General features: G+C 39.3%; 2 protein-coding genes and 1 long non-coding RNA gene across 6 annotated transcripts; all 3 read right to left on the reverse strand.

The window, feature by feature from the left end:
• Positions 1-3,333: 3,333 nt before the first annotated feature.
• On the reverse strand, positions 3,334-8,927 carry LOC112978817 (uncharacterized). The gene is made up of 4 exons (XR_003258026.2): positions 8,218-8,927; positions 6,836-7,010; positions 5,764-5,951; positions 3,334-3,470 (listed from the first exon to the last, which is right to left on the reverse strand). It is a non-coding gene; the product is annotated as an uncharacterized LOC112978817 (long non-coding RNA).
• A 33-nt stretch (positions 8,928-8,960) lies between these two features.
• On the reverse strand, positions 8,961-159,131 carry LOC135324889 (tyrosine-protein kinase transmembrane receptor ROR2). 4 transcript variants are annotated; one of them, XM_064501936.1, is made up of 9 exons: positions 158,678-159,131; positions 54,051-54,128; positions 43,666-43,953; positions 42,623-42,653; positions 22,130-22,257; positions 17,827-18,141; positions 15,861-16,106; positions 14,044-14,246; positions 8,961-12,352 (listed from the first exon to the last, which is right to left on the reverse strand). In XM_064501936.1, the coding sequence occupies exons 1-9, from the start codon at positions 158,784-158,786 to the stop codon at positions 10,910-10,912; spliced, it is 2,841 nt and encodes a 946-aa protein (XP_064358006.1). In that variant the 5' UTR covers positions 158,787-159,131; the 3' UTR covers positions 8,961-10,909. The 4 variants fall into 4 exon arrangements, with proteins under 4 accessions (XP_064358006.1, XP_064358007.1, XP_064358009.1 ...); XM_064501937.1 differs by lacking the exon at positions 158,678-159,131 and adding an exon at positions 157,386-157,606; XM_064501939.1 differs by lacking the exon at positions 158,678-159,131 and adding an exon at positions 106,097-106,136.
• Positions 159,132-179,036: 19,905 nt separating this feature from the next.
• Positions 179,037-215,346, reverse strand: LOC135324890 (serine palmitoyltransferase 1). The gene is made up of 15 exons (XM_064501941.1): positions 215,157-215,346; positions 212,112-212,219; positions 205,858-205,952; positions 202,121-202,214; positions 201,582-201,654; positions 197,994-198,126; positions 196,140-196,269; positions 194,047-194,136; positions 193,216-193,323; positions 191,624-191,719; positions 191,272-191,368; positions 189,972-190,026; positions 184,208-184,325; positions 183,348-183,421; positions 179,037-182,870 (listed from the first exon to the last, which is right to left on the reverse strand). Exons 1-15 carry the CDS (start codon positions 215,220-215,222, stop codon positions 182,777-182,779), a joined length of 1,431 nt encoding a protein of 476 aa, XP_064358011.1. The 5' UTR covers positions 215,223-215,346; the 3' UTR covers positions 179,037-182,776.
• Positions 215,347-224,431: the final 9,085 nt, after the last annotated feature.

Genomic DNA, 224,431 nt, shown 5'->3' on the forward strand with positions numbered 1-224,431 from the left:
AGACCAATCTTGCAATAGCCACGATTCACTCAAAAGAACTGATAATATTCCATTTTTCCCTGAGTTCAGCAAAATCAGCACTGGCACAGCAGAGGTGATCAGCTCGGTTCATCACTGCTTCTCGCTTGTGCTTCCCGAGGGGCTGGGATCTCCTTGCAGGGCGAGAACCACGGCATGAGCAAAATGATGTGATATAAAAGCAAAATATTCTTGAGAATGACTCTGAATTGAGTGGGGTGAATTTCTGTCTCTAAACAACAGCAGTACAGCAAAACTGCACCAGAAACAGAGGTTCTAATACATCAAAGCAAAAGACCAAGTTCTTCATTTATAGTTTCTTCATTTATAGGAGGTTATAACACAAGATTAAGCATCACCCTACTTCCCAAAACACAAGAAATTCTTTACTAGTCATTTGCTGTGTTCCACTTTTGAAATACAGACGCTCACTGCTCAGTGACTTTCCTTGAACCGTTTTCAAGGTCTAGGGCTTCACACATTGTTTTGTTCTTAAATAAATTAATAATTATTTAAAAAATCCCTTTAAAAATATTGTTGAGAACTTCACTGCCCTCTCACATTTTTTAAACAAGTTTTGCTTAAAGTGCACCCTTTGCCAAAATAGCATTGTGTTGCATTGTGTTATAGGACGAGGTGGTTCTGTTTGTTTAGTACAACTTTGAAAACACAGAAATATCACCTGCTTTTGCAAATAGGTACTAATTCAACAGCCCACTCAGCCTCAGTGACAGCACAACGGTATGCACACACATGTTTGTACAACAGGAATCTAAAACAATAAAAATTTAAAGTATGCACAATTCACTTCAAGCCCAAGCTCAAAAATACTCTGGCTTCAGTGGATTTTCTAGGAAAAATTCTTGTACAATCAAATCTAGCAGTTCCTCAGAGCAACGCAAACTAGTGATTTTTTAGGAAAACCTCACACCATAATTACTTTGACACTGCACTGAGATGTTTAATAGCAACATGAAATCCTGGCATTGGAGAGAACTGGCATAATTCTAAACTTGCAATCCAATATTCAAAGGAAAATCACTCAAGGAGAAATACTGGATGCGAGTATATGCACAAGAACATATACTAATGACAGCTTCTTGAAAAACACCAAATGAAAGCAAAGCAAATAGATAAACATGAAATTTATGTTATTTCCAAATTGCTGCATTAAGTGCTAGAATAATACACCCGGTGCATTAAACCCACGTGAAGAATGCACATACTGATTTTGATAAAATGTAAGAAACTGATTTTTAATTTAAAACTTGTGCACAGTGTCTTCTGGGCCTCCAAAAAGCTTCAGATGGCCCGTTATCATGTGCCACCCCATTTCCCAGGGGCCAGCCATACGCAGCAGCGCTGAAACAGCACGAGCGGGTCGGCTGTGCCGTGCTTCTGTCCTAAAGGGAAATCCCAATAACCCGGCTGAAAGCCTATTTTCATTAACATTCACAGCTGCTCTTGCAGCTTCCCGACAAGCCCGAGACCAGTGTCTCCTTGCTGGAGGTGCTTTTTTGGAAGAGGGCCAGGTCGGCTGCTTTTTGGGAAATGCCGCCAAAGGGGAGAGCAATATGTCGCCCTTGGTTGCTTGCTCCCTTGCTCAGACGCAGCCCGGTAGACTCGAACTGGAAGCGGGCGCCTTTCAGAGCTGTTTGACATACCTGCGAGGTCCCATTGGTAATAAACTTCCCCAAAACCCTCAGATCAATCAACTCTTTTATCGGGCTCTGGAAAGGAACTGTCTTCTTGTTCAGTAAAACATTTTATGCTAGCCAGCTTAAAAATGCATGTTCAAAGCAAGTATATTAACTCCCACTTATTAAAAGCAGATTACTGCAAATATGTACTCTGGTTTCCATGCAAAGCCACAAAGGGAAGAAAAAGGGTTTTCATGCTAAGTTATTTTGGCAAATATTTTTCTCAAGGGCATAGATTAGCGAACAAGAACGATTACAAGAAAATACGTTATGTACCATGAATACTTTTTGGTATGCATAGAACAATTTAAGGTGTTATAATGTCACATTGCCACATTTAAAAAAAAAAGGGGGGGGGACTCTTTTAGCCATCGAGAAAAGAATACAGCATTCACTCTGCATAATAGAAGCTATTAAAGAAAAAAAAATTAACCATGTTTTAAAAACATAGTGATTATAAGTTGGGGAGTATTTATCTAAAAGAACAAGATGAATGTTTCTTATGGCCTTAATCCAAAATCCTTTGAAGCTGAAGAGTTTTTCCCCATGACTTCAGTGGGCTTTGGTTCAGGCCTCAAGACCATTTGTCATTATAAGAGGTACCTACTCATTTCAGCCCAATATCCCACAAAAAAGTGCTACATCTGCATATAGTATGTCTGTAGTCAGATACTCCGCCTAGATCTAGCCCCAGAGCCTCTCAGCTGCTTTATACAGCAGTCTCCTGGGCAGGAGAGGCCTTCTGCGATGCCCCCAGACCTCCTCTAGCCTAGCAGACGGCACCACTCGGCCGCTCGGCCTGCCTGCAGTACGTAGCTAGTCGTACCTCACGGGTTTCCCCACACAGCACCCATGTGAAGCACCACAATATTGCTATTCACAGCAGAAGAAACAAGAAGGGAAGCTAAAAAACCTGCGCAGAGTCCTGCAGGGCCCCACTGGCAGAGGTGGGCACTCAGTCCAGGTGTCCCGCTCCTCCACGGACGCTCCTGGGATGGGTGCTGAGCACAACCAGACACACCGTTTTGAGCCTGGTTAGGGCAGTTTAGAGGATTACCAGCTGCAGCTGATCAGCCCCAGCTTTCGGTGTGAGGCTACTGCCCCATAAGTGACCCTGAGACTCTAATTTGGGCCAATGCAAAGGCAGCTGGCTTAGCAAAAAACTGCCTTCGGTGGAGAGTTAGCTAAAGCGACTGCCAACGGTGAGGTGGTGGGGAGGCCCTCACCGCTCCCTGCGGGGCGTTTGCCTGGTGTCTAGCTGCCGGGAGGCAGCTCGAGCCTGGAGCGCCCGGCTGCGGCTGCGGCAGCTGCGGCACGGCTCGTGTTTTGTTTGCTTGGTGTAAGGCGGCGTAGCTCTTTCCACAAAAGCAGCCTTAACAGCCACTGAGATCATCCGCCCACGTGAAGCAGGAATACAGAATATATGCTCATTTCCCTCAAGCCACAAGCGTTCATCTGCTGTGGGCACCCGGGCGTCGTTCTTTAGATAGCTGGGGAGACATTTCACCCCTTGTGTTATACGACCTGCTGGAGCCCAGCCGTGCACCTCAGTACCCCGCAGCCTCACGCTGACAGCCTGCTTCCTCACAGCCCCACAGAGCATTTCTTTACCTGTTGCCCAGCGAGGAGCCACACGATGCTTGGTTGACTGCCCTCTTTCAGTCTGTGCAACTCCCAGTCACCAGATTTAAGGCATCCTGACAAGTCCGGCCAGGGTATGCTCATTGCTGAAGTCTGTCGAAGCAGTCTTTCCTGTCAGAAGAGAGTTTCCCATGCGTAACTGGAAACCTCTGTGCTGTAGAAATGCAGTTTTAATTCCCCTACCTAATTTTACCAACAGTAGTTACTGTGCTTCTCGTTTGTAGGGACAACTCAGGGCTTGACTGTGCAATGGAAAGCAATGATTTGCCTAAGTAAAAGATGCAGAGGACTGTTAGACTCCTCATGCCAGATATCTGCGTAACAGAATAAATAAAGAAATTACAAAAAAATCCACTAATTATAAACATAGGTATTGCAAAATGTTGATGAAAAGCCAATACCTATGTCGTACAAGGTATGAAAATGCAGGCTATAGCAAAGTTAGAAGTAAACTTGCACTGAAGACCAGGGATCCTGCTTCCATATACCCTCTTGTTTGGGAATGTTTGGATTTGCAAGTTAACAACATCTTTGCGCTTTTACTGTTGCATGCTGTTCAACCTGACAAGACTGATTTCATTTGCAAGCATATTTGTTTATCAATATAAAAACCGAGTCCTCTAGCCTGCCTTTAGACAACCATATTTCAAGTAGAGGAAATGCATAAGCGAGTGCTGTGGTTGTCCTCTGAGAAATACCTAACGGAGGGCAAGGACAACAAAGATATTAAAAGAACAAGGAACAGAGGACGCAAACATAAAAATCCTTCACTATAAACTCTTCAGTATAGACTCTTTCAGATAGAACTCTTCAAAAAAAACCCAAATTCTTTATTCCCTATTCTCACAGTGCTAACAGTATGTGATTTAAAATGCTTCCTCAGTAATTTATACAGAAATGATCACCTAACTGTGCTGGGAACAGAAAGATGCACTAAGGAGACACACATGTTCGGTGAGGAAACAAGGGAGTGGGGAAAAACTGAGACGCAGTAACCCCTCCTCAGTATGAAAGGCACGTGGCTATTAGCTCTTTTGCGAGGTGTTTTCCACTTTAGGTTGCATCTCAAATATATTTTTAATTTAAATCTGATACAAAAGTAATTAAATGGTAAACCACATCAGACTGTGAAAAACGTGTTCATAGGATTAACAACTGAGCAAGACAAAGACCTTTATCATAATTGTAAAACCTTGGACTATGTTTGGGGAAAAATCAGCCTCAGCTGAAAACGTGTTATATCCAAATCCAATTAATGCTATGCACCTGAAGTGCTTCTGTTTTTAAATGACTTAGAGACAGTCCCTATGTGGTCACTTACTTCTCTAGGTTGCTATCTATTTTCCTAGCCACCATCCCATCTCTTAATTATGATGGCTTTTGCGATTCTGAAAGGAATTCCTTTCAGAATTAGTTAATGATGATATGTATCAGATAGCTACTTTTAAAGCACACTAAACATTAGAGTTGGATTTCTTGGTAAGATTGTTAAAATTGATTGTTATGAATCTAAATGACAACAGCTCAAGTCTCCACCGGCTACTTACTAGTTTGAAAAGATATTTGAAAGACTGTAGAGGGTGGCTTCTACAGAAAATACGTTTTTAAATAACAAATCTAAAATACATGGCAACAGAAATGCTTTCATACTGTAAATCCCCAGGATGATTAATTATTGCTTGGTGCATAGAAACAAACTTTGGCTTAATTAAATGAACACGGTAATTTAATCTAGTTTCTTTCTAACTCCATGACATTTAGAGTTAACAAAAGCACCTCACGAACAGATGTGTTATTTCCAATTTTAGCCACAGGTCTTAAAAAGGACAGTTAAACCATCAGGTACACTGCATACGAGATAAAGTAAAGTTCCTCTTTCAGATCAATAGAAATGAGAAGTAACTACATCTGATTCTGAGTTCCTTCAGTATTGTATTATTTTAAATTCCGACTCTCCTGGAGATTTATAACCCTGTGAACCCCACACTATTTCCAGCTCCTGCCATAACCTCAGTTATATTACTTCCCTCTACTTGCGCAATCTTGCAGTATTCAGCTAAGATTTAGAACCATGTTTTCTTAGGTATTTCACTTGCAAGCAGTTATGCAGGGCCTCGATTAGGAAGAGCGCTGGGCTCTCAGCACAGGAGCCGGAGGGGCTGCAGGAGCGACGGCCCGGAGCTGCGACGGCTGCGGCTGCTGCCACCGCTCGCCCTGATGCACAGGGTCCCAGCAGCACCCGTGTTTGATGCCTCAGGTCCCCAGGAGCCCCAAGCGCCGCAGCCTCTCGGTTAGGGCCAGTTCAGGTGTGCCTGGGCGTGCGGTGGCCCGGCTGTCTCACGCTGCCACGTCGACAAACGCTCAGTTTTAGTGGGCCCTGACTTTATTTCATGGGTCAACTTACCCAGACCTGTCAGAAAAGACGTATCTTCTCCTTGAGGTGCCTAGGAAATGTTTTCCCGGTTCCTCAGAGACTGCTCCAAGCTGACTCCACCAGGATGCCATACGAGGATAACGCCTCGTGGGTGCTGCCAGAGGATTCCCTGCGCCAGGCTCCTTTTTGGAGGCTTTTCTGTGGCGTGCTCCCGAGTCCTGTAGCAGATTGAAACCAGTGGCAAAGAAAGCATTCGCTTGGTGCTAGGAGGAACTCCTTTGGGGCTCAGACCTGCAAAGTACAGCCCTGGAGCCTCCGCACACTGCAGAGCCGGTGAAGGGAAAAGCACCCCCAAAAGAACTGTATTTACCTGAATATGCATTGCCCCTTGCTGTTTTGTGCCTGTGTGACCACGTGTGTGTGCGTACATATGTCTGACCTCGAACATACAGTTTTTGCCTTATATTCCAGGATATTTTCTCCCCTAAAAACAGACATGCTGCCCAGAGGTTGCCTGATATTCAAGGTCACATAGAAGGCCAGGGGTTGCAGCCTTCTGCAGTGGGAGCCTGGTGTTGCTGGCCACTACCAGGGCAATCCCATGGGAAGGAGCTGCGGTGGGGGAGGGAACCAGCATGCCCCTTCTGGCTCCTTTTTGCTGGGGCCTGACTTCAACGCACAGCTCCAGCACTGCTCTAGTGGGTGGGCAGCAAAAATTACTGTTAGTAATAGCTTGGCCCAGCAGCTATGCAGACATGCCTCCAGCTCCTCCTACTGTCTGAGAGAAAAAAATTGAAATCTTGATTTCTGGCTTTCCGCTAATGTTTTGTAGACTTTTACAGCAAGAACATACATTGCTCCTTCCAGTAAGGATGTCTGACTCATTTACTCCCTTTCCTCGAATAGAGGACTTTGCTAGTGGATTTTTCTTCACATTTGGGTAACTGGAATGCTGTCTTGGAGAACAGTCTGTGGTAGAGCTGGCCTGCCTAGAAACTAAGAGTTACTCTTTATGCAAGATCAGACTATGACTTAAAGGAAAGTAAAGCATGAGGTTATTTGAAGAGGTAACCATGCTTTTAGCTGGATGTTTCATTCTTACATTTGTTTTGGCAAACACCTCGAGGTCTGTGTCTGACATCTTCTGAGAGTGCTCCAGCCCAGTCGGTGTCTTTGAGCTCTCTTCCAGTAAGCCTCAGACTTCTTCCCACTAATCCCACACTGCCAAAGGGAGATGATTTCTCCGAACATGGGATGAAGTAACATCTTATTAACTCCTTAGAAAATGGAGAAACATGATTCAAAATCATATCGCTAATAAAGTTTGAGGGGATGTCACCACAAAGTAATTTCCCTCTGAAAATTATTGTCATGTTCATAACTATGGCAGACACAGGACATACAGGATTCGTTTCTCCCCAGGAAGCATGTCCCTCTGGGTCAATCTTTAGGGAAATTATTAGATGAAACTGAAAATAATGGCATTTGGATGATGGTGAAGGAACGAAGTTGCCCATCAAAATTCGTAAAAATAGGGCATATCTGTATTTATCAGTTTGCATTTTGTAGGGAATCCCCTATTTCTCACGCACCTATTTATACTCTGCTGGTTTTGCTTTTTCTTCTCTGTAGTCCAAACAGTTAAGAGGTGAATGCATCCAGCAGTAACTCAGGTGCTGGATTTTACCAGGATTGGATTCAGAGTAGTGTTATTGCCAGGCTACACTACCATGGAGCAGGAGACACGCATATTTACAATCACTTAACTTCCTCACCCAAATTACGACACCCGGCCCCCCCCCCCCCCCCCCGATCTTCCCTGTCCTTTCACAGATTTTTCCCCCAGGTCCACTCCTCCACTGGCCCCCCATGCTTTTGCACACAGGGACCTACTTGTGACATCCAAGTGATGTCCCATGTCCCATCTCACCACCTTGTCCCGTCCACTTTGGACGTCAGAAGTGGGTCCAGCACAGAGCCTGATGAGATCAGACACCTGCACCACAGCAGAAAGCCAGGCTGGAGTGCCTGCAGCTAAATGAGCTGGGGGAGCATGCTCCAGGTCCTGATGGTCCCATACCTCCAGAGATGGGGAGGAGACAGGCCTCACCAGGCACCACCTCCTGCCTGGTCTGTGGGCTGCCACCGTGGGCTCTGTCCGCTTTTTCCAGAGTCAATTGCTCTCTTCTTAGAAAGATCACACTGCCTGAGGCAGAGCAGGGGCTTAGCAAGACGCAAGAGAAAGCTGTTGACATCTCCCAAAATACCCTCAAAATCACCTTGCCCTCTCCTGGCTATCCAACCATATATTTGTTGCCTGAACGGCTGTCCTGTCACCAGTGTAAGCCCCAACTTTGCTACCCAAGGCAGAGAAAAAAGAAAAAAAAAAAAAAAAAGACTTTGCACACCCTAGTGAGCAGCATTGTGCGGGGACCCAACACCAATCCCTCCCTCCCTGTGTCCCACCTTGTCCCATCCACTTACCTCCCCGTCAGCAGGTCCCAAAGCTTGAAGAGGAAAGGTCAGTCCCAACACAGGCTGGGTCCTTGTGGCAGACATCATCAGGGGAGCGTCCTAGGGGACTAGAGATCACTGAGTCACCACCAACCCACATGACTCAGGGCAACCGCTAACCAATACCAGCTGGCATTGGTTTGCTATTGGTTTGTGCTTACCTGAGTCACAGACAAGGCATTTGCAAGCTACTGATCCCTGGGTCAGGTCGCGGCAGCCCAGAGAAGTGCATCCCCACCAACAGATGGGAGAAAACCTCTCTGTGGTAGTTTGCAGATCACCAAGGCTGGCCCAGAGAATTGGATACTTCTCCTCCACTGCCCCTTAGAGAGTGCAGCTATCTCTTAGTGGGGACAAAAAAAAACCAAGGTAAAAGTCTGGGCTATTTTTTCTGACTGTTGTGATTTATAGGCTTGAATTTGCAAGGCTTGAAGAGGTTAATTAGGAGTTTCCCAAACTGCATTAAGCACCAGAAGTCTTAACATAGTCTGACTGTTGGAAGTGAAGTAAACTTTAGACTGAGCTGTGCAGAAGCTCCCACTGCCTGCCACTCGTTCACTTACGGTATCTCTTCTCTGAATTTGTGATGTAACTGGACCACCTAGTCTCCATTTTTCAGTAAGTTAGAAAAGGAAGCAAAGAGAAGTTGACAAATGGAATACATGAACATGAGAACATGAACGACCTAGAAGAAACAAAATAAAGACTTAAAGTAAATGAACTTCACATTTATTATTTATTCTTTATTTATTAATAGCACCCAAAGCTACATTATATTAACACAAGCAATAAAGCTTTCATGTTTTTTCCTACCAGTGCATTTCCAAATCCAAGTGAAGCGCTGGAAGCAAGTAATGCTGCCATGCCTTTGACACAGGCTGTAGGTCACAATGATGCATGACTTGTAAGTGAATCCCAATGTAATAAAAAATAAGTTGCAGTCTCGGTATGAAACCTGCAACCATAAGGAACGGTGGCCATTTCTATTTCCACAAAGTACCATGACAAAAACAACAGCTGTAGCAACTATAAAGGTAACATACTTAATCATACTTTTTGCATCACTTTATTGAATACTCCATGTGTTGGACTTACAACTTATAGCTATCATGTGTGTTGACTACAACAATGCTACAATGAGTGTGTATGGTTTGTATTACAGAAAGTGTCATGAAATGTATGGACCTGTCTGCAGGTTTTACAAAATGAACCAGCCATACAATAAAATTTCACCACGTGTGAATATTGTAAATGGTTAAATTATAAAGTCATTTGTTCAAAAATCCAAGTATTTCAATGAAAAAAAGTATATAAAATGTAATAAAACATAAATTACATTTAAGGGTCTGTACATGATTCATCTTGCAAATAGAAGCACAAAACCAGCATTCTGTACAATATTGCTTATTTTGGTCTTCTAAAATTCAAAGATCCACTTTCACTAAGAGGCAGGAAACAAGCATGGCTTCACATGCAGTCCAGCACTAATTGCAGTAAATCAAGTGAGTTTATAACCCTGCACAAAACCAAAACTTTTACCATATAGGAACATGTATCTGGAGCCCTTTTCTATACTTGACAACCAACATGCAATTAAAGTTGGATTGTTAAGTTAGTGCACACCTACCATATCTCTTCTTTTGGTTAACAGTGTATTAAGGCTGCTTGCTGCTACAAACACACAGCAGAAAAGGAGTACTTTCATCCACAAATGCAGTCAGCCACGCACATTTGGAAGCTTCTGTCACAGTCATTCATTGGGAATGATGAAAGACAGACATCCTCTCTCCTCTCATGTTATCCCACAGGATGTTGTGGATGCTGTAAGTTTATGTGGGTTCAGAATCATTTGAATAGACTCATGGAAGAAAATTCCATCAAAGGTTATTAAAGAAAAAAAAGATTCCACCTCTGGCTTGGGAAGTCCCTAAGCCGCAAATCGCTGGAGGTTGGGAAGATACTGTGGGGAAATACCACTATATGTTTGCCTCTGTCCTTGCACTCTTCCCTAGGCAGCCACTATCGGCAGCCTTTGGGGACAGGCTACCGGGCTGGACAGACCCACAGTCTGACTCAGCACAGTAGTTCTGGTGTCCAGTTTCCCTACTTTTCTGACTATTGTAATACAAACATGGATCAGTATTCTCAACTTCTTATTTTTTCAGACTCAGAAAGCAAACAACAATCTTGTGTCCATTATATCAAAAAGATAAATACTATATAATAAGCTGTCCATCACATCCAGGGCATTTCTTTATGCTCAGAGCAATTCTGTAACTGTCGTTTGATTCCTTTTCGTGTTATTGGTTTAAGCGTAATTCACTAACATTACACTCACATATCATTATATACATGATGTGCAATGCTACTCTGCAATATGTTGCACAGCAACAGTACATTATTGAAAAGCAGCTTCCCTCAAGAACTGTAGGACAGTAAAAAAAAGACTAAACCCAGCAATTCCATACCATCATATTTGCAAAATCTGATGGTGACAACGGTCAATAAACCTGGTACATCATTATTGCTGCACTTTATATGGGTGTAGGTTTTTTGGTTTCATTTCATTTAGTCAGATCAAAATCACTGATCTTAAGTCTAAGGATCTACAGTCTCCATGCACTGAAGTGATGTGAAACTCTTAGTAAAAAGGCCAAACTCCTTAGGCTTCTGATTGAATTTCTGCTTCGTCCATCTGAAGTGTGTCATTATCGCCCAATAACTCTGTTTCTGGCACTGAACCCTCCTCTTCCTCCTCCTCCTGAACAGGATTCTGGGCAATATCTTCCGTCCCGTTGTGCGTGTCGTCCGTGCCCTCCGAGAGCAGAGCTGCTCTGTCAGCCACTGAGGCATTGGAGGGTGCTGTCGTTACATAGCCCGTGCTGGTGGATCCGCTCCCGCTATGGTGGGAGCCTGGTTTCGGAATGATCTGGGGAGGCATCTGCTGAGGAGCCATTTGCATTGGAATCTGGACAGGGTAAAAATTTGGCAAGTAAGCACCATAGGCGGGCATTGGCTGATAACCATTGACTGGAATGTAGAGCTGAGGAGGTGGGACCATCGGCCTCATCTGCCCTTTCATTTGTATGAACTGCGGTTGAGGGAAAGCCTGAGTTTTCTGCTTTGGTCCAACATACCTAGCATTGCTGACGTTACTAACGGGGCTTGTGCTGAGAGAGCTTGTTTGTGTGGTGTTGCTCGCCCCGGAGGTTTGTGCTGAGCTGTTGTAATTAGAAAGGTTTCCCCATGTTCTTAGTCTGTTGTGTATATCTTTAAATCTTGGTCTTCTGTTGGGAAATTCATTCCAACACTCCAACATCAAAGTGTATATCCACGTGGGACATTCGTCAGGACATGGCAAAACCTGTCGATTCCTGATCATCTCAATGACATCCTGGTTAGAATAACCACAGTAAGGTTGTAGGCCATAGCTGAAAACTTCCCACAACACAACTCCATATGACCAGATATCTGAATCAATAGAAAACTTGCCATACATAATAGCCTCAGGGGACATCCATCGGATAGGAAGAAGGGAATTTCCCATCAGTTTATAGTAATCAGCAGCGTAAACTTCCCTGAAAAGGCCTAAATCAGATATTTTCACATTAAGTTTATCAAACACCAATATATTTCTAGTGGCTAAGTCTTTGTGGACAACGTGGTGGCTTGAAAGGTATTCCATTCCCGCAGCTATCTGAGTCACGATATGGAAGAAATCTGCTGGTTCCAGAGTGGATTTGACTGTCTTGTCATCATCTGTGCTGCCGACATCCGAATGAGGAGATCTCATCACCAAGAACTCATGGAGGTCACTGTGGGAACAATAGCTAAAAATCATGCTAATGGGTTGTTCCTTCGTCACTATTCCCAGCAAACAAACAATGTTTGGGTGCTGTAATCGCGATCTCATCATTGCCTCATGTTTGAATTCTTCACGAAGAGCCAGTTCTGCTTTGTCTTTAAGTGTCTTGATAGCAACAGCCTGTGTCTGTTCACCTGGTGCCGTACCAAAAAGATGCCCCTTGTAGACTTTGCCAAACCTCTCTTCTCCTAGCTCCTCCATAAACCGCACTGTAGATAGATTGATTTCTTTAAGTTTAGCCTGAAATGAAAGAAATAAAAAAAAAAAACAAAATGGTAAAAAACCACAGTGTTTTCTAAACAACAGAATCTTCTATTAAAGAAAAGCTTCCAGTGGTTAGATGCTGGAAGGAAGATAAATTGGTTCAAAATGACTTTCCAGCTTTTTGTATACTCACAACAGTATATTGATTTCACAGTTAACCTTGGAACAGGTTACACCATTATCAGACGTGTAAATTGAATTATGCTGCAAGATGATGAGTATAATTATTTTTACAAAGCAGCTACCATATGCCCTGCAAGCTAAAAGAATAATCAATCCAGAGCAAATCCGGCAAATAACAACCCCTGTTAGCAGCAACTGCCTTTGCCCTGCAGGTCTGCCCAGAGACGCGCTGCCCATTGGAGAGCCGTCAGAAAAGCCATAGGCACAGCCCCAGGACACAGCTGCCCCGGCGGGGAACTGAAACATCCCTCCCAGCAGAAGGAGGAACGAGCCCTCTCTCTTGCGGTTCCCTAGTGCCAGATATGCCCTTTCTCCCCCGTTGCGCTGCAGGCACGGCCCCTGCCGTGGGTAGCAATGCTAAATAGCACTGCTGAGAAACCCTGAACTGGCTCTGACCGAGGCAGAGAGGAAGAGGAGCTGAAGAGGGAAGGAGCTGCTCTCTGCTACGGGAAGGAAAAGGGGGCAAAGTCGGGCGTAAGAAATCCCCAGAGAGTCCTTGCTCCTGCGGCCTAGCAGGGGAAGCAAGGGAGTCTGTGCAGGTGGATTTGATGGGTCCAGCCTGAGCAGCCGTGGGACCAAGGAGCCCCCAGCTGAGCCACCACTTCGCAGAAAGGGCACCGCAGGAGGAACGAGCAGGGCAGGCTGGAAAGAGGCTCTAACAGCTGATTTCGGGGCACGTTGGGATTTTAGTAGCCAACAGGCTATGAACTGGACCAAACAGTCTCCAGCACAGCCCAGACTTGGCCATTAATCCTCCCCCTTAGAGCACAAAATCAATGCAATTTGTTACAATCGGTAATATCCGTTCATTCTGCCGTTTCCTGAACAGATGTTGCCAATTGTTCCAAATTGAGCATTGTTTTTGTGAACCAGTGTCTAGTAAATGCTACAATTAAAAATTCAGCAGTAGATTCAAACAGGATTTTAACATGGAGATCATTTAGTTAGCCCAGAAAAGTATTTTCAGGAGCTGATAGTACAGACAGAAGTTCAAAGCCATTTTTGTTTCTCTGTCCTTTGGGATATACACACTCAGAAACATGTTGCACTTAGACTGAACCCCAAGCTTGGTGGTAGCTGAGATAACCAGAAGACTAAGCAGACAGATTAGAAAAGAACCCCCATCATGCTTTCTGCTTGAAACAAGTAAACCAGCAGCAGCATTTCTAGTAGCAAAAATGAGCTGCAAACTGAAGACTGGATCAGAAACAACATTTCTAGTCACCAAGACAAGAAGCAAAATGGGGACTGGCAGGTGAGTGCAGATGCCATAAAAATATTTTGTACTGAAAGCTATTGCTGGAGGCCCCCATTTCCAGGCACAACTAGTGCCTGCAAGACCTGGTTTTCACTGAAGTAGTGGCTAGCACGTGATGAAAAGTAGGTCCCTGACAACACAACTCAGTTTCAACACCAAAGTGTGAGACGCTGAAAGTCACGACACTTTGGAGAACCGGCGCCTAAGCAAATTCTGCAAGAAATACCTGTTTGTGCTGATTGATGAGTGGCATTTCCATGTCCTGGCTAGGAGATGCCATCAGCTGGCGACGCTGTGGTGTAGCAGCAGATGCCTTTTGCTTGTTCCTGCACATACAGACCAAGAAGAAAAGGCAGGCAATAACCAAAGGGATAGCTATGCTGGGAACCAGGATGTAGAGAATTCCCATTTTGCTGTTGTCACGTGGGCCTGTAGGGCACAGAAATAGCCACTGGTTACAAATCAGCATTTTTAATGTGTTAAACAGTAAAGAAAAACAAAAAGCACTAGAGTCTGTTGGTTGACAACAAATTTTAAACAAAAAGTAACCCTCTATAAGATGAAAACGGAAGTCATGCTTTTTTCCCCACACAGTAGTTTTCCTTTAAACGTTTCTGAGAAATCTGGATGAACACAGCAGCAAGCAGTGTGAAGAGAAGAAAGGACTCCCAAGTTTAACACTGTCTGCTTTGACTGTACTAGCACATGGTTTATCTTCCATTATTTTTGAGGTTTCCTGCTGTAGAAAGTGCAGAATATAGACTTCAGAATCATTGCATTAATTTGTTCAGTGGATATAAGGTAAGTGAATAGTCTTCATGATTGTATATAAAGTCTCAATGTCATAAACTGCAGCACGACATGGCGATCTGGCCTTCTCACTCAGCTTCAGCCATTTCATCAGCACTTTGCCTTCTAATTTACCTCCACTGATACTACTTCTGCACAGAATAAAGGAAATCTCACCTCTCACTGGCAGGGACATTGTGTACTTAAGAGAATTAAATTGCTCTTGTTAACAGAAGTTACAGTACAACAAAGATGAAAAGGCCATCAATACATTTAATAGGACTGTTTGGGAACCTTTGCAAAATATGTTTTTCTTGGTGTTTAGAGACTACAGGACAGCATGATGATGTCCAGAAGGTTTATTGGAACTGCCTGGGTTGTCTTCTGCAATCCGTGGTTTTGCTATTTGTGACTCCTGCTTTCACCACAACCTCATCCCAGTGTAATCTTTACACCATGTTACATGCGATGTTGAAATTTATTTTATATGTCAAATGCTATTACTGTAAAAAAGTGAAGTAACTCAGAAATTTCATATCAGTTCTGGGTGCTCTTAGGTATCCAGGAAATCCGCAATGAAACCACTTGCATGGCTTCCACAATACCTTTGTAGCTGCAGGAAACATACTTTTCTTCCTAATAAGCACAGTATTAAGTTGCTTTGTGGTCTCTGAAGACTGTTACAACTGTAACAGCTCTAGAATGAATTCTGCACCAGTAGGGAAAGTAAACGGGACTGCATCAACATGCTGTGAGAGGCTGCTGCTTATTTTTGCTAACAGTAGTGCGGTACTGATCCAGAAGCAGATAGCCTACGGCATTTCTGATAAAAATCATCTCTTTCATGACACCTCTGCTTCTGTGCTTTGGGTTTCTTACAACCAAGCGCAGTGCTGTATCTCCCTCTACAGGATCTGAAAACCTTTGCTGCCTGCAAGATGCTGTACAGAGTAAAAGTGGTAAGCACATTAAGGCATGATCTTTAACAAGTTTGAAACCAAACCACAACAGTATCATGAATTATCATCTCTGCTTAAGCCTTCAACACGTAAAAAAAAGGTAGCACAGTATTTCAGTTACGAGCTCTGCTGTCAAGCCAATTTTGCCCAAGTGCAAGGCAAAACAAGGGTACCGCACCACAGCAAGTGAGAAAGCACAGCTTGCTAAGTGAAGCACACTTGTAACAACATGCAACATTCACAACCGCACAGGATTTAGGCCAGTCATAGGGGAAAAAAGAAAGAGAATACATACTACAAGAAGGTACGTCACACAGTTCCATGCGTACGTTTTTATTCTTTGTAAAACACCAGGGCCCGTCCATCTGGCCGCCGGGATTTCGGCAATAGGCGTGCCCACCGCCCAGCTCTGGAAACTGCGCGCTGGTCAGATCATGGCTGTGGGGATTCTGCGAGTCCCAGAGCTGACAAGTGTGGCCAGACTTGGTGACGCTGACTGTCCCTCTATAATCCGCTCCAGAGCCATTGTAGCACTGGTGATCTGCAGCGCAGGATTTGACAAAACGTTACACATCACAAAATATACAGGAGCCAGCAAAACCAAAACAGCTGAAGTGCATACATCATGTGTGCATAAAATGAAGCACATTAGGATTTAAGTACTTAAATGTATGTATTTCAAGATGTTTGACTTTTTCTTTAGAAAAGTTGTGCTTTTTGAAATTTCAGCTCTGTGGCTACCTCTCCTCTTTGACATACGGATATTTCTGAATTCTGCTCTTGAATGTCTCCATCCTACGGCTACACATAAAATCATGTGGTATCTCTGAATGCAAGTTGGTACTGAGCAGCATATACTTTGTACCTCTAGACACAGGACAAGATAAGTTTAACTAAATTAGAGATGTGAGGTTCACCTCAGCAGAAGTCTCCTGACACCAACATGGCCTATCACTTTTTATTTCTTCTAATCTTCCTATTTTCTCATACTGCTCACTTCCTAGAGAAATTAGCACTGCATTTTGTAATGCCTCTTGCTGATTTTTCCTTCCTTTCCCTTTTTGCAAAGAAAAAAAAAAAGAATTTGGGGGTTTCTTTTCTTTATATACACCATTCTTTTGTATCTGTTGAACTCTAGTTTTGTCTTTATTCTAGCTCAGTTTTGCTGCTATCCTCTCTTCACATCCTTTTGCAGGCCTGCCTGCTACACGCAGCACCTGAACTGAATCGTGCATTTCCCCGCACGTTTGCAACATGACACTTTCAGCTTTCGTGAGTCGCCCTCCTCAGCCCTTGGGAATCCAACCCGCTCAAACTTCCGCTTTCCATTTCCTAAAAAAAATTGAGGATACTTAACTGGAGCTGTTCCACTAGAGGGAGTAACCACTGGCTCTGAGCACTCTTTGCCAGATTTCAGACTGGTTGTTTTTATTCTCATTCCTTTGGGTTGCTACCTCTTCCTTGGCTGGTGCGGCTCTGTCATCACTTTTTCAGTTATTTCTGCTTTTCAGCTCCAATGGACTAATGCCCTACTGGCATACAACTAGTTTTCCATGCCTCCTGTTTAACTACGACCCCTGCTCCTAACGGTGGGTTCAGAAAACAGATACTCAGAATAAGCCAAACACACTTCGAGTCTTAAACATCTTTTTTGGTCATACAGCTTCCCCATGGAGCCGTGTAGTGGTGATCACTTCCTGGGAAACGGAGCAGGCAGAGAAAGTGCTGGCACTAAGAACTGACAACCTTTCTCTTCCTGGGTGCAAATATAAATCCACAGAAACAAGATGAATGTTTTCACCTGTTCTGTTTCACAGAACTCACACATAGCTGTGTGGGGTGGCTGATCCAGAAAGGTCAGGACTAAAGAAGGTGGGTAAATGAACCATGTTTTCACTGGTCAGGGACCTCAAGCCAGAGTTTGGGGAGAGGCGTGTGGGTAGGGAAGCCTGCAATGCACTGTTGCCCCAAGCAAATCTGTCCCAAAACTGGTGTGTGAACACAGAATTTTATTGGCTAAGGTCATTGATATAACACTTTTCAGTGCTAAACAACAACCTTTCAGCTTCCTCACCACCCTAACCTTACAACAATGCAAGGTTATAGTCAGTATTAACACCATAGAAAGTAACAATGCCCAGGACAGCAGTATTTTCTATGCAAAAAGAACCTCTGATAATATATTGTGTCTCAGTCTCAACCTAACCGGCACTGAAGGCCCAGACTCCACTTTCTTCCCATGATGAAGCATCAAGACTTACATCGGTTGAGTCTCTCCACAGGGATCCCAATCCTTATGCAGTTGGCAGCCTCCAGGGTATCAGGTCGTGGGAGATCCTCACACTTAGGCAACTGTAGCTGCATCAAAATGAGGGGGTTTGACCTGGCAATGTTATACTCCTGCCGGCAGAGATCGTTCTCCAGGACTTCACATTCATCCCTGCACAGCTCCCGTGGCTTAGGGGTCCGGGAGCGCTCATCACACAGGGGAAACACAAAGTGGCAGAAAGACGGTATGGCAAACTGTGAGCACTGATCGGACAGATGTGTGGAAGTGCCAATCATGGTAAATGCAGCTGGAAAGAAACAAAGATTGTGGTTAAGAACCAATTCACAGAATGTACGAGCAACAAATTAATTTTTACATTGTTTGCCTTTACAGCTCTGCCTTTTCTTGAGGATCTGAAAGCCTACTGAGTAGTAGGAAATTGAGGTCATTTCTGCTGCAGAGGACAGACAACAAATGCAGAAAGCAAACCCACCACTCTAGTGTCTCTCCAACATCTGCACATAGTTTGCGGGACCTCATTTCTTCGGAAGTCACCCAGGTGATTGGCACTGAGAATTTGTGTGGCACTTGACTAATTTTAACTTGAAAAAATTAAGATCCAAGTCGAGACGCACCTGCCAGGATGTTAACCTGTGCTTCCAAAGTTTCTAAGCAGGTAAAATCTCAATGACGATCACTTCCTTCTATAGATGTTTTGATCAGTAAACAAGATTTGTGTTTTTCAAGCCTTGAAAGGCAAAGGGAAATGTGCTTTTGGTATTTGGGGAGATATTGCTATTAATAGGTATGAGAAGCCTAACAGGCGGCAGTTTGGGAAAAATGAATGTCACTAATCTCAGCATACTGATCACACTAAGATGAATGTCATAATTAGTTAAGCACTTGATCCTCCCCTTAAGCTCTCAGTGCCTACACGCTAGCGTTTATCTGGGAGTTTTCTTGCACATTTGAAAGAACAGACAAATGTGCATGTGCATCATGTATCTGGGGATGAATCAAGCTTTGAATGTAGGAACATTCCCACACTGGAAAACATTAATTGTGAGTGAAGGTTGCTAGACTGCACATCCCACCAACGTACGCTGTAAGAAGGAAGGAAGGAAACGTGCAGTTCGAGTCATTCAGCAACCCATTTGCAAACTACAAATCAGTTCTTTCCCTCCTGCCCAGCTACCATCCACTTGCTGCTGCCTCCCGCCCTACCAGACTCCTACCAGAGTCCCCTCTCCTGAACGCCATCCATGCTGCAGCCCTAGCTCTAGCCTTGCCTGTGGTTTACAGCTCTGCTTATAATTAATGCAAGAATATTAATACAGGAATGTAACCTCGCATCAATCCCACTGTGAATACTGCACAAATAAGCATGATATCAGGCCTTGAATGACAGCTGTGAGGTGTGCTTGTTCCTAGGACTAATGGGGAAAAATAAATCTGAAGGAGCAAACTAGTCACTGTTGGTTATCTGAAACCATATTAATTTTTGTGAAGGTGTTGCAGAATTTGGATCAGAATATCTTTATTTTGACAGGAGAAGCAAAAGCAAGTAGGGCTGGGTGGTAACAGTGGAGCACTCAAATAAGACATGCAGAGGGCAGACACGTGGGGGGGCCAGTGATTACCAGGGTACCAGAGGGCAGTGGCAACACTATGAGCAAAATATCAGCAGCCCTAGCCTCTGGAGGAGCCTCTAATCAGCAGTGACACCTTGTCAGGGCAGGGCAGTCACCAAAATCTAAACACCTGGGTGCAGAAATACAAAGATCTTCTTCACCACCCAAGCCCTGCACATTCTTGCTAAGATTCTTGGTCTCCAAAGAATGCCAGAAATGGCCCAGAAAGCCAATTAACCACTCATGTTTTCTAAGCTCCTTTCTCAAAGCATGCCTGCTCCTATAAAGTTATGTTAAACCCTAGAATTTACTCTATTCCCAAGCCTCTTTCCAGGTTCACTTAGTTATAAGGGCCACAAGCCAGGGATCAGAGGGAAAGCACAGAGCTGCTGAAAATTTTTAAAAAGAGGGGAAAAGTTGAAGTTTTTAAGATCTGCCATCTTAGATAATTTTATCAGAGTGAGAAAGTGAATACACAAGCACAAATATGCAGACAAATAGCAGTTAGGAGTCTTGAACACTGGCATCATTTCAGTAGAGCATCTGAATGAAATATGTGGGAAATGGCACTTTCAAGAAGAGAAAAATTAAAAAGTCTATGGGGATTATTTTTTCAGTCAAACAGATATTAAACAGCACAGTAAAGACATTGCAAATCACACACATCCACAGGCCAAGGGTCGGGTCTGTGCACTCCTTATTGTTGCCCTTCCTGTCTCTTAAGTGACGTTTCAAGTTTTTCTCCAGGAATGGCCTTCTTCTGTAGTAGAAGGCTGAGATTCTCACCAAACCTCAGGAGGAGGACCAAACAGCACCACAGGCGGTAGAGATGAGGGGAATGTATATCGCACAGCAGCACAGCAGGGACATGAAAAAAACAGAATGAAAATTCCCCGCAGATAGTGTCTGGATCCTTTTTAAATAGCTTCTTGGCGTTGGACAGTAGATGTCACTGTTACCCATTCGCAGCCTCCACTTGAAATATTGTATGCCTCTGAGTACAAAGAGATCCCACCAAAAACTATACTTAAAAAGCATATAGCAAATATAAGCAGAATATAAGCAAAAGTTATATAGCTGGGTTTTCATCTAACAAAACACCTCAGTCTCAGAAGTATCCTGGCATTTGTGCAGAGAACACTCAGTCTTGCAATACTTAAGTTTTGCATTTAAGATTTGTAAGAAGCAAGTGCACTGTGAAATCCACAGTGATTACTTTGCACAAGGCTTTTGATACATCCCTTAGATGAATACACTTTAGAAATGCTATATAATTCTGTTATCATTACTGCCTCAATAGGCACTACAGTACTCTGTGTGGTGAGTTTTCCCAATAAAGAAGGGTTCAATCAGAAATTCTCCACAACACCCCTCCCCAAACTCCATAATCTAACCAATAACCAGTGGTATTAGGGAACATATAGTCTGATCGTGAATGCCCATACTGTATAGTCCAGAAAGAAATATAACTTGATGAATAAACATTTCCTGGAAGACATTGCTGGTTTTTTTTGTTTTTGTTTTTGTTTTTTTTGAAAAGGGCATTATGAACCTGATTCACAGAATTACAAGTTTAGTCATTGCTGAAAAACCATCTAAACAGGACAGAGATGATGTCATAGGGAACAAGATATCAAAATCTTAAAAGTATGAATTATTTAACAAGAGAATGGTGTAAGAGGTGTGAATTATAACAGAGTGCAGGAGATAGGAGGGGAGGGAAGGGAATGAATCTTAACAGCACAGGGAAATCTTTGACAAACACAGTATCTGATCACCATATCACCATATCGGGAGTAGGAAAAAAACCTGAATTTCTGGCTCAACATTGACTCTTTTAAGTAATGCCTTTAAGGGGATAGGGTTGACAAGCAAAGTCAAGCTTTTTTGGCAACTGGTTGTGTTTAAATAACAGATTCAATTAGCTAGCCATATCTGATCAGATGTGAATAAGCTCCTCCTGGACTGAGTTAATTGGCCATATATTGCTATAAACAGTTTGCTCTATTCCACAGATTCATTTGCTTCCTCTAGTTGTGTGCATCTGAATCACAGCTGCTAACATCAGTGATCACACTGACGAGCTCCAGCGAAAAAAACCTATGTTGACGTACAAGCCATTAAAAGTCATTAAGGCTTTGGACACATATTTGCAAGTATGCACAGAAATGATGATCAGAGAAAGAATCAGCAGGGGCAGAGCACAGGAAGGTCAGCTCTTGTTTTGTATAAATCAATGTGAAATCTAAACTCTGCTGGGACTATGCAGTAGGGAAGGGAAACCCAAAGGAACAACCACCAAATTTGTTTCAAGAGAACCAAAACACAGTCATGTTCATTACATCAGAACACACTTGATTTTTAAAAAAATCTTCTTTTTGAATCAATCATGCCAAAAGCTCCAATGCAAATTACAAGCTCTTAAAAAGTCAAGACTGACATTTCAATTAAGGTGGAAAATTCTTTTATACATGATAGCAATTTTTACCCTCCTTACTCCAAGTTTTTCTAACTGCAGAAGAGGAAAACTGGATCACTGACTCTAAACCTTTATATATCTCAGTCATTAACTGATAAAGCTGAAAAGGACGATAACACATTTGTACTTGAATTGGATACTTTCACAAATGCTTATTGTCCTACTACAAAGGTACATAATCTTACCGGTAATTCGGTTTTCAATTTCCCCTTGCATCTGGAGGGAGTCCACATAAATGGTCCTATTTCCAATGATTCGTGCACATGCGATTCCCCGGTATGGCTGACAGAACCCGTCTTCATGGTAATCTTCTCTGAAAAAGACAGATTGGGATTGTATAAGCAGATGTCTAGCTGTCCCCAATGAATTTTTAGGAAACATACTCTTCTAAAAGGAGAAAGAAAAAAAATTGTAAATCTGCAATGGTTTAGTTCCCCAAGTGCAGCTTACTCCTCCAATTCTCTCTTTATACTACCTTAGAAGTATTAACGAGGCAAACTGTAAATAGCTCATTAGTGAAAGAAGTAAATCAAAAACTAAGATTAATTTAAAAATCATATGCTAAGAGTAATGGGATTTGACAGATGAATCTATTAAAATCTATTAAAGCGCTGTTAGATCGAGACAGTAACATAGATCATGTTACTTGTCTTCACGTATTTTTGTCATCGAACTGCATACAGTACAATTAGGCAAACAGTTGGTTCTCTTCTCCCACCTCTTTCTCCCATTCTTCATTTCCTGTAGTGAACAGCACAAGAGAACTTGCCAAGATTTAATTAAAATATGGAATAATTTTGAACTACCAGTTAGATAAACATAATGAAAAGTAATCAAGGGTATAACTTCTTTTCCTCCTCTCCTTGTTCAGTTAATGTCAAATTCCCCTTCCAACATACATTTGAATGCATTGCTCAGTTCAGCTATTGGACCAACTTCTGCTCTCCTTATTGCAGCGTAAACATTTTGTGATAAAAGGACTAGCCTAAAGGCCCAGTGGTTCAACACATCCTCCCCAAAGCCCTGGTTAATAATATAGAGCTGGTCTCTAGATCATGAGTGCCGAAAAGGGCCCGCCTAGCGAGAGTGCTCTCAGGTGCAATATCCAGCACACCCTGTGCTTCCTCCAGCACATCGCAGCCTCTGCACTAGGATCTGCTACTGCACGATGGGTTGAAAAAAATATAAAATGTAATCTGGAAAACCATCACTCTGGAGCAATCCTAGCACACCCAAAAATTTAATCAGCTTTTTCTTAACTAAACAGTCAGTTCATAGGGCTGTGCTGCCCCTCTATATTTTTGAAGTGTTATATCAATACTCTCCTATGCTTTGTACCTTATTTATTATCTTCAGATATTCATAACTGCTTTGGTCACCCATTTAATCCACTCCTCTTACAAATATCTTCATGTTTCCTGCATTAGTCCTGCATATGAGTAGGACAAAATCATCATCGAAAACATGTAAAACCAGCCTGCTTAAACTTCAGCTGGGCCAGAAGAGCACAAAAACCTGCCAGCAGACAAGAGCTAGCCACGATGAACAGCTCACCCAAGACCTGCACAGCGCTGAGTGCAGCCCATTGCTTCTGGTGTCTTATTCTGTCTTAGGTCCCCCCTTCATTTTTCATTTGTTGCGTCTCCCTGATAAAGCTCATCTCTTCTGGGAAACATCGCCACTGATTAAAACTCTTTGGAAGTGGCAGGCTGGGCAGGACTGTCCTCTAACTGCACAGTCCGAAACTGGCACCATCCATTATCACACAAGCAGCAATTCTCCTTCTGTGCCAGGAAAAATGAGCACTCAGTGGAACGACCTGATCCATCACAGAGTTGCTACGTGGACCACACTGATTTATGATACACACGTGAAGTGCCTCACGCAGTTATTGTCCGGCTCTGGCCTTCATTTCCTATCACGGTGTGATTGTCCCATCTTTATAAAACAATATTTTGTCTACACACTCCAAAACGAGATCAACTTCCACAAAGATACATAATTTTTCTATTACGGATGATGAAGCAAAGGTGGGGCCTTTCGGGATCAGTTAATTGCCGCAGCGAAATTCTTTCACGCTCGTAACAAAACCTCTAATTTTGCAACAACTGCATCATGCCCGAAGGGATGAAAATATCAAAGTGTTTTGTCTGTGCCTGTTTTATGAGCCCTGATCACCTCAGTAGGAAGCCAGCAATTCCCATAAGGGGCTGAATGAATAGGAAACCCCTATTTGACCTCCTTCTCAAGAGTAGATTTATACCCCTATCCTGCCGAACAAAGTCCGCAATGTGTCGAAGTGTAACTGTACCTGGCACTTCAGCTCTCAGCACAGGGCTCCCTTGCCAGCACACACACATACAAAATAAAAAATAGCAGTCCAAACAGCGTAGTTTTGGTGACAAAAGCTGTGTGATCTCTTACTTAGCTCCGTTTATTTATTTCTGTCACAAACTTTCGAATACAGCTTGTATATTATATATACACATGTATGTTAATGCAGATTTCCCCTGCCACACGTTATAGGCAACTGCTGATTAAACTAAACTGGATATGACCATTACCATGGAGGCAAGCAAAAGTAAACAGTAACCCGATGTCACATACTCGGAGAGAAGCGGGGCTTTGCTCTGCACGTACCTCTGCCAGGTCAGACAAGTCCTTAGTGCACACAGCTTTGCCAGTCCTCGTGATCGAGGGGACAAAATGAGTCTTTTTAGCAAAATGGTTGATTTCAACAAAGCCGCAGAGACGGCGGCACATACAGTCTCCTTCCTGATGACTCTTCCCCTCTGCTATAAGCACACTTGGTGCAGGGCAACACATTTGCAGTGAAAAGCGAGGTAGGGGGAAGCTGACAAAATAAAACGGGAGGGGCGTCATTCTCTGTTCTGGTAGAAATCCTCGAGCTTATGGGCAGGGCTGATTTTTGCGCAAACCATATGCCAGTAACTCAGCTGCTGATCAGAGCAGGAGATAACAGTTGCTGAAAATGGGCAGAAATACTGTCTCCTCAGTTCCCTGCTGCTTGGGCTGTAAAGCCTGCTCAGATCAGGAACCCCAGTAAAAGCAGAAATCTGGCTCCACAGGAGGAATCCAGAAGAGTTCAGTTTGTCCAAATTGCAGGAGCCTTGCAAATTAATTGCCACAGATTTTACCTTTGTTCTTTATTGCTTTTTGCTGAATGTTTCAAGATGGCATTACTTTTTCCCACTAGTGATTTTCCTTCATTTATATATATATTTTTTTACAAGACAGTCAGGGACATCCTATGTCTTGAGCTTCTTCTTCCACCTTTGCTGGAGGACCATCTCGAAGGCAAGACACCTGCAACACGAATTTTCTCAGCACTGAATTGGCAATAAGGTATATTCTCCCACTGAGAAAACTCTCCTCCCAATTGCTAGCCAGATGTTTGAGCAGAGTTTAGATTTAAACACAAAATTGTGAAGAATCTGACTGAACAGTCCCTCAGTTCCTAAAACCTCAGCTTCCATTTCTTAGGATGAACACCATCAGGTTTCTGGATCCATCTTCTGCAAGACCAATAAAGTTATGAACTACCATATCTGCTATGAAACTAAAACAGGAGAACCTTTGATTTAGAGAAGCAAGAGGGCACAGTAATAAAACTGGAATACTGAGGCACTGATCCTTCTTTTATGTGCAACATGGGGTGCCTCCAAAATGCGCTAGGCTTGCACGGTCTGGAAACGTCATACTGGATCAGGGCCCCCGGGTAAAGCAGCCCCAGGATCTCAGCCCGAGGCAGGTGCATGGTGCCGTTAACTTACAGAAATCGGGCATGGCCAGGATTCGACCTGATCACCACACTTGGTTTTAGGAACCTCACATGGCATTTAGATATCTAAATTCCTCTTGGGAATTGAGCCTTTCCTCCCCATTACACAGGGAACACAGTGGCCCCTGCTCAGATGCCTCCCAGCCCCTGGGGGCAGGCTGCAAAACCCAGCAGCTTTGGGTTAGACAGCTTGAAAGAAATATTCAGAACTAATGATTTTCTTTAGGTATAAGCATTAAACACATAACATCAGCTGCACCTGAAGCAGCCTAACAGTACTATAGGGTAAATCTCTCATTTAAAGGCATATGAAAAAAATATACTGAACACAGCTTCCCCCCCCACCCTGCGCTAAGCGTTACTTTAATTTCACATGTGACACAAAGAACACTGAACAAAAGACTACAAAAGAAAATACCTAGAAAACAAAGAGGCTTTTCTTAATGGAAAAACTGAAATGGTGAAAGAATACATCTGGGCATAATATAATATATGATATCTATGTAACACAATCTATTGTATGCAACTGTCGCAGCTGAACAGTCTGGAGGGCATATGAAACAAAAAAGTGCCAGTAAATAGAAGGCAACTATGTAAAGTCTATTCTCTACTAAAATCATATTGTGAAACACATAAGAATAAGTCTAATGAGAGCTTTCAGTACACATTTGCTGTCCCTAAAAACACAGTGGAAGCAGACCTATTGGCTTTATGGGAAAACAGAAAATGTTTCTGCTTCAAACTTGTTAAGAAAGGAGATACAAGAACATGTGATGGCACAAAGTTCAACAGAGAAAGTGCACAGAAACACATGTAGGCTTAAAAATCTTTAGCTCTTAGTCATGAGGGCTCATGAAATTAATTTTGAAAAGTAGACTGGTGAGGTACCAAATATTTATTTGCTATTAAGATATCTTATTTCTGATCATATCCCACAAATTTTAGTTAAAAAGAGAAAACTGTCATAAAACCATTTTCCTGATTATAGAAGAGATTCAATACTATGCATCAGCTATAAAGAGGAACTTTTGTCAGTTTGAGTACTCAGAAACTGAATAACAACTAGTTAAGTAAAGCAAAATTTGAAATTTTTTTTCACATATGGTACACATTGAGAGCCTGTGTGACAACCTAATAAGTAACTCATGTTCTTCATTCATTTAATTTAGTGTTGGTCTTTAAACATGAGAGGTCAACACTATGACATAGATCCAGATTAAAACATAAGCAGTTCCCGAGTGTTCCTTGTAATAACGATGAATAACTTCCAAATGACCAACATTGAAAATTAAGTAACTAGAAATCAATCTTGGCACAGAAGTGCTAGAGTTGAGAGGACTAAATAACTTGCAATAAATAAAGCAGTGGTTAGGAAAAGCAATTAAGAGTGTGCTTTTTGCACCTATTCAAGAAAGCCCTGAAAGCTATACACGAGTCCCTCACTCCCTCACTGAGATGGGAGATTAGCGATTCAGGAAAAAAGAGTATGACAAGTCTTCTGGTGTTTATTAGTCTGCATGCAAAATGAAAATTTAATTGTTCAAAACAGGTTCTTTACATTCAGGCCAAACCAGAAATCTTACTTATTTTCTGAATATCAACTACTGTAGTCCACTTTCTGGTTCTGAACCCAAATAAAAAGGATCAAGTTAGACAATTAGCTCTAATACATTTCTAAGAACTAGTTTAAAAATGTCCTACCAATCCACCCTATAAGCAAATGAACAAAAGGGTCATTTAAAATTCTAATTTGAGGACAACTTATTTTAATATATTCAAATAATAAACTTCAAAGTTATTTAGCGGGATGTATCTTCACTGTACGCTTTACCAAAGTAAACATTATTAAACCAATTTATAGAATGTAACAGGATATCCCGCAGGTTAGTTTTTGAAAAGTTAGCAGAAAATATGTCATCTTATAGGATTTTCCCATAAGCAAACTTCCACTTGCTGTTAAAATCACCTATAAATTTCCCCACAACAAATATTAAACCTGAAGATTGGACCTTTTTTCATCTTGCCCAGATAGTAAATAGCTTAGAATTAAAAAATGTTAAACTCTAAGGGAGGAAGGATATTAAGACTCCCCTTATGTTCTCCACAAGTGGTGTGGCAAAGCAAGGAGAGGTGCACAAAAAACACAGTTAAACAGTGACAGGCTAAGGAAAGGATGAAAAAATTATCTCGTCCTGTTTGTTATGGGTGGATAAACAGGGAATTTGGAAACAGGTCACTTATCTCCTGGGAAACTCCTAGAGTTTCTGATAGTTCTGGCTGGAGAATTTTTATGGCAGAAGCTGTGTAAAAAGGAAGATTATAATCAAGAGTCATCAGACCAGAGGGGAAAGGACAGGCAGCATATTTCAGATTCCAAGTTTACTTAACCCAGTACGCGGCTACTTCATAAACAAGAAGCACATGGTTAAGTGAACTGCAATACATAGAATTAAAAGAGTAAAGGGCTTACATTTGGTCCAAGAGAGGCAAATCACACTAACATGTTGGAAATGTGCTACAGAGAGCACCAGTAGAAGTTCAGGAATTTGTCTTTAATATAAATATCTATTCCTGTTTTGTTTATACTGCATTTCAAACCAGGAACTGATATAAACTGGCATGACCGCCCTGGTAATTTGTTCCCCCTGCTCTTGACATATATCATATCCTAGTGCCAGGGAGCTAACTTGACACACAAGGGGATCACTTTTCCATGGCTAAAATGAGTTCATGTCACTTTATATTTGCTCCCTCCCACTGAAACAGGTCACAGGGAAGATCTAGAGAGGACAGGAACATACTATCCTTCTGCAGCGATCAGTCCTATCAAATTTGCCTCCCGTCAAAAATATAGTGAAAACTGTATTAATGTTACTGTACAAAAATTCTTATGAGGAAATTCTCTTACGGCCTACATAATCTGCAAGAAGAAAAATTTCATTCCCTTTTTTTCACTGGTACTTGGAAGTCTGGCTTGTATATTTACCTTTCAGGGAAAATTACAAATAAAATGACATGCTTTTCACACCATTTCTTGTTTTGTCATGGATTAAAACATGTCAGGAGAATCATCTTTTCAAGTACTCATTGCTGGCGCACAGCAAGAGGCTATAAAATCACTCCTTCTGTCTCATTGCACCAAGCAGATCAACAAGAGTTGACTTTTGAGGCAACAGGAGCGGGATATAAATAATTGATGGAGGGAAAGAATGGAATTTTTCCTAAGGAGCATTGCCCGAGCTATTGCTCCACTGAGAAAGGTTGTGCTAATGGCAGGCGTTCCCGAAGTTGCCCATAACCAATATACCAATACTTTTCTGCCACCTGCTCCCGCTCTCCGACCAAAGGTTCAGCCGTAAACGACCCACCTTTCCTGCACATAAAATCGTCTGTTTGCACATATTCACCAGTGTCCAAAGATCAAACCTGCCAGCACGTCAGAAAATAGCCGGTAAAATAGTTAAGGCCTCGGGGACTCCTCTAAAGCAGAAGACAGACATAGAAACTTTTCCAGCTCACTAAGGGAATGTGATAAATAGTATTAAAAAAGAAAAGGAGTCTAGTCTTAAAAAGTCAAAAACAAACAGGCGGGGGAATTTGTATAAGTAGTCATAGCTCAGTTGAAGTCAATGGACCTATGACAATTTACACTCACTAGGGATATGGCCCGTGACTTTTGCTGCCAGATGCTCACTGAGTGTAACAGCAGTCCCAAATAAGGTGGATTACCTTACCGCTAACACAGGACGTGGATAAACTTTAACAAACGGCATTCATTTTGCTGCTTTTTATTTGAAATAAAAAATAACACTTAAGAGAACCCCTAAAAAGCTGTGTTGAATTTCATTTGAATATTTATCTGTAAGTTCCTGAAAAAACATTGTTAACTGAAACTCCGTATTTGATGTCTAAAATTAGTAGAAAATAACAATTATTCTTTATTCTGCTGATTAAAGCAGCAGGCATGATGAATTTGTTAATTTTAATTGTAGTTTTTGAGACATCATTTTAATCCTGGTAATAGATAAAGCAATTTATTGACTTGTCATTAGTAAAAACACAACTGCAAATAGACTTAGTGTTTGAGACAAGCTAGAGAAAAGTAAGTTGCTCGCCAAATAGCGACGTGCAACCAACAACCTTATTTTCAGCCTGTTACCTCACTTCCATAACTGACTATAACTGCAGTGTTTTTGAACACAAAAGTCAAGATACCACGTTCAACCTTTTGAGTGGATAAAATCCACGACAAACGGTATTGCCTTCATTTCTTTCACAGCATCATCCTGCATCAGCCCTGTACCAGAGTTATTACTCTTATTACAGTTACCTGGGTAAAATAACTGAAGCAGTCCTACAGAAATACAAGTTACTAAGTGCTGTTCTACCCATTAGCCAGTATCGTGTTACTCAGTGAAGAGTAAAAAGTGTGGCTTTTGATATATCAGTTTAATTGAATCACTCATATACAACGAAGATATTGTTAGCAGACAGAAGATAAAGAATTTTGTCATTTGAAATGGAGATTACGCAACGTGAAGATGAAAGAAGCACAACTGAACTAGGGCAGGTACTTCCTAAATTTCTGCAAGGAACCGAGCCTAATCTCTGGAGCAATTACCAACTATTCCTCTTACAAATTCCTCTGCATTACTACATGCAGCTTCAAACAGACGATCTAATGTTACTTCCACCTACAAACTCTCTCTTCTGGCTTACTGAAATGGCATTTTTCTAATTTCTCCCTCTCTTGCATTGATGCGAACATGCTGGGACGAAATCTTGACATCCGGTGAGTAGGCTCAAGGAAGCTTGTGAGTCGGTTGTATTGACTATTAGCTATTTTTCACAGACACATCCTTGTCACAGTCGGGGTCACTGAATAACTAAATTTCAGCGAGGAAATTTCAGCATATGGAAGCCCAGGACTGGTCTGGCCACATTCCAGCCTCTGTCGCACCAAAAAAGCGGCATGAGTCTCCCTCCCCCCTCCCTTTTTTTTTTAGGGCTATGGAAATATTTCCCCTCCGTTGTCAGACTGTCTAATAAATCCCCTCCTTCTGGCACCTCTAAGGGAGAACAACGAGCCTTCTAATGCGTCTCTGATATCAGCTCTCTATTTCCCCCACTGTGGGAGGAAAGCAAAAGGCCTTGCTGTTATCCTGCCTCCCTTCTCGTGCCAAGTCACCCAAGCGAGCACCCACAGCTCTGCTCCGGAAAGGGCGCAGAAGAGCTACGGCCTTAGTGTCAACTGGCCAAAAACGCGCCAGGCAGAGACGCAAGCCAAAGGGCTGGGCTAGGAGGGCATGACGGCTGCAGAGGGACGCAGCAAAGCCACCAGGAAAGGATGGCGCAGCAGCTTTGGTCACTCCGGGCAGCCATTCACGCGTTGTGATTTATGCCTACGCAGGCAAATTCTATGCACAAATAGAAATTTTCTGTTTGCCTTCAGCTCATGAAAAACACTTGGTGTAAGCAAATTCTATGCATAAATACAAGCGTTACATCTTCATTGAGTTCATTAAAACCAGTCAATGTAGTCACTACAGGAACTTTATACAAATGGCAGAGTCAGGCAGGGGGTATATGGTCTCGAGGGAAAAGAAGGCATGGTCAGAAATAGCTAATTTTATAAATCCAACAAGAAAGAGGTTACCAAGAAGAGAGAGGAATAGCAAACCAAAAGAAAACAAATCCTGTGGAAGTACCTCATGCTTCCCCACTTCTGAGTTTTTCTTGAATGATATAAAATAAAGCAGTTTTCTGTAAAGTGCTTGCTAATGCTTTATTGGAGGCCAGAAAGTCCAAACATTTTTGCACAAAATGATTAACAGCCATACTCAAAATTGTTTCATAATTTAAAAAGTTATAACTGACTGTAGCACTAAAAAGATGTTCCCCTATGAAAGAATTTGAGCAAATTCAAAAATGACAGAAACCATGTTGGTATGATTTTTTTCTTCCTTCTTCTTTCTTTTTTTTTTTTTTAAAAACATAAAGATTAAAAAGGTGGCTTTGCTATTTCAGCTGAAACAGAGATTATGTCTGACAGTATAGAGCCCTTTGTAATACAGCCAGAAATTATCATAGCATCAAAGTTCAAGCTTATGTAGTTATATGTACATGGAAGTGCTCATCTTCAAAGTCCTTCCCAGAACATTTTTATTAAAACTATAAACTATTTATAGTCGTAAAATGTTAAAATGTCAGCTTCACAGAAATTTTTCCAGTCTTAAGAAAAATTTAGGATATTCCACTTATCAGAAAATCCGAGAGTAAATGACTTAAAAACATCTAAGCAACAATATGAAGCCTCTCAGCAACTTGTTAGTTTCTCTGCTATTTAATATAGATATAATATGAATGACTTAATGTAGAAATGTTGCAGAATTAGTTTCAGAATACTTCCCAGCCTTAGAGGCTGTTGTCACAGCTGCTGTTAACTTTGTAGAATTTATTTGGGCTGCAATTTTCTACAGTCGTAGGCTATTTTTTTTTTAAGTCAAAAAATGATTCAGACATTTCAAAAAACGAGGCCAGACAAAATTACCGTCCTGGTCTTCAAGAAGAAGAAGAAAAAAACCCTAAAAATATCACAAAGCAAAGCAAAGCCACCGGATGAACACCAGTAGCCACTTGACTGCGATGCTGTAGTATGTCCTTGCTATGGAGTAGACACCCGAGACTTGCTGGGAGATGCCTTTTGCCAGTGCCATGAAACACTACCCAAATTTGTCCAACCTTTAAGTCATGTCCATCCTCCTATGGTCAGCCTAGACCCACGAGAACGAAGCTGATACATTCTCCAAAGATCTGGTCTACACCAAGCTTTGCAGACGTGTCTGGGAAAATAATGCTGTTTGGCACTCACCTAGTGCCTAAGGTTAAACGTGGTGCTGGTAGGAGGCTGAGCGCCTGGGGAGGACCAGGCAGGATGGCGACGCACAGGAGGAGCTACACTCAGAAGTCCCCCAGAACCCCGAGCAAAACCTACTATTTCTAGGTCTCGACATTTCTTTCCGACAGCAAACGAGCAGATGTGCATCACCTCTGCTGGGCTAGTCCCTACTGGAGGCAGCAGCCTGCAATTATGGCTCTGCGTGTGCCGGGTGGCTCCAGCAACAAGGTCTGGGCGGCGCAGCGGAGGAAAATGCTCGCAAAATAAATCTGGTGTGCCATCCTAATTCCACATAATAGGATTGTTGATTTTTTTCCAATTTGGGAAAATTAGCTTTTTTTCCCTACGCAGGAAATTCTATGCCTGTTTCAATCAAAGCCTCCAGAGTTCTCAAGAAGTAGAAATAACAACACACTCCGCTACTCCCAGCCGCTTCCTACCCTCTGGGTAGCAATGGCCAATGTGCAGCTGCAGTGGCTAAGCAGGGACCAAGGCTCGGCAGCCACCCTTTGCTGAGGCTGATGGCACCCCAAAGTGCTGGGGGTCCTCTGCACCCATCCAGCACTCACGTGATCCCAACCGATTACTTCCGCTCACTTTTCTTCCCTTTGACTTAAAAGCCCCTTACTGAGTGTATAGCACACCTTGTTTCTAAAGGCTCCTCTTTTTCCTTCCTTTGCAGAATTAATTAGTGGCTGAGTGCCACATATTTCCATTTAGACATTCCTACGATATAATAGTGGATACAGCATTGTATCTCAGGCAAAGCAAAACAGCTCACATTGAAAATCACAGCTATAATTTACTTTCAGATGACACACACATGATGCTACGCAAACATTATTAGCTTGATAGGTGTAAGTAGCAATTGTACCAGCATGGCAGCTCCATAAATTAATCTAATCAGGCTTAAAGTTAATAACCTCTTCATTAATCATAACAAATACTTTGGAAACTTAATTAGGAAATTGAATGCTGCTCCTAGGTTTAGCATGTCAGCATTTAGTTCTTCATGCTTGAAAACCAGGATGCTGCATATACTGATCTGCCCCTCAGAATAATGGTGAATCACCCATTGCACAGTCTTGCACAATCTTGCGATATGTTTTTGCTTCTCTCTCTCCCCAAACTAATGGTGAAAGAAAAAAATACACGGTAAAATTTAATAACTCGCTAAGACTCTTTTCCACATTAATTACCAAACACAGAATAAACACGCTACCTTGCAGCTACCAACAGTAAATGGGGACTATTGCACCCCTTCTGAACCACCGCAGCTCAGATTCAGAAAGCAGCTCCGGTATTTGAACTTCGTTAACACAGAATACTCCCAAGAATGCTTTTGATCTCAATTTCAGATTCCTGTGTGATTTAGCAGATCTGACAGTTATGAATATGTATTTACGCAATGTAATAAACTGCGATCTATTACAGGAGAAAATAGAAAGACAGTCTGCGCTGCTCTGGTTGAAAGAATACAAGATTTATTTCAGTGATAAACAATATTTTCTTATACTGTTCACTGCTGAGGCAACCTCGCTTATTTTTTGGGATACTTGTTGAAGCAACATCATATGTGTTTGTTTTACTCCTCTGCTCATTGTTTTACAACATGAAACTACTCTATTGGCATCAGGTGGGCTAAAAATTGGAGCTTTTCAAACTAATTTTGCAGAACTGAGCCAGGTGAAAATATCAGGACTGTATGCAGGCCAGCCTCCAGACTTCTGTGTCCCACCGAACTAAAGCGAGACTGATTTTCCAGCTTGAAGGAAAGTATGGGGGAAGAGTTCTTTCCAGCTTGCAAACCGAACTTTTGGAAAAACTTTGGAAAAAAAGTATGTGCATGCGTGTGTGCATGCAAGGTGCGCACACACATGTGCACATATGTATAAAATCAAAATTTGTTGTATACCAAATATTTTTGTAATAAAATTATGGCTCCCATGCAAATTAATCCTTTGCCTCTTTCATGTTATTCTCATGACACATGGGACACTGGTAAATGATCTTATGCAGAACATGAGAGAGACATGCTTCTTGCTGTTTTATTTTTAGAGAAATATTACCTCAAACGCCTAAAATTTTAGACTTGAGAGCAGTATCAATTTAAAAGAACAGATTTCCTTACTGTTTTTTTCTTTTCTTTTTCACTTTTTTTTTTTTTTTTTTAAGAATACCCTCTATCATTCTTAATGCTATTTTGTTTTGAAGGGAAATGTTTAAACTTAAAGTTTGTAAAATCTGTTTCACCTTTTCTCAAGCACAGTAAATTAGCTGCATTTATATTTTATGTAATTCTTCCAAACTGAAGCAGAGAAGAATGATACAAAAGTAAGGAAAAATTAACTGTAGAGCCACAAAAAGTCAAAGGATGATTTGTGGCACAGTGTTACAACACTAACTCATCTTTTAAATTAGCCGGTTTTCACTAGGGTAGTGTTCCTTTACCTTTGTGCCTAACTACAATATTCAGCGTTTCCTTCTATGTACTTAAAGGCTATTCAGCATCCTAAGGAACTCTAATTAAACTCAATGTGGCATCAAATGATGACAGGAAGTCACAGGGACATATAACTGTCCTTTTGTAGGACATACAATAAATACTTTGAAAGCCATTTGAGCTACTGAAGGAAGAAGGGAAGGGGAGGGAGAGGGAGGAAGTAAAATCAAAACAAACTAAAGATCACTGGTTACATCAGGGATGTCCAACAGCTGCACTAGCTACTTGCCAAAAGCCCAAGGGCCATTACTCTTTTGAATATCAATTTACATATAGTCTTAAAAGGAACAACAAATGCCCTATTTTGCTTGTAATTTCTTTGGTGGATTAATAGCAATTGTTTCTCCAAGCTGCCCAAACACAAACACCTGCTGCTGAGCAGCTAGCTTGCATTCACTAGAGCAGGCTGTGCTGGGGTCACTTTTTTTTTTTTTTTTTAAAAAAAAAACCCAAAGTCAGAGCTACATTTGGCTCCCAGCCATACGTTGCACATCCCAGAGTTGCACCTTGTGCCTTCACTGATGTGCTAGCTTGCCAGCTGTGAAAAACCAAGGCGCTGCTCTGCAAAGGATGAAGGAGGCTCTGCCAGGACACAGGCTGTGCCTAAGTCCTCCCCTACAGAAACCATCAACTTCCTTTAATATCCATCGACAAGCTAAATTTCTAAATTTTGCAAAGCAGGACCTTTAGGAGAGAAAAATATTCTTGTTCTTTGGTGCGCTGCCTGCTTTAGCCCCATATATAAAGGCAAAGCTGCAAGCCCTACCTTCATTATACACTGTCCAACCCATAAAACAGTATCTTGGTGGCACTGCTAGTCACAAGTGGGAATGTACTGCCTCACATTTAATACTAAATTAGTTTAACTGTAACATTATACAGAAGTGTAACTGATGGCCTCCTCTTCCTATGCTATTTGGAAACCTTCCTGCAGCAGCAGAGGAGTCCCATAAGGCTGGTTTCTTGGCTTTGTAACCAGGTAATGCAGTGCAAAGCAGCTCTATTACACCTTAAGGAGCTGGGGCATTTGATTTATAGGGTAGCACAGAGAAGGTAAAGCTTTCCTGGAGGTCTATTTTTAACCATCTTTTACATATATGTTTAGCATCCCATTGTTTTTTGGATGTCTGGACAATATGGATTAATGAGCATGAAACATTACCACAACCTTTTTCCAATATTCCCCACTGGCTTCCTTCCCTTGTTCTCTCATTCCTTTAAAAGAAAGAAAAAGACTATCACTTGCAATCGTACTGCCAGATAACAAGCTGCAGAAACACAGACACTTGTATCTACTCCCAGGTGCTAAGCATAATAGTTTAAATACACACCTGGAAGTTAAATTAGCCTTTTTAAGCCCACATTTCATTTCTATTTCTAACATTAAATAACAAACTGTAGTAGATCCTTCATCATTTATTTATTAAAGACTAGACAAGATTTAAGTGGAAAATCAAAGCTGAAGAAACAGGGTAATGTGGGAAGAAGCCAGGATCTAGCACTGTGCAAAGCAACCCAAACCAGTATTTCCTCTGCTCTTTAATTCTGCCTTAAACTACACATATTCTAGGTTTTCCTGAGCAAAATCAAATTATTCCAAACCACAAAAGTAGGTTAGGAAAAATTTTCTCTCTTGGTCTCCATAATAAGATAGAGGTTGCAGCTTCTTCTGAGTGTGCTCTACGGTTCTGGACAGACAAAATTTTCAGTAATATATATTATTTGTGACACAGTACACACATCAGCCCTACTAGGCTGGGTGCTATAGAGCCACAGTGAAAAACAATCACTGTACCCCAAAATTACAGTCTTGAAATAGATAAGGTAGAAGAACAGTATGAAAAATGAGGTGCAACAGCTGGTTCAGTGCAGGACCATGGATGCCTTGGTTTCAGTTCCCTCCTTCCTCTGCAAATTTCCCATCTCAGGCTGAACAGCTTGTCAAAAGACATTAAAATTAATGGGCCCAGAAGCAGCTCTGAGATTTTGGATCTCCATGCTCTGATGGGAGCCCCAGTCCTGCACCAAGCTGAAATCCAGCCTCCCCTCCACCCTCATGCCTTGCTGGGAGGGGTGAAGGGGGGAGGGAGCCCACAAAACCAAGACATGCAGGCTAGAAGAGAATTGCAGCATGTTCCAGCCAGATCCCAAATTGGATTGTCTGGGAGCCAGGAAATCTGCCAAGGCAAACACACGCTGTTTAATGTAGACCAGCCTAGGATAATCTGTGCCTCAGTTCCTCATTTGTAAAATAGGAAGAACATTCCCTGCTTTATGGGGAGAGAAGGTACATTAAACATTTTGAAATGATCTGATCCCACAATAACGGAAGGTGAGGAGATTCCTGAGATTGGCCATCTCCATTTTATGCAGAAGAAATGGAGAAAGAAAGGTTAAACAGCTTGCCACAATCACACATGGAGACAGAGGCACAGGCAGAAATTGAATCCAGATCTCTAAACTCACAGTCCAGTGTTTTAATCACAAAATACTACTTCTTCCTCGATTAAAGCCGGAAACCAGAATACAAAGTATGCGCTTATTCTGTAACTTCAAAATGTTACCACAGTATCTCAGAAAAAAATACATCCACTTCAGATATGGTCATCTCAGCCAAGTGTATAGTTTGATGAAATAAAAGGTGTGCATGTGGTTCTGCAGGAGCACCACCTTTGAACACCTGGTCCTTATTGGCCTGAACAGAAAAAAAGAACTCCTGAACTGGTATAACTTCATTGCACTGGGTATAAAATATTTCTGTCTGTGAATTTTAAGAAAGCCTTCTATGACACTGAAAACGTTATTATCAGTGGCTGAACTGGATTGAAACTAGAGGAGAGCATTTACACCATCCAAGGAGAGGGAGAAGATATAAGTTGTGTTGCTGATTGGAGGCAAGGAGAGCACTCTTCCCTTTTAATGCAATGTTGGTACCTTCACCTTGCCAGCCAGATCCAGCTTACAAACACATTTTCAAGCTCTCTCACAGTTACTGCCTTTTTCCTGGAAGTCCCTCAGATATGCGCAGGGAGGTGGCTTGGGGTGAAGTGCTCAGATGACCCACTCCCTTGCTTCCTCTTCCCAAGGGCCCCGTTGCCTCTTCTCCATCTTATAATTTCACAGCCATTCGTCACGTGATGAAAACATACTTGTCCCCATCATATGGCTGTAGGAGCACCCCGTCATGTCACACGGAAGGCCCCCGCTGGGCTCAAAGGAGAGGTGTGCTTTGGCCCTGTGATGGGAGTGATGGGCTATGCAGGCCCATAGGGAATAAATTGCCTACCCCAGCCTACAGGTTCCTCACCAGTGTTTTAAACCTGAGGTGCTACTATTTTTTAAAGACACTCTGCTTTGTCTGGAAGAACTGCTTTTCTTAAATTCCAACTTTTATTCAACGAACTGAATTTTTAAATTTTTACTTTTGCCCCAAACTACTTTAATGAACCAAGGGATGGGAGAATGCAAATTTGTGCTGAATGGCTGGTACAGCAAAAATTCCTACCCAAAACAGCAGTGACTTCTGCTATGACTAGAGTGTTTCTTCCCATCTGTTTCTCCTAAGGATTCAGCATACAGGTATCAGTGACTCAGCTCAGAGCAGATATTAGTCAGGGTTTGATAAGACAGGGATTTCTTATAGTTCGTTCACATATTTTCTTAGACAGCAGGGTTCCCCTGCACAGGGCCCTGGAGGGAGACGTTTGCCTCCCAGCATCCACCCCGGCAGATGGCGGAAAGGTCCATCAGGGAAAACAGACACCACTGTAACAGAGCAGCTTCTCTTCAGCTGCACTTTGCAAGGGCTTAACTTATAACTACTTCTTTTGGCTCTGCTGTGCCTGCCTCACTTCTTCTAAAGCCTCATCAGATTTTCCAGAAGCCCTAGAGCAGGAAATATGTAGATATCTTCCACCCCAAGTCCCCTTCAAGGTGGCCCCATTACAGTGACAGAGTCTTAATGAGAATGCCAGTCACAGCTTCAAGTCAGGAAGTTGCATAGGGGGTGAGATTCAATCTTACAATTCAATTCAAGAGAAAAATAAGTGGGAGAAAAATAAGTGGGAGAAAAATAAGTGGGAGAAAAATAAGTGGGAGAAAAAATAAGAGCGGGAGACACCTGGTCTTTTAGAATAAGATCACCTTGTAAGAACAGCACTTTTGGAAGGAAAGGCAGCTGTTTCTGCCCTCCTATTCTCAGACTCCAAGACAGTAACATCTATCACTTGATTTTAAATTATGTTAAAATACCATTCTCTGATATTTGCTTCCCGGTTACTTTATTTCCACACACTTGTACCTTTTCAAATGGACAGCACGTCACTTTCTTTAGAAAGGCAAAAGTGGAAGGTGTTAATGATACAAACTGTTAAGGCATTATGCAGTGAGAGAAAGAATTCAACCTGCTGGCCAGCCCTCTAGTGTAACAGTCCCCTACCCCCTTTGGACACCACACTCCTTTGGACAGCAAAGGCTCATCAGAGCCTAGTTCTGTGACTGTTTTGATTTTCTTTCCTGTGTAAATCAATTTGTACTAGCTTTTAATGCTTTCAATGATTTTAATACTTTGGATAACCAAAGTAATTTGGATCAATTTTTATTTTTCCATTTCTATAGAAAAATCCCTAGAGATTTCTACAGATACAGACCTTCACAGAAAATAAAGCCATCCTCCACCAAGTGTACCCTGGTTTAAAACTATGTATTTGGTTTTAAATTTTTACTCAAAGATTTTTATGGAAATTTCTCAACTTCATTATCTGAAAGTCGGGGCCCTTTTATGCACTGGCAAATCGGACTGCATAATGTGGCATTTGATCTATGGCAATCCTTAATTGCTATATGATTCCTAGAAACCCACAGCAGAACACATGGATTACATAAAAATGCTGTGCGAGATGGTATCTACATAGGCAAAGGTTTCTTATCCCTTAATAATTCATTAGGTATAGTTTAAAGCTAAGATACAATGGTTTTAGGTTTCAGCACTTCCACTGAAGCGTATCTTTTGGGAAGCACTAATGCCAAGGGAAACGGCACTCGGGTGGTTCAATGCGCGGCAGTGCCGGGCGAGCGGCAGAGAGAAAGAGCCCTTTGTTCCCAGCCGTTCCTCCAGCGCTCCGCTCTTACTAGCCGCTAGCAATTTCAGTCCTCTTTCCCCCCTTTCCTCTTTTCGAGCTTACAATTCGACCTGCACTATTTAATACAAAATATTCAGTAAAAAAGCATAATCCGTTCTTGAAACCAAACCAAACCACCGCTGCCAAATCATGGCAGCTTACTTGCAAGAATAGGCAGGAGGCGCAGAGCAGAGGAAGGTGGGAACAACTGCGAGGCATGAAAAGACTAAAAATGAAAGAAAGAGTGTCAGAAGGAAGGACAGGAATTTGAGAAAGGTGCACAAAACCTGGATAAGTAGGAAGATGCCAGAAAAATCGAAACAGGAGCAGAGATAAAATGAAGCAGAAGGATGTGTAACCCTTGAAAACTTGATACGCTAAATCCCAGAAGACTTCTCACTAGATCCTCAGACCTGAACCTGTTTTTCTCAAGTTTCAGCTTTCCTTTCAGTCTCTCCTAGCGAGGATATTCTTCATTTCACCTTTTAATAACAGTTCCAAAAAGACCATGGCACAGCTTTCCACTGCTTCCAGTTACACTACTGAAACAAGTGGTACAGGACAGTTTTAGAGGTGTAATTATCCCCAGCTAGCTTCGGACCCAAATGACATGTACACCATTTTTTCCCACATAGAAATTTGATAGGATTTTTTGTAGTTATTTCTTTCTTTCTTTTAAACTATATTTTCAAAAAGATAAAGGTTGCTTTGTCAAGCAGTCAAAAGCTAGGAAAAGCCAGAAGTAACAATAGCTCTGAACTTTAATTCACTTCCCTTTCTATGTGTATGCAATACAGAAATAGCTATTTTTTTCATTCTATCAATTTTTTTTTTAAACTTACATTTATATTTGTATACATTGATAAAGTAATCCCTGGTGCAGGAGAAAAGGTTGGGAAATATTATATGAGGAAGAGAAAGAAGATTAATTCTTTGCTTAATAACATAAAGTGAATCAATGTAAAAACTGGGACTAGAGTTGCTAGCTTCTCACCTTGTGCTCACAACTTACTACTCTTTAACTGTATTTGAGGACTGTCTGCTTTGAACTGCAGGCGAATGCTTCACTGTGCATATTTTAGTTTCCTTTCTCTTGTACCAGTCCCCACTTTCCGACCTTGTAAAAGATCAGACAGCTTCCTGATATCTGACTATTTTTCTATTTGTAGAGCAGGTTTGTAACAGTTTTCTAAAGTAATGTGCTGTAAGACCTTAAGAAGGATTTTAGTGGTTACAAAAATGATTACTTTTTTGTACACTGTCATACCAAGAGCTGTTTTTAAATGCTCAGTAGTTAGCAATTGATTTTAAGAAAAATATGAAAGTCTATGATGTTGAAATCCTTTAACTTCATTTATATGTTCTGTGCATATAAAAATACAGGAATGTATACCATGTGATATTAATTTTTATATATGTAAGACTATTGTGTGAAGTACATGTAAGATGGACAGATTAGCGATCACCAGTCACCGCACTGCAGTTAATTAAAGCGTTTAAGGTTTCAAAGTAGGTGAAATTCCTGAGTAGGACTTTTCAAAATACTCATCGCTGGCCTAATTCTGTTCCCATTCAAGCCATTGGGAGTTCAGTGGTCACAAACGCTGATCAACATGATACTTCGGAGAAACATCCATGTGCCTTTTTGAATTTGCTTTTTCTCTTATTTTTAATGCTTCCACCACCAATACTGATTTTAAACAACTAACATATACAAGGGTCCCAGATAGGACTCCTCATTCTGGTAACTGAGCTACTGCAGAATCTATCTCAAGAAATTATGCAACGCACAGGATTTAAATTAATACTAACACAAGAAGCAACGATGATGAAACAGAACTGATCTATTTTCATCTTTATAACTGGATCAGCATGTGAGCCAAGGCAACTAACCAAAATCACCAAGTCACCACTGAAACAACCAAAATTACACTGACCACTCAAAACCAGGATGCCAGCCTCATTTTATCTGACCTTTCCAGTTATAATAATATGACATAGGTAAATTTACAACCGCAGCAACATAAGTATTTGACCCGTTCATTTTCAACCGCTCGTCCAACTCATGTAAATGATTACTGTTCAAACATGATGACTTTGTGGTATTTTGCTTCTCTAAAATATGAAATATGCAAGCAGAAGTTGCTCAAGAAATTTCTATCAAACCAAAACCCACTGTAACACAATGCTATCCTTGTCTGAGACAGCTTTGGCCATTCTGAGAGTTTTCGATCAAATTAAATATTTTTAGCAAACACACGGTGGTCGCAGGCAGTGTGCGCTGTGTTTACAAATGAAATTCCTACAGAACAAAATTGGTCAGAGTTCATTAAGTAACTTCCAAAAAGTACTTACTGCAGGTTGTGATTTGGGCTGTTGGTTGGACCTGTAAACATAAAACAAATCAGCATTGTTGACAGGTTTGACTCAAGGACAGCAGCATAAAAAAAGTCAATAGCAATCCAAGGCAAATGGTGTCTCTTTAAGGATGGCTTGCCTCAAGATTCAAACAAAAGCCTCTGGCTTCCGGCGCATAATTACATATTGCTATTTTCGAAGCCACAAATAAAAATCACATGAATCTTCTGGCCATTCAGGCAGCAACTTGAAGGGACCTAATTTTTGTTAAAATACGTCTCCTGCTATAAAAAATAGGCTGTTAAAAACACAGCGCGTCGTGCTGACAATATGCTGTCTTGACGCACCCCTTACCTCATACTAAACCCTATTAAACCCATCTGAGCTTTACTATCAGAGTTTATGGTATGGCAAGGGCATGCCCTTAACCTCTGTCATAATAGGAATAAGATACGATGCCCTGCATTTAATGAATCACCACAAAATAAACTAGAGAGTTAACTATTATTAAGACAAAATTAAAAGAGATTTTAGAAAAAAGTTTCTCGAATCTTTTCCCCACCACTTCAGAAACACTTGCTCACAAAACTTTGAAAAACACTGAACAAAAGCCTGGCTTTCAGCCTGAATGACCAAGCCTCCAAAACGCAATATAGGTGCTTCTTGAAGGGTGCAGTGTATCTTCAGCTATCGAAGGGCAGACTAGGAAGGCAGGTCAGCAGCAGAATGAAACCCCTCAGCAATGAAATGTTGCCTTTTTGGACTTTCCCCTGGCACTTCTTTATAATTTTTTTCTGCACTATGTATTTACAGACCATTACGTCTGTATTTACTTTCTTTTATTACCAGTAAATGGGTATCGAGTTCAACTGAGAAGCCGTGTGCTGGGAGAGAGGCCCTGGCAGTGGCTTTATTCATTTCCTTTCGCACTGAGAACTTTTTTCTCAAAAAGCACCAAATTCATTTCTCATTGTGCCACTGTGAAAACTAACACCCCGTCTATAAAGTAACCGGAGTGATTATAAAAGCCGTGAACTCACCGAGCCTTACAAACAGGACCCCCGTTGCCGTTATGGTCTTCATCCCGTTGGAAGCCACACACTGGTAGTACCCCGTGTCGGTGGTGTCGAGGTCCTGGATTCGCAAACGCGAACCGTAATCTGTTTTCCTTATGATGATCCGCCTCGGCTCCTGAACCAGCGGAGCATCGTTTTTTAGCCATCGGACATTTGGGAGGGGATTGCCTGCTACCTTGCAGTGGAGGATTGCGGTTTGCCCCTGGACCACGGTGATGTTGTTTACCGGCTCCAAAAAGGTCAGAAAGTAACCTGAAAGGGTAAAAGGTCAGAAAAGATCAAACTTCAGCTGGGCTGGGACAAGGTGCTGCCCAGAGCCACATTTTTATGAGCAGATCTTGGTGTCAGAAACCATTTGAGTTTTCCTTTAAACATATACTCCAAAGAAATAGCATTCGTTCTCCTAGATCTAGGATAGCATCGCACACCAGTTTGTCTTTCACAATTGACATCAAGTTTATTTGCAGTCAGGTACATACACACATTATGAAGTATGAATTAATACCATTACAATTCTAACTGCCTTCACAGGCACCTATTCTGCAGTGACTTTTTTTAGTTAGTTTGTAAGTCTTTTGGGAAGGAGTTTATGCCATAATAGAAAAACCCACTCTTACTCCATACAAAGAGCAATCCAGTTGCAACTACAGTAGGATATCATTATAATTTTACCACTTAATCTTCTTACACAGGCATGTGCTTGTCTCACGAATTGTTAAAATTGCAAAAGGTACTTTTAGATATTATTGATTTGCCTTGCCAGATACTCATCTGATGAGAGAATCTTAAAATGAACCTGATTTGGATAGGTTTGTCTTGCAAGTCAATTTTAAAGTTCATATACAAATTTAAAGAAAGGATGTCTAAATTGCACAAGTAACCTGTGATACAGATGGTAATTTTACTTGATTGTAGGCTGCCATATTTTACATCCAGTGCGAAAACAGAGCTAAACTGGACAAAGAAAGGCCTGTATGGATATTGAGTAATCAGGTTTCATGGGTTTTAGTGTTATAAATGGGAGCCAAAAGCTACTAATTTGTGAGCTGTTGAAAGCTAAAGGCTTGTCAAAAAACATGCATGCTGTATTGGTGATCTCAAGTGGTAAAAAAGGAATAACAAATGGAAGAACACTGTAAAAAATGCAGCAATCAAAATTTTTATCAGTTATTGTTAAATTTAATGTGGTGTTAGAAGTCTTGCAACTGACTCTCATCACACGTTGAAAGCTTGAAAGCATGTCGTTCTATTGAAATAATAATGAGATAGTCAAAACAAGTAAGAATAGCATCCAGCTGTCATGCTCATAGGTTTGCTTAGATGAATTTACACTAACTAGGCACAGAGCATAAAGCACACTTTACATTACACTGCATTTTTATGTCATCTGGATCCAAAAATGCAAAATACTACCAATACATTACAATTGGTAAGGCTTTGATGCATGTCCACATGTGCCATTTCCCATCAGGTAGACTATTTGGCAGCTGTTTAACTAGGAAATAACATTTTACTGTGCAGGAGTCCAACGCCAGAAATGTAATGGTTGACGTTCTCAGTCTAATTGCTGAAATACCTGGAGAAAATTGATGCTCTGCCTTGATCTGTGTTTGACATGACCATGAACCTCAGTTCCTCTGTAATGGCTAGGTACAGCACTGGAGAGGTGAGCAAGTGGTAGAAGCAGCAACAGAATACAGTGAACTGGGAAGCCGTCGTTTTGCTGGAAATCTGGGTCTTACTGGTTATTACACGGTTATCTATAAGTGGTCTTTCAAAAGAAATCCTGCTTTGATGGACAATATGGAAATATAGTGCAGGCAAGTGTAAATTTAGTATGCACATAGAAAATGAAGTAAAAAACAAAAGACAAAGATAGCGATACGAAATTGCAAATTTACAGGAAAAATATTTTGCTGCCCTCTTTTCTCATAAAATGATAAAGTAGTCTGTATGTAACTTCACCTCAGTTTTCCCTGCTCTTAGGCTACAAACCTTCAGTGGAATTTAAAACCTTTTGACAGAACACAAAAGACATTTGTTTTTCAAAGACCTTCAACACCTGGTTAAAAAAAAAAAAGAAAAAAGACAGAAAGAGTACTCAAATGTTTTCTGAAATGTCATGCTTATTTATTGTGGTTTACAGTCAAATTTTACAGCTGTAGAATTAGAATTAATAAGATGACGTTCTTGTGGGTAACACAAATTGGCATATTACCTTGTTATTACATGGAATAGAAACAATTTACTAAAGCTTATTGATTTAAGTTAACAATTTGCATACATCAGCATTTCTATTAGGAAGCATGACCCATCCTACTTACAAAGTGGAAAAACAGTTTCCTTGACTATTTCACCTGTAACTCATTATTAAGAAGAAAAAAACCCACTTGTTTTGTCACTTTTTCATGATCTGTAGTTTATTCTCAAACAGTGCAGCTGAACCACAGAGTAGGGCCAAGAAGAGAAGAGGAAGATAGCTGAAAATAGCTATTAAATTCACTTATTAGGGCCAAGGAATATCATTAATTCAAGATCAAACCCCAGGTTAAGCCTCGCTGTTATTCCAATTAAACTAGAGTTACCGTAGGAAGTAATTTGGCCCATAGCTTTGAAGCAATCCAAAATATTTCACATGCATTTATGAATCAGACCCTGTTAATAACTAGAACAAAACTATTATCACAGAAAGCAATGCCAGAGATTTATGGCCAAATTCAGCCCCGTGTGATTAGATGCACTTCCCCTGGAGTCAGTGTAACTGAATCCATTTCCTGCAGGTCAGGATTTGGCTTTAGTTCATTATTTCTCCTGCCAATTTTGCAGGCATTTTCTGCAGTGTTTTAAATTACCCTGTTATTACAAATTGAGGAATAAATATTTTAACCTGCTGAACTTCGAAGCACTAGTGTTTTCTTCAGAGTTCGGCAGAGAAGTTCAGAAACATTAGCGCAACACGCTACCTATCCGCTGCCCGGGCCAATACCCTGAAGTGCACAGGCTTTGTTTGGGACTTTCATTTCCTCTTCGAGAAACGATACCCAACTCTGGTGTTTATATACTTACTAAATCTGAAGTAGCTGTGCGACAGAGCGGCCAGCCATTTGTTAAGCTGCCCTGTTATTTGGAGTCCACTTTAGATAACCCATAATTGCAAATCTTTCAAACAAAGTGGAAAATTTAACCGACTGTATTCTTAAAGAATGTTTTCCTTATTTAATTTCTGTGGCGATAATGAGCAGTTGCTTTTTATGATGCATGGCACGCCACAAATATTGTGTGGGTTCCAGTTTGATGCAATGATTTGGGGTAAGAACAAGCTGTTTCCTACACTGACTTGGGCACCTCAGGAATACCCAACAACACACAAAGCAAACTTTTGCAATGTATCTCTCTCTGTCTTAATAAATATCTGTTTGGCCAGATATGAAGGAAAATGAAACATTAAAGCACTAGAACTTGTATTCTATTTAACTCAAGTCCTGTATTTTGTCCTGTATTTTGTACCAAACAACTGGATTTTTTAAAATGTGGAACAGATTTATTAGTCTGTTTTGTTACGGAGTTACCTATGAAACATAGAATAAATACTCTCTTTAAGATGGTTTGGGCTCACTATGTTTAAATAGTATTACTAAACTTGTAAATGTCATAATACAAAAAATTATACTTCCTTTGGGATATGGATATTCAAAGATTTTGTTCTTAATCTGAGTATAATGGACAGCAGTTTTCTCTGTTATATAACGATTATTGTTAAAGACTCTTTTCTGTGGTGGCCTTTGTTCCACAGCCCCCTGAAATAAGGGAAAACACTTCCTTTGCCTTCAGTGGTCTTTGGCTTGGACATCTGTATACTTAAAGAATTTCAAAAGGAAAAGCCCTCTGATGGATATTTCTGCATTTGCTGTGGGCAGAGGTGCTCTAAATTAAATTTCGTTTGTTATGGTTTCCAACATAGCTTACGAATGATACTAACAGTTTGTTTTGCTTGAACAGAGTAAAAACTGTTCTGTCAAGATGTTATGAAAGCATAATACAACTTAATCTATATATTATGGTACAGTATGATACCCTAATGTACCCTATGAATAAAGTAGTTTAGGGAAATAACTGACATTAACGTTGGCAAAACTCTTTCCTATTTTGAAACGCCTTTGTTAGGTTGCCAGTCCTTCATGTTTTAAAATGGAATAAATTTGATATAAATATATCAAACAGAATTCCACAGCAAATTCAGATTAAGAGGAAAAGGCCATTTTGTGCATTTTGGCAAGAATATAACAATAAAATTTTCCCACATGTGATAAGAATGTCAAATTATTGTCATATGCACAAGTACACGTATTAAGCTAAAAACATAAAGGATGCAACTGTCACTGTGTCCCCAGATGCATGTTATTTTTCTTAGTTTTATTTATACTATTCTGGCACTTAGAAGTCCAAGTTAGAAGTTCAAACCTTCTGTGCTAAGCATAGCATAAACACAATACAAAACGATTCTTCCTGCTTCTGTTTTTTTAAGATCCTAGTTGTGATTTACAAGTTGGATCTGTCCCCGAAAAAAATTCTTTTTAAATCTCCTTAGCTACTTTGAATCAACTTAATTCTGGCTTATCTGATTTTGCTTTGAGTTTTGATTTCTATTCTTCTTTTTGTTCCTTTTTGCCTTTATTGATTTTCAAAAATAATTATGCATTACTGATTTTCAAAACAGCTTCAGGATGGTCTCCCTGAATATGCTCATAGTACTTATTAAAAATTTGTAACTCTTTATCTGGGAACTTCTAAATGATTCATGAGTCTCATGAGATGGGAAAATATCACCAACCTTAATTTCCAAATGTGGAAACCAAAGCAAGGAGTGCTTAAGTGACTTGCCAAATTTACACATTGACTAAGTGGTAAATCTGTTGGATACTATTCCAAGTTACATGTCTTCCCATGTTCCCGCCCTGCTATAGGAATGAGATAATTGTGCCTTTTTGCAGAACAGTTGATTCCCTTTTCTTCCTGTACCACATAAGGGAAACAAACATATAAAATGTCTAATTTCTGAGAAAGGGATGGAAAGTTTGAGTCTTAAATTGCTGGATACATGAAAATACAAACAAATTCTTCAGAGGAAGTAACAATAATAATTACGCTTGTATTTAATCATCTTTTAGAACACATCTTTCTAGATAAGACATATATATATTTAAATAATTTTAAATCAAAGAATCAAAAAAATTCCATAAACCCATCTGTTCAAGATTACAGAAGACACCACAACTTGCAACACTGTTAGCTTTAAATGTTAAAAATTTTAAACTCAGCTGCTTAAAAAGAAGGAAATACCTTCTGTCTGCATAACTGCATATGATCTAGAGCATTTTTAGAATCATCTGTTAAAACTCTCCAAGTATTTTGATACAGTGTTCAAAACCATTAAAAAATAAAACACATTACCATTTGTTTAAAAAGCAATTTGGTATTTTCATTCCCTCACCCCTTGCTTTGTCTTTTATTCTCCTTCCCTGTTCTTTTTTATTTTTTTGCCTTCGAATAACCCTTTCATCACATTCTGAGATATCAGTAAAAGAACATGAGATCCCTCACTGCAGTTTTTTCAAATGACAAACAACTTCAATAATGGCATTTTTTTCAGGTTAATGAAATCTCATTTCCAATAAAAAAGATTTTCTTTTTGGAAAACATTTTAAGTAGCTCAAGTAATAATATTTCAGTCAGGAGAAAATTAAATCATTTCCTATAATAAGGCTTTTTTTTGTTGTTGTTAATAAATAAGAAAAATCCTACACACACAGAGAAATGTGTGTCTAGCCTATAGAATGGCAGAATATTAACATATTAATGTTAAACTTACTGGTGCAAGGAATGGCTTCTTATGAATACAGTAACAAGTATAAAATATTCAGACAATTGTCAGAATATAAAGAATATCAAAGCATGCCACAGTGTTCTGGGTTTATAAAAGAACCAAATGCAATCATAAGAGGAAACAAAGGTAAAAGTTACTAAAATTCAAAGCATTCTTTCTAGAGATGTGTACAGCAATATCACTAGAAGCACAAGAGTCTGTGATGTTTTGACCCATGTCTCCTAGCTTAGCTGGTGCCTGGAGTCCAGTAAAGTGATTCCTGCCACAAATAAACTGTTTCTGGAAAAACACTGAGAAATGCCATCCTAATAAGGAGGGGAGAAAGATGTCTAAGAATCCTAATTTCTGCACAGCCCCTCTTCCTAAACACTGTCCCCAAGTCTTCACCCCTCTCCTGTATTTAACCAACACATGAAGATGAGCAATCTGCAGCAACATATTGGAGCCAGGTTAGCAGATGGAAGAGAAGCTGGCAGCCCTCCCAAAATACACATGAGCAGTTGAGGAAACTGCACTGAACTACATATCACCACATAGTGTTTCCAGATGAAGTGATACCTTTACAGCATAATTTAATCACATTATTGCACCCGGTCTTCCATATTATATGTGATCTCAGTGTACAAAAACGCAGCCACAAGCATGTAAAATAAAGCAATTTGGATCACATTCACTTAAAACAAGCAGCTGGACACTTCAGATGTGCTTTGGAACAAATTACAGCCAATTCAGGAATGAAGCAGAATTACTATTGAAACATTGCTGCAATCTGAACATGGTCTCCCACAGTTTCTGAAACCAGTGTAGACAGCGGGGTTAGCTTTCTCTTCTTTGCAGAAGGAAACTTATTTTTGAGCAATATTTTCCCATATTTAAAGGGCTGAGCATCTCACCTAGCCTAGTTTTCTAAGTCTACTGGGTAGTATGGTCTTGCTTTCTTGCTTTCTGAGCTTACAGAGGAAATTGTGAATGGAGAGTTACCTTCTGTCCTAGGCTGCTGACCCATTCAGGAACAGATCTTGGCAGGGGGTCACAACAGTGCGGTTGGGGCGTGCACTGTCCTTAGGGTCACCAGTTGTGCGGATGAAAAGCCACTACCTCTGGAATATATATGAATGATTCCTGACATGTAACCTCATTTCAAATCAAGGTAACCAAGACAGTCCAATCATAAGTGGGTTTTATTGTATGTGTTTTTCTTGACCAAGAAAAAAACCCTGCAACTTGAAAAAAGAAGTATGTCGAACAAGAGCTCAACATCTTGATTCAGTCAAAAAAAAGAAAAAGAGAGAGAGAGAGAGAGAGAGAGAGAGAGAGAGAGAGAGAGAGAGAGAGAGAGAGAGAGAGAGAGAGAGAGAGAGAGAGAGAGAGAGACTGATGAAAAGACGGAGCTTTTCCAAGGGAGCTAGAGTTCCTGGACTGACTGGTGGAGAAGCCACACACTGAAGGTCAGAGGCTTCAAGCATTGCGTCTCCCAGAGCATCTCACCTCACTGAATGTCTCAGCTGCTGCAAGTTGCTCTTACTCATGCACTTGTTTAACCATTAAAGCCCCAACACCTCTGCCAACAAACAGCATTTCTGATGTAAGATTTTACTGGCAGCTCATCCATGTATGAAGAGTCAGTATCGTACCCTTTAATATCTTCCCTAGGCATGTTTTAAGAGTATGAAATTGCGAGCAGTGAATTCCTCTCTGATGTTCTATGTAACACTGCGCACACCAGCCGTACTCATCAAAAACAACACAGCTGGTTTCCACTTGTGACACAGTTGACATCTCTTTAGTTTGTTTGTGATGTCTCTGCAGAGGAGTAGGGAGCTGACACAGTCCCATCTCAGAGCGGGCGGAAAGAGACTTTTTAGGAACCAGGAGTTTGTTGTAACAGAAAGCCACTAACAATCACTGGATTGAGATCAAGATCTGAGGAAAGGATCATCTTTGCAACGATTCACTGGTGTGAGAGGAGATTTGTTTTCAAATCCCTTTACTTTTACTCCAACGTATCCAGTAGACCTAAGTTCTTCTACAGCAAAAGCTCATTGCTCTACGCTGGTTCCCAGGGAAACCGAGCTCAGAGGCAGCCTTGTTCTGGCATTTCAGGTGCTCACTTAAAGGAAATGGGTAAAAGTAAATTCTCCTTATAGCCCTGGCAAAGTCAGGGTCCTATCCCATCAACTTCAGAAGGTTAATTTCACTTGAAAGAAGAGATGTGCAACCTTTTTTAAATGCACGATTAATAATATCTTGCTTAACCTTGTTACTTCTTTGGAGACAGAATCATTTTCCAAGACTTCTGGAGGAGACGTTGATCAAAAACTTAGTAAATAGGCCTTAATAGTGCCAAAAGTTAGATCTATTTTAGAAGAACTATTATTTTCAAGCCTATATTGCATCAATTCTGCCATCAAGGAGAAAGGAAAGAATAGACGTCAAAAGCCAATGAGACTAACTAAACTTTCCACAAGAAACGGAAGCAGGATGATGTGATGTAAGAAGCTGTAGGATTCTTTTTAAGGGTCTCATGGTATGCACAAAGTCTGAAACAGAACTGTGCAACGATTCTTAAAACAAAAGCTTCATGCAATTGTGGTATGATATAGAAACACGCAGGTTAAGATTCAAACCAAAGAAACAGAAAATATGAACCAAAGGATTTTTGCCTACTTGGAGAATTTTGTAGCCACAAAAGTAAGAGGAGCAAAATGAGACCATTTCTAGACCATGCATTCTGAAAACTAGCAAGTGATTCTATAGCAATGAGTCATATAAGAACAAGGGTCTCTCTTTTTCTGAAGGAAATACAAAATCCTTATGATGTAGAAATGTTTGAGATGTGATTAATTACTTCCTCAGACAGGTATTGCCTGTGGCCCTGCATGAAAAAAGGAAATAAATGCAACTCCTTTCCGGGCAAGAATTTAACCAAGCAATGTCACATAAAAAATCATTTTCTTTCATGTCTGCAGTCTTAAAAGTCCAGACATAACAAAAGAGCAGAATGGGACTAACTTGCCAAGTAAACAAGTCTGTTGGACACAGTTAAAGATTAAATGTGGACCTTTTGCCATCAAAAGTGGTGGGTACTTGAGTGTGGAGTGGATAAAACAGCTATAGCATGCAATGCTGCTGACAGGAATGACTGTGTTATTTAAATTTATTCCCATAACAGAGGACAACTGTTTAAGATAATCTGTGAGCTTCAGGAATGGGAAGAGGGTTGGGAAGAGGAGTGCACTGAGTCTTCCTCCCACATAGGAGGGAGACAGCATCCCACATTGATGATCTCTAGGAACCTAGTTAGAGATATGCAAAAATAAACATGCCATTTTTAAAAAATCCATGCTATTTTTTCTATCTAGTTAAGGATAGAAAGTAATGGAAAATTAATGTAAGGTTCTGAACAATCTTCCAATAGACATAGCCAAGGTAGCAGATTAACTAGCTTTAAGGTGAAGTACGATAAAAAGGATTACATTATATGGGGTACCAGGAGAGCAGAAACTGTATTCCAAGGTCTTATCAAAATTTAATGCTCTTATGAAAGAGAAAATCCAAGAGGAAAGTCTGGCCAGCATTGCAGAGCTTTTTAGACTTCAGCATGTTCTCATCTTGCTGAGACTGCTAACTATAAGGCAGAAGGCAGGTCAAGTTCTTCATGCTAACGAAGCTGTCATTTTTGCTAAGTATAACGGTTGACTTTACTGTAACAGTGGATCCATAGTAAGAAATATCTGTATCACAATTAAGAAAGCTAAAAACTGCTCTTGCATTTCTTCTGTCTCACACTTGCTTCTCACATAAAACACTGAAATTGTTCTACTTTAGGAAGTTACACCACATAACTGGAATCACATTTTGCAGTAAAGATGCACATTTCTCAATGAGAAAACTTACAGAACCAAGAATAGAAATTGGATCTATGGTTCAAGTGTTACAAAGTATAACATAAATTTATGCTAACCAACAAATTACTAGAAATTTTGCCATTACGGTCTGCTTTAAAAAAATCACTAACACTCAGAGCTACTTAAAAAGTGAGTGTCCTTATGTTGTCATGCGTTAGATTTAACTAGCTAAAACAAAGACATTCAGAGATACTGATTCTTTAGATTTATACATAGACAACAAATGTGGTATAGTACTTTAAAAACTGAAATTCTTTTCATGGCAGCCACCTGAGAGACAATATGGCAGGTATTTACAACAGCCCTCTGTATTTGGTCAATCATCTAATGCCTCAGCATAAGCCTTAAGAACATGTTTACAAATTAATTTCTATAGACTCCTGAAACCTAGTTAATATCCCTGTTTAGAGTCAAGGGTATGAAGTTGCGTGAGGCTACCTTTCTCACAGGCATTTATTCACAGGTAAATCAAGCAAACGTGTAACAGGATTTTGCTGGTGCGTTCTAAAGTATGCTTACACTTGAAAAAAGAGTATTGGAACCACAGTTAATTTTACCTTTGGGTGTTGGAATTGGTCTCTCAAGTCCATCCACTTGACCTAAGGGGTCATTTGAATCCGGAATTTCCATTTCACCTAGGAAGAAAAAAAGATTGTTGAATTTAGGGCTTAGGTCTTTCTCCTTTTTAACAGCATTAAGATGGTGAGTTCTGCAACTCATTCAGTCCAAATCCTGGTCCCACAGCAGCACAGAGGAAACACCTACTAATAAGGAGATCAGGATTTATCCATTGCAGATTAGAAAACTTTCCTGTAATTCAGTTCTGTGGAACAACTTATGCTTGACGAACAGCATTAAAAAATACATTCCAGTTCTCACCTAAACAAAATTCACAGTTTTACAAAGAACTCAAACATTTCCTGAGGCAGCAGGGGCCCAGCAACCTAAGCAGTACCATTGCAAGTAAAAAAAGGCATAAATCTGCTTTTGAAATGACATTACAGTAATTCAAATTCTATTTTCACAGGTTTGACTCATCACCTCTGCTGGTTTTCTTATCCTATGCTGTAACACACTTCTAAACAACATCTCCCACAAATGAAAGCTTAATCATTTAATATTTTTCCCTGAACATTTTATTACTTTTCCAGAAACTGAGGTATACTGAACTCATCACCACCACCAAAGTATTCCTAACGGTGATGAAATGAGTATCTTTTTGCTTGTCCTCCTTAGTTGTACCTAAAATATCTCAGCACAAGCTACAAAAAATGTTTGCTAGCTCACAGTACCCACAGAGCCAGCAGAGAACATTTAGAGGGTCCTTTGCTCTTGCAGGTCTTACAGACACTTGACTAATTATAAACTCTGGGTTTTCCTGGCCCTTCTTCCTTTTAAAAATACCATTCTATGAGCAATAGAGCTGAATTTATAAGTCAGATAAAGTTACAGCTTGCTTTTACTAAAACAGCTTCTCAAATGACATCGCCTATATTTTTGTATCCTCAGTAATTTGTACTCGCTGTCCTGCAGCGGCAATTGCCTGTGGGTGCAGATAGCAGGATTTACACATCCAAGTCCCTGCTTGCTTCAGCAAGTTGCCAAGACACAGCACGCAAATCTAAGGTCATCAGCATCCGAAGTGACAAATCTGAAACTCGTTGTAGGTAGTGCTTTGGCAAGTGTGCAAACTAGATAAACTACATAAAAGGTTCTCACTCTTCCTTTTGTGCCCATTCCCCTTCTTTCAGAGTAAATAAACCCCACAACAATGTTGTAGCTCTGTGTCACAGCACTGACACACAGGTACCCCATCTCTATCCTCCCCCCGAACTCTTACAGAAGAGAAGAACTGAGACTCACATTTTTTTTTCCTGTTATACTTCTGCCCATTACTTGAGAACAGAAGGCTTAGACAATTTGCCTGTAAGTTCACCAGGTGAAACACTGGAAGCAGAGACATCCTCTACTGTGCAGCGAGTCTGAAGTTATTCTGTGACACTACTGCCACCTTGTCATTACTCCATCTCTCCCTTCTCCCACTGCGTGAGGCTACCAGCCCCACAGTACTGATGTCAAGTGAGTTGTGAGCTCGTTCCCAGGCACCCCAGTGAGAGCAATGGGGAAGATAGGGCTCTACCTATGGTAAGACACATTCCTTTGAACTGGAACAGCTGAGGCATGGGCAGACATCATCTACCACTCCTGGTCCTGGGCTACAGAAGTTTGCTTCTGCAAAAGGGAGGAAGAAATGGGAAACAGGTGGCCAAAGGCAGTGGCATCTTAAATTGCCATTGCCAATTCTGTCCCAGTTGGTCTTTACCCCTGAGTGAAGTGCAGGGCATGGGGCAGACTCAAAGCCTGATTCTCTACTATACAGAGGTTTTGCTGATTTGTTTGATTTGGGGCAAACTGATAAATGTGTGATAGTAGAAATAAATCACCTCTTGTTTTCACCGTGGGGCAGCATGGCAAGTTCACCTTTATTCCTTTGCTTCTGCTTGACCTCCTCTGGGTCCCACAGGGAGTTCAGAACGGGACACCACCGTTTACCTTAGCAGTGGAGCTAAAACCAAGATTTCAGATGAGACATTGGAATAACAGGCAGAGCAATGGTTCTTTCAGGCCACATGCACTTGGCCCATTCAGGTGATCAGAATCCACCAGGATTTATGGGATAACACATTATTTATAGAAAACCATTCTCAGAGACATTTGATTAGCTTAGATTCAGTCCTTCTCCAGACTCCCAGCTGCCCACAATCTGAATGCCACTTCTGCTTTAATGCCATGTGCTCAACTTTCCTTATGGTGGTTTAGTCATTCCTTTAGTCATTTAGTGGGATTCATAACAGGAAAAGACATTCCAAATTTAGAGAAATGGACACAGAAATGTTTCCTCTCCTTTCCCTCCTTCCAAGGTCCATATCTCTTGATTATTTAAAGCTTTTCAGTTAAAGATGGAAAGAGACAAGAGCAGTTGCTGATTTGAAAAATGTTTCATTAGTTTTGTGTGATTCATACTTCGGCTTGCCATGTTTACGTCTGGCAGGAACATTTATCTCCAGATGTGCTTTATCAGAAAGCATAATTACAAACCACAGACAGCACCTACCAGCAACGTCTTGATGACTAAGCAACACAAAAATTGAAAATCCTTTGTGCATTCTGTAAGTTATAAATAAAAACCAGTTCCACCTAAACTGTTGTTTTTATGAAGGAAATATTTATGTTTTCTATACTCTAAACTGCAAAATTCCACATAGGCAACATTTATTATGCACTCTCAGTCTTAACCCTGAAGTTTCTGAACTCCAACTTAAGATACTATCAAGTTATTACCAACATGAAAAATTATAAGCTTTTTATACCACAAATGCTGCTGGATCAGATTACCAACAAGTCACTACGGCCAAAGAAAGCTTCTTCCTCTTGAGTTAATGAGTATGAAAGAATCCTGCAGTCAAAGAACTGCTCAGAGAAAAAGTCCTGTCTACTTCTATTGAATAATTTTCTCTAGTCTTCCCGATTTTGAATTCCAAACTTAGTGCATTTTTTCCTGCTATGAGTAAGACCATGGTGCTGTGCCCAACGGATGATAATCCTTGTTGCCTCCTCTCCTTCATTATCCCAACCGTAGCGCAGATGCAACCGTTACATGCCATCATTTCACTGACTTGTACAAGTCTGCACCCTCATATTTGTTTTAAGGACACAACTACACAACTGTGCTCCTGCCCACATCTCTGATTCTTAACTTACATCCCTTTTCCCATTTTCCAAGTTTCCAGCCTGGGTATCCCATTTTGTTTTTCTTCCTCCTATTTTTGTATTTTTTCCTGGCATTTTTACATGCTCTCCTGCTGCCAGAATGGTAAAAAATACACAAAAGTAACTTCAGATGTCTGACTTCCATGTCCGTCAGTCTTGACAAACAAGCAACTACTGTTAAGATAAATCCTAATTGTTTATTAAATTGATTTCAGATGCAAAGATAATAGACACTGGATAGTCGCATCTTTTGTATATATATGACAACTCCAGCATTGTCATACAATACTAAGAAAAAAAAGGTAACTTGCAAGTGAGCAAACCACAATACTTGCAAATTAACAGCAACCTGCAAACAGCTATTATTAAATAAAAATGGTTGGAGGCTAGGAAAAATCTCAGAGGAAGTATTACATAAGCCCTGTTCTCTTTCAGCATCTCCTTTTTGCTGCTGTTAAGAGACGAGATACAGGGTTGGATCGACTTCTAGTCTACTCCAGTACGGTTGCTCTCACATTTTTACCTTGGATATGTTCTGTGCTCACACATTTAAATTCATCACGGCTTATTTCTGAACATTCTTTTCAATCTACATTCGCAGTGATAGCATCAGGTAGAAAAGATGACCGGTCTCCTCCTCAGAAGGCTCTAACACTGCACACTGGCAGCAGACGGGACTCCAAAACAACCAGAACTTGGCTTGAATGCAGATTTCCGGCATGAGGCAATGTAGGTGCCATGTATGAGCCCCTTCATAACCCGGGGGAAACCCTCCTTTTCACATGTTCTCAGAGACAACACTGTCAAGTACAATGCGGTTGCTGTGAATAGTTCCTCCTTTGAAGTGCTTGTCAGCACAAAAGATATTTGTCAACTTCTCTGGGCAATAAAGTGAGCTATTTGAATTTAAAGGAAAACCCAAACTATTGATTTTACCAAAAGAGAAAGCATCTTTAAAGTCAATATCCCATATTTCTGATGTACAAATACAGGTTAATATCCCATCTCTTTGGCTTACTACAGCAAACTGCAGCAAGAAAACAAGCAGTATGGCAAAACCTTCTCCAATCTGAATATAAATAATTGTCCCTGCTTTTGTCAATCCCCTTCTTTTAAAAAAATTAAAAAAGACACTTTTAAGGTAGAATATGAGGAAGATTTGTTTCCTGAGAAGTAATCCAGGGGAGACAGCCCCACTGCTTCATACTGGGCACTGATGACCAACACCACACACAAGCACACCTCCTATACTATTAAGACAGGCATATCCTTTCGCACATTCAAAAATTAAATTGCCCAAATGATCACAATGTCAACTGACAGACCCTACACCATTCATCACAAAAGAATTCAGTTTTTCCTTCTGAAATGGTTAGGAGTTCAGAGATCATCTGGTATTGGAGAGGTAATTGCAACGAACAGACTTCCAAACATTCATGGCTCTAAACAGACATAAAAAATAATGCATTAATCTTCACTAAAAATGCCAGTCACAAGCAGGCGGTTATCATAATTGCTAGCAGGGACAAGACAAGGCCACAGCCTCAAGCAGAAAGAGAATAACGGAGTCAGGTATATTCAACCAGAGGGCGCTTAATTAATTTAGAGCAGTTAAGAGCTGGCTGATGCAATGTCATGCAACGTTAATAGCCGTCTTTCAGCTCTTGTGGAGCACAGATGAGATCCTGAAAGACTGGAAATTGCACAAATAGTTCCTACTACTTATTAAAAAGGGTAAAAAGGACTGCCAGAGAATTATAGACCCATCAACATCAATTTCTGGAAAAAGTAATAGAATAAATAACTTATTTTTAAGCATTTACAATAAGGCAGAGAGATGAGTAATAACTGACCTAGAAGCCAACACTGAATTGGCTTATATGGATTAGAGTTGAGCATGAGTCAACCATCACAAGTTATTGCAAATGAGGCAAACAACAGACAAGGACATACAACCAGCAGCAATCCTTCCCATCCGCTCGGCACTAGCAAGGCCTGGAGTACTTTCTCAAGTTTTCGAGACAGATGTGGGTCAAACTGAAAGAGTACAACTAGTGCCAATAGGATGGTCTAGAAAACAAGACCAATGCAAGAGAAAAATGAACGACTAAGACTGCTTATCCAGAAGGGGAGAAAATTAAGCATGGACTGAGTGCTAGCGTTCTTCAAATACATAGGTCCCTGTGAATGAAAATTTCCAGGGTGGATGAAACCAGAAGTACTGGACTTAGACTGTAAGAAAGAAGATTTATTGCTAGACATCAGGAAAAGCTTTCCAGTGGTATGGGGAGCATAGCACCGGTGTAGATTGCACAAGCAGGCAACAAAGTCATCTCTCCAGGTCTTCAATGGCAAGGCAACCATTAGGCAAGCATCTATAGCATGTGATATTGCATAGATACCATCAACTCTTCTTTTTGCGAGGGGTGAAACAGGACCTCTTAAGATGTTTTCCAGTCTTGTGATTCTATGAGCAAAACAATCGTTCCTCTGTCATTGTATGCTAATTCCCAAAGCTTAAGAATAAATCTTTCAACGCTAACAATTGCGTGCAGCTACGGTTAGGGAAGCCACCGATTTTCCTTCGTTCCTTCCACTTATCAATAAGGCTATGCCTGGAGCTGAAACTCTTCTCCGATTCAAACAGCAACACGCAGCCTTTGCTTTTCGCTCCTGTAACCTTCGGCTCAGGTTCTAACTTTATTCCGATAATTAAAAAAAAACACTCCCTGACTCTCTTCAGCTTAATTCCGCCTAATATTCTGTTCTTTTCTTCATAAAACTGTGCTGCCCTCCCGTCAATTACTAACCTCTGGAGCGCCCAGACAAAGGGCCCACTGTACGCTTTGATTCGGCTGCCAATCTGATTACTTTGGTGGGGGGGAGGCCGGCTACTCGGCTCGCTGAATCAGGGCCTTTCATTGCAATGTCGCTTTTCCGACATCTGCAGCCCCTGGCAACCCGTTGCAGAGTGGGCTTGGCAAACCTGTGCAGGGCGGTGAATAGCCTACAAAAGATGCAGTTAGTAGCATAAAATCAGTACAGCCCTTTCACAGCCGTGGCAGATTGGGACCTCCGCGGCGCATGTTACTTAACTGCCACAGTTTCAAATAAAAATAGCTGAGGGTGGGGGAAAATTACCTGCGTTTTTTGTTTCAGTTGCTCTACTCGGACGACCAAGCAGTCTTAAAAATGGGCATTGCTTGGCTTGCTGTCAGGAGCAAAACATACTATTTGCAGGGCACAGAGACATAGCTACCACTGAGATAACTAAACTACTTCAATTTATTTTTTAGCCATCCAAAAATTACTTTCAAATGACTTTCAGCTAAATTCACCATAATAAAAAGCTTTCACTAGGAGACAATCAGTTGTGGAGTCAGCTTTTGTATGTCTGCTGTGTTAAAACAACAAAATAACCCCCAAAATAACATTAAACAACTATGTTTAAAGAAAGAGCAACACTAACATGCAAGTAACAGAACCTTCTGAAAGCTGGCAGAAAACACAAACAAGAAACCATTTTACAAGAGCCAAGGTTCAGTTATACTGAAAAAATTCCCACAATTTATAAGCATTCCTTATGGAAGCAAATCTCTTGTTTTATTACTGTAAATTTTCCTCCCTTTAGGTTTTGTTCTGTTTTACCTAACAGCTATTTGGAAATGGTTTAATTTCAGTAAGTATCAGGAAAAATGCGCTATGGCAAAAGGTATGAACTACATGAGGGAACAAGGGCAGATCCAAGTTTTAGGAGCTGTGGCAATGAAAAGGGCTTCATTATTTGTTTTGGACAGAAAATTTTGCATTAAGTTAAAATAAAATTCCAAACAAACACATAAAATCATCCTCATTCTGAACAGTGAGAGCTCATTTCTCAAACACATCTTAACAGGGCTTCAAAACCCTGTAACTTGATACTCCTTATCACTTCAATTCATTAAGAGGGAATCTGCATGTTGCATTAATCTGTATTAGTGTGAATGCTTGTGTTCCCAGACTGATGCAAGGTACAGTAGTTTGCCTGTGCTGCAAAACTAGTGGTCAAGTGCACGATGAAATAGCTACTTTATGGATTTCGCAGAGCTCCTGCAGGAACTTCCTCTTTTAATAAAACGATCCCTATGAGTCTAGCATCACACAACTTAAAAACACAATAAAAGATATCATCTGGCCATCGGATAAAACTGCAGAGAAGGAATGACTCTCAAGTTCCCCATAGAGCTGCAATGAACCTCCAAAACCAGAAAAGGTATACTGAAGATGTACGGTTTATCCTCTTACTCATCAACCAGGTACCTCCCCAAGTACTATGAAGTCAGCATGAAAAGAACCAAATCAGATAAGTCACTAAAAAATAAAATTACCAGGGATTCATACAGAGAGTTCAGCAAATACTTCAATTTATTTCAATGCCTCATACCGTTAATGCATATTTTGCATTACCACACAGCTGCATTTTCAGTTTCACTGTCAATCTTTACCCCTCCTTTATACAACTCTCATTTTGAGCTAAGTCGTTACATACTTTAGATTCTTCCTCCTTGAAATCATATTTGCTACTTAAAAATAAGAGTTCAGACATATCAGCGAGACAAAACTGAAGACAAAAATTTATTCAGATTTCATTCATTTCATTCACAGAGGAACCCTCATTAACAGCTATTTACATTACAGAAAAACAAACAGCTTCTACGGATGAGAAGATGCTCATTTTAAGTTACCATTTTCAGTGCCCACCAAGCTTCTCAAGAAGAAAACCTACGGACTACAAATTATTGCCCCAATTCACAGCCAAATTAATCTTTTAATAAAGCTAAGATAAAATCCAGCCTCTCTTATGTTGTGACACCAAGTAGAGGTCATTAAACGGGGACACAGCCTGCACCAAGGAAGAGCCAAATCCAATTCTCAGTTCTCAGGACTTCCTGCAAACTCCTGGCCAAGTCACCCCAGGCCAGACTGGTGCAAGTATTTGATGCCAAAATATGCAGACATCTTTCTGCTGGGATTTTCGAATGCGGGTGGGCACCTCAATCTCACTTCTGCAGAATACATCCCTTCATCTTTCATACCTCCGGAGCCCACAGGGGGAGAGGTTAGCTCCCTGATGCGGTTCCCGGTGCAGCAAAACTTCAGAGAAAAAAGAAAACAGGGAGCGCTTGCATCAGCACGAGGAAGGGAGCAGCGAGATGCAGCTTTTTGATGGCTGTGATGATTTATGTCACTTCCAAGCAATCATGCAATCCCAGCATTGAACTTCACCTCTGCACACTACAGGGAGAAACTCTATAGTCTGTTGCAGAGCACTAGCCTCATGCTTGGTAAAGAAAGGCAAAAGATAAATCCGCTATTTGGAAACAAATTAAGATGTAATTGTGCCAGTAAAACTATTCTGAATGGTTAATAAATTCAAACAAACGCTACAGCATTTACAGCATAAAATACTTGAGGCTTTTTAAACCACAAAGGCATTTCATTGCCATTTCTAATTTAGCAACAACGGAATTAAGCCTATTAAGCTATCACAGGCATAGCTTTTCTGCACAACCATATCTCTGTTAAGCAGTCCAAATCGATATGTTAAGGAACATATAAAAGCCTTGAACTATGGAAAAAAAAAAAACAAGTGATTCTGGATTTCATAACAAAGAGTGTTTTTTGCTTATGCGTTATGTTAAAAAAAAAAAAAGAAAAAAAAAAAAGGAAAGCAATTGTGTGTACATTCCAAAGCTCTTCACCACCTCAGCTGTAAAACCACCGTTTAAACACAACCAAGAGAGGCTCTGAACACACCTGCCGTAGCTCAAAGAACACCAAGCAACATGATAATTATCCCTGGCATTATTACATGATTGATTATTTTACTGCTCCTGGCTGTGAAAACAAAATAGTCTCAACCAAAAGGTTGAAAATAATCATGATTTATGAGTATAACACTCCATCAACAGGGAAAAACAAAGATTTTCACAGTGCTCTTTTTTTTTCTGAAAAATAATTTAAAATCCAAAAACACCAGTTCTGTTTGCAGCCTCAGGCTGAAGTCTTCAAGATTCAATTCAGAAAAACACTCTTAGACAGGCAGCACACTTGAAAATATACTTATTTTTAAGCACGTTCTTGAGTGCTTTCCTTTATTAGAAACAAAACAACAACATTAATCCACCTCAGTCTAGCAGGTAATACAAAAATAGCACAGGTCACACCTGCATTTAGGAGAATATAAAGTAGAAGTTGCTATTATGTATCCTGATGGTTATTCTCACTTGGTGGACGAGGACAGGCAGTGGAACTACAGCAAGCGTAAAAATCCTTCCTACAATTTGTTTAATTTTCATTCTCTAATTGCATTTTAAAAGTGGAAAACACAACATCAGGTTTAGCAGATAGGGCTCCTTCTGGCCACCCTGCTCTCCTGAGAGCAAATAACACATTTGTATTAACCAATGTCAGAGCATTTTTTGAGAGATAAAGTACTTTTGAGTAAGCACTATAATCTTCACCTTCCTGACACAAACTTTGGTGCCTAAACGAGAGCCTGGAAGTTTACTGCAATGCTGAGAAACAAAAGCTGGCAAAGGAGCCAATGATAGGGCAATATCCATCCTTAAATACTTCTTAAATAGATGCCTAGATTCTTAGCTTCAGCTAGCACCACAATTTTTGAAAAGCCCCAGGTAGACAGAAAAGTACATTTCTGGCTCTCTGGAGCATTACCCTCTTGGGATTTGTCTCCACTAACTCATATTTAGAAGATGATTTTACAAGGCCCTGTTGCATGTAACACAGCATACTGTGTTCAAAAAGGAGCAGCTGCTCATTAGTCAACATTATTTCAGATACAGGTTTTGCTCATGACCAGTTGGCATAAAGTTAAACACAACAGTTTCATTTCTGTGAGATAGCAAAATTATTTTTAACACAGAGAAAAATGTATCCTGGCTGCTACATCAGCCTCTCAAAATTCTTAATTTTCTAGTGAAAGCCCTCTTTATGCCCAGTAATTATTTCTGGTCTACATTTGCTCAAAAAAAGAGTAATTTCTCTCCCCTACTAACAGTTCAACTTACCCTGATGGCCAAGGAGCAGGTATAGAGGGGGTAAGTCTGTGTCTGGGCATGGCACACGTGATTACTCTGAGCAACTGTTTAACCCTCAACAACCTAAATATTGTCGCGAGTGCATGCGTCTGTGTTTTTAGAAAAGGGGTGGATGAAGATAAGGGGAGATTCCAGGATTCATAGGAAATAAACGGCTGATCTATATTTTAATCCTTGAAGAGCACAATCCAATTATTTTAAGTTCAATTTTAAAAGATGACTTATTCATTTTTCTTATTATTATTTCTTTACAAACTTGCACAGAATAAAATTACTTATTTACACTCTCCACTTTCAAGTCTCTATCTAAAGCACAAAATACTTCTGCTAACATGCTGCTCAGCTGGTCCAGATAGGAAAAATCTTTTTCTTCTATTGCAGAATCTGTTTGATTAAAACTGAGTGCATAGAGTGAAGTAGAAGAGGTCGTCTACCCTAAAAAAACTTCCCATTTCTCTTTCCCCTACTATTGAAACTACCTTAACTGCTGCAGGAGAAAAAAATGAGCTCAGCTGTCTAAATGGACCTCTTCAACACAGTTGATCTTCTTTATTTATTTTTAATTAATAGAGCCAAGCAACACTTCCCTGCATGAGAAGAGATGGCATATCAGATGTTTGCTCTTTCCTCAAAAATAATAATAAAAGAAGAGCAGAGCCCTGAGGTGCAAAACAGAACGGCCAGAGTGCTTCCAGATGTACATCCCCCGGAGGGCGGGCAGCCTCGCAGCTGAGCGCAAACCTGGTCACTGTCCCACCGACAGCAGCCGACGTGATCATTTTGAACACCGTAACGACACGCGGGAGCGCCCGGCACAGCAGCAGCTCCCGGCACAGCCCTGCCACGCGTGCCCAGGCAGCTCCGAAGCACCCAGCCGCTGCATTTTCCCCCAAGCCAGGCAGGGATATCCTGAGCTCCCACTGTCTTTCTCGATCATCCTGCTTAACCCTTGTAATTGATGTTAATCACCATAATCACTTTATTACGAGTTATCTTCAACAGCAACGTTTAAGGCCATGGCCACACTGCCATTTTAACGAATCCAGGAAGCGACGGGCATGCAAAGTGCAGTGCAATGCATAAAGTCACTTTAAAAGTGGTGTTTTCCCACCGGAAAGCTCTGAATTGTGCATGTGTAAACTCCTGTTTTACAAACTAAAAGCTTTCCTACTTTTTCTTCGTTGTGAGTGGTAGGGCTACCACTACTGCTGGATGATCACGTGGGTCAGTTCTGCTGCTACACCATAAAAACATGACTATAAAACGTCTGTCTTCATGGAACATAAGCTAGAAACAGCACAACCTACTTTTAGACAGCAGGGTTAACTCATGGAGCTGAGCCATGACCTAAATTCTTACCCATACGTTGAACAAATCTTGTTTGAAAGTCACATACGAACGTAGCTGAGATTTCCTAGGTGTGTCTTCAAAAAAGCACCGCACCTCAACTGAGCGCCTCTTATTTTTTAAGAGAGCAACAACAGAAGGCTCTCGTCTGTGAATAAACTGTTCCAGCCATCACCAGATATGGGAGTGGAACAAGCTGCGGGCAACCAGCAATATTTACCGCTGGAAAATTGATTGGTTCCACTCCGAAAGCGGGGAGTACACAAAAGCAGACAACTCCTCCAAGCAACTGCCAAGCACGCTGCCCGTTACTCCTAACACTTCGGACTTACAGCGCGCTGCCCTCAGCTTTGGCACTGGTGAGAGATTGCGTTTTAAGGAAGAAGAATATTCCTTACAGCGCAAATTAAGATTAGGAAAAATACGTATTTTATTTTAATATGTTTTCTTACATTTGAACGTTTCAAAATGTACTTGGCAGGTACTCCGCACAGATCCAAATGTTACTTTTACACTTGATACATTCCCCTGCAACCACTGTTTACTTAATCAAAATGGACAGCTGTGGTTTTCATTATCCTTAAGCAAATATTTGCACAGGTATTACTTTCTTGTGTTATACATTACCATAAAGTTTTGCAAGCAAAAGCCAGCCATGCCAATCCAAATGTCCTCACACATGAACTTTTTGTAACTACTATGACCAATTGCCAAATAAATTGTTCCAAGGTTATAAGCAGTTGCCTTCCTTCACGTTAGCTATGGACGGCTTGAGAACGGCATTAGCTCCAAAGCATGGAAACAGACTGCTCTCTCTAATAAGCGGGAAAGCACACAGAATCAGAAACACACCTTCACATGCAGCCAGCATAGCAGCCATCCCAACATTGACAGATCATTTTAGGTACTCGTAGGACACGCCAAGACTTCTGCTGGTAATGAAGCTTCAGCGAAGTGTCCCATTTTGCGTGATGTACATAGACACAGCACATGCATCGTTGGCACCTATTGTGCCAAGGAAAGACCTACTAAGCATAACAGGCTACATTTTAACTGCAAATGCTCCTGTTTAGTCTAAACTACTACTAATATCCATTTAGCTCAGGCATTTAGCCAGCCAAGGTGCCCTCTTGGGAAGTGGATGTCAGAAAAGGAGATAACTGGGTTTCCTTGGGCATTAGAAAGAAGTACAACCTCATCTTTCCATTAACCAGGCCACCTTGTGCCATCTGAGGCCCCCTACGTCTGGCTGGTACTGAGCCCATCACATAGTTACCAGCACAGGCTGCGTCCTGCAGCATTTAGCACAGCAGCTGAATCGACGAGGGAACAGCCAGAAACAGAGACAACAGCGGCCCGGGCTCAGCACACGCACAGCCGGGGCTTGGTCAAGATCAAAAGGAGCCAGATCGTCACAGTGACAGCAGCAGGCCCTGCCGAGGAGTGCCGCAGAGGGGAACTCACGACAGCATGGGATAGCTGGCTGCCGAGATGACTTCAAAGCACATCTGATCATTCTGCTGCTCGAATTAGCCCACATTAATACCACCAAAAACATAGGCTTCCTGTTATGAAATATGCCCGGTCACACTTGAGCTTAACCTACGAAAGCTTCACAGAGTTAGAAATAGTTATCTGATGGTTGCTTGGGGGCTCAGCCTTATTTCTAGTAAATAAAATTTGCATCGCGAAAGACTACTGTAAAAATTAGCGACCACTAGGTATTCTTGCTAGCACTCACAGAGATGCCATAATAATGTAGTCAGAGTGGACCCATCATGGTACAGATGACAAGGAAGGTTTATTACATTAGCAATCAGTTTCATAACTGTGGAAATAGAAATTTTTTTTCTCTAGTACTATTAGGCATGAATTTCTCAGCAATTATCTTTTAAAAAAAAGGTCTGTTATTCCCAGCATTTGTTTTTGTGAGCATCCAGCTGTTTCATTCTCTTTGGGTATATCTGAGAATTTTTACATCTTCCTATAACAATATTCTACTACAGCCAATTTTAAAAATCTTTTTATTCAGAGAGGAACAGAGAGCTAACCGATAATGTGGTGTGAAAGGTATGAAAGTTCATTTTCCTGGTATGTTACTTGCATCCTTTGGGAAAATACTTGGGAAATTCTATTCAAAGCATCAAGCATAACCTAACACATTAGCTCTCTATTGGGGCACGGAAGAAACGCATCTTTGAAAGGACTGGAGTGATTACTTGTAGGCCCGGCACTTTCTATCACTAGACATCAAATTAAGAATGCACTGGGAAAAAGCTTCTCTGCATCTTCCACTACTCGCTGCCTCTTAGGCTTTCTACAAAGCAGCCAACATGAAAGAGACTCAGTGATTTACAATCCAAGTGCTATGAACGTAGATAAGATCTGGTCAAAGATCTAACACAAAACAAAGAAGTCTGTATTACTCTTGGACTGGCTTCTCAAATATTTAAAACTACTATGACCTAGAAAGCCAGCAGATGGATATATTGCCCTCGACCTTGTCAGTCTTTGCTAGTCTGTTCTTCTCTGCTCTGTCTCTGTATTCTGTTTTGTATATATTAAATCTGAAATTCCTAACCTCGCTTGCTTGATAAAGTAAGCACTGGATGTATAATAGCTTATTAAGTGCTCTGCTCAATTACCTGTCTGTCCATTAGTATCTTCTGGCTATGCAATATGGCTGAGACATCATTTTTGCTAGTAGGAGTTGTCAGAAGAAAAATATCAATAGAAGAGTCTATTATGATACCTACTGAGATAATGAAAGTCACACTTGAAACATATTTTAAGAGTATTTAATTTCAGATGGTTTGTTCCTAAAGTGAAAATATATGATTTGCATTTTCTCCTGTGCAACTCAGTCACTCATACTTGGAAAAAAATGGCAGTAAATGATGTTATTCGTCAAAAAAGAAAAAAAATCTGTATACTGTCTTGCAGAAAATATATGAAAATAAATTCTATATATTATTTTGCAGGAAAATCCTGGTTATAATGAAAGGTAAATGAACCCCATTTTCTCCTCATACTTGGCTCACTGACTTAACGTAAGCAGCAGTAAACTTGAACACGCAAACATGACATATCAATTTAAAGAAAATAAATGAACAGAACCAAAATTCATTTGTGTATAGAAGAAACAAAATCAGCTGCACTACATCTATGTATTCTTCTCTCTCTTTTTCTCCTCTGCTGCACAAAAATAACCACACAAGAGTTCAAGCTCTTGCCCCTCAAACCTGGAAAAGGATCTAAATTTCTCAACTGATGCAGAGGAGAAGTCTGAAGTATCTGGCACTGCAATTCTTGCATGCTCAAAACTGCTAATACGAGTCTGAGAATAGAACAACAGCAGATTGAGTCCTTAATTGGCATAAATCCCCTTCCAGGAAAAGGTCTACAAAATGGCAAAAGTAAAATGAAATAATAAGGACAAAGAAGGAGATTCATAGACTGCAAAAGCCAGCTTTGAGAAATACCTATCCCCGCCACAGCACAGCAACTCAACCTTTAGTGGTCGCAGAAGGATTGAATTCCCTTATCATAATCCAGCTCTGCCTTTTTACCAATTACTTTTCACAGGACAAAGGCCACAACAGACTTTCAGTCACTTGGCTTGGCAGGACTTTATGAAATTACTCCATAAACAAAAGAGGCAACATATACACTGTATTACGTTACTGTAACAAGGCTTTTAAGCAGTTCTGAAGTGACCTTATTGGTCTGCATCATAAAACAGTAATTCTTAGTGGACTCGTAATTTATGTGAAAATTTAACTTGTGCAATAGTCTATGGCTGCTTTAGTTAGCACACCAGGCTAAATCATGTTCTGATTTATTGCATTCTGATCTCCATCCTTTTAGTTTATTTTTTAGGAAGTGATTTCATACAGTGCTTTGAATAGAGCTCCAATGTGATGACAACAAACAAATCAATAACTAATCACGTATATAGGCATTTTGCCTTTCAAATAAAGAATCTAACACTCAACGCCAACATCAAGGTGCTACCATATCAACTATAATTAATATATCAGCTAGGTTAATATAAGACCCAGTTATGTCAGATCACTACAAAATTGTGCCTAACCAGACCAAAATAGTCAGTAAAGCCAAATAGAGTACAGTAAAAGACAGTGAAGCCTGCTATAGAAGTTGAAAGTCCCCTCCACTGAATTTCTAACTAAAGTTAGCAAGAGCAAGAACTGCGGGAGAGTGACCACAGGTTGGCAAACAGCAGCAGGAATGAAGGCTATAGTTACGACTCATCCCATTTCAGTCAATTAGTGTATAAATACGGCTCACCAAAATTAAAACTTGCTCAGAGAATGTCTGCAGCGTAAGCTATAATTCAATACTAATAAGAATGGAATTATTCAATTCAGCATTACTCAATCTTTTTAGTAGTATTAGAATTAAATGCTGCAATTTTCCAACTATGCACAGATGTTTTAATTATGGGAAATTTTTTAAAGGGTAAAACATTGTGTGTAACTGGGAAATGAAGATTACAGAACTCAGGCAAAGAAACAAATAAGCTTGTGTCAAAAACTCATGTGTTAACTCTGGTCTACACTGTACAAGGGGCCTACAGAAGTCAGTCTTTAAGATAGAAGATGGAAGTCCATTGTTAGTTGTTCAAGTGAGAAGCACTTTGTATTGTGAAGCAGTTTCAAAAAATTCATATTCACCTAGCAAAATATGTATTCAATTCCAAGGTTTTCAAAAAGAAGGCAACTACAGAAAAGCACTTGTATTTATATTCTATCATATGCTGTATGTTGGATGTCATTAAGATGTAAATGTTTACAAATATAAGTCCTGAGCATTTGAAAATGTGCTTTTTGATATTAAATTAACATAAAGCAGTTGCTACAGTTAAGAGTGTGTTTCATTTTTTGTTACCAACTTTTTTCGTTTCTTCATGGGCAGCAGAATGGGGGCGTTAATGAGAGTATACTCATTCATCCCACGCTGAAGCTTGTCAAGAAAATCTGGTGTAGTAATTCTTGATTAAGTCTTGATCTCAATCCAGATAACCAGCGACAAAAATACTTTACCTCCTGTTTGCGCCTGTGGCCCCCTAGCTACTGCTGAGGTCATTAGACATTATTCTGAAGAGAAATAATTAAGAAATTCTAATAGCCAAAATACCGTATGCACGCCCGTATTAGGTAACATTTCCAAGGGAAGCAGGGGAGCGTATGAGCCAGACGGGACAGTGGAAAAAACAGCCTTTGCAATTTGAGTCACAAGTGCAGACTGAATCCCAAGGGCGGCGGGCAGAAAGCTCGCTTTTTACGGGGGACACCTCTTGGCCCCCTCCGCCCCTGCACCCGCAGCTATGCCTCCCCTAGGGAGCCTACACAAAGTCTCCAAAGGGCAGATATAAGAGGCAAAAAACCCCATATTAGCCAACTTTTTCCTCTTCTGCACATGCCAGAAGTCTGGCGTCTCCGGGGTACGGATTGTCAAAGGAGACAGCACCACTGCAGTTCCTCATTCACAGCACCTCTGGAGTTGCTACTCGGCATCCAAAAGTACTTGCTAAGTCCCTGATACCTCCTGAATCATTATTAGGAAATTCCTATTTCCATTTACCCACTTAGTTGTCTTTTTCTAGAGGGGTGAATGCTTGGGTGAAAACCCTTATCCCTGTAAACTTAAGTGGACAGTCTGTTTAGAAAAAGCAGAGCAGCTTGGGATGAAAAACGTTACTGTTGCGTTCAAATAAATAAAAGTGAAGCTTCAGGAGGCTGGTCAAAATAGGCTGTTCAAAAAAAGTTAGCACATCTGTGGAGGGGGGAAAAAAAAAAATCCTGTGAGCTAACGGAAATCTTCACTGTTAGTGTTTCAAACCAGGCAGCTGAAACCAGCACCAAGCCTTAACTCTGCATCTTCCCTCACCAACATAGTACAGCATAGGCAGTTTACGATTACTTGTGTGGTCATAATCTCAGGCTAACTGACAGTATAGACTACGGTGTTTCTGTAAATATTCTGGACAAGAGCCATAAAGTATGAACCATTCTCTGTTTATATAAAAAAATTCCCTGAACCAAGGACACATTTCACCTTGGCGCACTCACAGGCTCTCTCGCTCCCTCCCTCTCTCCCCCAAAGGAAAGTTCTTAACTCTCCCATGTTTTCACGTTAGCAAGCTCAGCCAAAAGACTTGCACTAACCCTGATGAAAATATTTAAATGTGTGTGCTTAAAGTCAGGTCTTAAAAAGTTAAGAGCTCAACAAAAATGGACTCAGTTGCTGAGGTGTTGTTTAAGGCATTTTCCGCTGGGGTCCACTGGAGTTACAGGTGTGCGGCTGCTTTAGCACAGAGGGAAGAATCCAGCCGGTCCCGTTTAGGTCCTCAAACACGGGGATCTAAAGACTCAGATTTGAAAATCTTATGTCTCTTCAACTGGCAAAGTGTAAGAAAGAATGAACTTTTTAGATTATGCTCCAATTACAAACACATTTCCGACTCACCTAGCTTTTAACATGACATTAACTTTAAAGCTTAACATGTGAAGCAATACATTTTAATGAATATTTGCTGCTTTGCTACTCTTCTGCTTTCTTGGTTTTACCCAGGGAAAAGATGTTTATGACCAGACTTCTCTAAAACGTTGACTCATCACTTATAAGGCAGGACAGCATTATGCTCTGTTTACAGCACTGCACAGCTCAATACATTCTGTGGAATTTCTTCTGCCAGATGTTGCCCTATTCAAAATTTGTACACAGCGAAAGAAACATAACAGCGAAATCTTGCCCTTTGGCAAAATGACAAAATAGACATACATTAAACGTCGGCTTTCTAGAGTTTACATCACTCACACCCCTCAGTCTACAAGGACCTACAAATTACAGCTGTCGAAGTTTTTGCATAACCTAAACTTTCAGCTCTAGAGAACCCTTACTTGTCTACATTTATTTATATTCTTGGTAATGGAGTGGTTCATTATTTATACTAGATGTTTAAACAGTAACAGGGTTGTTTTAGGAATTGTGCGTTTGTGCAGAGATGGGCTGTGCATTTTATCTATTTGTAGAAAATCAAGTTTCAGCAACCATAATAAGTTGACTCAATTTTTCATAGTCATAACAGTAAAATATTTTTCTCTAAAATGTTTTGCAACAGTTTTAGCAAGCAAACAATGTAGATTAAATTACCTCTCATGCCTACTAGTCATGTTGCTTCACTGTTAAATCTTAACATTGTTAAATCTATAAGCAGACATTGCCACATTTTCAGGTCTCCTTTCATTTTTAAGAATACGCAATTTTGCCCATGTGTAAACAGCAGCTCTGGAGAAACGCGTTATGAAAGAGTTATTACCTACACCCTAAACAATTCCCTAACTGAACTTAAAATCAAGGCTGGTGTTCTGCAAATACTCAAAAATAGAAAAGGGTGAACCTTTTCAAAGGGGAAGCACTGTGAACATGGAGAATCACCTGGTCCCTGAGTCAGTGTCCGCAGAAGTAGCTGGAACTTGTGCGTCTTTTAATCTTTGCTATTTTGAATATGTGCTTCCTTTCAAGGCTGACAGCATTAAAAGAATCCATCACTCTTTGCAGGTAAGTGGAGGCCTGGGCTATGTATGAGCAACACCTAGTCCATATTACACTGCAAAGACAGTGTTAATGTCCATAGGCATATACTGTATGTGCATACATATGCACACACTAAATTTTAATTTGGATTTTTTCCTCCATCCAGTTCCCTTCTCCCAGCATCTTTTACGCATGTATCTCTTAAGAGAAACCACCAAATGTAGCAATTTAAGCAAATTCTGAAAGCTTGCTCAAAAAGTTAAAACAACACTTGACATCTCACTCCTTAGACTTTAAAAGCCACTTAAGAAAGAAGTTAGGGATTTCACACTAAAACACTGGTAGTGACCACGTACGGCACAAAGGTGAGTGTTTATGACCTCAGAGAGATGGGATTTCCATTTCCGTTAACGAGCCACGACATCAGAACAGCACTCTTAACGCCCGCTTACACAGGAGCAGCCCCTGGGACAATACGTCCGGCGCTGCGGAAGCGAAGGAGAGGAGGTGCGGGGGAAGGAGGCAGCGCGGAGGAAGACCTGTGCAACCACAACAAGGCAAGGATGGTATCTGCAGTCCGGTTAGTCTTTTTCAGGACACTTTGCACAAGAGAAAAACAGGAAGCAAACACAACCATGAAGCAAGTGATATCTAGTTTTCTGCGTAATTGAAGGGTTTTTTGTTTGTTCTTTGGGTTTTTTTTGTTTCTTTACCCCTTCTGTCATTCACTGTTTCTTCATTAAGTAAATGGACACATCTCAGACCTACAACGTATGTGGCTCACAAAGTTAAAATCCTGCCTTACAGTAGCATTCGAGAAACAGACTGTGCCATTTGGTCCAAGGCGATCAAAACCTGCAGGTCTCCTGGCTGCCTGCTGCTGAGCCAGCAAGGGTGGATGTGCCAGCTGTAAGGCACACCTCCTGTGCCTGATCAGCCTTGCCCTCGCCAAGCAGCACGTGCCGCAACTTCGCTTTGGCGAACCCAACCAAACGCAAAGAAAAAAAAGAGGAAGACTTCCATACTGAGAGGAATTAAAAGAAAGGCAGGAAGGTGAAGGGGAGGCAGGGACCTGAGGAGGTTTGGAGAGGTTCTCAGGAGGGAAGGAGGAGCCAGGAGATAGGGAGGGATTGCACGACACTGTAGGAGAAAAACACAGACACAGAGGTATGTGCACAGAGGGAGGCACTAAGGGACGCTTGGGTGCTGGAGGGCGCAAATTGGGGATGTTGGGATGCAGAGGTCCCACTGGGGAGGCAGCAGCAGCAAGCAAGCTGGTGAATGAAGTGCTCAGCAGAGTATTTACTCGTTTCACTAATTTAACTCTGATCTATCTCCTTCAATCACATCACATAAGCATCCAGTTTTGGCTTGTGTAGCCTAAACTACTCTAACCTCACTCTCACAGATCAGAGGAGTGAAGGTTAAAGGAACTCAAGACTCCTGGAAAGGTCTTTAGAAGATTTAAGAAAAAAAGTCGTAGAGTAATAACCTGTGGCATTTGAAATAAAGTTTGGTGGTCCCAACCTGAAAGCATTTGGTCAATACCATATACATCACCAAGTACACAACCACTTTGCTCAAGGACATTTCATAATGTGAAGCGCTGCTTCACTTTACTTTTCTATCACATGTTGAAAAGACTGACTCTGCAAGAGCAACAGCAATGGGTTCATTTTTAGAATAAAACACTAATAGCTTAATTTACAGCCAGGAATGACAACTATTTGCATAAGATATTTTTTAACTACCAGTATAATTAAACATTAGGTGGACAATCCTTTTCTGGAGACTTAAAATTTATCAATTAATAACCAGAAAAGGTGATAAGCTGCAACTCATCTTTTCTTGTGAAGTGGTTAGCCAGGCTAAGTTATTTGAAAAACTACAGTTTTTGAAAGGGCAGCTTGCCATCTAGTTCTGTAAAGTCATTCAACCTCCTGCTAGCAACACGTGAGGAAACATAAGCACATCTAAAGCATCCCCCAGTCACTGTTTCTGAGAGCAGATGGACAGCAAGAGAACCCCAAAACAGAGAAAGGAAAAAGTGCAAATGGTTTATATCTGATTTCTTTGCCTTTGTCATAAGCAAATGCAACCTGTACATACAACACTTTATGTTCTAGTCAAAAAACTCGCCTAGATATTTGTCCCAACATCAAACAGATATAATCTGCAAGTTTATGATACCTATGCAACTCGAACGTTCCACACTCAGAATAATGGAGCTTGTCCTGCTATGGAAAATGAAAGAATAACTCTGGGTAAAACAGCTATACCAGTAGCCACAAAAGTTCATCTTCTTGCTTATACCACGCAACTAGAGGAAATTCATGCCAGCAGAGAGCAAGGAGAGCCAATATGTGTTTAAGGAAGCAGATATTTCAAATGTTTTTTTGATTCTTAGCAACCTATGCTTACTGCCTAGCAAGAGTTGTGTGACTGATGTAAGAAACAGGATATTAAATACAGGCATTTACTCTTCTCATTAAATCAACCAATCCAGATCTCCAATATTACAAATGCTAGTGTATGTGTGAAAAAGTACTACAGCCCCTCATCACTCATTATAATAACCATACAGTCCAGAAAGTTATTTTCTTTTGAAAAACAGCTTTATAATAAGTAAGCAGTACATTTCATCCTGGTAGCAACATGCCTCAAAGCATTTTCTCTCATTAATAAGGTTTGTCATTTTACAGAAGGATACTAAGGCTATTTGTATTCTACACAAAGCTAGAATGTAGGACTTGAAACACAACACTCAACATTTAAGGTAAAATATGTACATTTCAATTCAAAATGAGGCACTAAATCAGCCAAAACTTGCTTCTGACAGACTAGTGATGAATTATAGGATTTTCAGTAATCCTCCAATAAACAAAGTGAACACTGTTCTTCATGCAAAAACTGCTGGTTAAATCACACACGACATAGATCTGGTATTCTTGCTGGAAAATATGACATTACCTTGATTGTCAGGCAGCCTTCTAGAAACACTCAATTTTCCAGCTTGCCTCTCTATAAGCACACAGTTTAAAAGAAAAATTATGTGATAGAAGTCATAAACATACAAAAACTCTACCTAGCAATGCAGACCTTAAAAGAGTTTTCTATGCTCAGGATCAAGGGAGAAAAACGCTTTCAAAAATATGCTGTGAAGGAAGGAAGAAGGATTACATGAAGCTGGAATTATTTTGCGAAAGAAAATGAAGCCTGTCATCCCTCTCTAACAGGCTGTAAAGATGCCTAACGTTAAAGTCAGTTTGTCACCCGTGAGAGGCAGAATTCTGCATGGTATTTAGTACAGGATCTGCCCCGCGGTGGTAAGCTTCCCTTATGTTTGGCCATGAAACAGCAACACCTGTGTTGCACTATAGGGCAGAACTCTCATTTGTGTGCAAGCCCTAGATCACGTATTTCATTGAAAAAACAGGTCTGCTTCAAATCAGTTTGTGGAGCAAAAATACAGCGTATGTACAGCTCTATGCAAAGTGAAAATCTGACAAGGCAGAAATCGTTCACAGGGTAGTTCCAACTCAAACTCCTATTTTAACACTTGGACAAAAAAAATTAACGTGTAAAAGGCAGGTCAAAAGAATGAAAATACATCACCTCCTCAACTGTCTGCTTTTTATGTGGCACGCAAAACTGTTCAGTGAAGTGGGAAAAATATATCTACACTTTCTATCAAATTTCCTTTCCTCAGATAGCCATGCTTTCAGATCTCCGTAGGGACCTGCACAGGGTGGATAAAAGTGGAAGAATTTAAAAAATAACTGGCCTTTGGATCTTGGTTTATTTAAAGACACTTTCTTTTAAAAAAACCCATTTACAATTAAATATAAACTTATGACATCTTGTACTAAGAAATAATCTAGTAAGCAGTTAATTTAAACCACAAAAATATTCAGCAGTATTTAAAGTGTTAAAGAAAAGTCAGATCTCTGAAAAAGTAGAAGCCAAAGACAAAGCAGCTGGAGTCAGAATACGCTGAAATGCTAAACCAGCTTTTGACAGGAACAGACTATTCCGCAGGTGCATAGTGAATATTTGCTTCATTTCAAATTTCAACTACTTCATTGAAAGCTGAAAAACCAACTGGGATTTTAAAAGGCAGGAAACCTTATTTTCCTCTTACAAACCATGAATAAAAATGAGGTGAGAGGCTGAGATTCTAAAATCCTGAAGCCCATGGTAACAAGAAACAATCAGTTCAATTCACTACTATAGATAATATTGTATTTACTAAGCTAATATGTTTCAAATTAAAAACATATTTTCAGAAAGTTATTTTCTCTTCCATGTACATGTTAAAGATGGATTTTATTTTACTATGACTGTTGTGCCCAAACAGCATAAACTAGAGGCAATAGATCATTCACCTTTTAAGTTAACATTTTTTAAATTTTATGAAAATGAGAAAAATCAATAAACATGTTAAACTACAGTACTGCTAAGGGGCATTGCCTGAGTTAGCAAAAACAGATACCAGTAATGTACTTGCGAAACTTCAGTTTTAATTATTAGCAAAGAAAACCAATCTTTCCCTAAAGGAAAAAAAAGCTGAACAGAAGAAAACCAATGGTTTTCCCATTTTCTAAGTTAAATTACAGCTAAAAGCACTTAAATTACTTTAAATTCATCTACCATGATCATCTTTGCCTAGAACCTGGAGGAAAGACAAGTCAGTTACAATCTTTGGGAACAGCCTAGCCCCTCTGCTAAAAGCATTTCAGGTTTCTTGCTTTGCATAGCAGTAGGGGAAAATCCTAAGGCAGAGCAGTGATTGTTTCTGTTGGGAAAGAGTACAACATTTCATTTTCTTCATTTGATAAAGTCAAAGTGCTAGATATAAGAGCTTTAAAAAGCTTGTGGGGACCTGACAGTGGGACTTGCTAGCTTACCCCATTATCTGATATTAAAAAAATTAAAAAATAAGATGAGTTTCATTCTGTTTTAAAACAAATTTCTTCCCCTCCTAGTGGCATGGAAGCAATATTTTCCCCCTGCCTTTAAACAGCAGAGCACTTTGTCTCTATGGGGAAGGATGGAGGAAACTCCAAAAAAAAAAAAAAAAAAACAGCAGCAAAAAGGACGAGGCAGTAATCTACCTCATCTGCGGCCGCAGAATGTCATTTCTTTAAAGTCTTAGGGTTGGAAGTCTAATCACCCCTTTGATATACATCAACACCTCCGTAATTACTGAGATTGTACAGTGAAAAGACTGTCAACTTTTTGAAGGGCAGGCACAATTAAGTCATTTGATGCTCTAAACTTGTCCACAGTTTCCTGTCAGGGGAATGAGCAGGTAGCTGAAAGGGCCCATTTCGACTACTAGGAGGTGTTTTCTGCAGCAGCCGAGTTGCACAAATGAAGTCAGATCACTGGTATAGGCTTGGTACCTGGCATAGCTAACACTCCGGATTCAAAGAATTTGATAATAAGCAATACTAATAAATATGTTAAGGATACCTTTGTGGAAAATAAAGAAGTAAATCAATGTTATCTATATTTCACCACTTGAATACCCAGGCAACTGCTACAGCTGTGTTACCAGCACAGGCAGAACTAGCGTAGCCAGCTTTGTAATTACCTAAAAACTTGTAATGCTGGCTCAGGCAACTTGGTGTGTCCCTGATGCCAATCCAAAGGCTTGTGTTTCAATCAGGCAGTGCCATCATTTAAGCAGAAATATAAATTCTTTAAAAATGTAAATGGCAGATTGTGATACAACTTAGTCATTCTGGAGGAAAAAACATGGTACTGCAGTGTTTTTTTTTCTCCCATTATTAATTTAATCAAGTTTCCCTTTCCTAAGACTGATTTCCTAGCTTATTCTGCTTGACATTGAATTCTAATCTAGTTTCCTGTTGCAGTGCTCACTTGCATATATTTAGTAAGAGGGTTTCCTCACACCTTTGATCTGAGCACTGCATATAGCATGTGATATTACACAGTTCATTTAAAGTCTCACCAGCTCCACTGAACACCTTCAAAATCTTTTTAATATAAAGTTTTTATTACCATTCAAGTGAAGAAAATCCATTCAGGCAGCTTATCTGATCACGCAGAAAACTAAGGACCAAGTGTTGAGTAGCAGATACTTGTGTAAGTGCCCAGCCCCAGCTTCAGCAGTGAAGCAGCCCTGCAGACATTCTGGTTGTCAGTGGGCAGTCATCTCTGTGTCCCAGCTACTGGCTTGCAGGATTGGCAAAAGAGGAAATCCAGGACACAGCAGGCTATATGAATACAACGCAGTATCACAGCAAGAACCCTCTCCTCCTTTTAAACAGCTTTTCAAGTCACTCCCTTCCAGCACGGCTACATGATCCCAGCATGCACTTCACACAGCCCTGGCCACTCCCCAGAAGAAGGCATTTTGCACTATGTCCTGCATTAACCTCCACTATGGCAGGATATGGGTCACGGGTAGCACTTTTATTTGGGACATGGGATGAAAGAACAGAAGAACATGGCACCGATCTGAGCAGTGGTCCCTGAGGAGCCCAGCTGGTCACTTGCCTCCAGTGAGCCAGCCTCCCCCCTCGGCCCCGTCCTTCCCTGTGACTTCCTGTACATTGACCAGATGGTCTACGCTTTGGCCCTCTGTGGGCTCAAGGCCCACCAGATGGAGAATCTAGCTACGAAGAGGAAACTGGCCATCAGATATATGTGCCGAGGCTGGCCTAGTGGTGATCCACATAGGCCACGAGAGAACCATCATCCCCCAGGGACCTCCTTTCCCTCTGCAGTGAAGTTCTGCTCTGGACACTCCTACGAATAGGCCAGTTAACACCTCCTCTATGTGATGGAGGCATGCGAATATATGAGACCTGTGCTAGCACAGAGCCCAGTGCAAAGGTCCCCTCACATTTATGTTCAACATGTTCAAGACCAATGCAGATACCCTAAAAGGTGTTCCTTTTGCAGAGACCAGCAGCTACTTTGATACGAGATACTACAGCATCCACTGCTCCTGGGCAGTCAGAGCTATGTTTGAAGAAGTACGTAGGTGAAATGGCACAATTTTAAATTACTTTAATTTGCTTAAATTGCCACGATTCAACTGGTATGTGGGTTCCTGCTCGCTATTGGTCTACCACTGCTCTGATTGCTTCAGCAAAGCACTGGTTCTGCTCATCTCTGGGCCATCGTTTTTATCGCTCTGCCCAACCCATCTATGATGCTGCAGGGTTGCACCTTGATTACTCCTGCCCCCATGGAGTCACTAGCTGGCTCCCTCTGGCACCCATGCTGGCTAGCTGTTTTCAACTTGATACAATTTGAGCAAATTCAAATGGCTTTTATTTCAAAACTAACACTACAGTAAGCGAAATCCTAGCCCCCAAAAACACAAACTCCCACATCATATGCTGGCATTTCAAGTCAGAAAACACTGGCTTACCAGAGTTTATATAACACAAACTTTATCTGATGCAAAAGCTTTGCACTTGCATTGTGCCCTGGTACCAGGGAAGGTGGTTACCAGCACCGCTGGGTTTCAGAGGGCTGGCAGGAATATGTTAGAGTGAGTCAGATACCCAGTCAGCTTGCTGAAGAGGTAGGTTTTCCAGTCTTTTCTGGAAACACCTCAGTGGTCACAGCCCTGAGGACTCAATATTAAGTGAAATGACATCTGACCAAACACAGTATGACTGAACCTGGCTTCCACAGGTTAGCCTACCAGCATGTGCAAGTGAAGTAACAGCAGAAGTTTTCTTTCCTAGTACCAAGAGACAGATTCTTTTTCTCATGCATCCAGCAAAGAACAATAGAAATGGACTCCAGTTAGATGATAAAAAGGAGGCAAGGAGTAGAAGTACCTGGGAACATGAATCTCACAACATTTGAAAGCAGATGGGAAGGGCAAAGTCACCTTCAGTTGGGTACAGATGAAATGGGCATTAAAAATCAGTTCAGAAATACAGCTAAATGGAGTAGATAAACAATCACAAGCCAGAAGTCATAGCAATATTGACTTGATCCCAGAACCTGTGTAGCTCAGCTATGCCAGCTGAAGCCAATTTATGGTGATGAAATGGCCTGCATTTCATGGCAATAACTGTTCTTCCACAATACCCAGACAAACCAAGTAAAGTCACTCTTGAACTGAAATAAAAACATTGTCTGTGACTGTTCTAACAGTTAATATACTTTTAATCATGTCTTTTTTTTAAATGTGGGACTTTCTTGCCCGGTCAAAGCTACGTATGACTCAAATTGATAGCGTCCAGAACTAATGTCATACTGGTCAAACTAACAACCAGTGGATCATCACACTGCCTTTTTCAATGTTTTATCAAACACATACAGGTATTGGTTAAACCATGCAGTATTGTAATTATGCAGTAGCAACATTACAATTATAGTAGTAACAAGGAAACAGGGACAGTTCACAGTTTAAAAAGGAATGGTAAAGAAACATCAACAACTAATGAAATAGTAAGTACAGAATTCAGCAACGTAAGTGCAATCTACAATACCTATCTTGTTCCTTTGTCTGAGCAGAACATGCAATTGCAATCCACAATAACTCAGTAGAAGTGATTATAAATATGGTCAATTCAACATATCTAATGCATATTTTAAATTAACTGGTTAAACAGAAATACCTTCTTTCTCTCCATAAAAAAGAATAATCTTAAGAGATAAACATGACAATTGATCCTTGGTATATACTACAAAATGCAGATTAAAAGCTAAAGGCCAGATTTTCAACAGAATTCTGCACCCCTGAACTCTTCTTTGCAGAATTGACAACAGCTGCTAAGCATTGGTACTTATGAAAGTCTTACCATAAGAGTTTTACTTTCAATTGTAAAATGTTATGATTTTTTTTAATACAATTATAAAAGCAAAGGAAAAAAGTTAGGGAACTAGTTCAATCCAGTTCTTATATTATCCTTCTAAGGGTAAAATTTAAATTCATAGTGCCTACAGTACTTAAAATATACGTAATATAGCTACTGTGAATTTTTTTTTTCCTAACAAAAATATAAAATTTATACTGCTTATGACTGAGTTCCACTGAAGAGAAGTAGGGCACAGTCCAGGTTATGAATCTGTGCACTGACTCCTGCCCTCCCCTGATGCATGCAGCCCATGATGATGATGTGCAGGATGGATTTAGTGGCTTAGGCTGGTGCAAGCCCGAGGTTCTTAGAGCTCTACAGTGAGCAATGCCACCAGACTCACTCTTCTCCTCTAAACTTTCATTTTGTTTTTATAACTTAAACAAAGCTTTATCTAAATCATCCAACTCTCTTCTTTTTACCCATTTCTTGGTTATAACCCTCATAACCTTTAACATTTATGACTTCAAGAAATCGCCATCAATAGAGACTAGACTCTTGGTGGTTATGTTTATCTTGATACTGAACAATTTTAGAAGATTCATTATAGATTGTCTAAAAAGATCTCGTAGCTTAATAGACAAAATAGATATTCTAAAAAGTTATCAACCTAGCTAAACAAAAACATTAACTGTTTGTTATTTTACATTTCTAAACAAAGTTTTCTGCATGTTTCTGCTCATTTGTTTTCTAAAGACCTACCAAAACATTATGAATCTTGTGTTATACTAGCTCTGAAGGTGAGCTGAAGGCAAACAAATCTGCTAAACTCTCTTGCACTTAAGCAAAAATTTCCAAAGAACCCCTCTCAAACGTATGCTAGAAATGTTTTTCAGAAGCCAAAGTGTGGTCTCTAGAGTCACATGAAGAGAAACAGCTTTTGCATGCCATTAAGCCAGTTCTTCCTCCTGTTCCTGAGCACAACTCATTAGTTCTGTCCCAGAAACGGTAATTTAATTAAATCTGTAATGCCAGTCAACAATAGTGGAGTTGGGTGGAAAAGGGACTTTGACAGAGTTAAAGAAGAATTCACCGAAAGCATGTCAGATGGGACATTTGCTAAAGAGGAGCTCAGGTTTCTGCAGGGGAAGGAAAAGCATTCAGCATTCAGCTGCCAGCATTTGTAGGCATCGAAAAGAAACCCTTCTGGATGGACGAAGTTTGACCGTGCAGCTCACGTTTATCATCTTAACGGCAGCAGGAGACATTATACGGACTCTGGGGAAATGGCGGCCAGGTCCCAGCCACCACAAATAAAAGATACAGGAGCAGGCTGGGGGACGTGGAACTGTGGCTGAAGAAGTGCATGTCATTGGAAGAGGAAAACTATCACCTGCACTTATTTCTCAGAAGTTTCTTGCTTTCTCCTGTTTCCCCTCAAGCAATGAAAGACTGTTCAATGTCTACTGTTTTTATTCCCTTGCTTTTACTGTTTCCCAGACTGAATTAAAAAAAGGTGAGGGAAGGGCAGAAAAAATTTTTTTAAAGTAAATGGTACCCAAAATACACTAGCTCCCCAAGAGAACAATCATCTCACAATAAACCTGGACATTTACCAGTTGAGGAGTTACAAGTTTTGTTTCTGACCTTTTTTTCCTTTTTTCTTTCTTCTTCTTCTTCTTCTTCTTTTTTTTTTTTTTTAACAGATGTTCCACACAACATTAAATTGGGGCTGGAAAAAGGGGGAGGCAGAGAATGAACTTTGGTGCATTATGGAATTTTTAAAGGCATTTCCTTCTTCCTAAGAGCCAAAAGCTGTGATCACTTAAGTCTTTGCTTTTTAAAAAATACATATTCATTTTGTAGCTTTTGCCAAACTAAATGAATCCAGTCTTTGAAAACCTTTTAAAAAAATCATAATTTTCTCAGTCATACTTTGTTTGACTTTTTTCCAAGAATGTCAACAAAAATGTATATAAATTTCTCCCTTTACAATGAATTCCCCTTAATTATTCAAATATATGCCACACAGCAGTATGCTAGCATTACAAAGTTGCAGATCTTAAACTTTCGGACTTAAATAAATTTATTTTATTCAGTAATTAGGAAAGCAACCACTCATTTCTTCTGGAATGGCATTACCCATGTTCTGTAATCTTTTTTTTATAATTTGCCAAAGACATTATCAAGTAATGATCACATAGCTGTTGGCACTGAAATTCAAATACTGTGTAACGGTATTAAATGTGATAACGTTTTATAAAATACTTTCTAAAACTTTGGGAGTGTCTTCCTTAACGAAAAACTTAAAGTCAACCATGTTCCCAAAGAGCATTCCAGTTTTCTGACGAGGCAGATATTTGATATGCCTTGCAGTTCCCTTATGTACAGCCCTGAAAGGAAGAACAAAAGATTCGGGAACATGGTTTCCCAAATAAAACATTTTTATCCCTCCTGAAGAGCTCTAAAATATTAAACAACTTGGAATTTGTTAACATACTTCACACACAACAGTGTCGCTCAGAAGGCCCTTCTATAAGAAGGGGAGAAATTTCACATCTTTTCCCATAAAATTATGTATCTGCTGAATTATCTAAGCTATAAAAGGTAGAAGGAAAATGAAAAATGAACTTCACAAAAAATGTGAAAGCCGTTTGTTTCTAAAGGCCCAAACTAATCCATCTCTGATTTTTCTGTATTTTACATATCTACATTACACATTGATAACATTCCTCCTGCTCTGCTTTCTCATCTCCAATTCCATATCTCTTGCATTTAAGAAAAAAAATCTTGAAAAACAGTAGCCAGGTTTAATAGCCATAAAGCAAGGCAGGTAAGAAAACACAGAAGTCTGACACAGAACAACAACAGGAAAAGTATACTGATAAATTACAGTGTTCATTGTAGAAACTAGCATTAGTAAACCATTAGTAATAGTCAACTGGACTTGCAACATGGCAAAATCCATCAAGTGTGTTACTTCCAAAGGAAAAGAGGACAGATCACAGCACGTCTTAGATGTTCAAAATGACAAAAGACTGCCCCCACAGAGCACTGGGGAGATTTCATTCAGGTGAGGCTTCCCAATGCAGATGCCATTTATGTGCAGGATGAGGAAACTGGCTCTAATAGAGGAAAGGCATCTTAGAGGCCAAATAGGAATCTTCTTTGGCAATATGTAACGACCCATCTTTTCCAGACACTTTTTTGTTCACTTCAATTCCAAATCCTTACTGGAATACAAATGGTTGTTTAAGCTTTCCTCTTACTCATTCACTTCATTTGATTATGGCTTAATCTGCTTTTACCAGTGTTTGCTGTGTTGAGAAATATAAATTATGCCCCAGGTTTCCATTCAACAAATGCAATATTTTTTCTCTTTTACAAGCTCAAATTGTGAAGATTATTTACATTTCCTTCATCTGCTACATGCCTGATCTGTTTAGTTACTGTATATGCAATAGCAAAAGTCTAAATAAACAGAAGGGAGGTGTATCTAATTGTGAGTAAATTGAGACTGAAGCATGCCTTTGTGAAGGCTACGTAGTCCAGCACCTGCAGGTCTGGTAGGCTACGACGTACTCCAGCAAACTCAGGATCTGAACCAAAGGCACCAAAGCCAGTGGGGAACTTCCTATTGATTTTGGCAGGATTTTCATGAAACCCAAACATGACGAGCAAAGTATTTCAACAGATGGAATTAAATATTTAAAGACAACACACTGCAATTATTAGATGTAATAAACAGAAAGAAGACATACAATTTCTATAACACGGAATGTTTCAGTTCTCATTAATTCAAAGCAATAAGACTATAGGTTTCATTTATTTTCACTAACTATCCCAGTACTCTAGATGCAAATCTAGACCTGCAAATCTAGACCTGCAAAACAGGTTATTCAAACCTGTTACTGCAGTAATAGTCTACAAGTGTTACCAGCTTATTTTCTGCTCTAAATGTACCTAAGATGATAGAAAAATAGTAAAAAAAAAAAGATAAAAAACCCAAGAATTCCCATTAAATCTAGAAAAAAATAAAATTAAAATAACTACCACTGACTTGGCAATAAAGTCTTGGCAATAAATAGGAGACTAGAATTCCTAATACTACAGAAAACAGTTTATGCCATTTTGTCTAAAAAGGCAATACTTCAAAAACCACGAGAAAAATAAGTAAAACAAACTTACAGATTAAGCATATAGTGAAAAAATTTAGTTCCCAAGCTTAGATATTTATATTTAATATTGAAAAAAAAAAAAAAAGGGAATACTTTCCAGAGCTTTTGAAATGTAAGCTGTAATTCAGGGCATACTCTGCAAACAGACTCCATTTGACTATGGCAGAAGTTCCCAGCCTGAAGTTGTGACAGAGATGGACCTGTAAACAAAACTTGGAAGCTTTCGGGTCCAACTCTTAAGAAAGCTTGACAGTACTAAGTCCAAATTCCTGGGAGCTCTCATTTCAGCTACAGAGATAGTTGTGTTCACAGGGCTTCTCCTCTTTCCAAATTCTCACATGTAATTCTTCTTGCAGCACATCAGCACTGTGGCCTCCACCACAAGGTATCACACATATGATGGGGAATAACAGCAGTAACAGAAGCAAGAAGGAAAATGCTAGCCAATTACTAGACCACTCATATTTATGACTGATCAAAGCATACACTTGTATTGCCAAAAACCAGCAGATATAATTGCCTTCAAACTTGTAAGGAAATTCAGCAATAGCCCAAGTAGTCCATTTTTTTTTTCAGCTAGGATAAAATAAAATAGCCCTCACTCTAAAACCACAGCTTGAACCTCTCTCTCAAAACCCTTCTTTTTGTTTAACACCTGAAAGTAACTTTGTACTTTCTGGTGATGACGGAGGTAGCTGAACAAATGCCAAATACCATTAAGAGTTGTTTCAAAATCTCCAGTCCTCCTGAGATTTCAGAAGGAGTTCTGTAGACACCAAAGGACTCTGCAGAGCTGGACTCACCCCAAATTTGAGACACTGGCTTAAAAAAGAAAAAACAAAAAACAAAAAAATCCCCAGCAAACATCTGTGAGATTTTGCCCCAAATGAATGAAAATTATCCTCAGAACCTAGCTGAACACCACTAAAAATGGAAGTTTCATTTACTTTGAAACAGTCATGCTGCAAGAGAATCGGAATTATACGTCTTCATCATATTCACCACTTTATGTTAAAAAAAAAAACAGCCCTTGCACAGAGATTAAATTTTTATTTACATGGAAAGAGTTAGAAACTTGACACAGTCTTTTCTTCTTCTAGACTTGCCAAGTTCTGCTCGTGCTAAACATGAGCCTTTTAGAAGGGGCAGGGTACACAGGGGAAGAAAAAAAATGAATGATGCGTTCAGATGTTTAAAAGCTATGATGTCAGGGCCCTGCTGCACACAAGCCAACATTTGTGCTACAACCATTAGTTATTCTTGCTAAGAATCAAGCATCACTGGGAAGGAAGATAATAGAAATATGGAAGATTTTCACATTTTCCTCAAATTTCCAAACACAGATAGTGCGTGCACAGAGGCTGGAAACTAAAAGTAGACTGGCCTTTTTAATTCTTAGCAAGGTAATGGATTTTTCAAAGATCTGTTCCCCTTAACGTAAACTGTTTGTGTTGAAATTTTTTGGGGTGCTCACTGCCTGCACAGCAGCTGCACTTTGTCACAGCCTGGTGGAGCAGAGCTCCTCTGACAGGGAGCAGGGTTACTAAGGGCTGTCGTTCATATACGCTGAACCAGAGCAGGAGATCAGTCACTTTCTGAGCCCATGCCCTGCTCTTTATAAATATTCCCATGTGTTTGCAATTAGTTAGTGGGCTACTCTGGCAGCAAAGGTTATTGAAGGCTGTCTTCCAGACCGTTCTTTTTCTTCCTGCACAACTAAGCCTCAATCTTATCATGTTTAATAACAACACAGCCAAACAGTTGCTTCCTGTACTTATATATCAAAAACACCTTAAATGGAAGAGTTCATCTGCCTTCCGTCGCAAATATTGGATATGCCTTAGATGAAGAGGGCCACAAAATACAGTTGTGTAGCTTTTAGAAACCTATGACTAGCAACAGAAGCCTTGGAAAGTACAGAAGATTTTTGAGAAAGCTGGGTTTAGCTGCTGCAATGTTTAGAGCACACTGAACATGGGGAAGCATTCAGCCTCTGCTGATCTGACATTTTATTGCAGTAATTGATTAAGTATGGCACTAATTTAGTTACATGTTTCCCTCCAAAATCTTCAAGGATTTGCCAAATTAAAAGCATTACCGGTTGCACAAAATATATTCATCCATTCTTTGGAGGAAACAGGAAATGAAATGCCTTTATATTTTTTTTTAAACTGAAGATTTGATGAAGATGCAGCTTACATATTACTGGAGTAAATCATGGTGGCCTTCTGGCACACAGTGGCATGATTTACCTCACATACATCAAGATACCACATTTCTGTGTTGGTTTACACCAGACAGAACCTCAGATATCAGCCTAACTGGCTATACATCATAATTACGAGTAGCTCATTATATGAACAATAGTCAAATAATCACTCCTAGCAAATATCCTGAACCAGATACAGCAGTTAAGGATATCATTTTTGGAAATTGGAGGGAATTTAAGATATATCAAACTAGGAGAAACAGTCTCTTTGGAACTATCAGAGTCAGGACAAAATCAATACATTTTACCCTTCCTCCTTCTGCATAAAAGCCAGACTCACTAACATGTAGTCATAAAGAGGATAAAGCCAATCATTCTTACTGAACCATTGATAAATGTGCATTTGACAGAAGATCAGGAGAGAATACAGTCAAAAGGGTTGACTCTATCAAAAGCTTTCGCACTGAGTTACAATCCGTGGGATTATTCCAGTGACTAAGTGCAATTCATGTTAAGAATTGTAGAATTAGGCCTTGTATTAAGAAAACTTCAGGACTGCTAACACACAAGAGGGATGGGAAATAGGTTGGACAAAGATGAGCAATATAAAATTATGCAGTCTCCTGGGAAGGGAACATACCATGTTGGTAGCTAAACATGTCTGTTTAAAGGGAAAATTATTAGAAGATTCTCAGATTCCATAGCTGCACACAAACCCAAATCAATTACATTCAAATCATATCTCCATATTATATATCTAATACAGATGGGTCGAAATGCAAGCCTAACATCTAGACCTCTTTGGTGTCTGGAAGGAAACAGGAGTCCAATCCAAAAACCCAATGCAGTCTATTTTTTCCAGGACTGAGTCACATACAGACGTAATCTTACAAGGCAATTTGATTTCATGATAATTTTACCATTTGGGAATGAAATGGTCTGATAGCAGCTTCCAGGAGTTTAGCATAATTAAAGCCAGACCCAATCAGAGCTAGGATTTGATCTTGAACCCAAACTATAGGTGAAATTTAATTCAGATTCACCCTTCAAGTTCATCTCTAATATATGTACGATTAAATGCATGAGAGGAACATATGTGAACAGAAATACAAGGACATTAAGGAAATTTGTATTATTTTATAATCTTTTACTGTTTTAAATGCCTTGACTACATAATTAAGGAAAACAAAAGAGAATGAGAATGAGATCCTCACAGCAAAAATCTGTATCACTGCTTCAGTACAAGGGTAGTGCTTTGTTGTATCCATGCTATCATAAACAATAATAAAGCTACAGATCTTTTCATCGTTGTCCAAGAAATTAGATGAAAATTCTTGCCTTCAAATTTTTGCATCACCGCCATCTCTGTTTACTTGAGAAGGTTCCCTTCATAAGCAGATAGTGTAGCTCAACATTGTTATAACGCGCTGGCCTCTGATGTCAGCGGCTTTCCAGAGTTTATAAGCTGAAAACCTCACTGGCATCCAGCACAGTATCTCAACCACAGTTGCTTGCAATATGAAGGAACAAGCAAGCAGATAAAGGAATAAGCATGACCAATAATGTGATGGCACACACATCTGTTTTGAATTTCTCATCCAAAATTCTGTTGTGATCTTCAACAGCATTTGCCACCTATGATTCATAGTTGCTAAGAAATGTAAATACATAACAGATCACTCATTCATCTCTCTGCCAATACAGAATCACTCTATACGGTATGTTTTCTAGTATTTATCCAGCCTAGTTTTACAAGTTCCAAGTAATCAAACGCCCTTTGAGAAAGTATTTCTGACACTGACAAAACCTTCCAATTGTAAAATGCATTACGTTGATAGTGGAAAAAAAAGAAAACACTGCCTTAAGTTCACTATTGTTCTTCATTATTTTACCACATACCACAACATATCCCTTACTACCAGCAATGCCTATGCCATGCAAATGTTTCTGCACTTATGGCCTTCCCATTCAATCGTTTCCTCAAAATATCCACATCTAGCCAATTCTCTTCATGCATTTGCATACATATACACAGGGTCGGATCATTTCTGTTGCTCTCTCTGAAATCCTTTCTTTTCATTAATTCCTCTCTAGTAATGACAAATTCATATCCTCAACAACTCAACAAAATATTTATTTCCCCACCTCACCAAAAAGAAAAAAAAAGTAAAGGATCATTTTACACAAAACACTGCTTCTACACAACGCACTCGCCAGCCCAGCCCTTCTCAAGCATCTACAGAGACCTCTCTTTCAAAAGCTATGCTGACTTAAACAGTCTTTATCTCCTGACCTGGATGCTGTGCAAAATGGCACAGCCAAAAAAGGATAAGGTCATGAAATTATATGGTCTGCCTGTGAGGGACATCTTACCAGAGAGTGCATGGAAGGGCCCTTCTGCGTCTCATGGCCCCAGAGCCCTGCACTGTGATGAAGTGCAAAGAAACAGTAATTGGTGCGAGTGAGATACGGACCGAATCAGGTGAGAGGTTCTATTTTTATTCCGTATTCCAAATAAAGCAATGTATATCTGTAAATGAAGGATGAGGCAGTATATTTTCCGCACTGGTGAAGTTAGTATAAGATTTTCACCCCTTCCTCTTCATGGAGCATTTTTCTGTCACTTCAGCTACGCTTATGCAAGCAGGATCACTGATATGATAATTTAGAAAAATCCCTCCCTTTAAAAGAGAGGTTCTTTATTTAAAACCACAGCTTTTGATAGATACAATCTTCAAAATAAAACAAAAACCTTGAGGAAAAAAAAGAAAAGCTTTCTCATTGATTCATTAAAATATGTATATATTTATGTCCATTGAGATCCAGAAATGTCTATGGGTCACATGGGATATAACAAAACTCTGGGAGAGATTATCTTTTCAAGTGATGAGACATCGAAACTATGATAAATCATACTGCTTTTATTAACTGTGTTCTGAGAACCTACAGGACTTTACTCGTGTGTCATCCCTGTAAGGTTAAAAATGTAACTCCCCCCAAAACCACAAAATATAAATCTATTGTTGGAAGGGAGTGTGATGTAAGTACCTTTTCTTCTAAGATGTCCCAGGCTGCCATTTGCCTTTCCTCCTCCACGTCATCCTCTGACGGGAAAGGCAGCTGTCCTGTTCATACTGTCCACCCCAGTCTTGATCCATACACTGCACTTCTCTCTTCCCTTTTACAGCTCTCTAGCCACCACATCCTCCCTTTATGTCACCCTCTTCTAATCGCTTTCTGCTTCCCTCATTGCTCTTTGCAATACATTCTTCTAACTTCTTACAGTTTCTTGACTATAGTACGTTAATGTGCCTTTCTTCTCACAGTCTGTGGTACTTTCTCTGCAGTCTCCTGATCCAGCATAATGCTTAGGGGCTACTTTGCGGCCCTAATTCATGTGGTAAAAGTGGAAACTGTTTTTCAAGTGGAAAACTGAATATTTTTTCTCCATAATATATAATTTAGTAACTTAATTGGTAATTAAAATCATTAAGACCTATTCTGCATCATTTTAATGCCATTTTCTTTTATCTGTAGATAGATGCAAATAATAGGAAAATCAGAAAGCGGTTTGAAAGATAGTTTTCCAATATTGTTATTTGTAAAAGCAAAATAATGTATGATTCTGATGTCTCTGTGATTTGGCAGTACTGTAATTATTTTTGCTTTTACATGGAATAATCAAACAAGCAACCATTTTGAAGTATGTCAGGTTTGTTAGAGATCAGAGAATTAAATTCTTTTCTCTCTTTCAGACAGTGAAAATTTCCTTTCTCCACTTGATCCACAGAAAGCAGTGACTATTACTTTTTCTGCTGTAAGTATTTATATTAATTTCACTGCTGTGACCTCATTTCACTTTCTACAGATCAGAATGATACCAAACGTATATCGTGAAACAGAGAACATTATTTTATACTCTCATGAGAAGACCCAACTTTCTTAACAAGATCTTTGAGAATATATACTACCCAGGAAGAAAACTTCAGGCAATTCCAATGTATGAAATTAAAAGAAAAGTTGAATAAAAATTAATTTTAAATCTTGCAGAGGGCTTTACTTGGGGCAGACATCCAGTCCAGTGATATCCAAAGCAGAGATAAATAGTCGAAGCAATAATAAAGAGTCAAAAATAAATGGCAACATTATATGAACTAGCAGCCTGTACAAAAATCAGAAGATCAGCTTCATGAAATTCATACAAAAGATTCATGAAAAAACCTATGAACTGAACAACCACATTTTGCACTAACTGAAACAATCTTCAGAGTTAATTGAAGCACAGCACATAGAAATAGCTTACCCTCAAGGTAATGAAGGTATGAAATACTATCTCACCCATCCAAAGATGAAAGAATATTATGGAAAAGCTTTGTGATTATTCAATACAAACTAGACTATGTCATAAAAATTTGCCTGTGCTTGTTGCAAAACTTTGGGTATATTATGCACTATGGACATAATGTTGTCCAGATGAATCAGACAGTACAGATCTAATATATCATATTGCTGCCAATTTTAGATAAAAAAAGCTGTAAAGGCTTCACTGCTGGCGCAGCAAAGGTAGCTTTACCACCTTCTTTCATGTTCCTTGTTCTATGATTTGATAACATAAAGAAAACTTTTTTGATAACTTAAGAAAATGTTTAAGATCTCATTCTGTATGGTTCCTTGCCAAAGCATCACACTTCTGCCTCCTGTAGGGCAACATCTGCCTTGACACAATTAGTAAAAATTCACTTTGCAATTGTGGGTTGACACGTCTATGTACGTTCTGGGCATTTTCCTTCCTTTCTTTAAAGGACAGAGGGAAAGAAAAACAGCGCAACATTTGCCTTGACACAATTAGTGAAAATTCACTTTGCAATTGTGGGTTGACACGTCTATGTACATTCTGGGCATTTTCCTTCCTTTCTTTAAAGGACAGAGGGAAAGAAAAACAGCGATTCAAGAATTAGCAAGCAGATTGAGTTATTGAAACAATATCTTAAAACAGTGGCAGAGTGTCTTAGTGCAACAAAACAGTTTCTATGATCAAATCGATTTTGGTGGTCATTACTGCTTCCCTTCTCTTTCTGAACAGGAGAAATTACAGAGAGGCCCTATGCTAAATAACCCTTCCTACACCAATTTGTAACTGATGCTGTAGGAAGGAGAGTTACAGTGCCTCTATGATTTGGATTTACCTTAGCTATTTTCAGGATGCCAGTCACCAGTAGCTGGGTGCAATGTAAAGATAAGCAGAACAAGAGATTAAGCCCCACTTGAATATCTGGAGAAATGGCCTTCTGTGAGTAAGGCTGCCATGACTGATAAGGAGACTTTTAGATTCAGCATCAGGGAAAAGGTTAAGAGACGCATATGTAATTTCTACACATAATACACAAGGTAAATCAGGTACAGTAATTGATAAATATCAATAAGCAGAAGATGGAAAGCAAGAAGAAAGTTTTAATATGAATGAGGGAAGCAATCAGATATGTGAAACAAGTAATTGATAAGACTGCATTATATGATTAGGATTTAGGATGTGATTAAGCAGGAAAAAGACAAAACAAAACGTAATCCAGGCATTTCTAGGTCAGTATTTCAGCAACATGCAAGGCTTCCAAATAGATTTTTAAAGGAAAGAATAATATGCAGGTAAATTTCAAATAAAAACAAATTACAACATAGGATGTGCAACAATTCTATCAGACTCACCTGATATCCTTCTTTAATAACAGTACTGATTTTCTAGACAATACAAAGACTTCCAACCAAGCTCAAGTAAAGCATTTGATATATGGAAATCTATGTGGAATCTGGGATGAATGATGTGGTACGAATGATGTGGTACAACAGGAGCAAGCTAAAAAAGAGATGATGATAAAAAAAATACTGGCAAGAGGCATTTAAGAATGGCAGGAGATCACAGGTGTCACAAGGATTGCTTATTGGACCAACCTTGCTTAATACTTTCACTGATAATGCTGGAATAAATATCATAAATTTGATACTGAAATCACTTCAATCACAAGGCAGTGTGTAGACACTGTACAATGCCCAAGACAGATGACTAGTATATCTTTCAGAATGGCCTTGAGGTCTGAATCAGTAAAATGGAATGAAGCAATATTAAAAAGCATGAGATCATGGAGTTAGGGCCTAACGAAATTCCATAGTATACAGGGAGCTCACCACTAAACTGAGATGAAGATGGGTCTGAAGGCACTAGTCAAACACCAGTGTGAAACAGGAAAATACAATCCTAAAATGTAACAGGTTAGGCATTACAACAACATGGAACAACTAGCACTGCTCTATAATGCCTTATGTGGAACCTCGAATTAACTGCTGATCACATACATTAAAGAGAGAAATTGAAAACAAAATAGACATAGAAAAAGCAATTGAGAGACAATATTCACAGAAGACATGGAAACAAGATTAACTTGTTCCACACAGCAAAAGATCTGAAAGAATAAATACATTGCAAAGTTTGAGGAAAGTAAGCCAGGGATGAAAAATAACTGCCCGCACAAAAGCAAATAGACAGAAACTAGCAATGGCTAAATTTATGCTCAGTGAAGATTCCTCGCTGTTGGAGAAATCAAGTTCTGGAACAGCCTTTTCAATGAAAGGAGCAGAGGCAAAAAAAATATTACCTACTTTTCATATGGAGCCTGATAAGTTTAAGAAAGGGGCTATATGGCACAGTGCCTCCCACAGCAGAAAACGGCTCAGTGATGCAGGTCCCTTATAGTCCTAGGAAGCCTGCTCTTTCCCTCTTGGGTTCAACAGCTCATAAAGAATTTGGACTTCCACTCTTTTCCTTCCAGCTGATCCCTGTTACAACTTATTGGCTGTGAAAACAGAGTCCCTGAGACAGTACAGAATAAGACCACCAAGAGCCACAAAGATTAACGCCACAATGAGGAGGAAATAAGAAGCCAGCAATGTGCTTCACACTTCATCCTGCAGATGTGGACTGAAGCAAGCAAGATACAGCACAGATGAGTCCTGCCTGACTGAGAAGGTCACTGGCATGTCACCCCAGCCAGAGGGTTTTGGTCCATCCAAGTTTCAGATCAGACTCTGCTATATCAATGCTTGTCCAAAAGCAGCAGCAAAGGAACACAGCCAGGGCCAGAGGGGAATGCGATTGCCCCTTTTAGCAGCAGCAGCATGACATCAGCTTAACCGCCGCATCAAATCTAAACATGCTGTACTGGATGTGGGCTAATTCAGTGCAAGACCAGCTTGGGTGGTTCTGCTCTGTGCTTACAGCTCTGGTGGCTCTGGGGAGTGTTATTTGAAGACATCTAAACAGTGCTCTGCAAAGTCACACAGTCCAGCTGAGCTTAGTAGCTAATCTCAGCGCTCACGGTGCCAGATCTAGCTGTAGCGAGGACACACGGGAAGAGATGGAAATCCTTGACTGGATGTGACAACTTTAGGGGCAACAGGACGGTGAAGCTAAAGATGAGGAGATGGACTCTGTGAATCTCAAACACTGCTCTAGACCACATAGATGACATCTTTTAGTGTTGTAATAAAAACTGTATATGACCATGTTTTCTTTTTAAAAGCACGCAGCTTACTTTTCACATTCAGATACAGGCGTCACATAATTCTTAACAGCCCATCTATCAAAGCAGTAACAGCTTTCTGAAACAGAACTCTTCTTTTGTTCTATTTTTTAACAGCCTACATTGACAAAGGGCAATTTCTGAACTGAAAAGAAAGTGATTTCAAAAGTAAGTAAAACATTTCTCCTCAATCCCATACTTCATAAAGGCATGCACCTTTCGATGCAGCATAAAGGTTTACCTAAAATTTCCATTTGAGCAACTTCTCTTGACTCCCACAAGGCCCAAGATAAACAGTGCTCTAATAAAAGTTGATAGCATGGGCTCTGTTCAAGTGAAACCACTTTATAACTTGACCAAGTGTGTTCTCTGCCAGGAAATGATTGCTTTTCCAGTTCAACCCAAGAATGTTGCTCTGCCTTATGTCTGCTGGCAACAACTTCTCTGTTTATGGGTGGGCTAAAATGGGAGGATTCAAAGGCTAAGTTTAGGCCTCAGATAATGGTGCTAGGATTAAGATTTGGTCCTAGATTTTACCATACCTGTTGTACTAGTTTGTAAGGAGCAGCAGACAAACAAGGAAGGTACTATAACATGAACTTTGCTAGCTTTCTGTTTTCTTTCCCTTATAGCTTATACTTAACTCAGTACATCTCTGTTGGAATCAAAATGAGGTTTGCAATTGTCAAACCATAATCATGTATGAATTATTTAAGTGTCTATACAACATTAAAGCTATCAGGTACTCCTTATCAAAGTCACTATATACTCAGTAGTTTCTTATAAAAAAACTCTTTTTACCTTACTGTGGAAGATCCTTCCTAACTGATGCAACGCAAAACCAGTCCTGTTAAAGTTAAAAGCCTTGTAACCTTCCCTATAACGCACCATGCTAACGAAGAAAGCTGTTTTGTCCCAAAGGAGAAAGCCATTCAAACCAGCCGAGCAGTATAGCTATAGGACACCACACAGCACTCTCACCAGTGAGGCTTGTGCATGCGACATGCTGCCAGTACTCCCAGTATCTCCAGCACAGGGAGTGGAGATTGCAATGAACATCTCACCTTTTCCTGCATGCAAAAGCAAAGCGTCTCACTCTTCAGCTACATGCCTCCAATGTATCCATTGGGATTTGCCCAGCTAGGGGTTAACATCATAACAGTCTGGACATACTTCCAGTACAGGGCCTTTCAGAGCAGACTCGTTTCAGGAGGAAATGCCAGAACAGTTGCAAGAACAGTGATGGATGGGAGAAATAGTCATCGGCAACCAATGCGGTTATGGAAAATTTAGAAAGAAAGTGTCTAAGCAAGAAGGACAGAGGAAGGGAAAACAGCTTAAACAAACTTCTGAAAAGAAAAAGCAAGATGTGAACATCTAAATTGAAATGTCCCTATTACATCAGAAAAACAATTTTATCACTGAGTCTCTTAAAGACAAGACTCAGTTGTTAAAATAAGCCTGCGGTAGTAACATTCACCTTCAGACTGTGAGCAAAAAACAAGCATTATTACAGATCTTTCAACAATTTCCAACAGCTTCAGCACAAAAAGCAGAACAGTGATCTTTCCATCGCCACAGCTCTTCAGGTCACACTTCTACTCGCAAATGGAGCAGAGGTGCTAATCTAGACCTGGAAAGAAGCACTTCCTACAATTTAATACCGATGCAGAAAGACATGTGAAGCCATGCCTCATTAACAATTTATCCTAAACTGAGAACACTCTTAGTAGTTCAGAGTTTTATTAAATCAAAATGGACCAGACTACTCTTATGCCAAATCTGTATCAAGTTATAGAATTGACCTGGTTTATAACAAATATGTTTATAATGAAACAGCACCAGAAAAAAGTTAGATTCCTGAAGTATTAATACCAAGAACATAACAGACATTTTAGACATAGATGTCTAACACACAACCAAACTAAGACTAGCCCTCCTAAATTTCTTCTTCCCAAAGCAATTTTGTAGACATTTGGAGGCTTTTATTTAGCTAAAACATTTTACTTCCAAGTCCCCCAGATCCTCAACTTGATAATGAAGATTACCTCTAGGAAGTCATCCTCATATAGGCTTGGGAGAAGGCCATTTTTTGAAGTGAAGCTCTTCTTAGACACACTTCTGTCTGTATCTGGTCTCACTTGTCACTAGATTTTTTTAATTGTTTGCAACTTATTCTGAACAGCAAAAAGTTTTTATTGCAAATGAACTAGAGAGAAAAAGTTAACTTTGGGTAAAAAGATTGTTTGCAAAACGGAGAAATAAGACAGACTTAATCTAAGGAGCTCAAGGTTTCATACAAGACAATAGACAGACTACATGAACCACTTCAGAAAAAGGAAGATGTGGGGACCTAAAGGAAGGAATTCCAGAGGAATTAAATACATCAAGTGTATTTTTCAGGGGGCTTTACATACAGAATAGCTGGTAAGAATAAAATGAGATTATCTCAAGCAAAAGGTCAAAAAAAATCATAGGCAAAAAGCATACTTGTAGAAAAAAAATAACAGAGTAATAATATAAGACACAAAGACATTTTAGACACATGAAGATAAAGGCAGAAGTAGTAATATTTCTGGTGTATGTAGGGCCCTTTAGATAAAGGGCTATTCAATCTAGTAAAAAAGATACATAATTGACTCAGAGAAAAAGGTGGAAACTATATTATCTTAAGATTCAACATCCTCTAAAGAGAGAATGTAGCAATATATCTGGAATGAGAGACAGAGGAGGACCAGGAAAGAGTTAAAGCCGAAACTGAAAGGTGAAGAAAAAGAGTGGAAATGTGAGCTGCAAAAAGAGATTACAGAAATTTAAGAAGGAAAAATGGAATTTACTTCAGACAATATAAAAGGGCAATTTTAAAAGGAGAGCCAGAAGAAATGTTAGAAGCTCAGTTTTGGAAGCAGAAGTGATCTGATGACCATACTAACCATAGTAACAAATAAGATACTTGCAAAGTAGGTACATCACTGTAACCTCAAACATTTCTTAGGCAGAAGAATACATGAAAGCTTCAAGGGTATTTACACAGAGCCTTGGGAAACATGAAGATCTGTAGTTTCTTCTTCTTTTAAAGAGGTATTGACTTTAAGGTGAGTAGGTTAGATGTTGAAAAAGTGAATGTTATTGCTCCAGGGCTACTCTCCCCGAAGTCACCGGAAACTTCAGAAAAGTCAGAGTCAATACAACAACCTGTGCATATAGAAATACCATATTTTTCATCTCAGCTCCTTACTGATATATTGCTAAATCCTGCTGATCATTGCCATCAAGCATTTCATGTCCATCTTCACAACTTTGATCTCTGCAGCCAGCAATTATATAAAGATTTGCTGACTATTCACCTAAAGGGCTTACCAAAAGTACCAAAAGTGGATGGAACATCAATTACCATAAGAAAATGAACTCCTCTAACAGTATATATATGCTGCATTAATGCCTACAGCACATGGGAATCATCATACTCACATATTCTTCCCACCTGAAGGGCGCTCAGCTTCCTCAAGTGTATTGCTTTGCAAAAGTGGATATTATTTTTCTGATTTATGGATCTAGAAATATTTCCGAGATAAGAATTTTCACTGAACTCAGTGTGCACAATATCCTGATGATACAGGTCTGTATTTCAACCACCAGCATGGTCTAAACCATAAACAAACTGTCCATGTCACGGAGGCCATAGACTCTTAGATTAAGAGCAGCTACTCAAACTAAATCCAGAAAAGCAGAAAAACTGCTATGAAGAAGAAAACATCCAATAAATTTGCTAATGTATCACCTGTGCATTTGAGCATAGATCATCAAGAGAGCTGATGACTAAGCTGTCACTGAGTCTTGCTCTCCTACCCACACAGGTCTCACAAATGACAACAACATTTTCTATTTCTCTTCTGCTAGAAAAGAAAGCACATCCTTTGCTCTGAAATGAAGATATTGCCATGATCTTCCATGGATTTTTCATTTCTAGAACAGATTATTTAACTGTTTATCTGAGAACAAACACCAGTTCTACCAGGGATCTGAAACTTATGAGCCACATTCACTAGCCAGCAAAGAAAAGTTATGAAGACAAAGAACCAGTGCTCCCTGAACTGTGTGTGTTGCTTTTAATTTTAGGATGAATTTAAAGTCCTATCTTATATGGCTCTCTCAAAAGCTGAGGTACAAGTTTAACGCAGAGAAAGGTCATCAGAAATTGAATTCTACTTCTAAAACTCCAAGCTGCTGGATGTCAGGTAGCTATATCAGAATCAGGTCTAAGTATGAGAGTCATCTCTTTGATAAAGTCTTTCCTTATAATGCTGTCTCACCAAAACCAAGCAAAGTCAGGGGCAAACAGTAGGGAGAAAGGAAATACCAAAGAAGTATGAATGAAAGACCATACACACTACTTGACATGCTTTAAGAGTTAAGGAGCCTGCAATATTTTAAAATATATTTCATTGTAACTTCATTTGTGGGACTGTGGTTAGACACAAAGGTGGGAGAAACAATACACTGGAGATGCCAGGCAGCTCCTTCATAGGCTGAAATGCATCACTGAACATATGTGGGAAGCAGAAGAGACGGAGACACGTTCCACATTTTCCAGTCTGTGTAAATTGATGTAGGCCTATTGACTGCAGCGAGGCTTTACGCCAGACTCATACCAGCTGAGGATATTTTCAGGGTAAAGATCCACCTCAATCATCTTCCTCAACAGTAGTGACTCATTTTAAGCTCAGACACTGGGAAAAGTCCAAGACAATTGGAAAGAGGAGTTCATAGCAGAGGGAATCACAAATGAAGTCTCTGAACCCGAACTACGAAGCAACACTGAAATAGAAGATGACCCCTGCATTTCTTACAGATCCAGACTTCTTTGATCTTGAGTGACATAACAGATGAGCAACTTCTTCAGGTGTGAGAGAGAAAGAGAGAGAGAGAGGGAGGGGGGGAGAGAGGGAGAGGGAGAGAGAATGAGAATGAGTAGCAGGCAAGGATTCCCATCCTACGGCTCTGCAGTCTCTTTCTACACAAATGTATCATTTGTACTATGGTAGCTGAATTCTTTCCACAAAGTTTGTAGTAATGCTAACTCACTGCATGCTGATGCCTAGAAAAGGAAATGTAAAACTCTCTGTGGGAGTGATGTTTGTATGGGATATTATTTCATGCTTTTAAAGTGAGAACCAGGGCAAGGCTAGTACATAATAACAGATCATTTGAATAACAGTGAATTTAGATGCCTTTAAACAGTATTTTAATTATTTTAAAATACATGATCTCACAGGAAGAATGTAAGACAGAAATATGATTTTTTTTTTTACATTGAATTATTTTGCTTTTCCCTAAGTTAGAATGTCTGTTCTCTGCTACTTCCTGATCTCCAAGCCAGACAGTTCATATATGACCAGTAAACAATCAGTAAACAAAACAGACCATTTAGCAAGAAGTCTCTGTAAATCTATATTCTCAACTTCAAACAAACCAGAGTAGGAAAATACAGTTATTCTTTCATAATCTCACTTTGCCTTTTGGTTTTTTAATAATTGATTTTTCTTTTGTTTCAGAGAAGATCAGGCTGAATCAAAATCTGGGACCAAGAAAATTATTTTTGGAAAGCAAAGCATAACAAGCAGGCATTCAGATAAAACTTTTAGTCATGCTATAGTTCCAAAAAGCCTTATATTCATGATGTGTGTGTGTGGGGGTTGTTTGTGGATTTATTTTTTTTTAAGAGAAAGTTTATTGTGCTGACAGGGCATGACAGGAGCTGATGGTAAGAATCATTTTTAAAATCTGACTTACTATAAGTAACTTAGTATAACCTCCAGTGCATCATCCATAATGAGACCTTTATCCTGCAATATCTCTTCACATATGCAAGCTAATGAAAGTAATTGCTTGTAGGACTGGGACCTAAATCCTTCCATAAATTTTTATACTGTTAGTTACATACACATTTGTATTCATATATCATAAAGGTGTCCAGAACCTAACATTCAAAGAAAAAAGAACAGCAAAAGAGAGAGAATACACACAAAATGGTCATTTATGCATACCATAACAACAGCTAATTAATTTAAATTTGTACTAATCATTTCCATCTGTACCAGTGAAAATTAAAAGCACAAGCAATCCAGAATGAAGTAATTGTATCACTGACAAAAGTTGTGCAAGCCACTCGTAACAGAACATACTCAAAAAGGGTTGCGTTTTGAATTAAAACTCTTACTTTAAAAACAGCTTTTTGCTCAAACAAAAACGTAGGGTTTTTAATAGAAGATCCCACTTCCTCCTCCTCCTCTTTCTCTGGATGTTCTTTGCATGAGTACACCTTGGGTATTTTTAAAGCACCTATTCATTCTACCCCTTCTCACTAACTAAAAGAGGCAAATGCAATACCAAAAACTAAGATGGAAATGTCTACGTCTTTTCTGCCCCTCTGCTTAGCATGAGGCCATGGCTCTCCAGTTTAGCAGCCATGCAGAACTGTACTGTATGAACAGGAGATTCACCAGGTATCTCAAAGCGTTACTGCCTTCCTGGCGCAATAAGGGACCACTCTTGATGGGTCAGCCTGCGACGAGCTACAGAATTCTCTCCTTTGAGCGGGATCTACCCTTCATAAAACACCACAAAGAGCTAGAGAAATAGTCTCATGACTTTTCCTTATGTACAATAGATTGCAACGCCACATAGGACTGGGTGAATGAAGCAGCAGCATTCAGGATTATTGTTTAAAGGAGGCAAGAAAGAAGTCAGGCTCACGACTCTCCACTCTTTATCTGCACCTCTGTAAGGAGCAGGAAACATTTCTTGACTTGCACCCAAAACCTAAGACCCTTAAATTGCACAGTCCACTAGAAAAATAAAATGTCTTTCTGTGTAGCACCAGACACCACATTTTAAGTGATGACATTTTACAATGCAGTCCCTTGGTTAACAGAAATAACTACATTGTACTTTGTTCTATTTTTTCTATATAAATTCTTAAACTGTTGTTTGACTCCTTCTATGTGATGATGAACACACTTGATTAGGGTCAGTCATTAGCGATGATTTACATATGGCTCTATTCTAAATTTTAACAGAAAAATGCTTGTGATTTTTCTCCTTAACAGCTTTAGGGATTTCTTTTTTTACTTCAATGGTTTAGTTTTTAGTGTGATCAAAGATGCGCCTATGAAATGACACAACACAGTGACCTGTGTAAAAATTTTGCAGGTTAGCATGGTGCAGCTCACCTCAATGATGGGCAAAAGCAGCTAGAAGACTTTCACTGCCCTGGGCCATCGGGGCTGCCAGAGGTGTCTCTGCACAACGCAACACGAGGCTGCGCTTTGCAGCCATGTAAAGCCTGGTCTCCTCATGTTAGTGAGGAATATAAAAGCTCTGGGTGACTCTTAGCTCAAGTTATCCCCAAAAGCCAAGCTGGAGGATGGATTTTGCTCTTACTGCCTATCAAACACTTATTTACTACTTGGTAATAAGTAAACCTGTATCAGATTTGAAAGGCAGCAGGGTTATATAGATGGAGCCATAGCATAACATACCACTCATAAGAGCACGTGAAATGTAAAGCCCAAGCTGACTCTACTCCCAGGCTTAGTTTACAGAGCTAGCATAAGCGCGCGTGTGTGTTTATGAGGGGGTGTTTGTCAGGGTGTGTGTAGGTGCGCATGTAGGTGTGCAGGGGGCTGTAGTGCATGGGCATTTGTGGAGGATGTGTAGGTGCACGCGTGTATAGGGGCACAGGCTTGTGTGCAGATGGCATATGCAGGGGCACATGTGTATCAGGGCATGCATAAGTGCACACGTAAGTATGCAGGGATCTGTGGGAGCATGCATGTGTAGCTGTGTGCGGGTGCACACATGGGCAAGCAGGCACGTGCAGGTGGGCATGGGTTTACATGTACGTGAGTAGGGGCATGTAGCAAAGGGTGCGTGTTTACATGTATGTGAGTAGGGATGTGTAGGGTGTGCATGTAGGCAGGGGTGTAGTGATGTGAGAGGTGTGTGTGTGCGGGAATATGTCTGGGTTTAGGGGTGCAGAGGTGTGTGTGTGTATGTAGGTAAGGGATGTAGGGGTGCATACGTGTGCGCACACATGCTATATAATGCAAGCATGTATGACAGATATATTTACATACATTTCAATTATATATATTATAGATATATTTAACAGAACATAGTATTCAATTATAGAAGTCCAATTTCAAGTGGCACCTTTGACAAAACCATACTTAAAGCTAATTTAGAGAGCGCTGTGATTTCTATGACTTCTACTTCACCACAATCTAAAGAACTATATATTTAGAGAACTCATCACTGAACAAGCTAAGAATTCACAGATCATCCACTAGTATTGATATATTTAGCTTCATAAAGAGTGAACAGCCAACTTGAGAGGGACTCTGCAGTCTCAGCGTCTCTAGCTTACTGTCTTGCATTAGCATTGGATTTATCCAGAAAGGGGATCCTCTACATTTTCCAGTGCTGATGTCATTTTATAATTCAGCATGTTACAATATATTATCATATTCAAAGGAGAACTGTCTTCTGAGAAGCTCTTACACTGTGCCTTCTCGTTTGATTTATTAGACTGCCATCTATCATGCAACTGAGACCTTACTACAAAACACATTAAATTAAGCCAAATTTTTCTTAAATGTTCTCTTGAATACACAGCAAAAGAAATGTTTGGATTTGAATTCACTTAATATTACAGTTAAGTCTTACTTTTACACTTAAAACATATCAAATTAAAAAAAATCACCAAGATTCAGCAAGAAACTAGTATATTTCAGCACAGAAGAGAAACCAAGAGTATGAAAGCACAGTCTTCAGCAGAAGAGGTCATCTGTATAACTCAGGAAAAAGAGAGACAGTAAAAGACAACACTAAAGGCAGCACTGCTACCAAGGCAGTGGTAGGGGAAGAAAAGGGGAAGAAAATCAGAGCATCTGAAACCGGAGATGCGTTTCTGAAAATATGGCTACAAGACTCTTAACACGGTGCAATAGGTGAGCTTAACGACTATACTCTCAGCAGCTAGTTCTACTTGCATCGTCTTGAGAACTACCAAAACATATACATGTCTATACCAAAAAGTGCAACTGGCAGAGGCAAGCAATCAGTGACTCGAGCAAAGAGGAAGGAAGTGCACCCTGTCCTGCTTTGTACCGAACGGAATTCAGTTGTCAGGCAGTTCCTGGTAAGCAATAAGGACAGGGACAGGATGTTTACCATAACCCAGAGGACCTGTGGCCACTTTAACTAGTGTTACTTCATAGCATTATCTCAAGGAGCTCCAGGTGCAAAAAGGTCTCTTCTGTCAGAGGAGGTATGATGCAGTGAAACTGTATGCTATCCATATGCCAACAGCTGTCTAACCAAGACACAGAAATAAGACTGTTTCATAGGTGTTTCATCTAAGCTCAAGAGATATGAACTAGCCAGTATTCACTTTACATATTACTGATCTTTTTTATTACTGATCTGTTGCAGATACTGCAAAATAAATACTGCTTATTTATTATATTTTGTCTTAAGTTAAGGATCATCGACCCAGCATGCTAACTTTGAGCAAATGCTTACTTCAGATTATTTTCTTTAGTTGATACCCAGCTTTCAAGAGTATTTGTTTGATGATGGAAATGAAGCAATAAAATAGCCCTAGTGCAGTTTTGGTGGGGAAAGACAAATGGAGATCAGAAGTTTCCAGACCTTCTTAATCCATCATAAAGAAGCAAAGAGCAGATAAGCACCACTTCTCCTTTCTACAAATGTGGTGTTTCCCTCCATAAGCATTGGCTGTGATACGAGTCCCCAGTATTTGAGGAGAAAAAAGTGTTATGATCAGTATTAAGAAATGAAATATTTACAGTGACGAGTAATGGACTTGCAAGTTTCCACTACAAAAAGAATATCACTAGATAACAATGTCATTTCTTACTCATGGAAGGTGGGTAGTAATTACTACCCAAAAAATTTTTCATAGAAAGTGAAATTAAGGGCCAAGTCAGACATAAAAGAAATTTTTTTAAAAGGCAACATAGACCGCTGTCATCCTCAAAACACTTACTCCAGCAAATTTTGCATCCAGACATTGTTGAGAACCGCTTTTCTTCTTCATCACTTTGGCTACATATCACCCTGTGTTTCTTCACCCTTCTTTATTGTGGAAGAACCTAAAACACATTATATACTCCTCAAACACAAAGAAAAACTACAGATTCTTGTACTTAAAACTGCACACTGTAACTCTTAGCCCTGAACCCACCTGGAAACCCATACAATCATACCATCAGCGAGGCACTGCTCAGGTACACTCTAATAGGAATGGCCAGGCTGTGCCAGGCCAGGCACAGGCAGCTGAAAGACTTCTGGAGCTGAAGGTGGTATCTTTGTGTTTAATAGCTTCTGGCAATTTTAATGACCCTTGTGCAGAACTAGAACAAGATGTATAAGCTCACCTAACATCTTTGAGGCAAAAGATCTTTGATAACAAAGACATGAAAACATGAGAGCAGACACATCGCATCAGATCAAATAACCATTTAGCCCAGCATCCTGTCTCCAAGAATAGTCTAAAGCAGATTCATACATGATGCTTTCCTTTAATACTCTTTCAGTTAAATAGTTTTATTTTCAGGCTTAGAAACTTCCTGAGCTGGATGTAGCTTTCATGTATTCAGTAACCCTCAACAGATTTCTCTTCCATTAACTTGACCAAGTCTCCCCAGGAAACTACATTTTGGCACTCCCTAAATCCTTACACCAAAAGTTCCACAGCTCTGTGCCAGATGCAGGAAGACTCGGCTCCTTCCGTACATTAGGAGCTGGTTCCCAACAGCTTTATTTGAGGCCTCTTAGGTATTCTTGGTCTGGAATAAACTGTTGTGTACTATACAACTCAACAAATTTATTTTAAAATAAGTAAAGTGTGGGAGTGAAGAATATCTTACAGATTGAAAAATGAAAATGAACAAAGTGGATATATGGTCAATGTCATTTTGGCATTTTAATTATAGAAAATGCACCTTTAAGTTGTTTTTGTAAATGAAACATTCATAAATGCTGTGTTCTCAAACAAAACAAATGTATCAAAGAAGGAGAACACTCCACTTTGCTACATGCTCTACAGCTGCACTTCACTAAAACTAAAGAGAAGGGTTCTTTGTACACTCCGAAGTGAAAACTAAATTAACTTCTGTTTTAGCAGAGAGGAAAACCTAATAACTAAATCCTGGGCAGAAAGTCAAAAATGACATTAAAATAACGATACAGAAAACACACACTGCACAGGATCCTGATGATATCCATACATCTTAGAGCAAGGCACACCTTGAAGTCCATAATGATACAAATATGGAACAATAGCACTTAAAATCTTAATGCAATAAAATATGAAGTAATTTAAAAAACAAACAAACAAACAAACAAACAAAGATACCCCCTGCCCCCTTGGATCGATTCCTGGCGCCACTGGTTGAGCAAGGAACCACAAGCATAGCATATTTACAGCAAGCTTTCCAAATTGTGCTGCAAAAGCCAGGAACCTTTTCTGCAAACTGAGGCCTCAATCTACCCCACGCAGTCACTTCACATTGCAGCTACGTGCATTTAATAAAGCTTCTCATTCACATTTTTATTTTTCTCGTTACATTGTTTATATTACTCTGTATTAATTTCCTCTTTGTAAAATCCCCTAAACTGCTCATAAAACTGCCTTAAAAAGGAGTAAAATGATCCAGCTTGGAGATCAAGGAAGACAAATGGGGCCGTTTTCCACTAGAGATGTAAAGAACAGAAAAGGAAAACTAATTTCTCACTGATTGCTGTATAAAGCCTCCCAGAAGGGAGCTCTGGACTCTTGCATCACAGCATTTGTTCCAGGGTGGTACAGGAGGGTGTTTGACAGAAGATAGCTATAGCCACATTTTAAAAGGTATTTTTGCACATAGAAATACAGGTACATATGATCCTCATGAAAGTTTTGGGGCAACAAGGGAACCGAATGCAATCAAATTTCTAAAAACCTCACAGGTATCACACTTCTTGTGCTGCCTTAGTAGCTGTTAAGGTATATCTTCTGCAACATGACAAGGAGAAAGAAGCACTCACATGAAGAATGAAGTAAAGCATAAGTAGGCAACATGCTGAAAAATAACTGGCACAATCCAGGAATCAAAAGGAAAACTCTGAAAATCTAGATTTGTCCTAATGGAGTCTAAAGGCAACAGAAATCATTTTCAAACAGCTATCCTGTGTAGAGACTTATCATTAAATCCCTACTTTCATAAATCTTCTTGTTACAAAAAAAAAAAAAAAAAAAAAAAAGCTGATAATAAGCCCACTTGGCATGAGCTACTGTAAGTATTGCAAAGTTTCCATTTCTTTCTCTTTTTCTTTAAAAAAAAAGGACAAATATAGCCCTTTTATGTTTCCATTTAAGTAATCGCTTCCAGGTTCCATACGGGCCCATCCCCATGAGTAAGGCTGAAAGTCTGCTATTAGGAGCTGAAAGGCTAAAACTGCCCTTTAGCAGAAGTATTATTTTTGTGTAATCAGACTGTTTGGACTTCTACCATTTCCCTTGTTGGCTTCCATTCTTCTACCCAGCCCTGCTTGCATACATACCAGACCTCTAGCTTGCACTGCCAAACACCCTCCCTCCAAAGGGTGCTTCAGGGGAGAGGAAAAAAAGAGGGGCAAAAAAATCAATCTTGCTTTCCAGACTTGTGCAACAAACAAGCCACAAAATGATTCTGAGTCAGCAGAAAACAGTTGGTAAATTACTATTCATTGCCTTGAAACGTTGTACCCCCTGCCCAGAAGGGAAGTTGGGACGAAAGCTAGAGTGCTACCTACGTTGCTTTGGCTTCTTTGGTTCTCCTCTATTGGCAGCTTACCATATATATTGGATGGGAACACTTAAAATCATACCCCAGAAAACTGTAAACAACTATGTTAACCAAAATATGGAAAACTTGTCATAGAACATAAATCATTCAATCTGAACCTAGTAGATATTTAAAAGCCACTAATCACTAAAATAGTTTACTATTAAAGCTCTAGCTATTGCCTCTATGCTGACTCGCACTAAACTGTGCCTCTGGATTCTTAAACCATAATTGTTTTGCTGGGAACTAATAAAATAGTCTTAATAACTAAAAACAAAAGATCAGAGTTCAATTGAGATTTGTAGCTGATATTTTCAAAATTAATGATTTGATATGTCTCCACTTTTGAACAGTCAACACAACATAGGCCTGACTACTGGGCAGAGACCACTCAGCAGCTTCATGAAGCCAGGTTCTTTTGAAGTGCCTCAAGTTGAGTATTCCAAATAACTACTTTTCAGTCAAGATTTTCTGAGGGTCATAGGAGAAGACAACTGGGAGAATAACAAGGCAATGTGCCAGACATCTGAGATGTCTATACACAAGTGTCAGGAGTATGAAGAATAAACAGGAAGAACTTTGAAGTCTTTAGCACCGACCAAAATTACCGCTGAATCCACATCACAGAGACTTGGGATAAATCGCAGGGCTGGAATACTGGTATGGAGGGGTACAAAGACTTCGCTGATGAAACAGTGCTGAAAAAAAAATGGAAGGAGGTCTTGCATTGTAAATCAAGAATGTATATACTTGCTCTGAAGCTCAGAAAGAGCTGAGAAGCAGACTTATTGAAGGTCTCTGAGCAAATATAAAATGTGAAAAGAGCAAAGATAATCACATCTTGTTACAGATCTGCTGTAGACCACCTTATCAGAGAGAGAAATGCATGAGGTTTTTTCTCCTAAGTAACTAGTAGAGGCATCCAGACTACAATATCCGGTAGTAATGGAGACTGCAACACAAAAGCCACCGGGTGGGGGAGAGGGAATATATGGACCATTCAACAGGTTTTGGAACATACTTGAGTTAACATTTCTGAGAACTTTTCTCTCTGAGAAAATTTCTTAGGTGGGGCTGATTTATAATTCTAGCTAAGGGAAAGATGAGTCAGGAAGCAGAAAGCAATTCAGTGATCACAAAATGATAAATTCATTATTCTATAGAAAGAAAGGAAGAAGACTGACAGAGCAAGGGAAAAAAAAAGGATACAAAAAGAAATGCTGTATTCAGAAAGGAATACAATAACATGCTGAGGGCATCCGTGCGTCTGCAGATGAAAATCTAAGCAAAAAAGTAGTGAAGAGGTAATTTACTCCAAAACAGAAAGAACAAGAAGCACAGAAGAGACCAGTCCTTCTGTATAAGGACTTCATTATAGTGTGAAAATCAAAAAGTAACTATAAAAAAGAATCTAGAAATAAGGACATATGATGAATGATTAGTCATAGAATAGAGGAATTACTAAAACACATATGGGTAAAATCAGAAAGGCCAAAGCACAAAATGAGTGAGTTACAGTCAGCCTGGATGTAAAAGCCGGTAAGAAAAATGTTCTCTATAACTCATATATTTAAAAAATAATCAGAAGTAAGGTCCATACTCAACTGGGAAAGAAAGCGAACAACAGAAGAAAAGAAGGCAGAAGTTGTTTTCTCAAACTTGTTGTCAAAAATTGGATGTGACCGAATACCTAGTTTTTGGCAGAGAAATACGAACACAAGCTTGAATAGAGAGAGAACAAGCAAAAGTTACATAAATTGAAATTAAGAACAAGAAAATATTATATAAATTGGAATTACTATTCAAAGTCATCACCAAGCCCTGACAACATCCACACCTAGGGAGAAACAGAGTTACCTTCAAGAACTCATGGAAAAGGGAAAAAATCCCAGAAGACTATAGAAGGGCAAAATAGGGAAAAAAATCTTAAAGAAAAGGGGAAGGAATATAAGAAATTATAAACAACTCAGTCTAACTTCTGACTCAGAGATATATTGGAAGAATCAGCTTACCAGCCTTTCAGTAGCAAGGCGAGGGGAACAGCCAATGCACGTTTGTTAGAAACAAGTTGTATCAAACAACTTCTGCAGCTCACTGGCCACATCTAGCCTACCGGGGCCAAATGATTCATCTGCCCCCAGCCATCGTCTCACCACCCTCCTCCTCAAGGGCCCACCAGGGTGGGCATTGCCTCCAAGTTCCCACCTCATCTCCACATGTCTTGAGTCACGGATGGGCAATTGGTCATGAGGTAGGACTACGTGCGCACGTTCAAGGCTAGGTGACCAGCGGCAGTGGGAACATAACCGTCTGAGTCAGGGACACACGTCTGAATAGCAGTTGGGTAGCAGCCATGGGACATGACACGCAAGCAGCTGCTGGACACATCACGTAATGAGATGAAAATTCCCTTCATGCAGAGAGGCATGTGGAGAAGCATGTCACCATTTTGAGCACAGGAGAAACACACACATGATCACGGCAAAGGCACAGACTGTGAACTGGGATTCTCAAGTGCCATTAGGAAGTGTTTGTGACCTGCCCTGGGCAAAAAAAATCATACATGCAGGAGGACATTGTACAATGTCATAGATCTTGACAAGTTACAGCTTCTCACCTTCTCTTCAAAACAGGGAGCTGTAGCCTAGGCAAAACATCACCATAAGGTAGATTCACAATCAAGGGTAACTCTCCTCTGTCAAACCAGAAGGGGATTTCCAGTAACATGATACAGGTCTACTGTCCTGGATTTCATTCCACAAAATATTTTAATTAATAACCTCACTAGAGTATAAAACCTGCCAATAACTCCCAGACAGGAGGCATCACAAGCATGCTAAAGGACAAGCTCAGAATTCAAAATAACTCTCAAACAGGAGGAAGGGTACAAAACCATACAGATGTATTCTAAAAAGCTTCTGAAAAATATGACATGAAGGAAGATTAAAAAAAACAGAAGTGCAAAATGAGGAAAAACTATCTGGGTGGCAATTCTGCAGAAAAACATGGGACTGCTGCAGTCAATCAAAAAATAAATGAGTCCTTAACACTCAAAACCCAAGGAAACCTTACTCCAGCAAGTTTTAGTGGAGGTGTCATACTGAGATACTGGAGAGGATTATTTTGCTCTACTGGATGTTGGTGAGGCCTGGAAGTAATTATTCTGCTGATAAAGTGCCAAGGTCCTTGTTCAACTTTGGGCATAACTGAAAAAACTATTATCAACTAACAGTTCCAAAAGTAACAGGAAACGAGTTATAAAGAAAAATAGCACAACCAGGTTTAAGTCTAAAAAGACAAGACATAAGTAAACATTCTTCCAATGTGTAAAAGGTTACAAAGAAGACAGAGAACAACCATTTTTCATTTCTGCTAGATGAAGGATAAAGAGAAATCAGCTTTATTTGAAGCACTGAGGATTTATGTTCGATACCATTAGAACCTCTCTTATTTTGAGGATAGTTAAGCAAAGGAATGGGCAATGTATTCATTGGAGGTTTTAAGGAGCAGGATAACCATCTGTTAGAGATGGTCTAAGTACACATATGCTGCTTCTGAGCATAGGCCTGAACAGCATGACTTCTTGTTTACTTTAAGCTTTCACTTTTCTCTAAACCCTGATTCACTCCATTGTCATTTTTATCCCACAACTGACATATCTGCAATGTACCTACACTTTTTCCATTTTAAAAAGAAAATGGTGTAGGCTAAGTTCCTAATATTTTAAAAGTTCATTCCACAAAAATTCCTATATAATTATTATACCAGCTTCCCCTTCCCAGGTACAAGCTTGATGGAAAGGAAATAACTAGCAAACTTTATGTCTAAATTGGTGGAAGAGGAAGGAGAAGAGAGAGAAAAAGCTTGCTGGACACAAAATGTGAATTTCACAGGGAAAAAAAAAAAAAAAAAAGGCCAAGCGAAGATAGTGGAGCTTCTGACAGAGTAGGGGTGTAGCTATGGCTAATTCAAGGGAGCCACAGTACCAGCAGGAAGGATACACCATTTCTCAGATCCTAGAGGAAAGCCCTAACACAGATTAAATTTTCCTCTAACAGCCACAAGCAAAACAATGAGGAAAAGCTTCTTTGTGTGGCTCAAGCAGACATGAAGCACTTGAAAATGACAGAACAAGTAGCAAGAACCTGGGATTCATTTTTTTCCACATTTGAAGCCAATAGCATGTTCTAAAGACTTTCCCGATTTAACATGCTTGAATTTGGCGTTAATAGCTGTTGAAGAGCTGATGTCAAGAGGTGTCTTTTCCAATGAGCAAATGCTGTTGTCTCTTCCACTCCTATTCCTTACCTAAAAGAGCAAATATGCAGTTGTCACCTCTAGACGCTCAGTGAGCCTAGATTAGGCCTAAAGTCATATTGGCAAGAGAAGAAAGTAAATTCTGATCACAGTCCAGAGGCTGATTTAATCTGGGAGAAGGGAGAGGAGATAACTGGGTGTGTTAATTCCTGAGCTAAGTTCTTCCACTCATCTTTGCACTGCAAAATAGGTGAGGCTTGAAATCTTTTAAAGATGGGTGAATTTATTGAAAAACAGGTTTAAGCACATGACCTGTCTTTCAGAATAAGAACTCAGTCTTAAACTGCAGGCTTGCACGCACTGTAGAAAAGTAAATCATAAAGTCTCTTATTATCAGAAAGCAAGAAAGTAGAATATTTTGTCTCCAATACTTTGCAGGAGAATTTTTCCCCGGCGAATATAAACAATCTACCAAGATGATGCAACTAACAAATAGTAGAGCAGAAATAAAATAAGCATGGATTTCTCCTAGATAAGTGGTCAGAAATTTGCAACATTAAATCATACATATTATTAAATAGGCAAAGATCACTGTGTAAATATACTTAACCAGTACTTACATTGATAAATGACGTACTGCCATTCTGGATCCATTCCCCCCAAATTGTTAAATAACTTGAATAAATTAACTTTGATTTAATAGACTATAGCAGAAACTCTGTAGCCATTACATAGACATTTTCTCCCCAAATTATTAGATCTGAAGCCATTTCACTTCTATCCTAATATCCTGTTAACATTAGTGCTCTTTCACATGCAATACTATTCTCTCATCTGTTTTACACCTCAGATTGCTCCACAGCCTAGTTTAGTACTTTATTGTTTTCAATACTAACACCAAAATACATCAGCAATTGCCAAAAACAGTGTGTCAAGCAGAGTTCATTTCACTGCTCCTCTACTGAAAGTAGCTTTGGGTGTTTTTCACCTAAAATCATTAATCTGATACAGACATCCCATGAAAATATGCTATGCTGCTACTTAACCTTCGGAAGCTTCCTCTAAGTGATTCGAACATAAAGAAATCCATACTCTCCTTGTGTTCTCACAGCATGCTTTCCACACATCAGATTGATCATTGGGTGGTCCAGTCATATGATAGCACATTGCCACAGCTGACAAGCCCCCTATCCGGAAGGTAAAGAATCAGAACTAGGAGGATGTGACCTGACCCCTACTATTTGCTGCTTTTTTTATATACAAATTATTTCTGCTGGTTGCTGACATATCTTTTGTAATACTTGCTGATAGTTTTCTTTGGAAACAATTGAGATTTCTAAAGATGGCATAGATCTCACTCTGCAAACACATCACGGAAGCATATCCAATTCTAAGAAATGTGGAATGAAACATAGGTGAATCTCAGGGTAGGAAAGAGTTCTGGGTTTTTTTGTTTTTTGTTTTTTTCCCAGAAAGCTTTTTATTACCCACACAAAATGGTGAGCTACCAGACCTTCATTCACATTAAATTTACCCTAAGTTAGAGAATTTCAATACAGATCTCATTTATCATGGGAAAGAAAAAAGTTCAGTAGGAAAACAACACTGTTCACTGTGGAGTGGAGATAAAAAACAAAAGCAGTGTTACATGGAAATAAACATTATGTGTTGCTTCATTTCAAGTTACTGGGTTTAAGTCCAACTTTTCTCCCCAACTAATTTGTCAAAGTGGATACCTACATCACTGCCACGGGCACTTAGTAACTCTAGAATAATTAAAATTTGCAGCACGGGAAGCCTGATATAGTGACGCCCTCTCTTTCCTCTCCCAAGGTGAATTTATTACTAATCTGATCATTTTATCCGCTTACAACTGATAGTGTCATACAGTTCCAATTGGAAACTACAGTCCCCGCTAGCCAACCTTCAAATGCAACTGTCTTCTCAATGAAGAAATTAACTCTTTAGACTGGCTGTATGTTGCAAGTAAACCAAAACAAGACTTTTTCAATTGTCTCTAAATTTCTTATCCATACATTGTCTCTTATTCTAATATTGTGAAGAACACTGGGAAAGTTACTAATCATTTCCACTACAGTAGTGATGCTATAAAGATTGATGCCAGTAAAAGAACATAAACAAACACTCTAACCCTTAAAAATCCACATTCTTCAGTCAAATTCTAATTCTAAATCCATGTACCACCACTTTACCACTGTTGCCAGGCAGCGATGGTGCTACGCAGTACCTCAGTGCTAACTTGGTGCCTTACTTGGAGCACTCAGTTCTGCTTTGCCTTGGCTTCTGCAGCCTCTCCGGGATTGCCCCTTCACTCCTGCAAAGAGGACGGGGAGGGCTGAAGGCATCTACGCTCCACCTTTGCCAGAAGCGATCTCCCCTCTCCATAGCAAAGAGTGAGAGAAGTGAAGAGCACGTTGGCCAGGCAGACGTTTTGGACTCCTGGAGGTGAACAGTGGAAATGTGCGTTTAGGCTGGACTGCGAAATCCCACAGCCCATGGCAGAGAAAGCACATCCCAAAGCTCCCAGCAGAATTCCTGGGGGAAGAAGCCCACTCTTATCCCCCTCCTTCACACAGAGACCAGTCTACTTGGAAATAGGAGCCATGGAACAAGGCAAACGGGAGGAGAAAAAGAGACCGTCAGACTTAACGTTCCTACCCACATCCTTCCAAAAACTCATCCACCTCCTGACCAAAGTTTTAGTGACATAGCAATATTTTTCATCCATGTTACAAAAAATTTGAATGGCATTTCCATCACTGAGGCCTTCTCATTTCCATGCCCAATAATTCTGAACTGTGGAGGAAAGAAAGTCAGTTAAGTTCCTGTTCTCCTAGAACAGGAGCTCTTCTTCTTTTTTTTTTTTTTTTTCCTTCTTTCTCCTTCCTCTTAAAAGAGAGAGATTTTTTGTTTACACAGGTGGATGAGCCAAAGATAAGCCAGAAGAGTTTTTCCCCCTCAAACAGATTCATTTTATCATATCTGATCATGACAGTGCCTGAGAAAACACTCAAAACAACAACAACAAAAAGAACTTATTTCAAACACTTAAAGAAAAATATCACCAGCAGGATATTATCTTTCATTGCCTAAGAGCTACTACCAGTTATATCCCAAAATGACCAGGCTAGCCCTCTATGGGTCAGAGTTCTTTTGAAGTTGATGGAAACCTGCTTTGCAATTATTTCACAAGAAGTGAAGCACACATATTCCATTGCAACTCCCAAGCTAAAAATCTCATGATAGGATATAATCTCCCTGCTAAATGCAGAACAGATGAGCTTTAAAAGAAAGTTATTTATATCATGGAATCTTTCAGTCAAATTAGGAACTAATGGTGACATATCACCCACCATTCTCCACTAATGATACCTAAGCATGGATATGAAAAGTGTGCATACGCGGGGAAGAAAAGAAAGTTTTCTTTAAAGATAGAACTCTAACAAAAATCTGATGACATTTCTTGTCCATAAACACTGAAAGGGCAAGTTAACAACAAATTAATGGACCAACTGAAAAGGAAAAAAAAAAAAAAAAAAAGAGTCAGGACTTAAAAACAGCTTGGTTTAAGACTTCCCAATTTAATAATGGTTCCACTCTGAACACCTTTGTAAAAGGCATCATTGGTTTCCTGGTTTATTGCTTCACTGATTTCCAAAGCAAATGTGCTCAATTTACATTCCAGCTCAGCAAATTTGACCTACTGAGTCAAATACTGGTAGTATTTGACTTCCAAACTGAATTACTTTCTCCCTGTAGAAAAATCAGGAATGCAGATGCCTAAAATTGTGCCATCTGTGACACTTCCGAAACTCTATTATCTCCAACAGCACAGCATAGATTGCAAACCTGATAAGAGATGAACTATAAGGAGGCATAAAATCAATTCAGATGCATGCCATAGTTTCTGGTTTTGCATGTTATCGCCATAATTGTGTGTGTTAGTGAGGATAGAAGTCTTCCGGGTTTAGCTGAAACATTATCATCTCCAGCTCTTCACTGATGCCCACCAGCCTGAGTCTCATTTCCAAAAGCTCAGCTGGGGCCACAGACATGTTTATCGACTGCTCATAGGACACTGGGCAAAGCTGGACAGGTGTGCTCAAACCGATTTCACTAGCAATATATGCTGAATTGGCTGACTTTAGACAAAACCGATGGGCAATGCGGACTCGTTCCCTGGCAGAAGGTGGCCCCAGCTTGGGTGCCACGGAGTCAGCATACTGCTGCAGCTGTCTGCAAACTGACTGCATGGCCATGTCCTAAGCTCACCCCTGTGGTGAAGCGAAGCCACTGCGTACATCCCAATGAAAGCAATTTAAAGCCAAATGACATGGCCTCGTGACTGAGGCCTACTATAAAGTCATAGGCGAGCATCTTAGATGAAACATGATAACCTATTAAAATGTGGCAAGTTTGTGATATTTGACTGTGCCTCAGCCCCCATCAAGACCTCTACTTTATGTTAATAAAGTAATAATGATATAGTAATAAAGTAATAATGATATAGTAATAAAGTAATAATGATATAGTAATAAAGTAATAATCAAGTAATAAATATAACTCAAAGTGCTGAGTCAAGAGAGAAGGTATCCTCTCTACAAGGTCATTAACAGAGTAAATCTGGTCTTCAACTAAAGATGACACTTTCCTGAAATGACTAAAATAAACCTTTATAGAATCCTATGGACAGCCAAATGCAACTAGTCCCAATGAAATCCATAGGATTACCCATTTGCAAAATTACACAAGCGTCTAAGTAGTTGCAGCTTCAAGACACCAATATCAAGAAAAAAACTGTAGCATACATAGTACCCTTTCTTTGTAATACAAGTCATACATTATAAGTATCACATAATTTCATATCCAGTAAATGAAAATAATTTCCAGTATTAGTCACTTAAAGTAAAGGACTGATAAATAAGTGCAGGTGTGGATTCTGTTTTAATGTGAAATATATAGCAAAAAACGTGCTTAATAAAGAATACATCCTTCTCCCTTTCTGCCACGTACAATTGCTCAAAAAAATAAGTCTTGACACCTATGAAATTCCTGTTTTACAGTCAGTCTGAGCTGATGGCTCAGAAACTGATGTGCACCATCTGCTTGACAATCAACATAATTATCAAATAAACCAGGCCAACTGCAAAAAATTGCTGCTTTCCCATTGCTCATTTCCTGCCCTGATAATGTTTCTATATAACTGAGAACAAGACAAAACATGAAATAAAATCCATCACTTCTCTATTATTAATCAGAGAGTTTTTTGCAGTCTAAAACCAGTGTGCTAGCACTGGACAATATTGTACCTTTTTCTCCAAAACACCTTCCACTGCTGCTCTAACCACTTCACGGGAAAAACGCCTCTATTTCTGAAGACTGAGCTTTAGTTAACCAGATAGCTAAGTAAAGAATTCTCTACCTGCTTGGGAACAAAAGGAGAAAGCTTTCCCAACATATGAAAGCCAAAAGATGAGCCTGTCCCCTACCACAGCAGAAGAGATGGTTGTCTCTGCCTTGAAGGGAGCACCCCTGACTCGAGGTTTCTAAGAGACTAGGCAGTGAGTGGCAGAGCAAAAGCACTGAAATCCTTGCGCGTACAACCAGATCCATTCACCTTACCTCAACACAAGACTCCACTGCAAAACTCTTGGAACAACTTGAATATAAAATAGTAATAATCTGCTACTATTGTTATATGAAGAAAAGACAAGATGTGCTGAGATACAGCTTTAGAAATTTTGAGAAAATACTATATAGTGTGTTGTACCTGTCCTTTTTGGACAAACTTTTCTGAACTGGTCATGAAGCATGAATTCAAATGTCCCGAGTTCACAGGTGTACCAAACACCTAGGACAGAGCAAGAGATGCAACAACCAGGAGGAAAATATCAAGTGGTCCTCACAATTTTGATCACTTAGCAACGAAAGTCCAAATCACAATCCAGATTGGCACATTCAAGAGAAGAAATATAGCTTATTTTTAAAAATAACTTTTACAATATGCTTATGTACCAAAGCTGTAATTTCTGCTTTGGAATTAGCTCACATTAAACCAAGAATATTTGTGTAATTGTTAGCACAGCATTACGAGTTGATAAAGCTTTAATTCAGACTAACAATCCTCTATGGCCTGGGCCAGAATACTTCTTTTCCTATTTTCTGTTACATTGCATCTAGATTATATCACTTACATATTTGTGTATGTGTGTGTGTGTACATATATATATTTATATCTCAAATGTATTTATTTATAGTTATTTTTCAATGTACTATGAGAAAAGTACAAAGCAGTAACACAAGGCAGCCAAAACTGAAGACAACTTCAGAACCTGTAATTTATTCAGATTTTCTCTGATTTGACATTTGGAAACACTTTTTCTTAGGCAGAACTAGAAAAGTATTTCAAACTTCAAATAACAGCAGGACACCAAATTTCCTTAAGACACTGAAACAAATTTTGATCAACCACCAAAGCTCTATTATAGTTTGTCAGATTAAAGGTGAATGTAATATTTTGCCAGAAAGACTGAATAATCCAACAGTGACTGGCTTTTTTATTTCTCCACTTTCTAGTGTTCTCTCACAAATTTCTAACCCATGTGTTATTGCTTGAAAGTAACTACAAGTAGGTGGAAGTTGTGGAAGTTGACAACAACAGTAGAATTAACTCTGCCAGAAATACACATTAAAAAAAAATTTTTTTGCAAGCAGGCTCTGCTATTTGAAATGAGACTCTAAGGCACCACAAGAAGAAAACCTTTATAAATCAAGGGCACTCTGTGCACAGTAATTCACTTACAGTACTAAAGAGAGATATTGTTAAAATCTACCAACCCATTTTTGGCATGAACTGCAAATGGGCAAGAGAGTTTACAAATACAGGTTGTAAGCGCTGTGGCTCGAGCTGCAACTCCTGTGATCTCAGGCAAACTCTGCAGCATGTTGCTTCCTTTCTGAAAAGCTTAAATATGCGTTCCCCCCCGCCACCCCCGCTTTAGCTGGGGACAGTTGAATCATTCTCACAGTAGATAAATCTTTCTGACTGCTGATTATTCTGGGGGGAAAAAGGCAGCGTGTGTGACAGGGTCCCTTTTGTTTCGCTACAGGCACAACAATCTGCTTTTCATTGGATAGAGTTTTCAGTTCACTCTCCACAACATTTTTCTTTAATTATGATAAAAGACAGTAACTTAATCAGGCATAAATCCTGTTCAGCTGAACATAAGAAAATAAAGGGGTTAACTTTGGAGGCAAAAATTAGGCATGTGACCTCCTCTCAATTACAGCTCTAGATAATATACCACTAAAGCACTGACAAGTGAAAAATTGTTCATTCCTCAAATATTGTGCTAGTATCACAGACCGGGAAGATGAATTAAATAAACCTAAGATCATGTTTGTTTTGATTAACATGCTCTGCCTAGAATGTAACTATTCAGTTATAAAGTGATCTTGACTTTCACTCCAAAAGCCTATCCCTACACACAGCTGCTCCCAGAGAAACACATTTTCTTCGTAATATGCCATTTATTTCAGAAACTCTGGAGACCAGCACCTCAATTTGCCAAATAAGCTGAGAAAACAATTAAAAGGTTGGGGTAGATAACAGTGGGAAAGATATTACCCTCACACTTATGTTAGCTGACATACATAGGATCAATATGCTCAGAATATATAATGCTCCTTGTTAAATGCCAGCCAGCTGTGGGCCCGTGGCCAAGCATCCACCCAGAGTCCGGTTTGGTCACAGTAAGGACATAGCCAGAGCTGCTGGGGGGGATGATGGACACTGGGGAAAAAGAATGGGGCACAAATTCCCCATTAAGGAGAGTTTAGGGGAATCATAGGGAGTTCCCGGAAGAGGGAGGAATGGGAGGATCCCACACGGGGACCTTGCTGGCTGTGAGACCCTGCAAAGTATACAGGCGTTTTGTTCCTTCTGTAAGTAGTGGTTGCTGCCATTAAAAATGACAAGGTCCATCAACTGTCACACTGAGCTTCCCCATGGAAAATTTCTAGCCGGGGCTGTTTTGTAGTTAATACCTTCTCTGTATTACTAGCCCCAAGACAGCAGTCTTTAGGACTACAGTGTCACTATCTATATGAAAAATTTGCTTGGTTGCTTAAATTAAAGACATTTCTTAAAGCTGAATGAAACACTGAATGTTCAAACTACAAATGTCAAAAGGAAGAGAACTCCCTTGGGTGGGTTTGGGGTTTTGGTTTTTGGGGTTTTTTTTGTTTTGGACAATCTGGAGTCCATTATATCAGGCAGCCTGGAACTGCCTCTGGCTATAGTTATGGAGTAGACTTTAAATGAAAACCGGTGTTGGTCTGCATAATATTTTGTGCACCTGGGGAAAATATTTACCCAAGCAGCATCCAGATTTGCGGCCACCAAACATGTTGAGGACTTATTTGCAGTATGTTCAACGGAATCCTTGAAAGTACCTGCAGACACTTACTATATTTACATTAGCTTCTATTTAAAGTTTACGAGCAAAACTTAGCATAAGAGATATTGCATTGAATCAGCACCTAAGATATTCACATAAAGTGGTCAAATTTGCTATAAAGCTAATTTCCTGGTATATTTTTCAGTACGATTTTTACAATGACAATTTACATTTATATACCTCATACTTGTAATTAAATTTCCCCCATTACGAGTTTAACATACTCAATATGTAAACATATAATTATTATTTTAATATTTTTGCTGTAAACCTACTCTGAGTTACATATGGACTTATTTATACATGCCAATGCTTCTTCCAGAACAAGCATCCATGATATGCTATATCAGCTTTGCAGTAAGTCAGCATTCAAACACTGGACTTTTAGGGTGTGTTATGCTGCACGGAATCAAGAGTGGAATCAACAGTGCTTCCGTATCAGGAAAGCAAACATTTTAAAGTATTAACATTCTTCTTTTATATGGAAAGCTTAATATATAAACAAACATACATTCCTTTGCTGCAAAACAGTCCCCACATTTCTCTCCTTGTTTGTCTTGATCTGGCTCCCTCTTGCATCTTACTACTAGATGATCTGACACACTGGGAAAACTGTAATTAATGCAAACTAAATTTGAACCATTTAAAGTATAGCTCACTGTCTATATTTCTTTCCTGGAATAAAGTATGACAGCCACTTCAGAGGTACCAAGAGCTAAACTATGGTTTTTGCTCCTCCCTGCCCCGTCCTTATTAAAAGAGTTCTGTTTATTACTGAAGGACCTACAAATTCCCTCCTAATCCTGAGATAATGAAAATCTGCTAAGGTAGTAAGGTAGTAAATCCATAAAGAGTTCACTGAAACACACTCTGCATTCTGAATGGCATCTACAGTGTTTCCACTGGAAGCAATGGGCATTTTTCCTAAGTGAATAAAATATTCTGTCTTAACAGTAAAGGGTGAATTGTTGAGGGACCTGTGATTTATGCACTGGAGTGCAGCTGCCTCAAGCCACGTCAAAAAGCATCCTCAGCACATCATCAGCACTGCCCTCTTCATTAGCCACACGCTCCTTGGAGTAATTGCTTTTTGAAAAAGCCCAAACTATAGATTATCTCTGACGAATTGACTTTCATTTTGTCTTCTAATGTAAGAAAACCAGAGATGCCACTTAAGGTTACATTAAAGAGGTTATTTCTTGTCCCCCAGTGACCACATTGCCTGGACTATGCCCGAGCCAGTATACCACCACATTTTTTTACTTATGACCTGCAATATATTTTACATCAATGGGCACCTCAAGCTGAGGCAGAGGAAAATGACAATGTGACCAAGTAGGCGAACAAGAACTCTGCTGCAAAAACTGTCAAAAACAGCCATGCAAATCATGCTATAATTGTGGGGGGCAAATTTGAAAAAAAAAAAATCCATTATTTCTGAGGAGCCTTGAAGCAAAAACAGATCCACACTGAGATTATCTCAATGGGAGTATAATCTTCTGGAATATGTAATGTTAGGAATGAAAAGACTTTATAACATTGTTACCCAAGACTTTTTTATACTCTTATATTGTCAACCAAAACACACTTTTAGTCACTGAAATTACACTGCATATTGAAAATAATAAAATTCTACTCAAGTAGAATTTATTATAAATTATGGTTCTAATTTACAAAACATTCTATGCACTTTTAAATTTATGAAATGCCTTTCACACCAGTGCATCTCTGAAAATATTTTATCCATTTATATGGAGCCACAGCTCCTTTTGGAAGCCCAAACTAATCATGAGGAGCAATAAGTCCTGAACTATTTTTTTATGGTGACTTTGTTTGACAAGGCTTCACTGGATTAGTATTTTTCAAGATGAGGGACATGCAGGGCTAGACATCAGAGTTAGAAATAAAGCTGGTTTTTACACCTCCATTCAGTGGATTTGTGTCACTGGATCACGAGCATGGCAGTTTAAGTAGAAGCAGATAAAGAAAAGAAATAAAGATAGCCCTCACACTTGATTTTCTGAACAAGACGATGGAAGATCATGTAACAAGATTTACTGCTGAACAGGATCTCTTGGATCTCTTTCTTCATTTACTATGTGGAAGAACACACTTTACTCAGGAAGTAAAGACATGCTGGGTTCAAAATATAAAGCACCAACTTTCACAGAACATGTAACTCCTGATGTTTAAATTTTTTTACTGTCGTACTCATTTGAAATAAGTATGTTGGCTGCTTACATAAAAGTGACAATTCACAGTAAAATAGTGCAGAATTAGAAGAAGTGAGAAGGAGGTGACAGTGAACAAATCTTTGATAATTCAATAGCCTAAAGAAGTACCAGCAGACTAACCCAGCAGAAACATTGAAAACAAACTCCACTCTCTCTACCACCACCTATGGAGCAGAAGCTATTGCATCCATATGATATGACTAAGCCTTTAATAGGAATGCTGTTAAAAACATTTAGCAGAAACACTGCAGAAGGACCAAGAACTGCAAAATGAGAGTCACCAGGATTTTAACTTTTTCACCACCATACCTCCCAATTTCACTTAAAGGCTGGAAGCCTGTTAAGACGGTTGAAGTTGGTAATGCAACAGCCAACAAGTTTATTCATCCACTTTCTGAGGTTTATCAGATATCAGGTGTTGATACTGGAAACTTTACTTACTTCACCAGAAGCCAGATGAAGAAAGAGTATTGATTATAACACACAAATAAAACAGTGCATTTAAAGCAAAAAGGAGCAATAGCTAAAATGGACAAGTCTGAAGCAATCATTGCTGAGGATCCATTCTTAGGAATAGTTAGGAAGAAAATGCTCCTGGACATCTCTAATGTTTTCAATTATCCTGACATACATCATACGTTTTATTGCAACTATTTCTGAAAGATCAGCTAGTAACCATCCAGTATTAACAGATAGGAATTTATATGAAGAAATAACCAATCTGTCACCTTTTTAACTCCTTGCTTAATTGAGGAAAAAAAATAAAGATTACAATAGCATTTAAATGTTGCTTGTTGAGAAATTGTTGGATCTAGAAGCAAGCAAAGTTCTGCTTTTTTCTCTTTTTTTCTTTTTTTAAAAATACTGCCTTGACAATTCATTTGGCAGCAGAAAGAAGCCTTGATTGTTTGCAATGAAAAACACACTCAGAAATCCATGGCTGGACCAAAAAAGACACTTCTAGTGCATAATGGAAAACATGAACCCATCATTCCAAAAAGCCATCAAAAAAGATGAGCAATCTGTGCTTTCTTAAAACACTGAATCATGTATATCTTCTGTCCTGAAAATTTTTCACATCAGTTAAAAAATGAAGACTTACCAGTATCCCATCCAAGCCTGAAAAGCAAATTTTTTCCTCCTGTTATAAGCCTTCATTTTCACTGCATTGCCTGTTCCTTCTCCTTCCATCTTCTGCTTACAAAACAAAACCCTTATGGCCACAAAGATAATGTTCCAAAGAAACAAATGCAATGTTTTCATCCCAAGTCCACAACTGAGGTAATGCAATATTAGGACTCCAAGTAAGTTTACAGCTGCTGTCTGCAACACCACGGGCAGTAAAACTACCATGAATCAATCAATTTCTCATGGCTTATAAAAGCTACAAAGAGGTGTGAAATCAGGAGCTTGAGTTATTCTCTAGGGAGAAGCACCCCAAAGATGCAGCTTGGGAGTAGTAAGGTCTTTTCCCTGCAATCTCATCAATATCCTACACAAATCAATCACACGTGGGGAGAAACACAGCATCCTGCTCATGCTGATGGATGCACAGCTGCTCCCCCAAAACGCGTAGCCAGAAGTGGTGTTTATGATCTTGCTAGTAAACCAGAGCACTCCCACATCCAAGCAAAAGAAAGTGTTGGGGGTGAGGGGAGGGATGAAGAGGAAGGCATTATCCTTTGGCTATGTCCTTCACACCCTGCCTCCAAAAATTGTTTTGATACCTTCAGACCAGAGGGTAAATACAGATCAGACTCGCACTGTTCAACTCTTCACCACTGATGCACAAGATTTCTCTCTAACTCCACATAAACAAACTATTCTTAAGTATTTTCTGTATGTTCCAGCTCTTCGGGGCCCTTATCACTTCACAACTGAGCTGCTCTTCTCCAAAAAGATATCCTAACCACTGTCTAAGAAACAACAACTTTCATTACGAAAGGGTCATCAAGTTACTTTCAAAACTCTAGATGTATTTATGTTCAACTTGTAAGTGTTTGTAATAACAATCTAAGATTGTTTCACAATACTGGAAAACAACTACAGGAGTCTCACTGGATACAGCAATAATCAACTCCACAGCAACCAGTTAAACAAGCTTTTGGTATTTATAGTTCATAGTCCACAAGTATTTAGAAAGAAAAGTTCATTTAAAAAAAGAAAAAGAAGAGGAGAGATGGAGGTAGGCAGGAGAGAGAAAGTGAGAGCAAGAGAGAATGAAATAGAAGCTGGAAGAGGAAATCAATAGAAGATAGGAAAAATCAATAGGAGATCAATAGAAGAGGAAATATCAGTGCTTCCAAGCCAGCTATTCCGATGTAGTGTTATTTTCAAAAAAAGCAGGAAATATACTATTCATTAATTCAGTGGGGTGCGAATCTATTAGCCCTTTAATGAGCAAATTTGCTCTATAACATATACACCTTTACATGTGAACACATTCCCAGTTTATGTAAATGCTTCAGCTTCTGCTTTGAAAGCAGACCCCATGTACCATAAATTCAGTAGGTTTAAACATAACATATATCAGGTAAATAAAATAAAAAGATAAGGAGAGGAGAAAAGAAAGGTTCAGTATAGAACAACTTTTTTTTTTTTTAATGCATGGTCAAGGTATTATTTACAACTGACAAAAATCACAAAGGCCTCACTGTTTATTCAACTGACTTCATCCAAAGGTTTCTAAAACACCATATTTCGTATTTAGGAAAACATGCTAAAATGAAAGAAGCATAGCACAGTATGTAATAAAACACTTCTAAACACATTGAAGGTAACTGACCTTAACTCATTTGGTTGGAAGATTAAAAAGAAGTCTCAAAAAGCTTACAGCACCAAAACACCACATGGCACATAACAAACATTACAATACTTCCAGAAAAAAAGAAAACACACAAAGTCAACAGAAAAATACACCACATGGATTGGTAGAAAATTAAAATGCCTTTAAAAAGAAAAAAAAGGTTACACTGACTTAGAGACACACCTACACACAGAGAAACTCGAACTGCTAATAACGGTTCTAGCACTAGCCTTAATTCTGACTGTATGTACTCACGCCAATAGCCTAACAGTCAATCTGAGAGCTGAAAGTTTAGAGGACTAGAAAAGAAGCAAAGAAGAAATCAACATAAAACGGGCAGGTACACAGGGCTAGAAGAAAACAGCTGATATTTTGAAAGCTAGAACTACAGTAAAATGAAGGGAAAGAAAAATACTCCAAAACACCAAAATACTCTTTCTGTGCTAAACCTTACTGAAACTTTTACAATGAAGGAATTTCTATTCTGGAAAATGTTAGAACTTCATGCAAACAATTTATTTGAAGTACTTGAGGCCAACATGTCTAAATAGCCTCACATTACCCAAAATAAAATTGTCCTGCAAGCAAACACTGTATTAAAAAAAAAAGGACAGGGAAGCGTCCCTAAAATGTGTTCAAAATAAGGTTTATAGTTTTATTTTAGAAAATATCTCAATGCTTCTACCTATGGCATGATTTTGCGACTCCATAGGATTTCAGTGTAAAGAAAATAAATGGTTTTAACACCTTTTAAAAATAGCCAGTAAAATAACCCAAGCACACATGGAAAATTGGAAGTACATTCTTACATCCATGTCAGACAGCATTTAAAACAAAAACAGAACCTTACAATCACTAGAATACTCCTGAGTTTCCAGATCAGCCTTCAACTCTTATTCATCTATATCCCCAAAATACTGAGTTACTGACTTTTCAGCCGATACTGGTAATTGCACAGAAACATCAGTTGTTACTTTGGTTTTTTTTTTTTTGGGGGGGGGGGTGTTGTTTGTTTGGGTTTTTTGGGGGGGTTTTGGAACAAGAAATGGAGCTGCAGGAGGTTTATAAATCCGTTTTTTCCAGGCCTAGTTTACTCTCTGCAATAGCTTGCAAACCATAATGGACTTCTCCAGGAATGCATGCTCTAACTCCATTTCCTGTTGTATTTAAGGTCCTGCCAAAGTAATGTTTCAAAGCAGAATGCAGGCTGTCAGCATACGGTGGAAAGTTCATTGCAGGCTTCCAAAACCCCTGAGGTAGGCACGCCAATTTAAAAATGAGATATGAAATTATTTATTGTTATTATACGACATTCAAGTTGGTCTAAGAAATGACACAAACAGTGCTGCGGTCCCTGCAGCCTGACTTTTCATTTTAAGGAAGAGGTTGTTTGAAACTTTCCGAGGCTGATATTAAGCACAAGTGCTCCTGGAACTGTGTGCATCCTCCCATTGCGGCCTCTAATATTCAGGGTAAAACACTTTGGAGAGAAATCTTCAAATACTGTTTCCCGCAGGCTTCGAACAGCACGAGAATTTTCTGCACCCTCCCTGCGAGCTGGGGCCTGCCTCAGGCCTCTGGGGAGCCAGGAGGGGCTCTGCCATCGACAGCAGCAGGAGCAGAGCCCACCGCCGGCCCGGCCAGTCCAGCGCTTGGCGCAGAGTGACCCCTAAGGCCGTCGGGTCCTTCTTCGCTGGCCCCGACTCGCTTCCCGCCGCACGCTGGAGTAATAACATGACGCGGCAGTAGATTTGTCGGCCTTGTTCATCTGGTCCGTTAAGTAAACGCCTCCAAGAACAATTCAAAACACTGTCTTTCAGTGGTGGCACGTGACAAATAGCCTGAAAAAGATATCCGAGGAGCTGGGATGGAATTTATAGGGAGAACGTGTTAGCAGCTCTCCTCCGACAGCAATTTCCATTCTTGCTAATGCCACAGTTGTTACACGTGAAAAGGGAACCAAAGCTTTCGGCCACGCAGCGCCAGTGAGCAACACCTGCAACTAGTGCACAACTGTCAGCAACAAGTTTTGAAATCCTGCCAGCATCTCTGTCAACACGTCAGTGTGGGCACAGAGCTCAAAATAACCGAGGCCGTGAGCCCACGACATGCCACAGACTCCCTCTCTCACGGAGGAATATGCACAGCTCTGTGCACATGTTTATATCTAGGGAGGCAAAAACCTGGATTATCAATTGCTTTATACATATAAAAACCTTCTGTCATGATAAAATGAGAGACTTCGGGGCTAGATGATCCAATGGGTAATCCAGGGAACAAGACAGACGGTAGGTGAGGGTTACCAATAACATGTTTCTGAAACCTGAGGGAGAAGCAACTTCAGTGGGCTGTATTTCAAAAACATTGTTTTCTAAGTGATTGTATTTGGTTCGGGGATTCACTGAGCTACTTCTGGAAGGAAAAAGCCCGCAACAAATGAACACAAGAGGCTATACTGCTACAGAGACACAGGCACAGAGCAAGCGCTCGTCTAAGTACACAAAAAGGGAAGGTAGAAAGACATGGGCTGACATGAGCAGATGACTAACTCCTGCAAGCACCAAGCTTGATAGAACTGGGCATGTTTGCTAGCTTAGTCACCAGGGTAGTGTTTAAAATGCACTTAATAAAAGCTGAATCCTTATGCTGCCCCCTCCACCTTTTTTTCTTTTTGATTTAGCAGAAATACTTTTCCTAGGACTTCTCATTCCTCAGAATGCTTTTCCTTGGCCACATTGGCTGTTTCCCTATTCAGCAAAATATCCCTGTATGGACTCCAAGATCTGCTATTGAACTTAGGGTAGAGTTTTGCAGCAACCCTTCTGGATGATCTCCACCAGGATTTCCTCTTTTTTTGTACCAAATAAAAAGTTTTTCTTTACTACCATTTTTTTTTTTGAAGTGACCAGTTAGCTGTATTTCAGGAACAAATTGTAAAAGGAGGATACATTTTCTGAAAAAAAAAGAAAAAAGCTCTGGGATGATTATAGAATTGGCTGCTAATGTCAAATCAAAGGTAACACCACTATTGCAATTACAGGTCAATGCTAGCTCTCTTAATTTTCCTATGAAAAATATGTTTTTAATAATGCTACTCATGACAACTTTTGAAGAGGGCTTTATTTCTAATAACTGCTTTCATTCTATCTATACTAATATTTAAGTCTATGATTACTATTAGGAAATATAATTACAAAAAGTTCACATTTCCTGCAGGTAGTCCCCAGATTTCCACCATCCATCCCCATCTCCACTATTGTTATTTTTACTTAAGAAGCAAAGAAATACCATATTATTTTAAGGTACTTTGAGTTTAAATCAAACTAGCTTGAGAGCACTTTTAAATGTTGTTTTAATCCCAATTCTATTTTTCTTTAGACTTCGAACTGATTAAAACAAAACAATGCTCTGTCCAAACCTTCAATCTTCTTACTACTTTCCCATCCTTCCACTATCATGCTAAAATACTGTGCTCTCACAATATGAAATTCTTTAATCAGTCCTGACATGCATCTACTTTCTACTTGGCCTAGCCCCAGCAAACACAGTCGTGCTCTACTACACATCGTTTCTCTCCATAACCTCTATTTTCCTTTGGGTAACATACTTCATTTCCAAACACACCTTCTGCTGCACAGCAAGACTCCAGACTTCCGTAAGGGTTAAATTAGAGGTTGAGTAATTGGTGCACAAGCAGAATTCTGGTTTGGTTCACAAATATTGCTCTCGCTCAATCTGAATTTTGGCCAAACCAGCTGCAAAGCCAAGCCTTAGTCTGGCTAGTCAGTTGCCTCAGCCTGTGATTGAAACATTTCTTGCATTTTAAAACACCTGAATTGGAGAGAATGCCCCAGATCAATGATTCCTTGAGCTTTATCACCTCGTATATTGTTTTTAACAAAATGATTACAAAGCAAACAGGTAAAACAGGCAGGTCAAATATCTCTTGTGCTACACATATCACTGTTTGGGAATTCAGCCCCAACAACACAGGTATGATCATACAGAAAAAGAGAGAGACGATTTTCCAGTGCACAGGTACTACCCCACTGGCAATACAAAAAGATACACAGGTAATTTTCTAATAATACTAATAATAATCTGCAGAGGCAGGTCTTTTCAGAGAGCAAGCCTTCTGCATCATAAAAATATGATCCCCATCCCAGAGAGCAGGAATACTGAAAGCTATATATAGCTTTCCTAGGCATTATGGTTTGATCCAAAGCTTATTAAAGAGGGCTACTCTGCCTCCTACTTTAGATGAAGAGCCTGTAGTCTTAGCAACATATTATGTGCATTTTTGGAGCTCTGTTTTTCATCCACCACAGTGAAACTCTAAAGATGAAACTTTATATTACAATTCTTTTTTCTTGAGGAGAATATTGATTATACATTTGTTTTGTATACAGAGTTCTCCCAAGTAACAGAAATGCCTCTTTCAGTCCTCTTTTTGGAGAGCTATTCCACTGCAAGGCAGACAGCACCTAGTAGTTCCAATTTAATCATATTGTGCAGTTTCATACAAGGTAGCTTATATACAATCACACTGGTAAATATATGTCATAGTGGTTATAATTAGAAGACTCAGAGGAGAGACTAAAAAGAGTCATAGAAGATTTTGAAAATCTGGTGGCAGGGGCAGTAGAAAAGAACTAAGGGAATTAATCTTACCACTTCTTTATGAACTTGTATAGGAACAGAGTACGACAAGATCCTGGGCACTCTTATACAAAGGAACACCAGTCGTGAGCTCACGAAATGACCCATCCCTTTAGCAGGTCACATGCTGGCAGCTCAAGAAGAAAAGAACCGGTTGTAGGGTTCCTTAGGCCTAAAGAGCTTTACAGAGCATTGTAAAACACAATGAATACTCCCAGACATGAATGCAGAATGTGCTATTAATCCTTTCTTTCTCTACACTGGAATGTCTTTATGGTTGTAATAGGCACCAAATTTACACAGGAGTTCTGATTTTTTTTTTTAAACAAACAATGCATCCATACTTCTATTTCTGAATAATAATTTAAAAAGAAAGAAAATCTTTGAAATACTCACAAGGTCTTAATGCCCCTGGGAAGCGCTGTTCATGAAGTAATTTTGTGTTTATAAAAAAAAAGGTGGGATCAAAGAGTCAAGAATACTAACACTTACATGACATTTTCCTCCAGTGATATGGGAGGGGAAGAAATTCAAGAATCCCCTTAAGAATTTGTAGAAATCAATAAGTTAGATGTGTCTTATTTTTTGAGTTGTGTTTTTTTCTAATATAAAATTATGTGAATCACAAGAGAGAACAAAATTCTTTTTCGAAAGCTCCAGAGCCTCAAGTTCTCAAAGCACATCACTAATATGCTTAAGGCTGTATGTCATTCCTGCAGCAACAGACACTGCACATCAGCCACAGGAACAAGCAAGCACATTTTATGAATAATACAAAAGCAGATGGGTAAAGCTGACACCAGAAGTTGTTGACAGGTGAGACAGAGCCAGCCTGCAGGCAACGGGGCCTGAACCGCAGAACTCCTATTTTTGAGCCGCAAACGTCCTTTTCATAGGACTTCGTCCTCCTCAAGGCAGGCTGGCAGCCACACACGTCTTGTAAAGTTGGTACTTCATTTGCACATTAGACACAGTAGCTAGCTGAACAAACACAGCAATGTTGAGTCAGCATGTCAAGCAGCCTTGGTCAGACTAGGACACGTTCATTGCCTGGTGCCTGGTTTTTTAACCAAATGCAATTTGCACAAGAAAAGAACACAGGACTCGCCACTCTTTACAAGGGCAGCCTTACTTGTAACATTTTCCAAGATAAAGTAACTTCAATATTTGGTGTTCAGTCTGCTGCCTAATGGAAATCTCTTTTGATCACAGCCTTTCCACCAGTAACTGACACATTATGGGTTCTTGTTAAGAAAATAAAAAGAATGATAAGTGCCTTTTGCCTTGAGAAGTCAATAAAAACAATCTTATCATCAATATTGTTAAACAACTGTAAATCCTTAGGAATCTAAGAAAAAAGGGATTCATTTTTTCAATCAATTATATAAACAGATCAAGGCACACTTAAATTCTTTTATTTAGGAAAATCTTTAATACTTTGTTTGCTTTGTTGTCAGAGATAACATTTTTCACTTAGGTTAAAGATAAACCTTCTGGTTCTTGTTCAGGTAAATTATCAAAATTCCAAGCCTGATGTTTGACTTTAATCAGTAGCACTAGCAAAAGGACTTACATGTATAATTTTCTGGCGTTAATTTATGTGAACTTTGTTACAAAGTTTATATGAAGGCAAATGTCAAAGGCGGCAAGAATAATAGCTCTATTATATTTGCAATGAACTACATGAAATCCACTGAAAATTCTGATTAAAACATCCTCAAAACAAATCAAAAAAGCTTTTGCCACATCAGAGGGTAGCAGAAACTGGAATTTACAAAATAGTAGACTGTTACCATAGCTAAGAATCCCTGAAAGCCACATACAGTTAATAAAGAGGTTTTGCTGTTCTGTTAAACATCTTTTGTACCACAGCCTATTATAAAATAACCAAGTTATGCACCTATGCAGGTCTTCCCTGTAATATTTTTAAATCCCAGTAGGAGAGCCTGGCCGCTGGCAGTCAGTGTGAATCATCACTGACTTCAGACATTTCTCTCCTGAAGGCAACACCTTGCTTCCTTATTTTGAAAGCAAGCCTTTTCCTTGTTTTGTTGCCACCACAACTGAAAGAAAAAGAAAACTGAAACAAGCTTATACTGTTCTTAAATCAGTATGCACACCATAAATTAATGGCAACACTAGCTATTTTAGATGGAATGATGCAATGACTACCATAAAGATTCTGTAGGATTCAAGACTTCCTTTCCTCTTAGCAGGGAAAGGACTTTCAAACTGCACTAAGTATTACTTTCAAATACTCCCAGATGACATTGCAGGAATTGGGTCTTTAAAATACATTTTGGAATATGAAATGTCAAAATTAGTATTAAAATGTCAGCTAAAATGTGAGTTTGGGGATGTGTTTGAGAATGAAAATGGCCAGCAAGATCACAAAACCATCAGTACTCCATCATTTACACAAACACATTTGTCACAAAAAACATGCTAGGCTTTCTATGTTTTGACCCTGAGCCCATTTATATGGCACGCTGAAGGCTGAATATGCCTTTCAAACAGCTCTGGTTGGCCATCTATTAACATTCACTTCAGCATTATCTAGTAACACAAAAAATACTCAAGTGGCTGCTGACCATATCCACCCTTTGGGTGACAGCTTTTCTGCCGCTATACATGGACACCAACACCGCGCAAGGATACTCAGGCATCACATTACACTTAGGAAGTTAACAAACCCAGATGTCCACGAACAAATTTGAGAAGGTGTTCTTAAAATAAGGCTCAGCTGTAAAGAACACAGTGCAAGAAGCCACTGCCTTGTTTAACAGAAAATGCTTCATCCCAAACACCTATAAATGGTTACTGTGGAAGTGAACTATGCAGGGAAAGAGACAACCTGTGAGATGTTCAGCTCCAAGTATGAAGGAATCAGGTTTTAAAGCAAGCTTCTAAAGCAAGGTCAGGCTCATCCTCTAGAGGTTTACATACAGCCACGATGTTCTAATTAAGATGGTGAGGAATCTTGTGTTTCAAAAGCATCTTGCTCAGTATATGCTCCACTGGCATAGAAATAATATGCATGGAAACAGTAAAACCAGGTCAGATAAACTTTTGATAGCTGAGCTCCCAGAAGGCAAGCAGTGTGAAGCTTTCTTTAGAAGAGAAGAAACTGAGCTGTCATATCTACCCATAAACACTCAAATGTTCCCCAAGACTTCATGAACAAAACTAATAAATGACCAGCACAATTAAAAAGCTATCAGACTCCAAATCATGGGTGATTTTTTCAGCAGATCAAGCAACTAGTTCAATCTGAGTTAAGCTCATACCAGCCCCAAAAACTAATTGGATGGTGTCACAGTAATCTGAGAACCCCAGGAAATGCCAGAGTTGTCAGGCCACCACCTTCTCAATAACATTTCCCCAAAATTAGAAACTGGATATACTAGGTCACTAGCTGGCAATATTCCCAGCCTCAGATGATGGCCTGTCAAACAAGAGAGAGGGGCACTCTTCCATCTCCTACACTAACAGGAGGACGTGACAATCTCTGGAGAGTGGAACCAGTGCTTCACTAGATAGAAAGGAGAGGGACTTACTTTGTTTTCTGTAGAGTATTCCAGCATCCTGCACAAACCAATTTAACCAGAACTCATGAAATGAGCTTCCTCTTCAAAACACTCCATTTTAAGGTAGTAGATAACTTGATCTATTGCTATATAATATTCTTCACTGAAATTATGAATTGTAGCCAGGAGTTCATAAGGACTGGAGCACCCTGATTATCAAGGTGATAACCTCACAGAACTTCTGTTGCTAAATATTTTCTAAGTGCTGATCCCTTCATAATAATCAGGATAGGAGAAGAACGATGGAACACCAACAGACGGTCAGTAACGCTTTCTTTATAAGAGATAGGTGGGATAAAAAAAAGCAGTTGTTCTTAAGTTACAAAGTCAAGAATTCTTTTACTCATTGACTTCCCTTTAACCTCACTACCACGAAGACAGCTTGCTGCTGCAGCAGCTCCATCCTTGCATATCTTGATGATAAACATAGTGCCAAAATCAGACTTGGACACCTACATGCCTTTATTTCAACCAATCTTTAAGACCCTAAAATATTTCTGTGTCTTTCAATCACACCGTAAATGTCACAGCCCCCGGAAGGAAGCCGATTCACGTGAGGGAGACGTGAATCTCTCCTCTGCACTGTAGGATATGAATGCTCTACAGAACACCCTGTGTCTCCAGAGCAGAAAACTTGCTGTGTGTCTTGATAGTGTGTATCTTGATTTGTTCCCTGTCCCTATTACTAAATAAGGACTGGCTAGTGAAATCTATCATGATGAATCAATTTGAAAACTTGTCTTTGAAAAGATTTAACAGGAATTCCTTCCCAACCGAACTGAAATTAAAGCCCTGGGTACAGCAGAAAATGGCAGGAAGTAATGTGTAGTACATACGGCATTTTAAAAATTCCATTAGCTATGTAATTTTTTTTTTGTTTTTGGCTAAAAACATGGGTAACTACTAGAGACAGCACATAAAACAGAATTCAGAAAATTACAGGATAGATTTACATGAAAGTAGGCCTGGTCGATTTTTTTAATATTGCTAAGATGCCAAAAACTCATGACTTACACAAAAAGTTAAATAAAATGCTACGTTATTCAAATGGCAAAATAATTTGTACTAATAAGTCCCAGTCAAATTTACAGCAATGGCACATACCCAGATATAATTTTTGGCTTCTACGGTTGTGTGTTTCAGGGTGAACTGACTTCACTGAGGAAGTATTGGAAGCCAAGCCTTTATCTAGCATGAGCTGATTGATGAGACAGGAGCAGTAGTCTGGCAAACAAAGAACTGGCTTTTGATGAGGGAAGCCAGGCCACTGGAGAGGAAAAAGAAACGGAGAGGGGACTACGCCAAAACATCATCAGACATCCAGTATGCTGGAGAAAATGGCTGAGTTGAGACAGTGCATGTACATTAACAGTCTGTCGTAACATTGTACGCCTCTAATCACAGGGACAGTGGTAGGGCAGGGAAATACAGCTTCCTATCTCAATTGGAAACCAAAACAGCATTAAGACTTGCTAAAGGGGAAGAAAGTGTTAAGTCACGTTGAGACTTTAGTTCATGAATATAAGTATATTGGCCTGCTCCTCCTATGAGACGACAGTCAAAATGAACAGGGAAGAAAATAAGAGTTCACATCATAGTGTCGAAATCTGGAATTGCAGAGGGGGCAAGCTGGTGCCCAGAGGGCATCCATGGGGACTACCAGGTCGATAGGTTGGTGAAAGCATTGGCACAGCGAGGCTCAGTGCCTCAGAGGCTGCCAGGACACACGGGGCTCAGAGCTGGAAGTCCCCACGCGTGCACAAGCAGACAAAGCAGCACGTCCAGCTCTGGACCCAACACCTGCAACTACGTGTGTGCAGCGCCAGGCACGCAGGGACTGTGTGTCGCTGCTGTCACCTTTACGTGGAGCGGTATCACTGGGGCCGAAGGTGTAGGATGGGCCCCTTCAGCTCTGCCCTGCCTCCTCGCAGGGTGGCTGGGCGCTGTCAGCACTGGGCCACGTCCTGCCGGGTTGGGCGAGTTCCCCTGCAGGGCTGTGCATGCTTCCCCAGCAGCCATTGCCCGGCTCCTGCAAAGCACAGGCGGCGGGCAGAGCAAAGCCATCTCATGAGCTACTGCTCAGACTGTCCTCGTTCGTGTGACATGGACGTCGACCCAGTAAAACCCAGGCATAAATCAGAAAGAACCTGAACACCCGATACAGGAATGTGTTTAAAACATACAGAAGGACTAAAGGACGGGCATCCAGGTTACGCAGGCAAATGATCCTTCAAAAGTTAAGACCATCTCATTAAGCATTTATGCCTTCACACAACACAAATGATCTTTTGACACAGTACTTCCAAACCTCATGACAAGCAGAGCTATACTCAAGCAGCACCACACTATGTTATCATTACTAAACCAAGTATAAATAAAGCCAGGTAATAGACCACAAGCTTCATTACAGCATTTAACTTCCAGATCAGCAAAGGCTGAGTAATTTTGAATTTCTAAAACATTTCTTGTCCTTCTCCAATAATTAAATATGTTGCAGAGGCCAGAAGAGAAATACTGAGAGCCATCCAGATCTCCGAGCCATGAAATAATTTTACTTTTGAAAGGTGGTTAAATAATATTTCAGTGTGAAGGAACAGACATCTTTACTGTGCACTACATTCCTGCCATTCCAACCTGTCCACAGGTTCCTGTTCATGTTCTTTTTTTTCTGTATATAGAGAGCCTTCTTTCACAAAAAACACATCACATGGGGAAATTTCAGAGCACGCTACATTTTAAGATGACATGCTTCAAGTTTACATTATTGAAAAAAATACTATCCTTTAAGAAAAAAGAAAAAAAAGAATGAGAGCGGGAGAGAGAAACGTAGACCAGATGGTGTGGAAGGCAAATCAAAACAGCACAAGCGTTATTAAATTGCATCCACTTGGAACTCTTAACTGGCCAAGAATCAGCAAGACAGATTTCCAAGTGAGCCTGAACATTCAGGGCTATAATCCTAGGCCCCTAACCTAGCTGCAAAATCAAAATCAAAAGAGTGCCATTGTAAACATACTGGAAAAAGACTGTTTAATTTGTGTTTGATTTTTATGCTTGCCACAGTTACAACAAAAGTATACTGGAAGAGAGCCATCTTTCCGATGACAGAATCTTAAGGCTGTCTGTTATCCAGAGGAGACTCCTTTACCAAAAATATTCTTCTCACATATAATGTGACACTATGAGAGAAAAATTGGAAGCTATAAAGGATACTTAAAAATTCCATACATAAATACTTTTTCTGATGAAAGCTGTAGATATTCCATAATACTGAGAATCCAGTCACTTAAATTTAAGAAGCAATTTTGAACATCCAAGTTAGAAAATAAATGCACCCTGAATTTGCACCTGAAATGCACCAAGAAGCCCGTTACTATAGCTTATATTTAGTGCAACGCAGGGAACTAGCTTTCCATCTTGCTTGTACACTCAGAACTGCATGTCTTTCAACGCTCTCTGCTGATAACAGAAAAAGGGAAAAAGAACTCTTACAAAAAGTCAAAGACTAGAGCAATACACCTGAAACCGTTACCAGATCTGCCAACCTTTCAAAGAAACAGATGGGCTAGCAAGGCATTTGCTTAATTATATTTGCCTAATATAATTTGCCTTGCTCAGGCCCTGCAGCTCTAGGGCAACTAGCAAGAAGAGTAGTTTAAAGAAAAGAGCTCTCAAGACTAGGGACTCTCTAGCAACACTCTCTGAAACATATAGTGCAAATAAAAGAAATCAGAGAATACATTGCCTGTTAAAGGGAAAGAGCTTAGGTCAGCTATTATTAATAATTAGAGCTATGTAACTCTGCATCTTCAAAGCATTAGACAATGAGGATCCTCAACTCCCCACTGAGTCAGAGTATCATTCATATTATGCATATACAGAAATTAAAGCATACCTGGCAACCTGAGGCTGTCAAGTCAGTCCATATTAAATGCAGCATTATAGTCACAAGTTTGACTCACAGACTTTTTTTAAATTCAAAACAACGATTTCTGAATGGTCAGAAAAAAAAGAAAGATAAAAGGAGACCTACCAAAAGAAATGAACAGTGCTTTAGTAAAATCCCTGTTTTTTCTTTGGGTGTTTAACTTAAAACACAATATAGTCATAGGGAAAGATGTCCAAGGCTGAAAGGACAGTTGTAATATCCCAGAGCCTTAAAAACAAGAGAGAGGTGAGAAACAATTTAAGTTCTCACTACTTACTTTTCTCCTAATAACCCAAGAGGCTGTGAAAAAAGAGACCGTCTTAGAATTTGGCTTTTCTTTAAGCCTCTAGAGTCATAGGTTATTTCTGCTTCTGTCAGTTATAACTGAGAATGGATACTTGGGAAGAATGATACCTAGGGAAAGGGGCTCTTAGAATTAGATTAAAACTTTAAAGAATGATGAACATTTAGTGATGTTAGCCCTGCTTGAAGCAGGGCCTGGACCCCACGATGTCTTGAGGTCCCATCCAACCTTCGTTGCTCTATGATCTCTTTTCTCCAGATAACGTGTATTACCACTTCATTCATCTGTCTCGTGTCTAGCCTAAGTAAAGCTCTGCCATTTTACTTGTTTTAACTTTGTCATTACTTTCGCTACTAGATACTGTAGTCAGTTCATCTCACAGCTGAATGTCTGCCTCTTCTCCTTGACCACTGTTTTGAATCCAGTCTGTCAGGAATCACCCCACATGTGGCCTTTGACTGGGCTCTAAATTTAAGTGCTCTAAGGCTCTCAGAAATAGTTTCCTCAGTAAAAATGTCGAGATAAATCTGAACATAAGCTCACTGCAGTAAATTAAAGTAGACTCAAGACAGAAATTTCCTGTGATCCTTGCTTCAGGAAGATAAAAAGCAAAACCTAAATCTAGCTTTAAACATGGTCTTCACAATCCTCAGACTGAAGCCCGAATCTGACAATGACAGATACAGAACAATATATTACTAAACTAAACCAGAAAACTACCATGAACCTCAGAGCAGCCTGCACCCTATTCTATGTTTACAAAAATCTACACATTCATTAGCATTTCTACCAGGATAGCACAAATTACAGAGGCATAAAGCAAATTTTAAAGTGATCTTTCATTTTAACCAGTTAGTTTTTAGCATCAAAGGGAGTCCATATCCTGTTAGCAATCTAAAATACCTCACCTTTCTGATTTACACTTTAAAAAACAAAGCAAATAACGAACAGTTAAAAATGGCAATAAAGTAAACCAAACAATAGCATCTAGGCATCACTTAACTAAACATTAACAGAGGAAAAACAAGCAGGTATTTTGAAATTTAATAATAAGCAATTGCAAAGACACACAAAAGTCCAAGATGATTAAATCAGTTCCTGTATCTTGATCTGTAGCCAAAGGAACGTTGTTATTTACAACATTTATATTGCTATATTTGCTTCAAGAGGAGGCCAGTTGGCCTGAACACAGACTTTCTAATCTAAAACATCTTCAGCAATTAGAAACATTATCTGTCAACTCTAAGAGATCCTAAATTTAATCTTTGTTTGAATATTTAGTAACATCCTTGGTGTGACTCCATTTGCTTTAGCAGAATCATGCCAATTTACACCAGCTGAAGACAGGCACTATACTTTTGGTATTATTACCCTGTACCCAGCACCAGCCTTTATGTTCTGTATTCACAAAAACAGACTAAAGAATAAGGAAAATATGGAAGCACAGACAAGATGCCTATTAACAGTCTATGGCTTGCTTTCTGTAGTCGGCATAAAAAAAATCCACTTGGAGAAAAGGAACAGTCTTGCTATTTCCTTTAAAAGTCCACCTGTTTCTTGGTACGCACTTCCTCCTGTAAACTCCAAAAGTATACCCACTTATTGCAAGCAAACAAACATCGTAAGTTTTTACTGTTTATATTGTGTTGCCTGTCCCCTTTTCTCTAGCCAGTACTCATTAAGAAAGAACCATGGCAGTAGGCCAAAGTAACTTAAATGCAGTAAGGTACCTAAATGCCAAGATATTTAAATGCAGTAAGAAGAGCTTAAATTTCATATTCCCTCACATAAAAATATCAGCAAGCTAGTAGCTTCCACTTCTGTTTGAATCCCAATCAACAATAAGAATTTCTGACATGGGGTTTTTATTTTAGCATTTTCATCTGTTACTTTTTCTTCTTACCACTTTAGCAAGTTCTCCATTAAACATCATTTTATGTATATGCATAATCCTGCCTGGGGTCACATATTCATAAGCATGCACACAAACACAATACTAAGGCATTAAACAATGCTTAAATAGCTTCTACATATTCCTTACATAATATGCTTAACATCTTTAATGTAAGATTATTTGAAAAAAATTCCTCAAAGGAGATTAGAGAATTTATGGCCCCTTCAAATATCATCCACTGTCTATGCCATTATATTAGAATTTTAAATGATCTTCAGAAATTTTAATGTCTCTCATTAACTTATTTCTTAGTAATCAAATGCAAGGGCTGAGTTCTGCAACCCCTATTAAGTTGCCAATCTCTCATCGGCTCTTTTGCTCACCCTACCCTTACTTATTTTTTCTAATTGCTTTGACAAATCTATTGGAGTCCACAGAACCGGTGCATTTTCCTTTTTTAATATCAGGCACTGTTACTCGGTCTCCACCTATAAACTGCCTAAACTGAATCAGCCAGGATTTGATAGCAAAAAATAAAATTTGTTGTTAAGGCAGACAACCTAAAACACGAGGTGCTCCCACTTAACTCTTCAAATGCAATAATTTAGCGTTAGGAACAGGCTGATGCTCCCTCAGGAAAAAACACGACAAAACAAAAAAGTTTATTATTTTCCTCAGTAGAGGCAAAACTGGTGTTCTAACATTGCCAAACACATTTCAGAAGGACACACTATAAGACATTTCTTTTCATTCTGAGACTAGGATCAGAACAAGGCAAGACACTCCAGAATTATAATCACCGTGAAGACAAACCTCTCTGATCTCAGCGTGCTCCATTTAATGTCCCTCTGTCTCAGTTTCCTTATTTATAAAATACATGAGACCACTTCACTTTTTCATGCAATTTGAAAAATTAATCAGCATTTATAAAGTTGTTTCACCTTGCAACAGAAGTTTCAGGAGGTGTTACCAACTCCAAAACACAAGATGTCACTAACACCTACAGCTGTGCTAAGAATTACAACTCCTTCCTCTGTTTTAGGTGTTGGACACTAATAGTTGCAGAAGTAGCCCAGAAATTCAGATCTGGCAAGTAAAACGCCTTTCAGTTCCAATTTTATAAAGCCATACTATAATTATATAGGTCTGGCTCTTTTTTATTACATCTTCCATTCAGGTGAAAAATTACTTCATGTTCACTGAAAGAATCTGGTTTCTTCCAAAGGTAAAAACTCATTATCACCTTCAACGAAGAGGTATAAAAGTTAACTTAGTTCACTTCCTTGTAGAACAGCATTATATTATTACTGAAGCTGTTTCAAAAAAATATATAGTAATATTTAGAGCAAACAAAAAGCACTTTTTTTGTGCACTCCTTGTGTTTTGTCTGTTGAATTATTTTCCTGTTAGTCTAACTCATAACAAAAAAGGCTTCACCAGTAAGGAGCTCGTGGAATAAAGCAAAAAATACAACTAGCAGGGACGCTAGTCTCCCCAGCTACACGTTGGAGAACACCACTGGGTGAGATTAAGTCAGAGCTATGCACTGAAAAATAAGTTTTACTATCTGTTTTACACAAGAGGTAGAGACTGCCTAAAGAATGGCACTGCTTCCCATGTGATTAAGAACACCATTACGTATGGGGAAGATGAATCCCACTAATTCCATTAGGGAACAATGAAATAGTTCTTACACAGCATTGATTTGTTAATTTATTGACTCCTATATTGTTTAGAGGCTTCTAATTATTAATACAATCTATACACACCCATCAACTTCACAAGCCACTGGCAAAATTGTTTTATTTGTGACACTACTAATGATTAATATATTTAGAAGAGTGTTAGCAATAGATGACAACTGCTTTACAAGCAAGGAAAATGCAAAACGTGGTTATGGAACCAGGCCTTTTTAACTTCAACTCAGCAGACAGCTGCTTGGCGAAAGACAGCCAAACATTCTGTAGATTTTTTACCAAAATAGTTATATAGGTTCTCACTTTTAAACAACTCCTGGTTCACGTACTTCCTTCACCGTCCAGTTTTGTGCAGACAAGCAAAATTTGGCTTTAGATGGTTAGTGTCTGCTCATGCAGTTTGGGAGATCAATAAAACTGTAGCTCATACTAATGCAAAAACACACGTTAGTCTCAGGAAAACAAATTTCCTTTTTCAATTTGAGCTATAATCATACAAGCCAAAATATAAAATAATAATGGTGGCTGAAGGAACTATATACTACACTACACACACACAAATCATATACCAAGGCCTGTCTGCCTAGACCAAGAGAGAAACAGGGACTCTGCAGAAATGGATGTTCCTGAAAGCTGAAGTACAACTAAAATGAGGCCCCTGAGGAGAAGAAAAAAAAAAAAAAAAAAAGTTTATTCTGAGCTGGGCTGACACTCTTGAGCTAATTAAATGTGGCCAGTGTTTAATGTAACGTTTAAGTAATTAGTGACAAAGGTCACTACTTACTTACCATGTAAATGCTATTCTATGACTTACGACAAAACTCAATACGTCACAAATAGCAGCTTGAAAAAGTCTGCTCATATACAAATAGGAAGAAAAGGGACACACCTGTAATTTCTTAGTGCTTGTCAGCTGTATGAAGACAAACCACTACTCGTTCACAGATGCAACTGCAATTCAAACCAATGTTATTTGCAAAACTTTTGCTGGTGAAGCCACAGTTGACATACAATTCCTTATTACAAACAATAACTATATTTACACTGTATGTCTGGGGAATAGCTAGAACATGTAGGCCCCTGCCGCTTGGAACTTAAGCACTATGGCTTTAATCCTGTTAAGCACCAATCAAAACTACGCGAAAGGGAAACATACTGCTGATAACGTAAGTAGTTACCTGTCAAACAACCCACTCCCAGCAGAATATCAGAAATGCCAACTTCAAGTACTTATCAAATACTGTGCAAAACTCCTTGCAAGTCAGTCAAATAAGTCTTGAATGCAAAAAAAAAAAAAAAAAAAAAAAGAAAAGAAAAAAAAAAGTGAGCACAGGAATCAGCTTTATGTCCTCAGCTATATTTTACAATTTGCACATGGAATAAAAGTATGAATTTAACTTGGTTTCTAAATCCGAATTTTCCTTCCTTGGATAGCCACTAGTACTAATCTATCTGAAATAGCTTTTCCTATAGCAGAGGTCAAATTACACCAGTTCTGAGCAGTTCCAGATATTCTACTTATTCAAGTGGTTACTAAAAGATTAAAATTGTTGCATTTAATTTTAATATATAATTTGAAGCTGAACTACTTTATTTGCTAGTTAAACAGCATTTTGCCCCATTCCAGAGACTAAATTCACCACAGAGCAGAGAAATCTTACCACTTCATAAATATCTTATTAACAGCTAAACTATGACCTAGGTAAGACACTTCATCACAAAACAGAACATTAAATCAACTAAACTCATTCTTGTTAAAGCAGCAAAACAAACTGTAGCTCTTTCAGAAAGGACAGGAACCCTGATGGTGGGGAGAACAATGACTAATAGTACAAATGAAAGTATTGGCTTTTTTCTCTTGGGACCAAGAGGGATCCATTCCAAATTATGGTTTGAAATTAAAGACATTTGGTGGTCTCAAGTCTCAGTCCCTTTTGGACATTCATCCAAATCCCTAAACCACCACACATTTTAGAAAAACTTGGCAGTCTGCACAGAAAAGCCCAGGTCTGACCTAACTGACTCAGAATTACCAGAGAGAGTTGTCTCGTCAGTTCAAAGAGAAAAAACACCAGGACAACAGCATGGGGGGGGGGTGCGAGGGGACTCACAAAGAGGCTACATATACCAGACACTGTGGAATGATAAAGGAGGTCATGATTTTCAGTATTTCAAAACTATAGTTTTAACTTGAATTTAAAAAAAAGTTGTCTTCTCTTAAATAAACCTACCCACTATTGTTACTACAATATTATAGCTTTCAAAGTGACATAGCCTGCAGATGGTAAAACTGATAACGGCATACGACTTCCTTCATGTCTCTTTCAACGCCGAATATTTCAAACTGGGCAAGGTATTCATGCATTTGAAATGTCCACTTATTGCAGTAGCCACCAACCAAGAATAAGACACAAACTCACCTCCCTTCTTATCCTTAAATAGAACCTGCTCTACAGTTCATGCGGGGAAAGACATGGTCGTTGCATATGTTAGATCTGTTGATGAACAGAGAAGTAACCAAAATGTAAGGATTTTCCAAATACAGCTTAGTACTGTGTTTGGTTCCTGCACCACAGGTAATGTTGGCAGAAAGGGTAGTAGAAGTTTCTAATTCTCTGCAAGTCCATGCACACCAGCAAGTTAGCCTACGCTTCTATCACCCATCCTCATGGCCCTCATCCTGGTTCCTCACCACACAGACCTGTCCTGTCCTCACAAACCGGCTCTCAATCCGCTCTCCCCACTCACTCCCCTGCCCAACTCCTCTGCTCAGCCATGCTCACCCCCCCACCCCAACCTACTCCCACCTTGTCAGCGCTGTGCTCCCTGCCTCACCTTTCCTGGCCTTACTCCTGCATCCTATGCAAAAAAGTACAGATGCTGATACCAGCAGAGTTTCTGAGGCAGCATCAGTTAACAAGGAGGGCCCAACTGGCACTAAAGGCTCAGTTAGTCATAGAAAAACATCAGTTTGGAGGTATTCACCCTGCTTGCTGCTCAGGCAACTTTTTTCCGGACAGACAGAAACGGCCACTGTGTATCACTTTGAAGTGCTTCCTACCGTTGATGGCAACCAGAAAATATTTGTGAGCTCCTATGATCCAGAGTGCTAGGTGGTAGGTGAAGGATTAGTCAGGAAAAAACAACAAAAAAAAAGGTCAGGAAGAAATATGCTGTAAGGGGGGGGGGGGGGAAATATGGAAACAGAAAAGTAAAATGAAGGAAGAGGACAAGACGATGGGAGTTACAGGAACTGACAAAGACAATCCTGTAAATACAGTGAGAAAGGCATCTATCTACTCTTGCATTATTTTGATAAATCCAAGCCCATAACTTATTTCAAATGATTATTAAAACTTAAAATTGAGATTATACCATATGCTTCAATAGGCACAGTAGTTTTAATTGCATGGTCTTGCAACATGCAACTACTCACACACTAAGGATTTTTAAACAACAAGGAAAAGCAAGAAAACATTAACCAGTGTAAGATTAAAGGACAGCATTTTAATACATTAAAATGACGCAGGCATGATTTTGAGATGGAGAAACCAACGTTTGAAAAAAATTTTCTATAAACTTTGAACTCAAAAAAAAATTAACTGATTCTTTAGAAATAGTTTTGTCTGAATTCTGCCTTTCAAATTGATGAATTTCCTTCTCTGGTACAATTATGACAACATACTGTATTAAGTTAAAGAAGGGCAAGTAGAAATGACAGAAGCAGAGACTTAGACATGTCACGAGACTTTTTGCTACAGGAAGTTTACCTCCCAAGGTCTGTAATATGACAGCTCGTATCCTGCATTGAATGATAGCATGAAGCTGAGCCACCTAAGGGAAATGGCGGTGGTATTTAGTTTGAGGTGAAACTGCCCCACATGATATTCTCATAGGTAAAACATGAAAACATAATGTAGAGGTAAGTGCAAGCTCATTAGAAAACTATACTCAGAACAGCTACCAATGATTAACTTTTAACAGTGGAGTTTCACAAGTTTCAGTGCTATTGCTATCTTCTTTATTGAATTCTGCAGATAACATTGAGGTGTCTTGTGCTGCTGTTACATTGATCTTGGCAAATGAGAGAAAACGTTAGCAAAAAATGGTTGGGGGGGAATATAAAAGTGCAATTCAGTAAAGACAAGCACAGGGTTCTGCGCTTAAACAATTACATTGATACAGAACGGGGGCTAACAGGCTTGGCAACAATTCTGCATAGAAGTTCTGGAGTAGATCACAAGCTGAGCAATAACATACTGTTACAAAACAGGCAGACATAACTTTGGGAAATAAAAACATCATCTGTTAAATATAGGAAATAATCCTTTTCCTTTACTCAGTTCTGTACAGGCTGAGCTGAAATACTACAGTATTTGTTAGTGCACTTCAATAAAGGTGTTTTGGAGTGAGTCTAGAAGAGAGGAATCAGCATGAGCAGAGATTAAAAACATAAGAGGCTGGGAGAACAGGGTTTTTTTCCCTGAGGAGAGGTATCTACAAAGAAACGATAAAATTTTTGAAAATTGTTTGTTTCAAAGTTTCAGAAGATGTTTCAAGAGTTGCAAAAATCCTAAAGGACAGCTACAAAGCATAGCGGAATAACCTGTAAGAGTAAGTAATGAACTCATGTTGCAACCAGGAATAATTTAGCACTAGAACATTTGCCTATGGAAGTCACTGAATCTCCGTTCCTGAAACTGCTTGAGAAGACGTGATGCCACATACAGGTGATCCTGCCTTGAGGAACAGATAATCTGACCTCCCTAGGTCCCTTCAAACCCTTCCTTCCCAATGATACGGTGATTACAAAAGATGTTGAGCTCTCTAGAAAATAAAACAGATGTAAAGACACTTGCTTAATTTCTAGAGAGTCTAGCAGCACTGTACCAAGATTTGATTTTCTCGGTTCGTTTCTAGAAATGATAAATCATATGCCAATGACCAACACAAAGATGACATCTCAGGTATTTCACTGATCACTAAAGGCTTGTCTGCAGGAAGAAGTTACTACATCTAGCTTACTCTGTGGTTTCACACTGAACTTAGTACATGCTAATGACTACCTCCGTGAACACAGTAAGTGTTCAGTAAATGTGAGGTAGCTTTTTCCACTTTTCACAATTTTGAAAATGTGCTGTAAATTTACACCTTTGCTTTTTGCAGTACTTCCCTGGGTAAACACATCCATCCCAAGTTCCAGAATCACAACTGTTTCTAGCTCTACATGCTTTGGATTGACAAAACAGGATAATTTCTGAAATCTGTTTTTCCTGTCTCTACATGCTCTTATCTTTGACTGGCATGATCCTATTCACAGCATTTTCTGTATGACAAACAATGGCCTACATTGAATATATTTTTAAATAATACAATGACAAAAGTGTACTTATTTGTGTGAAGAGGAACATTATCCAAAAAGCATTCTAGATACGGAATCTGCAAGAAATGTTTCTTTTCCTTGACATTTTGAAAACCACAATAGGGCGGACAATAGACTTAGCCACAGATTCTCTGTTACTTGTGAGGGAACAGATCTGAATCCTATTTCTACACTGATACAGATAAAACAAAATAAATGTGAGATCAGCTTCAATGAAACAGGTTGGATAATTATCTACAAGTTGAGATATTACCATCCAAATTCACTGAGTCTGCAAAACCAAGCATAAAGAACAGACTCACCCTCTCAAGATTTTTATTAACTACTGCTCCTGGTTTGGCTGGAAATACTTTAAAAAAAAAATCAACTTGTTGCATTAAATTGCTTCCAGGCAGAGCTAGGAAGCAGTTATTTTTAAAATTAAAACAACAGCAGACACATTCTCCTTATGTAGGTTTGGTTCAAATCCTGTCCAAGCTTGTAATTTTATCTACATAATATCACTTTCCCCTTTGTAAGGGATTCTGGTCTATCATGAAAGGAGTCATCATTAACCACCAATATAACTAAAGAATATTTTAAAATAGTTTTTAATGTTTAAGGTCACCCTTCAGCTATTGGGTTCCAAGGGTACCACAACTGATCTTTATTTCCCATTCCTCAGTAAAGAAAATCCTTATATGAACGTAATTCTCTGGTTTGGCAGAGACTCCTCCCCTTTTTTCTTTTCAACTTCATGAAAAGAGTTTCAAGTCCCTTCAAAAGAAGCGTGAGTTTTCAACTCATGAAAGTCATAAGACTTAAAAGAGTAATTATGGCTTGATACTAGAAGATCCTTGTTATTTTGAACTCTGTATATCCAAATAGTTGCATTTAAATAACAACATGAAAGCTTTAGTGGGTTTTAGCTTTAATAGCTAAAGCCTTAAAATATGTTTCTCAAAACTTTATTTCTCTCCTTATAGAGAGAATGTCTCCATACCATCTCCATCCGCATATGCGTTTCCTGTATTAAAAAACCTCTCATTATATTAATACAGTTGAAATCACTCATTCTTACCTAGTAGAATGCAATACAAAACTCATGGGAATCCTAAAACTGAGCTTAAGTAATGACTGCTGGTAGTTCCAATGCTAGAATGCAAAAAGAAATGACAAAGGGTATTTGTGGCAAGAACAACTAACTGGCAATTAATTAATGATATGTTTGCAGAGTCGGCTTTTGAGGCAAGTGAGATTTTTCTTATTTGAATGACACAGGCAAGGCTCAGCTCTGCAGAATTTGAATGTGAGATAGCCATCAGTTATGAGAATATTTTGGAAAAGTGTCTCAAATTTCTAGCCCACACAATTATGTAAATATTTCTGCATATCATATTTTCTATCTCTGCGAGTACAATCCCATGGCAATTTAAGCTGTGCTAAGCCAGGGCTACCCTGTTCTCCCTCTCCCAGCCCTCTAGCCATTCAGTCCAACCTCCTCCCTGCGCCAGTATTCACACTCCTAGCGACTGGGAGGTAAGCCAATTCAGGCAGCCTCGCCAGCAACGGATTGGATTTTGTAGGGCTGGTTTTTGGCTGTTTGGCTCTCTGATATCCAGTCTGGGTAACTTTATAGTACATGACAATTACTTTGGGGTAGGTGCACCTCAAAGTAACCATTCATAAAGGTTCAAAAAATGCCTCACTAACATATTAGCAAAGTGTACAAACCAATGTTCATTTAAAATCATATAAAAAATCATTAAGAACATTGCCATCTAAAATAAAATAGGATATTATATTTGGATCAGATATCTAAAATCTATTGGCACAGTCTTCATTTTCCTTTTCACGCTTTTTTTAAAAAGAATAGATAAAGATTAATATATATTAAGAAACATCACTGTCATATTATTAGGTCTGATATTGTTGTTGTGTTTTTCTTTTTTCATATATATATATTATATGTCATATACATATACATACATACATACATACACATATACATACATACATACATACACATATACATACATACATACATACACATATACATACATACATACATACACATATACATACATACATACATACACATATACATACATACATACATATATACACATATACATACATACATACATATATACACATATACATACATACATACATATATATATATATATATATATATATATATATATATATATATATATATAAAACTCTGTCATGTCACTTTCCTAAGCTAGATATTTCTTTGGACTTTTTACTTTGTGTCAACGACAGCAAACCTATTTGTTAATCTATTTCCCAGGATATACACTCCCTCATTTTATACACTATGAAAACTCAGCACTCTCTCTAAATTGTATAACTTCCTTCTGAAACTTTACTACCATCAAATATGCAGAAAGTTTCATACTTCTTCAGGGCCTCTTAAGCTTTCAAACAGTTTTGGTTTTTATTAGGTTAGTTCAAATGAGCAATTAACAGAACCTATTTTAAGATAATTCAGCTGTTATAGTCCTGGGCTGTCAAGAAGTACCACTAATACTTTTTTTTCATTTTCTGATATTGCTCTATTGAGCAATGCTTTTGATAAACTCTTAAGAGTAATTTCTCAGGCAAACCCAGACAAATCTGTTGAATGTTCCCAGAACTGTCCTCCTTTATTTCAGAAATATCTTATTTTTCTAGTATCAGACCTGTGTTTGCTCTTCTTTCAAAAAAATAAATCAGGGAAGTCCCACAGCACCTTCATCTGATTGAAGATGGAGCTGCTGTGATTCAGCCCTCCTCCTTCCCCTCATTGTGCATTCTGGCTCCCTCCCGTGTGCCAGCACCAGTGCTCCTACAGACAGCTAGTTTTAATGTAGTTCTCTCCCACGGACTTACTGTATAGTCACAGTCTGGTGCTTTTTTATATACCTGTGCCACACTAGAAAGCCAGGCATTGACCAGCGTTCTACTGCGCTCAGTGCTGTATAAAACAGCTTGCAATCTTTGACAAATTTAAGACAGAGTAGACAAAGAAACAGACAATACCAACCAGCACAATAGCGCACAATTAGCCTAACCATTAAATGAGGATTTCTAAAGACAAGACAGAAAGGAAGGCTACTGAGTAGTTTTTCTGATATTTATGGGAAGCTCCTATGGAGCATGAAGGCAGATAGGATGAAAAGTGCATGACAGAGACAGACACTGTGAACTAAGTGGAGATTCATTAATTCTGCTTTTGGAAGATGCTACTATTCCCATCCTTCTCCCAGTCATTCATCAAAACCTTCTTGCCAAAGGCTACCAGATCTAGGTGGGCTAGTGAAATAGGCGACCTCTCTGCTAAATCCCAGCTTGGTAACCAGCACTGCGGTATCACAGCCTCCTTTGGCCTATCAGCAAAGCTGCTCATAAGAAAGATCTCTGATCCGTCTAATTCTAAATCAACTAGGTTATGAACTGAAGGACATATCCTAATTTTGCCTGAAACAGATTGCTGAATATCCACCCTCTGATCTGACAGTAGAGCTGGAAGGTGGCAACATCCAGCAGGTGGGGGAAATGATGAAGAGCTGGGGATGGGGAAGGAGATAAGCTACCAGTGCAGGTGGATATGGAAGATGTCCGTCCATAGGTAAGAAAAAAGTACAGCAGCTATAGCTTGTTAAGAGCCTTAAAAGTGAAAGATTACTATCTTACAAATAAAAAACATACATAAAGGAGTAATACAAAGATCTTGCTGTGAAAGGTAGCTCAAACACCTGAGCTGTGTTTTGAGCTAACCTGCTCCTAAAATTGTTCTGTGCAGGTCATCACTGTCCCTGAAGCTGGTCTTCAGAAAAATCCTTGACGTCCCCTGTGCAACCAAACTCTACCTGTTCTGTTGTAGACAGCAGGGAAAGAAAGCTCCTCCACCATGCAGGAGTCCACCAGGCTCATTAGTTTGTATTTGGGTATAGTGCCATGATTCCTCTTTCAGACTTGCACATAATGAACTTAGCTTTGTCGGCGGTTCATACGATTTAGAAGAGGAGAGTGTTTCTATGTCTGACTAGTAAAAAAACAAAGTTTTAATATTCTTTACAATCATAGTTTTTGTATTTTGTTTTTCTTGAGAAACATTGATAAAATTCTTCCTTTTTCTTTAAGTTATTTGCCCTCTATTTATCCTACAACTGAATACGTGACTGTGCTATTCCTTTGATGAGGAATTATTCCTTTCATAGTTTCATTTATGATTCAAATAGGCAGCTGTGTATGTTGTGTCAAAAAGTAAGCCTTCACAATTTTTTGCAGAACTCTAATGAAATTTATCTTCTCTTCATACAAGTCAAATCACTCTAGTTATATTCACAATACTGTTAAAAAATAACATTAAAGCATTAAACTAGCAAAAGCTAGAAAAATCCATTATAGAAGCCACTTCATCTTGAAGTAATACTTACCAGATGAACTCTTAAATGAACAGCCTAGAGCAGTGTTGACAAGGACAAGAAGCAATAACCTGGAGTTATGGAATAAAATGTTTACACTACTAATATTAAAGGAAGTGTTCAAACAGAGCAATTAGAAGACAGAAATTAAGTTCAAAGGAGGTGGCATAGATATGCCAATATACACATAGGGATTTTTCCTACAAGAGACAGTATTGAATATATTTTTGTTGTTTCTATTTAAATATTCGCATCACCTGAAGGGGAAGTATCAAATCGAAAAGGTATTTATGTGCATCACTCCTGTTTGAAATTAATTGAGATTTCAGTGACAAAATACCTATGGGGACCAGATACAAATTCCTGACTGGACTACTCATGTGCTTAAAACCAGACACTGGGCAAACTGGGGTCTGAGACAGTAGCCCAATGGTTTGTTTCACTTTGCTGTTCCTGCAAGCAATACCATCAAAAAATATCCTCTTAATGCTCCAGCAAAATCAATACAGTAAGACAGAAAAAGACTCATCTGTTTTCATCCTGCTAATTCTCTTTTCACCTCTCCCCATGTAGTCTTTCACTCCTGCACAATCCTTTTTCCTTATCGTTAGTTTTCAGCAGAGACACTGGCAGAAGTATTAAGGATGGCATGAAGAAGGGGGTGAGGACACATTTGCCTGGTCAGCAAAAGGAAGAGGGAGGAAGTCCGTCTTTCCATGGCAGCTTGGAGCTTCAGGGGCCCATGAGACCGCACCCTAACAATCACAGTATTAGGAGACGTCAGCCTGCTCTATTTTGCACTCAGAGGAAGGAGTCACATAACACCACACTCGTTCTTCAAATACCTTTTACTGAATCAGTAATAGTGTGGTGTCCTCCATCTCTGATCAGCTGTTACCACAGTTTTTCACCGTTGCAGACAGGTATGCATTGCAATGCCTTATGCCGCAAAACCAGAAAGCTTCAGTATAAGTGAAGACTGATTCAGTCAGCTGTTAGCAGTATAGCTCCTTTGTTTCAGTAAGCAGTGCACACTATTGCCATAATACGTGTACAGTACACGTAGATCTACACAAGCTAACTTTAAACGAACTCTGAAGTGTGGAACTCCCTATAGGATACCCACACAGCTTCAACAGGTTGTGCAAACCATTTGAGAGCAGTGCCACCACCTCTGAACTAGCTAAGTCTGAAGGGAGGTGGAATACATCTACATGCCTCCAACACAGTAATGGTGTACCATCAGTGAAATGCATTTCCAGTGTGATTTCTTGTGTTCATTGGAATTATAGTGCAGGTTTGTGTTATTAAACAAAACCTTTTGTCCACTGCTAGGTAAAGACAAAGCCATGCTCTATAGCTAAGGGATCACACTGACTTGAAAAGTGTCTTTTTCCACCCCCAGAAAAGTCATACAACTATTTCTGGTTTCAAAAAAGAACAGCAATCAACATTGCTTGGGAAATCCTTTCCCAGACTAGCTGAGGAGGACAAACAGATGCAGAGAAAAAAGGTTGCTTGTGCATCAAGTCTACAGAGAACATCGGAAGAATTTTCTAGCAAGATGTTTGCAAATAAATATTAGTGCATGGCAAAAGCTTGAGAAAAAGCAAATGCAAAAGCTGGTAGAGGACATTTCACTTCCAACTACTTACAGGTTTAGGCCAAATCAAGAGAAAAGACAATCATTTAAGCTAAATTGTTTTTTGTCCCAAATGGTTACTGGTGATACCGCAGGAGCTTGCAGTATAAGTAACAATAAAAAACCAGGATTAACAAACAATGCATCTTCTTTCAGTGCACCAAAATCCTGCCTTTCCTTTTCTTTGAAGCTTTAACTACTTTGTAGTTACTGGATTAGAAGACTTGAGTACTTGCATACTTTCCAGACATGCTGAGCCTAATGACAACTTCCTTTACAAAGCAACAACCTCACAATGAATAAACAAACCTAAATGGCAAGCCATCCTCTGCACAGAGGACATTGTGCAGATACTATAAATTAGGTGAAATACTGTAAGTAGCATTTCTTCCCTCTGAGCAACAGCACAAGACAACACAGAACTTCTACAGGAAGATTTATGTATAAAAAACAAAGGAAGTTTGTGGACTTAATGTTTCTACTTTGCCTGCAATGTTCAAGATAATAAAAAGAGCCTCTAAAAAATAAATCTTCTCTTAGTCAACAGTATGATTAAAAACCTTCAGATGCTGACTACTTCTAGCTAGCACTTTTTACTGAATACAGAATTTGAATTAAGACTTTGAAAATAAACTGTGAAGAGAACACTACAGGTCTTCTATATAGAAAATTCACACAGTTATCAAAAAAAAACCCAGCATCTAATACTATTCTTTCCTTTTCAATTTCATTCTCATAAGCTAGTGAGGCTAAGACTATCAGTTTTCTAATAATGGTCAAATATACTTCCATGCAAATGACAGTTCTGAAAGCTATTAACACCTTAGACAAAGCGCAGCGAGTTTAGAAAAAGATCAGCTTTCTCGCAAACAACTGGAAGCTTACTAAATAGGATTAATTTGCCTGACCTGTCAACTGGTCCTTTTCTCCCTGCATCTTGCATTTCTATACTATTTACAGCAGAAAAGAGATTACAGAGAAGACAGCAATTCCATTACAAATGTTTAACATAATCAAGACACTCAAGAGGAAAAACCATTCAGTGGCAACTCTTGACCCAAGGATAAACTTCAGCACTAAGCTACTTGACAACTTAATTATCGCAAGAAAAGGCTCGATTAAAGTTTGACCTAAGAAAGGCCATGTAGTCAACGGCATTTATTAAAAGCTGTATTAAGATTTCTCATATTCAAAGCTGTATGAGCTTTTTACCAGGCGACCTGAATACAATTTCCAGAGCTGAGTCTCATTTATGAAAGCCAGGAAAGGGCTATAACTAAATACAATGCAACTTTAAAGATTCAAGCATCTTAGTACTTTTTGTTGTAAGGCATTTAAGCGCATTTCGTACTTTATTCATTTCTGCACTTACACTGTACTCTAAGAAATGATTTCTTTTCTTTATATAAGTTAGAAGTTAACAAACCACAGGGTTTGCAAAATAATAACACAGGGTTACCAGTATGTTCTCACTCCCACAGACTGTTGACAGAAATCTTAAAAAAAGTTCTGCATACTTTGCAAGTCATGTGAGTATTAACTTTAGGTTGACTAAAACATCATTTCCTACTTAATGGTAAGGAGATAAAACAAGTTGTGTAAATCTAAATATGTAATCTATTAATCTGGGAAATTGCACATCACCAGCGTCTAGAAACTACCATCCTAATTTTTGTTGCATCAGAAACTCTCAGAAAATGATCGTATTTTAAAGTGGTCTCTGAAAAGACTGAAATAACATTTTCAAAAATAAACACTTAACTGAAATGTAGGTGAACAAATAGTCTGTTTAGCATTAAGCAAATCTAATTAAACAGAAGAATACTGCCTAACAATAAAACCATACCAGTATTTATTGCTGTGATTATGAGCTCTAATCACTCAGCTCCACATTATATGAAGAGAATGGAGCCCTAAAGTTCGTGCATATATCGAAAAGTATCATGAATCCATGCTTTTCACAGGTGGTTGAGATGACTATCACAAACCCACTCACAGGAAAGCACGGGGGGGGGGGGAATAATCCCAAATCCCCTTTTAATGGCAGTTCGCGATTTTACACTGCCTTCAGGAAGGTTCAAACGCTTGAAGCAGATGTGCAGTCTCTACTGTGGACAACTACAGCTGGAGAAGACCAGAAGGTGCCATCGCCAAGGCAAGGCGAGGAGAGGTGCCCGCCTGCTCGCACGGCCTCAGCCTCAGCGCTCCGCGGAGCCCCGCGGCGCAGGCTCTTATCTGCGGGCGCTCGGGAGGCGGAAAGGAGCTGGAAATGGCAGATGCCCAAAGGTCTGTGTGTGCACGGGCTGCACCGGGGCCAAGGGTCTGCAGTGCAGACGGTCTCCCCCGTCGCTAGCAAACTGCTCTGGGTGGGAAACGATCCCGGGACATGTGCGAAGGAGGCCCGGATCCCGAGCTGTAGAAAAACTTGAGTGAGGAAAGCAAGAGGAGAACCTCCTTGGCAACCCCGCACACATCCCTCCCGCTGAGCCCTGAAAACGGATCCAGCTGCTCGGGGAAAATGGAAGAAAGTGGGGACGGGGGAAAGCAGGGCCGGGATCTCAACTTACAGCCCGTCACCCTGGCGGCGGCGGCGGCGGCGGCGGGAGGAGCCGCGGCTTGGCCCGCCGCCCCCCCGGGCCCGGCCGGACGAGGCGCCCCCGCGGCCGGGACCCCGGGCCGAGGCAGGGCGGCGGGGCACGCCGCGCAATTTGTTAGCGGGGCCCCCTTCAAAGGGAGCAATAAAGGCCCTAGGAAAATAAACGCCACGGGAACTGCCCCCAAATCCGCGAGGTGTAACACGCTCCGGCCTGCCCTCCCCCCGCAAAAAGACCCCAACCCCGCTAAGCTTTCTGCTGGCCTGCTCCCTTCACGCTAGTGCAACAAATGGCAAGACCCAGGACCCCGGAGCTGAATAACAGGAAATATAGGCATCTGTCACCTCCCGGGGAGAGGTAAATGGATTAGCGAGAGCAACAAAGGGAAGAAAAGCCCTTTCAAACGTGCAATTGATTAACAAGTCCCCTCTAATCTGCAGCATCACTGTTTTTCCTTAAAGACATCATCGGTCTCCTCCTGCACTTCGGCGCAATTAAGTTAAGGCAGGAAAGGCGAGGGGGAACTGCGCTCGCCCGCCGAGCTCCCGCACCGCCCGGCCGAGGAAGGGCAGGGGAAGGGTTACAAACCTGGCGTGGAAACGGCGTCTCCTGTCATCTCCTCCCTCAGGCCCTGGGCAAAGCGCCCCGGGAAGGAGCCTGTGAGCAAGGTTTATCTGCTGCAAGGGGGGAGAGGGCAATTTTCCAGAGAATGGTTTCACGAAAGATCAAAGAGCTGAATCCGGCGGCTCCTACCTCCCCAGCGCATTTCACATCGCAGGGAAAATGAAAAAGTGAAACCTCCCCCTTTCTGCCCCGAAAGCACCACACACCTTAGGCGTGAGTGGGGGTGGGGGGGGAGCAAAAGTTTATGCGGCTTCTTTTGCAGGAACTGTAACTCTTACACCGTCGCGGCTCTCCAGCCCCGCACGCTCCCCAGGGTCCCCACAAATCACGGCGCTGGACCCGGAGATGCCGGACAGACTGGCAACTGTTCAGCACCGCGCTGCCGCCGCCACGGCGCAAGGTCAGATGTTAAGGAGGGCAGTTTATTCAGCCCTAAAAGCGATCGCGGAGCTGGCTGAGCCGAGCCCCGGCGTTTCGCGAGCGCAAAGGCTGCCCTCCTCTGCCCTGGGGCTCGGCCAGGTGCCCGCGGGAAACGGGACCCTCCGGAGCACGAAAACGCACGGAAGAGAGACTCAGGCTGAGCCTCCGTCAAGCGAGCACCGCGGCTGCCCCCTCGCCCACTCAACTCTAATCCTCCCCCTCTCCCCCCTCGTTCCCGCTGAGATTCTGGCAACACTCAACAGCCCAAATAATAACACGTTATTATAACCACTCCGAGGGGAGGGCTGGAGGGCGGGCGGAGGGAAGGAGGGAGGCTCCGCTCAGCGCTACCCACCCCGGGCAACAACGAAACCCCGAACTTTCCTTTGTTTCCTCCTCCTTCCCCCCCGCCGACCGCCACCAACCAGCCTCGGTGCCTGGGACCGGCCGAGGAGAGGCACAGGAGAGCCGGCGATGCCCTTCCTTGGGGAAGGAGAAGTTTTAGCGAGCCCTCCTCAGCGCAGCCACCGCTGCCCTCGCCCCTGCCAACCCCCGCCCCCCTCGTAAAATACAACATCAGGTTTCGATTTTGCAACGGGGAACCAAAAAAAAAAAAAGAGAGAGAGAGACATCAACCAGTAACTGGGGATGCCGGAGGCTCCGCCAGCCCCGCAGGGATACGCACACCACCTCCGGGAACGAGCGCAGCTGTCCCCGCCTCCTCTCCCCGCACACCCCTTCCCGAAAAGCGGCGGCGGCAGCAGCATCCTCCGGCCGCGGATGCCGCGTCCCTCCCCGCCCGCCCCGCGGGGCCCGGCCGCGGAGCCGCTCCTTACCTGCGGCGCGGAGGCGGAGGAGCGAGGCGGCCGCCAGCAGGGCCAGGAGGCGGCCCGCCGCCCCCCGCCGCCCGGCCGGCCCCGCCGCCGCCGCCGCCGCGGGGACCATGCTGCCGGCCGGCGCTGCGCGGGGCTGCGCGGGACGGAGGCGGGCGGGCGGGAGCGCCCCGGGCCGCGGCGCGCCGAGCGGGACGGCCCCCTGCCTGCGGGCGCGGAGCCCGGGCGGTGCCGGCCCGGCGGCGGCTCGGCGCTCCGGCAAAGTTGGCCTGGGCGGCGGCGGCTGGCGGTGCCCCGGCCCCGCCGGGCGGGGAGGTGCGGCGTGTGCAGCCGGCCTTGGCACCGCGGCCCTGCGCTCCCGCTAGCGGACTGTCCCGACTGGGGGCGGAGGGAGCCGCGCTCCTTTCCCCTCCTCCTCCTCCTCCTCCTCCTTCCCCAGCATCCCAACGTCACTGGGGACAAATCCGACACAGGGGAGGGGAGAGGCGCGGACGGCCCCTACGCTCCGGCACCCTCTGCCGGGGGCCGGCCCGGGGCAGCCCTCTCCTCCGGCCCCGGCCGAGCCCGCTGCTGCCGCCGCCGCCGCCCCGCACGGGGCCCGGCCGGAGAGAGGGCAGCGGGGCTGGAGGTGGCACCCGGCGCGATGGCGACGCGGGGCGCCCACGGGGCTTGCGTCCCCGCCAAAGGGCGAGCCCTGCCTCCAAAAGCTGCGGGAGCCTCCGGGCTTCCTCAGAAACATCCCAAACAAAGCGACCGAGGGGGGAACCGGACCGGCCAAGCCCTCTGCTGCCTCGCCGCCCTCCTCTTCGCCGCAAAACTCGTGCACCGGCACGGCACCTTCGTGCACAGCACGAAGCCCCTTACTCCTGCCTCCAAACGTCCAGGCGCCTTCGCGCTGCAGCGCCCACTCCAAGAGGCAGCCAGGGCCCTACCAGCATCCTCTTCTGAGCGCCCTGCTGCTGCTTTCTTGTTACAAGCAAACATCAGAAATAAATGTTACTTTCTATCCTTACTGGGTAGAAAGTGGTTCTGTCATCCTAAAGCTGCAAAACACTTCAAAAGCAAGTTTATTATGTGAGAGAAGGTCATTCTGAGCGCAATGTAAATAGGCTTTCCTAAATCCTTTTTAGTTTACATTTTTGTAGTTTGAAGAAATCAGTCCACTAAGATAATGCAGAACCATGAGCAGGCATCTGTTAGCTGCATCATACAAACTCTCCAAAAACCATCTCTCTAACGTATCAGTGACACCTGAATATTTTTTGTATTTAAGTTATAATTTAATAGTAAAATGTAATCAGAGGCCTTTTATATAAATACAATATTCCTACTGTTTTAGGCTTCATTTCTAAGGATTTGATGCTGAATGGTGCTGCACACATACAAATTCCTTTAAGTTCTCTCCGAAATCAAGCTCTAAGTTTACTTTTCTTTCAATGAAACTTGTTTTGCATAAAATTTCTTTCTTACCACAGACAAAGGCAAACACTGCAGCATATTCTTTTCTTCATGCTCTTGCATCCAGTTTCTTTCCTCTTGGGTCTCCAGTTCCATATTGAAAACTCTTCTGGCACCTACGGATGACAAAGAGAGACCCTGATCCCTCTCTGGCCGGAATGTAGGACTGTCTGGCTGAATCCAGTCCCTTGCTAACACAACAACACATTTTACAGTCCCTTTCAGAAACATCTGAAACTTCATTTAGGAGTAGTGAGGATCTTTCTTTTAAGCTCCACTCTTTTGATTAAAAGGCTGCTCCACACCTTGCATCTTTGATGGTTAGGAACCTCTGCCTGATTTCCAGACTAAATTTATTCATGACCAGTTTATATCCTTTATCTCTGGTACCACTATTATCCTCTTGCGTAAGTAGCTTCCCACTTCCCCCCTCTGCTGTATAAAGTAACTAGAGTAGCTCCTCAGCCTTCATTTTGTTATACTAAATAAGCCTAAATTTTCTAATCACTTCTGAAATTATTGATTCTTCATTCCCTGATCACCTTAGTCTTTTTTTCCTGCATGTTTGGCAGTCTGACCTAATCTTTCTGAACACATGTGGCTGGAGCTCTGCATAGTACTGGAGATGCCTTCTCTTCCAAAGCACTTGTATTTTCCTTTCTGTGCTAACGAGACTAACTGATACATCCTGACGAATACATCACCTTTTCAACTTATATATTGATCGGTTAGAAAATACATGTCCTTTTCTTCCTCTATTGTTTCCAATGTATATCTAACAGCAGAGAATAACTGCAAAAACTTTTAAGTGTCTGGTCTGGCATTTTCTCTCCCCTTCACTCTCCCCGGTCACTATTTTGCCGTATTTGCCACCACCTGTATGTAGCCAGTGCATTTGCTACTTTCCAGTTACATGGTACTGCATTTGTTTCAGTAGATTAATTGGGGGTGGGGAGCAATCCAAAAAGCATAACCAGGCCTACAATTGAATGCATCTCCCTTCGCTCATTTTTATTTTCTTCCAGCATTCTGGCAATATCTGCTGTTTGGTTGTGATGATAAGTGCACACTTATTAGGTGCTAGCAGAAAGGCTTCCCAAAGGCTATAATGGAGCTGGCTATAACCTGCAGTGCCAAGGCCTTTCACACCAGACCTAATGAAACAGGTTAGCCCTTTGGGATCTACATTGGGCATGCATCCTCACCACCGCAGTACCTAGGACAACAGGATATTGGTGTCTCTGTTCTAGTGCAGGGCAGTAGATTAATTCAGTACACAAAGGAGTGTGCTCAGGAGGCTAAGAAAGAGAGAGTGCTGCAACCTGTGACTTTCACAGCAAAGCTTTATCAGTTAAAACACAAGCAGTTACCTGCCTAATGCCTTACAAGATCTGAGTCTGTGTTCCTCTGGCACTTAGGATTATTCAGCTGAGTTTCTTACCTTGCAAACACAGTAAGTATATAAAATTGCTTGCATAAAATCAGTCTATGTTTTGCACAATCCTCCATAAAAATAATACTTTGCTTTTTTTCTCTGAGGCTCTCAAAGAATCTTACAAAGTAATTAGGATATGGATTCAAATAATTTTTGCATTTAGGAATTAATTAGCATTTGACAGAAACTTAAGTTGTGAATTATTACTCTGACTTACCAGAGGAAACTGGGGTTATGAAGGCTCAATTACTTGACCAAGTTAGACATTGAGCACTGAAGTCTCCTTCATAGCCATATAAGATTTTGTTGCTGACCGCAAAAACCTCCATTTCATATTTCTCTGATGAATATGCATGCAGAGAGAATCAGTTGGCAAAGCTGAGGTGAAATCATTACAGTGAAGAAACCACAAAATAAATTCTTGCTCTGTATTGTAGAAACATATACGCAGCAAGCAGAGAAGAATGGGCAACCATACATTTCTTCCATGTTTGTTCATCCTACTGATGTAGCCATTAGAGTGCTCACTCATGTTCTGTAGCATATGGTCCTAAATTGTTTTGTCACTATTTGACAAAGAAAAAGCTGTCCATGTATTTGTTTTCATGACCATATGGTACGTGCCTGATAGGAGCAGTTGAAAGCAACAGGCAAAGCTGGAATTTGGCCTGAACTTGTTTGGGAATCCCTGGCAGAATTTGGATTTTGGATTCTGATAATCATGTGCTGTCTGCTTTTATAATAAACATAACAGAAATAACTTTAAAGAAACAATAAGATCTGATGTGGTTCAAACTTCAAGGTCTTAGTGTTCCCACAATCATTTTATAAGCTTTGATAAATTTTAATTGGTGCACTATCCTTACTCCAAAAAAGCATTTCACACCTGATCTTTCTATTCCTGTGATGAAAGCAGCACTGAAAACATCATTGCAAAAATTATTTACATGCATCAGGTTTGCAGAATCAACTCCTGGGCTCTCTTTTACAGTATTTATTACAAAAACAGCAAAGTACATCCCACAGAATTCTGCTAAGGACAAAAACTGAAGAACGGATTTAAGTTTCTAAAATAGGAGTCAGTTAGGCTTCAGACACCCAAGTCTGAATTTATGACCCCCCAAAAGTACCTACCTAATCTGGAAAGTGTCACTAGCCATCTCCTGTTTTGCCTAAACATTCCTTATATGCTTGAACCTTTATACACAACTAAAACTGCCCCTGCCATAGCAACTAGATACCCAGTTCCACTGAGATCCAGAAACTAACTGACACAATGCTTAAGGCATTGTGACAATCCTGACAATCCAAATCCTCTAAGAATGTTTAGTGCACGCCCAATTCTCACCACCCAAATAGTTTTAGTTGCTGTCTCCTGAAAAGCACAGCTTGGTGATGGTGTCCAATTTTATGCATCAGTCCAGCAGTTAGACGCATAAGAGATGAAGAGCTAGGCTCTTGGACCTTCTCAGCATGAAGGCATTCAAATCTCCTCTTAGAGACTGACTTAGCCACATGGCATCATGCAGAGGAGCAGATACTCTACTCCCTTACTGAAGCTATTTCATTGTACATAAAGAAATGTAAGAGTCTTGGAACAGAAACAAAAAAGCACAGGAAGCAGCACAACTTCATGGCTAGAGCACTGGCCAAGGAGTGGGAAGTCTGGAAGTCTGAACACATTGATAAATGTTACTGTTACACAATCATTGAATTAAAAATAATTTGGGAGAAGGCATTGGAATAAAGAACTGTGCTGCATACGCTATTCTCAAATTCATAGTCCATCTGCAAGTTTCCAAACTCTTTAATAAAGCCTGTAACTGTCAAAATAGAAGCTTAAAAATACTCATCACAAAGCCTTTTCTTCTTATAGACTCAAAATAGTGTCAGTTTTATATATCAACACTTTTAGATCATTATTTTACTTTAAATATACATTTTTATATATATGCTTATTAAAATAGTAAGCCATAATAAATATTTTGCAGGAAATATTTTACCTCTCTCCTTTTCCAAATAGGCACACAAGGCATCATCTCTTTTCTTGCATTTCCCCAATGCCCCAACATGCAAATGTCACATAGTAGTGCTGCAGAAGCTGGCCCAAGACAGAATAAACAGATGTAACAAGTATTCACATCATCATCATCATCACTCTTGTTAAAGGCAGATCACCATGAGCCTTTCTCATGCCCCAAAGCGCAAGAAACATTCACACAGCTTTCCATTTATTCCTTAAAGTATGATCCAGACAGCACTCTCAAACTGAGCTGATCCCCTTAACTTGTAAAATCCTACTCACCTGAGGGTCTGAACAACATGAAGTGTCTTTAGACTGATGCCTTCTGAACCCTCTGAGTCATAAAATCTGAAAATGAAAGTGGGGGAAAGCTACATCCTCTTTTTCATCAGTTACTGCTATAGGTAAAACGATGAGTAGCTTGCTGAAGCTCAGAATCTGAATAGAGGACAGCATTTACCTTTTTTTATACACATAAAACAAGAGCTTGAAATGTCTGAATTAATTTAATGTAGAGCTAAACTAATCTTTGAAATTGCTATGAATACACTAAAGAATGATCTTGGCATTTAGTCTCTCGTACCCCCAAAAACAAAACTGAGGTATGTTTTTAATGCAATTGTCATTATCATTTGTTGTAAATTGTACTGAAATACTTCTATGTAGTTATTTTAGCTGTTAATATCTCCCATCATCACAGCACTAGAATGCTTCAGTCTTGTAAATAACATCCAAACAACTAAAATCGTAACTATTAAACTTACTTATGTAATACCCAAAACAATGTATTTCTATCTGTAGCCAGCAAGCTGGAGCATAAAAACATTCAGAAATTTGGTTGTCCAATCCCACAGATTGGAAAGTAAAAAAGATATCTAAGCACCCTTAATACCCCACATTACTTGCTGAGTTCACAAAAAGCTATGAAGCCATAACTCAAAATCTCCCTCAGTGCTAAGATACTGTGTTAAGTACTGCAGTACACAAAGCAAAACCAAAAATACACCGTTATCCCAACAAGTAAGATATGTCAGTGGATATGTCAGTGGATCCAGACACCCGAAAATGGTACATAAGACAAGCTAAAAAATAGTTTAATTTAAAGATGCACCAGATCTTCGCAAGTCATTGCGAAACCATATATTGTTTTGAAAGGTCAGCACCTGGCCACGGAGGTGTCAGAGAAACACTTACCTGGACCAAAGGTTTAAAAGTTAGCAACAAAAGGTACAGACTACAGAGAATGCTTTTCTGAGAGACCTGATGTGTATCAATGTCTAAATGACAGTTGACAGCAGGGAGGGAAAGAAGAGGAGGTGTGGAGGTTTCCGGTTTTTTGTTGTTGTTTTAAAGATGGTCTTAGCTGGGGTACAGGCAGGCTTCAACACTGACACATCATGGTTAAGGGCCCCATCAAACAGGAATCAGAAAGTTGTATGCTCTGCTTTCAAGAGTACTTAAGAGGTCTCCAGATGGGAGACATCTCGTTAGTAGCTTGTCAAAAGTGCAAAGAATGTCTTTGCTTTGGAGAAAAAAAATAGATGGATGTATGGAGAAAGTGGCAAAATTTGGGAGAAAATGAGAAGCAGGCAGCACAAGCTACTATTTCTTACGGCACAGACACTGTCTGTTGCAGTTCCTCAGGATCAGAAAGCAACCCACGAATGGACAACAAACTCAGTCCAGAAGAGGCATGCTAAATACATGCAGTCCTGCATTAGGGATCAATTGTGTGGTAAAGTGAAATTCCTTCCCCCTCCCCAACACATGGGCACATATGGCGTACACACATAAGGGAGCAATAGCTACCATGGGAAAAACTTCAAAGACAACACACAAAGAGTAATGGGAACATCTATACCAGTTAAATGCACTCAGGGCTGCTGTGTTCTGGGGCATGGTGCTGGAGCAGATGAGTACTGTTGGCTCCAAGTACATGTTCCTGTGTGTTTTGCCTTGGGTCTGTAACACTGAGGAAGACATTACAGCACTTTTTCCTCCCTGTCTCATCAGACTTCACTCACTTAATTAGCTTACACCATCTTCTACTCTATTTGTAGCCGAGTTCTGAATTTTAGACTAGTGAAAAGTAAATTCAACATATTGATGATTTTTAAATTATCCATCATACTTTAAACAAATAATTTATTCTACAGCATTCGCAGACCATTGTGCTAATGAATAAGAACTTAAGAGTGACATGAGCTCAAATAGATCTGTAAGCATGAAAAAACTACTTAACACATACATGTGCACAAAATTAATGACCAGCACAGATAATGAAAACTTCAGACTGAGAAGTCTGCTGAAGAAGATGAGACTACACTGGACTCTACTTTTAAAACATTTTCAAGACTATAAATCCTTTCCTCTCTAGAGATTTGCAAAGCCAATCAGTCAGAAAGAAAATGAAAACTAGGTTCCCAACTCCCATATGGATCTTTGAACTGCTCTTCTATTAAATAAAAACATAGTGTTAACAACTAAAACTATTTTTAAATTGACTTTTGTTATATTTAATTGTAAGCTTGTATCTGAATCAGCCATCCAACAGTTTTGATATTGCAGTGCTGCTACCCAATATTTTGTATTTTTCCTGCATTTTACCTTCTCCTTGTCTGTACCCAAGTCCCATAAGTTTTTCTTTCTTTTTAAACAAAAAAATAGAAAAGTGCAACACTTCTGTTCACTTAAAGATGCTCTGCAACTCCTCTTCTTTCCTTTACTGGAATTAGAACTACCTGAATAGCTATTCACCATTAAAGAGCAATTAAAATAGACTGCACAACTGCAAAAAAAAAAAAAAAAGAAAAAAGAAAGAAAAAAAAAGGCTACATCATTTTTTTCTCTTCTAGGACTTCTGTTTTTATTAAAGTGGATTCTGAAATACCTATCTTATCTCTTCTGTAGGGCTACGTTCTTTAAATGCTACAGGAAGCAAAACACTACCTAAATATATTTTCCCCTTCAAGATCTCGTTATCATCCCTTTGACATTCTGTGTCTTTCATTCACAAGAGACATGACAAGATTGGAGACTAGTAATAATTAAAAAAAGATTTATATTTTCTCTTAGATTTAAATTATAAGCTCAGTCTGATATGCAAAAGGAGATAGGTAATTGCCCCACCCCAGGAGCAAATTAGATAACACACTTTCATTCAGGAGAGTTATCTCCATATATGACACAGAGAGAAGAAAAGTGACCGAAGGAAAGTAAGTTGTTACACCTTTTAAGGATTAAATTTTTGTACCTGGTCCGCTTCGTTGGTGGCATCAGTTGCTTCTTCATTTCAGGGATCGTGAGAATACACTTCCAATTTTGACTCCCATGTATGCAATTGAATTTCTGCCTAGTCTGAGACTCCACTTACAAGGGTCATTATCCCTAGCTTGGGTATCAGTTTAACATTTCTCACTTTGAATGAATAGGCAAGAATGGATTATTAGATCAGTCGTTATGGCTGTCCCATAACAGCTGTAATATGACTGAGATCAAGCAGAAGAGGAAACTTGCTTTGGGTCCTACATTGTTCCAAAATCACTGAACCAAAGGTTTTGATGAAGTTTTATATCACGTGCATGACATCAGCTGCTGTGCTATGCAAGTGTCTATCTGCCTTATGTGACAGCCTCTTAAATGAGCAGTTCTTGACATCTTTCTTTCCCAACCAACTATAACAGCATCAGCAGTTAACTTTAACATAGTACTTACAACAAATCTGTAATTAAATTAAATAGCACAGTTTAATTTGACTCAGATGCTCTGAGCTATTGCATAGACTTGATGATATCTCTGAAACACCAGTGTCATTTTTGTGGAGAAGAGTTCATTTAAAAGGCCCCAGCATGTGCCAGCTGTTGCATTGTGCAACAGCTGATATTATGCAATGCAGGCCAGGCAAAATACAGACCCTGTGCAAAACTGTCCTCTGTCAGGTTCTCAGCCACTACAGAACAAACGTACAGTGCCAGGAATAAACCCAACTAAGAAAAACAGCAAGTGGAGAAATGTAACAGCCTGTTTTTAGGGTTGAAGCCCTCTGGGAACATCAAAGACAACTGGGGAGTCTGAACAGCACTTTTCTCTGCCCATATGTTAAAGATAATAGGAAAAATAAAGACAGTTGGAAGATAATATCATTTCTGACCATGGTTGGTTCTGAAGTACTCAATATTTACAGTAGTTTCAGTTGAGTCAGACAAGAAGGCATAGACTGAGTTGACAGAAAAAGCTACGTGTTATCTTGATAGCCCCATTTAATCTACAATGTAAAACATAAGGTGGTGGTCTATTTATAAACATGCATAACTTTTAATTAAACAGGATAGAGGAAAAGACAGCATAGATAACTGCACTTTTGAAAGGGTATGAAGGGAACCAGTAGACTTCTGTTCTATAGTGACATACAGTGCACAGGGCTGCTTGCACGGAAACGAACCTGAATGGAGCAGACTGCTTGACTGAGTGATTTCTGAACCACACATGGCACTAGAAATAAAACCAACTAAGCAATATATCTGGGTGGAAGGACTGAACCATGAGAAATCAATCTTTCCGTTGTAAAAGGGGGAAAAGTTGGAATATGTTTGAATAGAACTGTTGCCAATGCGGCTGAATGTGAAACCTACAGCTTGCCTTGGATGTTAGCCTCATTGAGGAAGTTTCTTTGTGAACAAGAGCTTGATTTATTGGAACATGGAAATTGTATACTGGGTGTATGCATATTTTATTAATGATACACCACACACATGGTTAAACACTTATATGTGGATATTACTGAAATAAAGAACTTCACAAGATCTTCTAATGAAGCCAGCCATCAGTGTCCCAAATCTACATTTTTTTTGTTTAAATTCATTGGAAACAATGAAGGAAAATAGTTCATTAAAGTAAAACAAAGATGGCAGAGTTAGTAACATAATAAGGAGTAAAAAACTTGTATAGATGGACTATATTTCCTGTTTCTGTTTACATTTGCAATTTCATAAAATTATCTATTACTGTATTTTCAGGCAATAACATCCCAACAGAAATTTAACTAAATATAAGCTGATACGTTCTTATACAACATGACTGAGTTAATGCTACTCCTGGAAATTTAATTTTTGCTCTTTCTTTTTATTTTTTACCTTCCAATTTTGAATAGCAGAAAAAGATGGAACTGTTGCTAAGAATTCTGGGCCAAAGGCTATTAAAAAAGCCCTTACATCTTTAGCATTGATAATAATGAAGACAGGACTATGATTTTTAAGATCTTAAACAAAGTTAGCCTTCCAGTCACCTATAGTAAACTCCATGCAGTTCATTTTATTTAGTTAATGGTATGAAAGGTCAAGATGACTTCTAGGACTACTCAAAACCATAGTGTTTTCAACTTTCATTAGCATTAGTGGGAATTACATGCATGCATCAGTGATAGGATAAACTCTAGAAGAATTCATTTTTACATCAAAAAGCAGTTTTAAAGACAGAGATTTCTATCAGTGCACTGTACAATGACTATGCAAGGATTTTGATTTGATCCACACTCAACAGGGGTGCCTGTTATTCAAACCATGTGGTATCTGCTTGGTATGTAGGGTCTAATACTGCTGCTGTCAGCATTTGCTTTAAAACCTGATGCAATACATTATAAAGAAGATTTGAACAATAACAACTAAAATTTGTTGGGAAGACTTGAAACAAAGGGTTGAATGAAGTTGAAAACTTATGGAAACAATAAAATCTGAAATGTTATAAAAAGAAACTTTGTATCCACATGGGAGCTATTCTACAACCTTCTTGGCAAATTTTAATCAGACATGTCTAACAAAAGTAATATAACTAAATTCTATATAAATAAAAACATGCATACCTTCCAACAAAGGGATTAAACATTACAGTTAAACATTTTTAGGACTACCATATATAGGAATACTTGGTGCAATCTCACAGCACTGAACTTTAAAAAAGAATGCCTAGTAGATTAACATAACAATTTCCAATACATCTCTGTTTATCGGGTCATCTTTTACTAACTCTTTTGCGCCAAGACGACTATATTTACATTAACATTTACAATGTAATTCTATCAGTTTTATTCCATCTAGCTTTATTTGGTCTTATTAAGCTTTAGGAGAGAGTTTTCTATCCAAAACACATACACTGATAACTATAACCTTCAAAACAGACTTTATCTAAAAAGTTTTAATATTAATGCCTATGTATGTTCCTTTAGTATGGTATTTATACATGTCTGTCAGAAGTTACGATGGAGTTCAGATGAAAGTTGTTTCCTAAAGAGATCTAAAGCGTTACTGTAAATTACAGAGCACAGACTCTGAAAGTAACTGAAGACATAAGACTTGAAAATAGAGATTTGCCTTACAATAAATACTTTGTACTACATAACTTCTTGCTTCAGACTTTTTCAAAGTCTTATGGAAACATGAATGCATTTAACCCTAAGTTAAGGTACCCATGTTAACCATTTTTTAGAGTGGAAGAAACCAAACCTATGGGGACGTTGATCACAATTTCACAGAAATTGTGATAGTATTAGAAATAAAACCTGCATCTCAGATCAGGATATAAAAACTCATACTGTTTTGACTTTCAGACTTTGCTTCAGCTGAAGACTAGCCTTCATTTTTAAGAAAATCCTTTCTTCTCTATTTAAGAAGTCTTCAATGCAGAATTCCATCTGCATTACTTATAACATCTTGAGAGCTGAAGAAACTGATGAAGGCATGGGAAAAGAAACACAAAATTTTGCACTGTACAATTTCAGTTTGTGCTTTCAGTTGAGATTTCTATCCCTAGAATCCATAACATCAGTAACCCAATACAGAATAATGGAGTCATTACAAAACACCAATGTAAAGTTAGTTTACATTGGGTAAAATTCTGTACTTTGCTCTCAAGTGAGGGAAGAGATGCCAAGAGAACCTTGCCTCTTTCCCTCCTTTAACACTTGGGCTGAGTTTGAATGGCACTGTGAAGATTTATTATCTGCAGCAGCCTCCTGGATGGCAGTGCTGAACAAACAAAAAAGCCTATTAACGAGAACATTTACCAGATGCAAAAAGATCTTAAGAATGATAGAGAAGCATGACAGTACATCTTACTTGATTCTGCTTCAGAACAGATTACAGAACCTTCTGAGATCCTAAGACTTTTTTTTTTTTTTTTTTTAAACAGCAAGATTGGTACTACTAATAGATGAAGAAATCTATTAAGAAACTGTGACCACAATGAAATGTTAAATTCTATCACAAGAAATACAGTCATTTTTCACTGAGATGAACAAGCATTGAATTATCCAAATTTGTCTATGAAAATGAATACAAAGTTGAGATTGAACTGACAACTTAGAAAATACAGACATAATTTTTTCCTGCTATAAGCTGTGCCAGTATTACTTTTCAGAATAGAGATTCTGTCATAAATCATGCAAATCAAACACTCATTTTCAAAGGGACACGTTAGTACTAGCCAAGCGTAAGGTTTCTGGTGACAGTATGTTCAATTATCCTGGTGGCAGAAGAAAAACATCTGAATTGTGTTTTTGTCACATTATATATCCTGCTCATTTGAACACACTTACTTATTTCCTCTTCCTTCTGGCTACTACACAGCTACTTTTAATTGCCAAATCTGTGGTACAATCCTATGGAGATGTATACAAAAGGGATGAATCAAAATAGAAAACTGAAATACTCTGCTCAGTTTCCTCAAAAACAAAGATTCCAGAGAAACTTTTCAATTCCATTGTTCAATTCTTTCCTTTTTACTTCTCCAGATACCATATTTATGAAAGAAAAAGATGGTTTATTAAAAAGTAATGACAGAATTACAGTAAGAAAACAATGTATTAACAATAAACTAAACTGTGCTTTACTCAGTGCTTGATTTTTGGTTTGAAAAGCCACCATCCAAGGCACAAAAGGGCACAGAAGGTTTGGAGATTCTGAACTTTCTTCTAAGAAACATTTCCCCCACTTACTCTATGTAGGCCACTTATGCACTATAATGGTAATTTATTTTGGTGTTAAACAGATAAATAGCAGGTTAAAGAATAAAAGGTTTCTTAAAAACCAACACTGTACATACCTTACTGATGACTGAGTGCAGAACCATCAGTACCAGAATGCACAGATCATGCTTATCTTTAACAATTACTTTTTGGTCTTTTTGACTACTGATCAACACGCCACCACATAGTCATGTAGTTCTCCAAATTGTTCTTAACTTTAAGACAACATATGCAAAAGCAGTCATTGAATCTAAGGATATAGCGTCCACAACTGTTCATTACTATTCTGAACTACAATGCAGTCAAATGCTACAAAGAAAATTTGTATTATGAGAAGAGAATGTTCCTGAAAGACCGAAAACTTCAATTATCCATTCTGCGCCAGTCACACACTTTCTCTCCTATCTTTGCTTTGATGGACCTATGCCATCATTTTTATCCCTAATATATTACATATATATTACATGTCTTATTTGAATACATTTTAAAAAGCATTACATATCATTCATTATATTACAGCCCTCGGTATTCCAGTATCATTTCTGATAACCACAATAAATCACCTAGACTAAATGTCACATGCGACAGGAGGACAAAATTTGGGATCCAGCTTCAAAGTCTATCAATCATTTCAGAACCAGCTTGATGAGCCTGCAAAATGAGTTACAATGGGATAGATTCAGGGAGATTCTGAGGGTACTTGCAGTGGACCAGTTGAATCTTTAGCATAACAGTATTACAAATTCACACTCACAATCACTACATTCCCAATCGCTACCACCAAATACAAATCACCAAGTGTAGAAGTTAGAAAGATTATTAGGCATGCGTCATTTATCGACGTGATCCATGTAACCCGCAATACTGTCATAATTTCCTGTTACCATTACAGATCTTCTTTCTATTCAGGACTTTCAGAAGCTGAGGGGTGATAGAAGTTTTTTTTTTGGGGGGGGGGGGGGGCTTTTGTTGTTTTTGTTGGAGGGGGTTGTCATAAGCATTGGAAAAAAAGTACAATTGAAGCCACAGTTCGGGTATAAATAATGACTCAGACAACTGTTTTTTATTTTCATTTTTGTTTTCACTGACTGAGAATGTAAATTAAACTTTAGTGCTATTGTGCTTTGTTCTCTCTCTCTGTGAAAATGTGTTCTGCATTAAAGTGCATGGATAAACTAGAACAGTCCCAAATATCACCCTTCAGCTTTTGTATAACACAAGAGCCAAGAAAAGATAGAGAATGTGCTTTTATGACCAACAGATGGTGTAATTGGTATCATAGATGTTTTTATGTTAGGGGGTCGTAGGTTCAGCCTCCATCTGGAGCCTTCTCAGATCTGCTGTATAGCTAAATGATTAAAGAAGCTATATTGGGTCAAAAACATAACCACCTGCCTGAGGGCAAAAGTATTGCTTTCTTGATCTAACTATTACACTAAAGTTGCCTTCCATATTACAGTTCTTAAGTCAATCAATGCAACAGTTAATACCAACAGGATTCAACAAAATATTCAACGTCAATTATTTCTTCATATCCTTCAAGATTCTCAATAACCTTTGACACACCTCAAAAATAAGTCTAGTTTTGCCTACTTTTACTGAAATACTATTCTAATTTAGACTGATAAATAACAGTAACAGGCCAAAACCCAAGGAGAAAGGAAACAAGGATGCTGGAGAGACCTTTGAAGGTAGAGATTTGGAATTGATCAGTAGGCTATGTTGGTTCACATGTCCCAGTCAGAATTAGATGCATTTGTAGGCTGATGGTAAAAAAACAACATTAAGATTAAAGACAATCAGTTTAACTACAGTTTTGGATTAGGATCAGAATATCAACAAAAATGCTCTGGTCCTATAGCATTAGGATCATATAGAGTGTACTTGGCTAAAAGGGTGTACAGATAGATGAACATCAATAATCTCTACACCCTACAAGGTCACTCGCTTACTTTAAGGGGTGAGTATTAGCACTAGTAAATTAAGTACACGCATGACTTAAATCATGACTCTAATAATAAACAATACTCTCACTCTTATGGGGCATGGATTCTACATACTCTTACTTCTATCCTTATGCAGCGTGCCAAAGCTGCTTGGGACACCCTATGTAAATGCTCTGTCCATCACTACTGATGCCAGGAGGCTTACCTGGCTAACACTGGAAATTACTAAAATGTTCTTGTCTAATACATACATACACTAATAACCATAGCTTCATGCAGTTCTACTGAGATGTGCCATTACTCTTTGCAAAAGCTGGAGAAAATTATTGCTATGCCAAACAGAAACAGTGGTCCAGGATCTGAATTTTAAAGATGATACCTGTAGGAGTCAAATGTTTTGTCTGTCTAATAAAAAGTTAAAAATGAACACATAGTCAAAAAATGTACTGGGAATAATGTAGAAAACTACAAAGATAAAGTAATAAAATATTATCAATACTATACCTATATAAGTAAGAATCCCCCAGTATGCTCCATTGTCTATGTGATGAGGCTATGTGATGACTATGTGATGAGGCTGGTCATTATTTTGCTTCACATACTCAAAACATACATTAGAAACAATAAATTTAAACTCTTTTTCAAAAGATCAAAGAACTACGTTTTAAGGATTCCCCCAAACCAATGAAAGGCATTGGTACTTTGGTATTTTGAAATAGGCAAAGTTAAAAGCTAATGTTAAATAGACTTGTTGACTTACAAAACCTTAATACAAACCCTACAATTGCAGGTGAACATAAATACTGAGTAAACAATATGTAACCTCATTATTGGCTTTAAAAGTTTCCCCTTTCCTTTCTGATTGGACTGACAGTGTGCTAGATCTTTATAGACTCTTGCTGAAGATACATTTCTCTGACAAACTTACGCACCGAGTCAGGTTTCCAAAGAAGTTTCAGCTATTGATAACATTTACATGCTGCTTTTTGCAGATCCCGAAACAAAATATATAGATGTAAATCAGTCTTTAGAAAGCAGTTGCTTATTAATGGCAGGTGGAGTTTTAACTACACTTTCTTCGATGCTAAACATGCTTTTGCGTAAGGGGCACTCATGCCTTACATGCTTATTGGTCTAAGAAAAACTTCAGATGTAAGGAACAAAGTGTATTTTCCCTCTCTCTCACACACAAAAGTATGCATTTCTATTTATTTTTTTGGTTATCACTAGCGATGCTTTCCTTTAACATAAGCATATCCTATCTATTGCAAAACACTTTTCTTAAACACTGGTACAACGTGATGGATAACAAACACCGCACCAACGTACTAAGTACATGTCTATTCCAGCTAAGACATTTCAAGTGGATGCAGGATTCATGAAAATGAGTAATTTTAGAACACCACACCAAAATGCTTGTGATAACTGCCAAGTATATTGCCTCTGGTGCCTCCAGAGTAGGAAACATGACAAACACAGTGACTGAGCGTCCAAGAAAGAAGTTTTTGCTTGTTAAGTAGTTTTATGTAACATCACGTAGCCGGACTTCATAGTTGATACTGTGTATTATTATTACTGCTCAGGAACATTCTCAAGTTACATGTAGTTCTTGGGAAACTGGCATATTGGAAGTACTTTACGGAAACAAACAGGCAGAAAAGCTGCAGGTAGTATGGAGGTCATACCTTCTGAGACCATTCTGAAATGCAGCACAACGCTCCCATGCTATTTCAGTAACATGGCTTGCTCTTGCAAGAACTTCAGTGATTATTTCGTAATGTCAAGGCAGTAGATATCTTCACTGCAAGGAAAGTGATAACCAGCAGACGGGACCCACACCTGGATCTTCTGAGAAAACCCGAAAGTTAACCCCCTTCCATCTCTAGATTCTTTAGATACATGGGCAGTGATCCATATGAAATTATCCTTTGCTCTAGAAGTTGCTGTACTAGTGTCATCTGTAACACAGATGCTCCAATCTTTTTCTTGCCATTAATGTCTGGCAAAAGCTAGACTGTGATGTTTGCAAAGGATTAAAAGAACAGGATTAATCAATGGCTTTTTGGGCTGTGTACTACTGAATAGAGATGGAGCAGATAAGCAGAGGAGGAGCATTGCACTGTCTCCTCAAATCTATCAATACTGCCTTAAGAGAGAATAAACAAACACACAGAGGTAAATGTTTGCTAGCAGACTAAGACCTTGTTCTGAGACTACTTCTGTTTTCTAGAAGCAAAGGACTGCGACAGTTCCGTCAGCCACTGAATAAGAAATTCAAACGCTAAACAGATGAGGCATTGTGCAAGTTTCATGCTGTCCATCAACAGCTCCACAACAAACTGTCCCAAAGGCAAGTTTTGCTGCAATTTTTCCATCTTGACAAGAATTCCTTCAACCCACAGGTTGGCTTATTGCACCTTTCTTTTGCCCTGCTAATTGCACTGAGAATCTATGTGGTCAAAGCTGTTATATCTGCTGAACCCTTTTTTAAGTTCTGAGGGTTGAAGCAACCATAACTTGTTCAAACCTTGCCATCTGATACCTTCTCTTAGATCTGCTCAGAACTGTTTAGAGGTCAATTATTTTTTCACCTAGCTGTTTTCAATTCTTTCTTTAGCCCAGCATAGCACTTGTATTCACTAGAAAGACATCTGGATGCATAATAAATTCTCCTTGTCATCCCATATGTCGTACTCTGCCTCCAAGTTGCAACGGGTACATATACTTCATTCATTTGGTAATTCCCATATGATTTCACAGTTGCATCTAGTTTTGCTGTGAGATCAGTCAGTCACTATCACCACATTTAGGAATGAAACTATTTCTTAAGAATACAAATGATTCTTGATATGCAAGAATTTCCAGTATTCAGAATCAGGCCCACCATTCTCCCATGTGCACTGTTATTCCCTAGACTCAAGTAGACGAGCAGGAACAATTTTGGTGATAATTAACTTGTATAACCACAGTTTCTTTACTAACAATAACTAGGATCCTGCTGTCCACCTTCTCCACTGGAACACTTTGCATTCTTTATCTGCATATAGCATATTACTCTTTAACAAGCATTTAATGAGTGCTTTATGTTTTGTGGATTATTGTTCAGCCCAAGGGCCCCCTCTACTAACGTCACCTTTGTCAAAACCTTGCCATTTTCACCCAACATCATTCAAAAAATGTTTCCATTTTTAACCTGTAACTCCAGCGTGTCTGATATCACAGCTGTGATATTTCACCCTTACTCAATTCTGTGGGGCCAAGTGACAAGCAACTAAAATGACAAAACTGGCCTTTGCCTCTTCTGTACTTAAAGGTTACCATTGACACTTAAGTCACTACGTGGCTCCACAGATTTCAGCTTATGCTTCAAAGCTTAAATATATTTCTTGTAAACTGCACAGCATTCACCAGCATTATGCACCTAAGAATAGTTGAGAAAATAGTTGAACAAAGACTGACATCAAGTCATACCATTTTCACCAGACTGATCACATCATAAAATTGACTCATTTGTAAAGACCGTCATATTACCCTAATCTAATTCATCTTGCTGCACATCCTTTGCCTCATACCAGGCAGACTATGATATGCCTTCACACTTAGAAGATGTGGATGTAATCACTGAAAACAAGGTCTATTGTATATCAAACACTTTTTCCTGTTTAATAAACTATCTAAGCAAGTAACAGTGCCTTTATTTTTGGTGGCTATCCAATCCAAAATAAGATGGCAAGAAGTAGTTTCAAAATGAAAGGTGCATGAAATGATGAAAGATTTGAAGAACAAGATAGTAATTTAAGAGTTCTGGTCTTTGCAAATTCTTAAACATTTTAAAGTTATCTGCAAAATAGCAATTTAAGTACAAAGTATTCAAAATTTGCTAATTAAAAAAGTTTGAAAAACAGTACATCTCAGCGAGACAGTTTGCATATGATTATGTCAATTAGTTTGACCTCTTCCATGAGGAATTTTACCCACGGAAAACCCAGGAAATTTACTACTTCAAAAGATGCCAATTACTTTTTGCTAACAAATTGTTACGTGTAACTTGATTGTGGAAATTAAAAGGTAGATCAAAATTTGACCTATTTGATCAGGCATTCTCTCTCACAAATAAGATTTCCTATTTGAACAGTCATAAGCAGAAATTTTGTTACCGTTATTTCACTTTTTTTTTTTTTTTTTTTTTTTTTTTTTTTTTTAAAGGTCGCTCAAATACCCCCAGGTTTAAAAACTAAAGGCCACATACCAAGGTAAGGGGTGTCATATTATAATTAGATTCTGTAATTAAAGTCCACATTTACCATTGACACCAAGACAAAGTTTCACCCAATACAAATATGCTAAACAACTAATCTAGGTTATAATATTACCCTGGCAAAGTTAAAACAAAAAGTTACAGCTATTAACTATACAGAACAGCCATTTCACTAGCTTGTTAAGTTATTTCATCCCAAATGCTATTTACTAAATCTCATAAAGGTACTTCTATTAAATTGCTAGATGAGAATAATCTGGGCAGAGCAATAGCTCAGTCTTAAAAGGGAAAAGAAAATGGAAAAAATCTAATGCTATTTACTGTAAGATAGAGATCAGTAATGCTGTGTTGAGTAGTCTTCATCATTCCAATTGCCTCCAAACTATTTATATAGTAGAAACAGCAGTTACATTACACTGGAACCAGTCCTGGCCAGTATCACGTATACAAACATATAAAGAGAAAACAGGCTTAAGTGTTTGCAGTCCAAGAGGCAAAAATACGGGTTCCACCTAGATCCTATTATATATTTCTTGAAGAATTTAGTTTACATACCTTGAGTTTGTTTCCTGTCTTCCCATATCTTAAGTCTGTGCAGCTATACAAGTTCTCATTTTGGTTCTGCATCAAATGTATAATCCACTTGCTAAATTATCTTTCCAATTCTACTTTTGTTCCTCCTCTGACTCCAACACTTACTGGCTTTTACCAACACTGGATTCCCTGTTAGAAAATACAGCTTAGTTATCCCAAGCATATGCAAAGCCAGGTGATAACACGTTTAATATCACAGTATTATCTATACAACATGATAGGCAAAATTGCATTATATTCTTCTGTAAAGGTCTTTCAAGTCTGGAGCAATTTCATCTGGAATTAAGGGCTTGTTGAAACATCAGAAATTCCATACCGAGTCACAGCAAAAGTATATCTGGACCAGTGTCTAGTTTCCAACAGCAGTTTCCCTTAAATATCCACTACCTAAGTATCAGAAATTGGTCATGCATAGAGCAGTTCTTTCCTGATAGATGCTTCCAGTTTCCGACAGTCTGCAGCTTGGCTGATTTATTAGTGTACGTGACTTCTATTATGCATATTTTGGAATGATCTAGCACTCACAGGACAGGAAACTAACGTCTGAACAGTCCATCAATAGCAAGACAGACTAAGTCCGTTACCTTATTAGCATGAAAACTGCCAAAGAACATAAAAACACAACAAGAAATGATCTCCAAACACTTCCTTTTATTGAGATACTGAAACAATTTAACACACAAATGCTTTGTGTTAGTTCTAAATAATTCCTCTGTTTAAGCAGCATTTACAGCTCATGTACAGTTCTCGAGTCATCTTAAGATGCAAGATACTTTTGCAGTAGCAGCTTCATAGATCAGTGAATGCCAACACTCCACAACCCTGTTTAAAATAATAAAGTCCAGATGGAGTGACAGAAAGGAGACAGTACAGCATTCTGTGCAGTGACCGGGATCATATTTCAAAAGTGAAAAAATCAAAGTTATTCAGCCTTACCTCCACTTCATTCTTAATACTTTCCTTATGCATTTTACCTCCTATCCAAAAATAATGATTTCTATAATAAACAGAAAAGGCATCTGTAGGTTTTCCTATAAAAACAATGAGCCTACACAAATATCAATTATTTTTAAATGTTCAAGGAAAACACGTCCTCTACTTAAAAAAAAAAAAATCTATATATATACACATACATATAATGCTGACATGTTTCTTTATGCAAAAATGTCTTCCAAGTATAAATTATTTCCAGTCTCTCCAACTCCTTCAGTATTGCAAACAACCATGTCCACCAGGACAATTTCAACAGATGGCCATTTCACAATTAGAATGTATTGCTTCAAGTACCAAATACTAATCTTTAATAAAAAATTAATAACATTTATTTTTCCTCACTATTTGCCATCCTAATGCTTTCACTTAGCTGCAACTTTGATCCCAGTCATTGACAGGGGTAAAATACAGAGATTAGCTGAATTCAAATCAAGAATCTGGACTTTTATTTTAAATAAAAACTTTGAAGTTCAGAATCAGGCCCTTATGGGTTTGATCCACCTCACCGTAAAGCTGAATAGCTTTCCATTTATTTACCACAATCCAGCCTTGCTGCCACATCTGATGAAATGTGTGCATAAGTCTGGCTTCATCCAAACATAACCACAAAGCAACTAAAACAGGCGTATTCATATATTTATCAGCCTAGAGCACTGAGAATTTAGGCACTCTAACAGGCTTCCAATCTGACTTCCTAATGTCAAAAGTTTAACCAGAATCACCTGCTGTCTCTCTAACCCCAGCCAACCTTTTTTCCCCACAGCCATCATTCCCTTCATCTGCTCACCCTGTCAAACAGAGACATTTCTCTAAAGAGTCAAAATGAAGAGGGCCAGACATGCTTAAACTGACATGGAATATCTATCTCTCTCCACCAGCTAGATCACCCGAGCTTCTTAATTTCTACCAGAGACCGTGTATATAGCCCATCAGTAAAACATACACTATGAAAAACTTCAATTGCTCTTAACCACAAGGCATTATACTTCACTGTGATCTAAGTGCTGATTTTCTAAGCACTGTAAACAACAGCAATGGACAAAGGCAGTTTTACCAATGTTTTAATGCTGAGTATAAGTTCACTAAGTGAACTGGAGGATAATGTTTCTTAATGACATACTTGAACTTTTTTTTCCTCAGAACCACTTAGTCATGGCTTTGAAACTCTCACAAGTTCCATTGCTTCCTGCCAATTTAGGTGTCATCACTTCATTTAAAAAAAGCAAAAAACAAAACAAAACAAAAAAACCTCACACACATATCTAAAGTTTGCTTCTAGCTCTCAATAGTGACACCAAAAAAATTCTCCCCATTTGCAGACAATTTGAAACACAATGTGAGCAGTGAATATAGATTTTGCAATCTAATATTTCATTGTTTATTAGTGATTTGCTTACCTTCATAGGCTTACCCTGAACTCCAAAAACCATTGACTATGTCATGTTAGGATCCAAGCATCTCATTTATCCCCAACTTACACATCAAAGGCTTGAATTTGCCTTTGATAATACAATTTTGTATTATCAAAACAAAAATGTTTCACAAACTCAAAGCAGAGCACTAAGGTTTCATTTCCAGCTCTGTCATTATCTCTGAGGGCCTTGAGAAAGTTGATTGTCCTGTGCTTTAGTTCCAACCTGTAAAATGGAAATCAGCTTTCTTCTTTATGTTTTTGCTTTTTTAAATTGTTGGCTTCTCACGGGCTCTTACAGTTAAGGGAGGGAGAGACTCATAAATGCCAATGTAATAGCAATACTCATTCACATTGGGGCAAAGGTTTCTTTACACTGCACAGATAGTGATTTCAGAGTCACTATTTCTAATAGCAGCAGCAACAATCACAGAAGTGCCCGAACACAACTTAAGCTGGTTTACTTGAATGTACACAGGTGAGAAGCTTGGAAAGCCAGTACAAATTTGGTCACTATGAACTGAAGGAAACAACATGGACTACAGCCATCTGATACAGAACGTTAAACAGAATATAACTAGATTTTGTAGCATTATTCAACCATATGATACATGAAGATTTGGATTAAACATGTTCAGCATTTTATTTAAACAATGTTCTTTCTCAAAAATAGTACTGTAGTCCCTGTAGCAGCAACCAAAAAGGCACACAATTATAAAACCACCCAGAATACAGATCAGGTAAAATACGAAGTTTTTTAAACAGGCATTCTTAAAAAAAAAAAAAAAAATCCTGAAATACACAGTTATAGTTTCTATATTATAAATAAGTTACAGGTTACTGTCATCCTCCCTTACCAGTTTTCTATGATTGGTGTAATGTTTCTGTCCCTCTGTGCTTATCGAAAATCCTTACAGCATAACCTGCAAATAATTATTTTCCAATGATGTGAGGATTTTAGGTGTACATATTGAGTTTCATTTCAGTAGTATTTGTACCACCTAAAAATCTTAATATCTATGTGTGAGTGTTCCCCTCTAAGGCAGAGCTGTTTAGAGATGCAACTTAGCACACACATTTTAGTGCTTCAATGCTGTTTATTCAGTGGCTGTTTCAGAACTTTGGTTCATTCTTCATATTGTTTAGGCATCCTCTTCAAGACTGGTGCAAAGGCCCCCCGACTGAACATATTATAATGCAATTGCACCAATTTCACAATTTAGAGGTTTAAGTTTAGGCATTAAAGTTAATAATAAAAAAAATCCTCACCTATAATATGTCAAACATGCATATATTTACATATGAAATGCAGTAAGCAAATAGTGTGTAATATGAATTTATCATTTAGACAACTGAACTATCTGGCCAGGGATTCTGAAAAACTGGCTTCCAGAAACGGTTAACAAATAAGAATTGAAGTTCTCACTGTGATTCAATAACAAACAACTTAATATAACTGAAAGAATAACACATTAAGAGCTATATTTCCTTTTTGGCAGTATTAGGAACATGCTATCTTCATTTTGAAAAAAAATTTCCTTGAAATTTATTTGAAGTTCCTACATTCTGAGACTATTCAGAGAAAAATATGCATTTTAAATGATTTTTGGGGAAAAAAAGAATGTTTACACATATTTTTGAAAACATTCAAGGGTGTGAAGAAATAAATTTAAGGCTTTTTAAGAAGAAACTTAGGAAAAATTGTGTGCAATGTCAATATTCCACTTTAAGGAATGCTACTAAATGGTAGAGTTTGAAGTTGTAAACACACTGTGTCATTTACCCGTTCTGAAATTCAGCATTCTTCCCCTCACTGCATTTGTACCATTCTGGGACAATCTTGCTACTCAGTAAGGCTTCAGTGCCATCGGTGGACGAACTTGAATATCTGAAGTGGAAGTCAAGACACTATACAGTGTAAAACATATCCTGATACTTTGTGGAAAAAAGGTATCCAAAACAGCAGTCTAATTCAGTACAGACTGTGCAGCTTCCTTAATAAGTGATGCAGCCTTGTCCAGTTCTTGTTCCGTTTGTTCCACTGTTATCACTACTCGAATACTAGAAAAAGAAAGCCAGAACAGTCACAATAGCCATTACTCCTTGTCCTCAGTTTTAGGCTTTTCTTGCACCTAATTTCAACACACATTAAAACTGTTACCTCCAGGGAAAGGATTATGAATTTAAATCCAGTCAGAAACAAGATGTATGACTAAATAGAAATGGTCAGACTACTTTTTTCCAAACACACAAGAAATGCATAATTTTAATTGGTCTCTTTCTTACCTGCAGATGTGCAGCTCAAGGAAATATGCCTCTATCATGCTGAACTCTAAGATTCAGGTAGTTTTGATACAGTTATTTCAGCATATTAGCACCCTCTAACAGTCACTGGAAATAAACTCAAAAAGCAGGTTTTTTTTCCCACCTAACACACTATTCAATCTAGGCTACTTAACAGAACCTCAACATTGTATGAAAAGAGAGATAAAGAGTCATATCCAATAAAAGGCAATAATAAATTGACTTTCTACTAACCTAGGTGGAGGAAGACACTTTTCTTCTTTCTCCAGATAGCGGGCCTGAGTTAATGCAATACCACTATTCATGCACTACAGATAAAGAAAACAGAGCAGTCATCAATCTGGGAACTTGAGGTGGCATAAACTTGTTGAATGTCTTCAGTGATCACAAAATTTTATGAGTTTGGTGTCAGAATAATCATTAGCTCTTTCCCAAATGGAGGTTTTGAAGGTTGTGCAAAAAGTCTTTAATTAGAATATTAAATCATATTTAAATATATTTTACAGGAGAATCAACTATATTCTTTCTCTAGTGCAGTCTTGTTTACCTGCCACCTAAAATATACATGATCCTCATCAACCTCCACCTCCTTCACATGAGAAAAAGAGAACCAGTGTGTACCAAAGATGGAAAAAATACTAAGTACAAAACATAACGAGATTTTTCACATGTCCATGGACTCAAACAAGCAAAATTACAGAAAACTACATCTGATTGTTCAAATATACCAACAGAACTGTGTTCAAGGGATAGTCTGTATTCTTACAAACGCCAGTTTTCTAAGCAACTGTTTTAAATGTAAATTTGAGTTTTGAAGTACATAATAGGAAATAATCATTTTCTAAAGTACAAAGTTCAAATGCATATATTTTTTTTTATCAAGTGTTACAACCATTTTCAGCCAGAAATGGTTAGAAGATGGTGTTTAATATAGCCCTATAGATAGCAAAGAAACAGGTTTCAGGGCAGGCATTCCTGCAAGACATTCCAGCAAGTTACCCAAGAAACAGGGTAACTGCTCTACCCATATACACTTGGTTCATTATTCAAATTAAAAGGCAACGACATATTTTAAATGCTATGGAGACACTTACATAATCTACAACTCTTTTCAGTAACTTCACATCATTTTCTCGAGATCCACAGCTCTCTTCCAATTGTAGGTGCAATGCTGGAGAAAAAGATTCTCCCACTACCTTTAAGCCAGAAATCCTAAAATAAATAAAAAAATCTTTTAATGTATATATCCTACCTGAACAAAGTGTTATAGTTCCAGACAGTAAAAGCTTCCACTTTCCAGGCAAGGAGTGACAAGAGAAGGATATTTCACAAAAACTTGTCTTTCCTAAGGCATTTACTAAATCTAAGTTAGAGCAAGTTTTTGTATTACAATAGCCAACTCCTCCTTCTGCAAAACAGATCAAGGATTCAAAATAAAGGATTTTGAAAGGATCTTTTCAAAAATATAGGAGATTTGTTAACATCAGGCCTACAGTTTGTTGATAAAAATACAGCTAGCTAACTTGAGTTTTTAGAATCTGCATTAGGAAAATCAGTAATAATAAATCTTTCTACCTACTTATGTGTTTAGAAGAAACAAGGTCTATATTTGGCAATATATCCGATTTTTAATTATTTCTGTAGAAAATCTTTAGAATATCTTCTAATACTAAGTCAAAAGCTTTTCCAAAAACCAGTTACATTAACAGAATAACTCTCATGTCCGTATGTGCAGACAACAGTTAATCAGGTTCTTAGAATTTGATTGCTATGGTCCTGAAACATGGCCTGATTACACTCCACACCTTGTTCACCCTATGCACCAGTACAGGCTGGGGGCTGATCTGCTGGAAAGCAGCTCTGTGGAGAAGGACCTGGGGGTCCTGAGGGACAACAAGTTGACCATGAGCCAGCAATGTGCCCTTGCGGCCAAGAAGGCCAATGGTATCCTGGGTGCCATTAGGAAGAACGTTGCCAGCAGGTCAAGGGAGGGGATCCTCCCTCCCTCCCTACTCAGCCCTGGTGAGGCCACACCTGGAGTGCTGGCTCCAGTCCTGGGCTCCCCGATACAAGAGAGACCTGGGGCTACTGGAGTGAGTCCAGTGGAGGGCCACTAAGATGATTAAGGGACTGGAGCATCTCTCCTATAAGGAAACACAGAGAGCTGCAATTCTTCAGCCTGGAGAAGAGAAGGCTGAGGGGGGATCTTATCGATGTGGTTAAATATCTGACAGGAGGGTTTAAAGAGGACAGGGCCAGACTCTTCAGTGGTGCCCAGTGGCAGGACAAGAGGCAAAGGGAACAAGCTGAAATAGGAAGTTCTGTCTGAATCTAAGGAAAAACTTCTTACTGTGAGGGTGACTGAGCACTGGAACAGGCTGCCCAGAGTTGTGGAGTCTCCATCCTTGGAGATATTCAAAAGCCATGTGGACAAGGTCCTGGGCAACGTGCTCTAGGTGACCCTGCTTGAGCAGGGGGCTTGGACTAGATGATCTTTAAAGGCCCCTTCCAACCTCAACTGTTCTGTGATACACAGGACTGAATTATTCCCTTCAAAAAACCTGTATCCAACACCATAGCAAGACCTCAGTGACCCAAATTTAGCAGATCCCATAAATGCACTACATGTCTACCATCAACCATAATTTTGATTTCCTGACTTTGGTGAGCTTTCATCACACACACATGTAAATGTATATTCTTATTTTAAAATAAGTCTCCTATTTTTACAAAGCTCAAAACCCACTCAGAACAGAAAAGATGTCAAATCCATAACTGCAAAACTGGAACCTACAAGAGAAAGAATGGGCACTACAAACACACCAAATCAATTATAAGCTTGAAAAAATAAAAATATTCTCTAACATGACAAGCATCTTGCATTATTTCTACAACACTGTCAGTTCACAGTCCAGTCCAGAAAGACAGGTCAAACTGGCATCATCTTCTTTGGCCACAAAATCGCAAACATTCTGGTGTCATTTACCTACACTTGCACACAAACAAAACGGAGGCAATTTCTTTAATGCACAAGCGCATACAGTGCAAGTGTCCCAGTACAACAGTGCATATCTAGCAATCAGGGAAGACAAAGTTTGTTAGTATAAAGAACCAGGAAAAGCAGTTCAAGGTCCTCTAAAAAGTAGAAAAACAAATTGAATATACAGTATGATGCACCCGTTATTTGTTATGTTCTCTAAGAGTGACCTGATGTTTAAGGAGCATAATTCTAAAAATAAGGGAGGTGAGAATAAAATTCACACAAAGCTTTATCATAATTTAAACTCTGTTCTCTAGCAAATGGATTTAAGACAAAATACACATTTGATATACTACAAAGATCACAAGTTACTAATTACAATTAGGTTTTAAGATTGACACACTATTAGCTTATAATTATACACCATGCAGTCTTCAATGAAAACAGGTAATGATAAATAGCACCTCCCCCCCCACCTTCAAAAACAGGAAACAAGAAAAGACAGGTAGGAAGCAAGCTTTGTATCACTTCCATTCAAACTTTGAGGCTTTGCCCAAACAACATGTTTTGTATTAGCTACTCATAGAGGATGCTTACAGGTTTCAAACTCGAGTTTAATTTAAAAACTTCTTCTGTCAGTCACAGCTGTAGTAAACGGAACTATATAATTTTTCCTATCCAACTGCTTGAAGAAACAGCAGAGTTTAACATAAGGTTTTTTGAAGACAGTATTTTAACATTCACATAGAGCATTAACTATGTTTTCCTGAACCTTTGCCCAATTAAAATCAAAGAGATATTTTAAAATCCAATGCATGCACACTATAATTTCCTGAAATCAGAATTCCCTTTCCATATAAAATGCTGGAAAAAGAAAGATTTCATTCTGAAAAAAAAATTTACAAATTTCACGTGAAAATGAAAGATATCTTAAAGATCTGTTTTTGAAGTAACAAAGGAACAAAACTGGGCTCCTGAACTCCATGGCTCCTTTCAAGGCTACTTCTATATTAGTAAATTAAACGTGCTTTGGACTGTTCTCTGGCTCCGAGGCCAATGGTTATGGAATGACTCACATCCATACTTTTATAATGTGAGTCTCCAAGTGAGGGTGGCCACATCCAAACTGTCTATTGGGAATGGTTCCTGGCTCATGCTAACTTCTGAACAGGATCCAGGAATTGTTTCAAAGAGTGCTACTTGGCCTGGGCCAAAACCATGCCACAGACCATTCTAACAATGTAATAGTATAGACAATTGAGTTCCAGTGCCCAGGAACATTTCCTGGCCTCAATTTACTAGTACAGATGTAACCTCAGGGAGCTCTCTGAAAGGGTGTACCTCAAAGCTCGCTGCACCTCAGTTTGGAGGCTGAGCTGCAAAATTGAGTGACAAGGCCAGACTCTTAGCCTTAGGGAATCCTGAAAAATTCTGAGAATTTTATTTGAAAATTCTCAACCCAAGTTCAGGATATGCAATGAGTTATGAACTATTTCAAGAATACTACTTAATACTTCCAAGCTTTTTAAGCAAGCACAAAATCCTGTCCCATTCCAGCCTGTCCCCCTGCAGCAGATCTTCATTTCTATTTACCAAGATCCTACAGATTTCTAAGTACAGGACAGACAGCCACATTATTTAAGATTATTTAGAAAGCTAGAAATATTCCTAACTTGTGTTAGTTGAACATCCCACCACTTACTGCATTTTCTTATGCTATATAAGCTGCAGCAGACAGTAAGAAAGTAGTTCTATGAGAGGTTGAGAAGAATCCTGTTCTTCCATAAACTAGCGCTTGGCTTGTACCTGATATGGGAAGCAACATCAGTCATTCTTTTAGCTTACAACACTACTGTGTTTTTTTTTTTCCATGACCCATATAAAGACCAAAACTAGGGAGGGGGTTAATCACGCACCTATCCTTACACACGAAGCCCTAAATTCTACAGGTTTGTTACACTTCAGCTAAAAGAAAGATTTCCTTTATTTTTAATTTGTTCCTCTCATTTGTTCTATTATGAGAAAAAAAGTTGTACATTCTTTTTCACTTTCTTTGTGTACAGTTCTATTGTTTTATGCTCCCTTTTAAACTGCCAGTTCCATTCTATCAAAGGGAGAGCACAACAAAAAATTGTAGTCAAACAGTAGCTGGGATTAGGTGAGGAAGAAGAGTGTATTTAATGAAACAGCATTTAAAAAAAAACATTCTGAAAACTTTGCTTTCTGTTTAAACAGTTGCACCTATTTTCCAGCATTGTTACTAATTAAAAACAAAAACCCACACCACACAGGATCATGCAAATATTAGTTCAGATCTTCTCTCCAATACTGCTTTACACACCTGCTGAGATAGTTTACCTGCTACACAGCTGCCCAATCATCTGATATTATTAAATCCTACAAGCACTCTTCCTGTGTGACCAAGAAGTAACTCCCTTTGCAATTTATATAATTTTACTGCTGTGTTATCACACCAGTTTCCATAAGGCAGAAATAGAAAAATCCTATTACAGGACAGGCATTTTGTCCACTTGTTAATTTGTGACTATACTCATCACTGAAAGAATTTAAGGGGGGAAAAAAAAATTAGTATCAGTCACAGGATAATCAAATGTTAGCCATGTGTTGTCCAGTACTGTTTTGTAGTGGATATTAACAAATAAAAGATTGATCATTTCTCCTTACACGTGGTTTGTGTCTGTATTTTAAATGTATTTATAATTAACACCTAAAAATGACAAATAGAGAAGAATATTACAACTACTCTCCCTTTTACCTCAGCCATAAGATGCTATTTCTAGTAAAGAAAAGACACTAATGATTTTTAATTGGCTGTAAAAGATTTCAAATTTAGGAGCATCTGTATGTTTCTGACCTGAAAGCCTATGTGTTTTCAAAATAAACACAATCAAAGGAGACTAGGATTATTTGATGGTAGAATTATTCCAAAGAAACTGAATGTTGTTAAAGACTATCAGAAAAGTTCTAACATAAAAATCGGGCTGAACAGTAAACTGCTGTCAAGATGCAGATGCTTATCTGAAATAAAAAGTAACTCATACTGAATAAATGACCAATGCATTTTAAAAAGAAAAGTATCATTAATAATGCATTATCGACTTAGAGTGTGTGTGTGTTTAGTTTTTGTGCATTTCTGTAATATGTAACAGGAAACTGCTGAAGAAAATGAAGTGTAAAATATAGACTTTTTATGTAACTAATCTGCAAATTAGACAGTACTTGAATATTCAAAGAAATTTTTATAACTTTTAATATCAAAAACTGTCATAAAAATACAATTACTTAGTACAGCCACCTTTTAAAATAGATTACTGTTAGGAAATTTTTAAACAGAATTCTTATTTTTCAGATAAACTCCAGCAGTTTGCTTTATGCCTTCAGAATAATCAATACTTCTATTACTATTTAATATCCAAATCTCCTATGTAAAAACAATATTGTATTTAAGTTGATTGCAAGGTGCTTTTTTTCATTTGAAAGAACATCAGCTAAGCTATGCTCGTAAGTATTATCAAATGAAATGCTTTTACTTATACATTTCTTTCACCACGATTATCAATACTTTGCACCATCAAAACCTCACTGCACTCTCTTAAAGACTTAAATACCCAAGAGCTTGTAAACATCCCCACTAGAAATAAGGTACAATCTCATTTCAATACCTGTAAAGGGATTTAGAAAATTTGTCTAAAAATTCTGATCTGAGCATGAGTAGAATCAGAAACACTTTGGGACAAGGAGAGTTCTTCAAAGTTGGCCTTATAAAGGAATGGACAGATTGATAATAGCACCAAAACCCCACAACAAAATGAAACACAGCCCCACCCCACCCCCAACATCCTCAACAAACAGCTTACCCTTGTAAAGCTCTGTGAATCTGCTTGCATTTTCCCTGGAGAGTCTGAAAAATGTCTAGAGAAAAAAAAAACAAAACAAAGAAACCCCTCAGACCTTGTTTTTGCTTTACATTTCTGTAAGTCTAAGATTAAAATAAAAAATGGAAAGAAAATTAATGTATTAAAGCACTAAGTTTCTTCACTACTCTTTCTAATGTTCCTCACTCCCATTTCTTTCATGAAATGGCAGGTTTTTTTAAGATCTGAAAAACACATTATTTCCCTTTATCTCTTTACTCCAGCTGCACTAGTTCATGATCACATGGAAAGGATGACACAAACACTTAGCAAGGGGATTGAAATGACAGATCCAATTTATTTATATGTATAAAATATCTACAGCCAAACAGACTTCTCCTCCTTGATCCTCTCACCCACTCATTCCTGACTCTTAAACAGGAAATTTTGACTCCTGGATTTACAAACCTTGGTTCTTTCCCTAAGTTAAGGTCAACCCCTCATCATAGCTAACAAACCCAAAACCTACTCTCAATTTTTTGTTGATTTTGTTTAAACTTTTGAGGACCAGGCAGGGACTACACAAGACCCTCCTGCTTGGACTTTTATTGCTTTTATTTATGACAAATTAAATGTTACAACTCTCTGCAGACCTCCTTCAGCCTATAGATGGTAAAGAAGGAGGAAAAAAAAATTGGCCAGTTTTGTCCTCCTCTTATACTGCTTGCCCCAAAAATTCATTCTTAGGTTCTAGAAAACCAGGGCTTTCCAACCTCATCCAAACGTACTATACTTAGTCCTGTCAAAAGCCCAAGTGATTATGCCATGATCCAGCCTGAGATCCTTGCTTGAATGCTCACTTGGAGAACAACAACAACAATAAGAGTGAAAGTGGAAATGAAAGAGTCCTTCAGTTCTGAGGAAGAATTTCCCCACTCTTTTGTCTTTATTCTTCCATTCCTCCATTTATCCTAAAGACATTCATTTTAAAGGATGGAGCAGACAGTAAAGCAGAACAGTAACTTCTTATCTGGAGCTTAACAGCTACCACCTCTGTCCCTTTTAGCCTCAAGTAACTCATTTTTATCTGGAAAAAGGACAGGGGGAAAAAAGGTTGTTAAAAAGAAAAGCAGTATAGGAAATATAAAAAGAAAAATAATCATGAGTGCAAAACTGGTTAGCTGAAAAGGAAGAGAGAGAACATATAAATGAAAAAGGATAAGAAATCAAAGTAGGGAAAAAAATGATTTGTTAGTTTGGAGTGAAGACAGACTGAAGAATAGGATTTTCCTGAATTAAGTACCTGGATTATCTTCCATAATATTCAGAGCCTCAATAGCAGCAGCAGCTAACAAAGGAGGTAGGGATGCAGAAAAGCAGTAGCCCTGACCAGACAATCGCTGGGGGGGGAGAAAGAAAAAAAAATCCACTTTTTTGTTTATAACAATATAGAAAATGTTTTACAACTAAATTTGTTTAAATTTAAAAGTAGGTCTCCTATCCATCTATCATGTTCTGTAAAACATGAAAGTTTCTACATAGAATCGAATGTTATGCCATAATTTATATCATAACATAGCGTGTAAGCTGATAAACCACTCCCATTTCTCAATAACTAATCCTGCCATGCCATATAGAAATAAGACCTGGCTTACCTGATGATCAATAACAAAAGATCTTCCACAGCAAAATCCTCCAATAGAAGCCAGTGAATTTTCCATGTTTGCGCTGATAAGATCTATATCATCTATCTGCCATTTAAATTAACAACTAAGTTATCAAGAAATGCCTTTGATTAAATCAAGACTAGTTATAAAACACATCCAAACATGTCTTATTTCGTATTATTATAAATACTAGAGAATGTCCAGAATGAAATCGCATATTCAAATGAAGCTGCAATTGAAATAATTTCAAACTATACCGAAGGGACTTTAGAAATTAAGATTTATGGATCTGTATACAATTTACACAAGATCATTCTCTTTCAGGCTTTGTAATGTACAGAACACAAACAGAAAAAAACCAAGTTATGTGGACATGGGCCACAACTCTTCAAAGCACTCAGTGTCATGGTGTCCTTTATGAATGTAAGTAGTCCCACAGCAGTCAATAAGTTATAATGTAACTAAAATTCAGCACAAGCCTAGTTAAATCAGAGTTTGGACCCCAGAGATGTAATTGTCTTATTTCACTCATTACTTGCAAACAAGTTCTTCTTTTTGCCATGCTCTGTAATGCATACAGACGACTATCAGTACAAATTTCCATTTTGAGTAGACAAGACTAAAAGACTTTGTGTAAAAGGATTTTACATATGAGCCAATTAATCAGAAAGTGGTTGGCAAGCATCATAGCAGTTTGTTTCCTTTCCTTAAGCTGTTTATCATTCATTTTCTCTTTTCCACACACTGGATTGAATAGTTAAAGTGAAAACAAAGAAAAAGTAGGGGTATGAGTAGAAAGTAGAGAGAAGATAGAATATCAAAATTTGATAAATGACTTCTTAACTGAATTCTGACACTGCCCTTAGGAGGCAGTAAAAGATGCTCCACACTGAGGAGACACTAGCTGCCAAAAGAGCATTTCTTCCTTCCCCAGTTCAGGTGGTTGTGGTAGTAAAGAGCTGCAAGGATTCCAAAATATATAGATCATTCCATGTCAATACTCCTCAGCAGAAGAAAAACTATAAAAGACAGACTTGCTGTGTTGGGAAAATATTTTGGCTGAATCTGCCAGTAAAGGAGTAGGACACCACCTTTGAAAGGACTAACAAAAGCTTTCTCCTAATTTTTTCCCCTGGAGTCAAAGACGATAGAGCAGAATGACTATTGGGAAGTGGCCACGGAGAGGACTTTTCTGACTTACCCCAACTCCCAAATATTTCTGTGCAAGCATATTGCTTTGTGGGCATATGGAGTTGGAGAATATCATAATCATAATTTCACTAAGCATCAAAAAAAAGTATAAAATTATGCACTGTAAGAATTCCCCTGTTTATCTTCCTCACTAAAGATAAATATTCTAAAAAAAAAAAAAAAAAAAAAAAAAAAATCAGGTAAGCAGGTGAAAGAAAATAGTGCCAAGCCCTGGACTCTTTACTGCTGGTAAGTGAACAGAGGGAAAGGTATGTTAAGGATTCTATCATACACTAGTAAATATTGTTAATGCCACAAGAAACAAGTAGCAGAATTTGCCTCTCTACAGGTCTCATTTACAACAAAAAACACAAGAAAATGGCACTTACATTTATGCCAAAGTGTTCAGTAATTCCTCGTCCATGTTCCCCAAGGACTCCAAAGGAAAGGCTCTCCTCCAAAAAAATTCTAACTTTGTATTTATACTTCAGTTTTATCTAAAACAATGAAAATAATACAAATCACAAGACAAGCCCATCAGAATTTGGTAACAAAATGGGTGGGGGAGACAAGGTAAATACAGACAACTATAGTATCCTGAATACTGCAAAAATGTCAGCTCCAGAGTTGAGTTCTGTCATTAAGACATTGAAAAAGCTTTCAACCATTATTACTATTTAATGCTAAAGATAGAGTAAATTTCAAAAATGCCAATGGTCACGTACAAAAAAACACTTTGTTTTTTCTTGATAGGTTATCAAACACTTTCAGGATAATATGTTTTCACAGCACTTCTTTCTTTACCAGCTTTTTTTGCCTTCCTGCATAACAAGGCAATTTATGTTGAATAATAAACGTGTTCCTTGGAGCCACTGTTTATTACAGCAATATGACAGTTTCTTTGAAACTCAGTTTTTTTAGATACAATTTTAGTTTAACAATTTAGTAACATACAGCTTTTGAAAATACAGTAATTTTACAGCTTGAAAACTAAGACTTTAACTGGATATTTATTTCCCAATCCACTATTACTTACTGATCAGGAATTTCAATAAAATGTCAATATGGAATCCCCATTTCACAAATATTTGAGGAAGGAAAGAGATAAATTAAAAAGTAAAAGCAAAGCTTTTCTTTGTAGGCCTAATTGCACAATATTACTGTTTTATTGTCAAATGTGTCCATATGCAGAGTTTAAAAAGCAAACTGAAACCACTTACCAATTCTGGAAGAGGGCAGACGTCTCCTGTATTCATATACAATCCTTCCACTACAATAAACCTTCGAGTTACACGGGCCTTGCGAGGATTCTTCAGAGAAAGATATGGTTTCAGTTTGTATCAATTGTTACTAACAAATGAAGCTCTGATGGTTTTTTGGGAGGCAGGTAATGGGAAGGGAAGGAAAATAACATCTCTTTTTAAAGTAAGTTTTTACTTTAGTCTAAATTTAATATTTATCATTTGTAATAGAAGTTGAAATGTGTCATTGGACTATTTTTCTTTATTTTTCTAATAGTTTTAAAGCTTTATCTCTCACACAAAATTTAAGATTCTTTGTTTTATAACAAAGCATAACCAGTTCATTTGAACTTTATGCCTAAAATACAAACAATACAACTACAGAACAAATACTGCAAATCTGGGTCTCTATTATATTCAGAACAGTTATGTTCTCTCATTAGTCAGAGCATTTAGAAAGCTTTTCAAAAACTGGTTTATGTGACCAGATTCTCAACGAAGCACAATCCTCTTGGAAGCAGTTGTCTTCATAAGACACGATCCAAAAGTATTCACAACTTTGAAGTCACAGTCTGGTCTCTGAACAATAAAAGCCATAAGAATATCCTGCACTGTTTTCTGTTTAAACTATGAATGTATGATTTGACTTTTGCTGTTCTAAAATGACATTCTAGTTCAAAAACCATTAGCAATGGAAAAACCACACGTTGTTCCATGGGTTACACTACCCTAATCTTAATATTCACCAATTACTTTCTTCAGCATTGCCCAGTTTTAATTTCTTATTTGATTGTGCTAAACCTTTATATAAAATGAAACAATGTTCAAATAATAGTTCCCCTGTTACTTACTTTAATACCCTAGATCAGAAAATACTAGTAGGATTTAAGCTTCATCACCTTTTTGAGTTCTTGGGAAAAGATTTGGAGAACATTTGTCTTTCCTGAGCGGTAGGTACCAAAACTAGGCACAGTCCACTTCACAAGCTGTCCCAGCTCTAGTGATAAGACCTACCCCTTCCTACTCAGAATATCTTGATTATGATTATACAGATATGGACTACATTAAGCTTGTTGGCCACCAACTTTATGTTCACATTCAGCTAGCTACATTTTACTGAAACTTTAATCATGTAGCTCAGTCAAAGCACTCTGCTCCAACAAACCGAATGTGTTACACAAACAGATTACATCACTACTCTGTCAACTAAATCTAAAATCTCGTGTAGAGATTATCTGACAACATGCATTTTCCACAAATGTATGTAGACTAGCTCCTTTAAATTTGCTATTAATCAGATCCATTATTGATTTAGATTGATGTTAAACTGATTGGCTTACAATTATCCACTTTATCTAGTTTACTTTTTCTAAGTGTTAGCACAATATCAGCTTTCTTCCAGTTGTCTGCAACTTCCCCAGCATTCTGTGACTGAGGAATATAATGGAGCTAGTTCTTCAGTAGATTCTTTTAAAACTCATACACACAAATTATCTGGACTTGCTGATGCTGATTTTAGTAGTTGCTTTTGGGCATCCCTCCGTATGCCTGTCAGGGTATGAAGTGAGTCATCCAGTTGACCCCAAATATAGTTTTTAAAAAGAGAGAACATCTCAAGAGTTCAGTGCAAGATAGATAATTGACTGAGAAGTGAAAGAAAGAAAAAAAAAAGAATCGCACTCCTCCTATAAATCAAACTTAGGACTAGTATCACCGCTTCTGTGTTGATTTTACTGTGTAGCGTTCAAATTGATAATTAATGGGTACAATTTGTTAAGTAAATGCAGTTATTCAAACACCTAAAGGACAAAAACCATGCAAGAGCACCAGAGAAACTCTATACTGCAGTCATTTGTACACAGTGATATCCCCTGCCACCAAAGCCTGTGAGTTCACTTCCAGTGGTTACATTGACAAATGCAAAAAATGCAACATCAACTTTTCATAGAGATTTATGAAAACAAAATAACTGTCTATAAGTACTGCATCCGTTCAGTTAGAGAACTCAGTAAGGAAAAAAAAAAGGTGATGGGGCACAAAAGAGTACAAACATTTCATCAAAGGAACTGTACCTTTTGATCTTCGGTCTCCTGTTCTTTCAACAGTCGTTCAAGGTCAGCCATATCATTATGTTTAAATAACTTGATGTTACTACGAGATGCCTGTAATCCCTTCTGAATAGCAAAGCAGGCAGCTTCATCTCTGTAAATACATCAAGCCATTTAAATTTGCACTTGGTTTAGCATTTATTCAAAGAAGAAAGATGGCCAATGATCTTTCTAGGACTGTTCTGCTTTTGAGTTGATATCTATACTCAGGTGTAGTTAAAACCAGATCTATTAAAGCATCATAAATGTTATTTATTTTTTGAAACATATTTCCAAAGCTTCTCAGATTTTCGATACACTATAACACTGAAATATTGCACTGAAAGCAAGCCTACAGGTTTCCCTGAAGTCTGCACTGGTCCTTTTGTTTGTATGTGACAGCTATTCATCTGAGCACAACATTCCATGGACTGGGTACAATGCCCTAGTAATCATCCCAGCAGCTCACTTTCCTGGGTCTTTCTCTGCGTCTTAGAAGAAAAGCACAAGGATGTGCCTAAAAACATTTGCAGTTGTCTTCAGAGTATTCAAAACCTGATTTTTAAGACTCTTTGGGAATTATCTCAGAGTTTAAAGAATAATCTGCCATTTTAAGTTTTGGAAAAGCAAGTCCCTTTGGGGGCGGGGGGTGGCAATTTCACAGGTGCATACACCTAATGATTATTTAAAAGTGGCAACTAAATCAAACTTTCTGCACATGCTAAACACAGTCATTTAAACCAAGATTTTTATTTATTTATTTATTTTTTTTAACAGAGGAAGATCTTTTTTTCCAGTGAGAAGCTGAAACAATACAAAACAGCTAAATCCAGGATGCACCTGCATCTTGAATATTGTGTGCAATTCTGGTCACTCATCTCAAAAAAACCTAAAAGTGTTCAAAGATGACCAAAAAAGATGATCAAAGTTATGAGAGAACTTCTATACAAGAAGTCTATTAGGCTAGGAATCTTACACTTAGAAAAGAGACAACCAAAAATGGTTTATGGTAGACAACTACAAAACTATCAGTGGTATGTAGAAGATGGGCAAGCAACAACTGTTCACTGTGTCTTTTTATAAAAATCAAATGCATCAATTGAAACTAGCAGGTGTTACATTCAACACCAAGATATTTATTCATACAATGCTCAGTTAAACTGTGAAATTACATGTCACAGGAGCACTCTGGATATTAGAGATTTATATTGGTTCGAAAACAATAGGAAAAATTAAGAAAAATCCATGAAGGACTATTAAAACCTAAATCTTCCCTTTGGCTCAGAAATTTCTGAGTGTTTTACACTGTTTCTCCTGGTATTTTACTCTTCCCTATACAAATTGCTACTGGCTACTCTCAGGGACCAGATACTGGGCTTGCTGAATCCTTGGTTTGACACAGTATAGCTGTTCTTATGTTATGTTAATCCATAGTGATCTTTATCCAACTAATCCATTGCAAAAATGCAGGATGGGAACAACTGGCTTGCAAGAAAGGTGAAAAGCCAGCAGTAAGTAAGAGAAAAGCACATATGACCATACACTTTCTTAGGAAGAAAACTAATATCAGACTTCCATACACCCTTGTATACACACACCTTGTGTTTCAGCTGAGCACCCAAGTCTGCTTTTCCTTGGAAAAAAAGCAGTAACTGGTTTGTATTTGGAGTATTTGGAAAAAAAAAAAAAAAAGAAAAGACATTTGAGCTTTTTAGTATTTTGTTATACAAATAGCATTATGTTCTAAATGGTTAAATTAATAGGACTTACAATAATCAAAAAAATATTTGAAGGAGGACTCTTAAATCTGCAGTTTCCCAATGAGAAAACAGTACTTACACAAACACAATGTCTCCTCTTTTTGAGTATGCAGGAATAGCACTGGCAATTGTTGCAAATCCATATGAGTATATAATAGCTTCCTCTGTCCTCATGAATTTTGCAAGTCGTTCTTCTAATTCTAAGTGCACATCTACTTGAGAGAAAAATTAAAACAAACTTAGACAGTTTCATTGCTTTCATATCAGAAAGACTATGGCTGCTTTAACAATCATCTAATGATTGTTTACTTGTAGTAACAGCATTACAACAAATAACTTACCAAAAAAACAGCTGGAATCAATCCAATCTTAAACTGACAAGTATAAGCCACTATTAATCAGCAGCTTTACTAGATTTGAAAATATTTAAGTAATGTGGTGCTCTGACGTTGGTAATTAAAATCTATTTGTGATTAGACCACAAGTAAACGAGGAAGGCTTCCTGGTGTGACTAGGGAGCATAGTTACTACAGTCAGACAATAAACAGCAATGTCATTTATAGCAGTTAATGAGGTCCTGTTGGCAGATCATCAGTTTTTCTAAGCTGAGGCTTCCACTGCATCTAGCACCGCTATCACTATAATTGGAAACTGCTCTTGTCAGGCTGCAATCACATTGTGTGTCCCAAATGCAATTCAGCCAACCGAAGAGGTCATCATCTCCATGCCAGAGATTACTCACCCTTAAGATCAATTGACAAAATCATACATACATTTCCCAAATCAATTCAGTCGAAATCATTCAGGTTAGAAACAAAATAATGCTAAATCAAAAGATTAAGAAGGGCAATACCATGTGGTGAGTGGAGTTACTTCAGAAGCTGCCAGAAGCAGAAAGGTGACCACAAGCTTAAGTACTCTGCCCAAGCAAGACAACCCATATCAGCCTCACTTATTTTAATTGTTTGACTATCTTGCCACTAGGTGCTTCTGCTAGCAAATATGGTAGTTAGGGAATTGCACCTTTTATCAGCTGAAAACAACACTGAAATTCAGGGCAAATAGAGGTCGTTAGAATAGATCAAGTGCAACTTGTAAGATCACCTCTAGCCAAATGTTATCTTTTTGCAATTATCCAAAAAGTTCATGGAAACTAAGTTCAAATGAATAAACACCAATTGAACACATAGATTCTTCAATAGCCTATGAGCCATGGTTACTCCTGTGTTGATATTTCTAGCCAATGCTTTGTTTAACTTGTGAATTTGAAATACAATTAATTAAGGCTTCACTACTGTTCCACCGTAATAAAAACAGGATACCACCTAACTTGCCTATTCTTCATTGCAATAATTTGCTTTAGTTATTTCAGTCAGGTTACATCAGTTGGATTAGCCCACCTGAAGGGAGAGCTGCAATCACTAACTACAGTATATTTGCACAGAAGAAGATATGAATGAAACATCTTTCTGCATACTTACGAAACCTTAATATAGCTAGTAATGTCAACAATTGCAGAAAAGTGCCAGTTTAGAGTTTAGCATGTGCTAGCATCCAAGTCAAGAGTAGAACTACTGAGACCAAAAGCCCACATCTCCTTTTATAAATCTTTTCTCCTAGCCCACCCTTATCTTCACGGTTCGGAAGAGTACTGAAACGATGTCTGTTAGGTAACCTACGAAACCTAAAAAAAACCAAACAAACCAACCAACCCTCACCTTCTCATTATGGAGAAAATGACCATAAAGATTCAGAGTCATGCATGAATATACTGACATTTCAAGGTTACCATGGGATAAAGGCATGCAATGCAGCTTTCCGGGATACAGCAGAGAAAAAGCAAGAATTTCTTAATAGGGTCGCATTAAATCTAAGAAAACCCTTCAAACAGACAGAGATACAAAGAATCAAGTCTCCACTCAGAATAAATTAGAACACGGTATCTACCTTCCCAAGAAGAAGCGAATGCTAATACCGCTATGAGATGTCTGCCCCTAAGAGGGACTAATTCTGAGTGAAAACTATTGACAATCATCAATTAAATCCTATACGGGAAGCAAGAGTGGAACTATATAGTTCTAGACACAACATAACTCATTTACTGAAGTCACAATGCATAGAAAGCTTCTGACGAGTTCAACGTCACGGAAATAACAAGCGTTTCATACCCAAGATTAATAATCCTGCAATATTTTAGCGTTTAATGACAAGGAGACATGGGAAGCCAGTTTGGGATCTAACCAGAGTAGTGGGTGTTTGTCTCAAATTTGAAACCAATTCTCAATTATTTTATTTGTAAAAGATGATCTCTGAAACTGGTCAGTAACACTGTTTCTTGTCTAGTGATGTCATGCAGCAATATTACAGATTGTACCCCCTGCTTTGTGAAATGAGGCATTTATGCAATGAATTCAGAAGCCAATGAACAGCAACCAAATTAAATACAAAAAATAGACCACTAAAGAGAGCAGGAAACAACCTGGAGAATCTCTCATTTACTAGAGATAACCAACTTTTAATCACAATCTATCTCAAATAATTACTAAAAAGAAGCACCAAAGTGGAAAATTTCACTAAGCTTGGAATCAGGCTGGACTTAAAGTCCTCAAGTTTCCTTGAGCTTTTCAGTTTTTTTTTTTAAAGAGCCTGAATGAATTCCCACAGATTACTGCTGAACTATGATCAACTGAGGGAACCTAGCTTCCTAAAAGCTCACTAGTAATCAACACGCTACCATCACCTTGTTTAGAAAAGAATTATACCTCCAGACTAATGAACGATCTTTAAGATAGATGTTCAAAGACTCAATTTTGTTCTGATATATAGAGTATTTATGAAATTAAAATAGATGTAGCAACTATGTGATCATGGAAAGGACTAATTTGATTAACTGAAAAAGTCCAAGTTAGTCTTATGCTGAATTCAGGTCAAGCCTAGCTCTATGAAATCATTTGAGTACAAACATGCTGCAAATTCCACTACTTCTGGGAAGCATCAGGAAAGCTCACAAGACAACAAATCAATGTTTTTAGCCTACAACTGTGCAGCTATTCATTTATTACTCTCTAGTTTCCAGTCAGTATTTTAAAATACCAACATCTATGAAGAACCATTTCCAGAGGCTGATATTTAACAACTTGCTTCTTCTTAATAAGAGTGAAAAAACCCTCAGTAACACCCTCTCACACCATGCAAACCTCTTAATTAAAACATTAAGGTCATAAATAAAGAAAAATTACATTCTTACTACATTAGATAAACTTAACTAAGCTTTATCATAGAACCCAAAGGTCAGACTGCCCTCTTGTGGCCTACTTAAAAACATATTACTAACTTACACTCACAAATTCTTCATACTTGATTAGATGGCTAATACACTTATTTTCTCTACTGTGGTGATCAAAACTAAAGCAGACTATATTTAACTTTGTAGCTTTCCTCCAAGAGCAGTACTGAAAGGACAGAGTGAGAAAAGGCATAGAAACTGATAAAAACCAATGCTATAAATGCTGCTGATCCTTACCATTGCAGTAAAAAAAATTGTTAGAGGGTAATTGTTCTTCAGAGTGAGGGAAATAATTTGCTGCCTATATGTAGGACTATTTTGTCCAACTCACTACCCCAGTCTGAACATCTTTAAAGGTAAATTTAAAAAAAAGTTACTGACCAAAAGTACCATAGAATCCTCTAGGTCCACAAGTGCCAACACCATACTTCTTCAGAGATGCCTGGGCTGCATTCTTTAACAGAAAAAAATTACATGAAACATTTATTCCTAAAATAGACCACCAACTCTTCTATACAATTCACACAACTTTATGCCACTGTACATGTACTAGTTCTTGCACTGTAACATAACCAGCTTAACAGAAAGTGTAACAGTATACTGAATTCTGTGAATTTATTTCACATCACAGCTATTTTAGATTAGTGTTTAAGCATCGTTGTGTTCTAATGAAAACTCATAGTAGATACTAATATAACGTGATAATCAACAACTCCAAATATGTGCATCAGATAAAATTTTAAAAAATTTTAGAAAAAAATGTAAATAACACAGAATTACAAGGTTTATAATTTTCCTTGCTATTTAGAAGTAGCAAGAAGTTCCTTGACAGAGTCTGTCCTTTCTGAAGCCATTTCTAATTTTGAGTTAACATACAAACTGAAAGAATCATACAATACACAATAACAGGAAGCACTCACCTTAACCTTTTCATTATCCAAAAGTCCAAGGAAATTAAATGATGCAAAGTTTATACATTCCTTGCCATTAACGGTGATTTTATGAGTGGGAGGACTAAAAAGATTAGAGAGATCTATTGTTATGAGTGAAGAGTTACTGTTTTCATAAACAGTCAAACAGTAGCTGAGCTTTGTTTTTCAACAGTAGAAGGCAAAAGCATTTTCAAAATTCCCTTTTCCCACTTTTTCCTCTTTAACTGCCAATTGATATAAAAGTTCAGTGTCAAGGCACAAATATACTACCAATCTCAGCTAAAGCCATATTCCTGTAGCTTTACAAAGAGTCCTTAAATTTCTTCCTGAGATATTTAGTTTCTTCATTCTTATTGAAAACTTATTTCATACAAAGTTAACTCTGGAAAAGATGAATAAAACTTCTCCTTTAAAAGTGATGTGTATTTGGAAGAAGGAATACTGTGAATGAAAAGAAGGAAACTTGCTTGCTACTTCAATGATAAAAACAAATTTTAAAACAACGTTTTTATCATAAAGCAAACATGCAATACCATTCTTGTACCGAAGAGTAATTCTAAAATAGAGATACTAGCTGTAAGCAGATAAAAGTATTCTGGCTATCTGACATCTCCAATTTCCAATTCTGTTTAATCCATACGAGTTTGAGTAACTCAAGTAATCAGAAAATACAAAGTGTGTAAACATGCAATATGAACAAAAGAACAATGAGAGCACAGTATATATGAAGGGAAGAACGGAAAATATTTTTGCCCTACAAAAATTATGGTTTAGAGAAACAATTACTTAAAATTTAAAGAAAAGAGAAAAGTAGTTATTACCCCTTTAAATATAAATATCATATCTATATTCTGTAGTCCAATACCAACCTTGTTTCAGCAATTATACAATTCAATATTACAAACTCAAAAGCCTCACTTAAATCATTCAAAGCAGTGAGAAGTCTCAAAGCTATGCCTGAATGCAAAACCTTATATCTGTCCATTTCCATATATATTGTCAAATATTGAGATCCTATACTATTTCTCAAAAACAATAGTTCCAACAAGTTTTTCCCATGTGGACACTGCATCATGCAGTTTTCAAAAACAATCAAAACTAAACAATGCTGCTCACATGTCAAGTGTTTGCACACAGCTGCTCAGAATCTAGGTGCTGACAATACTTTAATGGGTATATTTGGTGAACGTATGCCAAACACAAAGTTTAAGTCAAAGTTACTTGCAACAATTTAAGAAAAACACTGAAGAGCCTGAACTTCTGAAAAAACATGAAAAAAAATTTAAACCTGTTCACTTTGAAGATTAAGTATATGCTGCTTTGATCGAGCAATTGTAAAGCTTGCAAAACAGCTTTGGAAAGTTTTCATCTAATACGCTGCATGTGCCATGAATCTCTTCTCTTTGTCATTCTGTCACATTAAACTGATACAGCTGAAAGAAGAAGTCCTGCATTACTACTATGCACCTTCTCCTGCACAGCAGTAACTTTATACAAACGTGCAGCAAACTGACTTGGGGAACTAATCGTCTTTGAAATTAAAACTGGATCAGTTCCTCAATCTGGCTCATCAATGAGCTGTACCAAATGTTGATGACCAAAAGTCAAACAGCTATTTATGTTCACAGGTGTTTGCTAGAGCAGGTTTATGCCTATGCATTTGGGCATTAACACAGGGATCAGTGTATTCCCAGCATGCTATTAATCTGGTAAATCTAAAGTAATTTGCCTCCCCAGCACTACCTCTCAGTCCTAGAATATATACTAATGTTCACTAACAACATGCCCCAGACAAAGCTGCAGCCCTCACCAAAACACGGCCATATTTTGCTATCAGATTTTTACCCAACCTTCTAAAGAAACATTCATGGTTAAGCAGAAACCACTCATGGAAAAATTTAGTGCAGTAAATAATTATACCCAAGATATTTATGTTAACAATATCATAAAGCCTTCTTCTCAACCTCAAGAACAACATGAACAATAAGTCTTTGCAAGAGGAAAAAAATGATTTTCTTTACAGTTTCCCTCATTTTGCTTCCTCTAGTATAACACATTTCTTAAGATATCATTGTATCGTCACAGTGTTGCTTATCATTCAGCAACATAAATCACTGGAATCTTGTTTAAGCAAAAAAAAAAAAAAAATGCTGACCAGAAAAAGCATGTTAACAGATATGAGGCACAAACTGTTTTACACATTGAGTCTGCCCTCCCTCCAGACTGTCAGTCAAAATAACTTTTAAGATTTTACTGAAATATTTAATACTTCCTAGAGTAGTCATAAGGCTATACAAACCCAATCCACACATTACATCAAATATGGAGTATTAAACCACTACAAATGAATATAAATAAGGCATACCTAAGTCACTGTTCATGGAAGACATTAACACATGATAATCAGGGAAAGAGGACTACCCCGTTAGCATCAATATGGTTCCTCCTAAAATACTAATTAAAAAGGGGACAGAAATGCTCTTGAGTTGCAATTAGGATAAAGAAACTTTCATTTCTGTATTAACTCTGAAATGTAGCCTAAGTTTACAGGCCAAGTTTCAAGCTCATAGCTGTTCCGCATCTTACAGGAAGGTGGTTAGCTAGCAGATTAAATCTTACCAGATAGATGCCAGGTTGTCCTCACAGCTGCTATTAAGTTTAACAGCCACAACATATTAACATTCTATTGGAATATGTTCCCTGCACTGGAAGGTTCTAAATAATTTAAGCATTTTCTGAATCAAGCTAAAAGGTTTCTTTGTTCTAATCTTTTTTTTTTAAAAAAAAAAAAAAAAACAAACCCTCCCTTTACTCTAAGGTACTGCTGGTTTCAAAATCCTGAACAACAACAGAGGGGGAAAAAAAACCCAATCCTTCTTCATATAACAGAAGTCAATTAAAATAGACATCCTTTTTTCAAAGCAGGCATTTCTTCAATGTGGTGGCTGAGCCGTCAAAACGGAGCTACTTATGAGAGCAAATGATCGTGCTCTGTCACTACATTATTTTAAAATATTAGTGTCGCTGGCAGGATATTAAGAATGCTTACATTTTATAAGTTACCAATATAAATAAACAAAGTTGAAGCTTGGGAAAGAAATTTCAAAGCAATTTCTGAAATACTGCGACTCTTGGCTAAATCATTACAGATGTTCTTATAAGCCTCAAAACACATAAGAAAGTAATGCTGACCCATAATTTCCTCACAAAACAACTATGCCATCAAGCATCTCCATTTTTAATTGTCCAAATCTACTACCTTTAAAAGGAACTACGTTTCATGATGTACCAAACGGCTAGCCACAAAATCAGTCTCATCTGAAATGTTTTGTGATGATACAGTCCCCTTAACTCCAGTCCCGCAAAAGTCGGTAACCACTTTTGGACCTCTAAGCCTACCCTAATATTCAAACAAAATTAAAGACAAATTAAAACCAAACAATATAGACCCAAAATAAATGCTAAGATAAAGCCCCCACACCAATATTTTAAAAATTGCTGAATTAAAGCATTTAAATTAAGAAACATTATCTTAAGATTGTCTTGATAAGGTGGCACAGAGGAGACCTTCTCTTCAGTGGCAAATCCAGTCCTGTTATCTATAAAGGCAATTCATTCATGAAAGCTTTTAGGGGTATTGAAACCCTTAATTAGCAACATGCTAAAAAATATGGTCATCAAGTGTTCAAGCTGAAACAAAAACAATTTACTTCAGTTAGATTTACCCTGAAACAATGTTATAGTTGAGAGCTGGGTGATCTTTTGATACAGGAGGAACAAGCGGCTCTGGCTGCCACTCTTCAATCAATTCTTCTTTTTCCTGAAGAAGAGAAAAAAATACATTGCTCAAAAAAGATTTCCAGTAGAAAAAATATATTCTAATAAATAGCTGATAACAGATATATGAGAAATGTTGCACACCAGTATATGACACCTTTCTGAGACACTTGAGATTGGCATTATATCAGCATGATCAACTGAGCAGCTCTGCATTCTTCAAAGGGAATGAGATGTAAACAAAGACAGCGCAACTGTCTGTGCATTAAAGATTTTATGGTAAGATAATCAAAAGAAGAGATACTAATTTGGTGTCCCTGCCAAATTTTAATCAGTACTATTTCACTCCGACTACTATGAAAATCCTCCTCTACAGTATATGCGAGTAACTGAATACAAATTGAATAATAATTGAATACAAATTACCTCACTTCATATTCTAAAACATTCAACAGTGCTATTTAAACAACCATGGTACTAAAACACTAAGCAAAATAACACATATACGGGCAGGATGTGGTGGAGAACACAGACTGCAAAATATTCAAAAAGAGCAGCACAACTATTAATCCACATCCTTGCCTAACCATGCAGGAATAGCAAAAGCATATTCATTTTCAAAGTGCTTTACAAATATATAGAAAAACTCAGTTAAATAATTTGCTGAAGGACATGCAGAGGACCAGCATCCCATATACATTAGACTAGTCCCACATAAATTTACTTTATTAAGAAACGAGACACAACACAAAAGACATCAGCAATTACTAAGGCAAATCATCTAACACTTTCTTCATACATGAAGGAAGAACTTTTACAGAGGATTATTTACCAGTATAACAAGACACATCTGATAACACAGTTGTTAATATGCTAACTTTGAATTTTATGACCACAACGGTGTTACATTTCTCTATTACTTCTCAAAGCAGTAGAACATTTAAGGCTGCTTATTTCAATACCTAAATATTAATACTACCATTAATTTTAAAAAATAACTCAGCAATAACTTTTTCCATTTTGATTTTTTTCAAATATACCTTTCAAAGACTTCAAAGTAAAAAAAAAAAAAAAAAAAAAAATTAAGATGTTAGAAATCAAAAGGAAACCATAGGCAATAATACATGTTCAACTCTTCTTCACTTTCATCGCTTTCCTTTTACTAAGCTAATGAATAACTTCATTTTAAAGTATTTCTGGAATATTAATTAATATCCCAAGAGTTCTGTAAAGGTCTATTTCAAGACTCAAATGGAAATTTCAATAGTTCTGTATTTCAGAAAAGATATTTTTATAGGAGCATAGTCACTTGTATTTCTAATATTTTGCAGATGTACTTTAAATACCTTTTTATTTTACTTTTTCATGTTAGATTTCTTACTAGAATTTTACCCAAGGGGCATATAATTGAAAGGAAATAAATGCCATTAATATGTGCAACAGAATTAAATTTAAATATATTCAATATTTTGAAGTGGCTACACTTATGTTAGAAGAAGTGCTTAGTTTCTTTATCCGCTGTAGACAGACCACTGAGCCTTGCATGCAGTTGCAGCACATGCATTGGAATGCTGCTCTGTTTCTTTGGGAAACAGTTAAGCATTAAGGCAGGGGGTACACATCTGCTCTATACCAATGCCATTCATATGCACGGTGCAAATTTGAATACTTCATTCGAAAACAATCCAAATAAATAACAGAGCACCGAGAACTGAGCAAAGATAAACTAAGCTGTACGTGAATACTATTGACGACTCCTCACTATTGCACTGTATTATCAAACAAACGTCATCTTCAACATAATCCAGCAAATACCCCCATATATTCTTGTGTACAGTTGCCCAGTAGTATCTTATACCTTTCCACAACAGGATTCAAAAAGACTTCTGAAAACCAGAAGAGGATGTCACGATGCATGCTCATACAGTCTTCAATCTGCTCCTCTATAGTTGGCATACACACATGCCTCAAATCCCTGATGTACTGTGTAACTTGCATCAACAGTTTTGTGTTCATTTTAGAGCACAATTTTTTTTTTTTTTTTGCATTAGGAAATGGCATAAATCAGGTGGGAAATGGTGCAGCCTGTCAGTTACAGAAGGATAAACACGGAAATCAGATGCCTAAAGGGGAATGATTTAGAAAGTGTGGCATTTGTTCTGCAGAAATGGTTAAGACTTGAAAGTAAAGAAGGTTTAAATGGTTTTTATACAACATAGTTCAAAAGCAGAGCAGGCACTATAATATCTCTCTTCTTCAAGAGGACAGAATCAAAGCTGAGCAAGCAAGTACTTAGCTTTTTTCTTTTTGCCTTAGTTTTGTTGAACTATGGGTACAAAATGTCATTGAACAGCTTAAATACTTAAATGCAGAAATTCAGTTAAAACCTCTTTAATATGGAGTTTAGCAGAAAGAAAAAGGGTATTTATACAAAGACACTAACTACAATAAATCAGCATAATAAAATTGTAATTGAGATGTGTAAACATCAAGGCAATATGCAATTCCTAATTAGTACTTCTCTCCCTCCCACTCATACTAAGTTGTAGGAAGCTTTGATCCATTCTTTGAAATGTGTGGAGCACACAGAAACTAACAACACAGGTGACAAGACATGGCAATATCCTGACCTTTTTTTTTTTCTTTCCCCCTCAACACAAAATACAATACACAGGAGAAGTGTAAGCATCATTCTCAACAACAAACCTTCACTAGTTCTAGCTAAGGTTCACTCTCATCTGCTACATCATTGCAATTTAATGGACATAGAGACATAAAGGTCAAACATTTGTAACTTCCGGTCTCTGGTCCTCTCCTTCCACATGTATTTCTGTGAGTACTGCACAGGAAGTAGTGAACCAAAAGTTTCTACGACAGAAGTTTCTTTGTTACAGTGGAGGACCAGGGATATTGAAGATTGAAATCAATACCAACCTCAACCTAAAGAGGCCATCCAAACTACAACTGGGCCAGCCAGCTGGCCTCTCCTGCTGACCTTTTAGAGTAAATGCTTACGAGCATCTCTCTCTCTCTTACCAATTACAATTTAAGATACAGTAAAAGCAGGTTTTCATAGAGTGACTGTCTTGGAAAGCCTTTACTCCAATGTCCTCACATTTAGAACAGCACTTCTGTCTTGTACCTTCCACAGATGCATCAAACTTCAGACCAATACAAAGAATAAAAATGTTAATTTTCAAGTATACAAAGAAAACAGTTTTTAATTTGCAACTGCAACATCTTCAATATATACCTGATTCACATAGTTCTCCTCAGTTCACTGTATGACAAAACCCTTTTGATGAAAAAACCCAGTGCCAAACTGCCAATTTCTCTTACTCTGGCTGTAATGTAAGCGAACTCCTCTCTCAGCTACTCCTCTTTTATAATTTTTATGCATACATACATATATGCTTATGGTTTGCTGTTCTTTTTTTTTTCCTTTTAATTTCTATTTTTAAAGACCAGATACTTTGGGTAAGGGAAGTACTTAGGTGCAAACAAATCCAAGACAAATTATGTAAACAAGTTGCTTTGCTGACCCTGGTTTTCAAACAAGGTAACAATTACCTTCATGAAGACAGCTCTTAGGTAACACAAGTGTTTTGAAACAGTGTAATACCCATATTAATGTGTGCATATTGACACAGATTTCTTTTTATTTGCAGTCATTGCACTCCTCAAAACATGGGTCTTTAATTTGATATTTACAGAATCATAGTATAATACACCAGCATATCGTAAATTGGCACAATGAGCATGCTAGTTAGAAATTTCTCTCTTTCAAGCTGTATTAATATTTAAAAGAACTTTCACCTATGTAGGGAGCCTTGTCTCAAAACAACTGAAAACCTTTATAAGAACAGTCTACCTCCATTCTTCTCTGCAGAAGATCCAATGCCTGAACACTACCTGTGCAAGAGACAGCAGCTCTCTTGGTCTACAAGATTTCTAGGCTATTTATTAAACATTTTTCTCTGACAGGAACTCACCAATACCCTGACTAATATCGCTGTAGTAAAACTGTTCTCATACTACTGCTGTAATGGAAATTCTGAAACCAAGGAAAGCAACTATTCCTCCCATACACAGATGTAAGATGTTGCTCTTAGGACTTCAGAGATTTTGCGAGAAGCTCAGTATCATTTATTTCAGAGTAAAAGTCATATCTGGCGGGCTTCTTCCTTTCATACAGACACTTGGTGGCTGAAGAGAGTGCACTGCATCATCCTGCAACAAGCCATCTCCTGTAACCCATTCCACTGTTCACTGGCACTTTGCTACTTTTCTAGAGATTCCATTTTTGATGAGAATTCCACAAGAATTTATATAAGTAGCATCCTGTCTGGCCATTGATTTATTAGTACCTCCTGAAATCCTGAGCTATCAAGGACCGACAGTGACAGAGAAGTACTCCATCTTCCTAGTTCATGATTCAGGAAATTTTGTTATTAAAGGATGACAGACAATCAGTCTGAAAGTTGATTCCTGCTTAGAATTGGTTTGGAAGCACTCTTGCTACACATTTGACCAAACTCAGAACGCATCTTTAGGATGGGTTTCTTCACTATTTCAGAAGGTTTCAGCTTTGTTCAGGTCACCAATTATTGCATCCAGTTTGATGCAAGAGTAACAAAGCGCTTTTTTCCACCATCTATGGCAAAGAGGATGAATCTTTCAAAAAAAAAAAAAAAAAAAAAAAAAAAGTGATTTTCCAAAATACCAGGGATCAAAACCATCTGGCAAGAAAACTCTATTCAATGAACTATCCTAGTTTGAGAGTAGACTTTTCCCTAGTAGATTTAAAGACAACCAGGGGCTACTTAAAAAGCTGCAGCATGTCCTCCTAGATGATCTGAACATTCAGTGCTTCACCAGGCTGGAGTCCTCCTCGCACTCACTCCTCCTCTGCGTTCTTCATAAACAAGGCAAACATCAAGAATTGGATGATCCGTTCATAAGCCTTTTCAAGCACAGAACTTAAGTGCCCTTTCTCGATTCCTGCTCAGTTAATTTCTTACTTGTTTCCTATAAAAAATATATTACAGTGCTAGGACACTCTAAGCTTGTTTAACAGGTACTCCCTTTCTAAACGGCATGTTTCCTGCAGATTTGCTCACCTCTACAGCCCTATGTCTACAGACCTTGCATCCTATTCAATGATCCTGAAACACATTGCACTGTAAAGCCCACAAGCTTAACATGTATCCTTAGTGCGAGTAAGATCAAAGCATGCAAGTGTATTATATATTTGGAATGACAAGGTATAAAAAGGGCTGCTGTAAAATACCCATGAATCTGTTTTGCAACCTCATGAAACAAACCTCCTCTGCATCACAAAGAAATTCCAGCTTTTTATGCTATTCATGAAGGATAGCAGTCTCTTAAGTTCCAGCAAACAAAGCCTGTTAGTTACCTGCGATTTCTGACCAACACCTCACACAAACAAGCCAACTGTCACATTGCATTACATTCCTATAGTAGATCTGTCACTGAAAAAATTAAAGGCTTCTTATTCATCCCGGCATTTTCACATTAAGACAGTATGTCCAAGCATCCTTCAGATATATTCATTGCATCCTCTGACATTATGCAGCAAGCCCAATTGCAAACCGTGCCTCAGACAAACTAGTCCTGGGAAATCTCCAGAGCAAATTCTATTCATTCCTGATAGTCTCCAGCCAGAAGTCATGGAGAAATTTCAGTCTTCACACACTATTACAGCCTTGTTTGAGACAACTGCATTGCAACTAGAATACAGAGGTCTCCAGAATTCACTTAACACTTTAAATTCTGAGAGTTATTGCTCACAGATATCACATGCATAGACTGATTATTTTCCTACTGTTTACAATCCAATAATTCATGGATATTTTTTAAATATAGTTTCCATTTTTAAAAGAAAGCCATCTATAAAGTAGAACTGGTGCCAGGTTTTCATAGCTCAGCAGTTCTTCTATGCTCACATCAGTTCTTTTATACTTAAACTCTCCACTACAGCGTTTACATTAAGAGCAAAATCTCCAGTGTTTAAGTACTAAGCAGTTTCTTACTCCAAAGTAAGAAATCCTTTGAAATCACCACTAAAAAAAAAAAAAACTCTAGCCCAATTTGTGATGCAACAGTCGTTCAACTCATTGAAGTTTGAGCACATTAACAGCTATAAACTGATGCTCTAAAGAAGAATATTTTTCCAACATACCTTAGGTGTTAGATCAGATCGTTCTTGAAGCTTATAGGTCTTGGAGAAAAGGAGTCTGATTATCCATAGTATTAGAATTCCTTCCAAAATGAGATGGTAAGCTGGGGCCTGAAAATAAAGCATAAAAGTATTCTATTTGAATAAATCTGATATTTTGCAACAGTTTTGTCACCACTAATTATACTTCTAGAAGAAACAAGGTTGCTTTTCGCCAGCTGATACCTATTTCTGAATCACTAAAAATTATAAATATATGAAAGTGCACTGCTTTGCAACTACTCCATGCGGCTATTAACTTGAGTTTGAATGGATTTACTCTATTTGTTAATAAACAACTTTAAAATGATACAATAAGTAGTTTCAATTTTACACATGCAATGAATTGAGTACTGAGAGCTGAGGCACTGCACATAGACCTTAAAAGTTGCAACAGTAACTATGCAAGCAGAAAGCTTTCACAATAGCAAACTGAAGGTTTCTGAGAGCTTGAAGGTCTGTCTCACTGATAGCCACCAACTTCAAGCACAGATTCTTGCAACTATATAGTCCAATAGTAAATCACAGACAGCAAAAGCTACTAGTGCTTACAAGTAGACATCATCCTGCCCACAGAGCCTATTTTTGCATTCTAACACTTAGTCTGACAGGCGCTTTGTGCTGGTATAACCCAGCATGGACACCAAAAGCAGTTTTGCCCCCATGCCACTTACTCTCTTGTGTGGACACAAGAGGATTTACAAATGTACACAGTAAACCAGAACAGAGAACTGATCCAAGTTAAAGCTAGCCTCTTTGGATGGCTGGGGGGGGGGGGGGGGGGGGGGGGGGCGGGGCAAGTTTCTTCTGGCAGCAGAATGAGTTTAAAGCATACGTGGAACTACGGTATCAGTACTTAACATCTAGTTTAAATGATTGGTTTAGTTATTCCATTCCAGCAAGGTTCCAATCTATGCTGTGAAAGTCAATCATTTGTAAAGGACTGAAAGTGCATACACATTAATACACTCCATGTTCAACTCAGGGGAAAAGTTTCCAAGTATCAACAGCTTCTGGTGGGACCTGACATGCAAACAAAGGAAACGGAATGCATCACATACCCAGAAACAAAAGGAAATTGAACACCAAGTTTTAAAACTAGTGAAGAGTTCTACAGCATATTAGAATACAAACAATAAAATTATCATTTGTAGAGCACTTTTTAGTTCAGCAAAGAAATTAGGAACACATCTGCGGTACAGGCTCCAGGATAACACAAGCAGACCCAGTAGAGAAGCAACAGATGTCCTTGCAAACTACCTTCCCATGCTTCTCTGTACCTACAATTATCCTGCATTCAGTGCACCACATGTACTACTAGCTTTGGTAGCAAAGCACTTCTGTGCCTATATTGCAAGCCCTAGTATAAATATCTTTAAAAGTTACCAGTCATTGCCTTTGGAGTACCAGGCTGTATTTTTCCCATTTTACAAAACAAATGGGCCAATACGATACTGAGAAGGCAACCTCAGTGAGAGGAACAGATGTTGTCAGCACCACGCTCTTGAAAAACAGCATTTGTTTAAGTGCCAGATCCTGAGGCTGTCTTTTGGGAACTATTAGTCCAGCACTCAACATTTAGTCCTGGCATTACAAACAATGTCAGAAACACGTAAAAATTAGCTAATCCTTGAATCCTGAGGAATCACATTACCTGTTCACATTTAATACAGAGTAAAATTGAGCAAACTTCTCTGAATAAACTATTCCAAGACTCTCCCAATTATATGCCAGGGCTCTGCTGCTTCCTTTCCACCTGCCTAGTTTTGCAGAGAAAGGAAATCAAATAGAGGACTCATTAGTATCACCCCCACTGAGCTCCTGATCTGTAGATGGAGAAAACCACAGGCAACAGAGTGAGAAGAGCGTGTTACCTGACAGCAGTTTAAAGCACCACCTAGGAAAGACACAGAAGCAACAATTTCTAACTAGAAGCTAGCTAAGCACTTGTTAAATTGCTCACCTCTAGTCACCTAAATCCACAAACTACACCGATACCACAGACTGCAATTTTTTCAAGGGTCTGTTATTTTAAAAAATACATGGTATATTCAATCTCTGCTGCTTTCAAAAGCCAATCCTGTTTTCCCAATGGTCAATTTACTTAGGAGGAAGAAAAGGAAAGGAAGTGGATTGTTGACACGGCAGTACTGCCCATCATTAAGGCACGCTTTTTATATCCTGAAACAAAGTCTAAGTACAAACGTGCCATGCTGATCTCCTCCAAGAGAACTCTGATATAAACACTTAAAGGTTTTTTCTTCTTTTGCAAATAAGGTTTATAAACTTTCTAAAAGTTTGTAAAGTTTATAAAAAAAAAAAATAAAGTTTATACCAACCCTGACCTTGTACTCAAAGAATGCAGTTCATGAAGTTCACCTTACCAGGCTGTAATGCCCAAATATAAACCTCACATATAACTTTATAAACTGATAAATATAGTAAAATATAGTAAAATATATATATTAGTGTACGCGTTTATGTATGCATACACACAGACACACACTTCTACAGTAGCAGTTTTACATAACAAGGAAAAGGGCTCTGATTCAAAGGGAGTTCCTGATTTCAATGAAGGTAAAACACAATCTGAAGACAGACACACTCTGCATTTCTGGGCGCACTACCCCTGCGAGAAACCCCTCTCCCCGCGACCAAACAAAGCTCACCGGTTACCAGACCAAGCACGGGCTCTGCTCTATCTTCCCACTCTCTACTTCAGAAATAAGCGATCCCACCGGCTACCACACGAGACAGCCCGGTAGCAGGACGCCTTCACACGCATCACCCAAGCTCCGACAGCCACGGGACACGCGCGAACCCGCCCGCGGCCGGCTCGGCTCCGCGCTCCGCCGCCGACAGAGCCGGCTCCGCGGCGCCCCCTGCCCCACATGCGCCAGCAGCGGGTCCCTGCCGCCTCGCCCGCCCCGCGCCGGTAGCCGGGCGGCTCCCCCCTCCACGGGACCGGGACCGGGACCGGGACCGGACGCGCACCCCGCCGGGCCGCACCTCGTAGAAGGCCTGCACCATCTCCACCAGCACCCACTGCTGCCCCATGCCCACCGCTGCCGCCATCGCCGCGCCTGCCCGCTCGCTTCCGCGTCTGCGGCGCGCCCGAGCGTCGCCGCCGTACGCCGGCGCGAGGGGCGGGGACGCGGGACCGGGACCGGGTCCGGGTCCGGGGCGAGCGCCCCCTGCCGCCCGGCGGGAGCGTGCTGCCGCCTGGCAGGCGCGGAGGGGGCAGGGGCGAGCGCAGAGCGAGGGGGCGCGGCAGGGCGGTCGCGCCGTGTGCCGCCGGCACCATGGCCCCGGGCGGGCGGCGGGGAAGGCGGCTGTCTCCCCGGGGCGGGTGCAGCGCGAGGCACGGCCGTCCGTTAACGGTCGGGCCGCCCTCGCGCCGAGGCGCGAGGCACGGCGATGAGCCGTTAGAAAGCGCGCAAAACACCCGCGCGGGGGGCTCCTGCGGCAGGTGGCGGCCCGGGCTGCGCCATGAGGGGTTCCTCAGGGGCCGCCTGCCGCCGCCGCTGCTCCTCCTGCCCAACCTGAGGGTTGTGGGGCCACCACGGGTCCGGGGGGTCTGGGCTGCTCTGCACGCCCCTCGCGCAGCCATAGCGTGCAGCCCTCGGAGCTGCCACCGGCTGTAAGTCGCATGGCAGCATCTCACGGACTGCGTCAACACGGTTTCAGGAGCAGTGCTAATGAAACAAGGGAAGAAGTAGGTAGATGGAGATGCCAATTTGGAGCAGCCTTTGATGTCACAAGTATTAAAAGCTGCAAGAAGGAAGAAAGCACAGAGGAGGAGGAAGAAGAGAACCATGCTTTGCTCCCCCCCCAAAAGAAAAATAAAAGGTTGTAGCAACTATGCCAGTCTCATGATCACCAGCAAAAAAGATTTTTCACTGCTTTGAGAAAATGCTCAGGTCTACATTGCTGGACAAGTTCAAGCAACAGCCCCACCCCCCCACAACTGCATGTGAAATCTCAAGGGCAACCTGCTGTATTACTTAAGTTTTGTAGTGGTGGCTTATAAATGTATGTTTTTTCCGATAGTGCTAGTGTAAATCTGAGCTTGGGAACATAATTTTACAATTGTTTCTCCTCAGTGTTATCACAAATTATGGTCTCTCTTGGAGGCCTTGATCAAGGAGCGAGGCTGGATTAGAAAGTTGTGTACTCCTTCAGTGTTCTCAGAAGTGACACTAATTATCAACTGAACTTATTTAAGAAGATAAGCTTGGATGTATTTGTACATGCTTCAGCATTTCTATTTCAAAAGCAGTATTAAACAACCCAGTGTAATCTTGGTTTAACTTTCCCAATACCTGTAGGCTTTCTTCAGCTTCATTCTGTATCAGATTGAAATTGGTTGAGAGAGAGAGAATCTGTACTTAGATACCTGATTAAAACACATTATTATACTTCATGTCTGTATATATATGTAGTTGGTGACTTTGTTGCTGCAAAAAACAGTTGCTGCGATATTTGGTTCATAAATTTAATGGCAAAAGCAAAATCAGAGTACAACAGAAATAACTTTACAAGTCATTTCAAATAAATAGAGCAATTACAACTTTAAAAACCTTGCCAAAGTGAACAGCCGTAAAAGCTGAACAATCCTGGAGGGCGAAAACTGCCATGAAGAAAAAGAGAGAGAGAGCTTCGTGAACCTGCCTGCCTGCACCTGGATGTGGGGCGGTGATCTGAGTCCCTGTACGCAGCAACACAGGCCTTGAGTGGCTTTCTGAAAGGGCCTGGAGGGAAGGGGAGTTGGAAAGAAGTTTGCTTAGCAAGTGAGTTAGCACTTGATGAAAAGGGCACAAAGGACATTGCTGTTTCAGGAGACATTTGGGAGATACTTCTCTGAAACAAAATGGCAGTAGAGGGCTTCTTACGGTCTTCTGGGAGAGCAGTGGGTGGAACTGCACTCCTTGGGGCTTCGCTCGCTACTCGTCAGGATGGTTGAAAAAACCCTGGGCAGCAATTGGTGAGAGAAGAGATCCTAGGGAAAACCTTCAGTGCTGTGGTAACTACAAGTAAGCTGTAGCTTATACCTACTACAAGCAAACAGTTATACTTTTACAGTAGCTAATTTTTAAAATCAATGAACTTCATTTTGACTGGTGACCAAAGTGTGTAATAGCTATTCTTCCCCCAAATTCTGAACTTAATGCTACCCTTCTCAAACCCTGGCCTTTGCACAGTAAAGAGAAAAAAATGCAGCTTGAGGCTATCTCAAGAGTCCAGACAGAGACAATGAGTGTCCCTTTTGTTTTTAGCTGCATGAAGATTATTCTGGTCATGGCGAAGTACTTGTGTGGCCATCGCATCATGCTGGAGAGGAGTCCTGGGCTCTTGGGAGCTGGCTACTGCTACCACCAGCCTCTATGAATGTGTTTGGTATGCAGCCCAGTCCCAAATTGCCCCCAGAAGCTGTCTTCGTCATATCAGCTGTCTTAGTGAGCTGCTGATTAAGGTGTGCCCCCACTCTCCATGTCAGATTCTGACTTTTGGTGTTTGTAGTGTGCATGTGTGATTGGGAGACTCGGAAGGCCATTTTGGGAGACCCGGGGTGAGTTGTTTCCAGCTTGAACTGCAGTGAAGTTAGTAACATACTTATCAGTAATTCTGGCAGTGAATTCTGAGTTCCTGGTCTGGATTATATTAGGGCTGGGTCACTTAAAATGATGAGCCTATCCCTATTGTTCAGTAGTTTCATTGTTCCAACACAAGGCAACTGCTGCTAATTGCTTAAGGCTGCTGTACTCGTGACAGCAAAAAAAGAGAGGGAGGTGAAGGGAGGAGTCCTTTGCGATGGCAGAGTTTGTGGCCAGGGAGCAAGAGGAGAGAAAAGAAGTCTTGAGTCTACATCTGAACTTAAAGCCCTAACAAAAGCTATTGAGATAGTGCCCTATGGAAATTCCTGTTCCTGAAGTGTCAAATTTCATCTTTCCCCAAAACCTCCAGTTGCACAGTATTCCTAAATTGTTCTTATTCCAGACCTTCCTCACCACCCCACTTGTTTCCCCTATCCTGCTTCAAATTTCCAGCCCAGGTCCCCCAAATCAGCACTTGTGTGCCAGTTATCTAAAGTTATTCTCTGATCACTCCACAGGCAGAAAAATGGGCCTTAATAGGGCTATCAGGAATTTTATTTTTCCTAAATATCACAGAGGCAGACAGTACAAGTTATCTTCCTCCTCCTTTCCTCCATTAGCTCCTCCTCTGGCTTATTCATTCTTATTCTGTTAAGTCTGAGAGAGTAGGAGCTGGGATGGAAGTGAGGGAATGACATCCACCCCCCTCCTACCCTGTTGGGGCTTGCCCCCAGCTGCTTTCAACCTGATACTTTATGGACTGGGAAGGGGGGAGAATGGCAGTAGGACACGCCATCCTTCAGCCTTACTTAATTGTGTAGGGGATAGCAGTGGTTGCTGGCATTCCTGCTTGCATTGCTCTCTTGGAGATATGCACATGGAGGGGAGAGTGGGAAGAGAAATGTGGGAACAGGTCCTGGGAGTCATTCAATCCCTCCCCCCTCACCCCCCCCCCCCCACACACGCACACAGAAGAGGGATGATGACAAAGGAGACAGGGACACAAGGGAGTCTTTGTCACCATTCTCACACAGGCTGGGTGGCAAAGCTTAGCTTATATTGTGTTTTTTGTGTGCCCAATTGTAACTTGTTGACTGTGTGGCTACCTTCAAAAAATAATCCAAGAGCCTTGCCTTAAAGCATTGGGAAAGCAACCCTGTACTGGCAAGGAGAATAGCAGGGTAATACTAGTTATTCCTTTTTTTTTTTCTTCCTTTTTTTTTAAAATCTTGAAATCTGATACTTAACCAAGATGATGCTGGTAGCAAGCACAGAAAATGTCTCAAGTCAGTTGGGAGCAGTCTTAGGTCCAAAAAACATGTCCCAACTCCTAGTGGGAAGCAGAAAGGTGTTGTGAAAGCGTATTGTGCAAGTGCCAAGAAAAGAAGAACTTGAATATCAAGTTCCATAATTTACCTGACACCTGGAGGAGTAATTGTTCACGAGGCGAGTGGAGTGTAGGATAAATTTAGTATTATCTGAAGCCATGTGCCACTGCATCTTGGAAATGTGCATAATCCCAGTTCAGTAGTGAAGTACCTCTGGTTTAACTTCATCAGCAGAAACCTGTCTTAGATCTGCCTAGTAAACATCTGGAAATTGCAACCTCTGACACTAGCTTTGTGTATGAGTAAGGCACCTCCTGGTCAGAGTGGTGGTGCATTCCAGCTATCCCAGACTGTATCATGGCATCATGAACAAATGTGACATGAAGTGGCATAAAATGAAAATGTGATATTTTTCTGGCATACAGTGAGAACCAAATCTGACCTCAACTGTTTGGAGTTAATGACTATTACAATTGTGTAAGAGCAACCATAGTCCTCTTCTCAAAGCATTTTCAGCACATGTAGACCTTTGAAACAACAAGCTGACTTAGCACGGAGATGTAGGCACAGCAGTGCTCCTTGTGCTTACACTTCTCTTTTTCAGTGGCTGTTATCCAGGTGAGTTTGGCAGCACTGGGCTAAGCACCTGAATTTCCAATACGTGGCAGCATTAAGTACCTTAAAATGGAACTGACAACATGCAGGTCCAGTTCTGACATGAGCAAAAAAAACTTGTATTAGAAATTTTTAAGAGCCTCCAGCAGATGTAAACCAACAAACATGGGAAGATGATCAGTATCTCTCTCAGCCAGGCTGCTAGGACCACTGGAAGTACAGACACTGTTTGAACCAGAGTGTTTGCCCAGGAGAGCGCCAGTTACCTATATGCAGTGTTGTAATGCTGCTATTGCAGAGCTACCTAATGTGTCCTGTGTGGCTAAATTCCACACGTCTCTTACTCAAGCTTCAGACATACTCAGGTTGGGTGTTTGCAGCCCAGAGCTGCTTCCTGCACTAGGTGCCTCCACTGCAGAAGGAAATGGATGTGTGGCTCACCCCTTCCTCTCCCCCACCCTAATATGTAGCTGGAGAAGAAGTTGGTGTCCACCTTCTGCTTCAAAACTTTGGTCCAAAAAGCACGCCCCTTACTCCGTTACTGTTTTGTGCAAAATTCATGAATAGCTTTAAGAGCAGGGAGTGGGAGATCTGTAGTAGTTGTCTTTGTCTTTTTATATTTAGAAAGGTAGCTTTCTAACAGTAACACTGTATTCTTAGTAGTATATTAAACTCATATCTTAGCCTCCTGCTGATTTGAATTCACCTTTACCTTGCCTCATCTTTGTTGAAAACGCTATAATAGTTGGCTGCTGGCTTGCAGGAAGGTATCAGCTATAACTAATCTCTTTTTCTCTTTTACGTTTACGAATCAATGAAAAACTTGTCAACCTTGGTCAAAATGTCTTACAAGTATTTACAAATGTGAAAATAGCTGATATAATGGAATAGTTCAAATAGAAGGGGTAAACCATCTATTCAAGTTGTTTAAATCAGGTAAAAAAAATGCAGTACGTTTGAAGTGCTAGCAGTGTGCAGTCATAAGGCTTAAAGCCAGTGATGCAAAAGAAACAAAAAAAAAGATGATGCTATTATCTTATGATAAGTGAAACACACAGAAATTTAAGCTTTGAAGCTGTTTGCAGGATAGAACATATTATCGCACCTTAAAAGCCTCTCTCTCAGTGTGTTCTTTTGTGGGAGTTGTGCCTACGTTGGTAAAAACTGGGGGCATCTAGCCAACTGCAAAATCAGGCCTGTGGGGAAAACAGAGTGTTTCTCTGGCATATTCTAGTTGCTGGGCTTTAATCATAGCATCAAAAAGCAGTTTTGCATAATATACTGTTAGACAAGTGTTTTAACATGGTAGGTATTACTGGTGATTATTTTTGCCAGCATGGGTATCTACAATATTGGGTACACAATCAATAATAGGAATAAGATGCAGTCAGATCCCTAGGTCCAATGACTGGAATCCCACAAAGTACTTTTTTCCAAAGGGAATTTGAGAACCTGAGGACTCTATTGGAGCATAATTACAGGGTCTTAGAGAAAGCAGGACAAAGAGAGGGCTCGTCTTAAATAGTATAACCAATGTCTGAATTGTTATGGTCTAAATCACATTTCTTTTAGAAACCTGAGCACTGTATTAAAATAAGACAGCTTGAATTAGTGTTCTTCACTTCTTGTCCCATATTTTGCTCACACTGAATTGACTAATAGCTATTTCCCAATCATATCTAGGCAGATAGACCTGATGGGCAGATTTGTACGCAAAGCCATTCCAATGGAGTTACTGCACCTAACACACAAAGAAAACACAAAATGTACCTACCTTCCAGCACCAACCTTAATAAATTGGCAATGATCCATCAAGCAGGACAAATTCAGATCTAAGTCTTAAATCCATCCAGGTAGCAGATCATATTCGAAGATTAACAACAGATTTATCCTCCTTGTACTTCCATTGTTAATTATCAATGAATTTTTCTGATGAAAAGTAGAAAAGAACTACTAATCTTTTGCAGGCATTGCAATTTAAAAATACTGTCTGCAGTATTGCAGAACACATCACAACTGGGGTGGAGTTGTGCTGTATGCAATCACTGTTATTCTTGGTTTGGGGAAAAATGGAATGACAGTAAGCATTTGTTGATTTTAGTAAAAGCAAGAGCATCTCTTGACCATGGGGCACAGGGCTCAATTTCTGGTAGTTTCTTACATCCATGTAGCATCATGGGGCATTAAGTATTTTAGTATCAAGTGCTGTCTTAACATTCTCAGATTGCCAGAGCTGAATGTTTAATTCAAGTTTTAAGCAATCTAGAAACCATCACAAACCATCTCCAGGAGCTCCGAGAGCAGGTTGAGCTGCTATGAGAACATAACCCTTGTTTTTCCTCCTTGCTGGCTGGGTTTCTTCACTGATGTCTGCGAATGTTCTGTGCTCTCGGTACCTCCACTGGGTTGGTTCCAGCACACCTTCATTAGTAACACACTCATTGGCTTTGCGACACCTTCAACAGGTGTTGATTTTTTTTTTCCTTTTCTTCGATCTAGCTCATTTGCTATTTAGGTGATTTTGTATTTTAATGGTAATGATGTGGTCTCCAGCATGTGACTGTAAAACTCTTACTAGCATACCTGAATTTAAAAGCAAGAGACTTTAGATGGAGTTACCAGAGTAGAGAGAAGTCTGAAAAGTTATGCTAACTTCAGCATCTTAAAGCGTGGCTTTCCCAATGAAGGAGTTTGCCTCCTTAAAGATACACTTCTAAAATTGCATATAAAAGAAGCAACACAATTTCAGCCAGAAAAACACAAAATAATTGCTTGCCAACTCATCATTCTTGCCACTATACTGAAGTTCAGAAAGGCACTGTAGTGTTTACAGATCCACGTAACACATACCAGAACACAAGCTGAAATTCTTTGTGATTATAGGTAAAATGTGTGTGAATGTGTTGGCAGAGCTAGTCAAGCCTGACAGGCAACACCTTGCATATATTTGCTACCCAGAGAGTTGCAACATAACTGCTATGAATTCAGAACAGATGTGGCTAAAAATATTTTTGAATTGGTAGAGCATTACTCTTTCAAGTTTTGCAATTCTTACCTGGCTTTTAATCCATATGCATTTATCTGAGTAAAAACATAGTTACTCTCTTCAACTGCTGCTTCATAGCCAATTAGTGCAATACAAAGTGAATGTTCTTCATTATTAAGCATCCACAGTTGCCCCAGATGTTGCACGAAACTGTAATTGTAAGCAGTTGACATCAAAAAGATAAACAAACTGGATAAAATGATAAGTCCAGAAAATCAAATGACTGAGAAACCTCTCCCCACTTTTCTGCACAAAGTAAGTGTTGAAATGTATCTGTCAGAGGGATCTGAACAGTAAGGTTGAACAGAGATTTGAGATAACAAAGCAGTCTTTGTTAATACGATGAATGTCTGTGGATTTATAAGATGGATTCTGATCTTTCTGACACCTCTGAAAATCTAGTAAAAGTCTGCTGGATCAAAGAAAAGACTAACTCGTTTTCTGAAGCTTTTCAGAATTTACCAGTGTGCTCTTCAGCATGAAGATGCTTAGTGAAATGCTTAGTACTTGTATAGCTTAGCTTCTATAATATGTTTGCACTGGAAGACAAGTCTGCTGCACACAATTGTTTGCATCAGCCGCTAAAGTTAGTGTGCAATTTCAAAAGAAAAAACTGGCACATCTTAGCCCGTGCTCTCTCTGAATATGCTCTGTGATTATCCTAATAGTTTCTTCCCTTCTCTTGGAGGCCTGTAGCTAGTGGTGTCCCTGAGGGGTCAGTACTGGGTCCAGTATTGTTCAACTTATTCGTCAGTGACCTGGAGGAAGGCACAGAGTGCACCCTCAGCAAGTTTGTTGGTGATACAAAACTGGGAGGAGTGGCTGATAGACCAGAGGGCTGCGCTGCCATTCAGAGGGACCTGGACAGGCTGGAGAGCTGTGCAGAGAGGAACCTCATGAAGTTCCATAAAGGGAGGTGCAGAGTCCTGCCCCTAGGGAGGAATAACTCCATGCACCAGTACAGGGTGGGAGCTGACCTGCTGGAAAGCAGCTCTGCGGAGGAGGACCTAGGGGTCCTTGTGGACAGCAAGTTGACCATGAGCCAGCAATGTGCCCTTGCGGCCAAGAAGGCCAATGGTATCCTGGGCAGCATTAGGAAGAGCATTGCCAGCAGGTCAAGGGAGGGGATCCTCCCTCTCTACTCAGCCCTGGTGAGGCCACACCTGGAGTGCTGGCTGCAGTCCTGGGCTCCCCGATACAAGAGAGACTTGGGGCTACTGGAGTGAGTCCAGTGAAGGGCCACTAAGATGATTAAGGGACTGGAGCATCTCTCCTATAAGGAAACACTGAGAGAGCTGCAACTCTTCAGCCTGGAGAAGAGAAGGCTGAGGGGGGATCTTATCTATACATATAAGTATCTGGAGGGAGGGTGTAAAGAGGATGGGGCCAGACTCTTTAGTAGTGCCCAGTGACAGGATGAGAGGCAACAGGCAAAAACACTGAAACACAGGCAGTTCCATCTGAACATGAGGAAAAACTTCTTACTGTGAGGGTGACTGACCACTGGAACAGGTTACCAGAGAGGCTGTGGAGTCTCCTTCCTTGGAGATATTCAGAAGTGGTCTGGACACAATCCTGTGCAACGTGCTCTAGGTGACTCTGCCTGAGCAGGAGGGTTGGACTAGACGATCTCCAGAGGTCTCTTCCAGCCTCAACCATTCTGTGATTCTGTGAAATGACTGCAATTTTGTGGCTAAAGTG

This window comes from Dromaius novaehollandiae, chromosome Z (assembly GCF_036370855.1).
Source record: "Dromaius novaehollandiae isolate bDroNov1 chromosome Z, bDroNov1.hap1, whole genome shotgun sequence".
NCBI classification, from domain to species: Eukaryota; Metazoa; Chordata; class Aves; order Casuariiformes; family Dromaiidae; genus Dromaius; species Dromaius novaehollandiae.

Bases quoted from the DNA above. Each gene is read 5' to 3' on its own strand.
- LOC135324890 (XM_064501941.1), bottom strand. From the start codon at position 215,222: ATGGCGGCAGCGGTGGGCATGGGGCAGCAGTGGGTGCTGGTGGAGATG. The intron at 202,215-205,857 runs GTAAATCTAACT...TAATCTTTTTAG, and splicing joins AACTATAACATTGTTTCAGG to TCCTCCCACTCATAAAATCA. The intron at 183,422-184,207 runs GTAAGTGTCTCC...CTTTATCTGTAG, and splicing joins TGAAAAGAGTTGTAGATTAT to TGCATGAATAGTGGTATTGC.
- LOC135324889 (XM_064501936.1), bottom strand. From the start codon at position 158,786: ATGGTCCCCGCGGCGGCGGCGGCGGCGGGGCCGGCCGGGCGGCGGGGG. The intron at 54,129-158,677 runs GTAAGGAGCGGC...TTTTCTTCCTAG, and splicing joins CCTCCGCCTCCGCGCCGCAG to GTGAAATGGAAATTCCGGAT. The intron at 42,654-43,665 runs GTGAGTTCACGG...TTATGTTTACAG, and splicing joins GGTCCTGTTTGTAAGGCTCG to GTCCAACCAACAGCCCAAAT.